This window comes from Molothrus ater, chromosome 13 (assembly GCF_012460135.2).
Source record: "Molothrus ater isolate BHLD 08-10-18 breed brown headed cowbird chromosome 13, BPBGC_Mater_1.1, whole genome shotgun sequence".
Classification (NCBI taxonomy): domain Eukaryota; kingdom Metazoa; phylum Chordata; class Aves; order Passeriformes; family Icteridae; genus Molothrus; species Molothrus ater.
This window is the reverse complement of record NC_050490.2, coordinates 9803832-10048398: the sequence shown is the minus strand read 5'-3', so window position 1 is coordinate 10048398 and position 244567 is coordinate 9803832. Positions and strand designations below refer to the sequence as shown.

Here is a 244567-nt window from a genome sequence, read left to right as displayed (position 1 = left end):
CACCTTTGGACAATAACATGAACTTCCCTGTATGTTGTCCCCTCTTTAACTGCTCACACCTCTGTGTCAGTAACAGTGACCTGTAACAGTGTCATTAACTGGGTTGCAGCTCCCACGTGTGAAAATATCTATAGCAGTTCAAAAAGGATAAAGCTGTGTCCTGTAATTCTGAAGTTTCTCTTTATGTACCTGAACTTCATGTTTGAGTTCTGCTATTGCAGTTGTCTTCTGGTGGGAGTGCTTCTGTTACAAGCCTCACTTTGGAGGTTCTATGACTTGCAGTCAGAATTACTCCAGCAATTACTCCTCTTACGTGGGTTCAGCCTCTGTCTTCTCAACCTGATCAGAGTTTTGGAAAGTACAAGAAATAGTGGGTGGCACACTGTGATCTGTGCTAGGGAAATGACAAAAAACTAGTTACCCTTATGCCTTTACAAACTGAATTTTTTTACTCCCTCTTCATTTCTTTGCCATTTAAGAAACACTAACGTTGAGCAAATTTCCTTGCCTCTGGTGAGTTTTTAAGTGCTTTGCATTTCTGCACATACCAAAAGGGCACCACAAGAAAATAATTGCTCCTGCTAAGTTCCTTCAGGCAGCACTGCCCTGCCTGTGCTCCCACAGCAGCATGGGCTCTCCAATACCAGGTTTATAGGGATGGGGCTGGAATTTTCTGAATCTGTGTGTCTACAATGTGTGGAAAAACCCCAGTCAGTCAAACTGCACTAAGCAAAAAGGACAGCTCCTTGGACTTGCTTTAGATTTTTGGGATCACTGTGAATAAACACAGGGCTTTATTACTTTTTTGTTTGTTTATTGTTGTGGGTTTGGTTTTTTTTAAGTGCTACTGGGCAAAACCAACCCACCCCAGAGGAGCTGCTGCCAGCTGCAGGCTCTTTACCTCAGGGGCTCTTTTGGGTTAGCAGATGCAGGGGAAGCTCAGCTGGAATGCACTTCCTGGGCCCAGCTGCAGCCCCAGTGTGCTCCAAGCTGGTAAAGGAGTTTTCCAGGGAGCCTGGGGAGCTCCCACACGAGGCAGAGGCGTGGGGGCTCTGTCTGGGCACCATGAGAACACCCAACTCTCTCCTGTGGTGTTCTCCAGGGACACAGCCTCAATGAGTAATGAGCAATTTAATCATCATGTAAGGCTGATAACAGACTTGTTCCTCTGCAAAGGGAAATGGGAGAGGGGGCATGGCATGAACTGCATGTCCCACGGAATCTGTGTGGAGCTGTGTTTGGCTTTGGCTTCCTCCTGAGACTGGAGGCTGCAGCAGCACTGCTCACACCCACAGCAGTTGAGTCTGTGTTTACAGGGAAAGTTAATGTGTGTCCACGCCAAATTTAAAACAGCTTTGTGCCTCTATATAAGGCTTTGTACTGCTGTAGTAGGTTACTCATTTCTTGCAGAGTTATAAAACAATAATAAATGTTGTCACTCAAAACCTTTGGGGGTTCTGTACAGTTTTCAAAAAAATTGTAGCAAAAGTCTTCCTTAAGTGTCATCTCTCAGGGAAAAGACCCTAAATATATGTTTAGAGCATTAAACTCCTTATATGAAACTCCTAATAATGCTTTTCCTGCAAGGGAAGGCTGCATTTTCAGATGCGTTCTGCCCAAGAGTGCTGTTTAAAGGTCTTGGGGACTTCCTGCCTGCAGGTGTGATGGTAAGTGTCCCTTCTGCCACTGACTGTCTCGAGGAATAGGTAAGTACCAGAGAGGTAAGGATGTTTGGAGAAAGAAAAAAAAAAAAAGGCAAGAAGTGATTGGAAATGCCCCCATGTCAATGTTTACTTTCTGATTTTTCCAAGTTAAAGGCAATGACCAAGTATAGAAATGGCAGATGCTGAACAAGGGTACTTCCTTCAGTGTTTCCTTGGGTCTCCTCTGCACACCAGGAGACACTGGGAGAAGTTCAACCCTGTTGTGGGATTTGTTGTTTTCTAATATGGGCTAGTGGATTGCCCTACAAAAATACAGATTTATAGATAATTGCAGGAAAGGATGGTTCCCTGCCTGCTACCACAAGGATACCAAGCCCTGTGACTGCTCCCAACTTCCTTTGGAGCTGACCATAGTTTGGTGATGCTGTTGCTGAAATTTGTTTCTTGTGGTGGGTTATTCTGTAACCTTTAGGCTACTTTGGGCTGAAATTTCTCTTTTTATTCTTCCTGCTGTGGGCTGTGCCCAGAGCTGGGCCCAGTCACTAGACTCTTAGTCTGCTCTTTGAGGACTTGGTGTACCCCAGGTGATGCTGGGGTTTGCTCATGGGCACTCTGCCTCCTTGCAAGCAGTGCTGAGGGAGCCCAGCAAGGGCTGCTGAATGTATCTTTGGGCTCAGTCTGCAGAGCCTTTCAGGAAGCAGTGGTTAGGGCAGGGTGGTGTTTTCTGATGGCTTGCAGCAGCTCTCACTAGCTCTTCTGTTTTGGGCATGTCCTTGTTGAACGTGCAGATGTTGGCAGCATCCACCTTGGAGATGGGACAGCTGTAGCACAGGTCCCCCATGCTGTGCTCTCCTCCCATGTTCAGCTCTCTCTGTTTATGTTTGTTGGCTGCTTTCCCTCAGAGCTCCAAGGGCTGGCTCTGTGCTGACTTCTTGAGCAACCTTTAGACTAAATTTTGGGCTTTTGCACAGGACTTTCCTTCTCATTTCTGTTCCCCTGAGCTCTGGCACTGTCCTGGGGGAAAAGACAACAAAGCCCAGCAGTGTTTGAAGGAGGAGGTGGTGGTCCTGCCAGGCAAAGAGGATATAAAACCAGAGGGCATCCAGCTCAGCCCTGTTGCACAGCAGGCTGGGTCCTTCCATCCATCCTGCTCAGCTGCAAGGATGTGAGCTTTGCCCAGGTGGAGCAGCCCTGCCTTCTGCTGCCCTGTCCCACTGCTGCAGTTTTGGAGAGAGCAATGTTGCTGTGGCTGGTGAAACTGGGCTGAGCTAAACAGAGCCTGCTGCCCATGAAGGGAAATTGCTACTTGACTTTTTCACCCTAGAACATGATCTCTGGGATTAGCTAGAAAAGGAGAAAAGCACTGATAGTCTTAAGGTCTGATTTTTGTATCCAGGGCCCTGCCTTTGTCCTCCTCAAACCCAGTAGCTCTGATCCCTGTGTTTTCAGCCCAAGCAAACCCTCTCAGACTCTCCTGGAAAGTAGGAGGGGCTGCAGTTCTCAAACAGACTTGCTTTTATCTCATTCCGAACAATGGATGGGAGATACAACAGTGAGAATGATTCAACATGGGGGAAAAGAAATTTCTCTCAATTGAAATAAAACAGTTTGTGTGTGTGACTTGCTCTAGTGGAAATAAACTGCTTCAGGCTTCCCAGAGGTGGCTGCCACCATGTTGTTACCTGCCACAGGGATTTTCCTGCCATTCTGTAACAATTTGCTGATTTCTGCCAGGATCAGCCAGGCATGTCAATGAGGAAGTAAGGCAGATCAGCTTGGTGCACCTCAGCATGAGTTAACTCTGCTGTTGCTATTTATAAAGGGAAAAAAGTCCCTTGGTTAGTCCATATTCTAACAGAAAGGCCAAGCTCTGATGCACAGGTTGCAAGCAGCATGTAAAGGCTTCCTCTGGGCTGCTGTGAGAGGCAGCTGCTGCTCTGGTGTGCTCTGCAGGTGTGTGACAGCGTTTCTGCCGTGTGTGCTGCCCCCACACTCCCCGTGTGAGACGGCTGGGCTGGGCTGGGCTGGCCCCTGCTCTCCTGCTTTCCTCTCAACTGGTCCCCAGCTCACCATGAGCGCTCCTGTCCCCATTGAGTGCTGAGGGCTCCTACCCTGAAAGAGGAGGTGGGGTGGTGCCATTAGGATGAGCTGTGATCCCACAGCCCCAGATCTGAAACGGGGCCACTGCCAAGGGTGCCCGAGGCTCCAGGCTGACACTGCTGCTCCAGCCAGAGCAGCTGCCTGTGGTGATGCTGGAGCTGTGGCTGCTGCTGCCTTGCCTCCTTCTCTGCAGCTCTTTGAGAGGGTGTCAGAAGTGGCTGGAGCTGGTTAGCTGCTCCTGAGTAGCGGTGCTGCCCCAGCCCTGTGGTTACACCTCCCGAAGCTCCTGTCCCCTCTGACAGTGCCTGACTGCAGGCTGCTCACAGCAGGTTCTCCTGCAGCATGTTTGAGGCTGAGAGGCTGCTTGGGGCTGTAACAGGGGGTGATGGAGGGCTGGGTGTGATGGGTAACAGAGATTGAGGGAGAGGTTTCAGCTGTGCACTGCTAGGGCACTCCCATGTGTGGCACAGCGCTTGGTCAGCAGCCATGTGAGGGGAAAAATGGCTTTTCCCTGTGTCCTGCTGGGGCAGCAGCAGGGGTGGGCAGGGAGCTGGGGGGGTGAGGTGCCCTGAACACAGTGAGCAACAGGGAACTCGAGCTGTGAGCAAGAAACACAGGCTCCTTTTAGACAAGGCTGTAGGCTCAGTTTCACCAGTGCTTAAAGGAGCTTTGTTCTCTGTGCTGGTTAGAGGCTGATTTCCCAGTATCTTAAACAGAAATCTTGTTTTAGCCTTGAGAAAAAAAGCTTTTTAATTTATAAAGACATGGCATTTTTCTTTTCCCTCCTCTCCCTCCCCACAATGGCTGGTATTGCTTGGACAATGCTGCTCTTTGCAGCATTGTCCAAGGGGGTTCTGCTCTCGAGCTTGTATTTCTTGATCACTGCTGAAAGCAGAGCTTGTCACAATTGCATTTTTCTCTGGAACCTGCAGTAAAACACCAGCTATTCTTCACCTCCCACACTGTGATCACACTTGCTGGTGCCTGTGAGCAGAGAAATGCTGATTAAAGTACCAGTCTCCCTGGAGAAGCCACCCTGAGCCCCCCATGGCACCCTGAGAGGGCAGCAAGGCTTTGGCCATGGGGCAGCAGATGCTGGTGCCATGCAGGGCTCAAGACACAGCTCATGGGTGATTAGTGAAGGACAGGCTGCTGCATTACTATTTCTTTTTCTTGAAAATGTCCCCTTTCACCTCACAGGTTTAAAGCCTGCCCCATTAACCCTTTTCACCTGCCAGCTCTGGTTAGCTGCAGTGGGACATGGAGGGGACTGCATCTCCTGCAGGCCCAGCAGGGACCCCACCTGCCCATTTTGTCACTCACACAGGTAAAGAAGGCTCAAATCACCTCCTGAGGAAGAATCAGCAGGCAGGCTCAGGAGATGAGCACCCAAGGCACAGAGGAGTGTCCTGGTCACCAAGTCATACCTTCCTGGTGCTGTCATCTATGCCAACGGGCTGCTGTAAGGCAAAAAAGACCCTTGCTGTGTGCTCAGAGACAAGGTAGGAAGGGTGGTAAGGCTGATCTTGCACAAAGAGGAAATTTGGCTTGTCTCTTTGCATGTGTTTCATGGCAGTAAAAAGAAGACAAATCTGGGAGGTTCCCCAGTATGGAAGCTTGGGGCATCAGCGTCTCCCTGAATGCTGCTCCTCACTGTCCCCTCCATGGGAAGCACAATTTGCACTCCCCTCCAGGCCCTCTTCATCACCAGTGTGGGCCCCATGGCCTCTCCATCCCAGTTTTCCTTCCAGCCACATTCATGTCATGCTCCAGCGTGGCATTGAAGGAAAAATGCTCCTGCTGGAGAGTTTCTGTGCTTTATGTACAATCAGTAGTTGCTAATCACTTCTGAAATTTTCTGTTCCTTTGTGCTCAAAGCCATCATTAAAGCTTCATGAGAAATTCGTCATTCTTTGTAACTTGTGGCTGGTCCAGGTTTTGCCTTTGGGTTTGATTTTGTGAGCAGTCTGAGCCATCCTCACCAAAATGGGTTGATTCAAAGCCGCCACTTCCTCTTTGAGCCACATTTCACTAAAAGAATTTGGACTGGTTTTTTCCCCTCTACTTCACTGTGGCAACTATTGCATCTTTAGGATTAACATCAGCTTTCACACACGAGGTAAAACCACGGAATGGCTGTGATGAGGTTTCTCTCTGTGGCAGAGAGAAGCTGTCATTCTCTCTGCCTGTCGCAGGCAGAGCAATGGGCAGCACGGCCTCTCCTCGGGCACCAGCAGCTGATGCACAGCCCTGAGCGCCAGCAGAGAACGAGGCCGCAGCGCTGCGAGCATGAGGAAGGTGAACTCAACATGGCAAATGTAGCGAGAAAACGCCTCAGCTGAGGGAGAGAGCGAGGCCCTCATGCCGGCTTTCCTCTCCCGGCCCGGGCCCCGTGGTGCCGAATTTCTCTGCCCCGGGTGTCGGAGCCCCGCACGGAGCCGAGCCGAGGTAACTCGTGCCCTGATATTTTCAAGAGTAAAACAAACCTGTCTCGCTCCTTGGCTGCCGGAGGTACCCGCGATGCCTGAGGGGATGCCCCGGGCCGGAGCCGAGCTGAGGCCAGGGAGCGCTGGGCAAGCCTGCCCTTCCCTTGACGCCGGCCGGGCAGCCAGGGAGGCATCGCAGCCCCGGCTCCGGCTGGGCCGCGGCCCTCGGCTCTGCTCGTGCAGCCGCGGAGGAGGGATGGCCGCAGAACGGGGATTTTGGGGGATTTTGGAGGATTTTGGGGGTTTTTGGGCACCACCTCGAGGGTCCCTCGCGCCCCCTCTCCCCCCGCCCCCCGCGTTCCCCGTGCGCTGAGGGCGCGTGAGCCGGCGGCGGGCGGTGATTGGCTGCGAGGCGCCCCCCGGGGGCCGCCGGGCCGCGGCCGCGCGCCGAGCGCCATTCACGGCGCTGCCCGCCCGCACGCGCCGAGCCCATTCACAAAAACTTCATTCATAAAACCGGCGGCGGCGGGGGCGGCCCGGGCGCTGCGGAGCTGCTGCCCCGCGGCGCTGCGGGAAACGGCCCCGGAGCCGCGGGAATATTCCGTTGTTTCGGGATTATTATGGTGCTGAAGGACTTTCCAGCAGGAATTAGCGAGACCGACGCTGCTCAGTGTTTTTGGAAAGAATCCTGGGTTTGCGCCTGACGGCGGGGCAGGAGCTGCAGCGCAGGGATGCTCTTCGCCTCTGGGGCAGCGGCGGTGGAAGTGCAGAGAGCCGGGCACCTTACGGGGTTCATGCCGGTCTGAAAATACGTTTGGGCTTGTAGCTGTCTTGATCTGCTTTGTGTGGAATATGCTTGAGCTTTCGCTGCAGCCAGGACTCTGCAATTATTGATGCTACAGCTGTGAATCTTCAGAGCTAGGTGGGATTTAGTGCCTGGCTTGAGGCAGCAATGAAGGCAGGTTTGGATAGTGGCTCTTCAGCTTAAGCTGCTGTACCACCGATGTGCTTTCCTGTATGCTGCTTTTATTTCTGCTTACAAAATGCCAGATGCCCATGCAGTTTTAAGCCTTGTTCTTTGAGCAAAATAAACCATTCAAGAGGGAGTCAGCAAAAATATCCAATAGGTTTCTGTTTTGAAAATTGTTTGACTTTCTTAATTTCCATATAATTTATCTACAAGAGCTAATTTATGCAAGAATATCCAGTTACAGACCTGCCAAGGCTATGAGAGAACGCAGCCAGCAGAGCCTCGGTGGACACGTCCTGTATGTAGGGTTATTCAGACATCCAGGAATGCTGCACAGGGCTAAGTACAGCCGATTCAGGAATGATTCCATAACCTCCCTAGATGAAGGCACACAAAATACGTCTTTAAATATCAAAGGTTCTTCCTCCTCTTCCCACTCTTCAACACCCAATTTACTGACAGAAGATGTGTCCCTGGGGCCGCAGGACACCTGCACCACGCTGTGCACGCTGATCCCCCGGATGGCCAACATCAAACTTGCCAACCCATCCAATCTGCCGGGCCTGAAAAGCTTCTGCCTGGGAACCAAAGAGGTGCCACGAATTAAACTCACGGAGTGCGTTACCATCCCCAGCAGCCCGACCTCGCCTGAGATCAGCTGCCTGTCGGCCTCCTACCCCCAGCCCGACCTGGACAAGCTGGTCCTGACCCCAAAGGCAGCAGGTGACTGTGCTGAGGAGGCTGCTGTGGGCAGGCAGGACAGGGGCCTGGCCCAGAGCAATGAGAGCACGTACAGCCAGGAGCCAGGAACCACCTACAGCGTGCGGGTGAGTACATCCCCCTGGGCTCCATCCTCTGACAAAGCAAACAGCTCAGCTGGCTGCTGGGTGACCTCCATTTTCCTGCCTCTAGAGTCCATGCCCCAAACCACTGCGTTCTCCCATGTATTTCCTATCTTCTGATATACATAGGGCTGTGGCATTGAGCTGGGAGAGCTAAAAGCATCCCAGCTGTTTGCCGAGGTAACACAACATCCAATTCCAAGGGACTGTCTGTAGACTCTCTGAGGACTGCGGCTGAACCGCAACTGAAACAGGTTACTCTGCATGTTGGAGGGAAAAGGAGGCCCATGAAAGGGCCTCCCATCCCTCACAGAGAGCAGCTCCAGGCATTAGGTGCATTCTGACCCACGCTGCTGACATTTGTCAGGGAGGCTGTGGGGCAAGCACTGCCCAGGTTGTATTTCCAGTATGGTTTTCTGCTGGTCTTCCTTTTGTGGGCAGTATCTCAGAGGGGGGTTCAGGGGTTCATTGGCAGGAGCCTCACAATGCAACAGGGAGATGTTTTTTCCCTTCATCTTCCTGGTTATAGTGCTCCCATGGCTGTGGGCCTGCAGGAACATCACTGACATGTCCTGGCCAAAATCTTGGTGTTTTTTTAACAAGCCCTTTCAATAGTAACAGCAGACTGGTAAATAAGTAACATGGGGGTTTGGGTGTTTCAGCGTCAGAGGATGTGTGCAAGGTGAGAGGATAAGCAAGGTACTAATTTCCCCAGAGACCATCAGACTTCTTCAGTAGCTGGTGATGGGCTCAGATGGGCTGGGAAATGGCCAGGGCTGCAGCATGGCAGGACTCTGGTGCAGAGGGATGGTCTCACCTGAAGGCAAAGCGGGGCCAAGAGACCAAGGGCTGGGCATTTGGAGCTGCTTCCATTCCTTACCCTCTAGCCCTGGCCCTTGCCCTCCTTCCTGTGTGTTCGAAGGCACTCAGTCTCTCCATGCAGCTTCTTGTGCCCTCTTGGGGTATGGGATTGCTGGGATCTCCACAGAGACCCTTCTAGGAGGCAGGTCAGGTCCATGTTATTGGGACTGCTGCTGCCAGAGATCTTTGGCCTTAACAGCTTAATCAGAGTAAGAGGAGAATTCACCAATTACATGGAGAGGATCTGCAGTTATTTTAGAAAGGCAATAATGTGGTGATTTAAAGAAATGTTGTAGGGCAGAAGCTGTCCCCTGCAGACTGGAGTGAGGCAGAATTTTTCTTGGTGTTGTTTTAACGAGGGGCCGTGCTGGGCTCATTGCATCCCCTGGGGAGGCAGCTGTGCCGGGTGTGACTGGTGGTGACAGAGCACCTGTGTCACAGCCACATGTCACCCAGGCCTGCTGAGGAAGCTGAGACCCATAATAGCACCTGGTCCCCCCAAATGCTCGTGCAAATAACAAACAGCCCAAATACTAATATTCCAAGAGAAACGTGGACAGCTCTGATTTTCACACTGTTGTGTTTCAAAATATACTTTGTATGCAGATTGCTGCAGGCTTTACAAGGGGGATATTCACCATGTCCTTGTTCACATTCTACCTGTTAAAAACCTTCCCACAATGCTGCCCATCTGGGGCTGAGGTTGTCTCTGAATGGTACCCATAGTGGCCATGGCACTTATCTTTCCTGCTGGTGTTTGTTATGGCTGTGATGAGCCTGACGAATATTCCAAGAGGCACTTGCCATCCTTTCTCTTGCTTGTTGGGGAGTGCCAGGGATGTGGCTGCTGCTGGGAAGGAGGGTAAGATCTGTCTCTCAGCACTGTCCTACATCAGTGGTTTCTCTGAGAATAGCAAGGATGATGTTTACTGGACCTAATATGGAGTAAGGCTCTGTACCTGAGCTTAAATCAAAGTGTGAGTCTTTGAAAGATGATTGGTTTTAAAAATTATTTAACTAAAATATGAAAAGGAAATACTATTGCCAGATATTTCATTACAATACCGTTATAATAATAAGGTAAAGGTTGTTTGCAGCATCCTTTGTCTCAAAGGGCTTTTAGCAATGTACAGGTTGATCCTCTGCTAGTGGTTTGATGGTGAATGCATATAGATATATGCCATTGTATATGTCTAAAATCAGCCACATGTCTCTAGATTAAAAGGAGCCTGACCATTTCTAGCACGGCAGTTCAGAATTACTTGAACTGCACCCTGAAAGCACGTGTGGGCACCAGTGCCCTGCACAGTCCTGCTGCTGGCCACGGAGGATGCGACAGGTCAGCCTGGAGCAGCTGCTCCTTGCCTGTGTGGGGAAGGGGTCCAGCACAGCCCTTTCCTGGTCCTAGGTTGCCACCAGCGCCTCTTCCATGATCAGGGCAGGGAAATATTGTGGTATTTCAGCTGCAGCCGCTTCCGTGGCGCGCAGCACCCCGACACTGCCCCCGGAGAGCTGCCCTGCATCGCCCGTCGTAAATAAATAACTCCAGGCGTCTGCAGAGCCGGGGCTCCCGCAGGAAGGAGCTGGGCTCCGGTGATTCATGGCTCCAGCCGCAGCTGTGAATCATGAGCCGGGGGTGCCGGACTCGAGCTTTGGGCTCGGGCTTTGGGCTTTGGGCTTTGGGCAGCCCTGCAGCGCCTCATCCCACGGGAACGCGGCCCGGCCCCGGCATCGCCCGCGGGGCACTCGCGCCGCTCTGGAATCGATCCTCTCAGGAACCCGCGGGTTTTCGGGCCATTTGCTTTAGCACAGCCGGAGAACGGGGACAGGGTGGGTTGGGAACAATTCTGTTAGAGACCTGGCTGAGTGCAGTGCTGCAGAAAGTGGTTTTTCAGACAACTAACTAAAATATTTCTATATATCTGTATTTATGATTTTTCCCTAGTTGTTTTTTTTTTTTTTTTAATTGAAAACCTGTGAATGAAAGAGTCAGACTTTCCCAGAAGAAAAATTCATTTATCAAAAGCTATTCTTCTTCACAAAAAGCCCTGGCTTGCTGCCCTCAGGCTGTGCTGCGTGGGCATGAGGCGTGGGACAGACCAAGGGCCTGTCTGTCTGTCTGTCTGCACTGCTGCTGCTGCTGCAAGGGGGGAAGATGAGAGCAGGGCAAGCACATGAGGAGAGTTAGACTAGCACTGAGAAACTACTGGGAGGGCGTGGGTTTGTGCTTAATAATCTTTAATGGGCTCCTTTAATCCGTGAAGGTATCTAGTCTGTTTTCCAGCTGGTTCTGCCTGGATTTTGTGCTGTCTCACAGGTGCCCTGGGGGTACCACCCACATCTGCAGTGGTGTTCACGGCTGCTGGGGGCTGCCTTGGCCTCTCTGCTTCCTGTGGTGGGGATGGCAGAGGTTCTGCTGGCTTTGCTTTTGGATCTGGATGGGGTTGGTGTTTGCTGGAGGAAACCAGTGAGGTTCAGGCTGAGGAATGAGCCAATTGAATGTCCTGCAGGGCACAAACCTGGGCCAAAGTTCTCCATTAGCTGCCTGACTAGTGGCTGCTTACAGAGTTACAGAGCACTTACCCCAGCCCAGTGAACCCTGCTGTGTGAGGCAGGATGAGCACTGAGCTGACTGGCACAGTGCAGTCTGTGTGCTGGCAGGAGCAGAGCCACTGCCAGAGGAGCTCTGGTGGTCTCTGCTTTCCAGTGGACACAGTGACTTTCTAACCCCAAGGCTACCACAGGCGGCATCTAAGGAAGGGCTGAGAAAACTTCCCTACCAAAACTAGGGTAAATCATGCTTTGCTCCTTCCCCACATCCTGGCTGGCTTCTGGTGTTGTCCATAGAGGGAAGACAACACTTTACCTTCCTGCTAGGGTGGAAGCAGAGGAATCTCACAACAGGTTCCTGAGCCTGGCACTCTGCATTGTCCTGCCATGTGCTGCTTATTCACATGGGCCCTGCCTGGTGCCTTCTCATCTCCTCCCACACAGTCCCTCATCCTGTTTGCAGGCACTTTCTGTCATCTCATGTAAATAGATGTGGAAAGATGTGTGCATCTTCAATAACTGCTGTTCTCTCCTGGTGGTGTGGGGAAATGCAAGCCAGCCCCAGATCACCCTTTGTACTGAAACACCAAGGGACAAAGCAGTCCCTGGTACCAGTGCTCTCACAGCCCTTTGCAGGCAGATGGGATAACTCTGCACACATTGTCATTAGTGGAGCCCTTCCCTTTCCAGCAGGGGCCAGTGAGTCTTTCCTTCCTAAGAGCTGCTGCTTGTCTTGGCAAGAGCTCTCCATCCTGCTGCTGACAGAACAGTGGGTTCAGCATCCTCTTTCATTAGCCAGATCAGATCTTTAGCACTTGGCTTGTTTCACTGTTGCTGTTCTATTTTTCTGTAGGTAGCAGAATTCTGCAGTTACATCTGTGCTTGTTGCCCCAGGCTGGTTAGTGCACCCTTGGGCCTGTGTCCAGCTTCCCCCAGCTTGCCCAGCAGCTCAGTGAACTGGGCTTTGCCTCTCTCTGTGGGCTTCAGAAGATGAACACCCCTCCCTGTACACCACCTTTGGACCTGGTTTTCACAAGAGCACCTGGTGAATAGCTTGCACTGGAGCAAGAGCTGTGGCCTGCTGTGGCTTCCTCTCCCAGGCACCTGTGGTTGCTGCCCTGCTCATGCTTTAGTTTAACCTTCCCTGCAGCAGGAAGGATGGAGTTGGCATCGGCCCTGCATCACCAGAGAAGCCCATTTTTGTTTTCCTGAGATGTGCTGTTTGGGGTGTACAGGACAGGAACTGGGGGCACCACTTGAACTGGAGTTTGGGTGCAGAAGTCTCTGAGACAAACATTGTCCTTCTCTGCTGCCTTCCTCTTCCTCTCATGCATTGGTTGTGCTGCTTCCCATATTTTGCTATGGAGGGGTTAATATTTTTGTTTATTGTTAATTTTTTTTTCCTCCTTGGAGAGCGTCTTTTGTTTTCTTGAATAGGCTTCTGGTATTCCATTGTCCTTTTGTGTGCTCCTTGGGCTTCTCCCAGGCTCTGTGACCCTGACTTGCTCTGCTCCAGCCCCGCATTGTCCCCCTGCCTGAGGCTCTGCTGGTTCTCTGTGCCCTCGCACTGCGATGTGAGTGTTCAGCCATTTCTAACTGTGCCAGTTCAGATAACCAACGACAGCTGAAATAAATGAGAGATGCAGTGAGGTGCCATGTTAATGCACTTCCCTACTCAGGCTTTTAAAGGGAAAAAAAAAAAGGTCTTTTGTGAATCATTGATAAGTTCAGCTTCACTCAGGGTCACTTATGCAAAAACCTAATATTGATTTTTCATCTTTGCTTAGAGTAGCTTCCCACACATCTGTTCAGGATGCAATGGGGACTCACTTGTCAGCATATGACTCACCTACTTCTCTAAATTATTTTTTTTTCAAGGATAGAGGAGCAGCCAACCAGCTTACAGGATGCTTGACCTTATACTGTAGGATCAGAGGTCGTTGCTGTGCTACAAGCTGAGGCTCTAGACATATTTTCCACATTTGCTTTGTTCCTGTTAAGCAGGAATATCTTTAACAAGGCAGATAGCTCTCAAAGTCATTAAATGTTCATTAGGGAAGTAGTTCTGCCAACCTTTCAGATTCTTATTGATGTCCTTCCAGGTCTCTGACCTAATTCTGGAGTTCTCCCAAGGGTTACATTGCTATTGGAAAGAAAGCAAAATAGGGATAATACAATTGTTGTGGAATCCCTGACTGCACATATAACATTCTCTTTTTCACACACTCATTTCTGAAAGTCTCCAAAGCTGAAACAGATACCTAAATCCAACCCTCTCTGAATGGCCCAGCAGAAAAATTGATTTACAGGCAAAGTGAGGCAGAGGAACTAAATATGGTACCTTTCTCTGACACAGAATGCCTCTTCCATCCGTTCAGACAAGGAACAGAGTATGCATGACCCTGCCTGGGTTTTCCAAGTTGTCTCTGTCCCAGAGGCTTTGACTCCCTGCAGGAGAGGTCTGCACAGGCATGCTGTCACTGCAGCCCTCAGGCACTGTGTGAGCACTGCAGGATGGTCCCAAGAGCAAAAATGAGAGACCCAGACCTCTGCCAGCCTGTTGAAATGAAGAGATCAGACTGCTTCAACAACAGAGAGATTGACATCCAGAAATGCTGAAGGATTAGTAAGATATGGTTGGGGATATACCATCACATCCTAGATATTTTTGAGAATTAGTATTATACAAATCCCAAATGAGAGTAGAAAAAGCCCCAGCTCTGTCCCATACAACAGAAGTGTGGCAGTCAGCCTTTAATTTAAAGCAGGTCAGTTGATAGTGTAGGCTCTTAAGAGCTGTTGCTATGAGCTGGAATTGCAACTTCACATCCTTCATCTTCTGCAGAGGTTATTTGTCATCAGACATGTAGCAGTGTGGAGCCAGTGGTTTTCCTTGTGGCCTGTAATGCCTCCTGCTCTCTGAAGGGACACTCAGCTCTTCTGCATGGGGGCTCTGAGTGCATTGGTCTCGAGGGGCTTCCAGAGCGTCTCTGCTCCCAAGGACTCTGTTCTCTCCAGTATTTCCTCATGTATTCCTCCCAGCTCAGTGTCACAGGCTAATAAGTGAGAGTAAGCAGAAATGGTAAAAAAGGAATAATCAGATTTTGTGTCCCCAGAGTGCTTTGCCTTTTGTTTTTTTTTTTTTGGTGCTATGGTGTTTAAGCCATTGGTATCTTTATTGCTCTTCTCTACACTTTTAGTAAAACAAGATCTATTTAGGAAGCAGCTTTAGGATGGCTGATTTGATTATCCATTTAGACTGTGGTTCTGCATAAACTTAGTGGACAATAATCACATTTGCTTCCTCCTGTGATCCTCCTCTTACTTGTGTACCAGATATTAACAGTCCTCCCTTTTCTCTGTTTTCCTTAGTACATGGGCTGTATTGAGGTGCTGCAGTCAATGAGATCCCTGGACTTTGGCACACGAACACAAGTTACCAGGTAGGTGGTGTAAAACTGAGATTCAGCCCAAGAATGAAAAGCCTGAGTGCTAATTTTTGTATAAAGCTGAGGGTGCGTGCCAAGCTCTGAGACAATTTTGAATAGGAGTTTGCATGTTTTGTTTTGTCTTTTCCTAAGTGATGATTTGAATTATTTGATCATTACAATAGGCTATTTGCATTGGAAAATGAATTGTTTCAGGCACAGACGTAATTTCTCTCCCAGTTCTTGCTCAGAGAGCCTCCCCCTGCAGTGGCAGCACAGAGCAGACATCCCCAGCCAGCTGGGGACCAGCAGCAGCTGGGCTCTGCACGTGGCTCAGCGCTGCCTGCACGGCTCTCCAAGGCAGGGGGAAATCCACTGGTGCTGCTGTGCCTGTGGTGCCATGGCCAGGGTGCAGAGCCAGGACCCTCGTGGGTCTCTCTGTCATCACACTGCTTCCCACCTGATGCAGAAAGTGCCATCAGTCCCTCAGTCCAGCAAGGTCATCTAAGGAATTTTTATCAGATGTATGACATCGTTTGACCCCATCTGCACCAAGACCAGCCTCAGCTGGAAGTGGAGTCACAAGGAAAACATGTTGAAATACAGCTGTTTCCATCTGTACTGCAAGCCTAAGTTTTTAGGCTGCAAATCAGAGAAAGATTAATGTTTCATTCTCAGATACAACTGGGGATGTGGTTAAAACATGAAATATTTTGTGGTCTTTTGAGAACTTTGCTACTTCTGTTGCAGATTACTGCCAGTTTCTGGGTGTAGATTGTTAGTACCCCCATGCCTGTGGGGTGGCTGAAATGTCCTGTCAGAAAGAGAAAAGCTCGTTTTTATTTTGACATTTATTCTTGTAAGTCTGGAACTGCAGGAGTGTTTGAGTTTTCAAAACAATCACCTTCTATCCAGCTCTGAGTGCTGTGTGGTGCTGTGATGTGCTCATGGTCCACCAGTCAGGACTAGTGCCAGGCAGCCCCAGCAGCCACCCAGCTTTTTGGAGAGATGGGTGGCTGCAGGTTATCTTCACCTGGCCTTAGACATGTTCCCTTGTCCTCTCATCTGCTTTTCTGGCATAGTTTGTGCTGAGGATGCCAGGAGTGTGGTTGAGGCTTCCTGTACCTGCCCAGCTCTTCCTTCCTGCTGGAGGGAGATTTTCAGATGCTGTTTTGCTTCCCCAAGTTTGTATCCAAAAATTCCTGGAGAAAGGAAAGCAACGTGAAGAGATTAGTGTTACATTTATACCTTCTGGCTCCCAAACTTACCAACTGAAAGAAACTGAAAAACATGAGTCCTTCAATGCCTATAGACTTCACTTCAAAGCTGTCCGGTTTGTTTTATATTCAGACCAGCAGTTGTTGAATGTACAACTGGTATAAGCACACACTCACCCAGTTCCTTCATGTCTGGATGAAGAGGTGCCTGAGATACCAATATACTTCCCTCAGGCAGGTCCTTTACAGACCAAGAAGAGCCATGTAATACATCCAGCCCAGGCCACTGTGTTCTTCACAGCTCAGCCAGAGGGCAAGGTTATCTCCTGTTTGCAAGAGGTGTGTGTGCTGCTGTGCTAACAGAACAGAGCTGTGTCTGGTGTGTCAGGAAAATAATGAATATGAATTACTGCGTGACAAGAGCTTGCCAACTTAAATTTGGACTAGATAGTAAGGTTTTGTTAAGCAGAACTGTGTCAAAACTTAACAATAGAAATATTTCCATCACCTAAAAAAAATGCCACTGCTGACATTAACGGGCTCTTTTGTGCATGAGAAATTCAAAACTTAAACTGTTTGCAAACCAAATGCTGAAGTGCTGAGCTCACACATGCAGACTTTAAAGTCCGATCGATGACAAGCTGACTGGAGCAAAGATAACATTGATTATTCCCCTATTGTTCTCTCAGGGGAGTAAGTTTATAGACACATGCACAATGCACCAACCAAGGAGCTGCTGGAAATTACCCCATTTTAACCATGCCTGTTACTTGAATTGGGGTAAAAAATATTTTTACTTGGATGGCATTTCACTAAACAAAGAGACATCTTCTGTTTTAAAGTGATGTAGAAAGGGTCTCTAGTTATGTCTGCACCCTGCCTTGATTTATGTGTATGTGCATGCTTAGTTACCTCATGGTATCTAAATTTGAAGATATTATTTGCCTTTCTCATGAATGTTGAAAAGATGAACAAACTCATGTTTGTCAAAGTGAAGCGAGGAGTCCAAAGGAGTGAACATGGAGAATTTACTGTCTGTTTTCTTGCTGGACTTGCATTTTCAGTTGCTTGGCAGGCACATGGTCAGGGAAGGCAGACAGTGGCCTCTCTGGTGCTGTGAATGGGCATGGGATGCAGAGGTGCTCTGTGACCAAATGCCCACAGCACAGCAGGAGAAGGGCTGGGCACTGAGGTGCTTTTACCCTGGGTGGCTGTGGGGTGAGGACGTTGGCACAGGAGATTCCACTGCAAGTTTTCCAGCTCTCTGCTGTTGCCTGCCCATGACCCCACTTGTTCTTAGGGACATTCCTCCCATTTTGCAGAAATCTGTGATCTCAAACTCCATGTAGAGGACAAAGTAACACCAAAAAATAACAATAAGCATAACAAGTTCTTCTGCTTGGGGGTCTTTGTATTTTTTTTTTTGTAATGGTTAGCCTGTGCTTGCTGCTCTGGATACAAGATGTGTTTGGGTTGTCACCCTTGTGCTGTGGCAGGTCCTGCCTTTGCTGGACCCTCATGTGTACTTCTCTTGTCCAGCCATTCAGCTCTTTTCCTCTGACACATTTCTGTTAAATCAAGCTGATTATTAGTCATCAAATTTGGGCATTTCTGGGAAAAGAGGTTCTGTATCTTGGATTGGGGCATTAACTTATAAACTCCAAAATGGTCAGGCATTGAGGGGTGAAGGGTGTCTCAAATGTGCAGCCAGGGAGGGCTGCTGGAAGAAGGCTGACTTTGTTTGGAAGATTAATTTCAACTTTGTTGAGCCACATAATCCCTTTCTGTTACATGGTGTAGGCAGGGCCCTAGATGCTTAAAAGCAAATCCTCAACAGCATGCTTGCTTGCTTACATCAGCCCATCGTTCATCTTTTATTCTGGTTTTGGGGGAACAATGAACAAAGTGGCTCAGTGTTACTGCCCACAGGCCTCTCCCTCACGGGCGCGCCCTGTGAGCCGCAGGAGCTGGGTCAGCCACGGGCTTCACTGCAGGGCTGCAGACCCAGAGAAAACCTGTGGACTGGGCCTGAAAAAAAACCCCCAAAAAGCTGGTTTAAAGGTTTATGGATGCCAAAAATGGGTCACTCATTTTGGTTTATCATGGGTGCATCCAGAGTTTCTTTTATTCCTAGTGTGTGGAGCAGTTTCCAGTTTGTGGAAATGACTGCATGTAGGAAGCGTTCAGTTGTAGCAGCAGGTGTTACCAAACTCCTGCTTTTCACACCTTTCAAATAATATTTGTAAAGTTTTGTTAGATCACTTAGAAAATCACCCAGAGGTATGCAGCAAGAAATGTCTGTACAACTATTTCCCTACCAAAGAGAGGTAGTAGAAAATATTAAATGGTTTGCTACTTTTTGGTTCCTTTTTACTGGACAGTCGATTCAGAGCATGGTGAAGTGGGCAGCCACCAGACTGGCTTGTACAAGAATTGGCTCTGTGGCTGGCAACTCTGCCTGCAACTCTTGATTTCACATGGGCTACCTGACATGTGCAATAACTCATTTGTCACCAAAAGAGACAACTTCCCTGTTCTTCCAATTTGTTCTGTATCTGGTTTTCTTTCTAGGTAAGGCTAGACTTGAAGGCTCCAAGTAGCCTTAATGTCTTGGCTCTGATTTTAATTTCCTTTAATATTGAATGAGAAGATGAGTTCTCATTTTCCAAGCTGATTATTGGAATCTGCAAGATCATCCTGCAGGATGCCTTCCTCTTTTTTTTTTTTTAATTTGGTCATGTTTGGCCTTCCCCCTGGTAACAGCAGGAGCTAACCAAGAAGGGTATCAGAAATTTACTTTAAAAACATATTTTCAGTTGTGTAGGGAGAAGTACTTTGCTTTTAAATGCTAAGAAGAGTCAGTGTTTAGAAGGGTTTCTGATCTTGTGTAGCCCACAATGAGGCCCCTTTTCTTTCCTGATGTTTTCACTCAGAAAATATTAATTATATATTGCTGTGGGTGAGGTCTCCATTCATGTGACAGCATCCAGGCTGAATTTCTCAGGGTGCTCCCTCAGTGTGTATCACTGATCTTCAGTGCTCCAGCACACAGCCCACTGGTGTGGCAGCCCTGGGGGGCAGAGCAGGGGCAGGAGTGAGTCTGGGGTTCACCTGTGCTGGGCTGGCTTTACCTCCTCTCTCATCTGCAGGGTCCTGGGGGGACCACACTCCTCCTCCCTGGGCATCTCTGCTTCATTGGACATACCTGCCTGGAGCCTCTTGTCATTGTGTGGTTTCCTGGTAATTTTCAGCCCTTCTGGACTAAATATTTCTCAGGAGGTGAAGGCCAGTGGTGTTTTCCTCCCACAGACACAGCGGGATCTGGAAACAGACAAGCTTTCCCAACCGGCTCGTTTCCTAATTAGCTCTTTGGATAATAATTCAATAATACAAACAATTAAACAAACTCCCTTCCCCTTTAGAACCAAACAAAATCCCATCCTTGGAGGTATATCTGAATTCAGCCCCAAGAGAAAGGCTGAGGCTTGGAGTGCCCAATATGGGAGCCTAAGCCTGAGAAGACGCAGCCCCTGTGGGACAGGGCCAGGGCAGCTGGAGACACTGGGGCTGCTACTCCAACCAGGCTGTCCAGGCAGGCTATGGAAACTTGCTGAGCACATCCCAGCCCAGCAAGGCACCATTCTCCTGCTGGCTTCGAAGCAGCAGCTGTCAGTGAGGAAAAGCCTGTAACTGCCAGCAGAAAGGTTCTGTCCCAGCTGCTGTGCTAACCTTGACCAGGGCCGTCAGTGCTGTGCTCTATGTCCAAACCAGTCACTTCCTGAGCAGAGGCCACAATGTGCCTTGTTCAAGTTGGAAAACAGGCATAGCACAGCACTCTGTTATCCTGTGTGGATTTATCTTTCATCTAGAAATGAGCACTGTGTGTGCTTTATGCCTTACCCTTCTGCTGCCTGAACTGAGAGGAACCTGCAGAGGAGAATGGGGTGGCTGGACAGAAGGTCCAGTTTGGGAGATTCCTACCAGAGATGGAAAGATATGGATTGATAGCTCTGAAAGGGAACTAGGGAAGCTGATTATACATCCCCACTGTTGTTTGGGTTATTGTGTTTTTTGGTTTTTTTCTGTTTTGATTCTGGTTTTTTTGTTGTTTTTTTTTTTTTTGCGGGGGGGGGGGAGGTGTTGTTTTGGGATTTTTTTCTGTGATTTTTTTTTTTTCTGGAAAAGAAATCCCAAACCCCAGAAAGTCAATCAGAGAACCCAGCTGGGCTCACTCAGCATGCACCTGCTGTGCTAAATAGGAAGGATTAAGTAGGGAGGAGCCCCTCCTGCCATGCAAGGGACCTATCAACCATTCTGAAAAAAAGGTTTTGATGGTATTAAGTTGCTTGTCTTCTGGTTAGTTATGTTTGAGGGTTTTTTAATTAAAAACATTTTCATAAGATGAAATGGATGGGTTTGATGAAGAAAAAGAATCCAATCCAGGCTGCTGAATCACTGTATTTTGTTAAATAGTTCTTTTGGTTGGTTTTTTTGGGTTTTTTTTTGGTTTTTTTTTTTTTAACAGTGGGAGGAAAGAAGAAAGAAAAACAACTGTGAAAGACCTTCCAGAAGATTTAAGAGTTTATAAGTGGGCAGATAACAATAAATTGCAGAGTTGCTGGCTCTGTTACAGATGGTGCATGTGAAATGATCCAACAGTCTGTGCTGTATTTTTTTATTTGCAGGGAAGCAATAAGCCGACTGTGTGAAGCTGTGGCGGGTACAAATGGAGCTATAAAAAAGAGGAAGGTAAATCCTATTTTAGCTCAGCAATTATTTTTCTGTATCTGCTTTTGATAAGCTGGATACATGAGTCTCTAACAGGCTTCAGTCCATGCTGGAATTAGTGCATTTTAATCCATCTGAACTCAGCCTGGATAACATGGAAGTGCTGGTAGCAGGGTGTTTAGCCTGTTTGGTTTGGGGCTGAGGCTATGCCCTACTTTATTTTTCCCAGGATTAATGCTTTGTCCAGAGTTCCTGCTTCTACCAGCCCTTGCAGTGTATGGTGCTTTACAAGTTTTAGGCTTTGGCTGCTAAACTATTGGAATTGGGTTTTTTTTTGGTTTGCAAGAGGGAGCTAATTCACTGGAATGTTATCTGCTTATTTTTATATAAAAAAATTAAACACATTAAACTAAAATGGCAGTGTTTAATGGATTTTATTAAGTAACTGGGATGCAGTGAGAGGCAACATCAGTGGTTGCTGTTGGGTTGTGTCCAGCAGAACTTACAGATTTCCTTCTGTAACTGTGGAGCTCAAGAGGAATACATGAGAGAATTTCTTGCTTTACCCAGAAACACTTCATCCTCCAGAAACAAAGAAGAGTTCAGAAAGAAAACTGCACATTCTGAATTCCTGAGCCAGCTATAACATTTAGCTCACTGGGATTTTTTTCCCCATTATTGACATAAAACCCATTCCTACCAGTATTGCATTCAGAGCTGATGTTTGTTAGAAGATCTATTTGCATTTGATCAAGCCATTATCCTTGCTCCATTGAAAGTCTCAATAAGATACCATAAAACCTCCTTGACTTTCATATGTTTCTGCCCCTCACAGACTGGGCTGACAGCCTCTTTCTTTTCTTTCTTTGTTCAAAGCCTCCAGTGAAGTTTCTGTCTTCTGTACTTGGCAAAAGTAACCTTCAGTTTTCTGGCATGAATATAAAGCTGACCATTTCAACAAGCAGCCTCACTTTGATTAATGCTGACACGCAGCAGGTAGGATCCATGTACTCAGGGTCCTTTTCTCCATGCTACACTTTTGTCCTCGTTTGTGGCTTCTGAGGGAAGGAAGTGCCCTGCAAAGGGCACCCTTTAGCACGCCTGGTGAAGCTGAATTACATGATGCCTCTGAATTTAGAAATGAAAGCACCTGACATACAGCACAGGTCCTTTTTGTTCATGATGGTGTGTTCCATGGGGAAGGGTCCTTGAGCTCTTGGCAAACTGTTTCTCTGGATGTGTTGGCCTGTAAAGTGCCAATAAACAAGTCCTGACTGTAGTTTCTGACAAGTCATAGGAGGAAAAAAAAATTGATGTAGGTATGAAGTCAGAGCTTGGCTTTGGTATCATTCCAAGCCATTTTACAGCTGGATAATACATGTGTACAATCAATTATACTGTGTAAAGTCTCTAGGCTCTATTGAGGTGTGTTCCTGAGAGCCTGGGTTTGCTTGGAACTGGGCTGTGCTCCCTTCCTTCTTGGCAGATATGATAAGGATCTTTGTCCTGCCCACCTAATTCCTCCCTCAGCTGTTGGTATTGCTCCCTGGGTGATCTCACCCCGGGCCAGCAGCAGGTTTTGCTCCAAGCTGGAGCAGGGGAACATCAGGGAGGTCATTTTGCCTCACTGGCACTGAGGAATGCTGCACTGAGCTGGTGCCATGCTGAGCATCAAGGAGCTCTTAGGGGTTGTCTCTAGTGCAGAGGTCTCCTGTCCATTGCTCATCCTGGGAGGGGATTAGGACACCAGGGTTCCTTTTCTTCCTTTTGGTACAATTAGAAGTTGGTGGTTGAATTAATTCTGAAGACTCTTTAAGGAAGATTACTCAGGGATCTAGACATTGGTAAACATGAAGGGGTAATCTCAAAAATATTCCTATTTTTATCTCTTTCCTTCCTAAATGATACATGCATAAATTAATAAATGGGATTGTTATGAATTTACTTGCTTGTTCTATAGAGACATATGTTCTGATATCTTCTAATGTGTGGCCCAAGAGCATTTTTAATTAGTCTGTTATGCTTTTCAGATTATTGCCAACCATCATATGCAGTCCATCTCATTTGCTTCTGGAGGTGACCCAGTAAGTATTGATTTATTAAATGTATTTCTGCAGGTAAAATGAACTCATGTAATAATTGTTACCTGCAAATACTTTGCTTCATCCTTTCCTTCCACAAGCACTAACAGAGTACACTGCACTTCTGGATCATGAGCAGTAATACAAGAAAACTGGGGGACTGACATTGAAAAGGAAGTGTGGAATAGTGACTCAGTCCCTATTTAATAGATACACAGTTAACTTTTCTGTCACCCATCAGTGAGTGTCAGTCAATTCAAAAGCCCTCTGACTTGGGGATCTAAAAATAAGAATGTGAACATAGGAATTGATCCAGTTCAGTGGTCCCTGTGATCCAATACCTGTCATAAAAGCTGTCAGCACTGGCACTTCTAAATTTTTAGATTAATTTTAACTCAAGCAAACAGCTCCAATGAGACAGATGTGGCATAACCACCTTCTTCCTGCAGATAGAGCTGTTCTTCCTAGTGTCACTGCCATGCAGTCATGGATGTTTTCAAGTCAGAGGGTTTTTATTCTATTCCAGACTCTTTACTGTAATGATTGTAAGCAGGAAATGCATCTATCTGGGTTGGATAAGTAATTCCTTAGGGCTTGTTTACCTTTTTTAGTGTTTTTTATATTATTATACTGCACTGCTCTTGCACAGTGACTTCAGATTTCAGAGGCTATGCAGGGCTGGGTTTGGTCAGTGCTTAATGGCAAAGCCAGCAAGAGATGTGTGTGCACAGATGTGCTGCAGGAAATGGGCTTGGTGGAGCAGCTGCTGACACTTCTTACTGGGAGGATAATGCAAAATAGAGGTCTTGCTCATCAGTGATAACTATAAATCTAGTGGCCCTTCACATAAGGGGCAATTTTGTTGTCTTGTTCAGGTACTTTTTTCAAAATTCTGTTTACATTTAAAATGGGAGATAGTTCCACAGGACCTGTCTTTCCACCTGCCCCACATTCAGGGTCTAATTGAAGTTCAGTGTTGTTCTGGGCTGTGAAAGAGTAGGACTATTCTGCCTGATAATTAAGCCTATTCTGGCTTTATTTTGAAGCAAAATCATCCAGGCATCTACATAAACATTAAAAAAGACATAAAAAATAGCAGGTGCTGCTCCAGTTACTTTAGTTTCTAGTCACTCCCTAGATTTGATTTATTTTAAAATATCTATCCTGAAATATTTATGAACTTTAAGAAAAACTTGAAAGGAAAAGGAAGGAAATTGAGTTCACTAGACACATAAGAAATATTTAGCTTGCTTTGCTTTAGTGATATTAACTTTAGAGATTTAAAAAAAAAATCTAGGACAAGTTCTGCTGGCCCTAAGACCTGCCTCTTGTGTCATTCATTGTGAATTATTAAATGATTGTTCTTGTGCATATTGCAAATGGGGCCTTGTTTCCTGCCAGCTGATTGCCTCTTCCCTCAAGAGAACCATGCCTTTAAGCTGTGAATTGCATTTTCCCTGTCCCACCTTAAAGATCCAAAATAACAAAATGCATCTTTAATAATTAAAAGAATGTTATTCATTACCTCACCAATTTGACTATAACACTGAATTATCAAGCCACTCTTTGCTTTTGTGGTATCATTAGAAATGTTAATTTTTCTATTCCAGTTCCCTTTTCAATTTGACTAGGAAAAGAGGATTATTTCAGTGCTGGCTAGAAAGAGAATCAGAAACAGAAAACTGATTATACTGAGGTTGTCTGATCTCAGCAGCAGCTTTGAGATCCAGGGTAATTTAACCTGATTGTAGCCAGACTAAAATTAGGCAGGAGCAACTGAGATCAGATACCCATTTTATTCTGCGTAATTTTAAAGTTTAACTTTTCTCTAAGATGCCTTCAAAACTCAATCTTATTGCTACAAATTGGGAACATTGGAAATTCGTCCTTTGCAGTATGCTAGCACTATTTTATCTTCCAGTGATTCTGGAAAGGACTGTCCCAGCCAAAAGCTGTGAGCACCAGTCACACAGCCCTGATGTGTTACATGGGAAAGGCTGTGAGCTCCACGGGAGCAGTGGAAGGGGCAGCACTGCCTGGTGATGAGGCACCAGTTGTGTTTCTACTCCTATTGCAGAGCTGGAATTGAATACACAGTTTATTGAAGACCCAAAGAATGACAAATGGTCTAGTCCATTTTTTAGAAGAAAAAGAATATGGGACAATTACTGTGTTGATAGCCACCCGTGTGTCATTGATATTTTCCTTGGCTCACTTTGCTAGTACCTCTGGTTGTTTTTCCCTGAAGGAAGCGTGCATTTTAAAGCTAAAAATGTACCTGTCTATATGCAATTGCTGTGCTGTGGTGGTAGGGTTGATCATAATTACAATGTTCAAGACATTTGTTGTCTTCTTTCCTGTAGGATACAACAGACTACGTGGCATATGTAGCAAAAGACCCTGTTAATCAGAGAGGTATTGAAACAAGTTTCCAACTGTTATATGTGTTTATATGATTGCTTTATTTGTACGTAACAAGGAATTGCTTGAGTTTTAAAATAAGGAAGCTACTGAACTCAGCTGAATATTCTGTACAATTTCTGGCTTTTCTGTGCGTGTAGAGGCAATAGTAGGCAGGCTGTGGCTTTAAATATCATGTTCTTTGTGCAATGAAGTGGGAACTGCAGGTCAGACTGGAGCTGCACTAGCTGCTGGCTCCATAAAGGGGTAGGAGCTTTGCTGTAAGCAATATAGCTTGAGTCTTTACTTTCTGGTATAAACTGCATTTACTTGATTAAAGTAAGGTGTCTCTTTTCAGCATGCCACATCCTGGAATGTCCTAATGGGATGGCACAGGAGGTGATCAACACCATAGGCCAGGCTTTTGAGCTCCGGTTCAGACAGTACCTGAAGAACCCATCTAGCCTGGTTACATCTAATGAAAGGTCAGCACATTCTCAGTCACTTAACTGGCAGTTTCCTTCTCTTTAGTACTTTTCAGGAAAACAATACACTACAAAGAGTAATCCATAAGTAACATGCTTTGAATATGCTTTCTGGACATAGGAGAATTCAAATGTATGCCTGCCTGTACGTGCAGTGTATAAGATATCAAAATTAGCTTATTCCAGTGAACTCCATTGATTTTTGTGACATTTGTACAGGTGCAGAACACAGAATTAAGCTGTATTGTTCCTTAGATAAAGCAGCCTTATTTTAAGTCATGCAAGTTGAACAAATGTTCAAATTACTCTGCCCGAGTAAGTTCAGCTCTATAAATAGTAGACACACACACAGAGACTGAGCTCAGTCCTGACCTGTGCCAAGTTTAAGCTTGCTGCAGCTGTGGAAAGTGTGTGGTGGGGAAAAAAGCCATTTTAATTCACCTTTCTGCTATTCTGCTCATGTTCTGGCAGCAGCCTCAGTTTTCACCTGGCATGACTTACATCAGCCTCGTGAACTGAGATAAACACAGCCACCACCTGGCATGTTAAAGCGTGAAGCCCTGTCCTCTACACATTGCCTGAAATACAGGGCCTAGATTAGTTTCTGGACCACAATTCCCCATTTCAATTACCCTTCTTCCATTGCACTGGGGACACAATTCTTGCTCTAATTTATGGCTCTCCTCACAGATTAGACATGCCTATTTTTCTCAGGCTTCTTTTTACTGTAACACCAAATTTGATTGTCTGCTACTTCCCATGAATAGGTAAAGCTGTGCCACTGCTTACCTGCACCCTGAGCACAGGAGTCCTGAGCAGGCAGTGTCACTGGAACAGGGCCTAATGCATCACAGCAGAGCTGGTTTTATTGCATAAATGCAACTCCAGTTTATATTTATTTCAATGTATATGATGGTTCTTGCCATTCCACTGCTAAAACTGGTCTGTTTTCCTGGGGAAAATAACCAGAGGAAAAGCCTTTTATTCCTAAGAAATCCTGCTAGGTTATGTCACAAGCAGCATAGGAGCAGGGAGGAATGGAAGAGGGTAATTAGATTTCCTCCTTCAGCATAACCCACAGGCAGCCTCCGAGAACGGTCCTCAGGCAGAGGAGTCGGATATTGCTGTGTGAATGAGTCACTCCCTTCCAAACTACTATGAATCACATAATCAAATACTTGCACTGCATATCACATAATCAACTACTTGAACTTTATCTCTTTCCTGCTCATGGCCTTTTATCCAATTATACTCTTGTTAATCAGAGAAGTAAGATTTGAGATGAGTTTTTTTATTTTGGGACCGGAGACAGTACAGGAAGCACCTAGTTGTTTTGCAGTGTATCAGCTGTACATTTAAACTATCATCATTCTGGTTTAGCTTAAAAAAAATATTGTGTGCTCTCCTTCATGTCATTCAGCGTTCCCTTCAAGCTGAGCCAGAATATTGATTGTGGTTATTAAAATCAGGGCAAATGCCTCTGAGGACAGCTACTTTTTTATTTATTTATTTAGGGGTTTTTTTGGTAGTAATATTTGATTTTCTAAAACAGTTGCAGGCCTGTCTGACTAAATGCCATGAGGTTTTCATTTTTCTCTTGAAGTCTGGCTGCCCCCCAGCAATCTCTAGATTTATAGACTTCAGTAAAGAAGCCATAAGAATTAGTTTTATGGTCAGCATTTTGGATACCTTAATGAACAATGCATTGGAATTCCTAAAGTTTCAGTAGATTCCTCTTACCTCTTCTTTGACTTGAAAATATATCTGGGCTGCCTGGTGCTAATGAAATGACTGTACCTCCCTTTACCCCAAACTGTCATGACTATTTTTATTTCAGGAAGAAGTAACTGGAAAAATAAACAGCTCTGAAAGTTCCGGCCCAAAGCCCTTTACAGCCTCCGTATGGCGAATCTGTGTATTGTGCGTTGTGCAGACACTGGGGATGTTTGCCTGCACTAGAAAGCAATTGATTACATCAGAAGCTTCATTTCCCCCCCCCCCATATTTTTTTCAGTGAGGCAGCAAATGCTAATGGATCAGCTGGGAATTCACAGGAGAGGGAGGATCATCATGAATATTACAACGAAATTCCAGGGAAGGAGCCTCCCACCGGCGGAGTGTTAGACATGCGAGTGAAGGTGCAGACAGACCCAAGGGCCAAGTGTCCTGTCCAGTGCAAAAAGCAGTATTGCTCAGTAAGTACAGCATCTGCTGGGATAAATACTCACTGCCTATTATGGGAATGAATAATAAAATGTTTCTGTGGTGTTAAAGCATGGCATTAACATCAGAACCAGGTCCTGATTATCCTGGGAAAAGGTTTTTTTAGGCTAGATTTAATGATGCTTAGTACATAATTGAATCCCAAAGCACTTTCTGAATATTAACTGGTTTGTCCTTAGAGTACTTTCAGGAGACCAAGTAATATTCCCTTGTTCACTCATTAGCTCTGAGAAGAAAATAGATACCAATTTAAATGGCTTGTTGGAGAGAACATCTGCAAAATCTGGGACCTCCTGGCTCCCTATTCTGTGATCTAATAAATATTTCATCCTGTCCATTATGCTCTACAACTTATACATACAACATTGACTGATTGCAATATATATACAATATTCATTACTCTTGGATTGTTTCAAGAAGCTCTGTTAAATCAGCAAAAGAGATTGTGGCTCTTGTCTGGCATAGTGGGAAATAAAAACCAATCAGGGAGTAAAACAAGCCAAGTTCAGATGGCTGCACAGATTTCAGAGTCTGCTGTGTGAGGCCTTGGGAGCACCATCCTTTCCCCACACAGGAAAGAAGGCACCACCACTTTGCTCAGAGGGAGCACACTCAGATATGCCTGCTGGAATCCAGGTGGTTCTGTCTAAAAGCTTGCTGCTCCCAGGTGTTATTTGTGTTTGGTAGCAACTGCTCCCAGGTTGCTGTGTGTTCCTGTCCTACTGCACCATCTATTTTTTGCTGACATGAACCATACTCTGCATATCAGGTCCCCACCTCCCCAGCAGTTCTCTAAATCAAAAAATGTTTTACTATATCCAGAGTTTGCACCTCATGCTCACCAGTACTGTTGCAAGGAGCTACCCTGCATGTTAATGCAAATGCCTTTTTCCCATGGGCTGTTACTTTTTGGTTTTCCTTTCTCTTTCAGTGCTGCTCAGACAGCTTAGTAACCATTTCACTTTCAAACCATGATACCTGTAGTTGATTTTATGATGAGGGACACTTACTAGAAAATCTGAGCTTTCTTACCTAGGAGTTACACTGTATATATACTAAACATTAGATACATAACTGGGCAGTTATGAGACTCACATTGGAGTCCAGACGTGACATCTAAAGAAAGAAGAGTATCAGTGTGAAATATTATTTGAGGAGATGGGAATTTTTTGGTGAAGAACATGTTTAATTACCTGTATATCTAGTAACTAATGCATGGATGTTTTGAAGTTACCTGGGTTTTTCTAGGGGACTACTTTATGTGACTGATTTTAAAATTTTTCTACAGACAGGCAGCCCAACCTTCATCAATATATATGAAAACTGTCCAGAAGAAAACAAAACTGTGGGTATGTACTCTCTTTTCCTTCTCATGCATATGCAGAATTAACCAGGGCAGGCTGCCTGGAAGAGCTGTCCCTTGGCTTTCAATACAATGGTGAAAAGTGTTCTACTTAGTGGGTCATTTTTAGTTCCCTAGATGGAGGGCAGACAAAAAAGCCTTACAGCTTTTCTAAAGGCCACTAATCTATCTTCAAGTCTGCTGGCAGACTTACTCATTTTACTTCTCATGATACTGTACAGTAGCTCTTTGTTTTTTTATTCTCTTTCATACTCTTTGTTGTTCCCTTTCTTCATACCATTTGAAAAAGGAAGATACTTCATTTCTTATCAGCCTCTGAATATATCCCCTTCTCCTACAAATGCTCAATGAGATCCAGATTATCAGCACAGGGTTTTTCCAACAGAGCCTGGCCCTTTGGTTCCAGCATCCCTGGCTTCTCAGTGTCACTGTGCCCTTCCCCTGCCTTAGGCAGCTTTATGGCCAGGATCAATTTGCCTTTAGCCAAGTCTGCTCTCAGGGACCCCAGGAGATCATCAGCCTCCATCCCTTCTGGGCTTCCTTTGCCACAGCTGATGCCCTGAGCACATTTGCTCAGCTCCTCTCTTTCACTGCACAATGGGGTCCTTTCTGAATTCCCACCTGCACGACTCTGAAGTGATCCATTACGCTGTCTGTAGGGGATACTTCAGTTTCTTGTGTTATTTCCAATTCAAGGAAAGGAGAATCAAATGGTTTCTACAAAGAGAGGGAGAACAAATAAAAGAATGAATGAATAGATCTATGAATAAAACGTTTGTTGAAGAGCAAAAATATGCCTGCTATTTGGCTAGCTGAAGTGCTATTATTTTCATACCCTGCAGGGGATATTCTGTTAGCCTGTTCCTAGGCTTGGATCCTAACCTGACAGATGTGGCTTGAGCTCTCCAGGCAGAGCCTCAAAGCACCAATCTCCTCCATCTCTCCCTTCTCCACCAGAATAGCAAGAGAGAGAATTGCTCAGCTTCCCACAAGCTCTTTTTGTGGTGCAGAGGGGAAGGAAAGGGTTTTGCAACAAATAACATGTATGGTATGTGTTTCTGTAGAGACATATGTATTAATTTCTTTCCAGTCTGTGGGGGGTTCACTGCTGACATTGATTGAAGCAGAACTGGACCAGTACAGAACATTTCTGAAAACTTCATTCTAATTACTTTTGGACCTGGTGCCTTCTAGACATCAGGAAAAATAAGTTCATTTGCATTTTTATTTTCCTTCTGAATTACTTTAGTGGGCTATAAAGAAGAACATCATTCCTCTTTCAGCTTTTACAGTTACTTAAAGCTGAGTTAAAAAAAAAAAAGGAAATCTGTGCATACTATATACTAATTGCAGGTAATTGCAATGAGAGATCACAGAAGACAATAAAAGAGGCAACCTCATTGAAACCTGCCTACAAAGCAGATCTATTTGATGATCCATGTTACATCAACACCCAGTCCCTGCATTCTGCAGCCTGTGCAGCCCGAGGTGCAGCAGCAGCACAGATCCCTGGGAGCCCTCTGCGTCAGGCCAGTAGGTTCCCACTGCGATGCCACACCTGTCTAAGCGTGGAAGGAGGGGGGTTTCTCATTTCTCTGCATGCAGAAAGATTTGGCTTTCCCATAAGAAATACAGAAAAGATGGGGAAAGAAATCTATCCTGGTTGTTCTTTTTCCTTGTTAGATTCAAGAGAAAAGGAATTAAAGAGCAGAAATAGTGATGGTAAACAAGCAGGATAACCTTTCACCCTCTGTAGTTCATTGATGACAATGAATGGAGTGCCACAGGTATTAAAAAGCAAGTCTTGAGGATCATAGGAGCTTGGGACTGCACATTGCCTCTAGGACAAGGCTTCTCCTGTATGCTCAAGGTCTTAACCACTCTAAGGTGGAAATAACCTCAGATGCCTTTGCTTCACAGGCAGTAGCATGCAGGGTTAAAGTGGGATTATTGTGACAGTCTTTACTTAGTTCTTCCATAAGTGACCATTGAATCCCATCCAATAATTTCTAAATCAAACTGTTTGATGTGTGGTATCAACTAAATATATGTCCAAACTTGATTCATGGTCTCGAAGTGGAGGATATCCATTAAATGATTACATAGTTGCTACTAATTGTCCTCATTATTGAATATACTTTATTAGCTTTGCCTTTTATGGTTTCCCACTGAGTGCTTTCTCTGTCAGAGTTGGCTCCACACAAGAAAGTGGAAAAAGGACTGGACAATAAAGGAAACACAATGAAGAAATCTGTGACCATTGAGACATTTCCAACTTGGGACTGCATCATGCTCTAAAAGGAACTGCCTATATCCTGAGGAGCCTTAGGTTGCACAATTCCATTGAAGAAGTGGTATCCTCATATTTTCCTTAGAAGAATCCTGCCTGTGAATCATTTGCAGTCTGACTGGCTATATCCCAAACCACCCAGTTTTTTTAGTACATTTGGTAATTGTTCGTTTTTTAACAGCAAATGTATCATGCTGTAATCCTTCCCTTCTGGCTACATTGGCTATGTTGTCTTACATTCCTGCACATAGCTGGAGCCACTCAACATGACTCTCCCAATGATCTGTGACAATCTCTTCAGAGCTTGTTAAGGAAAAAGGAAAAACAAGATCTTACGGGGAAAAAAATAAAGCTAAAAAGCCAATAAAAATCTTGTTTTTACAGGGAAAATTTGACTTTTTCATACAAAGAAATATAACCCCAAACCAGTACAGCATCAGAAAAATTCCTCTTTCTAATCACTGTTGCCTAGCGACCAAAGGCTTTCCCATCTAAGGTAGGGGAAGAGGTGGTGTGATAATTTTGCCTAATGCACTGGAGGGTCATGAGCATTCATGTGTGCATATTCTTATAGTCTGTAAGGTTGGTTTGCTTCAAGGCTGAATTGTTTGAATTTTTTAAAAGCTATTAAAGATATTGGCTTGCATCCTTTTAGCATGAGGCTTTAGGTGAAGTGTCCAATACATTCCCTTTCATTTAATTTTAGAGTTACCGGAACCTGTTCAGCAGAGTGCCACAAGCAACACAGCTGGTCTCTGTGCTCTGCCACAAATAAAGCAACAGCTAAAGAATGAAGATTGTTACCATGGCAAATTGAACAGGAAAGCAGCAGAGAGCCTCTTAGTCAACGACGGGGATTTTCTGGTACGAGAAAGCACAACGTCACCTGGTCAGTATGTCCTCAGTGGACTGCAGGGAGGGCAGGCAAAGCATCTACTCTTGGTGGATCCTGAGGGCAAGGTATGAATATTTCATATAATGAAATTTCGGTGCTGCTCAGATATTTCAATCAAAACGCATGGCTGCATTCCATCAAGTGGAAGTGATTTGACTCCATTCAGGTTAACTTTAATATAGTCAGTGGCTGCAGTGGGTTTGAAAGTTCAAAAACTTAAAAGCACTGAAGTACCATGGAAGTAGCAGTGAGGAATTTAAATACTGTTAGTCCAGGTGCTGATAATTAGTGTATACACTTAACACATCCTGCAAACTGTGAGTGCTAGAAAAAAATAACTCTATCCTTAATTATGAATTTCTGGATACAAAAAGGTTTGTTGTCACTTCAATTCTACTTTCTTCTGCTCAGAAGAGCAGTCTTGGGTGACATTTTTGAGGAGAGAGTTAATCAAAAAAGTAATCCTCAATGGGATTTAGGGAAAAATATCTCTCTTCTTTGGAGAAAAAAAAAGGTTATTTCTTTCCCCTGTGCATAATCAGCCCAGTTTGACATACAATCTTTACACTTTACCACTACTTTTCTTGTGGGCCAAAGGATAGATCTCAATTGCTGTCTACAGCCTAATGATCCTGCTCAAGTGAGTTCAGTGGCTTAAGTGCCTTTTGATTTTTATGTGTTAGCCTCATGTCCAACTGGTTAGAAGCACAAACTAACCTAAAATATATTCTTTTGCTTCTTCCACTAGGTGAGAACCAAAGATCATATATTTGATAGTGTGGGTCATCTTATTCAGTATCACATGGAAAATAATTTGCCAATCATCTCTTCTGGAAGTGAAGTGAGCTTGAAGCAGCCTGTAAGGAAAGAGGGTAATATGGGACATACACAGTATCACAAATAATCCCTTGGATCTCACAAATCCCAAGACAATTCATACCTGAACTTTCTATTATGGAGACAAGTCAAAAAAGTATAGACTGCACTTTCTGCTGCTGTTCCAGAAGAAGCCCTTTTGTGTGTGTATGTATGAATATATGTATATGTGTATATCTATGTAGATCTATAGAGATCAACAAGCATAGTTATATAGATACATATAATCTTAATCTTAACAAAATTACACCTTCAGAGTGTGAGATTCATTTGTGAGAAGCTATTTTAGACATGCACAAATGTCACTTTCAAGGTCATACTGAATCAGTAACTATTTAAAAGCACAATTAAAACTCTACATACAAAAGCTCACTTGAAAGAACTGCTGGAACATTAGTATGTGCCTTTTAGCATAGAATTATTGAAACCAATGTTATTTATACTGAATTAGTTTTGGGTGGTTAAACGAACATGTCTATGCTTTTAACTATTTGCCAAAAACAAGTACAATTTGAATATTACTAAAATGTCATCTTCTTTCGATAGACACTAACAATTTCATTTTGCTTGTAACAGCACTTTACTTGCTAGTAATGTTTGAAATGAATGGCATTCACAATACAGAAAGGTTGTCCAGTTTCTTAATAATTTTTTTGTCACTGTCTGACTGCTCAAAGATTTGAGATTACAAACATTTACAAAGCTGAAATTAATATATGTAATATAATTTTGGAATAGAACTTGTTAAGGGACAAGCATGCTAGATCTTAATATTTTTGTCTTGCATATGATTTTACTATTATTATCACTTAATACTGGAAACATCTTTTTAAAGGTAGGCTAAATATATTTTCATTGATTACATAGTTGTTTACAAACTAGAAAAGCTGAACAAAACTAATGATACATTTTGGGAGAAAACTATTTAAAGGATGTTTGAACTTTGCATGTGTCCTTAGTCAGTGTTCTTTCCAAAACAAGATAGTTTTCCCCTCTTCACATAGAGTCCATTTGTTCCTAAACATGGAAAAATCTTTTAAAAGAAATCTATTAATTGTTTTGCCACAATAAATACTCTAAACATGAACAACCCTATATTCAGAGTGAACAGTGATTTATTTGGCTTCCTGTTGAAGAAACAGTGATTTAATAAGTGACTGAAGAAAGGCAGGGGAGATTTGGGGAATGAACTGGTAGTCCAGGTGATGGCCTGAGGGAAATGGTGCATTTGAGACAAGCAATATTCTCTGGCATGAACAGACATAACTCTCTCTGTCTCCCAGCCCACCGGCTCAGTTCCTAAGGCAGACAATTGTTGTGGAGTTCAGCAGTTGCTGGAAATCTTGACCATAAAAAATACATTGTTTGTTTGCCAGTGTTCGTGGTAAATGGAACACTGTGGTATGAGCTCCTTCCTCTAGAAAACAAGAGGAGAGGTCTTATTAAATTATGGAAGACAAGCTTCCTGGGAAGGGAAAATGTAATGTAAAGAGCCACACTTAGAGTCTACTAGAAAACATCTTTATTTTTATCCTCAGCTAATAGCCATAAAAATACATTTCATTCTTTGATAATATGATTAAACTACTCAATTACATATACTGAAGCAGTGGGAAGGTATAAACATTAGTAGTTGGTTTCCTTGCTAATAGTCTGGCATTTTCAATACCCTGAGCCTTCAGAGCTAGCAGCCCAAACTTCTGCCCATTCTGTCCTGTGCAAGGTGCTCACCAGTGAAGGTCTCCAGCAAGAGTTCATGCTGGAGCTTTGTACCACAGCAAGAAACTGTAACTGGGATATCAACCCCCTGCATAATGTCCTTTCTATTCTCACATCTTGTCAAACTTCAGAATGTGCTTGGTATGACTATGGAGCAAGCAATGAAGCAAACCCAGCTACTTCTGTGGCATGTCAAGTGGAGAGAAAGACCTGCAGTTTTGATTTTTGTATCAAAGCTGAGTTTTATGACAGGTCATAGAAGGAAAATGTGCAGAACTCCACCTCTATTTTTAGTACAAATCAAAGTTACTCAGGACTTAAATAATAGCATTTGGAGCTGTGATAGTAGGAGATCAAAGTTTCTTGACTTTGCCAGTCAAGATGCTGACTCAGGGACTTTTTTCACTTCATCAGTTTTCACTAAACCAGTGAATAAGGACAGCCAGAGCCAGTGTGTTGATGTATATTACAGGATAATGCAGTGTGTTTCTCTCTTTGAATATCACCAATGTAAAACGTTTAAAAGACCTGGATCATTGTTCTGATGCTCCTGCATATTTTTTACATATCTGAAGCTGAACTGTGAAGTAAAAAGGAAGGAAAGGGAGATAATTGGGTGCTAGAGCAATAAAGAAGTATATCAATATCTTTTGATGTGGGAGGAAGAAGATAATCCAACTAATTACAGATAAAAATCAAAGATAACAAATCCATGCATTTTCCTAGAATAAACTACATTCATTCCCTGTTTTTGGTTTCTAGCATTTCCATGCCTTCATTTAAGCTTTTAATGCTGCTCTGTGGCCCAGCTGTCGCATGTCAGATTCGCTGTCAGCTCCTCTGTGGAAGTCTTAGAAATAATCACGCTAAAAAGAAAAATAGTTGTCTGACTTTTGGAAAGTTTCCAAAATATTGTTCTTGAGAAACTCAATATAAATTGTCAGACACATTTAAATGCTTTTTGTTTTGTTTGAGTCATTTAATGCCTGTAAAAATGATGAGAATTGGTTAATCTCTGTTTGAATGGTTACTAGAATCCTCTGGGAAAAATGGCTGATTTCGCCCATAATGTCACACGTTTACTAGACATAGCATGTTCGTTCCTTTTCAAACTTCTATAAATTTCACTGAAACACATGAAGTGTTTGCTCCCATCAATAAAAATCCTCTAACAAATGACCCAAACGTCTCTGCCCCGGGGTCCTTTCCCGGTGTCCGGGCTGAGGGCGAGGCACCAGGTGGGGCTGTTACGAACGGAACCAACCCTCCGTCAGAATTGCTTCCTGCGACTTTGCGCAATAAATCTGCTCCTTCTGAGGAGGTTTTTATTTTTTAAAGAGAATGCGCTCTGGAAGCAGAGCGGGTTCCGAGCAGCCAAGCGAAGGCTGCCTGGGGCAGGGGCTCGGGCAGGAGCGGTGACCCCGCATCCCCTCAGCGCCATCGTGACACGGCCGTGAAGCGCGGCTCGCGGGCTCGTGACGTCACCCCGCGGCCGCGCGTTGCCAGGCGACCGCCACGTCCCGCTGCGAAATGGCGCCGCTGCCCGCCCGCGGAGACCCCGCCCCTCCACAAAACTCACACTGCCATTGGTCGCCTGCTCGGCCAATCAGCTCGCCAGGCGCGTTCCCGCGACCATGCGCGCCTGCTTTCAAACAATCAGCGGGGCGGGCCTGCTCTCCCGCGCGGCTGGGCGGGCTCTGGCCTGTGGTTGGTGCCCGGGGCTGTCAATCAGCGCGGCTCGGGGCGGTTCTGGCCGTCGGTTGGTGCCCGGTGCTGCCAATCAGCGCGGCGGGCGCGGGCCGGGTGTAATGAGGAAGCGCGGCGGGCCCGCCCCGGTGGTGGCTGTGGAGGGCGGGTGGCCGCGGCGGCTCAGGTGGGTTCCGCTGTTCGGGCCGCGCTTTGCCCCCCGTCCGCGGCCGTGGCGGCCCCGCGGGAGGTGCGCTGGATAACGGCAGTGCCGCCCCGCGCCGCAGTTTGAGCGGACTGAGGTGGCGGCGGCCGAGCTTGCCCCGCGCCCCTGGAGCTGCCCCCGGCCTGTCCAGGTGCGGCTCTCCGGGGATGGCCGCGCACTCTCGGCCGGCTGCCTTCGCTCCCGGGGCTGGGGAGGGCCCTAAGGAAGGGGACAGGGCCGGTGGCGGTGTGGGGGCAGCTGGAGCCTCAGAGCCTCCCGTGAGAGGGGTCACGGGGGGCACACAGGGACAGGAGCTGCGTTGTGAGGCCTCCTGCAGCTCTGCTGGAGAGTTTCCATCAACAGCTGTGGGCAAAAACGTCCTTTAAACGTGATGAAGTGACTTTTAACTTGGAAATAATGCTCCTGTATTGTTACATTATACCAAGTGAAGACTTCAGTGTGTGCTACACCTGTGTGCCCAAACAAGTGTCCCTTGAACGGGGAGTAACTATCTTGTAACCAAACCTGGACCAGCACTTACACACAGCACACTGCTCAGTGCACACAGGCCCTTGGAGTCAAGACTCTCTTCTTAAGCAGTAAAATCTGCAACTCATGTGATGCTTTTCAGATTTCTGGCATACTTTTCCTATTTTTCCTTTTGGAGCTGTTATCCAAATGAATAAGGAACAGCATACTTTCAGTTTTTAATACAAACTGTAGTTACTCTCTAGAAGACTATGAAGCAAAATTCAAAAGTCGACATTACTATCATCATGTATCACATCATATGTATATGGTGCAGTACTAGAACTTGCAGAAAATAATGTCTTGTAAGTGAACTTAAGAAATTATATTATGTCAGCCTTGTTTTAAATGCTAAATTCTTGGAAGTGAGTCGGCTTGGATATATGAGAAGCAAATAATGTGCAATGACTGTTTCAAGAATTATATTTTCATGCTGAGCAATTCAGGTGATGAGGGTGGTGCTTTTTGATTCCTCATGTATTTTGCTCACGTGTGATGTTTTCCTCTCCTGTGGTAGGTTTTGCTGGATACACAAAATCAATATTAGAAAACAATGTCCCTTGACTTTGATAGTGGAGCTCTACAAACTCAACATGAAGATGAAGACTATGACCAAGAAGATTATGCAAGAGAACAAGAGGTGAAAAAGAATTAAGTACTTTAATCTGAAGGCTTGTGAATTTAGTTTCTTCCTATCTTTTCAGCACGTAAAATGAAAAAAAAAAGTTTTTGTAGTCTGTTAAGAGCAAAAGAGGGTGCAGACTGTGCCACTCTTGGAAAGCATAAGAGGTGAGGTTCAGGTGTGTTTTAGTTGTGATTTTCTCTGGTTGTGTCCAGTTGCTTGGTCCAGAGCAGAGCACTAATCATTGCAGTGATGACTTCTTGAATGTAGTGATACTGACTGGCAAGTTCTTATCTGGATTTCCATCCAGAGTTCTCAGAGCATGTTTTGAATGTTCGCTACCTCTCTAGCCTGGACTTCAGAGAGAAGAAATCCTGGCATCATCAGTTTGGAGCTGATTCTTTGAAATTAGTTTGTCCTGGGACATGTCTACTAGATGGCATTTGCTTTACCTCTTTCTGGTGCAGCTCTTTTCTTAACAAGACTTTGGCAGAAAAATGCTTTGGTTGGTACTCTAGTCTAGTAAGCATTCTGTGGTAAAAGTCTCTTTGTGAATTCCAGTGTTGTGAATTCCTCCTTGGAGGAAGAAAACCAGGATTTTGTGCAAGTGGCCTACTTTGCCAATGTTTTTGGGCTGAACTTGTTCTAATTTTCCTGAAGATCATATAATGAATATTGTTTGTTCTATTTCAGTTGCAACAATTGTTGACAGACCTTCCCCATGATATGCTGGAGGACAGTGGAGACCAACTCTCCAGTTACTCAGACTGTAGCATTCAGGAGACTGAGGAGCAGTAAGGCATTTGGCACCATCTTTTTATTATTTATGTTGTGCTTTCAAGAATAGAGCAAAGTCTGAGTTGATGAGGTGTGTAAAAGTAATCCAAATAAAAGGGGAGTTGTAGTGCAATTTGCAGTAAATTAGATGTGTCTTAATTTAAGAAAAGAAGGTTTGTTTTTTCCCTGAGTTAAGCTGCTTGTGTCTTTCTAGGTCACATGAGCCTGGGAAGCTTGATGGAAGGTGGAAGGATCATCCATTGATCACTGATCCTCCAAGTGTAAGTTTGTATGAGCAGGGATGTAATTACTGCTTGTTCATAATAACATGCTGAATATTGTTTAAATTAATTAGAGAAATACATGTAGGTGAAGTGTTTTGGTGTTCATTTGGAGTATTTCTAACTTGAGGGCTGGTAACCTCAGGAAAAAGAGGGTGGGGTGAAATCTGAGTTTTAAGAGAGCAATTCTAAACCTCATATCCATTCGTAGGGCTATGAACAAGGACAAAATCTGTACCCTGAACAATTCTTGTGTGACCAGCAAACTGATCATGGTGAAAAACATGGGAAGAATTGGAATGGCCTACATAATGATGAAGAGAAGAAACATTTATATGATGTTAAAGAAGATTACTGTGGCCAGGATGGCCAAGATGATCCAGATCATGTGTATCTTGGTAGAGATGGGTTTAACTCTCCAAGCTGCTACCAAGAGAACAATGTCTATCATCTTCCTGAAAACTTCAGGCCTTATACAAATGGCCATAAACCAGAATTTGACAATCAGCAAAATAAAATATTAAATTTTTCAGATGATCCAAAAGAACATCTTAAGGTATTTTAGAAGCTGACACATCTTTCTATCTCTTGGAAAATTTTCACAGGACTTTAGCTATTGGTAGTAATATTTCTACATGCCTTCAGTCTCTTACAATCAGTTCAAACAGTGATGGGAGGCTTCTGTAGCCTATTTAAAAAATGAGACATTAGTAACATATGAAACATAAGTTTTCATATGTTTATGTTTGATTTTTGTTCTTTGTCCTGTTGCCTTGGTAGAATTCCGTGAGGTAGAATGAATGTGATTCACTTAAGTGTGTGCTTACCCTATTTAAATTAACATTTCACTGCTTTTCTGAGCTGGAAGCTTTCATGAAGAATTCTGTCATGCTTAAATGGTGTGCTGGATTGGAGCCTGAAAATGAAGAGCTACTAGAACTCTTCTTAATGTCAACTTGTAAAATGAAAAATATTTTCACTGAGCAAGAGTTCAGTTGTAGTTTTAATGTATTTCCTCTTATGTATCTATTGTCACAACAGCAATTTGTTGCATCTGATGTTGTCAATGGCCAGTCACCAGAATCTTACAAAGTGACTTATAAACCATACCAAAATGGCATTCATCAAAATATTCCAGGAATCCAAGAAGGAAACAGAAGAAATGAAGTGTTTGAAGGTTTGCAACATGAATTCTTGGGCAATGATGAAAGTAAGTGTTTGCTGCTTAGACTTGAAATAAACTTGTGTAAAAAGTTCAATGGAAATCAGTGAACATGCTGATTTCAGTAGTTTTTCAGTAAGAGATACTCAACTAAAAGGATGTTGAAGTATAGAATCTTTTATATCCAGAAGTGATCTCTTTTTGCTCAGGGTATACGAGTTTTGGGCATTGAAAATGTAGTCTTGATTGATGCAACTGAATTACTTCTGGTGGCTTGATGTCAGACCTTGTTGACACTTTGCCTCCTTCCATAATATTGGAAATAACGACTCACTGTACCTTAGGAAGTGCACTCTGAGTGATGCCACATTGGGCTTTTCTGTTAGGTACACTTCAAATGACTGAACTGCTTTGTCAGACGTGTTGTAAACTTGTACTTGCCACAAGTCTGTGAGTTCACAGCATGTAAGCTTTTATCTGAGCCTGTTGTAAGGTTGGAATTGTGGTTTGCACAATCCTTCAGCCATTGCTGCCAGAGCAATTTGAGTGATGCAAATCAAATGTGGATTAAAAAAAAAAAAGATTTTGTGTACCAGCAATGAATTTAGCACTATAAAAAATATTTTGGAGTAGGAATTACAGCGATGACTTTCTTGGTATCTGTGCTGACTTGTCTGCATGCTGTTTGAAATTTGGCAGATTCTTCAGAAAACATGCAGATTCTTCAACTTCAAGTTCTAAATAAAGCAAGGGAAAGACAACTGGAAGAACTTAATGAAAAGCTAGAAAAGAGTGCACAACAGATTAGATACTTGAATCATCAGCTTTCAATGGTCAAAGGTAAAATGTTTTGTGCTGGTTCTTAGATTTTATTAAAATTGAGCAACTTTTAAATTCTGAGATTGATTGATTTAGAAAGTGTCTTTGAAGGTATTTATTGTACTTATAAACTTGATTTGAGACTATATGTGACTAAACCTCTTCCCCCAAACATTGTTCTAAGTAAAAGTCTCTGGATTGGTGCCTGACTGCATAACTGTCTTAACTTCTGCTATAAGTAGAAGTTAAATGCCAAAATACTATTGGTATTTTCAAGACCACTGTTGTTTTCCAGAGTCCCCATGAGTCAGGCATCACAAAAGTACAGAAAAGTGAGAAGTCTGCCAAAGTAGTCTTTTCAAAGTTGGGGGGAAGGGGGAAAAATGTTGACACCAAAATACCCAAACCCCAATAGGAGAAGTGGACATCTATGAAAAAGTACTTTTTTTTGTGGTGGTGTCTGGTTTAACAGGCCATTTCACAGACTGTACATAGAGAAAATTTCTTTCAAAAATTACAAAATCTGATTGTCTTAGTTTCCCATTTCGTATAGGAACAGACAAAAAATAGTACTTAACATAGAGAATTAAGACTATAGTTTTTGGAATGCAAAAGAAGCAAAGGAGAGAGAAAAGTTCAACTGTCAACCATTTGGCTGTGTCTTGGCTGTTCCTCCAGAGGAGTCTCCCTTTAAATGGTGTAAGGGAGGATGTGAGATTGTGTTTGTGGGGACCCTTGTGGCAGGAAGGAATGATGAATCTGACTCCATGTTCTCAGAAGGCTAACTTATTATTTTAAGGTACTATATTATATTAAGGGATACTATAGTAACTATACTAAAGAATACAGAAAGGCAACTTACACAATGCTAAAAAGATAATAATGAAAACTCCTGACTCTCTCCAGAGTCCTGACACAGCTTTGCCCTGACTGGCCAATGAGTGAAAACAACTCACACCAGAATCCAATGAAACAATCACCTGTAAACAATCTCCAAACACATTCCAGAGAAGCAAAACACAGGAGAAGCAAATGAGATAATAATTGTTTCCCTTTTCTCTGAGGCTTCTCAGCTTCCCAGGAGAAAAATCCTGGGCAAAGGGATTTTTCAGAGAATGTGAGTGCCACAGTGGGAGGGCCTCCTGCTGCCAGGATGGGGCTTGTACCTTCAGGACCCTACTGGAAACAGTTCATTGAGTGCTCCCTGCTGCCAGGAGGACACAGTGGGTGCTGGATGGCGACTGAGTGGTTTTGTTCAGTCTTCTGTTGTTGTTCACAGTACAGGGCAGAGTGAATGGTTCTGTAGAGCAGGTAGTGAATGGTCGTGTTGCATGCAGCTCTTGGGTGGCTGGCCATGGTTGTCACACAGTTATGTCTCTTTCTTCAGATGAAAAGGATGGTTTGGCTCTTAGTCTTCATGAGTCTCAGAAACTCTATCAGAATGGAAAGGAACGGGAAACGCATCTTGAAGGTCAAATCAAGGCCCTTGAAACTCAAATTCAGACTCTTACTACCAATGAGGAGCAGGTACTGTGAATATTTTTAGACTGTTTATTTGAAAGACCTCTACAGTTCAATTTGTGGTGCACTTGCATTAGACAGAAGTGCTAGTCTCTTGAAATGCTGGTCATGATCATTGCAAAAGCTAAATACAAACTGGATGGATAGGATTCATTGGTTGAAAATCCTGTGTATGAAAACAGCATCATCTGAGGACTTGTGGCAACTTCTGCACAAAAAAAAGGAACTGATGTACAGAATATTGGAGCAACAGTGAAATGTATGTAACTAGGAACTACTGTCATACTGTTCCTACAGATACTGAAGCAATCCAAAGTGGCAGAGGTGGCCATGGAAAGCATGCAGAAGCAGCTGTTAGAACTTCAGAGATCAGATGCCCTCCAGCGAGCCAGAGAACAACATGAGGCCATTATTTCTGCACTCAAACAGAAGTATGAACAGCAAGTATTGGCATTAGAGCAGAAGCTTGACACTACACAATCTGCACTCAGAGAGCAGGTGAGAAATTATTTTAGGATGCTGAGTATGGTACTGGAGACACTGTAGAGCTCCCCATGTTTCCCAAACTGCATTTCTTGACCTACAATTCTAAGAACTCCTTCTGGAAGCTGCTAAGAAAATGGAAAGTCTCAATATTATGAGGCCTATGTGGTATGTTTTCATAAACATCTGCAGGCAGTCATAAATTCAAATTGTGAGTTTGTACATAGCAGATGCAGAGGAGGCAGAAATTCATTGTCTTAGTTGCTCTCCTGAGCTTTCCTTCTGTGCACAATCTTTTTTTGAAGAAGTTCTGCAAATAACTGGGAAAGAAAAGGACTAATTAAAAAATAATGTTTTCTTGCAAGAAAAAAACAAGAAAAACTTTTTATTGAACAAGATTTGTCTGCCAAGTCTGCCAAGATTTGGTCTCAGAATGCTGAAGGATGACTAACCATTCAACAGTGACTTTATTTTAGAAGTAAGGATTTAAAAACAGAGAAGGGGTAAAAGGCTGTCTTTAAGATGGAGTTTGATATAGATTGTGTTACATGGTTGTAGAGCTCACTGAAATTATTCCACTTGATATGTCATAAGACTCCATTCCACTATTAGAAATATTCAAACAATGTATTCCAGGCAGGTCTTAATACATTTTCCTCTTATTTCGCATAAAGAAAATAAAATTACATTTCTCTAATTCTTGTCTCAACATATAGAAATAGATGGGATGTGTACTTGGAAAGGTGACTGGTACTTGCTTCTAAACAAAATGCACTGCTGAATTTTTGTCTGTTAGTACCATAACAAAGCTTATACAACTTTGTCTCTACTGTAAAATATATGGTAGCATTTTTGGGGTATTCAAAGAGGGAGATCTGTTTTTTGAGAGAAGATAGAAAAGTCAAAAGGTGTAGGTACAAAGCTCTGTGCCTCCCAGGGCTGTGTAGGTAACTAAGTAATGCCAAATAAATGTCTACTTTGTATATCCGTGAAAAAGAAACTACAGTTCCTCTTTTCCAGAGTATTGGCACTTGCTAGCTTGGCTTAAGCTCAGTTAAAATAAACTGATTGCTTGATATCATGTGAAGGCTTGATTTTTTTCTGCAATAGACTAAGTGTATGTGATTAATTACAGGAGATAATCTGATGTGCTGAAAAGTAACTGCTCTAGGAAATATGAAATGATTCTCATCCGTGTATGTTTATATATGAGTACAATTACTGCTTCCCAATGAAAACTGAACTTTGATGCCGTAGGAGGTCTCTTGTCAGCCAAGGATAGGTGTTTGATCTGTGATTGATTTAACTGTCCTCTACCCCTTTAGGTATCTGATTGATTATTTTTCTCCTTTATCCTGTATGTATTGAATTTTTCTGTATCTGAAACAGTTCTAGGTGCTTAAATGTTTGTAAAATGAGTAAAAATACTCTCTTCCTAGAAAGAGCTTTGCAAAAATCTAGGAGAGCATGTTAAGCAACTTGAAAAATTGTTGGAAGAAACCAAATGTGAAAAAACTGAAATAATAAATCGACTGACAAGAAGCCTAGAAGAAAGCCAAAAGCAGTGTGCAAATTTACTCCAAACAGGTCAGCCTTTTACTCATACTATTACCTTGCCTTGCAGAAATATCTTCATTTTTTTCCAAATGTGAAATTGCATGTTGATGTTTCTATGGAAGTAGAATCAAGATCAAGCTAATTGTGTTCTAGACTGTTTGCTATGCAGTGGATTAGTCAGATTGAAAGTTCATTCTAGACTAAGATGTGAAAACCAAATAGAAATAAAAGTAGACATCATCTCCAAACCCCAAACAACAGTGATTAAAGTTTTCATACGTATTTTGTGCTGCATGTGTGTAAACCTTGTTTCCTACTAAACAACAGGGTTTGGATGCAAGTTACTTAATTTTGTATTGAGGTGCTTGACTTGAATTCAAGTCCTGGTGAGAAGAATTATTTTGGGAGCTGGAGGCTGATTTTTGGAAACCTGTATCATAGAAATAGATTGTGGAATGTTTTGCAGTTTGTGTGTTTGACTTTTGCCTACCTTCACACATTGAAGTCTTTTCATAGCAATGTATTTAGTAACTGTTAGTGAGCCCAAGGAAATAGAAACAGTAATGTCTATTGCCAGAATCAACACTGCTATTTTTAATAGGGATCTTCAGATTGCGTGGACTTTCTTGCATGTTTCTGACTTGCTCTTTTTCTCCCTTTTCTCCTACAATAGGCTCAATGCAGGAGACGAATCAGTTACGGTTTCAATTGCAGCAAGCTCAGTCTGCACAGATGATAAGCAACAACATGAACAAGGCTTTGCAGGTTAATTTTATTGATATTTTATGCTTGAATAAAATGTTTTCATTTGATGGTGGGGGGGAGAGGCATTATTACTTAGAGGTTGGTGGTTGAAACATTTTAAATTTTTGGAGGAAACAAGTACATCATCTTTGACTACTTCCTCTCCCAGTGTTGCATGTTGGACTTCCTCCCTCCCCACCAATTAAAACACAGCTGGGCAATTGGATTGGCACAAATCTGATATCATGCTTCTGTCCAACCTGCTTTTGGAAAAAAATTGAATGTAAATTCTGTGTGCTTGTAGTCCTGTCATTCAAGGAGGAGAATACCATGTTCTGAAATTTATCCTTTGTCAGCTAAAGGGAGTGCTACAAAGTCCTCTGTAAAGCATCAGTGGAAGTCTGTGTTTCCAATTCACATGTTTGATTTAAATCTGTTGTCTTGGAAACTGTGATTCCTACTAAGTACTAGAGTAATAGCTGTTTCTCCAGGTATGTACTTTTCTGTTGTCATCCATTTTGCTGTACAAGGACAGCAGGAATGCAGAAGAGCAAAAGAAATAATACTTCATAGATGGACTGTAACAAGAACAATAGGGAATATTTCTTGTATATTTTAACAAGTTTTTAGTTTTAATGTATGCTTTGCTAGAGGTATCAGAAATGAAAAGTGAAAGTATAAATAAGTTAATGCTAGACAATTCAACTAAATGCAGCTAAATACAACTACATTGAGAAGGAAGAGCTCCATGTGTTTGTTTTCTTTGGTAGAGTTATCATGGGCCTGTTATGTTGTCTTGGAGTCTCTCTGGTCAGTGTAATTTTTTTTTTTTCCTGTCTCTTCCTTTCAGGAAGAATTAATGGAACTGAAAGAAGAAATAGCTTTGTATGAATCTGCTGCCAAGCTTGGAGTATTTTTGAATGATGCAGGTGGAGAGCGACCTACGAGCCTGGGTGATTCCTATGTAGAGCTGGGAATTAAAAATATCACAGGGAAGAAGCCAAAATTCTGCAGGTATTGAGTGATTCTTGTGGAAAGAAAAATTTTAAATCCTTAAGAAATCATGCAAGTTATGTGTAAAAAGAGGGTTCTACTGGATCAACAAATAGGTTTTTGATAGATAATTGAAATACTGCTTGTATTGCCAGGTAATCTGAGAAACAGAACTGTACTAATACCATAAAACCAATTAATAATCTTGGTTGCTATTTAATAAGTCTTCAGATTTTATAGGGACTATGTTGCTGTTCCTTTAGTTGTTGAATTATATTCATGGATACTTTTCTTGCTCAAAGACTCCACACAGTTGCTTGAAGCTAAGGCTGTCTTTTACATCAACCAGTGGAGTTGCTTTAAAACTCTTCTCATTGTGTGAGAATGATTCTTTTGAGGAAACAGCTGAATTAACAAGTTCTCTGTAAATTAATTGCAACTTGATGGAAAAGCTTTGATATTCATGTCCTCTTATGCTTTTTACTATTACATCTTAGACATCCTGGTATTTCTGGTAGCATTAGTTACTTTTCTCTTTGCTACCACTGCCTTTCAGCTAAATGATTTTTGTTTCTTAAATACTGAACTGGTTGTGTCTTTCCTGATAGTGCAATACAGAACAGAGACATGGATAAAGAACTCTCTAAAGATGAAATTATTGTAGAATTAAAAGCTGAGCTGGAACGTTTATTGAACAGTAATAAAATGAAGAGAAACCAGATTACTCAACTACAAAATAGTCTTAAGGATTGCCAGAAGACACTAGAGGAATACAAGCAGTTGAAAGCAGAAAAAGCATCAAGAGATTCAGAGGTTTGTTCTTTTACACTTCTTTAAAAGTCAAGTATTCCTGGTTTTGGTGAACAAAACCAAAGCTTCTCATAAGAAGAGATCAAAAATTTATGCACAGCTGAGTATTCATAGCAACTCTGGGTTTGTATCTTTGGTTGAAAAGAAAAGAACTGAAGCAGAACCTGGGCAGCCTATGCATTATTGAGTCCTAAAATGATGTATTATATGCTTGAGAGTGTCTGGTGTCTGCCCTGCTTATGTTAGAAGTAAATTTCATAGGAAAAATATGGTTTTCTTTAGCCAAAAGACCTTGTAATTTCTGCAAGAGAGCTGATAGTACCATTAGATTATACAATCAGAACATTTAACAGATTGCCTTCAGAGGGCCTTCATGGGTAATTTCATCGAAAAGAAATCTCCTTGATATTGCATCTCTCTTCACCCCATTATTGCCTTCCCTCTGTGGATTGATCAGAGGTGCAGTATCTGTACGTGGAGACCTGGATGTGGGATAGGAATACAGTGTATGTGGGAAGTGTGCTCTCTGTTGGATGGCTGTTGTCATTCAGCTTGCAAACACTACACTGAGTGTGTGCTTCTGCAAAGCTTTAAGAATTCATCTAGAATAGCAGTGATTCTGTGAACTTGCAGTGCAATAATTCTCTGTATTTTTAAGTACAATTTTTATTTGAAAACTGAACTTTTTAAGCACAATTTTTATTTGACAACTGAACTTTTTAAGCATTAACTGCTAAATCATTTATGTCTTGAAAGATATCATCTTAATTTTATTTATTTTTAGCCTGTCACAAATTTGAAGGATGCTTCTGATAATCTAAAGGAAGAAGTTCTCAGACTCAAAAAGGCTAATGAAGCTTTGCTACAGCAAGTTGAGGTAAGACAGAGATGCTGCTTACCACTACAGAAAAAAAAAATCACAAAAAACCCCCATCCCATGCTAAAAATCTCTGATTAGAAAAGGTTCTTACAACCCCATATTACTTGACCCTTGTTTGTCCAGGCCCATACTTCAACTATTGAAGAACTGAAGGAAAATGAAGAAAAACTGAAAAGCTTAAATCAAGACCTCTGTTGTCAGATGAGAAAGATGGTTCAGGAGTTTGATCATGATAAGCAAGAGGCCATTGACAGGTAAGTCTGTTAACTTAGTTTAGTTGAATTTGTGGATTTTCATCCTGCACACATAATCTTGTTCCAGCTATCAGGTACAAGAGGAGGTCAATGTTAGAAAGATATTTTCTTACAGAAAATTGAACCTAGGTAGTTAAAATCAGGTTATTTTTCCTTTCTTGGAATTGTAGATGTGAAAGAACTTATCAGCAACATCATGAGGACACCAAAGCACATTTTGAGAAGGAGCTGATGGAGAGGTTTGCTGTGGAAAAGCAGCTGCTTCTTCAAACTTCTGAAGAGACAATCTCGCAGTTAAAGTAAGACTTAGCATTATTTCCATTTTTACTGAAACTTTCATGTTTCCTGTCTGACTTTCACTGCTAGTTACACTTATTTTAAAGCTGGCTTGCTGTCTTCTGAGGCCAGTTGATAATAAGTAATCTGTCCTTTGAAGGGATAACATAGAGGAGCTGAACAAAGAGATTACTGCAGTGAAGGAATGTTACATTGGAGTTTGTCAGGAAAAGGAAACCTTGGAAACTACTTTAAGACAGAAATTTCAACAAGAGCAGCAGCTGAAGGAAGAGAAGGTACAAATGGAATTGCCTATAAACCATATAATTTCACTCATTAATATTACATCTTGAAAACAGAGTGTATTTAATTTTGTAAATGTTTGCAGAACCTACTTGGAAGAGATGCAGCTGAATCAGAAAGCTCATACATATAACTTAGTGATTTTTTTCATTAAGCTGGTGTTGTGTTCTGGGTTTAGAAATACTGTACAAGTAACTCTTTCCAATAGCTGTTTGTTTTCATATAGTGAACTTCCATAATTCTGACTTCTGAGGATGCTTAGTCAGCAGTATGAGCTTTTACATTCATAAGACATTTTCAAAAAACCCTGAATGATGATACAAAACTATATAAAACTGATACGAAAAACACAGTGGTTTTTTAAAGTAGTAATGAATTCAGACTGATTTGATTAAAAGCTTTGCTTTTATGAAGATACCAGTGTGCAATGACTGAAGCAGATCAGCTGCCTGGGTAAGCAAGTAGAGCAAAGAGGTGCAGTTCAAAGTATGAGGGCAGTAAAGATGCTTGATATGAAAACCTACTTTATGGCAATAGCCTATAATAATCTCTGATATAATATCTTAAAACACCTTTTTTGAGAGTTAAATCTCTTGTCTAGGTGTCATCTGTAAGATCAGTGCAGAGCCTCTAGAGAGTTAATCACGTGTCTCATGCATTCTCATAGTTTTGTACCAGAGCAGTTGTGCCTTGGAGAATACTTCATTTATTTTTTTTTTGGTCTAGCTCAAGAAACAGCTACTAGAAGAAAAAGAACTCTCCCTAAAACTTCTAAGGACTGAGCTTGAAGAGGAACACATCAGGTCCATGGCAGCAGCAAAGAAGCAGTGGCTGGAAGAGAAAAACCAGCAAGTTCAAGAGGAAGTTGCCTTAGCCAAAGTTCACTGGGAAAAGGAAGAAAAGGAGGTATGAAACTTAGATCAGGGAATTTCAATTTTTTTGTTGTTGTTTTGCTGTTTATTTTCAGGAACAGAACTTTAATTTATGTGCTACTATTCTGCCATTGGAAGTGGCTGTTAAGGATTTGTCATTTTAAAAGCTCTGAAGGAGTCATTAGATATTATACATGTTTCATATTTTTAAAGAAACCCAAGACCTTGCAAAGTAACAAACAGAACACCCTGGATGTCACAGCTGGTAATATGCTGGAGTTTTCCACCCTAATGCTTGAGTGAAGGTTATGCATTCTGGTATCATGTAGAAATGATCCTATCCCATAGGAGAAAGCTCTGATGACTCACCAAACTCCCTCTGTGCATGGTTTTTGTTCTTCTCCTGTTAGGGAGGATCATTGATGTGAACAGTGTTTCATTTGCTAAACGCCAGTGAAATCTGTTGATTTAAACACTGGAGAGATTTTCTTAAAAGAAATATCTTTTTCCTTAGAATAAAGAACAAGTCTTTGCCAAATTAGAAAGAGAATGGCAAAGTAGGCTGGAAGAAGTGAGAAGAACTGTAGTTGAATGTAATGACTGCAGCTGCCAAACTGACCAAGTTGTGGATGAAGCTTCAACTAAAGAGTTAGAAGGGACTGTTGAAGACCAGAGGCTGCAGATCCAGAAGGCTCTGAAAGAAAATACAGCCTCTGAAGAGGCCTTAAAAGCATTTCAATTAGAACTGGAAAATAAATACTGTAAAAATCTTGCCAGCCAGGTAACAAATAAGTGTTCTATCTACCTGGAGTCTCTAAAACTGCTGTGTCCACTTTAGTCACCTTAAAAAAAAAAAAAAAGAAAGTGGACTTCCTTCACTAACTTCCTCTTAAGTTTAGTATTGATACTTGCTCTATTAGAAATAGAGTTCTTAAAGTTCTGAAAAAACTGTAGCATGTGGTTTGTTTTTCACACTGTTAAACAAGTTTTGCAGAAGTTCTGAACAGAACTGAGCCAACACTTAGATTTTATACTATTTTGTTAAAAATAAATGTAGTATTTTTAATTTTGGCATGATTTTTGCATCAAGAAATGCATGAAGTGCTGCTGGTCTGATTCTTTTGATTTCTATAAACTTAGGCAATCCAAACTGAAATCTGTTCTTGCACTGTTACATGAAAGTAATAATAAAAATGTATTCAGTGTACCTACCTACCTACTGAAGCAGGTTTTTTATCTGTTTAAAGGTAGATGCAGCTTTAGCCCAAGCTTGTGCCAAGTGGCTGCAAGAGTACAAACTAAATCTAAAGACAGAACAAGAAAAATGGGAAAAGGAACACCAAAAGACTACAGCAGAGCAGGTAGCCCAAAATACTACTATATGTGTGTTGATAAACAGTTAAATCTTCCAAATCCCATATAGTACTGGAATGAATGTAGACATAGGCACAGGGAGTCACTAAGGAAAGATGTTTCCCTATAAAAGGAAAAGCCTATATAGGTTTAATTTTTATTAAATAAATTGAAAAAATCTCCAATGGATTTTTAATGACTCAGAGTTATGTTTTGTCTATCTATGAATGTGTGTATGTATTTCTAATGACTGTGTTGTTTATTTCCCAGTTAGCCATGGTTCTCTCAGCTGCTGAGGAGAAATGGAAGAAAGAATATGAAAGTACAGAGACATCTGGACTAAGAGTTAAAGAACTTGAAGAAAAGATAATTTCTCTGAGGAGGGAATTGGAGCTAAAGAAAGAGGAAATCCCTGCAGCTGTCAAAGCAGAACTAGCAAAAGCCCGTGTGCAGTGGAACAAAGAAAAGCAAGAAGAAATTCTGCAGATACAAGAGCAAAATGAGAGAGACTACCAATCATTCTTAGATGATCATAGAAACAGAATTAAAGAGGTCCTTGCAACAGCAAAGGAGGACCTTGCAAAGCAGAAGAATGACCTCTCCATTCAGAAAGAGGCAGAAATCAAGATGTTACTAGAGCAAAAGCAGCGGGAATGGGAGGCTCAGGAAGCCAAGAGGCTGCAGGATGAAATGAATGGGTATGAGGAGAAAACTCTGCTTGAGCTGGAGTATTTGTTGAGAGAAATTCATGAAGAACTGGTCAAGTGCACACAGAGTAAACATTCTTGGAAGGACAAGGGTTTTGAATCTCATGTTCAATTAACCAGTCAAGGCAAAGACAAACTGAAGGCTTGTTTACAAAAGGCCTATAGAACCACAGTCTGCACGATTCTGGAAAAGAAAGAGCGAGAATGGCAAGAGGTAATGCTTCTGTAAGTTATAACTGCCAATTGGAAAAGGGATTTGAGAAGTCACTAAGGCCTGTTTTCTTCCATGAAATATCCATGTAATTGTGAAAAATAGAAAATTCAACATTTGTGTTCATTGATAAATGTACTCTAGAACTGAAAGGAGACTAAATTTACCATCAACAAGTGAAATGGAAAAGGGTGTAGCTTTGATATCTTGAGTCTTTAAAGAAGAGAAGGTCAGCTTAGGAATGCCATTTATACAAAGACTTGTAAATTAAGGAGATTAGTCCACCTGCTTGAGGTTGGGAGTCTGTTAAAGGCTTTTGTAATCTCTTTGATGGGCTGTAATGACAGAACTCACCTCAGATTTTTGCATCGCTAATGCAAAATCCAGTTTGCAGTGGTGATTGGACAGTGATTGTGGATCATGTTACACTTTTTTTTTCCTCCTCTTTATACAAATAAAGATGAAAACCTTGCAGAACTAAAAATCCTTTTTGCAAGTTGCCTGCAGTAGGTCAGTTTGTCAGTCAGTTCTGTTTTGGGAATAAAAGTCTTGCCTATTTTATTGTGTCTCTAGGAAATCTTTTTCAGTGTGCCTGCTCGAATGAGGAAAGATGTCTTACCCTCTTCTAGAGGAGTTTGGGGCTAAGTGGCTAAGTCAAATTGTGTCCCAAAGCCCTTGTTTCTGTTGTTTTAGCAGATTCCTCTTCTTGCAGTGCTTATGCTTGTAATAAGTTTTTTGTTGTGGGGAGCATCCCACCGGAAATGCCATTGCTACCCAGCAGTTAATAGCTGGGGAATTATCTGAGAATAAGAAAGAGAAAATACCTTGTTTTTCAAGAGAAGATGAGATGTTACCATTTCTTTCATGTTAATATATTTCTGTTCAGCAAGTGGGTCTGAAAGGTTTTCATGTCACAAGTCATATCCACGATGATAAAGAGAATAATATTTTCCTTTGCCTTATGCACCTTTTGCAGTGGAAATGAAATGTCTCTTGGTAAACTGTTTAATATGCCCTTGAATCTCAAAACATTGGTTGGCTTGAACCACCTTATCTACTGAACTCTTTCTAATTTCCTAGTAATGTCTTTTCTCTTTAAAAAGCAAGTTGTCTTCAGCTGTTCAAAGACAGGGTATAGTTCTGCAATGTTAAGGGCTACTGACATTTCCAAATAATACTCAAGATATTCAGGCACTGCTGTTGCAATGATTTATGCTAAATACAACTTCTATATCAGAGAAAAGATGTTTTCTTTACAATTTGACTTCTAATCTGTGGTTCTACTGCAGGTTTAAAGTACCTGTGTTAAAATTCCTAAAGCTACTTGGTGACCAGGATTGGTTGTGGTGTGGAATGCTTTTTTTGCTGTGTTGTGTTTTCAGGAAGTGTTTTTCAATTTCAGAAATATGAAGAGCTAGTGAGTAATGCAAATAAAGAATCGTACCCTTACCCACAACATGGTGCAGGAAACACTGGGGATGTGGCAAGGCCCCCTGTGTGCAGTGTTGGACACCAGGCAGAAGCACAAAGGAGACTGAGAAGACAGACACCCTTGCAGGAAGCAGGAACAGATAAAGGTATTGGGTTTGATCTTAATCTGGCAGATTGCATATCATCAAATTGAGCTCGTTTGTAGCATTCTTTAATATTCAATGTCCTCTTGATGACCCCCATGCAGAGTTAGCTAATTAGTAAATATTTGGGTGACAGAGGAAGATACAGTTTTTCTGACTGTAAGGTGGCTTAATACTGCATAAGCTCAGTTAAAGTCACAAACTGCAACAAATGATACTGGTCTCCAGTTTACTGATTTAATGCTGGCTTTGAGGTTTCATTTTATCAAATGCTAGTAACTTTCTGCTTTTTAAAGCCATTCTTCAGGAGGAAAGAAATAGCTGTCTCATCTGCTAGAGCAATGTGTATTCTTTGGGGGTTGTTAGCAGCGCAGCCTTTGGAGTATATAACAGTTCACATGCAAGGCAGTGTTAGCCATGATATGCAGGGTATGGTCTAAATTATGTTTTGTAAATGGGTAATACTAGATTGGAGCTTCAAAGATTGAATTGTACTGCTTGCTCTTGGCAGTACACCAACAAGGAATTCTGCATTCATGTAAAAGATAGTATTGTGTCAAGAACTTGCTTGACCTGGCATGGTAGTCTTCTCTGGTTCTTTTGGTCAAGAATGTAGTTGAAAAAAGTGTGAATCCCTGGGTGGTGTTCCTCTCCTTTTTTTTTTTTTTTGTTTTTCCCCTTCTTCCTTATCCCCCCACTCCCTGAGCCTAGTATGTAGTTTGGCATTGTAGCTCTTCCCAAGGCTGTCACGTGTACTATGGCAAAACTGGAGCCAGTGTAGATGGGAAAAGCTCCATGGGAGGGACAGATGTCCCTGGGGCTTTCTGTTTAGCTTGAGATCTTACGCAAGTGAAAAACATAAAGCAACAAAACCCAAGGGAGTTTTTGGCTCTGTGCCTGTAGTGTGGCTTGAATTCCTTCAGCACCAGCATCAGAGTGATCTATTAGCACAGAACAATAGCAGCACTGCAGTGCTCCTGCCTCTAGAGCGCCCTGGCCTGGCTGTGGGGAGCAGCCAGTGCTGGCCTGGAAGGAGCCCAGTCTTTGTGTATCCCTTAACCAGGCTCAGACATGTGTGAGGCTTTCCAGCTGCGACATTTCCTTCAGCTGACTTCAAAAGACCCTGCTTGGCTGTTCTTATTTAAAAAAAAAACCTAAAAAAATTCTAAAAGCTTTAACCTGCAAGTCTTTTTACTGACGGAAGAAATCAGATCATCACTGATGGAAGTGCACTGAGGCTGTGAGGGCTGTATGAGTTTATAGATGCTGCTGCACCGTCTGGAATAGGGTACCAGTCTCTTGTGATTAGTTAAATTGGGCTAAAATAGTACACACTTTCCAGTGAGAAGAGGACTAAGTAGAACACTGAAAATAGGTTGGGCTTGATTCTTTTTTTTGGTCCCATGTTGATGTATAACTTTTAGCAATTACTGTTGCAAGTCAGAAATGTACAAAAAGGAACTTTGGGTCTCAGGAAGATTTGTGCTGCAAGCACTCCTGCCAGGAGCTTGATAAAAGAGGCTGTGTGCCAGGACTTGAAAAGAAAGCTGGAGATGGCCCCCAAGCATCTTCAGCTTGCTGTGAAGGAATATGAAGCTAGGTCAGAGCAAATCCAAGGTTAGGATTGATAGTCACCTAAAGACAACTTTGATTCTCTCATCTGTAGCATCTTTTAATTTTCAGTGGATACTGGCGTTTTGGTTATTGTCCTCAAACAAAAAAACCCCTCACCACAATAAACTGACAAAACCTACTAAGTTTTATCTTGTATCTTTATATCTCAAAGGCACAGTTGCTAACCCACAAATTAATAATTCTTTTTCAATGTTTGTCAAAACCACCCTTGTTATTTTTTTATCCTGTCCTTTGTCTCCAAGTATACTTGATATCTCAGTTTTGTGTTAGTAATGGTATATGAAGGCTTGAAGCTTATTTAATTACTGTATGAGATGATTTTTATATTCAGACTTCATTGAAGTGTGTCTGCTTGTTACTGCAACAGCTGTACTGCAACTAATGATGCTTGGTGACATTGAGGTCTTGTACCAGAGGCAGCAGTTATAACATAAGTATCTCTTGAACTTGGATTTAGAGAAATGCAGTGAGTTATGGTTCGGCTTTTTTTTTTTTTTTTAATAGAAAATGAGATGGTTCCAGGAGCTGTAATTGCACAAAACTCTGAGATGAAGACCAAACTGAGAGACCAGGGATCACCACCAAGGTATTTAAAAAAATAAAGAAGATGATTTCTTATTTTGGGAAGATATAAGTTGGTTTTTTTGTGCAGTATGATGTGTATGCATTTCAGGTCCCTGTCAAGGGAAGGCATCTCAAAACCTTGTGCATCCTCTGACTCTGTGAAAGGTCTGGAAGAAATGCGTGCTCACTACATCGAAGCTTTGAGCAAGATTAAGTGTAAGTACTAAAGCCTTAGTTAAAGATTTAGTGGAGGAAAATTAATTACTTTGTTGCTTCTTCCTTCAGCCAGCTTGGACAGGAATCTGACAACCAAATCACATGAGAAGTAAATTTTTCCATCTTACTAGAGTGACTGTGAGAAATGGAATTGTCACCCTAAATTCAACATGTAATTGTGATGGGCAAAGCCTTGTTTTGCCATCCTTGCTTTGTTGTACTGTAGAAGGTCTTTTAAAGTGGTAAAGTGCATTTTGAGAAATGATCTTGTTTCTCCAGAAAAAAAAAATCTACCTAGACTGCAGCTTCTTCCGGGAGAAAATCTGCTTTTCTCTTGTGCTGTATCCTGTCTTCTGGCTTCGTCAGCAACCTTCTCTCTGAGGAGAAAGGATTAAGTGTAGCACCTGGTCTTACCTGAGTGCAGCAGGTCCCCAAATTTCTGCATGGCCATTGAAAAGTGTCTAGACCCATATTTTTACCAGCCAAAATTCCTCCCAGATCCCCTGCTTAAGATGCAGAATCAGATCACAGAATTCCTTTCTGATGCTTCACATTGACCTTCTGTGGTTTGCCCTGACACTCATCCAGTAGGCAGCAATGGGCACAAGGATTTGGTGGAATGTTGGCAGGTAAATCCATGTCCTTGCTGACTTGTTCCAGGTCTGCTAGACAATCCCAGTTTGTGGTGTTGGCTTCTTCCCCACTCTGGGGGAAAACTGGTACTAATGAAGTGTGTTTGTAGGTGATATGCTTTGTTATATCCGTGAAAGTAAGGAACGAGCTGCTGAAATGATTAAAGTGGAGGTTTTAAGAGAGCGCCAAGAGACAGCACGGAAAATGCGCAAATACTACTTGACATGCCTTCAACAGCTGCTCACTGATGATGGCAAACATGAAGGGTGAGTTCAAGGATGTTTGGAAATGGCTGTGCAAGAGGTGTGTAGATCTCAGGCTGGTGTTTGTCCACCTTGGAGCAAACAGTGCCTGGCCTGAAGTCTTGCCAGGGTCTGAGTGTTGGTGCCAGGTCACTGCTGAGCTGCCTGGCACACTGTCCTGTCAGTATTCTCTGACTCTGCCTTGAAGTAAACTGTAGAGTTGAATTACCCTTAAACTTGGTTTTGGTTTTTTTTTTTCCCACATGTTCTGCAATTCTTGACAGAGCTGAGAAGAAAATAATGGATGCTGCCAGTAAACTTGCTACGATGGCCAAAGGGCTGGAAACGCCTCTTCGGCCCATTCCCCAGCGCAAATCTGCCCGCCCAGGTGAGCTGCATTCTGTGGTCCTGCTCTTCTTGAGCACACTGATTTGATGCATGTAGTAATGAAAATGCTTTTCTTCCAGTATTAACATTGTCTTTAATTATCTGTCTCTTTGCCTCCTCTCCTAGCTCTGCGTTTAAATTCTGATCCTGGAGGTGAGTGCTGCAAGAGAGATTGTGTGCTTCAGTCAAGGTCACACCATGTGGAAAGCAAATCATGTAGTGAAAGCAGTACTGAAAAAGGCACTGATAAAGTTGTCCAGAAGCGTGTTCCATGTGACTTGAGACAGCAGTTTGATGCAACACAGACCAAAACTCAACATGTGCTTTGTGAAACAGTGACTTCAGGTATTCAGAACAGGAATAATTCTCAAAATCTGGATGGTTCATGTAGAGGTGCTCTACCAGGATGCTACCCAAATGAAGATGGAAGAAGAGAAAAATATGGCCCTGTTGCAAATATAGACAAAGGACCATTGTGTGCTGTGAGTAATGGTGATGCTCCTCCCTTTGCTGGTCAGGGAGCGCTACAAAATATGCACATACGCAGGGCTACAAATGGCCACAGCAGCTCTGGGCCAACTCATCATGTGCTTAAGAGCAAGAATGGAAGAACAGGCTTGAAAGAGGATAAATGTATCCAATCATGTGGAAAATGGAAAACTAAGTCTAAGAGAAGTCAGGAATTTGATTTTAAAGACCCTCCAGAAAGAGATGAAGGAAGCAGTAGTGAATGGAGTTCTGGGAATGGAAGCATGTATCTGGATTGTGGTGAAATGCCTCTCTTGTATCCTCAACAAAAAGCCAATACTAATATTCAAGCACAGACTGTGGACTGTGAAGAGTTTCCTCACCTCAGGTCATTTTCTCCTGCGGATGAAAATGTTACTTCTCGGAGAGACATTTCTAGTGGCAGTGGCAAGACTCTCAGTACAAAAAGCAGCACAAAAGTTTACAGTAGAGGCCAGCAAATAACAAACCCAGAGCATACTTCATTCCTCAACTCTTGACAAATCGAATTCAGCTGTCCCACATCTCAATGCAACATCAGATTCAAATGTAGGAAAATGCTGCAACAAATGCTTGGAGAAAAATGGTGTGGGATCCCCAGTCTCAGCAAGATAGTGTTTTTTAATTAGCCCACTCTCTCTCTAACTTGAACCAATGCCAGCAGTCCTCGTTTGAAGGAAAGAATTAACTTGGTGTTTAAATAAAGTGTGATGATTGAGGAAAATCTTTCCTACCCTGTCCATTTCGTGATCAATTTTACATGAACAAATTTTATCAAGTTACTTGAAATATTGCTGCAGACTTTTCTTTACTCTTGTAATAACACTTTGATGAATGTTTATAGTGCACTAGATACCAATTTATTAAATAGAATCTATTTTTATATTCAATTTAGTGCGCAGTGTTTATCTAAAATCAAGCTACTGTAACTTGTGGTCATTTTTAAAATGGTTATCAAAATTCCTTCAGAGTGTAATGAGAGATGTTTGAAGTTAGTGTTTTAATTGACTTTTCCATTTTGAAGGACCTCCTGTAACCCTCTGTTTGTGTTCCCACAACAAAAGCAAATATGCTTGCATTTTTTCATTAAATTATCATAACAAATCACGTTTCAATTGTTTTTCCCTTTGATACAGCAAAAAATAGCTGATACTGGGTGTAAGAAAGGTATCTTAAGTTAGAATGACCATATTCCTGTAGGTGTTTCTTAATTTACTGTGTTATCAGGGTAAACTGAAGATGTGGTACTTTGCCCTCCTGATGCTTAGAAATCTCCTATTTTACAGGCTTGCTCACATTTTAAAGAGAATTGCAAAATATATCTTTTTTCCTAGGCTTTTTCCTTTCCTTGGGATGGCATTTAATTTCCAGTGATCCTGTGACGGGCAGAGGATTTTGCTGCTGGTTATGCAGGGGGTGATTAAATCACACTTGTTGCAATTCAGTTATGGGCCAGCAATTCACAGCCACAGTAATATGGGAGTTCTAAGCAAAAAGGTTTTTCTTGCTATTGTTCTGTGACATTTGAAGAAAAAGTCTGACTGTTCTCTCAAAGATGTTCTGTATCCCTTTCATATGAAACATTTAAATGCTTATTTGTGGAAGTTGCTTATTTGGTCTTTTGGAGTTGAACATCACAGTTCAGTTTGAGAATCTTTCGAGTTTTAAGAGGAAAATAGTACAGAATCTGAAGATAAATGTGCTTAACTTCCTTTACAAAAATGTGCCTGCATGTTTATATTCCAGGACAACTGGCGAGGCAGAATGCATTTTGGCTCTTGGTACACAGGCCTGGGTTGTGACTTGAGACTTTCACAGGCACTCTAACAAGAGACTTCTGAATTTCTTGGTGGCTTTCATGTTGCCCATAAATCCAACCCCACTTCCTCTTTAGTGAGGTGGGGTTTGTCATCATCAGTGGGAGCAAACTGAGGCCATGAGAGACTGCTGGTGCCTAAACAAACACAGGCCGTGGTTAAGTTCAAGGGCCAAATTCCGAGCTCTTAACTGAGGAAATAGCTGTGGCCTTGTCTGCAAAGGAAAGTTTTTACTAGTTGTCCTCTAAGCCCCAAGTGGAGGCTTTTTTCCTTTTTTTTTTTTTTTTTTGCAATGAGTGGCTGTTTCTGGTTAGCTTAAACATTTTCCCAAATTCCACAAGGTAAAGAAGAAGCATATTTAGTCCTGTGTAAGATGTTTGAGTGTTTAAGCCAACACATCAGACTGATTCAATCATTGGCCAAGTTTAGAATCCAACCCAGCTTACAGATTTGATCTGTAGAAGTAAGCATCCAGCTATCCAGGACATCCCTGGCCGTTCAGACAGCAGCTGAGGGCCCATCATCTCATTGCTGTGGACCAAATGGAACTTTTCCAAATATTCCAGCTGAGGTGGGTGCAAAAGCTCTGTAGTTAACTCCCCCAAATGCCACAGTTGGTGACAATGTGCAAACTGGTTTTAAAATTCTAAAATGTAACTTTTTGTAACACATTTCTGTTGCTTTGTTCGGTGTTGTATATGTAACTCTTACTGTGAATTTCCACAGCTTTTAAGAAATTCCCTGTGTTTAAAAGCTCAGTGGTGAGCTTTCAGTATAGAGTGAAGTAATTACTGATCCTACATATTAAATTTAGAAGCTGGGGCTGATGAGGAGGGACCTTCCAAAATACAGCAAACAGAAGAATACCACTGCATTCTGCTACTTTGGGGATGTTAAAGAAAGTTTGACTGACTGACTGCTCTTGTATTGCTGTTTCAGTTGTGTTGTACTGGACAACTTCAGGGACCAAAACTGAAATGTGTATAGGAATGTGAAGGTAAGTAAAGATTCAGTTAAATCCTTACTCACCTAATGTTTACTCTGTTTCTTGTTGCAGTGACAACTCCAAGGAGCTCCAGAGCTACCAAGGAGATTTGAAGTTTTGCTTAATGAAAATCAGCAGTAGAGGCCAAGAGATCTACCTTGAAATAGCAGCAATCATTCCCTGGTGAGTAAAGTTTAAGGTGCAAGATGATCCTTAGCCCAAGAATCAACAGCTCCTAGTCAAAAGTGTTCCTCAGCACTCCTCCTTCCAATGTCAGTAGAAAGAATGAAGCAATTAACAGAGAAGCATAGGGGGTGGCAACTCCTGAAATTGGACAGCTGACACCAGTCAGCAAGGGGGATGTCATGTTGCAATATGTCTGCTTGGACTTGGATAGTTGAGCCAAGATTGTAGTAGAGTCACTAAATGAGTCTCTTAAAATAAGCCTGTCACATATTCCTACCCACTAGGTTATATGGCTGAAGAACTTACCTGCTTTATTCAAGAACTGGTTACCTGCTGTTAGATGTTTTTGATTCAGATGATTCCAATTTCAGCACTGTGTTTATGCTGTAGGAGCCAGATCAAGTTTTATTCCAGTAATGTTGCAGTTTGGCACTATATAACTTAAACTTTCTTTAACAACATCTCCAAAGTAGCAGAATGCAGTGGTATTCTTCTGTTTGCTGTATTTTTGTTCCCTGTATTTTCTTTGGCTGATTTATCTTGCAAATGATAAATTGAAAAAAATTAAAGGCAACAGTCTTGGTCCTACCATTCTTGATAGTTTTTAGTCTGGTTCAGCCAGTTGTCCATTCTGCAGAATTACTGTAATCTTTGCAAAATACTCTATCAGATTGTGAAAGCCTTTCAAGACTGCTGTGATTAAATTCAAGTTCCCTAAGTATCACCTGTGGATATGCAACTAAGGAGATCTCTGGCTTGCTTGCATTCCCAGGCTTTACTTACCACCTTTGCAATTTCATATCTTGTTTGCCCATTACCTCTTACATTACTTTATAGGTGGAACTATCCTCTGAGGTTTGAAGATCTATTTACTGCTGTATCATGTCCCCTTTCCCATAAAATCTCAAGCTGGGTACACTTCTCAGAAGTATTGAGATACACAGTCACATATATATATATTTCAGTCATTCATCCTTAAAAATTGCTGTCAAAGCTATTCTTCTGCTGTTGGAACTCTGTTCTCATGTTTCCCTTTGTTCTGTGGGAGTTGCTAAGATTTCCCATTGAAATTTATTTTTCTCTTTTGTGCAGATTCACTGTGCAGTCCTGTCTCCCACAGTGTGGATGGCTCACAATGGAGACGATGGCAACCTGGCAGTGATACAGGAGCACATTACTTGCAGCTGTAGTGAGATTTCACCCAGCATTCTGATGCAGAGTACTTTGCACTTCCAAATTAATCATGCTCCTCTCTGTTCTTGTTGCTTGGGTAAATATTTCACTCTTGTGTAGACTTTGATGGTGATCTCTGTGAGAACCAAGGTTCTTCATTTCCCTCCTGTACATGCTTACCTACCAAGCGAGCTTTTGAGCCCAGTGCCTTTTTCACACTTGGTAAAATGAGTCTGTTTCCATCATGCAGCATTGCTTCTTTGTAAATGTGAATACAAGTAAAGAAATACATGTCTATTGCCAAATGTTCTGGCTGAATGCCATCCCTGGTGTTCTGGCTTCATCCAGATGACGAATGTTCCCTGTCAGCCTGCAGCCTAGTGAGAGGGGACAATGGTACAGAAATACTGTAATTATCTAATCAACTTTGCTTAGAATGTTAAGCAAATGCAATTCTTTAATACTCTGGCTTTACTATAGCTGTTAATTACCATGTGCAAATGCAATTTGTACAGCAAAACCGAGTAGAGGAAACATTCTCTTGTAAGTTACTTTACTCCCCTCTAGTGGTCTCACACCACACGTACGTTTATGTAACACTTCATCACCATACATTTAAGGACAGTGTTAGTATTCTGTAAAAACCAAAAGTCTTCTGGTAACTTCTCCTTCCTTCTGCTTCTCTTCTCTTCCATAGAAAAACCTCTTCATGGATTTGGGTTCTTGCCAATGAAGGTCTCTAAGTGAAATTTTCTTTATATGTTGACTTTAATTGAAGGCCAAACTGTGCCCCCCAGCTTTAAAATCCGTACGTGCAGAAAAAGCTCAAAGCTACGTAGTAAACATTTATTTTCTGTGCCCTCAAAGGTCCTCACAGGGGGTGTTGGTGTCAATGCCATTGTGACTAAAACTTCAGCCAGGGCTGTAGAAACACCAGCAGAACCCAGTCCTGACTGCAGTGCTGCTCTGTGTGTGTTCTGTGGCACGTGCCAGGCTTTGGTGCGTGTCTAACACTGTTGGGGCCTGTGGGAGCCGTGGGACATAAGGAGCCTGTCAGATGACTGGGTTCCTCCTTTAAACTTGCCAGTTGGCCAATTTGTGTACTCTGCAGCTTTCATGAGGTGGAAAGCAGGCAAGAACCTACAGGATCAGAATGGAAACTTTTTCTTTTCCTATATTTCCCTGGTTTGTTGCTCAAGTTACTGATGTTGTAATCCAGGTATGCAGCTCAAGCTACATTTAGCAATAGTTAATGGGTAAGTTCTTGTCTTTTTCTTTGGTTCTGGGAATCTGTATTTTAAACATAAATGACTTGCTAATGTCCTTGGAGAAGATAGGGTAACTAGTAAGAGACTTATCATCTGTTTCTGCTTAGGCAAAGGGTATAAAAAAAAATGTAGATAGAGGATTCACTTTTCAGAGGTTAGTTGCTCTTTTCAAACTTCCCACTAGAAACATTTCCATTTTCTTGTAGAATGCTTTGGACTAATATTTTGAAGAAAATAAAGGGGAATAAAAAGAATATAGGGTCAATAAAGAAAATGTTGACAATTTTCCATATGAAAAAATACAGTTCTTCTAAAATCCTTCACAGAATTGTTTGTCTTCATATTTAGCTATGGGAGAAAAATGGAAACATTCCAAGAATGAAAACATTTTAACACTCTTTGACTGGAACCTTTTGTTTTAAAATGAGTCTTGGTTTGTAAACTTTTGCAGCTCTAAAAAGTCAAAATTGAAACGAAACAGTTTAGGAGATCCAAATCCGGCCTTTTTTCCCCACGTGATTTTTCTTTTGTGGAAAACTTAAGTATCTCAGTTTCCTTCCAAACTGGAAGGAAACCAAATGTGAAAAGTAAAATCCTTCATAAAACGTAACTCCTGTCTTCCTGCAGTGCTCTTGCTAGAGATTATTTGCCTGTGTCAGCCATGCATGCTACAATAACCAATAGCTGGGGAAACCATTTCCTACACTTCTCAAGATTGTTCCCTTTAGGTCATTAGCAGATAGTTCTAATAAACATGAGCGGAGCCAGCAGAGGCTTTGACTCTATTTATCACTGCGGATGTCTGGGCAGTCCCTGTGGGAAGCTGTGACCAATTCATCAGCCAGGGAGTTTAACTTGTTCTTAACTCTTCTCATGAACAGCAGTGTCAACAGTCACACTAAATCAAAATCATCCCCATTTACACATGTAGGAAGCAGTGTGTTCAACATGCAATGTTGAAACAAAATCATATGTAGAGCAGTAAAAAGCACACAGGCAGGCAGCTGGTGCAGGAGTTGCTTTACTCAATGATCTGGCAGGCCCTGCCTTGGGGGTGTGTGGGCCTGAGCAGGGCAGGGTCTGCTGCTGTGTGACACCCTGTGTGACCCCTGGCAGTTGTGCAGCTGGGCCCAACCCAGCACTGCTGCTCCACGTGCAGGCACTGGGGCTGAGCTGACACACACTTCCCTGTCTCCTTTGTGGTATTGCTGTTATTCTTTGTGGGTTCCATTTGTTAGCTCTCTGCATCCAGTCTGTGTAGTAGTCCCATAACCTTGCAATTCCAGGCATATGCTCCAGCACCTTTGTCCAAGGAGAAGATGTAGTTATTTAAGAGCTTGACACAGCTTTACATGTGAGTCAAAGTAGGACTGCAGGGTTCTTGTGCTTAGGAGAACAGGGAAATTGGCCAGTATGGATTCAAACTCAGTGATTGTGGGTTTCTGAAACAGAAAATCTGTTGGAACACCATGCCCTGTAGAGTATCAGAGAGGAGTGACTGAATAGATTCCTTTGAATCACCTAGAGCCAAGTGCCCAGGATTTGGAATATCTCCAGTGATGGAGACTCCACAACCCCTATGGCACAGCCTGTTCCAGTGTTCGTCACCTCCACAAATCTCTGAGTATAACTGATGAAAACTTGCTAAAATCCCTAATAATGAGACACATTCTGCCACTCTTATAATTATTCTCTTCCCTTTTTTGTAGTTTGAGAAGAATGAGGCTGTTGACGAGGAAAACAGGTCTTAAAATGACAGTGTAAGAGGCCCTATGCAAAAGCTGTAAGGTCCTGTTATGGCAAATAGCCCAAGAGATGGGCTACTTGCTGCATGTGTTTCTGCCTTGCTGTCCAAATGTCTTTCCAATGCTGCTGCACCTTGCCTAGACCTGGTGTCAAAGGCAGTGGCCAGTTGTCTGGAGCTTGCTTTCTGTCCTGTTCATACTCTGTAATAGGCCAAGTCTTGGGCTTTCTGAGAGCTCCTGGAGTATGAACAGCCTTATAAATGAAATCACCACACTGTCTGCTGAATGCTTTCTTGCAGAAGTGCTGGAAACTGTGGAACATATTATGCTGTTCATCTGAAGAACAGCAGCTTCTACACCTGGCAGCTGCCAGATGTTCTTGACACACAGCTGGATGCTGGTAGCTCAGGAGCAGGGCTGAACAGTGCAGATTCCAATGGGTTTATAGCTGGGATTTGCAGATTAACACTGTTGTACTCTGCAGCATCTTCCTGGGCTACATCCCACCTGCATTCTTCATGAATGGAAGAAATTCCTGAACGTTTTCTTTCTGCTCTGGTCCTTCAATCACAGTAAACAGAATTCAGTTCCAAATGTTTTAGAAGAGCTGTCTTATCCAGCACGGGGTTTGGATAAGCACAGGACTAACATTTCCCATATTATGGATTCAGCCAATTGCATAATTGGTAATACTCAATTTAAAATGTTCGAACTTTATTTTTTGCTTGCAAATGGTATTATATAGTTTTTGACTGCAGGAAGAGGAAGGACAGCTTGTGAAACAGGGTAAGTAGCTACCAGGGTTGCATAAGTCAACAGTCCTTAAAATGGAGTTTGTGATAGGGGGAAAGGTGGAAACCAAACAAAAAGAAATAACACAAAAAATAATAGTCAGATTTCAAATGCTGAGCTGCCCAAGAAGACACAATTTCTTCAGGATTCTGTGGGGATTGACTGTTGTTGGCACATGCATATCAGTGATCTGCAGAACTGATACAATGGTACAGTTGTTTTTATAAGACATCTAGCTCTGAATTTGACACTCTTGAACATGTGTATTAGAGCATGATACATATGTGAATTCTGAAGACTTATTTTTTACAAGTTTGAGTAAACTCAAAAAACAGTTATTTCTTGGTTTAGAGAACACTTTTGGAATTTTGCTTTGTATTTTTACTCTGCAGGACTCTGAATATTTAGTCAGCAAGACTGCACAGGCTTTTTGCTGTTAGGTCACTGTTTGTGACAAAACCCCAAGTAGGTACAGGCCAATGAAGGCAGAGGATTGCAAACTTTGAACAGGAGGAAAGACTTTGTAGCCAACTGTATGGAAGGAATTGTTTCCAGCTCTCCATAAAGCTTTCCAATCTATGTAATAGGCTCTTTTCAGAAATTTCACTGCTCTAGCTTAGCTGAACTGATGGAATAGCATTCACCACACTGAAGTCAGGGCATGCTCTGAGCTCCACTGAAATAAGTGGAGAGGAAAAAAAATATCTTGGGCTTGGACTAGGCTTGTAGTGCCAAGGGAAGCTTCTCCAGATCATTGCAGGGAAACTGTTTTCCCAATAGTTTATCATAAAATGTGTCCAGACTGGAGCCTCTGAAAGATTTCCCTATCTTGAAAAGGCACCATTAATCTCCTTATTGACATCATCCACTTTTCAGCCATAAAATTACACTTCCTTCCTTTTACTGATGAACAGGAGTTGGAAAAGTCAGCCTTAATATATATCCATATATCCACAAATAGATAGATATAGATGTCCTTTTTCCCAAGCATCTCCTGTCAAGTATTTTTCCTTGGCTCTCCCTCGTGTGTTTCAAGTGACATTTCCTCTGCTGACTCTGCCTGTTTGACCTTCATTCTTATTTGTCTGAAGTTGTGTGGTATTTTTCTTGGTACTGAAAGGAGTTCATGAAGCTAGAAAAAGTGTTCAACATCTTTATTTCAAATTTGTAAAGTGTCAAAACCTGACTCTTTAAAAAAGAAATGTAGCAGCTCAATCTCTTCTGAACTCCACCCCATTCATCACAGTAAAAGCAGTTTTGGGTGGACCTGGTGTTGGCAATTTGTAAACCATTAGGGACATTCTAGAGGCAGTAATTCTGTGTTTTAAAAAAAGCTGAAAGGATTTTTTTATTGTTGGAATTTCTTCCCTCATTTAAACATAATCTGAATAATTTGTACTAGAAACTAGTAAAAGTTACTCTCATTTCAAGTGGTTTTAAATAGATTTTAACTCTATCCCTGTATCTTAATTTTCTGTAGGAGAGTAAAAAAGGTTTTCATGCTCCAAAAAGCATACAGAGCTTTCTTCCTGACCCTTCTCATTCCCACTTTAAGCAACAGTATGTGGAATCTATTGCAACTTCCTCCTCAAATAGCTTCTTTTACTTAATTTGGCTACTGGTAAAATGAATATATTTTTTAATTAACTGCAATTTTTATTTCCTGTTTCCTTATAAGTAAAGGCAACCTGATTTTATCCTGAAAAAATAGCCATAAAGCATAAAAAAGCCAAAAGCCATCTATATACTGCAAATCAATCAGTTTGCCATGAGTTGAGCCAATGCATAAATGAGAAGGGGCTAAAAATGAAACAGAATACTGTGGGAGTTAATAGGAAGTTTTCTATTGATGTCTGTGGGCTGAATTTATCCAAGTAACTACTGAAGTGTACAATGCAATACATTAAAGATGTATGTATTAATAAATGGATCATGTTCTATCCAGTGTGGTGTATAAAGACCTTGCATCTGATGGACATTTGGAGGCAATGAAGGCTGGCTGCTGAAACTTGTGAACCTGATAAAAACCCACCCAGTGATCCTCAGTAAGTAAATTTTAATCCTTTCAACAGGCAAAGTGGGAGGGAAATCCCCAAATGATTTTATACCCGGTAAGAAGTCTCAGACTCTTGATGAGGTTGTCTCAGTTTACTGGTATCTAGAAAACCTGAGGAAATGAAGTCAGCCTTTAGAAAGTTACTGAATAAAGGAAAGTGCAGATCAGAGCTGTTCTGAACTCTTTACTGCCAGAGACTCGTCCCTGTCCTCCGTGAGTCAGCGGCGCTCTCGCAGCAGAGGTGGCCAACTGCACATGGGCTGTGCTATGGGACTGCAGGGAAGGGATTCTTTACCTCTCTTGGTGCTTTAGAAGCTGCATCTGCAGTGCTGTATCCAACTCTGAGCACCCTGGCACAGAAAAACCACACCCAAAACCCTAAACCCAAAAGCCACTGACACCTGGAGCAAGCCTGGCAGGGGTCACCAACGTGCTGAGGGGCTGAAGCAATGCTCTCTGAGCAGAGGGTTCATCCAAACTTAAGAAGCACAGGTTAGAGAGGAGATATATACCCTGGTGTCTTCAGAGTATAGAGCAGATAGAGCCTGAGCAGTGGTAGGATGAAGAGCAAGCACAAATTCTAGGGAAGGGAAATTCCTAGTAAGTTTTAAGAAAAATTTCTCACAGCAAGGGTTGTGAAACAATGGAGTAGGTTACTCCAGAAAAGTGGGGTGTCCATCCTTGGAGATACTCAGAACTCATGTGGACAAAGCCTGAGCAGCCCAGTCTTAAGTTGGTCCTGCTCTGAGCAGAGAATTGGACTGAAGGACTTTCACAAGTCCCTTCCTATTTAAAGTCATCATTGACTCTATCAGAGCTTTATGCAATGCTCTCATAGTGTTATTTCTCAAAGGAAGGGCCTTGCAAATGGAATGTGGTGGGTTCATTGTCTAATCCCTGGTCTCCTATTACCTATTTTATTATTTTAACTGCATCATGGGGCAACTCCCTATCAACCGAGACATCACATAGCCAGAGGAACACTAGGATGGAAAACAGAGGCAGAGACACCCAATCCCTTGCTGACAGAGTTTGAAGGAATGTAGGGCCTGATTCAGCTGTCTTTGTTGGAGTCAGTAGGGAGTTCTGCATAAATCAGAGTTTAAAGAAGAGGCTCTTGGTTACTGATTTCCACCCACTTGGAATGTATTAATTTGGAATAATGTATTAATTTGGAATAAAAAGCTATATCCATTTTCCTCAGTGTTTTAGCCTGAAAATTCACCCAACAGTTGGCATTTTATGCTAAGCCATGAAAGCTGTTTCACTTTGCTTCTGAGTTTACAGGTGGGATTTAAGAGGTCATTGGGGACAAATGTAAGACTGAGGAAGCTTGGCTTGCAACTGTTACTGTGGCAAAATTCCCATTAAATTTGACAGGGTTATTAGCTGACAGAAAGTAGTAGTATATATATTTCCTTTTCTTGAACTAAGGGTGGATTATAATTCTTATTTTTAAATCAAAGAAGCAATTGCTGTTGTTAAGATTAGTTTTCTAGTAGTACACATAGAATTAAATACATCACTGTATGTATATTAGATTGGGATTAAAAATAAAATTCCACTCTATTTTTAGTTATATTTTTATTCAACACTAGTCTTACAAAAATAGGTTTTGCTTCCCCTACCTGGAAGATAGAACGAAAGTCTGGATTTCTTCTGGTTTAATTCTTTTCTTTAGGACCCCCTAAAGAATAACTCTGATAATGGATCTGCCTTCAGCAAATGGAGACATAGGATAAGTTTCACCCTTTCTGGGTAAGGGTTGATTTAAAATGATATCTAGCTTTAGACAAAACCAACTATGAATGGGGTAGAGAACATTCCTAAAAAATACTGAGAAGGGAATGTCTGCATTAGGGTCTGAGTTTCCTTGTACTTTCTTTGTCACTGATACTGGGGAATCCAGGTGCTTTGGAGGAGAAAGAGCATCTGTTTCATTCAGATCTTAGTAAAAGAAATGTATGGGTTTTGGTGGAGTGATATAAAATTTGCCTTCTTGTAAATTAAAGATGTTATTTTATTTAGGACAACATAAGATCTGTGTTAAACTGTTCCATTGAGGCATAAATAGGAGAGATGTGTTCTGAATGTAATAAAAAGTAATAGGTTTATGCTCACTTAGGATACAACTGAGATAATACATTATAATTTCTGCAGAAGCACATAGGCCCCTAATATCTTAGCCAAGAAAGAACTTCTTTTATTTCCTCTCATATTTCTTATATTACAGAAATATTACAATAACACTTTGCACAATATCACAAATGATGAAATTATTTCTCAATGTAGGTCAGATTTCCTTCTCCATCACTGTAAACTCTGCTGGTAGATGAAAATTTCAATTAAGCCATTTGTAAAAATGAAGTAAAAGTCTGGGGTGAAATATGTCCCCTAATCTATTAATAATGGATTCCACAGCTACTTATCACAGCTTGTCTGACCAAACAGCATTAAGGAAAATTGATGTGTTTTATTTTGAGTTACCTATTTTTTTATTATTTTTTTAGATTTAAACCAGTTAATTGGTTGTCTGGATGTAATTACTGTTTGTGCTTCTAATGTACTTAAAAAAATACACACACTAAAACTTTCCCACACTATTTGTTTTCATTGGCATAATAAAGGCCTCTTAATAAAGAAATATGTAAGATGGACATACTTATTTTTGCTCACTTGAGTTAGAGTAAATTTACAGATTAAAAAAATGAAATTATTGCAAAAGTTTATATAATTGAAATAAAAACTTTTTGAAAAGTTTTTTGAAAACTTTTTGAAATGATACTACTTATCATAGTACTTCTAGTTGTAAGATTTTTTTATTTGCAACAGTTCAAAACAGTTTGCCTGAAATATGACAACTCTGCTAACCATCCTTCAGGAGGAGAGGAAGAAGTGTTTGAGTTAAGATGAAGAGGACTGGCCAGCCAAAGGCCAGCAAGGAGGGAGACCAGTACTTTGCATCTCTGCTGCTGAGCATGAAGATCACCAGCACTGAAAATTTCAGTCCAGTGTTCTTTATGTAAACCAAACAGCAGGACAAGTAAGTATGTCTCTGAGGATCAGTTACATGTTAATAATTTGGGCACTGTGTAAAATGATTTATGTACATGATGGTGATGAGCACAGGGAGGTACACTAAGGCATGGTTAGCAAGTAGGATGTCTTACTGGAGGAATATACTGGACTTGATTTAAAGTGTGCATAAAGTTATGTAAATATTTAGGGTCACTGTTTCCTAGATGATAGCCAACTTTAAAGCATGGCTTTTGTCTTTTCTACCATTCCTACTTATAATCAATCTACCTGTAATTATCCTGCCCTGATTTTGGCCCTGCCACCGCAATCCATGCCATCTACATCCTTTAAAATACACTTATAAGATCCTCCAAATCACCTGGAAGAATGAGCATTGTGGAAAAAGAGTTGCTTATATGTTATGGAAAATTCTGCTGTGCATGTAGCAATATTATATGTCTTGCTCTTGGTGTCTTTTATTTTTGGATTTGATTTCATGGTTTGATCAAGGAACTCAAATACCACTGAGTTTCTGGATCTTGGTTAATCAGAGAGTTCATCTTTCTGTTTGTCACAGGAAATGGTGATAACTGGATCATCAGAATTGCTGCTTAGTTGCCTTGGTTTTTTTCCCCTTAAGTGAAACTTCAAGTGGCTGACAAGTGTTTTGGAGGCCATATAGAAATCTGTTTGTCTAGATGTTCTTCAGAGTCCAAATGTTTGCAGAAACTCAAGTGGCCGTGGGAAAGAGTGTGGATGACCCTTATTTGTAGGGTCTGCTCTGTTCAGCAGCAGAGACCAGAAGTTGTTTTAAGTCTTTGGCTTGTGACAATGTATTTTTGTAGTGGTTTGAGAACCCAGGTGGGCACCATTTTAAAGTTGTCAACAATGTAAATACTTCTAATGTATAAGCATATTCTTTAAAATGACACACCAGAGGTTGATGATGTGCTGCATGTTTCACTAGATTAATGAACTTCCAGTCCACATATCATGTAGCATTACTTCATATAGTGTAATCCACATTTCTGCAACCATGCAAGATACCAAAAAATACATCATAAAATGTGCTAGAAGATATGAGAGAGTCACCCCATTAGCCTGTGACACAGACTAGATGTTTTTCTAGTAGCTCATCCACAAAATTAAAGTGGTTGAAACAGAAAATGTTGAAACCAAAAGAATGTTGGAGTAAATAGCAACCAAGAATTCCTTTCATAACTCACTTTTGTTTACTGGTAAATTCTATTTTCACATTGTGAACATAATTTGTAAATATCTAGTGACATTTTTGCAGGTTCAGTTTAACTTCTATATTAACTAAGTAAATGCTTAGATTTTGCTGTATGCATAGATGATAGTTATGGAAGAGAACTGTATATCAATGTAATGCTTGTCCTGAATTTCTTAATACAAGGGATAATTACTACCACCTTTATCCTTATCTCTTTTTGGTTTTGAGCAAAATTTAATTTGACGCTGCAAAAGAAATACAAAATACTTTAGGCAGTGCTATTGTCTCTTCAACAAGCATAGCCATAAAAAAGTTTTAATCTTTGCATGCTTATGTGTTAGACAAACAAAAACTTTGAAAAATCAAATTCCTATTTATCCAACTAGATTGTAACAGAAAAATCAATGTTTCTCACAAGCCCTAACTTCTACTTCTGTGGTGCAAACTGCAAATCAGTAATACTTGGCTTGCAGAATTGAAGTTAATTAGTTCATTTTGTACAAGTTAGAAAATAGTGGTATAAAGTGTGCTACTCTCTTGAGCCTTGTTCAGACATACTGAGGTGGCATACTCTGTACTCCATTACTTCTTTTTTGCACCAGTATCTCATAGTATTTCACATCTACATTTTACCTTATTCTCTCTATCTGAAAGTCTTAACACTACACTGTTAAACAGTGACATTGAAATGGTCAGTATCAAACGACTGTTTTGTAATTTGAAGAATTGAACACTTTTCTTGACGATAAAAATCAGCCAGAATGATTAGAAAGCTGCTATTGTGGCTAGTACATAGTTTAAATACTTCTATGTATGTTTAGAAGGACAATGCATATTTATATATGTAATATATAAACTACTGGAAACTGATTCAAACTGTATATTTGGATCAGTTTCCAGTAGTTTATATATTACATATATAAATATGTATATTTGAAACTAGCATCTGTCATATCTCGTGTCACCATTACAATTCAGCTGTACACAGATTGGTACTAGGAAATCTCACACACTATTTCCTCTTTTCCTGATACTGTTTTAGTGGCAGAATACACCATGCATTTATCTTTGGGCAGGGTGGTTTGGCAGCTGCTGTGTCTGGTCTGCTGCTGGCTTATGAAATTGTGCAGCTGAGCATTTGCAACATCAATGCAATAATAGAGAACCACTAACCATCAGTACCTACCTGAGGCTAACAAAAAGGGAAAATACCTGAAAATTAGGAAATCCAACATTTCTGCCGAAGTATTTATATGTGAGCCAGCAGCAGACTGCATAACTTACTTTCAGTCTAATTTTTTTGTTTGTTTTGTTTTTTTTGTATTTCCTGTCTATGTTGAAATGGGATAATCCTGGTACAGAGAGTTATTTGATAGGAGTGTACAGAATCTGGGCTTGAACTCTGTTAACTGTGTTGTGTTCCCTGCTCAATTATTTCAGTATAAAGCCTAAATACCTTTCAGGTGTTGGTAGTGGTTTGCTCTTTTTCATTTAAGCCATAAATAAAAACTGCAGGGCTTTCTTTCCTTGAGAAGGATGAGACAGGCACAGAAGAGTTTGGTGCCTAGGTTGTCTGTGCCATGTTAGGTGCTAGAAAGTGCAGTATTCATTCTGCAGCAGCCTCTCAGGTAAAGCCACCATCGATGCTATTTTTCCTTATAAGGGAAACAGCTTATGAAAAATAACATAAATGTGTAGATGCAAAATGCTACACCTCTAGGAAGTAGATACCTCTACATATACATATCTATAGGCATTTAGATGGAGGCAGAGGCGTGCACTACCTTCGGTTCCCCAACTCCCGTCTGACACACTTGGCTCAGCACTGAGACTACCGCAGGCGCTGATGCCTCTGCCGCCGTGTGAGCCGGGGACCCGCGGGGTAACCCGAGCTGGTAGCGCTGCCCGGCCGCAGCTGCCTCCGGAGCGGAGGGAGCGGCAGCGCCGCGTCCTCCCGGGCAGCACCGCACGCTTCCCGCGGCTCCCGGGGATCCTCTCCGGGCCGAGCATCCCGACAGCCCCGGGCCGGCCGCAGGTGACCCACGGCGGGGCTGGCCAGGAGCCGGCCGGGCACCGCCGGGAGCCCCCGGCTTGGCGGCTCGGGGGTGGGGGGAACATTTTTATTCCCCTCTCTCTCGCGAGAAAGGGTTGGGCGGGCGATACTTGAAGAGGAGGGAGGGGGGGAGAGGAGGGGAAAAAGGAGGAGGAGGAGGGAGGGGGCAGCTGGAACCGCAGCTGGATTAGCGGCGGGTGCAGCGGCCGCAGCTGGAACAGCAGCGGGAACGGCAGCCGGCGGCGGCGGCTCCAGCGGGTGCGCGCCCCTCGCAGCGGCTTCTCCCGGGGCGGGCGGGCTGGGCGCGGGGCTCCTGCCCGCGGCGCTCCGGCCGCTGCGGCTCTAGCGGTGCCCGGCTCGGGAGCCAGGAGGGTTCGTGCCCAGGGGACGCTTCCAGCCCCGCAGCGGCTTCGGAAGCGGTGGCGGCGGCCGCGGTCTGTCCGCGGCGGGTGCGGGAGCCCCCGCGGATGCTGCTGAAGGGGAGGCAGAGCCCGCGCGGCCCCGGGCAGCCCCTCGCCGTCCCCCGCGGCCGCCGCCTCTCGCGGGCGCGATAGCGCCGGGCTGGCCGGGGGCCGACGGCGCCGGGGCGCGGGGGCAGGCGGCGGGGGGCGCGGGGTGGCCGCGGCCACTTTTCCTCGGTCTCTAACTCCCCTTCCTCCTCATTTCTCCCCTCGCAGCTCGCATTGGAGAGGCTGGTCGGAGACAGGGCGGCGGGGACCGGCAGTCTTCGGCGGCGGAGAGGAGGCAGCGGCCGCTCGCAGCCCGGGGGCTCGGGGGACGCGATGTGGCGGGGGCGGCTGCTGGGGATCGCCCTGGGAGTTGCCGTGCTGTGGGCGTCCCAGGCTGGTGCCGCCGCCGCCGGGCACACCGAGGGGGTGAGCGCCAAGGAGAGCCGGTCCAGCCGGGCCAAGAGGCGAGGGCACGGCGGCGGGCACGACGCGCTCAAAGGGTAGGTGCGGGGTGCGGGGTGCGGGGCCGGCCCCGGCCCCTCCCGGGGTGCCGCGGCGCGGGCCGGGCAGCCGGCGCACATCTGCCTCCGTGTCTGTGTGTGTGTATCCATAGCCAGAACCCCTTGGCGGTGGGGGCTCTGGGGGTGCGAGAGCTCCCCGAGCCCCCTTGGGGCTGCCCTTACGGAGGAGCGGTTTGGGCTGGGGGGCGCCGGACGCCGCCTGCAGCCCGGCAGGGCAGCGCCAGGGCTCGGGGCGCGGAGCCCCGCCACCCTCCCGGCCCTCTCCCCCGGACAGGGAGCGGGGTCCTCTGCGACCTGCAGCCCTACTTCATCTCTGGGTGGGCGACGCTTCGTGGGGATGAGCCGCAGCAGCGAGGAGGTTGCTGATTTATCTTCTAGAAGGCCTTAGATAAAGGCACGCTGCGGGCTTGTGCATTCCTCCCGCATCCCGCGCTTCTGCTTTGCATAAAAACAGAGTAACGGTGATGCCTGGAGCCCACAGCATGCCCTTTCCATCAGCTGTCCTCTCTCATCTCCACCTCGAGCCTTTTGTGATATCCATCTTGCTCTCATATGGACTGTCTAACTATCTAGTACTAGTGTGAGTGAGCCCAAGCATACAAGAGTTTAATTTCTTAAGAAACATTGTGGTACATGCCTAGAAGAGAGTTTTTTTTTAAGGCTAAATCTCCATCAGGCAAACTTTTCCCCATTCTAATGGAACACCTTTCCAATGCAGAAATAGTTGTGAAGTCAGCTGAAAGGTATTGCGTGCATGTGCAGTTGAAAATCTAGTTCACTGAAGGTGAAAAGTTTGTAACAAAGTAATAAAAAAGAAGTTTCCTTTCTCAGGTGATTCAGTGTGCCTTTTCAGCACATAGCCAATTTTTTTCTGTTGTCAGACAGAGGAGAAATGTAACAAAAATTGTATTATAATAGTTAGGCTTCTGTAAGACATACAAGCTATTGCTTATTTTGCCCCCATTTTCTCAAAAAGGAGCTATTACAACTTTATTGTTGGAGGCCTTGATGAATGTGCTTTAATTTCTTACTAACTTCCTTGTAGTTCTATAGTACTTTTTACCTACATTTGAATTTACAGTCTTGGCTTTTTTAATGCTTGCCTGATTGAAAAGGGTTTATGTTTTTAGATCTGCATGCTGCAAAAATGGATGCAAGCTGTCAGCATTATTTTTCATGGATCTGATTTTGTAGGATCAGACTCTCTTATTTCATTTCCTTATACCTTGTCACAAAAGAAATAGTTGGACAAAGCAGATCCAAAGTAGATGTGACAAAATCTAGGAGGTGAGAAGGATGTACAGTAAAGTTTGAGGGACTAATTGCAAGCAATAAAAGATGATAATAAAAAACATTTATTAGAAAGTGCCTGCATTCTTTAGGGTGTTTTAATAGCCTTTGTTGTTGTAGGATTCTGAGATAATATCAAACTGATAAACAGAATTTTTTGCTCACTGGCACAGAAATGCCATCTAGCACATTGTGCTGACTCGGTGGAAGTTAGAGACACGTTGGCTGAGGATAAAATTTCTTTGGTGTGTGTAACTGTCACTCTGAACTGTGCTGTTTAGACATAGTGCATCCAGGGATGATATTTCATGTGTTAATTATTTTTGGAATCTAAAATGGGTTAGGGTAAGTATTTAATCTTATGAATTGATTCTTATACTTAACAGAAGCCTGCCATCTTTTATGTCCTTTGCAATAATTCTTCCTTTTATCGTATGTTATCTATGAGTTGATATATCTGCTTAGTAATCTGCAAATCTAGGGATAGTGTCAACATAAATTTTAGTTTTTCTGTATCTTGGTCAGTTTTTTGGAATAATACCAACATGAATGAGTGCCCCTGGGAAGCAGATTCTTAACAAGGATGTAATAATTTGCCAGATGAACTGAGGAAAAGACAAAACAAATTATTAGTTTGGTTTCTTGTTTGACCTTCTTTTGTAACCCTGATTTGAGGCTGAATATAGAGTTTCCTAATTGCTTGGAGGACAGTAATTTTGATCATTGCTGGGTGAATGCTGCTGGTTATTTCCAGTTTAGAAGTTCTGAGCACTTTCTTAGGTGTGGTACTGTACTGTACAATGTGAATAAAAAGAATTGTCATTCTAACAGACAAGGTTGGAACAAATTTGGAAGGACAGATGGAAAACATATTTTGAATATATAGAAAGTGTATATACATTATTCATTGTAATTGGAGGACTAAAGTACTAAAAATATGATTTTACAAGAAGACATAGTATTTTTTTAACTTGTTCATCAGTACAAATACATTTGGGAATCTGTTAATTGTAATACAAGTCATAACAGATGCTGGGAAACTTTATTTCCATGTTATTACAGTTGACTAAGACTTTCTTTTCATTTTGAAATGAACTCCTGCTCTGATTGTAAGGCATATGGGGATACATTTTTAAAGAAAACCCTTTTACACTTCAGTCATTTTCTGTGTTTGATTATAATGACTATTGGAAGTCTTAAAGCATTTGAAAGTATTGAGGTTATTCTGTGTGTGAATACTGGTCTTGTATGTTAAAATGAAGAAGCTGAAGATCTGTTTCAGTTTCTCATGATTTTTCCTACTAAACATTTTTTACTGCAAGCTGTTGACTGTAGATGTTTGCTTTCATCTGTGTGACCTTTGCCTCATTGTTTATGGCAATGAGCTGTCCAAACGTATAATGTGATTCTAGAAACATATTTTAATTTTAATAATTATAAATTACTTGGAAGTGCCTCTTAGGTTCTCATTTTAAGACGTTACACTTGCTGTTCATATAGTTTAAATCAATCCTGCTTTGGAGGCATTAAAGGTGAAGTCCTTTTAATGCCATCTGTGTTTGGTCTAACTAAATGTATATTTATGTGCTGGTGCCTGATGCCTCTAAGTGATCAGAAAGCAATCAGAATAAAGGCAGTAATTATTAAAAAATATAACTAGACTCTCTGGTCATGGAAATGGTGCTGGAATCCATTGTGAATCAGCAAGTTAAAATAATAAGCTGCTAGTGAGACACTTCTCCTCCCGATCCCCAGAACTTATCACAGTTATTGTGATTTATATTTATTGTGTTGAGTTGTAAGGCATCAAGCCATTATCCTGCTACCCCTAAGCACCCAAGAATGCAGTGTCAAATTCTGTAAGAATTAAACTCTACAAAACTGGCCATGAACAGGAAGTTCTTTTAAAATAATACATACTTGAAGACAACCATTCCTATGTGTTTCAATCATTTGAATATAAAGCAAAAAATAATTTACTGGTGATTTGATTAGTATTTGTCTGAATACAAGAAGTATTGTATCCAAAGTCTTAGAATTAATTAGGATTTCTCATTTTCTGATGATGCTAGAAGACTTCCAACACTAATGAGTACCAGTCAGTTCTTAATAACATTTTAAGCAATGTTTGTCTTGTTTAGCAGTCTCTTATCAGTATAATGACCAAAGAAAGCAATGATTTGTTTAACAAATAACAGAAATTTTGAAAGAACTGAAATTTCTTCAAGATAGCTGAATTCTGACATGTTTCTAATTAGGAGACTAATTAAATGTACTTGTGCAAAAATTATTTAATTTCTTTATTTTTATTAAGTCAAAATGATAGTGAATATTGGAGAACAGAATAGTTGGCTCCAAAAGGATTCATAAAAGTCTTGCATTAAAGGTATTGAACAGGGGATTGAGCTTTTTGGACCAGTTTCTTTTGGGTATGTCAAATGAAGACCACAGGTTTACTGATACACTTCCCTGAGTAAACTTGGTTGGATTTGACCCTTTTTACACGTCAGTGCTCCCTGAAGTAGAATAATCTTATTAATCTATAACTTAATTCTAGTGTTCAGCTATATAATTATGGCTTCTGGTTTTTGTTTTAAACCAGTCTTTACCACTAAAAGCCTGCTGAAGAAAAGCAGACTTTCTGTACTGGTAAATATTTGTTTATACTGAAAAACCTCAAAGATTTTTCTTGTCACTTGTGGCCTGCACACCTCTGGGCAGCTGCTGGTGCCACACCTTGTCAGTGCCACTATGCAAGTGGGGGCAGCCTGAATACTTGGAAATAAAAAACTTAATTAAAAATACATGCAGGTTGTTGTAATACCCCGTGTGCTGGAGCACTCACTTCCAGGTGGCATGGCTGGCCTCCTTCCAGTCCTCTGTGCCTGTGGGGTAAAGCTTATATGGAGGATGAAGAACTTTTATTCCAGCATATCCTAGTGTGAAAACTGAACTCTTTGGCAATTACACATAGTGTTAATATTCTGCACCTCTCTTAATATATTTGCCAATGGTTATGGTACTGTTCTTTTGTAATTACATGATCCTTGGAAATCTAGTTCTGGAGTGAAATGAGGTCATAGATATTGGCACTGTGCCTCATATATGTGTTTCCTCTCTTTTGGTATGATGTGATTTGGTGTAGTTGTGACTTTGTGGAGCAGGAGAAAAACAGTAAAAAGTAAATCATCTTCAGGGCTTTGTGGTCCTTGTAGTCCAAATTGTGTCATTTGGACACCATCTCTTTGGAAGGCACAGCCTTAATTCAAATTCTGGTTTATCAGTTTTGAGGGGAGTCTTCTAGGCCTGTGTAGTTTGTTTGTAGGGCAGAATTAGGACTTTATTCATTTTGGGCATGCCAGTGCAACCTGTGGTTAAAACTCTTGGTGAATACTATTGTAGTCTCCCTTTCAGTGGGAGGCTCTGAGGCACATGATTCTATTTCTGACAGCTTAGCCAGTCTTCCTCTTTGTGATCTTTCTCATATTCTAGCAGGACACAAATGGTTTTGAAGAGCCATGTGCCTCTTCTAAAATACATTAGATAATTACTTTCTTGCCATTTGATGGTAGTGGGTCATTAATAGAGCAGAGGGAGAAGGCTACAATCAACAGTGTAGCAGCATTCTTGATGTACTTTATGAAACAAGATTGTTTTGGAAATGTTGTAAAATCAGCCTGGGAGACTAAGCTGAAGCAGGTTTCCTAGGACCTAGCACCACTGTGCCAAGTTGGCATGTTGAACATCAGGAAGGCAAGACTGGATGTAATTATTTTCCTTTCTTCCCCTCATTTATCTATTTATTCATTTTTGTCTGCTTAGCTCTTGGCTGTGTCAGGCTGGCCTGACACACTGCCCCAGATGCTGCAGGACCAGGCACAGCTGGCCTGTGGTGGGCTTTGTGTATTTCACATCAGCGTTGTCACTTTGTGTCCCGTTGCAGGAAGGTGCATCCTGAGGGGTCCTTTAGGCTGATTGTTGCTATGACATAATTGCTTGGCAGGTTAGAAACAGATTAGTCCCATAGCCCTTACTCAGACACAAGAGATGTCATGGATAGTTCTTTCTTTCTTTGTGTTCCAGATAATAATTTTCTTCTGTGGATTTGGTGTGCAGTTATCTCGTCTTATGTGTGGTGGTGACTTTCTGAAGACTTTCTCATCTCAGTTTGTTACTGTTTAATTGAACTTTTATTGACAGGGGTGTACTGTGTTTAGAAACTGGAGGCATGAAGAGTTGGGGGAAGAACAGCACCTGCAGGAAGTGTGTCTTGTTGGAGCAGGGTGCAGTAATCTGCAGTTTGCAGTGCAGATTTCCTGAGAGAATTGCTTCGAGGAGACAGAAGAAACTCTGGCTTGGCATAGCTGCACTTTCCTCAGTCAAGGGCCTTCTTAAGTATTATGAAAGTAGACTTCTCCCCTGTTGTGAGCCAGCACAGGATAAATTTTGTGTTCAGTGGTGGTTCCACAGGTTGTTCATCAGATTCTGTATCTCCTGGGTCAGTTTTCCTTGGGCACTGGATAAGTTCTGCTCTATGTGCAGCTTTACACTGGTGTCAGAACCTTTGGGGCTGTGCTGGGCTTGAGGATGCAGACTTGAAGTAAGCATAGGGCTGCTCTCAGTTGATATGGGAGCAAAGGGAGGATCTCTGGATCAGATCTTGGCAGGAGCAGTCCATCTGTCAGCTTCACTTACAGTCCTCCTTATCAAATAAGATTACAGCTTCTGTTTCCCTGTATGTTTATTTTCCTTTCCTGTGGTGTGTTGCTCAGCATTGCTGCTCACTTAGGACAGTCTTTGTCATTCCTCTGCCATCCTGCAAGCTTGAATGTTTAGTGTATGAACTTCAATACAGTTTTTGACAAGGGTCACTTTAAATATGTTCATGGACTGAGCAACCTGTGATTGTTAGAATAGTATAACCCAAAAGAAGGACCCCAAATATTTAGCTGTATGGATCCACTAGGAAGATTTCCTCTTGGTAGAAATGTGATAGACACTGGGTAATAGGAGGCCATCTCTACTTAAATAAGATTTTAGGACCTTGAGATCTTTGAATGTGCACATATGAAAATAGTAAGAAATTAATCATTAAGTTTTTTGTTTTGCAATGAGAGTGAATCCCATCTCATTCTTCTTCTTCATCTCCCTGCTGAACCCTAAAGATGAAGAGGATATAGAGGCATGTCTGTCACCTTGGTCTTGCTCCCCAGACTCAGTAAATATTTTTGTAGAATGGAACAATTGTGGCCTGGAGTGTTTCTGATTAACCATTGCACTGTGCTGGGAAATATGTTTGTAGCTTTTCAATCTTACATTTCTCCTTTGGTTGTTTTCTCATCCATTCTGACCATCCCACCTAGTTTTATTTGTTTAATCTTTTTAAAAGGATTTCAGATCTACTCATTCATGCAAGGCTGGTGTGCAGATAGAGGCATGTGGACAACAATTTGGTCTTTGTGACAGTTCAGTAAAGTTGGGCTCTTCTTTGGAAGGTACATTGGGATGTAAAATACAGCCTGTTAAATTAAAACCTCTGCCTTCTGGTTTTGCTTATAGATCTTGACTGAAGTATGAAGGAGGTCTAGCTTTTATCTGGAAAAATATTTTCAATGTTGACTTGCTGGAGAATCTGTTGTTTTCCTTTCTACTTCTCATTTTATGAAATGATTCATGACCATTATAGCCTCAGAAATACCAAATGAAAGCCACAGTTCTTTTGTCTACAGGCTTAATCATTTTCATCCTCTTTTTCAAGCTTCCCTCTCTCTCACATTTTGCTGGAGGACATCAGAATATCCAGTGATGTTCAGCTGAGGTTTCAAACTAAAATTCGTTTCCTTTCAGGAACGTTATTTTCCTGTTTCTTTTCTTTGTTTTTCCCTTTAATATTCCATCTTTTTCTCTTCCCTGTGTACAGAGTAAATCACCAGTGTCTGCTAGGGACAAGATGAACTAAAACAGGGTTTTCCTATTTCCTTATGGCAGATGTTCAGGTAATTAACCTTTTGAAAATGTGGAGTCACTGTCCCTGCAAGGAGTGCGACAAAGGGTAGAATATTGTGTAGCGAAGGGAGGAGAAATACTGATAACTTACCTAAAATAAATCTTCAGTAGCCTAAGGGAGAGCACTTGAGCAATACTATTAATTTGTGTATTAACACCTAAGTGCATTCTCTGTCAGTATTGATGCAAGTGTCAGGTATAGGAGACTCCCTCAAGGATTGGGTGTCCTCCCCGAGGGGGATGGTGGGTGGTACCAGCACAACCTGCAGCCTCCAGGGAAGCCTCAACAAGGGGCTGGCTGGCCTTGGGTTTGTCTGGCCAGTGTGTCCCACACCAGCCCTTGTGCTGCTGCTCAGCTTGGGCATGGGCTGGTGGAAATCCTGAGCTCCCTGGGTCCTTTCCCTTGGGAAACTGTTAGAGGTTTGCCCCCTCAGCAGCCATTAGTGGGTACATGGTGAGTGTGGAGAGTAGACCTGGAGGTTGGAAATGATCTCTCCCTGTTCCCCTCTTGGAAGTTACATAGGGACAGCTAAGCAGTGCCTTAGCCCACAGTTACATCCATTTCTCAGGGGTTGTTTTTAGTGCTACCAGATAGAAAAGACTTGTCCTCTGAACATATCTTTTTAGTTTGGTTTTTTTTTGGTGTGTGTTTTAAGAAAGTACCTGAGGGCTCCTTCCTGTTTATCCCCTCACTTGTCCACTGGCAGATGGTTTCTTGTGGTGTTGTACTTGTACTTCATGTGTCTTGCACAGCCATGTAGATGGGTTTTGAACTGGACCGGTTGACATTCTCAAGGGGAACAATGAAGGAATACATGCCAGAAATGCGTCTGTCCCTGGCTATGAATGAGAACAATGCCTGGCTGTCAGGTTAGATGAGCGTGTCCCTGCAAAAGACAGGGTTGGATTTTCAGAGCAATTGCGGAAGAATTCTCTTAATGTCAATGCTGTTGCTGGATTGCTGTATTTAGCTGTCACAGTGTGATGGAGCTTAGGGTTAGAAAAGTGTTCAGTGTTGCTGCAGGAAACTTGCATGTCATTTTGAACTTTTGGCCAGAGCCAAAGATACCCATAGAGCTGCTCAGCATGTTATTTTTTTAGTTGAACTGAGCCAGGATTCTGGGACAGCAGTATCCTCACTGTCAGAGTGAGAAACAGTTATCATATTAGGCTCTCTGCATGGCACAGTCTTGCTTATTGCAGTGTAAAAATGAGTACATCAGATGCAATCCTTTCTATGTAAAAATACGTATTTTGCTTAAAAGCGCATGCTTATTCTTTATAGTATAATAGAAACTAAATTTTGTGTTTGTTCCAGAGTATGGCATAGTTTCATAGGATTTCCTTTTATGTGATTGAAATAAATAGCTTCAACAATCAGATCTTCCCTTCCCAGTTCTGCTTTGCTTGCTGCTCCTTGGAGGAGGGGGTGGGTGCCAGCACAGCTAAAGGAGGTGCTTTAGATACCGACCTCTAATTTATGCATACTTGGCCTGTGTCATTTAAGTGAGGAGGGATCTTGGAAAGCCATGTGGTCCAACCCCCACTCAGAGCAGGGTGAACTTAAATCAGGTTGCTCATTGCTGTATCCACTAAAGTTTGGACTGTATCTGGTGATGGAAGTTCTTGATTCTGTGGTGGGAAAGCTGAGTAAAACTCCAGTGGAGTCAGCTGAGCTGCTCCAGTCTGTGCATTTAGTATTTATTCTGAGACACTGAGAAGTTTAGGTCAGTACATAAAGCTGGTTTACAGCAAAAAGTATAGATCTGATTTTGTGTCTCTTGAAACCTACTAGTAAAAGCTATTCATCATCACATTCTGGAGCCTTAACAAGCACATTTTTAAGACCAGCCTCCCATTTTTTCAGCTGCAGTTTGTCATTCTTTTTAACTGCCCAGTGCAAGCAAGGAAACATCACTCCAATTTTATGTGGACATGATCAGCAAATAGTTCTGGGTACAGTTGTAGCAGCTACCAGAGTTACCCACATAAGAAGGAAAATAGGCAAAGCTTTCTCTAAAAAGAACCCCTGGCTGATGATATTGCTTTAAATAGTATTTTTCTGCCAGAAAACTGGATCATATGCTAACCACTGCAGCCAAATAGTTAAAAGAAGTTGTTCATGAAACGTTCTCCTGCAAGGAAGAGTCCCTGTGTGTTTTCCTAGGGAGAGAAAAAACGAGTTGAGGGAGCTATGGGAAACCCTTCCCAGTATCCCTGCATCCCAGCTCTCTAACTGGTGGTCAGCTGTTTCTCTTGCTCTCTCAGCTGCTCTCTGCCTACTCTGTCTGGTTTTTGTGTAATTTATTTGAGACCCGTGCTTTGGGTTTGATTCAGTGTGGATTACGCCAGCGTTGGCCGGTGCATGGCAGTGCTGCTGACACAATTTCTGCCTGAAGCCTCGCTCACAGCAGTGCCAGAAACTCTTCCTCCCATGGGAGTTGCAGATGGGCAATGCTTTCTTCCGGAGAGGGCTGTAATTTCCTCGAGGGGTCACAGGCAGGGCAGAGTGGGGATGTAGAGAATTAGCCCTCCCCCCTGGCAGGCTGCAGCACGGGCTCTGACGAAGACAGTCCCAATGCCAGAGGTGTCCCTGCCATTCCTGGGCTGGGTGTTGCTGCTGCCGGCTTCACACAGGGCTTTTGAGAGTCTCCCTCACTTCTCTGGCTGTCGTGTACCCTTGCTGCCTGCTTATAGCTGATAAGAAGACTCTGCCAAGCTTAGCATGGTTTGTTTCTCATTATTTTACCTCTGTGTGCCCACTCCGCCAATCCAGCCTGGGTACCAGCTGCAGGTCAGGGGAGCCAGGCAGCCTCACATCCCTGCTGAGGCAGGGCTCTGGAAGCACGGGAGGGACAGCCCCAGTCTGTCCTTTCCGTGGGTGACATCAGTATTGCCCTGTGGAGAAAGGAGACCTTTATTTGAGAGGCTGTGGCAGCCAGAGGCGGTGGTGCATCTCCAGGAGCCGATGCTGCAGCTCTGCCCGGCTCATTCTGCGCATGCTGGGGAGGGACCCACACGGCTTTACTTGGTAATGGCTGTAGGGCCCCTGTGGCTGCTTCTGCAAAGAATATCTTCTAGTTTGGTGCATGCAGGTGCTGTCAATATCTATGCAAACCTATCACTCTCAGGTGTTAGTTATCGGGATTTCCAGATGAACCTTTTCCTCTCTGCTGTTCCACGATTTTTCTAGTTGATGACTCATGTCTAATGTCTCTTGATAATTCAGCTCGCTTTGCTACTGAATTTCTACTTGCGTATCATTAATCAAAGACATAATATCTTGTTTAATTTGGACATCTTTGATGAAACTCTGGGCATCAGCCATCCTGTCTCTCAGCACCATGCCATTACAGAAATCCTTTTATACTTTACAAGTCCATTAAGTGTCTCTAAAATAAAACATAAGACTTTTAAAATTTCAATAGTAATAGCTTTGTTCTGAGATTTGTTCTGAGATTATCTGTTCCCTTATCTGGGCTTTGGAGTGAAAGTGCTGTAGGTAGTTTCAGGGTATACAGATATGTTTTTGCTTATTTTATCATTACAAATCAGATTTTATAACTGCATCCTGTTTCTAGTGCTGTTCAAGAAAACAGTTTTATAAGAATATAAAACACTTTCTTAGTATTCGTAGCTTATAATATCAGCAGGAAAATATGCTCTATTCAACACACAGTGGGTAACTGTTCAAAGTAAGTGCCATGATAGAGCCTTTACAATTTGATCGATGGATTCCATGATTTTACATGAGGTAAACGATTTATTATTGCCTTGAATACTTTACTTATGGGGATTTATTGCTATAGTGTCTGATCACCTCATAAATATCAATTAATTTAACCTTCAAAATTAATTATTTTCAAAGTCATTTTACAAATATGCACGATTTAATAACACTCCCTCTGTCTCAAAGAAGCAACATTCAGACTTTAATATAGGTTTCTTTTATAAGCTAGACAGCAGCTTTCTGACGAAAAAGTGTTCCACTGGAAAATGCACTTGTCAGGCTCAAACTGTTCCATGGAAGTACAGTTTGATGACTTTTCTTTTTTTTTCTTTCAAAGCTAAGCTCACTGCACTGGAGTTGGAGGCTCCTGGTTGTATGGCTTAGCCTTCCCTGTGGACAGCTTCAAGGCTCTCAGGGTCTCTGACTTCATAGTTGCTGGCACATCTAGGTTTTCCAGAGTCCCATTTGGAAAAAAACAGGTTTCTCTGTGACACAGAAATCTGCTTTTGACTCTTAACATGGACCAGATGGTCCCCAAAGCCACATACTTGCTGAGACTGAAATTTGTCAGAGTACATAAACATCACTTTATGGCCAGCCTTCTATAGATCCTCACCAGCTGGAAGCGGAAATGGGTGGTTTATGCCATAGGTTGTAACAGGTAGCAACAAACCCATTCTATCTGTCTTAGTGAGTTCCATTATTTCTTCTGACTGGAGAAGGTGAAAAGCAATCTCACTTGTCTGCTTGCCAGTCTTACTTGGCAGATGATTGTGGAGCAACATTTGGCATTGATGAACAGGGAACTCTAGGAAAGTTACATGGTTATAGCCCTGCAGGGAAGTGGCTGACATTACTAAAACTGAATACATTGGAATTAAATGAATAAGACTTTGAGTCTGTAACACCAGTTGCAGGAAGGGAAAAGGACCCTGCAACAAGTCCAATTGTGTTGCTCACATTCACCTCTGTTACTACTTTGTAATTATCCAGAACCAGTGGAAAGTAATGGTAGTGCTTGCTTTGACTTAAGTAGTTTCTGGCCATGGTTGGAAAAAATAGGTGTCACTGAAATTGGTGTAGTCAGAATACTTGAAATTGCATTAGTACTGCATATCCCTAAATAAACAGAGTATATAACTTTTGTTAGTTGGAAAATATGCATAAAGAAATGTTTGTATATATTGAGATTGTTTGTCTTAAGTGGCCTCACCATATGAAGTAACTATTGTTTACTTAAACATTGCAATACTAGCAATGAAGAACTTTCTGAAAGACCAAGGACAAAATAATAATAGAGAACCCTTCTTAAAACAGTAAACATTTCAATCTGTCTCTAATCTGTATACAATATTTTAATATAGCATTTCCCAGGAAGTTTCTGGCTGGTTCTAGCTGCATTGATCTATTGAGTAATTGCTCACAATATTAACAGAGGTTGTAAAATTTCCCTCTGCTAAGATTATTAAGCATAAAACAAAAAAAGGCACATATTCCCATTTTTAAAATTATTCTTACTAGCTTTATTTGCATGGATACATGCATGAAATAAATAGGACAAGATAGAATAAAAAAAAATCTATTGTCCCTCTATGTATGAGGGACATAGAATAATTTCAACTTTTCTCTTTTTATCAATAAAATCATGGTAGGAATAGTGTCATGTCCTGTCAGCTTTCAGCTGTCATAAACTTTACTACTAAATTTATTTAACAAGGTAAATGTGGATGGGAGGAATGGGTTGGAAAGAAAAATTCCTGTAGATACATCATTTAAGGAGGGCAGTATGCCCCTCATACTAATTTCATAGCACCCTATCACTACATACACCCACATCTTTGATTATTTTTGGTAGTAAGTAATTAATATATTTTGACTCATTTATTTGGCCAATGTTCTTGTTGGCATGTTTCACTCACACATACATAGTTTTGTTCATGGGCAAAACAGGGAACAGTAATAGTGCTTTAGAGTAAAGAAAAGAAAGCAACAAGAAGATTAAAAATTCCCACTCAAAGAGCACTAGATTTAATTTGTGGTTATTAATGATGCTGGATGCTCATTTTTTACTTAATTGTGAGTTTTGGTCAAAAAACATGGATGGTTACTTCTTCAGATATGGAGTGTTGTGAGACAAAGTTTCCCCATTCTATTCCTGTTGTTCAGATGTTACTGATTTGATTTTGTGCTTGTAATGTAATCTTTTATTTGTAGAAGTGTATGTTACTTAAAAACCCCAAAAACTACAGGCCAAAAACATACAACACTTCTAAATTTAATTATTGAAATCTATATTGCAGTGATTTACGTTTTCCATTTTATGTCTCTACTTCAAAAACATATTTCTGAGTAAAAATAAGAATTCATCCTTATCCTTTTTATTTTTTCCCAGACCAAATGTGTGTGGATCACGTTACAATGCCTACTGCTGCCCTGGATGGAAAACGTTACCTGGTGGAAACCAGTGCATAGTCCGTAAGTCAATCTCCTTATGTGCTATGACTGATGTTTATCTTTGTCCTTCTATGTCTCAGGGTGGTTTTATTGTATACCAGAACTGAAATGTGTTTCTGTTTGTTTTCAATAGCAGCTATGCATGATTGCTTTACCATTTAAAATATATTAAGCTAATATACAAAGTTTCGTGGGCTACAACACAGTGATGTGATACCAATATTTAACAAAAGATTAATGTCGTCCACATGTTCTGTTTAAGTCTCTAGTAAAGGGTTCCTAGGGGTGTGTGAACTCTTGGGAATGAGTGGAATATGTTAATCTATTTAGGTTAATGGAAGGAGGCAACAGCATCAGGCCAGCAAATGCATTTTCTCCACTTCTTTGGACCATATCCCTGAAATATATATGTAGGGATATAAATGTATGCATACATCATAGTGCTATATGCATATTCATGTGTAGTAGAACAGTGTACCAGAAATAATTCCTAAAGGCACTTTGCCCAAGGCTGATAAGACTCTCTCCAGAGATCCTGCAGCAGTGTGCTGTCAGATGGGAATGACTGCTCTTGTCTCTGTGTGGTGCAGAAATAAAGGAAGCATTATGTTGCTGCCTCAGTGCCATCCTTCCTCCAGGAAGGTCTGGTAAAATGGAAAACAGTTTCACTTTTCCAAGGAAATCTCCCCATATCTAGTGTGGCCTGTGGCATGTTCCCAGACCTTTTCATGGCAGATGTTGAAGGTCTAGGTCTTAGCTGCCCCCCTATAAAGATGCAGATGAACAGGAGGAGCTGTTTTGGGATCTGTTGTATGCGGTTTAATGAGTTTGTGGGTATTTATGTTATGGTACTGAATTTTCTGTCAGGTGTTTTTTTATGTGTTTGAGGTTTTTGAGACATATTTTAAAGGCATTTATGTTTTCTTAATAGCAATCTGCAGACATTCCTGTGGGGATGGATTTTGCTCTAGACCAAACATGTGCACATGCCCAAATGGTCAGATAGCCCCCTCCTGTGGTTCAAAATCAAGTAAGTATTTCTTCTGTGTCTCTGATATTGCTCTTTTGAGTCTGTGAAGCTACTAAGGTATGTAAAATAGTTCAGTGGTCAGTATTTAAGACAAATAACCTCTGAGTCACCAGACATACTTTTACCACAGGAAGGGAAGTGTAGCTTTCTATGATGAAACTGAAGAATGACTCAGAGATGGGCTTTTGGAAACGCTTCTTTTTTTTGCCAAATCAAACCCAAATCAGTCTTATTGGAAGCTACTTTCATTTGCCACTTCGTAACACTAATTCCAGTCCTCCTTGTTTTCTGGAAAATACCTTATTTCTGTTCACTGGTAGGCATGAGCATGTATACAACAAAAGTTGTAATGATAGAGAGACAGCTCTTGACAATTGGCTGATCTTGACATGCTTTGGAATTTCCTTCAGATTTCAAGGATTATAAACCAGACACTATATATGCTGTATGCTAATACCTAGGCCTACAAGCTTTAGAGCATTTCCTTGCCAGGCTCAGTACATGTCTTCTGAATCTAATACTGCTGACTTCCTTCAGGTGACACTTCTGCAGGTACTAGAGGTACAGAGTTGCTCAAGGTTTTAAGTGGAACAGCTTTTCATCAGGAAAACAAAGGTTCTTTGAAAATGAAGCTTTTCAGAGAGATGAATTTTCCTAGAAATGTTTGTATTTCAAGTTTTCAAGGAAGGCTCCCCAGAGCCGGGGAAAACTAAGTAAAATTAAATTCATTCAATGAACAGAGAACTCAATGGCTAAACATGAGTTGAGTGTTTGATATTGAGTAGGATTCATATCTGAGATGCCAACTGTAAAGTACTCTGTATTCTCGTTTGAACGTGGTTCTTGTCTCTTAGAATGTAGAAGATTTAGATTTTTTTATGACATATGAAGTTTCTGGAAAGAATTTTGGGGGAGACTTGTTCCCACAAATGCCTGTAACTATCTGAACAACATATTAACAGAAGTCAGTGGGGGATGCACTCAGCTGAGGTCTCTAATATTATGCAAAATGGTTATCCTTTTAGTTCTGAATATCTTTTGAAACTCAGTGTGTGGTCTGCTTTGCTTCTGTATTTTTTTCTTTGCCATTTTTTTGCTTTCCTGGTTGATAAGAGTTTTCCCAGATAACTGACCATTTCAGTTTGTGGTTTTAGCATCCTTTTTATGCAATAACAGTGGAAAAACATTAACAACTGCAGAATGTAATGGAATGGCATGTACTAAAATGGTAAATATTGTTCTTTGTAGTTCACCCCATCTCATGCTCCTGTGATATATGTTAGGGAGAGGACAGCATGAGGAAGATGTGGAGCTATGGAGTTCCCAGAGAGTACTGGAGGGAGGGAAGGGTGCAAAATGCTGCACAAATGTGTGTGGTGGTGTGCTCCTGCCTGGGTTTGCAGCTACTGTTTTACCAGGTGCTTATGCCTTAGTCCTGTAAGGCAGCAAAGGAAGGTATGACCTTCTCCCCATACCCTTCATGGCACAGAAGGAGAGATACATCCCTGTATCTGTTACATGTTTTGGCACCTTTGGCAGGAACAAGTGGGCCTTACCTCATGTTTTTCTTTGGCCCCACTGAAGTCTTTTATGAGTCAAGACTCAAAAGAAAAATAGGGTAAAGTTTTTGGTTTTTCTTGTAGCTCTTCTTCTGAAATACTCTACCATTGTTCTCCACAGTTTTAGCTTTCATTGGAGTTGTTCAATTTCTGCAGTAATGTAAGATACATTTTGTGTATGTGGTTACATTACATCCCCTTTATTTATTAAAACATACCAATTCTAAAAGCAAAAGTGTCTGGTAAGTTGTAGAGAAAAGAGACTCCACTGCTTCTGTGCACTCATGTTTAATATTTTTATGATTTAGCACATCATTAGGACTTAGAGAACATACTTTATGTAACTCATTTGTGCTGTTGGCACTGTAGACAAAAGCCATGAATATGTATTTAGACAATCGACCACAATGACTTAGATCTGCAATTAGAAAACAAAGTAAACATAAAAAGTACTGTTTGACACCACATGGTTACTGTCAACTACCTTTGGTAACAGTTAATATTTTGTCAGAATATGCATTCATTAAACCTTATTTTAATGATATGTTTTTAAAATAAGAAAAAATCTAATTAAATAATTAAAAATCAAATGTAAATGATACATGTTTGTCACATGCAAAATAAAAATAGCAAATATGTCTGAAAAATCCATGATTTCTCAGAATTAAGTGTATAGCTTCTTGTACATGAGATGTGTCTGAGATATTCTTTGGATATTTTAAGCTGTGTGTGTCTTTAGTACTTAAACAGTCACTAGTGGGCATAGATTTTCTAGCAGGTACATCCATAGATAGAAACTGAATTGGCAGTGACTCATACTCTGGTTGTCTGTTGAAATAAAATATTTAATGTGGATTGGAAAGCATGTGGATTCGAGAGTAAAACAAAGCCTCCAAGTTTGATTCTCATGCAGGTCAGTTTCTGGGACTTTTCTGGTTAAGAGTCAGCTTTAGGAATCTGATTTGTGGTAGAAAAGATCAGCCGGTGGTTTTCTCAGCAGGGATTTTAGTGACATCAGTAAACTTACTGGCTGAGTAGTGGTTATTTCTGTGTAATTAGTGAATTTTTGGGTGTGCTTACAGCAGGCTTGGAGATAAGAGTGCCAAGTGAGGAGGCCTCCCTGCTGCTGGCTGTGATGTGTGTGTGCTCTGACGCTGCAGGTGCAGCTGTGTGTGAATGTGCAGTGCTCCATGCTGTGGGAGGTGTCCTGGGCTCCCTGCTCTACCGCGGCAGCGGCTTCACTGCCACCCCCTGAGATCCCTGGCTGAGGGTGCAGTGTCCGTGTCTGTCGCTGCTGCAGGGTGCTGTCACAGCTGGGGCTGCAGTGTCCGTGTCTGTCACTGCTGCAGGGTGCAGTGTCCGTGTCTGTCGCTGCTGCAGGGTGCTGTCACAGCTGGGGCTGCAGTGTCCGTGTCTGTCGCTGCTGCAGGGTGCTGTCACAGCTGGGGCTGCAGTGTCCGTGTCTGTCGCTGCTGCAGGGTGCTGTCACAGCTGGGGCTGCTGTGTCCGTGTCTGTCACTGCTGCAGGGTGCAGTGTCCGTGTCTGTCGCTGCTGCAGGGTGCTGTCACAGCTGGGGCTGCTGTGTCCGTGTCTGTCACTGCTGCAGGGTGCAGTGTCCGTGTCTGTCGCTGCTGCAGGGTGCAGTGTCCGTGTCTGTCACTGCTGCAGGGTGCAGTGTCCGTGTCTGTCACTGCTGCAGGGTGCAGTGTCCGTGTCTGTCGCTGCTGCAGGGTGCTGTCACAGCTGGGGCTGCAGTGTCCGTGTCTGTTGCTGCTGCCGCCCGGCCCCTCAGTGCTCCATTCATGCTCTATTATCCTGACGCGTGTTAGAGCTGCTGCTCTGCCCCTGTGCGAGCATAGGGCAAACGAGGAGGAGGGTGTCAGGCTGCCCCCAGGGTTATGGGTCAGGTCTGTCTCTGAGCTGAGCCCCTGGTTTTGCTTCTGTAATCAGAATGGTTTTGCCTGTCTGAAACAGGGAAGGCATTTGCTGATCCTGAAGGAAGGGAGCTGTGACAGAGGGTACTGCGGATTTTGTCTATGCCTTGTGCAGGGCCGTGGGGGCAGCAGGCTCGTGTCCCGCCTTGGCGCTAGCTGCCATCTCTCTCCTGAGTCAGTCGCTTGACAGAGAAAGCACGCTGAGCATCTGGGATGCGATGCGGCCGTCATTCCTTGTTTACAGCTCCTGGCAGGCAAAGCCCTGCGTCATGCACGGCCGGGGCTGGGAGCGTTTCCTCGGCAGTGGCGCAGAGGCAGAGCCGGCCTCTCCTGCCGTGCCCGCTGGCCGCGCTGCCGCCCTCAGCCTGAGGGGCCGGGCCAGCGGCGCCGCCGGTTCCCACCTGAGGAGTGCAGAGCCGCCCGCCTCACGTTTCTGCGTTTGGGATGGCAGACTAGACAGCCTGTGTGCTACCCCTGGTCTGCTTGGGGAGCTCCTGCACGTTTCATGAGCGGTTGTGCTTGTGGCAGTGCTCTGGGTGTGATGAAGTCTTTACTCAGTTTTGCTGGGTATTTATTTAAAAACTCAGGAATTGTTATGCTTAAGAGGGCAGCACTTTGATAAAAAACACAACTTCCGCCCACACGCAAAGCCTGTGTGGATATGTATGGTCTTGCTGGCCTTTTGCAGGTTTATAAAGTTGTGTTCCTGGAGTTATTCCTGTTTTGACTTCAGACATTTCCACCGCAGACTGTTTACAAATTGGATGTGAAAAAGAACAATAATTGATTAAAAGCAACCATTTATGGATGTTAACATTTCCTGTGCGTGCCAAGATAAGGCAAAGCTATATGCACTGATTTACCAGCCTTATGGTAATTCCTGTGCTTTTTCTTTGAGTCTGTGTCAGTGTGGTATCTTGGAACAGGTTATTTCATTTACCGGAATATCTCCACTGACATTAATGGAGTTGTTGATATAGCTGAGAAAAGAGAACCTGGACCCGCATTAATATGCTAGTTTTCAAAAATGCATTTTTAAAATCATCATCTGAGCTCCAGACAGCCTTTGAATGTGTGTCTGTAAACTTTTGGAAGGATAATATTACAGAATAGTTTGTATGATTTTGGAAGTACTCTTTCCAACATTCCCACAAAAGAGGGCAGAAAATAAGTAATTAGTTTACTGACTATGTCAGTGGTCCTCTTGCCTGGTAATAGGCAAGAAAGCTCACTGCTTTAAATGGCTCATTTTAGTAAGGATGACTGGGTGTCCCAGCAGTCTCCCATAATGATTTTAGTTTTTAAAGGAGGAAGAAGTATTTTACCTTGAAAAAGTTATTTTAAGAAGCAGTAAGACAAGTTATGGAAACTTTGTGTGTATATCCCAAAATGAGGAAATATACTTCATTTATACATGAACAGATAATATGAAAATCATCATTTAAGCTACTGTTAACCTTTTAATCTCAAATGTAGCTCAAACTACTTAAATGGCTTTGGTCTTCATGTGGGAATGGAAATTAGCTCTTGGCATAGCTTGCTCTAATTGAAATCAGTTTGTGGTTTTTAAGTTCCTTCCCTGCTTGACAGATGATATCATTTCCTATGCTTTTTGTAATCCCCTCTGTTTTTCTAAGATTGTATAAAACTAGTTGAACTACACATTTTAAAGTAACTGTACACCTTTCTCTGACCTACTTAGGACATTATCCAAAAATTTTCACCAGATATTCACTCTGTATTTGCAGACAATTTTACTTTTTATTGAGGAATGTTAGTACATTTTTGTTGCCTGAAGTACTGAAGTACATCCAAAGCAGAACAAAGATGTATAATAACTACTTGACGCATAAGAAATGTAATACACAGGTTTTGCTTTTATAATTGAAGAATTAAGGTTACTAGTGTTTTAAATGCTAGATTGCTTTCAATTCTTTCTCCAGTTTTATGTTTTACTTCTGTTTTGTGGAATCATATTGTTATAGAAGGCAGTACAGTTAAAATTATTATTTCTGCTTGAAAATAAAAAAAAAAAATCTGTTCACATACTTCTGAACTGTTAAAAGCCAAATGATGCCTAAGAGTTTTGCGTGAGATGAAAAATTCGATGTTTGCAGCTAACAGTTGCCAGGCTCTGTCGGACATGCAATTTCCATTTTCAGTCCTGAGCATTTCAGACAGCATGGTGCAGGTATCCAGTGCTCCATCAAAATCTACTGAAAGGCTGATCAGACTGTAATCCTATCTGGGGAGGAGCCTTTCATGTGGCTCCTGTTAGGAGGAAAACCATTTCCCAGCTGCTTACTGGAGGGCAGGCCCCAGTTCCCAGCTGTGTTGGACAGCAGGACCTGTAAGGACTTCACTTTGTTGGGAGATCTGCCCACTTCTCTCTGTCTTATGAGGAGCCTGACATACTTTCAGTTGCTCCCAACATCTAGTTAAGAAATATGTTTGCCCTTATTACTAAAAGAATTACTCAGAGACATGATGTTTTACTGGCATGAGGCTTAAGCTGCCTGTTAACCATTATAAGGGATGGGGTTGCAGCTGAGGAGAGAGTGCTGCTGCTCCCCTGCCTCTGCCCTTGGGAGGGAAGGTTGTTGGCTCTGGGGAAGGGCTGTCTGTGAGCTCTGCAGCTCCCAAGCACAGCAGCTCTACTGGTGAGGTGAGCCCACAGTTGGCATACAGAAAGAAATCACTCTGTTATTTCTCCTTTTTATGCCAGAAATCCTGCTTGGCCAGGTCAGCTTCTGGTGTTGCATGTGTTAGCAGAACAGGGCTGTCTGCAGGAGCTTCCTTACATGCTTCCCTTCAATACTTCCCTCCCCCACTTCCCAGATGATAAGGCTCCCTTTCTAATGATGCTGTCTGCCAGAAGTTTAGTACTTTTCCCTTATTGAAGGCTTTTTCTCATAATTGCAAACTAGGAAAGAAATGTTGAGGATTTATGCTCATATGAAATGCCTTTGACTTCATTTGAATGAGAGGGTTCATCAAATTCTTGCACCATATCCTATAATCCTTAGGAACTGTGAATCTATATTGTGTTCTGTAGTGCCATTTTCCATATCTGTCATAAAATGTCCATTCTTGACTTCTAAAACTTTCTGGTTCACAGAGTCAATCCCTAAAAAAAAAAGTAAAAGTAAATGTTTACCTTTAGCAAACAGTCAGGTGTTTCTGACACAGATTCAGTTTTCATTTTATAGCTAAAATTAGGGTTTTTAATGTAAAGTTTGGTTTGATTTAACTGAGGAAAATCTTTTTCTTTTCAAGTCCAACACTGTAACATCCGGTGCATGAACGGAGGTAGCTGCAGTGATGACCATTGCCTCTGTCAGAAGGGATACACAGGAACTCACTGTGGGCAGCGTAAGTACACTCCCAGGAATGTAGATACTCTTATGTGGTTCTGGGGGTGTGGATTGGACACTCTTTTGCACTAAACTTCAGCTGCTGTTGAGCTTGTTTTTGATCAGGTATAGTGAAATTTTACAGAAAAATACATGTCTTTGTAATGAATGCTGAGTGAATTCTTACTGATCAAGACTATTAAAAACACCATGTGACTTCATAATAATTGGATATAACTTGATCCTATAACTGCCATAATTCCCATTGACCTCCAGGATTTCTTCCCCACTAGAGCAGTGGGTCATACATCTAAATTTTACATGGGATTCAGTTTTCATTTTATAGATAAAATTAGTATTCTTGATAAAAAGTCTTGTTTTCATTACAGTGTTTGCATCAGACTTAGCTAATATGCTTTAGAAATTTTGATGTTGTCTTATTAGAGTTGATTGACAGATTTTTTTATTTCCTCAATCAGTCCTTAGTCAAAAGCAATCCTGGATGTGCTGCTTGAAATCTCTCCCAAACTGACTCTGGTGCTCTCTTGTTCTTGGCTGGAATGCTGTGAAGTAACTCAAATAAGGATGTAGACACTGCTTTTAACCAAGGCTGTCACGTTGCTATCTAGTGAAATATTGGTCTGACACAGAAAATGTGTTTAGCTCCTTTAATGAAAACCTTTTGTGCTCTGTCAAAATCAATGGCACACTTTACATGAACTTCAGTGGGACCAGGAATTTACCCTAATAATCTGGAGGAGGATCACATGGTGAAAGGATTAAGAATTGTATTTCTGCCTTCACTGTGAAATATCAAGTGGATAAAAGAGGATAAATGGAAATCTTCTTTCTACTGAAGTGAATGTGAAACGGAACAAAGAATAACATTACTCAATGAACATGAAATTGTATTTAAAATCTCCTTTTTCATGTGCATGTTGTATTTTCTAATTATATCTGAGAAGAATTTCTTTTGGAGTTTATTAATAAAAAATTGACTTCTGAAGCTAGTGACAACATGATACAGAGGAAGAGTATCTTGAATTAACATGGAATAGATATTGATTAAATTTTGCTATCCTAGTTAATAGCCTTATTTATTTAACACCAGCAAACATCCTTTTAATACTGGATTATTACAGAAGGAACAAACACATTTGAGGATTTAGAGATGAAATATTCCTCTCCATCTTCTATCTGCAATCTCTATCAGTGTTTGTTTGTTACAAGTTTGAAAGATATTGTTTTGAAGTTACGGGATTGTCCGGCTATCCCAAAGGGAAAGGCTCTGAGAGGTCAGAAAAGCTGTGGTTGTTCCTGTATGTGTGTTATGCTCCACTGAAGAGATGAGCTCACAGTACTAATGAGGCCAGGAAGTAGTAAAAGGTCAGGGAGTAGATTCTAGGAAAAGAATTTGGTCTGTTTACCATTTTTACCAGTTTACCTAAGTTGGCCAAGTACGTAGCTTCATGTCTTTCTGAAAACAGCTCAATAAAGATTACTCTTGCCTTCCCTTTGATGCAGCTGTCTGTGAAAATGGATGTCTCAATGGAGGGAGATGCGTAGCTCCGAACCGCTGTGCCTGCACCTATGGCTTTACTGGACCCCAGTGTGAGAGAGGTACGTGCCCTAAACCAGTGGCAGGAATTATGTTCCTGCACTTCCAGCAGCAGGGCTGTTGGGCCATTACCTATTGTATTCTGTGGCTGAATTAGTTGTGTTTGTTTTTGTTGGTCTCAAGACAGAAAATAAATTATAAGTAGCATTTTTAGAAATATGTGAACTTCATAAGGATAGAGGCCAGGATAAAACACAGACGTAGCTGTTTACTTTGTGATGAAAACCCTCCAGTGGAAGAAGTGGCAAAGGAAAGTGTTTGTGTGCTTTTGTTCAAATTTCGGTTTCTAAGTCATCAGAAAAGGTCTTTGGATTTAATATACGTAAGTAGCATCTTGCCTCTGTCTTTGTTATGCTTTCTTTTGCAGAGTTTCTTCAATTCTCTTTTCCATTTTGTACAGATTTATTGTTTTTAATTTAGCTTTTTAGTTGCATATCCATATTGATAATTTTCAAATGAAAACACAGTGATACCAACTACCTTATATGGTCTGTGGATTTTTTTCAGGGTTATTAAACCAACTTAACATTTCATTTGTGAGCAGTGGACAATGTTTAGGTATAATCCTGTTGAGTTTTATAAAAATGCAAATAAAATATTTTCACTTGTCAGAGCAATTGGTCTGTGTAGTTGGAAACTCATACATTCTATTCATAGAATAGGTTGTGTTACCTCTCTATGAACCTGGGGCAGAATAGACATTAATAATCTGATTTTGGGCTTCTATGTAGAGGATGTGCTTGGCACATGAAATTTCTGTCGATGAGTGTGTCAGATGATCTCTGCTGTCAGTGCTGCACCTGGAGGAGTAGCAGTTGGCTTTTTTTATGTGGCAGCCTAGGTGGGTGATACAAAACAACAACTCTGAGGGGACCAAAAGTTTTTTTTTCCTGTGCTTAAACTGATGAATCAGGTATTTCCAACACTTCCTACAGCAGATAAAATTGCTGTGTTGGCACTGGGTAAAGTCATGCCAGTTGTCCACTCAGATGTTATAAAAGTAGTAGAAACCAATGGTGAGATTTTTCCAAGGACTGAAAAGTAGCTCAGTTCTGAATCATGGGATCTCACTGCTGGAGAGGAGTAAGAGAATGGGCAATTAGGTTGAAAAGTTCCTAATTTTGGAGAGAACAAATGCTTGTAGGTGAGAATTCACAGAATATTACTGCAAAGACTTGGAATTGCAAGCAGTTACTCCTTGTTCTTCATGGGTGAAGTTTTTGAGCCTTCAGTCTGGTGAGGAGTGTCAAGTGAAATTTCAGAAGAAGATTGTTCAGTGCTATTTCTGTGTTGCCTGATCTGAGACCAGTTTGACTCCACATCATTAGGGCAAGTTTCTAGGCTGAATCCTGGTAACAGCTTCAGTCCTGTCTCTCAGGGCTCCTTCCTGGTGGTGGGTGGAGTGAGAAACTGGTGGCACAGAGCCATTTGAGCCAAGTCAAGCTGTCCTGAAATTACATGCATGCTATTGAGCACAATTGAGGTGGAAATTTGTAACTTACATGCCTTGTCCACAGGCAGTTTTTTACTTAAAACACGTGTTTGATTTTATAGTTATCAATAAAAGAGAAAATAGACATTAATGAGCTGTAGTATTCCTGGTTAATGCTTGCTTGCTGTGTTGAGGCCAAATGGTTGTCATATCTTCCCAGAAAACCTCTGAAATTTGGCTGCTTTCACAGATTTTCTGCAGTCTCTCTACCTAGCTGAGCTAATATGTTCCCCTCCTCTAAAAAGGGTGTGGTGGTTTTTGGTCTCAGAATCACATTATGCCATGAGAAAAACTTTTTCTGAAGATAACTTTTCAAGTATAAACTAATCTTGGTCTTAGAATAACTTGCCTTGTTCAGCACATGCACCTGTGTGGTCACTGGGGAGTTGTCTGGCTGCATATGATTTTACACAGCTGTCAGCTAAGTAAGAGGTCCATATTTTGAATCTAGCTTTGGAAAGTTCTGTGACTTTGACACTCCCTGGTGGGCTTCTGATGTACATGTGAATGGATGTTAGCCAGAAAATTGACAAGATTCATGCCTTGTAGAGTAAAATGGTGTGTTTATTAGAAAGAAAAGAAAGAGGAGAGGAAACAAAACAAAACCAAAGCATCTCTGTGCATGGAGTCAGGGGTGGGGGGGGGGGGGAAGGAAAATACTCAAGAGAAATGGTGTCTTAAGCTATGCCATTTCTGGCAGAAGCAGGAGAAGCAGATTGTTTTGCAAACACCATTTCTGGATATAAACGTAATGTGCAGTGATACAGTTTTGTGGCATACACATTCTCCATCTGTTTGGCTGTGATTTGACTTCTAGGTTATGCCATCCCACAAGCTAACAGTTATGGAAGTAATTTACTGCTCTGTATCACCCAGTGCTTTTCTCTACAAGCATCAACTAACAGTAACAGTCAAAGAGTGTTTGTGGCACATATGTCACACACCAAAGAATATTCCAGCCTGTGCTGCATATGTCATAACTTAGAACTGACTTGAATAAAACAATGTCGAGGCAACCAAACACGTGGGGTTATTCTAATAATCTGATAGGGAAAGCATTTAAAATGTTGCAGGTGCTTGGAACAAAATTAAATCCAGTTTCTTAGCTACAGAGACAAGTTGTGTAGTTCTGTTCTGTAACAGTGTCTTCTGTTTTAAGTAGTTTTTCCATACATTACCTCAGTAAATGTCGACCATGGGATTGTTAACGAAGACAAGACTTCTGTGTAGGTCAAGGGCTTTATCTGGTGAAAGACCCACTGCTTTCAAAGTGTAACAAACACCATCACATTTGTGGCATGAGTATTTCTATGTATTTATTCAGTCATTCTTTGAGAGGGTAGCAGCTGGCCTTGGACCATTTTGGCACACAAATTGCCTTTTTGTGTGTCTTGGAAATGTTAATCTTAGTGTAAAACACTATGAACAGGAGCATAAGGAGTTCTGAGATTCACTTTTATCAGTGGAGCTCCTCTCCATGTCCTGGGAGTGTATGCCATGCCACTGGTGAGACAGGCTTCACCAGAGCTGGATCAATAACTTTATCATGGTGCACATGCATCATTAACTCCTGAGCTGTTGTGTGTGGTGTTTGGCTCCTTTCCAGAGTAGCAGAAGCTGCTTGGACATACTGTCAAGTATATGCAGCTGTGTCATCAAACAACAGACCTGGCTTTTCTGTGCAATAGTGTTCAAAAAGGTGGACTTGACATAAACTCAACAGTAAAAGTGTAGTGGAGTTGGGAATGCTTCCTACAGCCATTTAAGACACATTTAAAATACATAGCCCAAGAAGGAAAATATTTCACAGATATGGCCTCAGTTAAAAATTGAACTTCAGGGACTGCTTTTAGGAAGGTGCTGAGTTCTTTGGCGTTGGTCCAGTGATGAGCTTTGAGATGCCTTTAAGTTCAAACCCAAGATGTCAATATGCTTAGAATTATGCAAGTGCTTAAGGGCCTTGCTGGATTTTGGCCCAAGCTTTCAGAGTTAGTTAAGATCTGAGAGATGCACTCAGCTTTTAGTTTATCAGTAATCGTATTATTTATGAAATCAGAGATAGCAGAAAATGAAGATGTGGACGAAGCAAAATTTCTCCCACTGGTTAAAAACTGGATGCCATCCTTATGCCATTTTACTGTTAGTGCTGAATAACTTGAGTGAGTTACAGACTCAGCAGTTTCTTTTAGAGTTGCTGAAGAGACTGAGAGCAGAGACTTTGCTTATGTTCCCCTGAGGATGATTCAGAACATTGACAGCTGTTGCTATTGTCTGTAAAAGAGCCTAGAGGATTTAGCTGGCTGTGGGAGATGCCCACGTTTGGGTTGTGTGAAAACATCCCTGTATCTTGCACTTTATGAGAGTCCAGAGAAAAATTGATGTTAGGAGCTCAGGAAGATCAAAAACCAGATTTGGTAGAGCTGTCTACAACTTTGTGCACAAAGGTTTTCTTGACTCTTTGAAACTGTTTCTCTTTAGACATTTGGGTGATAGTACTTTAAGAGGGTGAGTTCTATATAATAGAAGGTTGTACATTGTTGTTATCCTTGTATTGCAGAAATGCAATGAAATGTGCTTTTCTTTTTCTGTCTGGATTCATTTAGAGGAACACAGTGGAAGCTTAGAATGTGTTACAGACCTGTTTGTTTATTTGAATGCTTGTGACAACATCAGGGGCTCAATCCTGCTGCATTCTGGAGTTTTGCCACTCACTTCACATAGGAGCAGAATTGGGCCTGATGTAGTTCAAATATTAAAAACGTACCACGTGTGTTTTGTTTTTTTATGACTCAGAATATGAGCAAACGATTGCTTTTTCTTCAAACAGAGTCGTTTCTGTACTGCTCTCTTCATGGCAGGAATTTTTGCATAATTTTTAATTATATTTGGCCATTATTAAAAGTTCCCAGAATTAATGCCATATGTAAAAATATCTTTCCCGGAGCCTCCCTATGAAAGTGCAGCCGCTGAAAGTGGTCAAGAGTAATGTAGGGCCCTGTATATTTTTTTTCTTTCTAAATACTACAACGGGTAGAATGTTTTTACAAAGAGGACACTGCACCCCTTAGTGTGCCCCGTCTCTGGTATTTAGTCTAAATGGAAAGTAAATAACAAAGTGTAGATAGCAGTAAAAGTATGTTCCCAAAGCCTTATGTTGCATTTAAAGTAGTATTGCAGCATATGGTAGCTGGCAAACATTTGAATAAACTTGATTTCTGTTGTTTTCTTCCAAGAAACACATCTGTTGACATAGACATGTAGTTTCTGCAGCCCTGTAACATGAATGCATGCATGTACAGTGTTATAGCAGCAAACTGAAGGATGGCTAAACTTGATGGCCTGCAATAAGGACTCTTGCACACATTTTTCCCCCCTGAAAAGTTATGAAAAATGGCTTCAGACTGAAGATCAATCTATTTAGTCACAGAGTGATGTTTTACTGACTTTAAAATAATTTCAGTATATGTTGTTACCCTTGATGTCTTTCAGTTTTAGAATAAAAATTCCATTGAGTTATCTTTTCTAAAAAAGAGGTTGAGATAACTGGATGAGTTTTTTAATTTTTAAAATTGAAGCTGCAGCTTTATGGTCGAGAAGTCAGCCTCTACAGAATGATTGTGTGTGATTTAGGTGGTTTGTAATACTTAGCAATATAATCAATAGATCTCTGGATCAGAACTCAGGACTCAGATCAGTCTGTTATTTGATGCCAAAAAGCATTTTTAGGGATCTTATGTATAGGAAGGATTTTATGCATTGTTCTGGTCCTTGCATATTCACCCCATAACTGGTCTTGTGTTGCTTGCTCTATGCTTTGTGTGTCTTAAAATATCATATAGCCAGTTTTAAAATGTTTCTTCAGATATATGCTTATAAGCTTAATCAAGATCCATAAATGATTAAGTACATATGGCTTAGGTCTCTTGTGACATGTGAGGGCTCCAACTTTTGTACACGAAGCTGAACATTTACATTTTGTTCCAAATTGAGTTTTGGTTTCAGTCAAGCAAATCTAAAGTTTTCATTCAGCTATTTGGCAGACCTTTTTATATTTCCATGCTTTCTTGATTGGCTGCTAAGGACACTGACCTTTAGATGTGCAGTAAAGTATTGTTTGGACTTTGTTTTGATTTTAGTTGTAGCAGTGGAGATGCATACAAACTTAATCAAAAATGTGGAGCCTATATTTGGTATAAATTATCATCAAAACATTTGAATGAAATAGCTGCATTGTTCTAATCTGTAAGATTTGCTTCTTGTATGTAGGACATTGAAAGGACTCACAGGAGAGTCACTAGATCATTCTTCTGGTACTGCAAACAGCTTTGTTGTTGAACCTGACTCCTGCCTCCAGCTTTGCTGGCAGCTTCTGGCTCCTGTTTGCTGTGCAAAAAATTGGGTTCAGCTCTCGCTGCAGCCGGGCTGGACCTTGTGCTGGCTTTGCCTGCACGTGGTTCTTGCTGTCTGCCTTGTAGTGCCTTGAGAAATGAGGAGTGGAGGCCAGTGGAGGAGAGGCTTTGTAGAAGTTACCTACACGGAGAGATTATGGGATGTTGCATGCAGATCATACAGCTATAGCTTCTATATACACAGTGCAGACAGTGGAAAGCTGTAGCTTCCCTGACTGGCCTTCACTGCCAGAGCTGTGCTCTGCAGTGTTCCAGGGAGAATTGGAAAGAATCCCTCTCATGTGTTGTATCACAAGAGTAATTTTTTTTTTGTGTATATGTGTGTTGAAAGATTGAATCAGCTTTTATTGATATTGGTTGTCATTGCAGCATGGTGTTACATTTGAGAAATTCAGAATGTGTATCTTAGGGCTCATGTTCCCCTCTTAGAACCATTTTACCAGGCCCATTTTTCTAATTTCAGCCAAAACTTGTAAAAAATAAAATAGCTGGCCACAATTGATTTCTCATGGAACTTTCCAAAGAAAAAGTGCCTTTGAAATGGTGACTCCCAGAGTCGGACATAATATAGGGAATGAGTAAATGCAGCTGAGAACTTACCTAACAATGCCTAGTTAGCTGTTTATGGAGAAAATTACTCCTTCTCTGGGCTGCAACATACTTTGATAGAAGAAAGCACCGCTACCTGAAATCCTCTCCTTTGTTACAGTGAAAACAAATGTTCTCCTTCTAAATCACCCATTCATAGCTTTTTTTCTTCTTGGGCTGGTAAGCTGAGAATTTTTGTTAGAGTTGCCACAGAAGCAAGTATCAGTATGCATGATGCCTCAGTTGAGTTTGTGATTTACTTTTTTTTCTTTGTTTTTACAAGAGATCTAAAACTTTTTAGATGGCCAGCCCTAAAAAAGAAAAGAAACCTCTTTTAAAACATAGATCTAACCTAATGAAAGGATAAACTGATGAAGGCATTTCCAAGTAAAACAATTCTTTTATGTAGGTCAGCTGCAAAATGCTAATGAAAATGCATCTTAAACAAGGTGCTCAAAGTGGTCAGTGTAACTGTTTTGACACATGTAAGATTTTTTGCTACATATTTGTAACAGAGCTGTTGAAATCTCTGTAAAAACAAGACTTTGCTAAAGTAAACTGTTAGATTTAGAAAGAGATCTACCCTGTATCAGCATAAAAGCTGCAAAAAATTGTGGGAAACAACTACCTAAGAGCAGCTGTAAGGACAGGCACATTCTCACTTCCAGTTGCCCTTGAGAGGTTCATGAATAATGACTGAGTAGTTTTTATATATATTTTTTTATGATAGCTTGTACAGTTTGGCACTTTAGAGAAATGCTGTAGGAAAAGAAAAGAGGCCTAAATAAGGTCTGAAAAGAAAGGAGCCCTGAGAGAAATACCACTCTCCAAATTCTGCTCTGCTGTAAAACAGAGCTTGGCTTTGCACTCTTTATCCAGAAGAAACTTCTTTTGGAAAAAAAGGTGGAATTTTGCTACGTAAAGAAACCAAGATTCAGTATTTCCCTTTACTGTAGCTAAGCATGCAAAGGCTATGGATATGTAATTTTAAAAAGCATGAAAGCTATTAAAAGTGCATATGTATTTACACATATATACATGTGGGTTTATATTTTAAGAAATGTGAACCTTTTCAAGCACCTGAGTTTTGACTGTGGTCTTTTATATTTACTTTGTATCTGTTACAGGCGTTACCCAAACTAAGCTAGCACAGGTAAGTTAATGGAACTGAGTCTGCTGTGCTTTAGCCTTCATTTCTTTCCATGGTGGTGTAATTCAGATTATAGGTCTCCCATTCTGAAAGAGTGGTCTCTGCACTGTTTTACTTGTCCCTGAATGTTTAACTTAGTGTGTGCCTCAATTTTTAAAAAGCATTTCCTCGAGTAAGCCTGGCTTACCGAGTGATCTCAGTTATGTTTTATAATGATCCTGTCCTCAATGTTTATGTTTTTTGCAAAATTTACCCAGTGATTGCCAGGTGTTCAGTGCTGTCCCCATTTGCTCCTTACTCCTTGGAATGAATGCTCTTCTGTGACCCTCTAGAGCTTTTTCTTCTGACACAGAGGTGCTGACAGTCATAGGGAAGCAGGAGCTGAGGAGAAACCTGTATGCTCACAGTTGTTGCCTCCTTGGGGAGGTGGTGGCTGATGCCTTCATCCTGCACCACTGCACACAGCATGGGACCAAGGCAGAGGTGTCCTTGCTGGCATTGCAGCAGTGGTCATAAGTTCAGTGATATTTTACAAGATTTACCATTTTCCTTATTTCTGTATGCACAGGGACCTCATAGTACTCTTTGGTCTCAAGATTAAACCCTCAGCTTTTGCTCTAGGTCCTTTTATCTCGGTCCCATTACTTACAATTGCTCCATTGAATCTATTGATATCTGAATTTTCAGCAAAGTTTGGAAAAGCAGTTTATCTCTAGCAAAAACAGGCAGCACAACAAAATGCATATCTGCTGGCTAGTGGGGCAACTCCTGCCTATCAAACAATGCATTTACATTCTTTTAAAAATAGAACTGTAAGATTTAAAGGGAGAGAAGGTAATTTCTAACTGTATTTTAGCTTACAGAATTGCTTAGGGTGGAAGGGACCTCTTTAGATTACCTAGTCCAACTCCCCTGCTCAAACAGGATCAGTTGGAGCAGATTGCCCAGGACTGTGGAAAATGTGCTAAAATATGTTTTAGTCTGTGATTTGTACACCTCCAGCTGTACCATTCAGACCTATTAGCTATTTAATGAAGGTTCAGTGCTAACATTGTCTAAGTGCTCATAATTCTGGATCTTCTGTGGTTTTTTTTTCCTTATTTTTGTGTTCTGTTATCCAGAGAGTGTTTTTCCTGTGGCAGTGATTGATTGAGTGCTGTGAAATGAAAGCACATATTATGCTGATGACATCTAATGTACTTGCCTAATAAAATTTTAAAAATGGAACAGTTAGTTTAAAAATGAAGAATAAGCTGACAAAACTACAGTGGTTCATGGGGTGTGGAATAGGGAATGGTTTTAAATCCAAGTAATACTAATAACTACAGACACACTGTCAGGAGAGTTTTCCTGTTTGCACTTGACACTAATTGTAGTTACTTGCTTGTCACTTAATGCAAAAAGATGGGGAGACCTATTAGGTACTTGCTAATTTCACCTGATTTAGGAAGCAGCTGGGTACCTCAGTGATGGAGGGTTTTAGGACCTCAACAGCTCCTGTTTGCTTATGTTTCTGAGAACTACAGCAAGAAAAAAGTGATAAACATGCAGTGGAAAAAGCATGCTGTGCACTTTCTTTAAAGTGCAATTAAGGTGACTCTTAAAGTGAGACACACCTTGAACTGTTTCTTCAAGGGCCACTGGACTGGTCTCTTGTCTGCATTGTCCAGATGTCTTAGCTCAGTTGAGCAGTACAGTGACAGAACACTACTTGGACTTGAAATGTTTAAAAGAAGTAATAGTAAAACCAGCAAGCAGTGAAGTCTAATTGTCCTGCTGGGATATGATGAAAGCCTTTATGAGAATCTCCATGTCCTGGTGGGACAGTATGGGTGGTAACTTGGAGAGGTTTGTAAAATGCAAGTATGGCAGCTTTACAGTTGGATTAATACAGACTCCAGAAGAAGCCACAGGGTCAAAAATTACTTCCAAGCCACAGGCTTCAAAGGCCAAAAGATCTGCAGTGAGAAAAGAGTGAGTGATCCACCTCTGTGAAAGGAATCTGTGAAAGGAGAGTTGATGTTAAGTTACTTAGGTTCCAATAACCTTTCAGGTAAGATACAGCTTAATGATGCAGATATTACGTCTGAAATTGAATTACACCCTGTGGTGTGAACTAATTCCAGCTACTTGGTTCTTGAACTGAGGGGTTAAAGAGTAGTAAGAGGATGATTTGTGAACTTTTTGAGGGATTGAAGTAAGGAGACGATAATGTTTTAATACACTAAAATTTGGTCAAGTTATAGGGCTCATAAAGCAAAGGCAAGAGATACAGGTGAGAAGGGAAGATAGGCAAGAAGATGATGGCAGAGAGGATCTAGGCAGTTTTCACATATCTGGGGAAAAGAGCATTGGAGGCAGGTCGAGACGTTTTTAGACTGCTGCTTGGGCAGGGGAGACTGAGTGGAGATGTGCATTCCATTCATCTGAATGGCTCTTCTAGTGAAAACATTGCTAGACACAAGCACAGGCCAGGAATGGCAAATGATGAATGACTTAGCAAGTTATCTTGCTGGGTATTTAATCTGTGTGGTTATCTAAATAATTTGAACTGCTTCTCTTGGCCTGAGCCAGGCTGGACAAAATGAAGTGCCATGCATTAAACCTTGTGCTATTTCAGTTCTCAGGTCCCAGCAGGAACCCAACAAGATATGGTTTAATGAAAGGTGATACTATATTAAAATAACAGTACAAGTTATATCAAACTTGGTTCCAAATTCAATAGAAAATGTCGTGGTTTTAGAAGGCATTTTAAATCTAGCACTAACCCTTCAGTCACTTGCTGATGTCAGTACAAAAAAAGTGCTTTGTACAGCTGCTGAGTGCAAGGAAGATGAGAGGTTAAATTGGGTTAGCGGAAATGAAAGACGTGCTGTGGAAGAAGTTTTGGTATCAGATTGTTTATGGAATTTGTCAATAAATAACAGAAGTGTTTAAATTGGAAGCCAAATTTAAAGCATTCCTTTTTATAAATTGTTCCCTATTTATGTGCAATTGAAATTATTTACAGAGGTGTACAAGGAAACATTAATTTCTTTCCCTCTTATAAAGGAAAGATGATGGCAAATCCTTCTTAGTCTCTTACTGTTCAAGCCTTCTTGAGCTCAGGCCTGAGCCACCGGTGTGTATTAAAATAATTCTGCTATTCTTACTACAGTTGATTACAGTGCTCTGTTATAAAGGGTGGAGGCACTTGGTGGTTCTCCAAAGAAAGTGAGTAATAATTGACCTAATGTACAGAGCACATGAATAACATATTCTTTTGGTAAGAAATTTATGTTTTACAGGGTGTGCTAGAGTTCACATCCCTTTTTCACATCTTCCAAAAGATTTTAAAATACTCAGCTGCTCTATTAAATTTCTAATTCAACAAATACTCAAATACAAAGTATGCATTAGATAAAGCTCTTGAGTTGAATCCAAACATTGAAAAATCTTTTAATCTGCCTTGAAAACAGCTGTTTAGAATTTTGAGCAGAAATAACAACTTCCTGCAGTCTGCCTTGTTGATGTCCGTTTCAGTTCAAGCTGGGAGGAATTTCTCTTTGTTACTCTGCAGCAGCAGCAGGCCTTTGCATCCATGATTCGACTATCCCCCAGATATATTAGGACTGGTATCCTGGTCCTCTTTGAAATAAATGAATGAATAAATACTCTTCCTTTGAATTCAGCATAATGGAGGAGAGACTTACTGAGAAGATTTAAGGTAGTTTTGACACTTCAGTGGGAGTTGTCTGGAGTGCAGCTTACAGGAGCTCCTTTTAACATCTCTCACTACTGAGAGACTGCTTCGTGTTTGTCTGCTGAAGGAATTCTTGATATGAGAATTGAGTTTTTTAGTGTCTGAAGTTATTTAAACAAATTCAATGGGGTTTGTGCATATGCATATATAACTTTTATTCTTTGTTAATAAATACTTACGTAATCTTATAAGATGTTACACAGTGATTTGGCATCAAATACCACATACAAAATTTCTAGGCAACTGCCCATTGCACCCCAGGAAATACCAGAAGAGTTCAAGATGACTGGAATTTTAAGAAATATCTAAAGCAGTAATGATTTGCCACTTAGTGTAAACTATTGCCAGAACCCTGCAGGGAATGGCTTGTGTTTATTCTACAGCCTGTTTTGCTATGTCCAGAGGGTAGGTTATACCTGCATTTCACACACACACACACACACACACACACACACACTCACTTACTTGTGCCTATACATTAGTTTTATATTCAGACATTCAGGCAATACTTTAAACCTAAAGGTAAAAGTCTTGATATTGTTCAGAGAGGTGAAGCCTGGATGAAAAATTCACGGTCGCTCTTGAAAAATCAAAGGAAGCCCAAAGACCTAAGTGGCCTTTGAATCAGGAGTCAGAGAGACCTGATCAAATCTTGTCAGCCAGATTTCAATAATGCTATTGAGAAAGCAATTAGATCTATGCTGTGCTACCACACAATAATATCAATCAGTAATTTTGGATAAAAGTTAAAAGTGCTTAAATGCATAAGCCACAAATATTAATATGTTTAGTGAAGATTGTGGTTATAGTGGATAGAAAATACCATTATATGGAATGGTATTTATTTAACTGCAACTAGGGATTTCAAGATGATGAGTGAGAAATACTCTAGTAGAGTAAATAGCAAAGAAAATCAGTACAGCCTCTTTCAGTTTTATAATAAACTGTTCTTTTCCTTTTGGGCTTATGTGCCACATACAGAGTCTTTCATGTGATATTTTCATTTCTAAAGCACTTTTAGAATCAAGTATGTTAATGAACATTGATTAACACCTAGACAAGTTTGTATATGTGTCTTCCAATAGTCTCTGATGAAGCCTAAGTAGCTCTTTTAAAGCTAAAGGAGATGTTTGTGTTTTAGGAGGATTTAGGTTATGTTCAAATTTGAGCAGATGTAGAAGAGTTTTGGACTTTCTTTTTTTGCTGAGGTGATGTCCTTGCGTCTTTTTTATGTTTGTTGTTTTTATTCAAGTGGTCAGTATTCTGTGTGGTTTGAAGTGGGGGATGTTGATGCAGATGCAGTACCCAAGGTGCCAGTGATTCTCCACACCTTTTCCAAAGTGGAATGAGGTCACAGCAGAATTACTGCCCTGCAGAGGAGCAGCCTGATGCTCATGTGAAAAATAACCAAGATAATTTCTGTGAACAGGGATTTTAATCAGCTGTTTAAAAGTTGCTTATCCAATTTCAAGTCGCTAATTAAATGAAATGGGAGGAAGAAAGAGATCAGCATGCTGCCAGGCAAGAGTTCCAATCCAGTGGTTATCTCATTTCAAACATGTGGGCTAAATATCTTTATAACTTAAGCTTATAGTATATTCACACACTAATAAAATGTTCTTATGTAGGGTAGTTTAACCACCACAAGCTTATTTTATTTTATAAGACTAAACTATTTGATGCTCTAAAAACATTTTTCTCCTGTGAATATTATTTATCACAAGTGTAGTTGAAACCTGAAACTTAATTATTAAAACAGATATTCAGACACTTTCCTGACAAAGAATGATGTGGATAAAAGACATTATTCCTGGAGGAAGTCCTACTTGCCTTTTGGATGTAGTGCAAAATGTTTCTGATTATCAGGAGGAAGTTTTCTCTTCACTGAACTGTCTTAAATTATGAGCTTTCTACTGTTTTACAAGAATTTTTTTAAAGCCACCTAAAAGTTTTCCCACAGTGCTGGTTTACAAGAGCTGAAACTTTAGACACCCCACAGAACAGTCTGTTGTTCCACTAACGTTGCTGGAAGTGAATCACATATGTATTGATGACCACCTGGATTGTTAAATGTACCCATTCTAGTAAAAATTAAAGAAAATATTTCCTATATTTTTAGGTACAAATTTATATTGGCACTGCAATTGCTAAACCTTGCAGCTTAGGCAGGTACCAGAGGAACTTTAAACTGCATTATGCTGCACTCTGTGTGCTTCCCCCTCCTAGCTCCTCACTGTTCCCCAGCCATAGAAGGAAGCTCCCTCTTCCCTCCTGCTTCCCTACCCCTCCCTCCTCTTACAGCTGTGGGAACCCCAGGGTGCTGCCTGGCATGTGCTGCTCTCTTGCACTTGGTCCCAGGCAGAATTTGACTTTTACTACCTAGAATATCATCTGTCTCAGCTGTGAATCTCTTTTGGTTTGAGGGTAAGGGAGTTTAATGGATCACTGGCTTCCTGATGGCTTGATACTTCATTCAAAGCCCAGTGAAGTTAAAAGGAAAAACATCTTCAGGAGTTTTGGTGGTGTGGAGAAGGTCCTATATCCAGAAGGTAAGGTAAACGTTGAGACACTACCCACACCTGGATTACTTCACTTCTGTTCTTTCTCTGAGTCCTGATTCCTTGACAGGATCACCCATTAATTTAAGTACCTGCTTTTTATGATGCTGATTTACACCAGGTAAATGTTGGGGAGAAATGTTGGGGAGAAAAAAATGAACAGGATGCACTTAACAGTCTGTGAAATGAAACTTGTTCTTGTCAGAAATAATATATATATATACACATATACATACGTACACACACCTTACTGCTTTTTTTAAAGAATAAATTTTAGCTCTGAAGATAGGAACAGTTAGACCTTGTCATGGTTTATTCTAATCCACTCAATTGTTCAATTATTGTTCTTTTAGTGTAAAAATCTTTCAGAAGACAGCACAAGTTTTTACTATCTAGTAGAAATCCTTTAGTAACACCTTTCAATGTTTTTCTTATTCAGTATAGTTAATTTTATTTCTTTGAGATGGATGGATAGGAGCTGCCTAACTGAAGAGATAAGCAGTATGTTGTCACTGCAAGATTAGGCCATTCTTCATGTGGTTTGTAACACCTTTTTTATCTCATATTCTTACTTATCCCTGGCCTGGTGGTTTTTTTCTTGATTTAGGATTATGACATTTAACTATATAAATAATATTGGGGTACATAATTTTTACTTTGTCATCTTGAAAGTATCAAAACAGAAAGCAAATATGGATATCAGCCCTACAAATGGGAGGAAAATGCCTTTTGGGAAAAGGGATGGTTAATAGCTGCAATTTGTGTAGTCATTGTTTATTCATATTTGGCCACCCAACGATCCTAGTGGATAGTATTTCAGAGTGCATAGCCAGATGTGTCAGTGAGATGCTCACTCTATTGCTGGGATGTTCTCAGGCATCTTTTTGCTTCTTGCTCACTGCTGTTCTTGGAGCTGCTCCTGCCCATTCCCCTGTGTGGTGCTTGCTGGGCTCACCCAGCTCCTGGGTGCAGCTGGGATTGTGCCCACCCTGTTCCATACACAGATTCCTCTCCTGGATGGCTTTGGCTGCCTGGCTGCTCTTTGCTAGTTGACTCTCTGGCCTTCATTTTTACCCAGGTAGTTGGCCGGCCTGTCCTGGCAAACTTCCCTCTCCTGGTGATCTGGTGAAGCTCTGGGGCTGGCCAGCCTTTTCCTTCCCGCCCATTCCCTTTTCTCCCCTTCTCACACATGGTGTCTGCTGGCTCCCACTGTTTATCTCTCCTTGTCTCTGTGCCTCCCACTCATTCTTAGATTTGCTTTGATCCATCCCGTCTTTGCTGCCTTCCTGTTTTTCGTCCCTCTGCTCTTTTGCTGTTTTGCTTCTTTGTATCCTTGTTTCCTTCACACTTGTTCCCTGAAGGCTTTTTGCTCTGGCTTTCCCTACCTACAAGCAGTATGTATCTTTTCCAGAGCTTGCTCTCTCCCCTGTCTGTTCATCTGATCTAGCAGCCGCATTGTTTGAAACAGTTACTAACAGAACACTGAATTGTCTTACAGGTTGGAGAAACTGTAATGTTTATCACCTTTTATTTGCTTTGGATATTTTTATAAGTTCTTTATAAATCTAGTCTATGCTTCCATAGAAACACCCATAGTAAAACCCCAACTGAAGCACTTTATTGTGCTTCTGTGCCTTTTTTCCCATGATTGTGGACTATCAAGTGTCTGTGTATTCTCTATAATTCACTGTCATCTCCCTTAGGACTCTTAGAAATGTCACAGCTCACTGTTTTAATCCAGACATCACAATTATAACTCTGGTCCCACAAACACTTCATTATGTTATTGTGGAATAAGGACTTGAGGGTGATCACAATGATGGGAAAGGAAGTGCAGAGAAAATTCATGGCAGTTGAAAATTTGCTGCTGTAAAACTCTGTGAGAGAAGGCAAAAAATTGGCCTGGCCGTTTTTCTTCTGCTTCTTTCAGTCTTTGATCCAGAGTCCTTATTCAGGTACAGTGATGCTGATTGAAGTTTTAGCTGAGTTAGGACTAGAGAAACAGATACCTGTTGTTAGATGCTGTAGCACATCTGATGTAATATGTGGTCAAACCCCCTGTAAATATCAACATTTTTTGTCCCTATTTGATTCAAACCTATTTTTAAAATGTGTCTTTTTCTCTCCACATGTTTTTATTCTCCCTAGTTATGGGGTAACCTAATATCATAAATTACTCTAAATACTGATTAACAAGTCAGTCCCTAATGGTAACTACATAACCTTGTCAATGGGAAAATAGTCTTATGCCCCCCATATGTGTTTTCTCCCTTCATGACAGAAATATGAATTCCATGTGAGAGAACATTGCTCCCATGTAGCAGCCTATTCCTTTCAAGTGAATATTATCAGTCCTTCTCCTCTCCCTTTAAAAGTTTTTGGGTTGCTTTTACACATGTGTGTAGATATATTTCTGAAGAAAAAAAGTTCATAGCATCTATTGAGTTGGAAAATTAATTAGACGACCTAATTGATTGTGCATGAGTTCCTCTGTGGAATGTGTTCTGCTGCTGTTGCACTCACCCAGTACAGAAAATCTCAGGAGCAAATTCCTCGTCTTTTACTGGAAACTGACAATTAATTGAACATTAAAAACCCCCATAAAACACCACAACCATCCCTTCTCCAAAAAAGAAAAAACCCCAAACCCAACCACCATAAAACGTTAAAGAATCAAAACACAAAAAACTTTACATGAAAGATCTTTTCTCATTTTATTAGAGTAATTCCAAGAGGCCTGAACTCAGCTTGAGGCTCCCTTTATCATTCAGAAAACACACAAGTCTGCATCCCAAAGCCTGTGTAGTCTAAATAGGAAAAAGCCCCACCAGCATCCAGAAATATTGGCAGCCCCATGTTCCATGTGGGGAGCTAATTTGCAGGGAGATTAAGTCACTTGTGTAAGGATGTACTGGGAGTCTGCAGCAGAGTCTGAAACTGAACTCAGGTCATCCCAGTCCCAGCCAAGTGTCTCAACCACAAGACTCTCCCTCCTTTTCAGTATGTCAGTGTAGAAAGTAGGCCAAAAAGCAGTTTCCAACCTTTAATACACAGCATTTTGCAAGGCTGTGAAGTATTATGTATTAGACAGGCATCTGGATCAGCAGCAGTTTCTGCGGATACTTTTATCTGTAAACAGAAGCAAAGCCTGTAAGGGCTTTGTAAAATTTACATAAATTACTATTTTATCAATAAATAACATAGTTAAATTTATAAGGACTATACTTAAGTTCAATGCATTTTAAGGGTTTTTTTACGAATGGAAAATGTGTTTAAAGGGCTTCTGTTGTTTGTGGCTCTCTGATTTTCATGTGTTTTAGGTTCTGGTGCTGCTCATCCATCAGGATGCATTAGCAGTGATGTGTGGCTCGGCCAGGCTGTGCAGGGCACTGCACCGTGTGCTGTAAGCTCAGAGAGGGAGGCTGGGCTCGCATGACAGGCTAACGCTCCAGTGTTATGCAAAGGTTAAGTATTCCTGTGTTGGGAGTTAGTGAGGCTTGCAGTTTGCTGACCTAAATCTGAGTGATTCCTATTATGTTGAGTATTTGCTTATCTTTTGGAGCATCTCTGTGTAGCCAGAGTGTAACAAAACTTCAGCTTGAATCTGTACCCTGAATGGAGAAGGATAAAAGAAGTGCAAGTGTGAGTGAATATGTGTACATATGGAACCATCCCCCTTCTTCAAGTGGGATCTCCCATTTTGGGCTTGAAATCAGCATTAGTGTGTGGTAGTCTACTAAGAACAGGCCAGAGCTTGTTTGTTCCCCTCAGTACACTGATGATTGGTTATTCACAGACACCTGGCTTGTTTGCTGAACCCTTCTGGGCCACTTCAGGACCTCCATTATTTGAAACCATTAATCCCAGATGTTGTGTGCATTTACACAGATAAGTTTCAGTGATTGTCATGGGAAAAAAACCCATCAGCTTTGATGGGATTTATGCACCATGAAGGTGAGAGAAACACTGTTTTCCAAAATAAATGAGAAATTATTCAAAATGGTGATCAGTGGAATGGACCATTCAGTACACATGGCAGTTTCCAGGATTCTGATGCTATTCCTTGTAAGTACATAATTAGTAAAATACTACTGGAATGTCTCACTTTTGGCTGAACCACTGTGGCCCAGCTATTGACAAGAGGCCTCTGAAGCTGGCTGGGTCTCTCTTCCCCAATGCCCCCCCAAACACTGGCTGCTTTCTATGTGAGGGAGTGTTCATGCAGTCAGAGACAATGGGATTCCCCCACTGAATGATTGTTCTCTCATCAAAGTCAGTGAGTCTTTCCCTTGTAACTGGAACCTGGGCTGCATGCTGCATGTCATGGCTGGGCACCCACAAAACCAAGCATTCTATCTAACAGACAGGAAAGAAAAAAGTGCTAGGATCGTAGTCCTAGATCTTGAATGTTCCTGTTGAAGACACTCAGGCTGGTGACTGTTTACAAGTTTTAATGATTTGTCCCACATGTGGAGGCAAATGAAAACTTAGGACCTGACATTCCCTTCAACAAGTAGAAGAGATGCCAGTTTCCAGTGCTGAGGTAAAAATAGATTTGCAATATCTGTTAGACTAAAATAGTGTATACAGAGCAAGTGTGATGAGTGAGAAAAGGCCAAAGGCATCAGCACAGCTGCTATTAATATCTTAAAAAGTGTTAAACAATATGCTAAGAACGTGGAGTTGCTTACACTTTCAGTAAATGTGTGAAACCTTTCCAATATTTATCTGGAGTATTCATGGTAATTCAAAGCCTTTTAGTAAAACTTGCATTTCTTCATGACTAATTACTAACTTAAGTTAAAGAACCAAAAAGTGCTCTTCATTACATCATTAATGGGAGTCAGTAGAGACCTTTTGCTTTTCTCTCTGGCTGCTTGCAAGTAAGAAGAGAGCTCAGCCCTCAGTTTGAGAATTGTCTGTAGATTAATATCCCTCCCCATCACCATCCTTCCCATTTTAAGATATTATTATTCTGTACTCCCTCACTGCTTGGGAAAATCAGACTTTTGATGTGGTTTTACAAAGAGTTTAATTGACAATTGTTATAAATATTTTCTGTAATCTTAGATTAAGGCACTAAACAATTATATGAGTAATGAAGCACATGTATTAGCATCTCATGTACTTTGTATTGGTGGGTATAATATGTAGTTAATAAAATTACACTTGCTTAGTTGAAAACTGGGGAGTCAAGATTGGATCATTTGCCTTCTTGTATTACTATATACATGTATTCAATTACTATTACTTCTAGTAATAGAAATTGAATACATGTGATAATGCTAGAGTTATGGTATGTATTCTGTAACATTTCAACAGAGACATCTCAGGCTTATTCAGAGTTAAATAGTGCATGTTATTGCTGTGTTTATTTTTGGACCACAGTCTTAATGCAAATCCCATATATGTGGTTATGCAAAATGATCCAGATTCTGGTCATGATTACACTGGTGTACACACAGAGTGATGCCACAGTTTCATTGAGGAAGGAATCTGATCCTGTAACACAGAGGGTTGAATGGTATTTCAATTAGGTAGTTGATGTGTTTCACCATGGAGTTAGAGGTGAGGTATTAGTGTCTGAAGCAATTCTTGTATGTTATGACTTACATTTTTAATGCTTCCTGAGATTTTTGGTGGGTTATTGTGCAACCATGAAGTGAAATAATTGTTAAAATATTTCTGTAAAAATCAAATAGTCTGTGTTGTCACTGTTTTCCAAGTATTTTTCATGTCTTTTTAGCTGGCTGTATAAAATATAAAACTCTATGTTACAACCTTACACAAGAAGAATAGTATTAGTTTTTCCAAAGTCTTTAGACTAGTAAAAAAAAAATTATTCACATCATATCAAGTCTGTCATCATTAAGATCATATCACAAAAATGCATATATATGAGAATACAAAAACCTGAGTGAGTGTCTGGTTGAAGAAATTTGGCCAGGGAGCTGTCTGCCATGTGGAGAAGAGTCTTTACAGGGATACAATCTGTTTGTCCCTTCCTTTCATCCAGTGGAAGGTTTCCACCGTTATAATTTCTCAGCAGTGCTGGTCTTTTTGGATTATGGGAAAGAGGGAGCTTGCTTCAGACAAGTTTGATGATTCCTGTTATAAAGGAGTAAAAGATACTGAATGTTCTAATCACCTTGTTAAAGAGCTGCCAGAAGTTCAAGGTTCTGTTAGGACCAAAAAAGCTATTTGTGCATGTATCATTAACATTTCATTGCAACACTCAAACCAGCATTATTACACTTAATGCCTTCCTACACTGAAAGCAAGTCGACTTCATTCCTGCCGTATGTTTGCTCCTGCTGTGTTTCACTGAGCTTGAGCACTGCAAATCAGTTCCCTCTCTCCCTCCCATCTCCCCTTTTTATTTATAACCATCTTTCAGTTCTGGACTGAGTTCCGTTCTGGTGCTCTGTAATTACATTTTGTTTCATGGCACGGCAGAGGACTATTTACATTTTAGAAAAGGTTACTTCTAGTGTATTATACCACTTTATCTCCTTTGTAAATGTGAGCAGTCTCTCTTCAAATTGTACATTGCATTGTCTGAAAGCATTTTCCCTCTCTTTGGATGCCTCTCTATGTAATATTCTGTAAGTCATTAGGTTTTATTTTTTTTAAATAGTTTGCACTAAGTTTGGATAGTCTTAGTTACTTTAGTCAGTGTCTTTTGAAGCCAAAGAGAAAAAAAAAATACCCAGAGCTTATCTACTAGCTTTGTCTTTACCATGCCAGTTAATGGCTAATATTTAGTGGTATGTAAAGAGAGTTTCTATAACATGGCACTCCTAAGAACACTTTTGAAAAAATAGCGATAAACTTCAGTCAACTCGTTCTTTTTAAGTGCAAAGTTCTATAGTAGAATCCATTCTCCTTAATAATCATCTGGTCTTGACAATAAATATGTCACCAAAGCTAGTTACTTTTTACCAGAAAGGGAGATGAAAATAAAGTCAGAATTTCATTTAATTGTTGCTAGCCTGTGAAAGATATTGGACAAATTAAAATCTGCAAAGACATGGTCCTTTGCAGCTTATATAGCAAAGTAGGGTAGGCTAGAGTTTGTCAGGTAACTGACTTCAGAAATGAGAAGTTATTCTACATTTAGCTGCATTGCTTACTGTTTTCTTCATCACGGAAAAGAATAAAATGTGGTAACAATTTTCTGTATTTGGATTGCTGCTGCACATAATTGGGAACAACAGAGCTAAGGCTTTGATTTTGGTGAAATGCTTAGTCTGCATGTTGGATTAAAATGTGTGCAACAAATCACTCCAATTCTGTAATAATAATTTTTGAACAGTATTTTTTTATTTTATTACTGTAATGTTTTTACTTTTCAGCTACAGACTTTGAGAACTGGGTCAGCTGCAAGAACAAAATTGGCATAAAAATAGTTGTATATTTGTTCTGGAAAATAGATTGCCAACATACTTTATAAAATAGTCAGCCTGAATTTTTCTGTGCATCAAATGTAAGTGATAATGTTAGTCTCATATTATTAGTAAGCTATTAATTCAAAGTTCTTTAACCAGTATCCTAGGAAGACTAGATAATATTTGCTAGATAGACGTGTTAAACAGATCATCTGTGCAGAAATGGATTTGTGAAGCAGCTTACAGAATGGAAAATAAATTTAAGCTGAAGTGTGCCAGCAAGTCAATATATGAGAACAATTTGCAGCAAGCAAAGGTGAGGAAGACATGAAGAAATGGGGTCATCACATTAATGAATTAAAGGGTAATATTCCTGGAGTTGGGTTATATGAGGCAGTAACTAACTTTTTGGCTGCCTAATACAGAATAAAGAGTTATGGTACCAGTGTTAGATATGCTTCCTTGGATATTTTTTACTCTTGTGAAAATAATGAGAAGCAAGTTGGAGCTGTGATCTGTCCACAGCACAGCTGTAGTAGTTTGAGACATTTCTGCTGCCAGGTTTAGATCCCTGCCAGGAGCAGTGCTTGAATGGTTGCACTCTGAGTCCCTAGTTCCAGTGACATCTTAGCACTAGCCAGTGTTAAATCTCAGCTATTTGAGCTCAGTGCTGTGCTGTGCACTGGAGCAGCTGGGAAATGGTCTTGCTTATATGTGAAACCATCTCTGGCACTGGAAGGGAGCAGACAGAAGTGGCATGGTGATAATTTCTTCACATACCACGTCCAAACCTACCAAACCTCGTTGGTAAGAAGTGTCAGACATCATAGGAAATAAGTTTTTAAATATTTACAGAGTTTTGTTTTCTTTCCTTCTGAACACCCTCTGATATCTTTGCCATGTACTTTCCAATGATGACACATTGGGATTTGACTGGGGTGAGTAATGGTGTCTGGCTGGGGGGAAGAGAGGACAGGGAGTGCTTAACAGTGAGTAATTATTTAAGGAAATGGTCTGTGTGGAAAGAAAAGTGTGTTGTGATTGGATGCATTTATCAACTGGCCTTTCAGTGTCACCTGTGGACAGAGCATTATTGTGTCTGAGTTTTTAAATAGTTGGAATTCAGTTTATTGAACTAACCTTGGGAATGTGTTGGGGTCTGGTCTTGATTTGGTCTGTGAATTGAGATGTGAGGCTGTCCCCTATTAGAAAAGATGGAAGTACATGATAGTTATCCCATGGTCATCCCTGAGCATGGTCATTCACTTTTCTGATCAGAAGTTAAAAGTCGTAAGATCTTGTATGCAAAATATAATTTCATGATCAATATAATTTCAAGTCTACAAGCAACTGACAGGAAAATTTTGCAAGTGAAGATGGAGTTACAAGCTTGTTGCTCTTTCCTGTTTTCCTTGTACAGTGACACACAGAGGTTTGCATTAACTTTTGATGAGGTTCATGTATGTAGAGCCTTTTGTTTGTTCTCTCTGTCCTCTAAAATCAGGAGATTTTAGTATGTTTGAAAATACCTAGAATCACTTTGATTTTGAAATTAAGCTGAAGTGCTAAAACTTTGTGTTCTGTACCTCTGCTATGGTGATGCTCACTGCTACAGTCAGCTTGGTCATACTGTTTCCTTCTGTCAGTGGCAAGACTCTCTGCAATTCTTTGAATTTTACTGTAAAAGTTCTAATTTCAGACACAGCACATCCTGCCTTCAGAAATGAGGCCCATTATAGTTTTCTCCATCACCTTCAAGTGTTTTGCTACCTTCTCTGAAGAGAGTGAAGTGACTGAAGTACGGTGAAACTTGCAGTGATGGACGCTGTTTTTTCGCCATGGACAGTATAGTTGTTTGTGTATTCTTTGGCTGTGTGAGATCAGGTTCCAAAGGAGCATTCTCAGGTACAAGTGGCTGTGACTCCCTTTCCTGACATGTGGCTGAGCAGTGGAACAGGCTGCCAAGTGCAGTGGGTCACACCTGGGCAGAGATGAGATGGTATTTCTGCCCTGTGCAGACTCTCTTCCAATGTCCCTCTTTTATCCCCAGCTGGTGAAAAAACCCCAACAAGCCTTCAAACAGCAGAAACAAAAGTGCTGCTAGGCAGGAAAATCAGTTGTACTAATGATCAGCTTTAAGGTACTTCACTTGCCTTAGAGCCCTTTCTGACCTTTCTTTCATTATTTTATGATAATGGAATATTCCTTTCTTTCCCTCTCCCTTTCTCCCTGTACTCGAGAAAGGGAAGTTGCTGCTTTGTGTTGCCGTGGGGAGTTTCAGTTGTACAGCAGTCTTGGCTGTGTTTGGGGGTTCATGCTGAATTATCCCCTGTGAAGTGCTGACAGCTGGGAGGAGCTGGGTTTGCTGCTCAGGCAGTGCTGCAGCCCAGGGTACTGTGTGACTGGGGCATGCTGTGTGTGGAGGGCTGGAAAAGCACCACTCTTTTTAGCATTAGCCATTTTTCTGTGATGGCAAGAGGAGGTGGCATTTTCCTGTTTTCTGTAATGAGATCTTGATCATGATCAGATAAATGCTGGCTTGCTACTGTCTCATACTTTGACCTTTGCATTCATTCAATTTTCATTTATTTTTAAGAGAGATGAAGGAGTCTGTCAACCTCCCTTAATAAGTGGTTACCAGTTTGCAAAAGCAGGCTGTTAACTTGAAACATCAAGAACTCTTTTTAGGATATTTATAGTGAATCCTAGAGGATAGAGGGACCCCATTTTAACCAGCCTCCTTGCACTAGCATTAGGTTCCATTAGTTAGCAACAGTTTTGAACTTTATTTTTACATTAAAAACTATATTGTGCTTGAAACGAAGCAGAAGTTAGTGTGAACTAGGAGCTTAAGATGTGTGTCTGGTGCCAGAAGTCTTGCACTGTCCTGGTGCTTGTAGTCTCTTTGGTGCTGTCCAGAATTACTTGGAACAATTGTTACTTATTGCTGTGCTTGGTTTTGATCAAAGCCTGCCAGGACTACATATTTGAGCAACCTCTCTGCTGCTTTTAAGAATATGAAGTATCTTTTGAAAAGATAACTAAAATTATTTGATGGTTCTGACTGAAATAGGAATGAGCTCTAGATCAAAATGCATCTTGATTCTTTCCTGTGGAATTAATAAGCTGAATTGTTGTGTGGTATAAACCAGTGTCATTCTATTGCCCTCTTGCTCTTCTGACAGTGTATGAATGTAATGTGGTTTTACAGTTTCTACCATCTTCTGTGTTGTCTGAAGCTCCCTGTGGAATTATTCTTATCAAAATAGCTAAGTAGTATCTAAAGAAGCAGATAAAATTGTTAGATAATGGTGGCTACTGCCTTACTGAGGGCTGCTTGCACGTGCTGAGGTTTGCATTACAAGTGACTCAAAAGATTTGAATTACCAGTCACACATCTTAAATCATTTTACTAAAATAATTTCAAGCCTCAACATTCTTCAGTTAAGTTGAAGTTATCCTTGAGTAAAAAAAAAAAAGCAACCCATACAAATTGTGTAATCGCTTTTCTGGGTATATTTTCAGCTCTTTCCAGCTCCTGACTGGTCACTGGTACCTTGTGTTTGAGCTTTACTTATTGAAGTAGTTTGAATAATCATAAATGACATGAATGTATAAGGAAACTTTGATGTTACAAAATAAAGATTGGTGTTTTAAGCTCATAGCCTCTTTTCAATTTGCTACTGTGTTAGTAGAATCTCATTTTCTTCTTGTAGGCCTTCTTCTTGTAATAAGTAAAAAATCTGAAACGCATTATTTAAAACACTTTAATTTTAAAGTTTTTTCTCTTTGGCCTCTGTATGAAAAAATGAATTGATGTGTGGATTTCTCTGAGGCCTCAGGCTGGTGTGTACATTCAAATGATCTTTTTCATATGGGTTTTTTGACCTTTAGAATTTTTCATTAAGAGTAGAGAAAAAAAAATCTTAGTTGTGAAAATGTGGAAGACTGTATTTGAAAAAATAGAAGGGAAGCTGTATTTAGAAGAAAACTGAGTATTAGGAGTAAAATTTATCCGGGCAAAGTATTTGGTGAAAATTGAGTCTGTAATTCTCCACACTGAAGTGTTATGAACTTGATTAATAACAAACTGGACTAGCTTGGTTTTGAGTGCATATTCGACCCACATCTTGTTACTGAGACCTGGTGGAAAGACTTGCATGATTATGAAGTTAACTTCATTGGGTTCACCATATTTCTAAGCCATATTAGCCACTGCTAAGTCATTTATAGCTTGAAAGCAAACAATTGTAAATGCTGATCCATTCATATCCTACCATAAAACACAAGATGAGTTATTCACTACTGTCTGACGCGTGCTCCCACTGCGCCGGAGAACAAAATGACTCCTTTCTAACCCATCTATATATAAACAGCAGAGGGACAATCTACAATGGGGGATTTCATTCTGGGAGGTACCCGGAAGATTTCCTGCTGCCAACACAAAACTGTAGCATTTCTAAAGAAATTGTTGTCTCTTGTTTTAATATTTGGAGTTACAGCATTGGGAGTTTTGCATAGAGTAAAGCACATATTCTTATTTTGATCAAGGATGAAAAATCGATCTGGGAAATTATTTTTTTATTTGATAGGTATAATTGATCATGATTTATTTGTATTAATTTAGGGAAAAACTTAACAGAAGCTGTAGTGTGGAAAATTCATATGGGAAATGAAGGGACACGATAAGAAATACCAAGCGAAAGAAAGTTAAGATGATGATAAGGAATTAATTATTCAAGGGCAAGAGAGATATCAGAGATTCTGACTTGTTTCATGATGAGACTGATGGAATTGCTAGAGGAGGATGGGAGAAGTGTTTGGTAAATGTACCTGTACTGTTTGGAGGGGATAGGACAGGAATTTTATACTTGAAATGTGCTGACCTTTAAAGCTGAAATTAAGTAGCAGGAATTCGATTTAGGTCGTTTTAGACACTTAGTCTAGCTAACCAGGGAGCCTGAAAATAGTTAGTGGGTTCTCAAAGGTTAATTCACCATAGAATTGGAAATACAAGAGAAATTTCCAGAGGCTGAAAGAAAATTTTTGTTGATCCAGTATTTTAAAAGGAAGAGAGATTATCTGAGTGATTATAGGTGGGTTAAACAGACAAAAGATAGAATGGCAGTTATTGGAGTGATAGATAGTTAATGAAGAATAAATGGTATTTAGTGTCACTTAGTATGAGCTCATCAGAGAAAGGTCCTTTGATCTAACTCAATATCCTTTCTGATACCATCATGTTAATTGATGAAGATAACAGTAGCAGTATAGCATTATTGTTTGCTATATCTCTGTAAGCTATTTTATTAATTGTATCAGAATGGCTTGATGAGTTATCAGAATTACAGCATATGGACACACCAGCTCTGCTTGGCACAAAGATTTATTAAAGGATAGGCTTCAGGGTGCATAACTACTTCAGGGTGTGTAACTACTACAGTACAAAGAAATAACAGGTTCATAATTTGGTGTCTGTGCTTACAGGATGCTGGACTCTGTCCTGGCGCAGCATAACAAAAAAAGCATTTTAGAGGAGCTTGCTAAGAATTAACTGGAGTGTGCAGCCTGGATGTCCAGGAGACAGCAGGAGTGGCACTACCGCTGTTTGGTATTTGCCCTTGGAGGGTGGAACAAAATGAAGCCTACTGGTTTTTTGTTAACATCTTAGTTTGATTCTGTCTGTTGGCTGTGGCCTGTCCTACCATAAACAAATCAAAGCAGATGTGTTTCACATGCCCTCCATTCAGCTGTAGGCAAAGCTTGCCCACATATCTGGTGCAGCATATGCCTGAATAGCAGTGAAAACTGTCCTCAGAAACCTTCCTGTAGTCTGTATTTGCTTCCCTTGAGCCTCATTTGAGACCAGCCATCCAACTTGTGGAAATAAACATACCCTAACTATTTTATCAGTATTCTTTTTAATGCACTGAATATCTAAAAGAAACTGATGAAAAGACCCTTGGAAGAATATTATGAGTGATTAAATGAAGCAGCAAAGGGGACCTAGAGATATAACATAGCTGGTAAAATAGTCACAGTTTGTTTTCAGTGGACTTGAATTAAAGAGAGAGAAAAAAATCCTCTGTAGAACACTTCAAACATAAATTGTTGGGTTGGTGGGCAATTTGTGTGAAAAAGAACTGCCTAAATGTGCTTGTTTTGCTTTATTAAGAGTTTTGTTGTGTATTTCTGTTGTGAAGCTGATCAGGTTTCCTGTTTTTGGCACAGATTACAGGACCGGCCCTTGCTTCACTTTGGTGACCAACCAGATGTGCCAGGGCCAGCTCAGTGGAATTGTCTGCACAAAAACTCTGTGCTGTGCAACTGTTGGGAGAGCCTGGGGCCACCCCTGTGAGATGTGCCCTGCCCAGCCGCATCCCTGCCGCCGAGGCTTCATTCCAAACATTCGAACGGGGGCCTGTCAAGGTAAGTTACCAGCACAGCTTCCCCAAAAGCTGCTGAAATTGTTACTGGATTAATCTTAATTGAGTTACACTGCTGTGAATAACCTGTCCTAAGCCATTCTGAGCTATATGTGTGAAGAATGGAAAAACACTGTCAGATGCATTACTTCATGATTCAGTGAGTGCCTGATGTTCAAGTGAGTACATTAGTAACTCAGGCCATGTGAGAGCAGCCAGCATCTTAATGAATTTCTCACTGCCAGCAGTGCTTTCCCTTGATTCTGTAGTGGTGTTTTTCTGAGTGTACCACCTGATCATTCTGTGGAGGAATTTATTCTTTCAGAGAGCACTCAGAACATGCAAACGTCAATCTGTGGCAATAATGCCCCAGTTACCTGGTGTGAGATTTTTTAGCTAAAAGTTGTGTAACTTGGATTCCTCTTGGATGTCTTATCTCTTGAGCTCCACTGCTTTGACCTGGAAAAAAGTGCCTGTCGTGCCATTTGTAATGCCTTATTATATATTTTATACAATTTTGGAAATGCATTTGCATTTGTTTCAAATCATAAAATCCACCCAGATGTTGCTTACTTCTTTCAGAGCATGCCTTACTGTAGAAAGTCCTTACACTGCTTTTGGCTTTTATTCTAATACTTCCAGCTGTATAAATTCTTTTATTGTCTGGATGTCTGACAGGAAACAGGAGAAAGTTAACAGGGGCAACTATGTATTAAACTGATGTGGATTATACATTCCCAGCACCATATCTTTGGGCCCAGTTTATTTCAATCTGTCTAATGTTTTCTAATAAGTTACAATAGTTTTGAAAATAGAGAAGATAAAGATTATAAATTTATGAGTAATTTTATATAATCATGAAATTCCTATGAAGGGACTTCAAGGCATTCCATTGCATTAAAGATGTAGATACCCTCTGTCACATGCCAAGTCATGGCTGGTGCCTGCAGACAGACTTGATGAACTTCAAGATAGACAACATGGCTGTGTGCACTGCATGAAGTGCCCATATTTTGACCTCAGTGATTATGTTCCCTCTCTCACTGTAAAGATCAGGACTAAATTGTGCAGGAATCTGTGAACGGAGATTCTGGACACTTTTGAAAGCTTATGTACATAAATATGTGGCCCACACCCCTGAAGTTATGCCACACCTAGTTATATCCCTCTTGTTTGTGTCATGGGAAAGCTGCAGTGAACTCTCCAATGGGTTTGTGCAGTTTGGAATAAGGTTACTTCTGCTTACTGCACATTTCTTAGCAAGCAGCTACATTGATGCTGATCTGTATGTGGTGCCAACAGAGTTTTGGCCCAATATGTTTGACTTGCATTTTCCAGTTTTCCCTTCTTAAGTATTGCGTTTTAATTTCAACACATCTTTTTTGGAATCCCATACTAGCTTTATTTTTCGTGCACTTGTATGAAATCCTTTTGAAATCAGATAGCATCCATTCAGACTGACGGCGTTTCAGAGATTTCACATCCATATTCAATCTAAATAAACGAAAACAGGTTAAATAAAATCCAGGTTCTCTGAAGAGAAAAAGAAATCATTATTATTGTGTGGGGAGTAAAAAAAAAAAAGGTAAAGAAATAGTGAGGGCGGGCAAGGTTATTTTCAAAAGTAAATAGAATATCACTGCCCAAATTTTGACTTTGGCTGAAAGTTAAATTAATATCACAGCTGAGATTGTTAAAGATACAAAGAAGAAAAATAAAACCAAAAGGTGGGATTTTGAAACAGACATCATGACTCAGAGGCATGACTTCTGTTTCTTTAGTTTTTGAGGTTTTTTAATTCAGTGCAGTGCCATGAAGTCTGGCTGATTGCTGTTGCTAAAGCACAGCCCATTGCTGTAGCTCGAGTCCCAGCAGCTGTGAGGCTGCTGAGGCTGTGCTCATTCTGTGACCTCCCAGCACAGCAGCTCCCCCGGGGACAGCTCTGCTGCTGCTGCCCCTGCCCTGGATCCCTTCAGCCAGGGGTCTTTACAGAGCACCCTGCCATGTGGTGCAGAGACGCTCCTTGGCGTTCCTGAGACTTCCTCCTTGTGGCTCCCGGGAGCTTTGCCTCTCAGCCTTTTGTACAGACATAATACTTGGCTTTTCAGACTTCAAGACACATTACAGCAGTGTCTCTGGGATTTATAAAGAGAGATTTGAACGCATCATCTCCTTCAGCTTGTGTCCCTGCATTGAAACTTATGTCAGTGTGAAGCCCAGGAACTCAAGGAACCAGTTTTTAGCAGCAGCAGCTGGTTCTCCCGAGGAGATGGGGGAATCTGAGAGTGGAGTGCTCTGTGCTCCTGAAGGAATTCCTGAGCAGCAGAGACAGGGCAGCCCCTGGGGACAGTGAGCCAGACTTCCCCAGTGTCCTATTGCAATGCCACTCCTCCACCTCCATCAGCCTCGTTTCTGTAGCTGTTATTAAGCCATGGCAACACTTCTGCAGCTAAGTGACGACACACATGTTGTTGTGCTAAAATAATTGTGAGGCCACAAACTGGGGCCTCTTGAAAAATGTTTGTCTTGAGCTTACTACCTAGCCTGTGATATCATCTTTGTTGTTTCATTTTCCTCGTTGAAAAAATGAAAAACAAAGAAAGAAAAATAATAGGGAAAACCCCCTCAAATCTATGTATGTCTAAGCAGGTCATTAATAATTCCTCCTGAAACATTAATTATGGCTATGAAACTTTTTGAGTCAAATCCTAACCACAGTCTAATGTCATTGGTGCTGATCTCGCTGGAGTGTCAAGTTAATAATTTCCATCAGAAATGACTCTGCAGTTGCTGTGCCTCTCCCTGAGGCCCCTTCCATGCACACTGCAACTGCTCCTCTATGCTGGTGGCCTCAGCACTGTATGGAGTTGCCAAGGTTTTCAAGGGGGCGAGTGATTTTGGGTGACCAGTTTTAGACACTTCAAAGAAACTTTAGTTCTGGCAGGCTGTGTTTTCTGCACACCATTCCCCAGATGTTTTGGAAAAACAAAGCAATAGCAGCTAGATATTTAATGTCTGTAACAATAATAACCATGTGATTTCTTGCAGAAAATATTTACTGTACTTAATCATACTTTGCATAGAGTAATTACAAAATTAGTGTCTGTCTTCCCAAGCAAGTATCATAATATTATGATGGGTAAAGAACGGATTTAGGCATATTTCATTTCTGTGTAGACAAATTATTATGGCTGTTCTTGAGAAATGAAATAAAAGTGGGTGTTTTTTCCTTTTTTATATCACAGATGTGGATGAATGCCAAGCCATCCCTGGGATCTGTCAAGGGGGAAATTGCATTAATACTGTTGGATCTTTTGAGTGCAAATGCCCAGCTGGACACAAGTTTAATGAAGTAACACAAAAATGTGACGGTAAGAACTTCTAGGACTTTCTTCTGAAAGTAGAAGGGGGAGTGTCTTCTTTTGGAGGACCAACTTTGTTTAACAGTTTGTTACAAACTTATTGTCTCTTCTGCCTTGAGCCTGCAGGTAGCATTATTCACAACAAATACAAATAGGGGTGCTTTCTCCCAAACCAGAGAACGTTAAATATTGGCCCTGCAACTTTTATAGCCTTTTTATTCATGTAACATTTCAGACTTGATATGTTGCTTTAGAAATGCTTGAGGCACATGTTTCTTTGTGGATCTTTTGACCAAAAAGTGTATATGAGTGAAAGATTCAACACATTCCTACCTACTCAGGTGAATCTATTTAACATAAGAGAGAGTTGGACAGTGCTGTGTGAAGGCTGCTGGATTGTGCTTTAAATTCAGCCTTACAGTTGCATATCTTACAGAAGGACAAACATTTTATCTTCACTTACTAGTCATCCTAACTTGGGTGTACAGCAGGTGCTAGATATTAGTGTGGAAATTTGCATTGTGTGATTATGGAATCATGCTATTTTTTTACTGTGATTTGATAGGATTCTTTTCTTTCTAATATAATAATCAAGTATAGATGTCTCCTTTGCTTTAAGAGAATTTTGAGTAGATAAGGAACATAGTACTAAAATGTGTTAGTTGCACATTATCGATTTGTATTTACAGTGAAGTCCAGATAATGTTTAACTCTTGCAACTGATTCTACTTTCAGTCATTAGACTAAAATTAACTTGAGTAGACAAATTTCATAAGTGGCTAGTGATTTTGGAATGCCAACTTTCAGTACAATAAAAGTATTTGTGAGAGGAAGGTGTGCATTCACCATCCTTTCTTGCATCAAGTTCCCTTTAAAAAGCACTCAAAACTTTTTAGTCATTTTAGAAGAATTATGAATTACTCTTTCAAAAGAAAAATAGCTATTTTAGGCAAAACTTTATAATTTATTTGCAGGTTAGGGAGAGCAATTTCAGAAGAGCTTGTACACAGCATGGTTTACATATTGCCTGCCAATGATTTTGGCAGAATGTAACCTACATTTAGAATAGAGCAACATTGCAAGTGTTTCCTTCTGTGGATGAAGTACCAAGAATGTGGTGAATAGGAGAGACTGAACATATGCCTTGTTAAGTATTAGTACATGAAAAGCTGGGAGCTGTAGGCTGCATCTCATAAACATTTTGATGGTATTTTTCAATAGCTGAATCATTTTAAAAACAAACCCCAACCAACAACCAAATAACAAAAAACCCCAAACAACAACCACCTAAGAGCCTGCACTTGCTAACATTAAAGGAAGTTGACTCAAGAACCTGGTGTAGGTTGCTGTGTTCCCAAATCCTGCCACAAATTTCCTCCTCATTTTGTGAAATCCCTTTGCAGTGATCTCCAGGCTGCAAAGATCAGGTGAATTTTTCCTTCTTCAAATTCATACCTGTTGATTTTTGAATCTCTGCAGACAGAGAGTTACTTGCAGTACATCTTCATATTGTATGTACCAAGCAATTTTAGTTGAAACTGTGTAGGTATTAATACAATTCAAAGAATTAAAAGCACCACCTTTATACCAGTGGCATGAAATAAGATAGAAGCACAACATTTAAAAGCATGATCATGCAACAACAGCCCATCTGTCTTGTTCTTTCTAAATTATCTTTTGAATTCTATAAGTTAATATGACAAGTCTTTTTGTTCACAGTAATTAGCTTTAATTAATTCTGATACACAATGAATAACATCTGATTATTTGCTTGGTTTAGCTTCGTATTTAGCAAGTAGACTTCTAGCAGTTGTAACATGTCCTTGGTCACTGATTTAGTTCAACTGGGAGCTACCTGCTGAATTTCAGTACTGGTTTTTTAGGGGGTCTCCATTAAAGTAAGATCATAAAAGCAATTGTCGAGGACAGGTAGAGAATCAACAAGATGGAAAAGGGGAGGGGTTGGCCAAGGTTCTCTTTGTTAGCATAGCTGGTGGAAATCTGTATTTTAACTGCTACATTATTTCACACTTTGATATAACCATTTCTTTTCAATTTGCATTACTGCTGAGGTAAATTCTATTTTTTGTGGTGACTTGGGGAGTAGCTTTTCCTGGAGTGACATTTAAGTCTGCAAGTAAATCAAATATACTTACCTTTGTAAAACTCACATACTTAACAACAACAATGTTGCTTATATGGATGTCAACACTAAGATAAATAGTGAAATACTGTTTGAGTTAGGCTCAACCCTAAAATAAAGAGTGATGATTTGGCTTTTAAAAAGGTCAGACTCTATATAAACAGTGGCAACACTGACTTTAAGATAAACATTGGTGAATTTGAGTCAGAAAATGCTTGAATCTGATCCAGTTACGATTGCATTTTTCTCTGTTAATTAAGGGCTTTATTCAGACCAAAATTCAATTTCCACATTTTTTGTCACTGAGACCTGTGGGACTCCTGTGGTGTATAATCTTGGAGCAGAAGCCAGAAGTCTCTTAGCAGTGCTCCCAGGGCACTCGGCCTTGAGTCTTTGGCAACATCCTTGAAGTAGCAGTGAAAAAAAGGTCACACCCCTCTCACACACCCAAGTGAGGAATGTGACCCACATCAGGACAACCAGCAAGATGCTGGGGAAGAATGTGTGCACAGGGGACCCAGGGCCCTGCTCCACTTAGGATGGCTGAGTCTGCAAACTTGGGTCATCTGTGTGCCATCCCAGTCCCTCCACTTCTTTCCTGCAAAGGCAAGGGGCCATAAAAATATTACAGCATCCCATGCTTTACCTAGGAGACCAGGAGTTGTTAGTTTTTATATTACTGTCTTCACAGAAGAAGTAGAGGGCTGAGATCCTTTCTACTTGCTAAAATGCTCATTAATGGTCCTGTGGGACTTTGGGTGTTCCCCCATCTGTTGGGGCCAAATTCCAATTTATGCATTACATTAAACTCTTCCAGTCCTTTTTAATGACTACAGTATTATTCACTCCTTGCCTTGGTCTGTTGGGTGGTGTTGAAGTGTTTCTTCTCAGAAATTTTTGTGGTTGGTGAAATCATTATTACAGTCATGTGTCTGTGTTTTCGTAGATCTCTGGAGGAGAGGTTGGGTAGAGTCCTCTGATGCCATTATTTCTAGCTGGATGCTCCCTGTCAGGAGAGCAGCTGGGTGATTGTAGATGGCTGTGAAAAGCAGATGTCATTGATCAGTCTAGAGAATAACCTCCTTTTCTGCTCTCTTTGGCCAATTCCTCTTGTAGGTACCATGGAGAAAAGTGAGCTGTTTTTAAGCTCAGCAGAACTCCAGGTTCCTAGGAGATGAGGGCAGTGCTAATTAGATACAGCTGCATTGTTGGGACAGTCACTGGAAACCAAGGGGAAAGTAACTGCACATCCCAGGCAGGCTACTGCTGGTAATTAAGGAACACTTGGGGCTGACATCGTTATTCACATAACTGTAGCTTATATAAACTAGCTGTGGAAAAAACCCTTCAAGTTCCCTCTGTGCAGCTATGATGAGTTGTAAAAAATTGTTAGGTTTTTTCCCTGCAGATTTGAAAAATTTTTTACATTGTATCTATGATGATGATTTAGTATATGGATTGAGATTCGTTAGTGGGGACAATCATGATATGGAAGCTTCACTTTAAAATCACTGACAAAATGAAGGGAGAATTGCGGACACTGCCTGGCTTCTGCAGTAGATATTTTGGTTACACTCTAGAAACCTGTTGAAATTTCTGAACATTGATTTAGTGGAGAAAGAGAAGATGATTTTTGTTGCCTGCAGTCATCTGGGTCTGAGCAGTAATCCTGTCAGATTGCATTAGCTGAACAATACCTAGTTGTCAGTGCTTTAGTGTGGGGTATTTCCAAGAGAAACCCGAGTGCAGTAAGGACAGGCAGTTCAGTGGGTGGTTCATGTCCCTGTGAGTCTGTCCTGAAGCAGTGCCTCAGTGTGTACCAGGAGAGGCTGTGCCTCAGTGTGTACCAGGAGAGAATGGTTCAGCTCCTGATCACTGTGGTCATTACACAGCTCGCACTCTGGTCCCAGTGCAGTTTTCTTCATTCTAGTATGCAGAATTCAGACTAGATGAGTTACAGTTTTGTTAGAATTAGTAAATTTCTGCAGTTTTAAGATGTTCATCCATCCATATTAAGCAGTAAAACTTTTGCAGTTTACAGGTACCGTATTTTAAATTTGCAGATGCAATATTTTTTAGATTCTGTTTCATTTCTGTTTATAAGATGCCTAATGAAAGATGCTAATTCAAAACTACTGATTATGCCCTGAAAACTACTGATTATGCCCTGAATTTGATTATTACTATTAATTGTAAAATTATAAAACCTTTTCTTGTGCCAAAACTAATTTAGCTAACCTGCCTCTGCATCTCTTTTTGTCTTAAAGATATTGATGAATGTAGCACCATTCCTGGAATTTGTGATGGAGGAGAGTGTTCAAACACAGTTAGCAGTTACTTCTGCAAGTGTCCTCCAGGGTTTTATACAGCTCCTGATGGCTTAAAATGCATAGGTGAGTAGAATCCTGTGAACAATAGGACAGTAGGTGTTATAACAATTCATTAATATCAGGAATGGGCAACAATGTGTCAGAAACATATTTCAACTTGGGAACTTGAAATCCTTCTTTTATGTAGAAGTACATCACATGCCTGTATATGTATTCTGAAATGAGTTTTCCATTTGCAGGATAGTTGTTTTTTTGATCTTCTTTGAGACCTCTTATTTTTCTACTGCAGCTTTTCTGTTATGTCATATTTGTTGCCTTAGAACTTGTTTAAAGGTCTCCTTGGTATTGTTGCTCTCATGTTTGTCTTTAATTTAGTCTGTTTTATATTCAGCACTCATTTAGAAAAGCAAATTTGCATTCCAACTGTTATAACCCTATTGCAGGCCTTTGTCATTAAAGGAAGTAATGTGATAAACTGAGTATGGGATAGTTTTATGTGCTTTTATGACGTTGATGATTTGGCAGAGCTGTTCTTTCTGGCTTCCACTGTGGTAGAGCAGAGCCCATCTTCCAAAGGCTGGACTGGGAACCAGAGAGCTTTGTGAATGAAATGATTGCCACTGCAGTGCCAAAGCCCTGAAAGAACAGTGTTAGCAGTTAATGCTTCTGGGAAGCATTAACAGCCTGCTCTGAGGCAGGTTGAGTAGTTAATTAATCGGTTTTTTTCTCATTTTTGTGCAGTAATTAATTTTTTCAGTGCCAGTGCTGAATTTTGAGCAAAAATCAAATGAAAGGTTTATTTCCTCAGTTTTAGCATATTTATTTAATGGTTCTTACACAGTGCCAGCACTAGGAACCAATACAACATCCTGTTTAGTCCCTTTGGTAGGAAATAATTTTGGAAAGAATCCCAAAGTTCAGAGATCAATACCAAATAGTACTAACTTTTCCAAGAGATCTGCGAGTCGTTTGGGTTATGATTAATTTTGAATGGTGCCATTCGATTTCTGCAGGCTGTAAGAAACAAACTGCTTTCTTGCCATCATCAAGAATAGCTTTCCTGTAGATTTGATCCATACTGCACACTTAAAATGCCAGTGGGAGTTGCTTTTATTGCTTCAGATTAATAGCTTCTAAATTGCTATGGATCATTAAATCATTGATTGCTACCTGTACTTAATATTTGTGAGCAAGATTTATCTTTCCATAACAAAAATTTTCTAGAGATGCACAATTTGCATTTGCTTTTTACTTTTTGTAGTCACCACTCTGTCAAGGCAGCTCGACATTCAGACCCATGTAATATTCTTGCATTTCTCAGCATTTTTACCCCCTGCACTTGTAGGCTGAAGTAATTCAGCTAAAGAATTGGAATTTTAAATGGTGACAAGGTATGATAAATAATATGTCAGACTATGAGCCATCATTGAAATTTTGGGTTTGTGTTCAAGGCAAAATGTGCTAAATGGGAAGCATTATCAATTGTCTGCAGATATTTTGGATTCTTGTCTAATTTGCAGACACATTCTTGCCATATTCACAGGGACAGAGCCCGGATCTGTGTTAGTGCTGGGCAAAACATGTAATCTTGATTTAATTACAACATGCCTGTCTTAAGTGAAAAGTGTTAGCTGGACGTGTCTGTTCTGTTAGAGAGGAGGAAATGCTTCTGAGAAATGTATCCCTTAGGGGACTCCAGCTCAGCAGCACTGGGGCCAGATATCCAAAGGATGCACCAGGAGCTCCATTATTACAAATCTTAAGAATAGACAAAGCAAAGATATTATCTCTTAGAGCTGAAGAGCAGAAACAAGAGCAGGGCATCTCATCCCAAGTGCATGAAAAGTGCAGTGAAGAAGTTGCTAGCCCATACTTCCAACTGGCATAAATTTGTTTGGTCTGTGTTACTTTTTGATGGCCTCTTTTTACATTTTTTCTTTTTGAGAGACACATTTTTATTGATATTTATTCTCGTGGTGATTTTTTTTGCCTTTTCAGAAGACTATAATTTTTTGTAAAAACAATAAATAGTGATAACTGAAACAGATAAAGGTAATTTCCTGCTCTTCTTGTCCTGGTTTGTGTGTTTTTACCATTGGGAGCAGAAGAGGAAGGGGGAAAAATAAGAATAATGCCTTCTGATTAGGAATATGGAAAGATTTGGTATTTTTCTCATAAAATTGCTGAATTTTTTTTTCTGAAAATGTTGTGGCTTTTGGACACACTCTTATAATTGTAGGTAGATAAAGGTGTTTGCTGTGTGCTTATCTCTTCATGGCACATTGTATACTTGCACAGATCCCATGTAGATTCCTTTTCCACTTTCCATAACTACTCTTAAATGTTTCAAAACGTGGTACTGACCAAAATGGAGAAGGATCAATTACAAAAGATGATGATCAGGTCTGTTAGATTCTTTCCTTCTTCCCATCCACCCCACCATCACTCCAAACCACTGAATATCTCTCCAGGGGTAGTGGAGAACAGTTTCAACTCCAAGGAGTTCTGTTTGATTTTTAAGAGGGTAGATGAAGGAGTAAATATGTGTGCCAGTTTATCTGGGCACCAGGAGAAAATAGAGAACCAGTAGCAAAACAGAAACCTGATTTTTTTGTTCTCTGTTTCAGGTTTCCATCATAGGATAGTGTGAGTGATCTAAATAAAGCTTGGAAATAAAGGCCAACTGACTCTTTCAGCTGTATTGTCAGAGACTGCATTCTAGGGGGAGGCAATGCCTCAGGACCAAGAGGGTTCAGTGTGGGTACCCCGCGGCCCCAGGGGGTGAAAAATATGGAGGGGACAGATGTCCCAAAGTTGGGATGTGCCTTTTTGGAGTGGGACGAAGCATCCTTAAAAGTCGACCCTAGAAGCAGCTCTGGTCCGTGTTCAGTAGTGAGAGCACTGGGCATGAAAGGAAGAAGTCACCATTAGCACAAGAAGGAAGAAGAAGTCACCATTAGCACAAGAAGGAAAGGAAGAAGTCACCATTAGCACAAGAAGGACTCTTCTCCTCTTGATGCACTGAGGATTGAGTATTCTGAAAAGTGGTGCCAGACCGAGAGTTGATGATTTAGGGGATGTATTGTATTGGGAATTTAGTAGGGAGAAGAGGAGATGTATTTGTGATGTTTTCATTTTCCTTGTGTGTTTCTTTTTTTTCCTTTTCCTTGTAGCTTAGTTAATAATATTTTTTTTCCCTAAGTGAGAGCCTGCTTTGCTTATTCCTGGTCACATCTCACAGCAGAAACCAGGGAGAGGGTATTCTCATGGGGGCACCGGCATTGTGCCAGTGTCAAACCATGCCACTAGTGAATTCTGGAAAGCACTGGTACTAGACAGATGAATCCACTAGGCCCTGGGTAATTGAGGGACTGTTTCTTTAGGGAATGATGTCTGCTGTTGTAAGACTAGATCTGCAACTTTTTCCACTACATTTTGACAGCAACTATTTGTATATTTTAGAAACAAACTTGGTCTGGTTTATCATGCAGTGTCAAATCACATTACAGCTTATATTGAGTTTGACATGATGTGACATATTGTGAAACAATTCCTCAAAGCTTCAGATGGTATCACAAGATTATTTTTTATGATTTTTTTTTAATCCCATGCACATTTTCTTGTCCTTCTCTAAGCTGAGCTATCTCTAACAACATTGCACAGAGCTGAGTATATAAAATCTGGGTACAGGACATTCTTTGTACAGCACATGCTTACCCTTTCAGACAGGAAACAGATCTCCATAAACAGTGTGATTGCACCAGTTAAAACTGTGTTGCACTTTCTTGCCTGCAAGCCTATATCTTGTCAAATCACTACATACTTCAGCTGGGGAAGCCATGACTAATGAAAAACGGACTAATGCTTTGTGAATTGTAATGCTGTGAATTTATTGCTGTGTGTCAGTGCTTTCAAATCAAGACTTAATTGATCTGGTCCTATCTTTAATAAAGATGACACTGCAATTTTTCTTTAGGGCCATGGAAGCATTTGTTGTTACATACTGAATATATGTTTTTACTGTATTTTTGCATCCTTTAATGCATTGCAGCTCCATATTTCACTGCTGCTTTCTCACAGGTTACGCTTGAGTCCAAAGCAGCCCAAATATTGTCTAGATTTTTTGTTTTTCTGATTCCTGTAATGTTGCAAGGGCTATGCCATTGATAATACAAATACTCCAGATAAATGGATCCCTTCCCTTTCCTGAAAGCCTCGTTTCTCGTCGAACTGACGGTCGCCCATCCATTTCCCTCTCTCTGCAGACGTGCGCCCTGGATTCTGCTACTCCACGCTGAGCAACGGGCGCTGTGGCAGCCAGCTGCCGCAGCCCCTGTCCAAGATGCAGTGCTGCTGTGACAGCGGCCGCTGCTGGTCACCTGCCCCCGCCGCCGCTCCGGAGATGTGCCCCATCAGATCCACCGGTAGGAACCCGCCCGAGCTCCACTCAGCGTGCCTCAGCACTGAACTGGCAGTCATTTCGTTTTGGGTGGATTTTTAGCTGTAATGCTTTCATTAAAGAGCTACACGGAATGGTTGAAGCTGAAGGGCACCTTGGCAGATTGTTTAGTCCAACTCCCCTGCTCAAGCAAAGCCTCCTGTATAGAAGAGTGCTCAGGACCCCCAGGAGGGCAAGCAGACAGAAAGAATTATTTGTTGCTTGTTTTTTAGTCAAGTTATTCTGACCTTACCTGCTTCAGATTTGTTTTCAAAATCCTCTTCAAGATCAAATTACTTCCTCAAGACCCTTTTAATGCATCCCCAATTCCTCTGTATTTTCATTCTCGTTGGGAAACAGGGGTTTCCTTCCTCATGATAAGCTTTCTGAGGTGCCATATGTTTCCTGAAATTTGACGCAGAAGATGATTTCTCTCTGCTACCAAAATTCTTTATTGTCTGCTTGGGTATTGAGATCCTCAGATAATGTATCATTGAATTGAGAGAAGATGGTGAGGGAGGAGATTGTTAAACTAAGTATGAGGGACTGAGGGAAGCTGATTTTGAGATTGTTTAGGACTGGAGACCTAATAAAATCCTTTAGAAGAGGAGAATACAAGAAATTTAAGAATTTATAGGAGGAGGTTAAGGGAGGTGCAGAGTTTATGGAGGAATGAGATTGTAACACTATAGCAGTGTAACTGAAGAAATTGTCAGAGTTCATATATGGGAGTTTTTATTGTTCTTGCTTTTAATCCTTTGAATGAAACTGCATAATACTGGAGCAGAAATCTGCAATCAGAACTGTTGGAAGACTTTCTGTCACTGTCTTATTAATAACATTTAAGCATGTTAAAAGTTCAAAACTGGCTAGAACAATGCTAAAACATAGTGCACTCTATTGACAACCCTCTGAAATAGGAAGACAACAAGAAATCTTTCAATCTTAACACAGTTCTTGCTTTCTTCAAATACTTTCTAATTGTTCATATCTAACTGGTGAGTAAACTGGGTGGAAAAGTAAGGTAATTTGGCTAAAGCTGCAGACTGAGACGTCATGGAGAAGGAGCTAGAACCCAGGACTTCCTGACTCATAAATCCATGCAAGGTCTTCCAGATCATGGTTACATGCCACTTCTTTTTTGGTTTTGCTTCTGACCTGAGACATAAATTGAGACTATAAATTACTCTTTTTAAAAGTGCTTTGAAATTCTTTGAAAAGCTTTACATGCATTTAAGGTATTGCTGTCATTATGTAATTAAGGTCAGATATTCCTTACATAGTATATCCTGAGAAGGCAAGACAAGGAATTTAGAGCTGTCAGTGGCCCAAAGCATCTTTAACTCTGAAATGGAAATTTAGTGCAATATAAAGGGGAGCACTAGCTGCATAATGTAACTGAGTAGTTGCATTTTAAATGTGGACATCAGACCCAGTTGCTACTACAAAATGGTAACTACAAAATTGCTAGGAATTACACATGGAAATTGAAGTTGCAATAAAAAGGCTTGCACTGTAATTTTTTATAATATGGTGGTAATTGTTTATGTGGAATAGCAGGGTTTACCATTGACGCTATTTAAAGAATAAAAGGAACTGACAGAGTGAAATGCAGTGACGCATGAAGCAAACTGATTACCCAACAGCATCAAATAAATGCAAACATCATAATCAGGAAAAGCAGAACTTTAGGTTCTGATGTTTGTTTAACAAATCCTCTGTGATTCAGGAAGAGCTTATAATGTGTTTTACAGGTGGAAGCAGATACAATGAAAGTGTTGAAGGCTGAAATACCCAGTTTACTTCTCCCAACATTTACTTTATTTTTCTGTTCTTGTTTTTCATATTGTTTCAAGAATTCATTAATCTCTAGACTTTTTCCCCCTTATATGATTCCTCTTCCCTGTTGTTCCACAAACTTTAAAGTTTGAAGTTCAAAGATGTTGACTGCACAAATAATTACTTGTGTGCACACAAATTGTTAACATTAATTAGGTCAGCTGGAATGTGGTCTTTAATTGTGATACTCTGTGTGCATTTTTTGGATTGCAAATTCCAAACCCACACTTCCTGAAGACAAAAGAGTCATGGGCAAGAGGAAATGTGGGGCAGTAGGGCAGATGCCACTGATAGAGATAAAGAATAGGAGAATGCAACACGTACACCATAGACTGCTCTTACAGCAAAGTAGATCATTTGTCGTAGATCATTCCCATCACCTGGAAAAGGATGAATTTAGTAGATCTGACTTGGTTTCTCTTTGGCTACACTGCTTAGACTACACCTTATTTGGTTTCTGCTTTTATTGGCAAACTTAATTTTCCCAGGGAAATAGTGTTAGTGTATTCATTCTCTAATTGGTTTAGCCTCATTGCTTATATTTGTATTTCTTTGTTTTAGGAGGTTAACTTTTAAGAAACACGACTGAAACTGGGCTTTTTTCCCTGTTCAGTATTTTTTCTAACTCTGTGGCAAGCTTTCTGTTAAATTAACTTGGGATCAAATCCAGAAGTCCTTCACTAGGTAAACTTGACACTGAGTTCACCAAAGATTTTTGCTTGAAAGATGACAAAGTAAATTAGGATCAGGTCTCTGCCTCACTGTTCAATTTCATGTCCAGAATATCAGTTCTGTTACCTTTTTACTGGCAGTCTTCTGACAAGTAGTGTTGAGATTCTGTGGATTAATGACTCAATTCAGAGAGCAAAGCTTGTTGCTATGAAGAAAACATATAAGCTCACATTTTCCAGATTATTTAAGGTTTGTTATTGCTAATCTGAAACACTGCAAAAAGAGGGGGAGTGTTGGACTAAATGGAACAGGCTGCAAGAGTCTAAAACAGCATTGATGTTTTTGTGTTTCAGATGAGTACCGTAAATTGTGCACAGTAGCTGCTATTCTGCCAGCAAGACCCGACCTTCCTCCGGCCCGTCCTGATGTCATCCCCCCACCACTCATTCCTGACATTTACCCTCCTCCACATCCAGAGATCATCTATCCATCTCGGGCTCCACCAGTGCATCGTAAGAGAGACTGAAATAACCTCTCTGAAACAACCTCTCCTAGCACCATGTGCATTTAGCTTCTTTCAAAATATGCATTTCTCAGGAGCAGTGTGCTCCCTGCAGCTCTTGGTGTCCTTTACTTACTTTATGTGGACATGGAGGCTCTGGATGTCCTTTTAATCAGAGCCTGCCTACCATGTGCCTTGCGGCAAGATACCTATCTCATGAGTAGTGTTTTCCCTGATAAGATAGGTTTCAAAAATTACATTCTCACTGTCTGTACTGTGGCTCATGTATTGTAGTAGTTAGATTACTGTTATTTTAAGGCTGTTGTGAGCTTTGCTGCATGTCAGCACTGCAGAATATAAATAGCTCTTTGACTAGGTTGTGAAAGATATTTACATTAAAAAGCTTGTCTGAGAGAAAGCAACTTCTTTCAGGTTGTTTTCCTCACTTGCACTTGGCCAGGTAGGAAATGTACTGATCAAAATTCTGCTGTACTCTGCTGGACACTGAGACTGACCCAGTGCACAGAAAGAGCTATTTTAGTGATACACATGGATGGGTTAGTTTTCCCCAAAGTAAGAAGGAAGCCAGAGCAGACTACCAATATAGAGCAACATACCAATATAATAGAGTCCTTTTTTGTCTTTGCTCAGAGAATTTACTACATGCCCATGTGGTCCAGAGTAGGCATGTGCCACCTGAAATCATTTGGCATAACCACATACTCTTTTGCAAGTAAACAAGCTGATTTTGCCCATACTCTGTGCAGATGCAAGCAGTCTCTGCTTGCACTGGCACCAGCTGAAACTATTTAGTCTTGGTTCAGCACCAAGCTGAGCTAATAAGCCTAAGAGGCAAAGTATTGTAGCTTAGGCTGACACTGCACTGACGTAGTTGCACAGCTTCTGGTCAGCTGGTAGCAGGGACAGAGCCAGCTCATGCCTGCCTGCCAAAGACAGTATAGGCGTATTCCCAGGGTTATCCCTGCCCTCCTCACTGCTATCTGGGAAAGTGAAAATAATGAACCAGTCTGGCTCCTCTTTGCTACTCCAGGCTTTTAGTAGAGTACCTGCAGTGTCACACATCCACTTTACCTCTAGGTATGAGCAGACATAGTCCTCTTTGATAGGACAAAAGATGAAAACACAACCAAACTTGCCCTAATGAAAATTTCTGTGGTTGTTAGCTGTTTTCAAAGAAATCTATTAGAGTCAAAGTGCCATTTTCTCTCTCCCATTTCATTATGTAATTCACATTACAATGGAAGGTAAATGTTGATTTTTAATGGAAAATCCTGCATAAGTTGTAGATTATCAGAAGCTATTATGATGAACTATTAAAATATTTTTCCAACTGTTGTTATTTCAGCAATCTTGCCGGTGAACTTAACTGACTATTGCCAAACATTCCGACATCTCTGCCGAAATGGGCGTTGTATTCCCACTCCTGGGAGCTACCGCTGCGAGTGCAACAAAGGATTCCAACTGCATGGTAGAGAGGAATGCCTTGGTATGTGGTTTTCTGCTGTAAATCACAGAGGGGAATTTCATTTTAGAGGAAAAAACATTCTTCTCCACACAATGTAATAACTGAGTTCTTAAATAGAAGAGCCCCACCTCCAAAAAAAAACCCAGTAAAGACACTTTGAGAAACTGATTGATTTCAGTGGCAAACTTATTTTTACAACAATTTTGCCTTTAAAACAGTATTTAACAAATCTTGTAACAAAATTACACAGAGGCAAGGATTTCTTATTTTACTAACCCATTACTATAATGTGTTTATTAGTTATTGAAAATGGTCTCTTTAAAATGCTACCAGCTTTTTGAGTATGCAATGACCTATTGTTAAAAAAATCATAAATTTAGGCTTAGTAGGATTTACAAGTCCTTTTTAAGTTCATGAGTAGTATCTTGTTGGGCTCTTGAGACCTTTAGGCTTGGAACTCAGCAAGAGCTCAACAACAGAAGCATGGATTAACTGTATCTTATAGGCAAGATTTTGGTTCTGTCAAAATCTTCAGTGGAGCCAGTAACGTGGAGATGTGGGATTAAGTCCTCAATCTCTCACACATGCAATATTTTACTGAAAATTCATTTTTCCCAGATCCTGTTTATCTTAAAATGTGGGAAATTTTTTTGGGCTCTCAGTGATGTCCCCTTTTCTTAGGGATTGAAGGGCACTATTTCTCCAAGTACACAGTAATAAAATACCCCTGCAGGCAAAAATAACTGGCAGCCAGTGTGGTAATAAAATTGTATTGTCTGTGTCCCACAGATATTGATGAATGTGAAAGGAATCCATGTGTTGGTGGAGACTGTGTGAACACACAAGGATCCTACATCTGCCAGTGTCGTGTTGGGTACCAGAGCACGGCCACCAGAACGGAGTGCAGAGGTAATGGGCATACAGCCACATCTGCTACTGTCTGCTTATCAGGAGGGAAAATAGTTTGCAAGCAAAATTTAACAGATGGGTCAAATATGGGAGTTTTAAAAAAAATGAAGTTCAGGTATGGCAGTAAAAAAAACCTGCTGGAGCTGGCTGTTCACTGACTGGGTTATGAGAAGAGGCATATTGTATTGTGCTAAAAGGATCTTGGCACTATTTATGGCTTTGAAATAGAATAGACATATTTTCTTGGCTTTTTGGGATTTTTTTTTTTTTAATATTAAGACATTATATTCTTTTGCTGCTTGAAGATCACAAGGACAATTAAGCATCCCTTCACTGGAGAAACACTTTATGTATAAACGACTAAGGAAGTTGGGGAGAAAGATAAAACTTCCAATGAGTAAATATAAGGTTACACTGCCTGTGTGTTGTCTCTGCTTACTGCCAGAGAAACAACTAAACATAAATTACAGCAATGAAAACTTAGATATGGAAAAGTAGTGGGAAAGTCTAGATGGGGAAGCCTCAGAATCCTCATTATAGTTATTCTGAAGATCTGACTTGACTGTAGTCCTGATGGTCTTCATCCTGTCTTCCTATGGGAGTGACCACATAACTCCTCAGCAGTCAGCCAACCCTCTGTCAGGGTTTTGTGACTCCCAAATTGGGGTAGGCATTCAGCTGTAAAGGTAGATAGAGGCAGTCACGATGAGAGATTTCTGGCAGAAGAATAAATGATTGCTTTGATATTCCATAAGAAATGAAGCATCTAAATGAAACAGGATGTTTGAGTGCTCAGAGTCACAGCTTGTCTTCATATTTGCTTCCTGCACTGGGTGCAGGGTGCAGAGCATGCCCTCAGTCTGAAGCAGAAAGTTTCGAAAAAGCCAGAAGAAAGTTACCTGTACTAGTGTGCATTTTTTTCCTTCCTTTTGGGAATCAGAAAGGTGTTTGTGGTAGAGAAGCTTGCTCTCTGGTCCAGGAAGACATGCAGAGCCAGCAGCACTGCTGCCTGATGCTGGGGAGTGTTTGACCTAATTGCTGCCAAGCAGCCGTGTTGCGGAAGCATCTTCATAGTTCAGCTGACTGGTGGTGAGGGAGTGCTGAAGGGGAGTCTCAGCTGTGATGAATTTACTCATGAGTCATTTTTGTCACACACTTTTAATTTGACTGATTCATTACACAAACACATGGTTGTCAGAAGCCCAGTAGCTTAATGGCATTTAAGTGTGGTCACTTAGCAGTTCCTTTGCAGTGTATGGGAGCTGTGCCTGCTTGACAGCCAGAGCAGAAAATGCTGCGATGTGCAGAATCTTGTTTTTCTAAAGGAATTTTTAGGACCAGTATAGGGAAAAGAAAAAGGCTGGTGGGGTGCTTTTGGCAAAGTGTACATATAGCACTGGTGCCTGCCAAATCAGCATTTGCTGTAGAATTACTTTGCATGACTACTTTGGATGTAGAGATTTTATTTTTTGCATGCACAAATGTGTCTGTGCTGATGTGCTTTTGGAAATGTGTTCCTTATGAAGTCTCTCAAGCTCTTGAAAAATGAAGTCTCCATAATGACCAGATGTTTATCTGTTCCTTGCTCTGAGGTTCCAGGGGAGGATTTTTTCTGCATGATAACTCTGATTGGTGACTAAACATTGCAGTCTTTATTGCAAGCTACTGATTCATCCCTTCTTAGGATCCCTTATAATTCTAATATGAGCTTGGCTGAATTAATATCTTAATTGGAGACATAGGGGAATAAAGTCACATTGTGATTAATAATCTGAAAAAAATGCTTCTCAGTTGCAGAAGAGAGGATATGAAATGGACCTCAAAATAAGGTGAAATTTTATTATGATTAGCTATCAATGTGTGCTTTAACAGCTAAGTGCTTGCTATAATCTGCTCAACATTTCTGACGAGTGGAGCTCAGGTCTTATAGGGAGATAACAGCAATTTTGGATATTTCATTGAGAAGGATACTTTGTTTTGCAAGTTTCTCTGAGGAGAAAAAAAATGGTGATGTTATGTTGGACTAGTGGTGGGACTCTGATCAGCTGTGTGTAAGTAAAGAACAATGAGGTTCAGTATTAATTTTCAACACATATAAATGGCATCAGATGCATAAAAATACAAAAACAAATGAGCTCTAAAAATTAAAAGGCCTTGAGATTCTGCAGCATTTCTGCCTGTCCTAAGGAAGAAAGCTGGTGGAGTAGCTGAAGCCAGACATGGGTGCAAGCAAGGGCTGAAAAAGTGGGGTGAAAAGAGACTGAGCAGAGAGCAAACTCACTTTATGCATTGCTGCTTGATGATGCTGGTTTATCAGATGAGTTTATCAAGCCTGTACACTTTTGGTGGAGGGCTGCAAGCTGCTGCTGCAGTGAGTGGTCACCGAGCAGCTCGTGCCTCTGCTGCCATGGTTACTTGCTTGCAAAACACTGGTTTTCAGGGATTTCTTAGACTCTTCACAGAACTACCATACTGCTAAGAAGGCAAATAAAGGTTCACAGTTTTAGAGCCTAAGTGTCCAGAGAGCCAGGGGCATTTGGGAGGACACCCTGCGCTCCACTTCTTCCTGAAGTGCAGCAATGCATTTCCACAGAGAGGGCTTGGGAAGGGCACCCCCAGGGTATTTGGGAAGTGTGGGTGCAAAATAGACAGGTTTGCATGGGCTGGTTGTGAGCTCTGAGCTGAGTCCCCTGTGTGTAGGAATCTCTGGGAGACAGTCCAGGCCTTGATGGAGAATACTGAGCAATCTGAAAAATGTCTAGACAGTCTGTCTCAGCATCTCCTCTCCCCTCCTTTGGAGGAGAGGGAGAGCTGCCAGCCTCGTGTGATATCACTCTTCAGGTCCTCCAAAGCACTTGCCAAGCACCTCCTGCAGAGAGAGGGGAAAGAGGATCTGATGTTTCAAATACAAAGTAAGCAGGAGAAATTCTTCTGAGGTGGGAAAGTCTTGAACTTTCCTGTTATCTTACAAAGCAGCAGCAAAAGACAAGCTTTCCCACATATTTCCTTAAGTAGTTAGGTACTGTTAAATTAAATAAAAAAGTTCAGTAAAAATATTATAATTATGGGCAAAAATTAAAAAAAAACCTGCAAAAATTGTGATTCTTGTTTGAGAAAGCTGCAGGGTAGTGTTCACTGAAATTCTTTCACAGCAACTTGAAATTTCAAGCTGACAAACATTTTCCACCCCCATAACATTCAGTTATGGAAATCAAAATAAATAATTTTTCAGGTAGTACAATTTCCATGGAGGTTTAAAAACCACGGGGAAGGGCAAATGGGAAAAATTCCTCTTGGGTATAAAAAAGAGTCTCCCAAAATGTTATTTTTCTTTCTGGTTGACTTTCAGACATCGATGAATGCTTACAGAATGGTCGTATCTGTAATAATGGACGATGCATAAACACAGATGGCAGTTTTCACTGTGTCTGTAATGCTGGCTTTCAAGTGGCAGTTGATGGGAAAAACTGTGAAGGTAAGACTTTTCTGAAGTTATTTCATATCAGTAATTACAGTTGCAAGGGGTTATTCACATCAATGAAAAAGAAAAGGACCCCTGGTGGGGGGAAGGGAAGGAACAAGGAGTCATATATCCAAATACCTTTTGCTGTATCTGGGAGGGCAAGTAAAATGTCTTTTGCAGCCAGTTCTGGAGCCTTGGCTTGGCAATCCTCAACGGGATGTCTGTCCAGAAGGAGAAGTAGCACATACCACTATCACAAAATGCAGTTTCTTTGATGGGAGTGGTACATTTTAAAACATAGTGCAAGTCACATGCTGCCTGATTTTACTGTGTGCTTAACAGCACGCTTTATGGGATCTTACTGGGTGACTAGCAATGTGGTTTGTGTAGATGCAGACTGGTCTGACCTATAAAAATTGTTTTAACAAAAATTTGTAAACATAATTGATGTGTTCCTACCTCCCAGACCTTTAGTAAAGGGGAAGAAAAGAAGAATGTTCTTTATCATGCTTCCCAAGGTCTTTGGGAGGGTTCCCAATGATCTATTCATACGTTAAAAGAATTTCAAGCACTGTTCTTAGAAACATTTTTGGCAGAATATTATCTCAGTGATTCAGCTCAAAGACTTAATGCCAAAATTCCTGGTTGGGATAGATACACGATTTTTTTTTTAAATCATAAATTATTTTTGTCTGACTTAGCCTGTAAGTAAAAAGAAAACACACTATGTCTAGAAGTTTAATTTCTGTCCAAGACAGCTGCAATATTAAGGAAAATAGCACGATTCTGAATATATTGTAATGTCATTATGATCCAGTGATTTTATGTGCTAGTAGTGATTCTGTTAATCCTTGGTAGAGACAGACACTTTAAGACTCTATTTTTCCTGACTCTTTTTTAGATACAGTTTAGCACCATATGCTGCTTTTAAAATATCTTATTATGGAAGTACATTGACTAAATATATTTGTAAATTAGACTAACTATTCAGGAAAAAACTCTCTATTCTGATTTCTTCCTTTCCCACCAAATACCATGTGCTAATAGTAATAAAAACCAGGACACCGGCAGTCTGGTAAAACATTTTTAATTCCATTGCATGTGCTGCCAGAATGTCTGTTGCATCCACTTATGAAACAGTTTCATCTCTGGCATTGTAATGCATTGAGTTGTATGCACACACACTAATCAGTAAAGACCATGGCATTGTGCCATACCTTAATGTAACTGTGTGTAGTTCTTTAGATGAAACTGGTAAATACTACTGATTTTTCTTGGATGTAACATCCGAAACTGATTTCATCTGCGCCAGGACAAAGTAAAGACTGAGAGGATATAAAAGCTTACTCAAATCAAGAACAGAATTCTCTGTACTTGCCCTTTTTTTTTTTTTTTCCTTTCCCATTTTGTGAGTAACTGTGCAGGGTTCAGAATAACAGGGTCTGAGAACCTCCACCTTTTCCTATTTGAATCCTCCATGATATCCCATTAGGTGAGAGGATGAATAATGCTTTCATGAAGCTGTAATTAGTAAGTACCCTTCTATATGGCCTGTCATGCTGAATGCAGGAAGAGGGCAGGTTCTATTTTAAATGGAAGTTGAGGACGGCAGTGCCCATAGAATTAATGCTTGAGCACAGTGCTGGGAATTCTCCCATACCATAAATCTTAGACTTATCCAGTGGAGGTTATAAAAGTTTTCACTCCAAACCCAAATGTTCTCTCCTCTCCCTTCAGGTCTTTTTAGTAACATAAAATTGTATTTACATTCCAAACACGAGGCTGCTTCTAACCTAGCTTCTATTTAGATTAAGATGTCAAACCCTCTTTAATTACATCCCTTCTCACTTTTTGATGACTTCTACCAAGTGGAAGTTCTTAAGCTGTCCGGTTTCTCATCCGTTTTTTGTTCTCTTTGCTTTTTTGGATTCATTCCTTTTTATGTTAATGATTCATTATGAGAAATGGAATCATTGCTTTGACACATCCTCTAGAATAGTGCAGTCTGTCCCATCATATGTTTCTGATTATCATTATAGCTCTGACAACTAAGAAAAAAATTAAGGTGTATCTTTTGGATATAACCAGTAACAGTTCTTATGCTTAAACATTATGAGCATTATATCTGTTGTCTGCATTTTCAGATATGGATGAGTGCAGCATCAGGAACATTTGCCTCAATGGGATGTGCATCAATGAAGATGGCAGTTTTAAATGCATTTGTAAACCAGGGTTCCAGTTAGCATCTGATGGACGCTATTGCACAGGTAAGCACAAGAAATTATGGATTCCCAAAACTTGTGAGTCTTGTTTCTCTGGGTAGCTTCAAGAATAGCCTTTTTTGTGATTCTTGGGAACAAGAGGTATGGGGCAGAGTTCTCAGCAGGTATGCTTTTTTAATCAGCTGGAATTATTTGTAGTTGTGCAAGACAGTACTCAGTCTTCTCCACATTGTTGAACAACTGCCCCAACCAGCCAGTGGGAAATATTCTTTTCCAAGGATTGCATGATCTGACCTAGTTAAACTCTGGGGTTTTTTTGCCTATGGTGTCTTCTGCAGATTGGTTCCAGTGTATCTTACATTTTGTGTTTGGCCTTTGAAAGTATTCTGCCTTTGGCCACCCAAACATCCTGACTTGTTGCATTTTTTGGGCTTTTCTCCCATTCCTGTCTGGGTGCTCCAAGGCAATACAGCATCTCTGAGGAGTGCCCAGCACTTGATCCGACCAAGATGCAGACATGAGCACCACAGCAAGATTGTCTTTTCCATTTGCTGCATGGGTGCAAATGAACTATTGTGCATTACCACACAAGTGTCTCCTTAGCTTAACAGCTGCTGGCTGTGTTGGCTGCAGCCTTCACACACTTAAAGCAATGGCATTTATTTAAATTCTTACCTGATTTCCATGTGGGATGTGTGTACTTTGCCAAAGCTTGTTTTCCAGCTGGTCTATGTGTGGGATGTCAGTGAGACTTCAATGCCCATCAGGCCATGGCACATCAGCCAGTTGTGTTCCCAAAGATCACTGGCTGCTCTCTGTGTCATTAGCAGGGATTTGACTCATGGATGGAAGCTCAGCCAAGCCTAAATACTGCTCTTGATTTTTGCCTTGAGTATCTTTTGGTGTTTTTTAAAGTTTTTTTTAAAAATTACGTCAGTCTGTGCCCTGAAATGCCACCCAAAAGGATGGTAACTCTACCTGATTACTTAAAACACAATGATGTTCAGCCTCTGTTATGTGCCTCCTGACTAGGAGTATGGATACAGTCAAAATGGGTTTCTGGCCGTAGAGAAATGTTACTTCTCTGCATCAAAGGAGGAATATTTGATAATTATCCAAAATTATAGAGAACTCAACTGATTCCTACTGAAAGTTGGAACAAATCTTATAGTAAAAGAAGGATTTCTCCCACTGGTTTTTGCACTTACACTAAGCCTTGTTCTTTATGAATGAGCATGCAAACATTTATTACATGTTAAAGTTGTTATTGGTGAAAATCAAACCAGATTTTGAAACCTGGACACCCAAATTACACTTTTTACCTTCTTCATATTTGTGTCTTTTCTTCCATTTGCCCAAAGTATCATGAAACAATTCCCAGGTCTTCAGCATTTAATATGATTAGTGATTCTGAATATGTTGTTTATATCATAATGTTAATACATAGAGTTTTATAAAGGGATTTAGCTGTAAAATAATTATTAGATGTTATGTATATGCATTCTTTTGGTTGTTCACAGGTTGTTCATGTTACCATTGATTATTTAGTTACTTGTCTGCAATAAATGTCTAATTTTAAGGAACTTTCCCAACTATAGATATAGATAGAGGTTTGCTTGAAGGATATTTTAGGGAAACCCTCCCTGTCAAGGCCAAGCCCTGGTCCTGGCTGGTTGGGAAGTATTCCAACAGACCCAGGTGTTTCTGCACTAAAAATGTTATCAAGTCACTTTGACTTGCTGATATGGTCTTATAAAAGCTGGATCCCCTTTTCAAGGTAAACTTGGAAACCTTTCCTGGGAAAGGTCCTTCAGGTTCTCACTGTGAAATGGGGTTCCCCAGTGATTGCAGACCCTGGGTGATGGTAAAGTATTTAGGCAGTTGATGGTGTATTACCTTGCTTATTTTTGCTTGGTGTGTGCTTATTGTTTTATTATTGTTTTACTGTTCATAGTCAGAGAAGTGCGTGTTATTAAAAAATCAAAAAAGGGAATATGGCTCCTCAAGAATATTTAGATAATGCAATATTTACACTAAATTTTATGAATGCAGATTATCAATTTTGATCCCTGGCAGACCGATACTGCTCTGAAGATCTGTGTGTATGGAACCAATTTCCAAAATTTTATCCACAATTGGGTGTGCAATGGCAAGGCCCAGCTAGGGGATGAGGTACACATGTCTTCTATCACCAGCAGGTCCAAAGTGGTCACCTGCTCATCTGGAGAAACATTGATCACCTCTGAGACAAAGCCCAGTGAGAGGAAAAATGACCTAATCACCATCCAGCCCTTGTGGCCAAAGCAGGAGCAGGGTAGGTCTGCCAGGAACATGGCTGTGCCTGAAAGCTTGCAGAGGCAGCTTGCCAAGAGAGGCCTTGTGTCTCACTGCACTCACCATCATATTGTTATGTTCCTACTGACCTTCTTCAGTTATTCCCTGCTCCATGCTTCCAGAAAGACATTCAGTAAAGTCAAAGTCAGCATTTCCAGCCAATGGACTCCCTCCTGCCTCAACAGCACAGCCCCTGAGCCCAGGCCACCAGAACTTTGGAACAGTAGCCATTTATTTCCAAATGCAGAAAAAGCAACTCTCTTCCTGGGGACATTGGACACTGTCTTTTTGTTTTCCTATGCTATGGGTCTCTTTGTCAGTTGCTTTTGCTGTATTTTTATCGATTGAATAAAGAAGGGGAAGATGCGGGAGATAAGAAATCCTGTTCCCTTCTGGTGAGCAACAGAAAGCACTCTGGGAAAGGTTCAGCTAGGTTTGAGGTAAAGAGCAGGTCATATAACCAGAGATGGGGTTGCCTGGCTGGCCTGTGGTTGCCCTGTGCATGAGGCAGTGGTTGGTTGGGGAGACACATGGACACCAGGGAGCTCATTGGGTAAAAGGACCCATGAACAGCCACACTGCAGTGGCAGGCAGCCTGTGTGTGCCTGTTTGGGTGAGGTTTAGAGCATAACAAGGCTTGATTTGTTGCAATAAGTGATCTTCTCTGGAGCAAGCAAGAAGGAGATCCATGTGTCTTTGTTCCTCATTGCTACAAAACTCTAAAGTCATGCTTGGATGTGCAGGGAGTGTTTGCACAAATGGACATTTCTGCACCAAATTCGTTTCCTGCCTGAGCAGTTTTGATAAGGAATTGTATGTGTGTTTTTGCAGAACTAGGGGATCAACAAAGGAATGGAAGAGTGCAGCTCATTGCTTCTGTAACTGTCTCATTTGATGTTCTCCAAGCTGAGTTTTCAGCTGTTAGGAAGGTCTTCTAACCCAAAGATGGGGATAATGCAATTAACACTTAGTTCCATAAAGCTGGAATTTAAGTATAAGTACAGGGCATATGCTTGGCTGTCTGGTAAAAAATTCCACTTAGACTTTCTGAAATAACATGCCAAAAAATAATGTTACACCATAGTCTTGTATATCCCCTGAAATACAAGACATGCTAAATTTATTCACCATTAGCTTCTTTCAATGATGATTTGCTTGATTTTTCAGAAACGCATATCATGCATGCAGAAGTCTGAAGCATTATTTCTATTCCATGCATTGTTTAATCTTTAGATCAGCAGGAATTCCCCAAATTAAAAGTTATTGCAAGACAATTGAAAATGGTAGTTTAGTAGTCTGAGTAAATTTTTCCTGCTTAAAATTAGAGGACTTTGTGTACCCAGCTAGCACTACTAAGCAAGCTAAGCAGAAAAGGCAAAACTTATTGAACATGGAGAATTAATCCATTAGTTGGATTTCCAGAACCAGGTTGAATATATTTTAAGTCATCCAAATGGTGACTTTGACCACAGAAAACAGTGGAGCATTCTCAAGGTTACAAATTTGGACTTTATTCCTGTGAGTGAAGTTGATTTACTCTGTGGAATCTCAGGCCTGGTAAAAGCAGAGACTTTTTACCCATCTTTACAGGAACCAGGTTTTCAGCTGACTTGCACCATTTTAAGTGACCCACTTTACCTTTAAAAAATTCTGTAGAGGTATTTCCAACACATTCGTAAATCAGTACAAAAGAAAATAGATGACACATTTCTCCCTTTACTAGGTTACGAAATCTTTTTTAAAAAATGAACTACAGGAAATGGGAAAGAAGTAATTTTGCCTTTCTGTTTCTAGAAATAACCTTTAAAAATGAAAGCTTTTTTTCTTTTTTTTTTTGCTTGTAGGAGAATCTGTTATAGGAGTTCAGTGTTGTTCACCAAAATAGCTGTCTACACCATTAAATAGCACGGGCTCATTTTGAATCCCAACTCCGTTTTTACCTGCACTGAGTAGGGACTAAATTTAAAGTGGGAAAAACATCTAAGATTTGTCTTAACAGAACAAAAGATTGTAGGATGAAGTAAAAATTATTTGAGCCCATGTACTTAAATATAGCTTTTATTTGAAAATGCAGTTTGAAGAAGGAATCTTGGATCATACAAGCTGGTTTTTATGCCAAACAACACAAACTAAGTAAAACACAGAGGTGTTTTACTCTCAATTTGCCCTTTTAAGGTCAGAAAAAAGGAAATTGTCACACACACTGTTTCTTGTATATAGTATGGAGAATTCTTATGAAGTGATTATTTTATAAAGGTTGTACATACTTCCAAGCAATATTTATAACACTCCTTTTCTTTATCATTTCTAAAAGGATAGTATGCTTTCTGCATCTAGAGAATGATCTTACTATTATCAGGATACACAGCCTATATATAATTTAACATCTCTGTGTGATAGTTTGGTATTACAAATTTTAATTCCTGTATTTCATTGCTATGGGCCTTATTGTCCAATGTGTCATTGTTGAGCAAAGATGGTGGCTTGTGCAGGACTCAAATCGTGAATGAATTCCTTTCAAGGCTGGAGTGCACTCTGTTCATTGAAAGTTTTTAAAATGGGCTGTAATGAGCATCCGATAGGAAAACCCAATTGTGATGCAGATCACCAGAGAGACAGGGCCTGCAGGCAGGGGCTGATTCAGCCCCTGGGGAGATTCAGATGTGCAGCAGGAGAAAAGGAAATGCTTTGGTGGCCCTGTGAAGGCACCTTGTTGGAGGGTGAAAGATTCAATTTGCTATTTGGACTGATTTCTTACAGCATGAACTGTTAGTATGGGAAGGGAATGTCCTGTTATATACTACACAAGTCCTTTGTCTCAGCAGCCACAGTTTCCTCCTTCCTCCAATTATGATTTTGCCTGAATGACCCTTAAATCGGAACTTGTACCTCTTGGGAACAAGTCAGGAAAATGTAGTCCCTTTTATTCTCTAAGGAGAGCAAAATAATTTTGTTCTGTTTATTTCTCCTGAATTTGGCATTTTCCTATTCTCTTTCAAAGAACAAATTCATCATTATTCCTAACAAAATCTTTACTTGAACTACTTTCCATTTACCCTTGATATTTTTCTATAGGATATATTGAAAATAAGCTGCACAAATGCAGGTTTCAGCCAGGCATTGAACACTATGTAGTTTAACTTCTAATAAAGCTCATTCTCTTCTCCAACAGACATCAATGAGTGCGAGACAGATGGAATATGCATGAACGGGCGCTGTGTGAACACTGATGGCTCTTTCAGATGTGAATGCTTCCCTGGCCTTGCAGTAGGACTGGATGGACGTGTCTGTGTTGGTAAGACAAACTTAATGGAGTCACAGTGAACCAAAGTTAAGATATTAGTGCTAGTCTGATGAACAGATCAAGTTTGAATGTAGAATTTACCAATTTTTAATAGAATCATGGGTAGTAGTTCTAGTGGCTAATAATAACTCTGTAGTGTTTACTGTAATAGGCCATTTTGCTCTGTTTTAATTTCCTTTTTATTTAAAGAGAAAGAAAGTGTGGGTCAAATCACAAGGTCAGGTAGACTATACAGAGTAGAGGTGATTATTGCTCTATCAGTTCTGAGTAGGTGAGAATTTGCCCTGTTTCTCTCAATGTAAAATTCTTCATTTGTCACTAAGCTTAAAGATGTAATTATCTGTCACGTCTTTCTAACATGGGATGTACCCAATTTTCTGCCCATTTCTATACAAGCTCAGTGTTGATTATAAAATACTAATATGCATGAAAGCTATTTATGGGCAGTTCGTAAAGAAAAAGAAAAATCACCCCTGGACCTGAAAACATAAACATATCAGATCTTACGTACCAGAGTAGCATTAATGACTTTTCCTTGGGTTTTTTATGAGCAAAGAAAGAGCAAAGACTCTTTGTCAGAAAGAGCATTTTCCCCACAGCTTCTCACTAGTTCAAGGTTAAGAATTGATTGTTTGCCTAGTCGTTCACCAATGCGTGTTAAGTCATTAAATACAGTGACTATTTGTATGCCTTAATTCTTGGGAGCGTGAGGAAGAAAAATTTCTTTTCCCTAGTAGAGGGGTGCATACAGGTGGCTGGAAAGCAAAGGGAAATAGTGAAAGAGACTTTGTTTTGACAGCTATTTTATGGTGTTTATGACACCTGAGCTACATTTAATGCTTGCTATAATTTATGGCAGGATAGTTGCTATGGCAGGATTAAGAGAGATTTCTTCCCCCAGATACACATATGCGGAGCACGTGCTATGGCGGCTACAAGAGAGGACAATGTGTGAGACCATTGACGGGTGCAGTTACAAAGTCAGAATGCTGCTGTGCCAGCACTGACTATGCCTTTGGAGAGCCTTGCCAGCCCTGCCCAGCACAAAACTCAGGTATGCCGTGTTCACTTGTAAATCTTCTCATTTACAAATTCTGTTCATACACTATTTCTAGAAAGGTAGAAGAAAGTTTTATATTAACATTGCAACTTAAATCAGGAGATTACATTGTTATATAATACGTTACATATATTGAGCAATCTTTTATTTTTATATGTTTTAAGACTACAGGTGATAATTTTTTTAAGCAACAGTAAATTACAATATCTGGCTCCAGATTTGATATGCACATTAAAAACAAAGAGGACATTTTCACTGTATTTTGGTAGATGTAGATAACAAAGAATATAAATTTTAACCCAAGTTATTAATGGAAAAAATTTGGTAAATTCATAGCTTCAAATACATAAGGTATACTTGCCAGTCACATCTTTGCTGCATGACTCCTATATCCTTCAAGTTATCTGAAGTAGCTTATTCAGTACCTTGCTTTTGGGTAGTCAATGCACAGACAAATGTCCAGTTCAGTTTCTTGCAAATACTTGAGTCTGTCACTGAAATCCCCACCAAGTGAAGCTGTCTGGGACATAACTTCTCTCTGGCAAGAAAGCAATCCTAATGATTTCAATGGGCAGAAGTGTTTTAGGAAAATTCTTCCAATAAGACTCTGCTGACACAGTCCTTGCTGTGAAGCCAGTAAATTAAATAGACTTTGCTTTCGTGGAGGTGGCTGACTGCAGGGAGCTGGTTTGAAACTTCAATTTATTATGTGTTTCTTGTTATTCAGCAAATTTGTTGTTGCACATAAACAAACTATACCATTTGATAAGATATTCTTCATCTACTGTGAACTCATGAAGACAGTCCTGCTAAATGGAGTTAAATATGGGACAGATTTATAGGAAAAAATGTTCTGTTTCCTGGTCTCTTTGAACATGCACCTTGCACAAGGACTTGGGCATAAAGTTCTGGAGAATCTTGCTGTGAATGTGTTATGGTTCGTTTGTGTAGGAGGACCAGCATGAAGTTTATGTCTATTCTTAAATGCCACAGTTCATCATGTGAAGTTTTTACTCATCCATCTTCATAAGCAGATTCAGACCCTGAATCTGCTAAAATGCTTCACAGGTTCAGAATACTGTGAGGTTATTAATGTTTTCAGAAGAATTGGAAGGCATGTTACTGCTTTAGAATAATTAATCGCTGTACTGTCAATGGTGATGCTGAAAGCAATGAGCTAAGAAAGAATATTCCAATAAGTTTTTTAATAATTTTTCCAGCTGAATATCAGGCTCTGTGTAGCAGTGGAACTGGCATGACTGCAGGAGGAAATGGTAAGATCACCTAATGTTATTTAAATTTATATATTGCACTTTTGTCTGAAAGTGTTACCTTGATATCATTAATTTGTTAGCTGTGCTGGTGGGGATGGTGACAGAAGAGAATGGGAGACAGGCTTAGGGTGAAATGAATGGAGCATGGAGTTTCAGGATCATGCCACTTCACCAGTGGGACCTCTGCTTTACATCATGGAGCGTATGTAACTGTCATTATAAAATAATGACAAATTTATGAGAAGTGTCATTACCTATGTGACTTTATATGTAAGTCATATTTGGATATTTCAGGTGAAATCATCCTGAAGAATAAAGCCATATTGAACATCGAGCTTACTCATGTTTTCATCTGTCAAAATAGGCCAGGGTTTGTTTAAATGTAGACAAGAAGGAAATTATTACAATGAAAGCTTTGTAGTCATAGAACTGTGAAACTGCAAACTCTTAAATCAGGCAGTGCTCACTAGTAGATTTGCTGGCAGTAGATAGGGAAAAGCACTCAGAAAGGAGGGATATTAATGCTTTGGCAAGTGATGCCATCTGGAAATGCTATGAATCAGGAGATATGGGGAGTATTAATACATGGGCCTCTCTAAATCTAATCTCTGATCCCCAGTTTAATATCCCAGTTCTTCCCTTTAGTTGAAGGTTTCCTAAATTACTATGGGCTAACGATAAATCAATGATTAAGAGAAGCTTTTTTCCCTTGAGTGTGAATATCTAGGTGTGAATTTCCCAATCAGAACTACATAATTATAAATATGGAGTTGCCAACGTTAAATTATATTGAAATGGTCTTTTTCTAGTTTGGAGAGTTAAATCCTACAGGCCCTCAACAACTGCTGCTCTGATGTTTGTGGTTTTTTACCTTTATGTAGATATTAATGAGTGCTTATTGGATCCTGATCTCTGTCCAAATGGAAGGTGTGAGAACCTGCATGGAACATACAAATGTTATTGTGACCCTGGATATGAAGTAGACTCAACTGGGAAAAACTGCATTGGTATGAAATGTCTTATCCTCAAAGTATTTATAAAGAATCATCATATCCTTTCTCAAACTCTGTCAGCTAAACTATCCAAATCTGTGCTTCCATTCTTTTCATAGAAATAGAGGCTGCAGCCCTCTCTTGAACATGACTGATCTGACCAGTGTACAATGTTCTGATGAAGTCTGACTGGTGCCCTGTATAGTTGTGCCAGAAATTCTCCATTTCCCCATGGAATATCCTGCCTAAACTGATTCTAGTGTGCATTAGTCTTTTCTCAAATACATGTTATACTGTGGGATCAAAGTCAACTTCTAATTGAGACTTACTTACATCCAGATTTTGCTCACTAGCCTTCAGCTGATGAGTTCTGGTTTCTAGCATGTTATTGTTACTGGTCCCTAATTGCAAAGTTTTGAATGTTGGTGATTATATTTCATCTTATTTTTCTTGTTCATGTTGTCAAGATTAATTTAGCCTTGCCTGAATCTCTGTATTGGCAATAACTTCCAGCTTAGTGTTGTCCACAATTTTTGATTCAATTAGTTTTTTACTTCTGCCTTAAAATGAATATTTTTGTGGATCAGTCCCAAGTCTGATCTCTGAAAGCATTTCTGATATCCTTGCTTCATCATGATTATTCTCCTTTTTAATATATCCTACCGTAATCTCTCCTTTGTCCAGCTCTGGAACCACCTTAAAATTCTTAAATTCCTTTCTATTATCTCCAGCTTACGTAATAATTTTATTTGGGTTCTGTATTCTCTACTTAGACCTAAATAGCTTGAGTCATGGGTGTTATCCCAGTCTAAACTATCCATTATCTTTAAAAAAAAAAAAAAAGAGTTAATCTTTCTTAGATAAAAATCACACTGTAATTCATCCCATTTTCCCTTTTGCTTCTTTGGCTTTAATTATCCATGTCCTATTCCAGTGTTTGCTTGAAGCTGATGGCATCTCTTCTCTTCTCCCAATCCATCTGTGAGTTTTCCAGATGCTCCCCAGCCCACCCTGTTGTAGCCCACATCCATGCTCCATCACAGCTGTTTCCCATTCTCCCGTAATGTTCCACCTGGCCCTCTCTCAATTTTTCTGAACTCCTGTGAAGCTTCCCACATGGTCTGTTTTATTCTGCAAGTCTCCCTTCTTTTCCTAGCACTTTGGCTGTTCCCAGCTGCTGCACTGACCCTCTGAGTCTTCCCAACTTCTCTCAACACTTTCTAGCCTCTCTGACTTAGCCAATTGTTCCTGTCTGCTCTCTGGGTCTCTCCTGGTCTTCACCTGCTATTCATGGCCCATTGCCACCTTCTTGCAACTTCTCCCTGATGACCACAGTTCTTCCAAAGATTTCCTCAGGGTTCTTAAATTTAGCACTAGCAATTCTATTTAAATTTTTCATCTCTGAATCAAGTGTAGACTTACATTAGCCTTGTTAACTATAACATCTAAGTTCAGAGCCAGCTTGGAAAAAATGGTGATTTAAAGACCAAGATGATCAGTAAACCTTTTCAAACCAATCCTCTCCTTGTTTCTGTCATGACTGTGGGTGCTGCTGTGTAGTGACTCAGAAACTGCATAGACCTAATCCATAATAAAGGCAGGATGAAAGTGTGAATCCCTGCTTTATTTTGAACTGTAGTATGGCTGTCACATACTATGAATATGTGAGGAAAGAAAGTACAAGCCCTTGTGCAAACCTGTTGTCTACAAAAAGAATCCAGTATTCATATTCCACATCCCCCTGCCCTGTCTCCTCTGAAAAGTGGCTGTTGGGAGTGAAATTCTGTCCTGATTTCTATTCCAGAAATGTTTTATTTATTAAAAAGTTCTTTATTTTCATTGTAGATATCGATGAATGTGCACTAAACATGCTGCTTTGTGACAATGGACAGTGCAGAAATACCCCTGGAAGTTTCACGTGCACCTGTCCAAAAGGATTTGTGTACACTCCTGATCTAAAAACATGTGAAGGTAAGTGGTAATGCAGCATTTCATCCTAGTTTTATTCATATGGATTGTTCTCAGATTGTGCCAGAAATAGCTTGAACCTTCATGAAGGTATAATGTGTAAAACTAAAGAAAAAATAATCACAATAAATAAATTCAGTGGGAAAGTAGGAGAATGAGGAGGGAGGGACAAGGCCAAATTGAACTTGTTAGATAACCTCATGGAATAGCCTGTATTTACTCTCCCTATTTACTACTACCAGTGAGCACACACTGTGCCAAGGGTGAGAAGAAACCAAGCTTTACAAATCTCTTCTGTGAGGAGCAGAGCCAAAGGGCCCCTAGTTTGCACCCTTTTTGAGCCACAGACAGTTCTAATGCATTAGTGTGTCTTTGGGACACATGCATTGCTGGTCTGTTGTGAGGGGTTCATAACAGAAAAGGGGAATATTGGCAAGATTGGGTATGAGGAAAGGTTTGTCCTCTTTGTCCTAAACTGAAAAGAGCCATATGTATTTTTGTTAATGTTTTCTGGCACTAATAGCAGTGTGTTTCTTTTCTAGATATTGATGAATGTGAATCCAGCCCCTGTGTTAATGGAGTGTGCAAAAACACACCGGGTTCTTTTGTTTGTGAATGTTCTCCTGAAAGTACTTTGGATCCAACCAAGACCATCTGCATAGGTATTTATTCCTCTGAAGATTTTATGTTTGCTGGTTAAAAATAGCTGGTGACATGTGAACATTGTACACCAGGTTAAGAAAATACTTTTAAATTAAACTTGTGCAGATTAATTTAATGGGAAACATAACAGAAGCAATGTTTAAAAATGCTTTCTTTCACCATTACTCTGGGGGCATAAAATGCACTTGGGGGCTTGGTGTGCTTCCATGTCAAATTTGAAAGAGAGGTGAAATTTTTTTTAACCAGCACAGAAATCCTATGACCAGTACTTCAGGTCTGTGCTCACGCCCTTAATTTCTCCTGTAACAAGGTGAACATGTTCTAGTTAGGATCTGCTCTCTGGAAAAAATTTTGTATTTTGCACAGTCAAACCAGCTCAAGAGCATCCATGGACAATGCTGTGACTCAGATGCTCTGTGGGCTCATGATTTCCTTTCTTGCCTGTTTTGTTGGGACAGTAATTTATAGCTCTCTTCTAGCCAGTGAGGAAAACTGTAGGACTACAGCTGTCTGATCCTTAGCTAGCTCCTGCTACTCTCCTGTATGGGAAGATATCCAGACTGGGGGATCTAGTAAAATAATGGAAGATGTAGCAAGGGGTCTTCCGCATGGGCTCCTAATCAGTACAAGGACTCAGATCTTGAGTGGTATTGACATACTCCCTGTTTAGCACAGTAAGCATAAACAAGGATTTGCAAGAACTTTGTGCTGGGATGATTTCAGGCTATAATCCAGTATAGAGAAGGTTTAAATTAAGAGATTTTAAAATAAATTTAGCTCTGATGTGGTAAATTCTAATGAAAGGGTGATTCTTTTTCATGGTTAAAGCACATGTGTTGTAAATACAGTAATGCATAATGCTAGAGAATCTGCATGAAAATATATTGTTTTTTTCCAAACAGAAACTGTCAAGGGTACCTGTTGGCAGAACATAGTCAATGGAAGGTGTGAAATAAATATCAATGGAGCAACTCTGAAGTCCCAGTGCTGTTCCTCACTAGGTGCTGCTTGGGGAAGCCCATGTACACCATGTGAACGAGGTAATGCCATTAATTTTCCTCAGGAACCTAGGACTTTTCCTCTCTGAGCTTGGTTGAGATTATTATTGTAGAAGTTGGGCACAGGCTAGACAAATAACTTTACTTGTTCTGTTGTCAAGCAGTCATTCCTTATTCAGTCCCAAAAAAGAGAAGTCTTAATATTTGAGAGATAGCATGTAGCTATAGAAGGTTCTAACTGGATTTTACAGTACATATTTTACAAGTTTAAGTGCTGAAGGGAAGGGACCACACCTACAGTCTGTAACTGGCAGCATTACTTTAGCATGGTTTGTCATAATTAGTGATCTGGAGTTCCTAATGATGTAGCAATAAATGCACGTTCCCCAGAGATCCCAAGGAAATGTTTGCAACAAATGGATCTTTGGTGTGGTAATGAAGGGAGGAGAGGGAGTAGCCCTTCTTATTATACTCTGTAGATTAACTGATGACCTGGAGAATCATACAGTTGGTGAAAGAATGGGTTGAGGTCGCTGCATATTCATTTGCTAACTTTACTGAACTGTGGGATGAGCTGGGAACCCAGGGATGAGCTGATGAATGCAGAAATGTGTGTGGGTTGTTATTTCTATATCCTGAAAGCTGCTAGTTTGCTCAAATCTTTGGTTAATTTCATTCTGTGTATTTTAACAGAATTCATCCTCATTCATCCATGGTAAATAGGGTTGTAATGTGCTGTGATCAAGTGAAATGAATTAATTGGTTCAAATGAAACAGAAATCATAACCACTTTTAGGCTAGCTAGCTGAGACACATGGGAAGCAAAAGAGGATAAAGGCTGACACTCTATACAGTTTGTGTAGTTGCCCCATCTTATCTCTTTATTATTTCAGAAAATACTGGGATACTGTCTAAGCACTCAGACTTCTCATAGCAATAAACTAGATAATGTTTCACATGATCAGTTTTGCACAATAAATTAATGGTGAGTTTTGGACTGTAGTATTCTGAAACTTCACTTCTGTTTGTTTTACAGACCCAATATGTCAAAAGGGATATTCAAGAATAAGAGGAACATTGTGTGAAGGTATTTATTGTTGCCTTAACATAAATCAGAGCTTGAATAAAAAAATGCCAGTGTTTTGATTTAAGTGGTTAATTTATCATAGAGGAACACTATGCCAAGTTCTTACCTTGTGTTGTTCCATTGACTTCGTTAGAGTTATGTCAGGGATGAATTTGGTTTCAGTTTGTTTAACATTCCTGCATACTCACACTTTATCTCAAAGTACAGACTTGCAAAATACAATGTCAACCAGTATAAGGAGGTGGCTCTCTCTCTTCAAACACTGTTAACTGAGTAACCTGTTTTTAAAAATCATGTGTTTTATATATACTACAAAGCATGGCATAAGCAATACAGTGGTATGATAAGCCATTACTATGCTTTAGAAAAAGAACATTCAAGGACTGTAATTCAGTCCTTTTCTTTTTCTTTTTTCCCTAATCTTGGCTTTCTCCCATATGACATTATATGAAATCTTAAACATTCCAAAACATATTTTTCACTGTCCTATAAAAACAAACAAACAAAAAACATCAGGATACAGTTATACTTTGGTTAAAGAAAAAGTTAATATTTTAAATGTGTAGTTTTTTGCTTGGTATGGGATGACTCTATACTATTCTGTAAGAATTGAAGGTCCCACCCTATTTCATCTCTATTTGAATTGATTTGAACCCTTGGAAAAGTACTGCATATTTACATAATATGCAGAAGCTCAGAGAGTCTCAAACTGCTGTGGGTCATCCTGACTGACAACATCTGACATGACACTGCAGTTAAAATATTTTTTAAAAATTACTCCCATATGTAGCTTCCATAAAGAAACATTGTTTTTTCCCTTAAAAAAAAAAAAGAGAGGAACACCCTCACACATACTCTTTGCTTTCCAAATGATGACTGAATACCTTGGCACGTCTGTGCTGCAGACCCACTGTACATAACTTATCTGACCTCAGCAACACTTTGCAGAGTGTGTAAGTGAAAGAAAAAGAAAAAAAAAAGTGGGCCCACCTCTCTCTCTTCACAAGGAAAGTCTTAGAACATTTTCAACACTGCTGGGATGGAAAGTTTATCCTTCCAAGATACAGACATAACTGTTTTCAGCATTTCCTTTACCAGCACATCGGATTGCATCTATTGCATGCTTTAATCTTTCTCGTTTCTATGGGACCTGGATAGCCCCAGGTTTTTCAGAGTAGTTTTCCTTCCTTGTAACCTTAGTGAAGCCTTACTTCGTTTTCAACCCATGTAAGCATTTTTCAAGACAGGGAAAGGTCTCTAGGAAATTTACTGGCAAGTTAGAGACAGGAGTAAGTTCAGTTCCCAAAAGGTGATAGTCAGTTCTCCCATACACAGCCTATGTAAAATGAGTAATAGATCTTGTGCAGGGAAATAAGCAAACTAAATTGGCAGCATTGCTTTCATTTACGGGTGAGCCCTGGAGTTGTCAGCTGCACTATTGCTCACAGGCTGTCAACAGTGTTTCAGTGGTTTCTAATAATCCACTGGCTTTACCTCATACCTTCCAGTCAATTTACAATATCTGTTCAAGGGCAGAGGCCACTGATTTGCCCCCCAGCGTTTATCCTCCATCGTGCTCCACGAGGTTTGAGAGATGCAGTCTCTGCACCAGGAGTTTTGTCTGGAGGCCTAACCAGCCCAACCTTCCCACTTTTTGGTTACTCTATACTGAGTATTCTTCTACAGATTGCCAGTCATTCTTTTTCCATTTCTTGTTCTTATCCTCTCCTGTCCTAAAAGTTGTCACGCTTCATCTTGGAGCATGTTTAATGCTGGAAGCTTTTTCCCAAAGGCAGTTGTGAAGCATATGCTTTCACAAAGGACATGGGTGGGAGGACCTCACACTTAGATTACTAAACATTTATTTAAGCTCAAGCCAAGCTAATGCATATAATCAATTTTTCCTTACCAAAAAGTGCTAAATTTGCCTTTTAAATATAGAAATACAGTTTTTATTTAACAAAGTTAAACTCTGTGTGTAGTTGTAAGTAGGTTATTTTAATATATATAACGTTGCTAATTGCTGACAAGGCCATAGACCCAGATTGTAAATGTTCTTGGAGTTTCCAGACGTGCAGCTAGAGAAAATAATCTTTAAAAAATACTGAATCTAGTTGGAATAATGCATGTGATTTTGCACTTATTTTGATCTTTCTTTGTCCATTTGCTTCAAATATCTGGCCCACAGTGAGTATGAAAATGATATAGTTTTTAAACACCCCTCCCTTTTCTGTTACTTATGAATTTAATTTCAGTATATGTAAGAATAGCTAATAGCAACATGTATTATTTCTGATCATCAGCAGTTTTCTGTAATTAAGTGGATCTGGCTAAATTACTTTGGGAGTTGTAAATGTTTTTAATTTTTTCACGCCATGTAGACTGTTGTCATTTTTTATTTTATCCTAAAAACTTTGCAATGTTATAATTTTTAATATTTTTGCTAATTTGTTCATGTTTAGCATGCTAGTGATTACTCTTACTCACTTCCTTTTTTTCTTTAATAGATGTTAATGAATGTGAGGTGTTTCCTGGAGTCTGTACAAATGGGCAGTGTGTCAATACCTTGGGATCATTTGTTTGCCAGTGCCCTAATGGAATGACTTTAGATGCTTCTGGACGGACTTGTCTTGGTAGGTGTTAATTCCATGTACAGGTGAAGAGCAGATCTATGCAGTGACCATTGGTTGCACTGTGTGTTTTCTAACAAGAAAGGACAATTATTTTTGCCCATTTTTCAAATTGAATTCGTCAGGGACATGAACTTAGTTCACCTGGAATTAGGAACAGGTTCCAATGGTAGTAGCTAAAGCCCATCACCATCTGCTAGCTGATGAATAGCTGTGATTTAGTTCCAGATTGTTCATCTGACAAATCCCTACAGATCATGCATGTTCTTAGCACTCTTCATTTGCAGCCCCACCTTCCACAAAGGCTGGCATAGTGGAGGCTGCACCATTGTGGGCTGGGGCTTGGCCACACCATGCACCTTGATGCAGTGTGCAACAGAATATCCAAGTTTTGTATGCTGTCCACCCAAAGCACCGTTGTCCATTATGACAATAATGCCCAAGGTTCGCCTCTGAACAAGACATAGCTTGTAGTAACTAAAAGGCCTTATATAAGAATGGCGAGCTGGAATGTTTAAAATCCTTTTCTGATCCAAAATTTACTTCAAGTGTTGAACACCGTTTTTCAGAGTGGTGCTTTAAACTTACTTCAACTCTTAATTTCTGAGTTTAGCATTAATATTTTGCTGTTAGGAATTATGCAGTGAGCTTGGTATGTTCCTCCGAGTCCACAAAAACACAGAGTGAGCTGTTCCTGTGAAGGGCTTTTGAAAAAAAAATTCCTCTGCAGTGAAGTAAATTTTCTCTTTCTTTCTCAACATGTTGTTAAATTGCCCAACAGACATCCGCTTGGAGAGCTGCTACCAGCGGCACGAGGACGAGCAGTGCACGGCGCAGATCCCCGGGCGGCACCGCATGGACGCCTGCTGCTGCTCCGTGGGGGCAGCCTGGGGCTACGAGTGCGAGGAGTGTCCTCTCAGGGGAACGCCTGAGTTTGACGCTCTTTGCCCAAGGGGTCCTGGCTTCTCTACGAAGATAGAAATAAGTGGGAAGCCTTTCTCTAAAGGTATGTCATCCATTTGGGGTTGATGCTGGCAAATCCTGATGGCTTCTGTTTTTACTCTTCTATCAGACAACTCCTCTGGGTTTGAAAATTCTGGTAATAGGCACTCCACTCCCCTAAGGCACGTTTGAGATCCAGTTAGATTTCATGGCAACTGAAGTCCAAATAAAATACAAGACAGAGAGCGTTAAATACCATATAATACTGCAGGCTCAAAACACAGAATTTGTGTCACTAGAGAGGTTAAATGATGCCTGACTTTGCCTCCTGGCATCTCATAGTACAAGAACCAGAACAAACTGGGCAGTCAGCTTTGAATGTATTGAAGGAGCAATCCGTACTTGTGAAGGGTGCAATAACTTTAATTCTAATGTGAAACAACAAAGAAATGGTGAATAATTTTGGGAATTTCTTGTGAAACTACTTGGGAGAAGTAGAGGAAATAGCTTCCACAATGATGGCTCAAATCAGAAAATTTTATTTACAGTAAACCTAGTTGTGTTATGACTCTTGTTGGTAAACTTCCAGAATTAAATGAGAATCACACAGTGACACCCCAGCATCATGTGCTGAAAGCTGTCTTTCCAGGATTACCACTGAAGTTAAGCTGGACAATGTCAGAGGCTAGCCAAAAACTAAACATTATGAAGTCTGAAATGAGGGGAATATATATATATATATGAATGACAATTGCTGTTGTTTGTTTCAGCCTTGTTTTATAAACAGTTACTAAGCCATTAATTAGCCATAAAGAAAGTGACATGTGCTTTTACTTATGTTCATTATGTTTTCTGTGACTCGTGGAAGTCACATTTTTTTCTCAGAAATTAGAAGACAGAATGCTTCTTTTGAAAGCTGTCTTTGCCTTCATCCTTTGTCCACTGACATCTTCCTGAGCTGTAGATCAGATCCTGCAGGACAAAGGGGAGACTGATATTATTCTGTAGCAGAAAGTGTTCCTGGAAATTCCAGCACAGAATATCTGTCTACACTATTGGTTAAGGGGAAGTCAGTATCAGTTTATGTACTGTGGTCTAATTTTCCCACAAGGAAGGGTCACTGCCATGAAAAAGGATGAGCTCTGATGTCAGCATTGCTCTTGTGTGCACTGCTTTTGTATGCAATGGTAATATATGTCCACACTATCTCATTTTCAGACATCAATGAATGCAAAATGTTCCCCAGCCTTTGTACCCATGGAAAATGCAGAAATACCATTGGCAGTTTTAAGTGTAGATGTGACAGTGGATTTGCCCTTGATTCTGAAGAGAGGAACTGCACAGGTAAACTGCATGGATGTGTCTGTCATAGCTGTGAATTGAAAAGGGAAAACGGAACTCCTTTGGGAACCCTGTGAGTGTGTTTTGTCTTGCAGATATCGATGAATGCCGCATCTCTCCTGATCTTTGTGGCCAAGGCATCTGTGTCAATACTCCTGGAGACTTCGAGTGTGAATGTTTTGAAGGCTATGAAAGTGGATTTATGATGATGAAAAACTGCATGGGTATGTTTTTACAGACCTTAGATATACAATAGTATGCTATGCATGGTTTCTTTGGGTTTTTTTTTTAAGGTTTGATTGTGCTTGGGTTTAAGTCTGTCTCATTTTGTGAGCCTTATTAAAGCTAACTTTGAATGTGATATTGCTGCTTCTACAAGTTTCCAAAGCATATATAAGCAAGGGACAGGATTTTAGGACATTAAATTTATCCCCGACAATCGCCATCTTGCTGAGTGGGACACCATCCTGAACTTTGAAGTTAAGGTAAATTAAAATTTAGAAGAAGTCTTTTGAATTTATTTTCTTTTTCTAACCGCATTATGGTGCAAGGGATGACTGGCTCTAGGACAGGCTGCAGGGTGGATCAGGCTGTGATGGGTGAGGGGCTGTGGGGAGGGATGTGCTGGCCCTGCATGGATGTGCCTCCTTTGTCCCCACAGACATCGACGAGTGTCAGCGCAATCCCCTCCTCTGCCGAGGTGGCACCTGCATCAACACAGAGGGAAGTTTTCGGTGTGATTGCCCTCCAGGCCATCAGATATCACCAAATATCTCTGCATGTGTAGGTGAGACACGCAGGCAAAATCAAGGTTGTGCACAGCATTTTGTACCTCTCTTGTGCTGTGCATTTGCAGTGTTTACTTTAGTACCATTTTCAGGATGAAAACGAGTTCCTCTTTTTCTTTTGCACCAGATATTAATGAATGTGAGCTGAGCAGCAACCTGTGCCGCAATGGCCGTTGTGTCAACCTGATTGGAAAGTATCAGTGTGCCTGCAACCCTGGCTATCAGTCCACACAAGACAAGCTATACTGCATTGGTAAGGACAAAATCTGCACAGGAGCTCTAGCAAACAGGGAAGATAAAACACACAGAGTTGTTTCAGTTTAGTAGATATATTAAGTAATTTTTAACCATGAATGAAAAAATCTATTACAGTTTGTTGAAATAGTATGCAAAATCTCCAAAACATGCCCATCTGTTTTTGAGAGAATTGAATGAAGTTATGGCAGTGCTGCGCTTAGCTGAGTAACAGATTATTTTCTCTAGTAAATTCATCATGATGCATAAAATCACATACTAATTTTAGTGCCCCAAGACTTCAGACTTTGATGATTAAGAGGGAGTAACTTGTTAGATTAGTTATATATTTAATTAAAAGTCATCATTCCTGCTGGACCATGAAATAAAATTATGAGGTTCAGTTGCATACATTCCTTCTACTGTGCCATGGAAAAATCCACTGGCTTTAATTTTGCCAAGTAATTTTTTACCTTGAATCTTACAAAAACTATGTTGCCCTCATGATCCTGTGGTAACTCAGTGCTATTTCTATATGTGGAAGGAGAAGCACAGAAGTGTTTGTATATGCAGCCTTTCCATCCCTGCTTTGCCTGAATCCTTCCCAGTGCCTACCTTTGCAAACACTTGAATGTCAATGTGCAAACTCCAAATGTAGATTCTGGATTGATGATGTACTGGAAAGCTGACTCTAATTATGTCCTTGAAATGTGCTTTAAAGCAAAAAGTAATTGTGGGTTTTAACTGTTATTTTCTCCTTTTTAGATATTGATGAGTGCCAAATAATGAATGGTGGCTGTGAGGACTTCTGTACAAACTCAGAGGGCAGCTATGAATGCAGCTGTAAACAAGGCTTTGCCCTCATGCCGGACCACAGGACATGCACTGGTAAGGGAGATTTTGGGAACTTTTCTGCTTAAAGGGCTTATTTCAATAGCTCAAAAATGAACCTTCTTTTAAGGTTAAAGCTATTGTAACAAATACACTATTAAAAATATAAAATAAATGGAAAGTGAAGCTCTTTTTCTGAAGTAAATATTTCAAAAGTATCAGAATTGGGCAACTGCAGAAAGAAGTGAATTGGTTGCTGATAATTTCAGAAAGTGTACAAGTTGATTCTGATTTTAATAACAAAAATCTCTAATTTTTTCAGTAGGAGATAAATTTTCCCCCTTAAGGTATTGTAGTAGATCCAAATCTAAAACAGGTTGAAGACCATTAACAAAATTATCATGAACAGAAGCCAAGATGCTGTGCATGTGTATTGTATGGTTATGTTGGGGAGAGGATAGACAGAGATGCTAGAAAAGAAGCTGATTGCTCTGTTCTGTTGTTTTGTGGTATCTGCCGTTAAGCAAGCAAGCAAATTCCTATTTTTAATTCTTTGTTTAGTCAAGTGCAAGTATGCTGCATTAATTCAGAGCTAAATGACTTGCAGAGAAATTGAAGTCTGAATAGTAGGAATCTTTCTTAGGAAACAGGTCTGTTGCACTCTTAGAAGAGTTTGTGAGAAAATGTTCAGAGCTCTGTTACGGCCGGCTGTTCTCCTTTGGGAGTCTGGAAGTCATAATCCCAGGAAGTGAATTGTACTTGGTGATTTCCACATAGGTTACTGGAAAGATAATTTTCTCTTACTTCTTGCCTCACAGGCACTGGCCTGATGAGGCATGTGAATATTTGCCAGCTGTTTGCCAATTCCATCCAAGAGCTCCTTGAAGAGCATGTGAATTATAACAGGATTAATCCCTTGGAATAGAATTGCCTTTATAGTTGAACAAATGGAGAGTTTTCTATACTGGATTATTAGAGCACTCACATTTAGAATTTGTAAATATTTATGGACCTTGAACCAGGGTCTCAATTACCCTGAGGCCACTCACTACCATTCCAGAAGATAAAAGAGCCCTAAAGGACAGCAAAATGTGGCTTTCCCCCACATTGTGGCTTGCTCTGTCAGAAAGATGTAAAGTAGCCAGTCTTCAGAAAGTATCAGACCCTCATTCAAAGAAAGAATTCAACTAGAAAAAGTGTAGATTTGATTGACCCTGAAAACCTAAAATATTTAGATTAGAAGTAGTTTGCTTTAGCCCAAGTGTCTAGAAAAGGCAAGCTTTTACAAAAACTTGCCCAAACATTGGTGTTTGGGGCACTTTAATGCAAAAATAAAACCAGTTGATCAAAACTGTGCCTCAGCCAGAATCTAAACCCAGTGAGAGAATTAGAATGACATGAGAGGAAAGGGAGGAGGGAGGGGAGCAGAGTCTCTGAGCCACTTTTCTGTTTTCATCTTCTTCATTTGACTTGGACCAAATGACCCAAATGTCACTTGAACAGTCTTTGGGATCTCAAATTTGATGGCTAGAAACAGTTCTGTCTTTACTCCCCCTTATCCTTTGCCACACAAACACATCTCTAAACCCAAAACCAGAACAGATCATTTACAGCACCTTCCTGCATATTAAACTAAAAACCTTGGAATAGGAAACTATCATCTTTCTGTTCTCAAAGTTGAAATGCAAGCAGCTCCCTTTGCTGTGGGGAGGGGATGGATTGCTCTGTGGTTTGTCCACGTGTTAACCTGACCCTGAACACGTCCATTGGAGTTGGTAGTCAGATCTTACTTCAGTTGTGAATTTCTACATATCTATTTCTACATATAGAAATTGACTCTGAAAAACAGAATTTCCTTCACAGACCAGCTGTAATAACTATTAGCTATTCATTTTCATACTATCTTCTAATAAGGACTTGAGTGCAATAGCCACATATAAAAAGGTTTAAATAGCAGAAACACCAGAGAACTTTGGATGTCAAGTCAAATCTAAGAAAATATCCAGAGATGTGAGGGGTCACCTTCACTACCCTATTAGTATTGAAAACACTGCTTCCTTCTCTTGAAAAGGTGTTATTTACATATGTAAACATCTGGTGAGTATTCAAAATCCACATACTAAAGTTTTGCCTCTGCCCAAACTAAGAAGAAGAAAAGTAATTTGTAGCTTTGCTTTCATGGCACTAAATACCTGGTTTTGCACTGTTAGATTACAAGATAAAATAGGACTGTGACCTTCAATTGTGAAACACCTATTTTAAGTTTTCAGTTTTCTCTGTGTGTGAACATGTCTTTTATCTTTAACATCACACAAAGCTGGAAGCCATCACAGAATATATTTGCTGATAATTGACCTGGTAAGAATGCTCTGCAGTTCAGTAGTAGGTCATGTTTGAATTGGTGAGGTTATGCATAAATAATCAGCTCAATTAGGAGAAACAACAGGTTCTTTGTCAGCTGATTTTCCCCCAACTGTGAAATCGGTACAGTGGCAGGTTGGTAAATAAAGTTCTTTATTTCTGTCATTATTATTCCCATTTCTAGAGCTTAAATTTGCATGTTAATTCAAATTCCATTCCAAATGAATATCTTCAGGCTAATGTCCATGTCAACATTATTTGCTTGTTAAGATAAACAGGGACTGGTCAGCCTTCTTTCTTGCGGAAGTTGTGTATCCACACAAGCACTAGCTGCTAGAAATACAGCAGAATAATGAACATTATATTTTAAATTAATGTGAGTTCATTTTCTGCAGCTGCATAATTACTGCAATCCACAATAGACTGCTCTGATAATGAGTTACACCCTTTCTCTTGGAGAAGATTCCTGAATCTTGTCCTTTTTGTGCTGATTTTTTTCCCATGGTATCACTAGGCAGAGATTCTGATTTTTGCTCTTGCTGGTCTGTGTTGGTGCTGACACAGAAAGATTCTAGGGATTTTTGCAACAAACACTAGTATAACCCCAAGGGCTCTGAAAGATACCAGAACTTAGCATGATTGCCTTAATATAATAAAGGATCTGCTTCTGCAGCTTGGCTCCAATCAGTGATGGCAATTTTATCAGTTATCAATTGAGAAAACAACTTTTCATCCTGGAGAATGTAACTATATGGCTGGCCTGGCCAGTCAGCTGAAATACTAAATAAGACCATAAAAATCTCTTAGAAATAAATGTTTGTACTGTAATTATTCCCATCATGAGTTGAACTGTTTCCAGTTTGTCACCACCTTTGAGATCTGTAGAGGTACTTGCATGTATGATAGCTTTTTTAAGATCTGTAAAGTTTGATATTTTTGTTGCTGAATTTGACTTCAGAGCTTCCGTTGATTTCAACAATGATGGCTTGTATCCAAGAATGCCCAATTATATGTGGCCTTGTGGTGTGACAAAGGTTCTGTTGGAGCTCTTTTCTCTGAAGGAAAAGTTGGTTCCTGTTCCTCCCACTTGAGTCAGAAGGGAATGTTTTGCCACTGACTTTAGGTGAAGACAAGGAACTTACTCATCAGGACAATTTTGCAATGTACTGCTCAGTTATTTACAAGGATTCAATCTTCACCATGTTTATCAGAGCATTAAAATGCTTACTTGCCATGATGCTGGTTCATTACACTCGATAAAGGTAACATATTTTAATTTGATTTTCCCCTGTAGATATTGATGAGTGTGAAGACAATCCTAACATCTGTGATGGAGGCCAGTGTACAAACATCCCAGGAGAGTACAGGTGTCTTTGCTATGATGGATTCATGGCATCTGAAGACATGAAGACTTGCATAGGTAAGTGCAAGTACATATATTCCAATTTGCATTAAACACTGAAAAAATATTTATTAAGGCACTCTTTCCAAGTAGACAGACAATGATATTTGAAGAGTATTGCTCTTATTTCCTAGTTTTGGTCACCTGACCACAGAACCAGCCCTATTGCACAAGTGCAAATGTAATCTGTGCATCCCTGGAGATTGGGGTGCAAAGATGATCTGTAGCATGGCAGCTTTGGGTCCTCATCCAGTGAAGATTTTATGCAACTTAGATAAAAGAGTGCCTGCAGAAAGGAAGTAGGTGATCCTGTGGAAAATTTCTAGCAAGATAAATCGCCAGTGCTGATTTAAACTTGTCTCAGACAAAAGTTTGTGGAAGTGTTGTACCTTGGTACAACAGTTGTGAAACAGCGTATCTCCAAAACCATATTTTCACATTTTAATTTAAAATCTTGAGTGTATTTTGAGAGAAATGTCTGACAAAACTAGACAGTGCATGCATGCATATATATAAATATGTACAGACACATATATGTAGGAATTATCAATAATCACAGATTATTGTTCTGCACCTTAGTGTCTGTTTTTACAAAAAGCTGGCATTTTATGTATGTTAATGCAGACATGGTTATTAACAGTTACCCCAGATCTCAAAATGTATGCTTGTATTCTAGGTAAGGAATAACTACTATAAACAGCTTTTTCTTTGCATATCTAGACCTGTGTTTGTATCAGAATTAATATCTAAAGAGATTTTTCCAGTTACTTTCTAAGACTTGTATTTAATAAATCTTAATTCTTGGGGTTTTTTAGATGTTAATGAGTGTGATCTGCATCCAAACATCTGTCTGAGTGGAACCTGTGAGAATACAAAAGGCTCATTTATCTGTCACTGTGATATGGGATATTCAGGCAAGAAAGGCACAACTGGTTGCACAGGTAAGTTGTAAAGCTTAATTATTAATTTTTACTTAAACTCATGAGTCTGCTTTTCTGGTGTTTAGAACCTCCTCTCACTGTGCTTCTTTTCACTTATTTTACCTCTCATCTGAATTTGCTGAGCTTGTGTTCTGCTAAACTTCATTGGTACAGCATTCAGCCTGATGCTGCTTCTGCTGAAATGAGTGGAGCGAGGATTGGGATCAAAACTGAGCATGTTACTGCACAGTTGTTCATCTGAGAACAGAAAATGCCATTCTCTGTAACTTGACAAACTCCTGAGGACCTCAGTGCATTTGGATTAGTTAATTGTATACTATGCAAGCAAATAACACGGATCTGTTCAAAGTATTATTTGGCAAACACAGATGGTTTGAAATATATGCTAAAATATATTTTCAGTTTTTGCAAAGTGTCGACAATACAGTTACACAACTACATTCTATCAGCTGAATCAGAATTTGCTTTATTTCATGTATTGCCAGCAAACAGAAATGAGATTCAAATATACAGGCTCTGAGGGCATGATATTAATAATCCAAGTGCTGGTGTCTCAAGCCAAGGTGTTGAGAGTCTTAGACTTTGCCCAAATATGAATACAAACATATGTTTAATATAATTTTTAATGTAGACTTAGGGTAAACACATTTCTGGCAATGTCTTTGAGACACACTTTTATTCTTAGTCTGCACTTATTGTACAGATTTAATAATATATTTTTTTAAGTGCCCCAAATATATGAAGCTGTTTTTTTACAGCTCTCACAGAAAAGTCTGAGAGCTGGAGTTCTATTTTGCATATTGGGCTATGGATGAATAATTGTGCATTAGTAACAGCTGCCTTTGACTTACATATGAACTGATCTAAATCCAAGAAATCCCTAATTGTACTCTTTAGACCAACATTTCAGTATTCTTTGTTTCTGTGCTAAATGATATGAAGATTTTCAGAACTCTGGACCTGAACACCCTCACACTGATCAGTCACACATGGTGCAGCTGTCAGTCCCAGCCTAAGGAGCAGGCTGGGAAGATGAAGCAGTGAGTTGAAGGCAAAAGACAGAGAAAGGCGATGGAGGCAGGGGAGGAATCTGAGGTATGGCTTCTGGAGAAGTGCCTGGAAATAGCCACCATTCTGGCATCATGTGATTCAAGGTAGTGGCAAATGTCCCAAGCAATATTTTTTTGTTAAAGGAGACACCAGGAAATCCCTCTGCCCTGGTCCCAGCCAAGCCCTGACCTGTGGATGGACACGGTCATGAAGGCTCTTGCCACCTCCTTACACATTTTTAACCTTTCCTACTGCTTTTGTCTGCATGCCAGAATTTTAGAGAGTTTGGCACTCACAAGGAAAAACAGCAGAACACCTTAATTCCAACAGATACTATAGAAGGGGTCAGTAATTTGAAAGAGCCCCATGGTCTAAGATGAAAAGGTGAAGTATCAGTTATGCTGATACAGTTGAAATGGGATCATACTCAAATAATGAATTTTTTAAAATTATTTAAATAAGAAAGCAGGAAGCAGAGTAGGAAATTTCTAGATTGATTTAATAATGAAAAAACTGTGGATACAGATCTCATAGTGATTACATTGTGCAGGTTCTCACATTCTGTTTTTTAAAATGTCTGATTTGCTGCTGGAGAACTTTGAATTCCCCATTTCTTGTTTGCACAGTATTAGAGCAGAGTTGAAGTTCTCAGGCTCAGGTACTTCAGACCATGAGAGCCTTCTTCAGTATCTCCTTGGGAAGGACCTTGCCAACAGCATTTTGACTCCAGAATTCAGTTCTTGTCTTACAGACAGATCAAAAGCATCCACAGTTCTTAGGAATTCCCATGGAAAAAAAAGTTACAAAAACATGTACAGCACTTTGAATGGGAGATCCTCTGTTTCTGAGAACAACTAAATCAAGTCCTTGGGTTCCATTCCAGTTTTGTCTAAATATTTCAGCTCCCTTGTCATTACTGAGTGATTTCATTTTAACAAATAAACTTGTTTTTCCCCCCACAATCAGTATTAACAGTATTCAGAATCCACCCACCGACTTACATTCCCATCCCACACAGATGTTTGTTGCCCAGTTCTCCCTTCTCCTTGGTTCTCAGTAAGAATGTGAACAGAGTTTAGTAACAAAAATATGATTTTTAAAATGCTATGCAAAAATACAGGTTGTAGATGCAGGTTTCCAACATCAAGTGCTGTGAATGGTTTAATTTCCATTCACAAGGCAAACGGTGATAATCCAGGCTAAGAGCAGTTCCTTTTAGATTTTCCTAGGCCGGCAGTGGTATGCAGCCACTAGAGGAGATTGCTGTGTTTTCCCCTATCTCAGTTCCAGATCACCCAGCTTTATGACAAATATCTTGTCTCTGCTTTTTCTGTCTATAAAGTATACACGTGCTTGTGCAGAAATGAAGTCCTGCTTTGGAATTTGGGTTTTTGTGATTCATCACCACTCTGAATTACTGCTTGTAAATCTGCAGTATTTCACTGTTGATGTAGAGACTTAAACTTGCTCTGGTATTTTCAAATAGAGAAACAAATTCTTCTCTGACTCTCTCCCATCCATCCTTGCAGTTATGGCTGTGTGCACAGCCCCCCTGGTTATTCCTGGTGGAGGGGCGCTTGCACATGCTTGGGGTGCTCTTCACAGAGTCAAACTGAAGAGGTGAACTTGGCAGTAATTTCCCAACATAGCCAACAGATCAAAAATAAATATGTTACAAGTCAGCTGGATTTCTCCACAGCAGGCTCAGGGAGTTGGAAGGCTGAGACCAGGCTCTGATTGCAATGCTGTTGCTATGTGGAGGAAGGCTAGTGGAAGTTACTCAGCTACAGCCTTGGTGTGGGCTGTGAGCTTGGAGAGTTTGGTGTGGAGCATCTTCCAGTGATGATGGCAATAGTGGGTACAGGAAGAGTGAGTGCACCCTGCATACCTGCATGGCTGACAGGAACTTGCATCTAGAGAGGTCAGACATCTGAGACAGGGAAAGGAAGAGGTGAGCTTGTCATTTGCCCTCAGAAATAGAGCCGTAGTATTTTGTGACTTGTATAATGTACTCTCCTCTTGATTATTAGTGGCTTCTGGCCATTAATAACACATTGTGTTTCAGGCTTGATGGCACAAGAGAGTTCTGGTACCAGAGAAGCATGTGTTTGCCATCATGAATCTGGGAGCTGGCTGTGTCAGGCCAAATACCAGAGGATGATAATGAAATCCTGCCCACCAAAGGGGGGTAATGCAGGAGGACTGTACTGGCAGTAGGCATCTGTCCAGCAATAACACGCTGTGCCTCAGTGTGCTGATGATGTAAGGATGGATAGCAGGCAAGAGCTGAACTGTCCCCTATGAAACTCCAAGAGTACAGTATGCTGAATGAAATCTGAGAGCCATTCCAAAAGAGAAAACAATTTTACATATAGGAAGATCAGAATAGGGGAATATTTCCATATATTTTTCAACTAGTATGAGTGCTATTGAAATTCAGAAGTTGAAATTCACAGTCTTTCCCACTAAAAAGCCTTCTTTTTCCTACCTGATTACATGGGCAGCAACCCAGGAGGAGGAAATGCCTTGTGACTTCCACCAGACGCTGGCCCTTGGGGAGCTGGGCCCAGGCTCGACATGCCAGTGAAACGTCAGTGCAGTAAAATGCACAGATATGCAGAGACTGCCAAAAAAATGTAAAAGTCAGAAAATGCTTAAGGGATTTGCATAATTCCTGACAAAGAGTACTGATTTATAGGTGGAGTCTGAATTAAATTTGCAGTTTGCTAAGGATTCTTATAGACCACTGAAGCCCAATGAAACCTAATAGAAAACAGTACCCAGGGTACCTAGAGGATTTCATGCCCAGTGATGAGCATGTGAATTTTCTTCAGTTAATGTACACTTATTCTGTTCAAATACAAAGGAATGTTTCTAGAGTATAGGTGAGGAAACAGTGACTTATTCCCATGCTCCTCTCTGGCCAACTTCAGTGATCCACTTCCAGAGTGGGTAAGGGTGTGTTGTGCAGATATTGGCTAGCAGTTTCTTTCCTTTGGTTGCCACATTTTGCAAGCATAGTGCAAAGAGTGACAGGTATATATGATGTGTATTTTTGCTGCACACATGTTGAGAGCCCTAAAAATTTGTGCCACTGTGATTAATGGGAGAGACACTTCATTAATTGCCAAAGGCTCGAGAGAAAAAATATTTGTCCAAAGAAGAGAACTGAGGGAGCCAACAAAGCAGGGTGACTGACAGGTTTTTTTCCCCAGAGTGCTTAGGATTGTTATGATGTCAGACCTGCATATTATTTATTGTGCGTATTCTCATCTGTTGTAGGCAGACAACTCTTAGTAGAAATGGGAGTTGTGCAATTGCAAAGCTGAGAACATGTGTGCAGCAGCACTGGGGCACAGTGGGACCGGCTGAGGATGCAGTGTCAGTCTCCGGCTGGAATGTCTTTATTTTCCTTGGCTTGTCACGGACTCATGCTGGAGGCAGAAGGAGAAGGTTGATATAAATCAGTGACTCACTCCTTTACTCTGTAGTGAAAATCCCCATGAAGTCAGTGGGAATAGGCCATCATTGTGTGAAACCCTGACTTCAGTAGTGTCCTCGTGGGTGCTCTTTGGGTCATGATACCTTTACTCAGACTGAGCAATGCCTTTGTCTTCAGACAATTAAATGGAACTAGCTGGAGTATTTGAAGAGTATAGTACTGTTTGTACTGCCATGCAGACAGAACAGGCTGGACTCGGGCTTTTCTTAAAGATACTGAGTTAATTTTTCCCTTACAGAGATCAACTTCTCCTTTCTGTTTCATTCTGTGAAGCCATAATTCAATACTTATGGCAACATAAATCCATATTAAGCTCCAGTATAAGAAGGCATAAATTCCACTGATTTCAGTGCACTCTTTACACAGAACCATGTTTGGTCTGAGATCTCTTTTGCCTTGGAAATAATGGCAATGTAATAAATGTAGACTTACAACTTAGCTGTGCAATGAAAGGAAAGAATTGAGATTATAGCAAAACAACATCTGAGTAAAACACAGGGGAAAAGAAGTAAAATCTGTGATGAAGCCAGTGATTGTATTTTATATGCCTCAATCAGCTTTCATTTAAGTATCTGAAAAAACTTTCCACATCATGGAAATAAGCCATGCAATGTGCCTTTAAAGGTAGATGGTATTAGAGAATACAATTTGCATTCCTTATTTGATCTTTACCCAGGCAAAAAAGCATGGAAGTCTATTGAAAATTTTTACTGGAGAAAAGCTTTTTTTTATTCAAAGCAAGTGGAATGACATTTCAGTGGCTGATGCCTGAGAAAGTTGATCCCGTTATAAAGACCTGTATTTAGGTATAGATTTATACTTGCAGCTTTCATTCCAAGGAAGATTCTAAGCTTTTTAGAGTGTGTGTCAAGCAGCTGATGGGGAACAAGTGTCCACTGCAGGGGCCCCAGTGTTGTGGTGCTGCTGTTCTGCTGGGAGGTACTGGGGGGGTTCTCAGGTACAGTGTGTCAGTGGGTCAGTGCGTGGTGGGATGGAGCCCACAGTCACTTTATGGAGAGTGGAAAATTTGGCTCGACTTTTCTTAAATCTGAGCCTGAGCATGACTTCATTGTGGTGTAGCTGTTGCATGCAAGTTTCTGTTTGTGTTTGCTGGTGGTTTAAAAAAATTCTTGGCATAAACCTCTCTACTGGTGATGGGGTTTTTTTGTGTTTTGTTGTGCTCTGCAGGGTATAAGGAAGCTTGTGATTGTATGTTTCAAAGCACCAAATAATTAAATACAGTGGAGTCTTAATGTGAGCAGTGGTTTAACAGTTTGGAGTTTAAAATCATGTAAAGGTTAAAATATAGAGTGTTTGCCTCAGCTTTTTTATGTCAGTGTATACTGTAGCTGACCTCTCTAAATTCCTTCCAGTCTTTCCCTAAGCCAAAATGAGTTGCATTTTTTTCAGGCCACCCTTAAGATTTTTTGACAGACGCAAGTTTCCTGTTTAGTGTGATGTTATCTTCATGAGTTTCTGCACATGCTAAAGGCAAAACTGCTCTGAGATTTTTTGCTCCTGACCCTTTTTTTAAGTTTTAAGAAGTAAGTGTCCATTTCCATGTTTTCAGGCCTGGAGTTAACATTCATTAATGGTAGATTCCAGCTGCCAGATTTAGATTCATATCTAGATGTCAGCATTCAGATTATGGGAATGCTCATGTCTGGGGTTTTGAGTCAAAGCAATGCCTCACTTAGAAAAAGACTCAGAAAAGCAAGACTGGATTAAATTCCACTTCAACAGACTAAAAAAACTCCAAAACATTAAAAACCAACCCACCAAAAAAAACCCAATACAAAACAAAACCAACCCCAAACAAACAAAGCAAAACAAAAAGCCCAAAAACCAAATCACAAAAAAAACCCCAAAATCTCAACAACAAAAAACCCCATCAAGAACAAAACTCACCAAACAAACACCCTGTCCCTCCCAACCAGCAGTCATTTTGGGTGTTTTCTGGCCTTGAGTATTTAATTTTAGGATAATAGGCAGATGTTGTCTGCTTTTTGAAGTCATGTATTGCCTTTGTGAAAAGGCAAAACATGTGTACAGGGCATAGTGAAAGGACACAGCCTTTTGTGAAGTGTGAACAGAAAAACCTAAGAAAGTGTTGTAAAGGAAATAGTTAAGGTGATACCTGGTCACTTTCTGCCTTAGCTCCACAACTTCACCATCTTTAAAGAGCTAATTGTTTGCAGGCAAAATCATAGGGAAATTCAAGTCTGTGATTTTGGGGCTGGAAATCCCAAAGGTTGTTACATATTTGATGGCTGATGCCTTTCTTGAGAAGGGTCTGAGCTGGGTTTTTGTCTGTGGAATCATATAGAGTTGTGAGCTTGTTTTCCCTTTCCATCAGCTGTTTTACAGAGGGAGATGATTTGGCTTACAGCAACATCAAAGACACCTGGGAGGGCTGAAAAATGGGTATCAGTTTTAAGTGGTTTGATGTAGACCCTAGGTAGATTACATCCTTCATGGAGGTAAAGTGCAGTTCAATAGGGCAGTTACAGAAAATACTGTAAAATCCAAAGCTCAGATAGGCAAGAAAATTCCTGCCAGTTTTGTTTCAGTTACCAGTAGTAATTTCTGAAAACGTCACCTTTTAGTTTATACATTCTTCAACTACTTATATGGAGCATTAGTAATGCTTAGTGAGAAGAGAAGGAAGAATGGAGTTCAGTTTGGGTTTTGCAGTCTATACATTTTGACATTACGAGAGAATGCCCAAAAATGAAAATAAGGTGAAAATAGCAAGTACTGAAATAGAATGTGCTGGCATGACCATGTATGTTGAAGATTGGATGACTTGCTGCCTGGTGTCTCCAAGGATGCTGACTTCTTCCCACTGAGCTCCTAAAAACTGCCTGCCTGATGAGCTCCTCAGCTGTCTTGGTAAATACACTGGTACAGCTGTCCCCAACCTTGCACACAGCCTCTGGCCAAGCAGAACCTGCTTCCTTCCCTGCCTGGGGGCAATCCTAGGGGCAGCTAGCTGGTGGTGCCTGGCTGGAGTTCATCAGCATCTGTGCAGATACGTGGGGGCTGTGGGAGTGCTGCATTCCAGGAGTCCCTGGGCAGCAGAGTTTCCTTTGACACTTTTTAGCAAACTCTGCAATGTGGAGCCACCGGTGTAGTCCCTCTCTGCAGACTCTGCCCATCTCTGCAGGATGGGCACTCTGGGAAGGCTGTTTCCTGAGGTACTGTCTTCCTTCTCAAATATACTTTGGAAGGAGCTGCAGCAGCACTGCTTTATGTGCCTATCAGAAGAACAGGTAGTGGGGCAGCATGTTTAGATGTGCTACGTGCTCCTTTTTCCTTTCCTTTCCTTTCCTTTGTTGTGATTTCATCTTCAGCTTCCTTTTTAAATGCCATGTTGTAAAAAATGCAGGCTTGCTTTCATGTTCACATTGCCTTTCTTGAGAAATTCTAGTTATCTGGATATGAGAAAATGTGTTCCATGAGCTGCTCAAACATCTCTGTTTACAGACATCAATGAGTGTGAAATTGGAGCCCATAACTGCGACAGACACGCCATATGTACAAACACTGCAGGAAGCTTCAAATGTAGCTGCAGCCCTGGCTGGATTGGAGATGGTATCAAGTGCACAGGTGAGAGTCTTAGCATTTGTATTTATTTGTAAGGCCAGACCACAATGGGGTTCTAGCAATTCTGAAAAAAGTAATACTACACCTATAAAACAAGAAGGCAAATGGTTATTGAACGTGTTAGGTTGATTTGACATGATCTGTTGGAGGACAAGTCCTCCACCATGGTATCTGTGAAATCAGCCTTATCTCCTGTTTGGTTTATGAAATGATGAGAGCAGACTGAACCATGGAGAGAGATGCTTTGTGCTTGAGGGCAGCTGATGGGAGGCAGTGAGGGGTCTCCTGGTGCTCCCCTTAAAACAAGATACAGGCCTTAGTGCTGAGTTCCCTGGAGCTTCCTCAGTCACAGTTACCTTGTCAAACTTCTTTGATGGGCTGCAAATAAGCTGTTCCCCACTTTTCAGTCAGATGGCCAGACATATGTATGGGTTTTCTTATGGAAGATTATTTAAAGTAGAGCTTCTGTGTGCCTATTTAAACTTGGTATTCATGTATGGGTTTTTAACTAATTTTTTCCCCTTTTTTATTACTTTAAAGATCTGGATGAGTGCTCCAATGGAACCCACATGTGCAGCCCACATGCTGACTGCAAGAACACGATGGGCTCTTACCGCTGCCTGTGTAAAGAGGGTTACACTGGGGATGGTTTCACTTGTACAGGTGAGCTCAGGAGAGCAAAGGACGAGCTCCATGCAACTTAAGTTAGTCTGTGATCCAATACACAAAACCAGCTTTTAAACATTTGAAATTTTCATTCATGTCATCATTAATTGTCTTTTCCTTCACCTAGGCTGCCATAGGTTAAAAGAAATATTATATATCATACATAGTCTAACTCAGTCCCTTTTTTTCCCTTGATAAAATGCAATTTTTATTGAGCTTTTCTTGTTAGTTTAAATGAGTGTCAAAATTATTAAAACAATGCTTGATTACGTAATTTGGCTATTTAGTAAACTAGTCCATTGGCTACTCACCTTAATACTTAAATAATAAGGCATATGCATCAAAATTACTTCACAAAATTGCCTAAAAATGTTTTTCCTTTCCACAAGTGAGTGTGTGATGTCTGTCTGCTTTACTCCATCATCCTGAGAGCTGCTGTCAGGATGCAGTGCTGGCATGTAGAATGAAGGAAGTAGCTGCTTCTGAAACCTCATTTTATAAACTGTAAATGAGATTATAAAATTTTGCTAGAGAGATGTTTCCCACCCACACTTCAGTCTTCTGCTTTGAAGAGCAGATTAGCTCATGTGTGCTTAGTCATGAGGAGCCCTGCTCTTGCACTGAGGATTGCAGTGTGGCTGGGGATGTTGCTGCTTGGAGCAGAGCCATGTGACAGAGCTGGTGGGCCAGCTTTTCAGCTGGTGCAAATCAGCAGCACTCTATCAGCTGCAGCAGGTTTTTAGAGCATCTGAGAATCTGGATTATCAGGTTTAAGGCTGGGTTTGAATAATTCCAAATTCTAAGCAGACCTTGGAATTCTGTTTAATTCTCTCAATGTTATTTCATCTTGAATCTGATTCAGCTTCCTCAGTGGCCTTCCTAACCCAGTGCTCTTTGTTAATTTCCTGTATGATGATTTCCAGGAGTCTGTAAGCTACACCCTTCAGATGGAGTGCTTACAGAACTCTGCATTCAGTAGAACTTTTCTTCTATTTGGATACTTTATTGTTTGTGAATTCAAGAGGTGTGTGGGACTCAAGCTAGAGCACTCGAATGCTCTGTAAGGCCTCTGCCAAAGTGTGCAGGGTGCAGCATTCTCCCTGGTAGGTGATTTTTGATTTACTAGCCACAGACTTTTCAAAACTCATGCTGCCAGCCAGACTCTGTTGCAATAAGGAGGCGTTTTGGTGATGTGTAACATTTCAGCTCGAGAGTAAGGGCCATGATCTATCCAAAGGTGAGTGGGGTCCAGTAGGAAGGCTGTTTCTCTCATCAGCTGTTAACCTGCAGTTTAGTTTTGATGAAGTTCTTTTTGTCAGTGTTTTGATGTTTGGCATGGAGAACTGCCTATTACCCTATGTTTGCTCACTGCATAGTAAACCTCTTTTTTTTTACCAATTACTGCCTCTAGGCTTTGCTGTAAGAGAAACAATAGCTATAATAAATTGCATGTGCTCATTCTGAGTCTAAATTTGACCCTGTGACTGCCTCCAACTGTTATTAACTGGAGCTACTATAAGAGTCTCCCAAAGATTTTCCTTTTGATTAGAAGCTGTATTTGCAGCAGGTCAGGAATATACAGAGCTGTTACATGTACACATTGCTAGATTGCAGTTTCTTCTGCATGTGTTCAGATAAAATAATTAAAATGCTTGGAGCACTGACTGCTTCAGCTCAAATGTTGGTGAGAAAAGCATCTTTACTGCTAACTTGCAATATCCCTTCCTTTTACAGACCTCGATGAATGCTCAGAAAACCTGAATCTCTGTGAAAATGGGCAGTGCCTCAATGCCCCTGGAGGGTATCGCTGTGAATGTGATATGGGATTTTTGCCAAGTGTAGATGGGAAAGCATGTGAAGGTAATTCTTTGTAAGCTTTGAACAATGCTCAACAGATTCTGCCTTAATACTGTTTTATGTTCCAATTTTTTACAGTTGTTTGCTGTTGTGGTTGTATTGAGAACTGCATGAATTTTTTTAGTAGTATTTGCTTTTTTGCACTTCATACATTTATTATGGACCTGTAGATGTTCATCTACCTGCTGTATATAAAGAGAACAGCTTTTCAAAGCCTATCTTATGATATATTATTTTGGGGTCCGATTGGTGATCCAAATGGCATTGATAGCTGCCATTTCTTCTTGATCATTGATGCCCAGATCTTCATTTTATTCAAAACAATTCAACAGAAAAAGTTGTTAGTTCTCATTGGTATGTCTGAAGCTGAAAAGCAGTGATTTGGTAACAATGCAATGCATATGCTTTGAGGGCTTCTGTGAGGTGCAGAATCAGAGTGTGAAGCCTTGCAGAAAGTCTGTATGACTACACCAAAAAAAAAATCCTCTATGACTATTTGTTCAATTTCAAAATGAGCTGTTAACAGTTTACAGCTCATTCATAAGAGCTTTGCATATGCAAAGATTCAAAACAATCAAATAATAAACATGTTACCAATGTGATTAAGGTCAAATATTCGATTTGAAATCCTCATTTGTTATAAAGCTAATGAGTTAAGTCAGTCAAGGAGATGCAGCCCTATCATCTGAAATAGTAATAACTCATGACAACTGGTATTTAATGGAGTTCATAAGTACATCACTTTAAAAAGGATTTTTCCCCTTGAAAAGTTTTCTGTGTATTTTTTAGAAATCTACTGAGTCAAATAATTTGAGAGTGAATTTTTCTTTAAACGAAACCAATATTAGGTTTCATAATGTTTCACGAAACAATTTACTTTCAAACCTTTTAGCTAAGTTTAAATAGCTTTTTTAGAGGCTAGCTCCTGTTGCTAAAACAGACTTGCCTTCATGTTCTAGTTGTGTACACTAAGTGCAGTATTTTAAGGTCCTTTGTAAACACACACTTTTTTATTGTATCAAATTAGTTGTTCTTTGTGTAGTGCATGTGGCATTCAAGTAAATACTGGTTCAGACTCAGTGATTTGGAGAAAAGACACAAAAGTGTCTGCTTCCCAAACTTTGAAGTTCACATTTAGGCACAGGCTTTTCTCTTGCTGGTGTCCAGCTTTCTGCAGATGACTGCTGATTTATAATAAACTTCATTTTATTAGGGCATGTCTTCTGCTATGTTTAATATTGCTACTTGTCAGATTAGCCCACTAATAAGCTTGGATAGTTTCTGGCATAGCTTCCAGAGATATTGGAAGGAGCCTTTTTCTCTAAAAAATCATTATGGATTAGATTCCTTAGGCTCCAACATAAATCTTCCATGTTCCTTTTTCTTGTCTTACACAATGTGCAGAAGCTGTTGTCTTCCAGATCCATGCTGCTGAAAATGCTTGGAGTTCTTATGTCTCAGAAAGATCAGGAAACCTCATATTTTTCTCTTCCTGTTCCTTAATCAGATATTGATGAGTGCTCACTTCCTAACATCTGTGTCTATGGTACTTGTCATAACCTGCCTGGACTCTTCCGATGCGAGTGTGAAGTGGGCTACGAGTTGGACAGAAGTGGTGGTAACTGCACAGGTAAAACTCTGAACAGCATGCCTCTTCATCTGCTGCCAGTGCCATGGTCAGCTCCTTAGGAAACTCTTTTAAGAAGCTGTACAAATCAAACTGGATATAGGAAAATACAGACTTCTCTACTGTATAACACAGGATTCACCATATCTTTTTTATGCTTCTCTTTACTGTTCTTTGTCCACCTCTGATACCCCCTTAAGGAGGGGAAAAACAGATCAGAGAATCCCTCTGGCAGAGTTGTATTGTGCTTTGTGCAGGTACTGGATGGTAAGCTATGGCCTTGTCTTGTATTTTTCCCTTAAGTTCTTTTTTAGTACTTCATGTGGATCTTGTTCATAGATTGATTTTTTTCAGGAAAAATGCTTTTTTTCTTTTCCCCATGAAATGATGAATTCATCTCAGACTACTGTTCTTCTAAGATGCCTGTTTATTTTTTAGAGCTTTCTGGAGACCAGGATCTCATAACTAATGGATTTGTGATGGTCAGCATATGGTACTTGATGTATCAACAGGTTTTAGTATCCTTGAATATTTGCTTAGGAGATGCTGTGTTTTTCTTGCAGATGTTAATGAATGTGCAGACCCCACAACCTGCATTAGTGGCACATGTATCAACACTGCTGGGAGCTACACCTGTGAGTGCCCTCCTGATTTCGAGCTGAATCCCACCCGCGTTGGATGCGTTGGTAAGGGACCACTCCCTGTGCTGTTCACAAGGGAAGTTCCACAGAGGGGCTCCAAGCTGACTGCTTAGGAATAAAGTCCTGGGTCATGGGAAAGGGCTTGATCAGGCTCTTCAATTCCCATCTCACTGCCCCTGGCTTAGAAGCTGGAATAGGGCAGCAGGAGCATGTCCAGAGTTGATGCACCATGCCAGCAGTGCCCCGCTGCCAGAAACAACCCCTTGGGGCTTGTTAGAGCTGTCCACAATTTACAGCAAGCAGGAGACAATTTTAAAATTCAACAAACTTAAGTCCACGTCCAGCTGGCCCCAAGATGGCAGGCAAATGAAGCTGTGGCATGAAGCCACCCATGCTCTTGGAGCACTGAGTGCACTTGGCTGGGTGCAGCTTCATAACCAATGGAAATGCTCTTGTATTAGGCTCCAACTGCTTAGTAATCCTAATATTTCCTTGGTTTTGTTTGCTTAAGAGGGTGTAGGATGCTTCTCAAATTTTAATGTGTTTGAAATTCCTAACATTTAGTAGATGCTTTCCTGCTTGTAAACCTTGAGTAGAGGAGAGAGTAGTGGATAGCTGGAACTGGAAAGATTTACAAATGTGAGGGAAAATGTGAGTGAAAATGAGAAAAAGCCTGGCTGACATGCCCTTGGACTCAATAAGTAAATTTCTTACTTTGGGAAAAGTCCAAAAAAGCCAAGAAGTGGGGCACCAGCAGCCTACCTAACTGGAAATGCTGGGGTCCCCTGGGCAACACAACTTACTTGCTTTTGTGTCCTGCAAGAAGTGGCAGCCATCTGTAGGTGTCCCTCACCATGGGAGGATGTCCTGTGTTTTGCTCTCTCCTAAATGTGTTTGTCATTGTGTGCATTGTGAATAGATACACGATCTGGCAACTGTTACCTGGACATCAAAACTCGGGGGGATAACGGTGGCACCTTCTGCAGCAATGAGATTGGAGTGGGTGTTTCCAAGGCCTCCTGCTGCTGCTCCCTGGGCAAAGCCTGGGGAGTTCCCTGTGAGCACTGCCCACTGGTGAACACAAGTAAGTCTGCATTGCCTGCCTTGAGCACAGCCATGTGTTTGGTGGGTTTTTCCCTAATTTAGTCAGGTAGCTCAGATACTGGTGTGTATTTATTGTGGGCATGCAAGGGACTGGCTTCCACTGGTCTTCACCAAAAACTTTAGCATTCTTTCCAAAAGATTATTTAGTCAGAATATTATTATCTCTTCTGAGAAAGTTCGCTATTACACTGAAAACTACTAAACTATTTATGAAATGAAATAACAGATAATGTTACAGAGTAAAATCTAGTGTCTCTGGCTGGTTAGTTTGTAAATTTACATTTAAATTATCTGTAATAATCTGATAATGTTTTCAATAACAATTGTGCTGAAAATGTTTCTACTATCATATGCTCATAAATCTGTTTTGTTTTCAGCTGAATATAAGGTTCTTTGCCCTGGAGGGGAAGGATTCAGACCAAACCCTATTACAGTTATATTAGAAGGTAATGTTTGCAATTTCCTATATTTACATGTCTGAAATTATAAAACTCTATAGTGAGGATCTTTTTTTTTTCCATTACAAACATTAATAAAATGTTTATATGTTTGTTTGGGCAGATATTGATGAATGTCAAGAACTGCCTGGACTTTGCCAAGGAGGAAAATGTATTAATACATTTGGGAGCTTCCAGTGTCAGTGTCCATCAGGGTACTACTTGAATGAAGAGACTCGAGTGTGTGATGGTATGGAGCTTTCACTTAACTAGCCTTCTGCTTTGTTCTTTGAAAATAATGACAGATCAATATGCAGAGAATGAATCTTTCCTTGAAAAGGAGCACAACCAGACTAAGCACTGTAAAGCTATAGGGTGGCAAAATTGAACAAGTTGAAATATTGCATTAAGAGTGTAAAAATTCCTTCTTGACCATGTTGAAACAGATGCAAGATTTTTTTTTATTATCATATTTTGATCAAAACCTGAAAACCCAACAGTTTTTTTCTACAAGTAAGATGTAATTTGGTAACTGAGTATAAAAATAGCTGTTTGGTAAGGGGCAATGAATAAGCAGTCAGATAAAAGAACAAATTTTCCCTATGAAGCCGGTGGACTGTATTTACTGAATACATGGTGTCCATGTATTTTTCTCTGCTTTTTTCACTCCTACTGATCCAGTCATCAACTGAAAATATTGGTTGTACTGCAAAATATTTTCCTTTTCACAGCAGAGTCAGAAGTATGTGTCACATTATGTGCCACACTCAAGGTGTACTGGATATAAAATCTTAAGCAACCCATCAAGTTCTAAAATTTCCTGTTGTCCATTCTCTTTGGTCTTCAGATTGTTAATAATGTTAATGTAGTGCCTATGAGGTACAAACCACTGCAGAAATACAAAACATTCAGGCCCTAAATTAAGGCTGAACCAAAGTGCTTCATCCACATTATGCTTATGTAGCCTGCCAGATGCTGAGTGGTCTGTCAAAGATACTCTAAAGTTTTAAGGCTGGGGAAATATTTTTGAACTTTTGGGAACTGAGGTGTTTTGGAGATGGTGTTCTGTTTGGTTTTGGTTAGACTTTTTAAACAAAACTTAGTCTCTTGATGAAAGAAATGTGACATCTTGTGTTGAGAACGTGGCTCACTTTCCCCACTCAGGCAGTGCTCAGTCAGAACTCTACAGGGAGCCACTTTGGTTCTTTTCTAGATCTTAGAGTCCAGAATGGAGGAGATTCCCAAGTACTATTTTTGTGCAAAAGATGCAAAAGTCAAATTGCTGTTTCTGAGCTTTCCAGACATATCAGAGTTCCCATCTTTGCATCACAGCTGGGCTTTCCATGGCCACCTGTGCTGCCACTTCCTTTTCTGTGGGGCTTCACTCTACCATAACCTTCCTCAGAGCCCTTCAGCTTTTCTCCACCAGTACCTTCCTACTTCAGGCATTACTGAGACATTTTTATTCTCAAAAACACATCAGGAAAGCTTCTGTGGCCACTCACTCACTGACTGCCTGTTTGTTCTCTTCTAGATGTGAATGAGTGTGAGACACCTGGTATCTGTGGGCCTGGCACCTGTTACAATACTGTTGGGAACTACACCTGCATCTGCCCTCCTGATTACATGCAAGTCAATGGAGGAAACAACTGCATGGGTGTGTGCTGGGGTTTCTCTAAAGCTTTATCTTAGTGCTTTGGGCCAGGGAGATCACCTCCCCTAAGAGTTGCCCACTGCATTGGCCTGAGATTTTTTAATTTTCACAGATATGAGAAGAAGTCTGTGTTATAGAAATTACTATGCTGACAATCAAACCTGTGATGGTGAGCTGCTCTTCAATATGACCAAGAAAATGTGCTGCTGTTCCTACAACATTGGGCGTGCCTGGAATAAGCCTTGTGAACAGTGTCCTATCCCCAGCACAGGTACATCTTTGTATTGCAAAGCTATCTGAAGGCCTTGGTAACATCATAATTACTCTTAGTGAGTGTAACACCATTAGAGATGCTATGTCTTTTTTGCTCTTATGTGTGTAAAATGAGGGGATTAGTTGCCTCTTTGTCCTGGAGATGACCGGCCCTAGTCATGATGAAGGCATATGTGGGGTGGTTTGTGTCCATGCTGCTGGGTTGTGCCTGCCTTGTGCCAGTTTCACTGTCTCAGAGACTTCATGCTCTATATTGATGAATCCACCTCTTTGCAAGTGCTTGTTGATCCAGTGTTGAGGCACTGGCTGAGACTTTATTGGTGTTGCTCCAACCAATACAGGGTCTGCTCTGCTCTGCCTCCATTGCTGTTTGCCATCAAAGGCCTTTGTGCAGGCCAGGGGCTGGCAGAGATACCTTGGTGTGCTCTGAGAGTGATCTGTGTTGAGCAGCCAAATGTAAGATGTAGGAGTGTCTCTGCTAATTGCACAGGCATACAGGATCTTCCACACTGGGTGAGACTGCAGGACATCCCACTCTGGTTTGAGATGGTTTGCTCTGAGAGCAACTTCCTAGACACTTGATTCTTCCAACTTTTAGTTCAGGTTTTAACGAGTCAGATCTGAAATTGTGTGCAAACACTGTAATGCACAGGGATAAGCATAAACAGAGCAAAATCAGCATGTGATCCCAACTGAATGAGAACCCAAGGGAGCTGACACGGTGAGTTTGGGAAAAGGCTGCCTACCTCTGCATGCTCTGCAGGTTCTGAAAGAGCAGAAGAACTTTCTTGGCCAGAGCATATGATGACTTTTTGACTGTTGATTAATTCCAAATGCTTTAATCACTGCTTTGCTTTCCTATTGCAGATGAATTCTCCACACTCTGTGGAAGTCAAAGGCCTGGCTTCTTCATTGACATTTATACAGGATTACCAGTTGGTGAGCTGTAATTTATGTTTTGAACTAAATTCCATGCTACCTCTGCCCAGGGAAGAGGGAGGGGAGGTTTGTTTTCCCAGTTTTGTTTGGTTTTTTTGTGTGAGGAATAACAATTAAACAGTGTAATGGAGTTCAACCCTCTGTTTAAGACAAACTTAAGTGCAAACTGGCTACTCCTCGCTGGCAGCAGTGACAGTTGCTGCTTGTAATCAAGGCAACACAGAGCTCCAAAGAAACTGTAATCAGGGCTACATGAGCAGGGCGCAGATACTGGGAATGAGAGGTCTGGGAGTAAGGCCAACCAGCATTTGGTCTGAGAGGAACTGGGATCTTTCCTTCAAACTAAAGCAAGATTTAGTCTGACATTTCACATCAGTCCCCCTGGGTATTGGTTTGACACAAAAATCCTTTTTTCTGCTCAGCTGGAATATTTCTCACATATGTTATTGTGTGTTACATTTGAATCGTGAGTAACAAATTGCAAAACAAAGAGAGAGAAGGAATTTTAGGACAAGGAATTGAGTAAATCCCTAATGGGACTCCCTTTTGTTTTCATTTACACTAAAATGCAAATGAAAAGCAGATAATGTACCCTGTAACAAACAGCAGTGGCACATAGGCAGTAATCAGATGCTTTAGCACGGAGCTGTTCTGTGGTGCAGTGTTTAACTAGTTCAATGAAAATATTTCTAGTAAAGTGAGGAATGTAATTTTTAAAGAGGTTACAGAAATGCACAATATTTATTTTTTAGGAGGTCATTGCTTGGAAGCAAAGTTTCCCCTTGTAGCTATTAGCATTAGTGCAGATTGTTGCAGAGTCTGCCAGCTAATTGGGCCCCTGATCAGCACCAGCAGGGAGCCCTTGGATGTTGCTAGCATGCACAGGTAGAAGCTGCAGGTGCAGTGTTTGACATGTGTGCAGGGCTGGTGCAGGCTCCCACAGCACGGGGCTGTGTGCTGCAGGAGCCAGTGGAAACAGAAGGGCTGTCCCAGAGCCCCCCAGCACTGCCAGTGCCTGCAGGCCTGTGCTGAGGCTGGTGCACACACAGCTTCCCACAGCTGTGCAAATCACAGCTTTCCCTCTGCTTTGGGATCCAGGCTGTAGCCCTCAGCCTGCTGCTTTGCACAGGGCTTACTCATGTCCCATACACCTGCAGGCACAGGATCAAGGGAGAGCCCTCTGCAGGGGCACTGCTCTGTCTACCCTCTAATATTTCCTTACAATCCAATGATGTTACTGTCTGTTTGTATTAAAGTTTTATATAGTTACTCCAGGTGTTTGTTTCAGAAACAGAAATTGTTCTGCTTTTATTCATCCTGTATACGAGAGGACTCAAAATTACAGAATCAAATGTAGAAAATTAGGGGTTGTATCCAGCAGAAAAACAAAACAAACAGAAAACCCTACCAAAACCCAAAACAAACAAAACCACATTATCTGATGGAAACTCCTGTGAGCTGACAATTTCCCACCATATTCTATGACTGTGTACCTCAGTGCATATGTCAATGTTTACTGAAGGCAGAGGCTTTGGAGGAGTCTCTGAACTCTCTCATGTCAGAATATTAAGATGTGTAAGGACCCAATAGGCAAGGTATATAATTGTAATAGCAGCTGGGTTTTTTTCCTGCCAAAATCAGTTACTTAACTGGGGTGTATATAAAGCATTGGCAAACCCGGGCTGCCTGGCTTAATCAATCTAATGAATAGCATGTTGGCAGCACTTCAGATGTTACCTGTCATTGGCACTTTCAAACTGTTACATAAGACCCTGAAAGTCTTTTCAGATTAACTAGGGTAAAACAGTGCAAAACTAATTCTGATGGGTGTTTTCATTCAATCATGCTCTCCTGTGTTAAACCAAAACCAGTTCCATGGTCTTTCTTTGGCTCTTCCCAACAACTCCACTGTGGCACTTGGGAAGGTTCATCAGGGCTGTGGGTGGGAGACACGAGGAAGGATGTGTCTTCCTCTGTATTCCTCTGTAGCAGAATATACCTTCAGTACAGAGAAGAGTCAGAACCTGAGAAAACAGGAAATACCTAAATTTCCACAGTTTGGAGTGACTTGCTCAACTGTTCAGTCGGGAACATTCTGATGCTTGGATTGTATTTGATAATTATCTTAAAGGTAAATGCATAAGGACATACACTGTAGCAGAACATTCCATGAAGTTCTCAGTACAAGTATTAAAAAAAAATATATTCTTGCAGATATTGATGAATGCAGAGAGATTCCTGGAGTGTGTGAAAATGGGATCTGTATAAACATGGTTGGCAGCTTCCGGTGCGAGTGTCCTGTGGGCTTCTTCTACAATGACAAGCTCCTGATCTGTGAAGGTAGAGTGCTCCTCTCATTCAGAGGAATGGTGTTTCACCAGTGGCAACTTAGACACTGCCTAATCAGAGCCTGGAAGGCATCCTTAATGAGGGGAAAATACTGCTATCAGTGTAATAAGTCTGTGTTAATTCAGACATTTTGAATTCTTTTGCATAGAAAATACCATATTTTCTGTCAGACATCTAATGCCTTGATGGCACATGAGTCAGCAGTACTGGGAAGTAATGTCTTTTTTTTCTCATTTGACAGTAAAGCCAAGAAAAAAATAGTAGTATTGAGTCAGATCATGAGCACAATTTTTTTAATTCCAAAATACTTTTTTTCTAATGGAACAAATATTTTTGTAAAAAATAGAAACAGATGGTTGTTTATTTCTAGTTTAAACATTCCCTAACATTGTATTAGTCAGTTTAATGAAGAAACTGAAGATAGCATATGAGTTGCTGTCATTCTCTGCTGTGTGTTATGACTGCTGGCAACAATGGGTGCTGCAGGCAAGGCATTGAGAGCTTTGAGTAAAGGCTTCTTGTGTGTGCTGCTTCTAAGTGAAAACCAATTACATTTCTAGGGAGACAAAGTCCTCCTTTTGCAGCACCTGAAGTAAAGAAAATTGATCAAAATTTTTTTGCCTAAAGCTTTGTGATGGTGTTTTACATTGAAAGCTACTAACTAATACCTGCATGCTAAAAAAATATGCTTTTGACATCCTTCCACTGCCAACTTAGTATAAAACTCAACTTCCTCTTTGCCTGGACAGATATTGATGAGTGCCAGAATGGACCAGTTTGCCAGCAGAATGCAGAGTGTGTGAACACAGCTGGGAGCTACCGCTGCGACTGCAAACCGGGCTACAGGTTCACATCCACGGGGCGCTGCACTGGTGAGTCTGGCAGGGCTGCAGGCACCAGGGGCTTCTAGAGGGCTTGGAAAACATCTCTCCAGAAAGATGGTATTTCAACTTCAAGAGCTCTTTTAAAATCTTTTAGGGCATCCCATAAACATTGAGGTAATTCCAGGCCTCTCCTGTGAATGTATTAGTGGAGTTAAAAACCTAAGTAGGTGTTTGTCTTTCATTTTCTTTAGCCCTTGTCACATCTAGGAAGGAAAGACCATTTGTTGCGCTACCTTTCTGTATTTTCTGATTTTCATTATGATTTTCTATATGTGTTTTAGCAATTTATTTTCCACTTGTATTTTTATAAATAATTCCCTGCTTGCTGCTGGAGCCTCTGTTGGTAAGGTAGACTTATCTGCTTGCCTGTATGCAATAACTAACTTGAAAAGCTTATTGTTGAATTTCCTAACTTTGATACAGATTTAAACAGGGCCCATAACTTTATTTTTAAATACTCATTGAGTGGGACTGAACTTTTCTAATCTATTTGCTTTTTCTTACAATATCTTAGTCCAGAGAGGCATTCAAGTTATCTTACTTGAAGAATTGCTGAGATTTTAAAGACTGCAGTGGGACAAGCTGCTGTAAATATTATATACTATATACATTTCTGAACAAAATAAGAATTACAACGGAAGCTAGTTATATTATCCTTGGGTTTTTGCTTCTCAGTACTTGAGTTTTAGGAAGTGCACTTTTCCCTGCAGTGCAGTTTTTCATTGTTTCATGTGACCCTTGTGGGAAAAGGGTGTAGTGGAAATCAGAACACTACTATGAGAACTAAAACTTTGCTTTGTTAAGCTATGCAGTGGCACATGTAAATATTCAATATGTTCCTAATGTAATTGTTGTTGTTAAGGGTTCATTACAGGAGTACAGGAAGAGCAAGGGGAGGTTCTGATATGGGTTACAATTCCAAAGATGAATTGGCACAAATAGTAATACTTCCCTGTATTTTGCTCTTATTTTATATGTGGTGAAAATAAAGTTACACAATTAGAGTAGAAATACAAGTGGTTGACAAAGTACGTGATCCAGCAAAGGAAGGAAATTCCCAACCACTCTGCTGGGAGCAGAGAGGGGTGAGCACCTTGGATCAGCCATGCTACTGCATGGAAAACAATCCCAGCCCTGTAGTTTATGTGCTATTGAGTCAAACCCAGTATATCACAGCCACTAGCACTAGGAGTCTTGCATGTATCTTACCTTCAAGATAGCATTCTTCTGGTGCTCTCTATTGTGGTAAACTAAAGAGTTTTTCTTATAAATTAGTTTTTCACATGACTATTCATTTGCCCACAAAGCACCAGAGTCATAGATTTTCCTTTGTCTCTGCTCTCCTGAGCTGAAGATCAGGAATTCTTAAGACAGCATTGGCTTTCCTTCTGCCTCCTTTAAGCTGTAATTAGCAGTGCCCTCATCAATAGCATTGGGGGAGCTTGGTCCTCAGTGCACACCCATCCAGTTACTCACAGCCCCATGGGATGTGCAGAGGTCCTGGACATGGGGCTGTCAGGGTCATCCATGATTGTCCCTCTGCCGAGAACAGTCAGCAAGAGGCAGGGAAATGAATTTCAATACATTAAGTTCTTTGCAGTTAGGAACAACTTGACTCTTACTTTTGCAATGACCTGGGGATGGTTTGCTGAGAAACTGTGTCTGCTTGGCTTAGATTGCATAGAAAGGAAAATTACTGAGCACTAGAGCCTAATCAATTTTAATACAAGCTCATGGCATCACCTCAGTTCTCATATTTTGGAGCTGTAGCATAGGAAGGAAGGAAGTATATTGAATCAAACCAGCTCTTGGTGGTGATGAGGTCAATAGAAACACCTCATTTGATGCTTCTGATTTGTCATGGAGAAAACTATGCCAGAGAGCAAACATTTTATTTGTTAACATTTTATTTCATTTACTATTGATAGAATCCTGGGATCTGCCTGAAAGCATTTCTAGTGAGAGTAGCAGGAAGCAGTTGGATGTTGAACAAGGATAAGAGATGCCCTGCTTTTGTAAGGCAGCAATCACACGCTGGCAGGAGAGCTCTCCTCCTTCTCTGCAAAATTATACAAAATATCCCATGACTCCATAGTGCAGTAACTCTGCACTATGAGCTCAGTTTGAGCTCTGTCCAGTTTATAGGATCAGCACATTTCATGGCTGCTGCAACACGTGGATGTGAACCTGTTTTCTCTCTGCATGCTGAGTTGATAAATCCAGTGCCTTTTATCTCTCTCTGAGCCTAGTGAGAAAAGTGTGGTCTCATTACCCTTTCTGTTCTGCTGATTTCCATGAGTTGACCACTCAATTTGTGCTACAATCAAATGTGGCTAAATGCAAGTAGCTGCTTTCATGAGAAGAATGCAAACTGTATTTCATATGCCTCTCTCATATCTCCTGCAGTCAATATAGAGCCCTCAGTCTCAGACCCTTTCCAATCTTGTGTCATTAATTCTGCTTTTCAAAGCCATGGTGATATGCTTTACCTCCAGAAAGAATTTGAGGTTGCTAAATATGATTTCTGTGCTAAATTTTTTTTCAGGTCCACAAATACTGAAGAGGTAATTTGCATGCAAATAATCCCCTTTTCTGGGATTTACTTGGTAATGTTTTTATCATTAATAAATTAAAAACACTATTTTAAGTTAGGCCATGCACTGGATACTGTCTCAGTTGCTGCTAATGCATTTTTCCAGTCTTTTAGTTTAGAAGCCTTAACTTCCACTGCTCCTCTTTGTTTTCAGATCGGAATGAATGTCAAGAAATTCCCAATATCTGCAGCCATGGGCAGTGTATTGACACTGTTGGAAGCTTCTACTGCATTTGTCACAATGGATTCAAAACCAATGATGACAGGACAATGTGTATAGGCAAGTATATCAAATTAAACTGTGCTTAGGCTCCCATTAAAATAGTTACTAAGCCTGTCCTCTCTGTAATAAGGAGTTGCATTACAATATCTGAGATTGTGAGCCATTTACCACCAGACAAAGGTGCAAAACTGGCCATTAGAGATGATAAAAAGCTGATACTGAATGAAAACCATCTCATTAAAATAGAGTGAACCTTTAAAATTACATATCCTGTCTGCTAATGTTTTCATTTTTGAAGAAAATATTCATCTTAGAATTTTCTGGAGCATCTTATCTCATTTATTCCTTTAGGCAAGAAATGTAATAGATTAATATTGCAATGCAGCAGTTATATTACAGCCTACTTGTTAATAGAGTGAATGAAGGGTAGATTTCTTGCCAGAAAAAAACCTTTTTCAGAAACAGTCATCTTCATTAACAAGGAGATTTTGTATTTAACCCATTTACAGCTGTCAGTTGTGTGTTGTATGAACAAATTGAGATTTCAGAATGCTTACAATTAAAGATAGCTTACACTTAGTTTGGGAAGGGTGATATAGGAGCCAAAGTAAAGTAAATGATTGTTGGACCCTTCATTATTTTTGTATATATTAATACCAAGTGTGTACATGTATGTAAAATCTTCTTTTTGAGAGCTGTGACAATCCTTTTCCCTTCTCTTCAGTGTGGTGGCAGTGGGTTATTTTTGTCCCGTTCCTTTGTAGATATTAATGAGTGCGAGAGAGACGCCTGCGGCAACGGAACCTGCAGGAACACCATTGGCTCCTTCAACTGCCGCTGCAACCTGGGCTTCATCCTCTCACACAACAATGACTGCATAGGTGAGGAGTGCTGAGCACAGGCACGTGTTCTTGGGGCTTTCTCCTTCTAATAGAAGTGCTATAAGTACCATTAAGTAGCCCTATTGTATCAGTCTCAAAAGATCTCTTGGATTATGCGCTGCTCACTTTTCTAGAGCCACTTGAATGTTGGCCCAAGATACAGGAACACTTGGGTTTCACTCCTGCTCTGACAGTTTTATAATAGACTAATTTCCTCTCACTTGCTTTTGAAATGAGTTGTGTTACCAGTTACTTTGTTGATATGGTGGAAACAGAAATCTCACCCAGTTTCCATTGTTGCTGATGTTTCTGACATCTTTCAATGTTATTTGTCCTAGACGTGGATGAGTGTGCAAGTGGAAATGGAATGCTCTGCAGAAATGGTCAGTGTGTGAACACCATTGGGTCCTTCCAGTGTCTCTGCAATGATGGCTATGAGGTGGCTCTGGATGGAAGGACTTGTGTTGGTGAGTGCTTTCTTTTAGGGTTGAAAAAAAGTGTGGCGAACCTTGAGCAGATACACTTGGTGAAACAGTGGGGTCGGAGAGAACTGTCACACTGCCTTCTTTGTACCTAGCAGAAGGGAACAATGACAAGAGGACAAGAAGATGACTCCTCCCAGTCCTGAAAAGTTCTCCTTTCAGTTTGATGGAATCAAAATTAAAGTGGCCTCATTGAGAGATTTATTGAGATAACAGCAATTACCTCAAATAAATTGTCTTTCTTTTCTTCTAGATATCAATGAGTGTGCACTGGAGCCTGGAAAATGCTCACCAGGCACATGCCAGAACTTGGATGGCTCATTCAGATGTATCTGTCCTCCTGGATACATCCTGCAGAATGACAAATGTGAAGGTGTGTACAGAACAATCTTTCTTCTGTCTATTTCTTAGCTGCTCACAATTGTTACCTATTCCCTTTGCATTTAAATGGGAGTAATGTTTAGTCTTTTCTGGCAGTATATAGTTCTGAACTATAGCCACTAGTAAGTCTCTCACTTCCTAGAAAAGGTCTCTCCAACATTTGTTTGAACCAGAACTACTCGTTGTGAACCCTAGAAAAATATAATCCCAGGCTATTTCCTTAGTGGTACATTGCTGAAGTTTGCCCACTGCCTGAGGATTTGAAAACTAACTGTGAATTTTGCACTTGGGTTACTGCTTCCTCTTTCTTCTTTTTTGGGCTTTTTTGTTTGTCAAATATGATAGATATCAGTGATGATGTAAGATAGCCCTTTATGTAGTACAGCTGCCAGTGTAAATATTATTGTTTCTCATCTCTTTAATTACTTCTCTTACAGACATTGATGAGTGTGTGGAACAGCCAGAAATTTGTGCCCTGGGCACATGCAGCAACACTCCAGGCAGTTTCAAATGTCTGTGTCCAGAAGGCTTTGTATTGTCTTCCACAGGAAGGCGATGCCAAGGTAAGTTCATTCCTATTTTCTGGCATTTCAGAATTTGTTTGCTGTTTCATAAAAGCCTTTTTAGCGAGCTGTTTCTAATACAGCAAGAAAGCTCTGGACTCAAACAGTGTTTTTCATAGGGAAAACATGATAATTCTGTAGCTGGGGCCAGGTTCTGTCTTGCCCTAACATCTGTTTTTCATTAAACAGAACACTGCAATAAAAGGGATGAAGTTAATGTTAAATGCACCAGGTTAAGCAAAGAAATTATGTTGTCCTGAAATCCTTTCTTGCACCCCTGGAAGAAATGTTGGGGCTACCAGGACTCTTTCTAGACACCAACAAGACACAGAGATGGAGCATGAATACAGGCAGGAGGCTCAAGGCAGCATTTCTGGTTTTAAGACTCTCCTTGGCACTCACCATATTCACCATAACACTTGTTATATGTGATCCTCTCTGCAAACGTGGCTGGAAAAAAAGATTATTGGAAAAAATTTGCAAACAATGTTGTGTGGACAATAAGTACCCATCTGCTTAGGGAAATCTGAAGTGTCATTTGGCTTCCAGATTACTGCATACACAGTTCAGAGCCTAAACACAGGCACTAAGAGATGAGATGCTAAAAGCTGAATATCTAGTAATTAAAAGCCACAGGTTAGTTTATTTTGTGTATAAAGAATAAGCATAAGAAATTATGGAGTGAGTTACTTTAAAGGCTTTGGAAATTATTAAATAGATGCAGCATTAAATGTCTTATACACTGTGCACAGTGGGAACCACTGATGAGTAAGACCTTTATAAGGACCTCTGTAGTTTTGTTTGGCACAGACCAGTGATGCTTGTTGACACCATAGCAAGTTCTTCCCTTCACAGTGGGCTAAATGAAATTGTGGTTTTGGTAAAAATGAATCCAACCTGCAGTAAACATTCATCCAAGTCTTCAAACCACCATGCAGTTTGGCACAGTTACTTCACTCAACATCAAGAAAGCATGTTTTAGCTGTGTTTATGTAGCTTGTATAAATGAAGTTTCTTTTAGTCTCAGGGTTTTATTTTCTTCAGGTAAGAAGAAAAATATCACAAAAACCCACCAAGAAACAAAATCCTCAAAAAGATTGCCGCCCAATCTTCTGCTTTTTAACATAGGCCACTGTTCCACACAAAGTCAGAGGAAAGTGCACACTTGTCTATGAATTTCAAAAGGGCTTCTTTCTATGCCCTAAAGAGGACTGTTCTTTTTTTCAAATATCTCAGGCCAAGCAAACTTTTGTTTAAAACTTCCCATTACCTAGGACTTTGTTAAAACCTGGACATTGCCCAGCATTGATGCTGCAGCCAGAAAACTGGATGAGCAGCTGCTTCCAGAGCTGCCCTGCTGCTGTCCCCCTGCCGGCACAGAGAGCTGCCAGCTCCCTTCCTGCTGGATGCCTGTGGTCTGTGATCTCCGTTCTGTCCAGCATCCTGGTTACCCAGCCTCAGGGAATAAAATGTGGTGCCACAGGGAGAGTTTGCTTTGTTTGTGTGTACCTCCGGAAGAATGAGGAAGGAAAGGGCTGTTGAAAATTGCCTCTCATTTTAGCACTACACAATATTGTCTTTGCAAGTTGATGAAAATCTCTTGACTTGAGTGATTCTTACTAGTCATAGAATATAAATTCATGATGCAATATTCCGTTTTTGCAAAGAGGAGTGAGAATAAGAGGACCGTACAGCCCTTCCACTTCTGCTGGACCAAAGAGAAAAACCCTTGCTTTTCCATACTGAAGTAGGAAACTGTTCCATAGCTTTTCTTTACTGAGGTAGGGAGCTTCCCTCCTTATTCAAATCTTCCACAGTCAGAGACAATGATGGTCCCTATTAACAGAGCTAGATGGAAGTTGGGTGTTTTGGTGGTGTGTATCTTGTAATTTTGCAGTTAATACCTTCAAGTGAAAATTGTGCCAAGGTTACTCTAACTGCTCATAACAAATTTTTTTCTCTGTGCAGATCTGAGAGTGAGCTACTGCTTTACCAAGTTTGAAGATGGGAAGTGTTCTGTGCCAAAGTCCCGAAACCACTCCAAACAAGAGTGTTGCTGTGCCCTGAAGGGGCAGGGATGGGGAGATCCCTGTGAGCTCTGCCCAGAGGAAGCAGATGGTGGGTTATTGACTAGCTTACCAAATGGCCTCTCTGAGCAGAAAGGAGATGGGGATTCTTATTAGAAGGAATTTAGAAAAATAGCTTTCTAAAAGTGTTTAACCCCAGTAATTGTCATAGGTCACTGTAAAGTAGATGCCATTGCAGTCTAAAAAACCACGTCCCTTGGATAGTCAGATATCAAACATATTTCTTCTTTGCTTATAGATTTGTTGTTAGAGTGTTTAGGTGCTGGGTATTTTGCTATGGAGATACCACATACAAGAAGTGGAAAGCAGCAAGTAGGTCCTTGATAGGCTCTGAGTAGCAATTCCTGCAAGACAAAAATGGAATTCTTCTAATTGTAAATAGGTATAGGAAGAGGTGCCATAAACATGAAATCTAATTAAAATAAAACCCCAAACACTTAAACTGGATCTTCATCTGAATTTTGTTATTAAGAAAATGTAAATTTGCAATCTTATCTATGTGAATGACTTGCAAAAATAGCAGGGCATAACAAAATACAGGCCTTGAGGAAGGAAAGCCTGCCTGGACCATTGCTAAAGAAACACTTTCCTTTGTTAGTATCCTTTTTAAGCCTGAGTAACTCAACATCAAGCAACTCAACAGGGCTCTGTAGCATGGTGGTGCAATTTGCTGAGCAGACTTTAATTCGTGCTGACAAATGCGGTTAACAGCGTCACTGGTTTCAGCAATACATGATTGCAGCTCATTTCATTCATTAGTCATGTAGATTTTTTGCAGAAAATCCTCACAAAAGCTGAGGTTAGAAAAGAGAATTAGAAGTGCCAGTTGCAATATTCCTCCTAGGCCTATTGCCTGTGCATGTTTCATTCCATTGACACAGACCATGTGAACCAAAGTCAGTTGAAAAGCACAGCTTATGTTGCAGCATTTCCTTGAAATGTCAGCATATGTATTTTTCACAGTCCAAACTCTCCCAAAGGGTATCAAATCCCTTTTTGTCATCTTTTGAAAAAGAAATAGCTTTAAGGTAGCCAAGTCTGGATTAAATTATGCCTTCTTCAGAAAATATAGCAAATTTTACTTCTGCAACAGAAAAAATGCAGTCACTACTACTGATACTTCTAAAATAGAAATGTTGCATTAGTTTGTTTCTTAAGGAAGTTAAATACTGCTAATTATTCGCAGGATTATGTACTTATGCATACAGGAGATCAGATGAAATGTAAAGCAAACATACAGGTTTTGCATGAATATAAGATGATAAGTTTATATATTGACATACTTTTTTTCTGGACCTGAACATGAGGAGGATGAACTGATAGCAGGGGTTCCAGGTAGTTTGTGCAGAATGCTGATTGCTAAGATAGAATTTAACATATGGTTTGATTTTTATGGGGTTTTTTTTCAGAGGCATTCAGACAGATTTGTCCATTTGGAATTGGCATCCTTGTTGGACCTGGTGATGCAAGGCTGGGTAAGTGCCTGAACTGCACAATGCCACTTTTACATCAGCGTCCCTTTTCCACCCATAAGCCATTCTCCATTTCAATTGAGAATAACACCTCTGCAACTATTTCCCAAAGCCATGAATTCTGGAAACTTCTGTACCTTTTATCTTCCCCAATTTTTCATACTGATTTCAAATTCCAGCTTGAATATTTCAAATATCAGAAATTAAACTTGTTTTAGAGCTAGGAAACTTATGTAGGATCTAGAGGATAGATCTAATGTCACGTAGCATACTTGTCTTTTCTTATACAATATGTGTAGCCTGTTTACAGTAAATGGTTTTAATCCTCCAGAAGTGCAAACCACAGTTTCCCAGATCCCTTCAGTACATTCTGTTCTCTCCCAAGACAAACAGCATTTCAGCCTTATTGGCAAAAGTTTGCATTTAAGGAGCACTGGATGACTACTGCTTTTCATATCTGCTGCTTTCCCTGTAGCCCCAGTCAGAGAGGTTTATATCTGATATTTAGAATCAGTTTCTTTTCTGCATTCTGAAAGCTGGCCTGCAAAACAAATTCTGTGCCCTAATCCTAATATGTCAGAATTTAAATATTAGTATTTTTTGTGATCTCAGAAATATTTCTTGCCAGAACACTTGTTCTTTGAGAGAAGTCTAAAAGCACATGAAGCCAGTTGCACTTACTGTGTTGTTTGTATTTCTGGTTAAGATGTGGATGAGTGCCTTGATCCTGATAACTGTAAATTTGGGCAGTGTATCAACACAGATGGCTCTTTCCGCTGTGAATGTCCATATGGTTACATCCTACAAGGAGCAGAATGTGTGGGTAAGTGCAGCTCTTCCAGCTTCCATTTTAAAGATTCTCCTGAGTTGATAAGTTTGGCATTAAGGAGCAGTGGGGTAGTTTTATTCTAACATTTAGGGGTCTTCATTCCTGCTAGTGCTTAAAACCTGCCAGGGCAGGGCCAGAGCAATCTGCTCCAAGTTGCCCCTGCTCTGGCTGAGTGTTTAATCCAGATAGCCTCTAGCAATCCCAAGTTATTTTAGAACCAAGTCTTTGGTTCTAATTCAGTACTTTAAGTGAGTTCTTGCATTTTCTTTTTCTGGCGGTACATCAACAACATGGATTTTTTATCTTTTGGTTGTGTATAACCATGTATTCTTGCCTTGGTCTAACTACTTGCAGATACTGATGAATGTGCTGTTGGAAACCCATGTGGAAATGGAACTTGCAGGAATGTGATAGGAGGCTTTGAATGCACCTGTGTAGAAGGATTTGAGCCTGGGCCAATGATGACCTGTGAAGGTGAGACTCCTGTGTGCTAAGGACTGTTGTAGTAATTGTGTTCCCTGATTTTGAAAACAGCTGAGGCGAGTAAAGCAGCTTTTAAAATAAAATATGGACACGTGGAACAATACCTCTTTATCTGAAATGGGAAAATGGGCTCCTCCTTCCTGTATTCACCTTGAACTGCAGTATGTTTCTCTGACTGGAGCTGGGGTGGACAGACTTTCAGGTGGTATCTACTAAGGGACTGCCCAGAGAGGAGTATATTGGGGTGCAGTCTGTTCAGAACAGTTCCCAGAAGTGCTGCTTATTGTATGTATGGATTTTGCCTACCTCCTGGAGTGAAGAGACTCACTGTGCATGATGAAGATAGGAAATGGGCTGCTTGAGTGAGTTAGGGAAGAAACAGAGAACAAACAGGAAAATACTAATACAGTACTCAACAATTACCATGGTACCCCTAGGTTGCATATTTTTCCTGCTTTGGTGTCTCATTTCAAAAATTAAAATTTGAAAATGCATGAAGAGAAGTAAGGAAGATCAGAGGTAAAAAAAAAAAAAAAGAATTTTTCAGTGTGGAAAATGTGGTTGAAGAGATGGATGATTTTACAAAGCCACGAGTGGTAAAGGTACCAAAAATAGAGGGACCATGTTAGACAAACAAAAGCAAATATTTTTATATGCATGGTACTTATTTAAGTTGTGGAACCCTTTGTTGCAGAATATTAGCAAGGCCACAAGTATAAATTGACCCAGAAAGAGATTTTACAAATTTGTGGGGGAATCCATCAGTGGAAATTAAGCTTGATAGTTTGGTTTTGGCTTTTGGCTGTGTAAGTCCTTAAACTGAGAGGCTGTATCAGGGGAAAGATCTCTGCATACATGGGATGAGGTTTCTAATATTCATCTCCTTCTGTTACAACCAGGGAGAGGAGAATGTCCTAGGACGTTCTGACACTGTCCTCTGGCTTGACACAGCTGTTCCTAAATTATCTGCCACAATCTATTTCTTTGCAAGCCCATGCAAAAGAATGCCTCTATTTTTGCATCAGATTGCAAATGCAAACTGTGTTTTTGAATACAGTTAGAGCTTCATTTGCTTCTCTGTAAAATTTGGGTAAAAGCTCACATTGCAGAGGAGGAGTTAGCTGAGTGCATAAACATCACTATATAATTGCTCAAGTAGTCCAGGCATTTTGTATGTAAATGTACTTCAAAATAATGTTTCAAGTAAGGATATTGTTTTATGGAATTCAGTTTATGAAGAATCTGAATTAGTGCATGTAGAATTTAAATAACCAATAAAAAAAAAAATCCCTGAACATAGGTGTGGAAAAGATACAGCTTTAGCTGAGCAAGTATTTTGGCAGCATAGATCTGGAAGTTATTTCCATTGGCTGCCTGCTGTTGAACTTATTGAAACTTCAGGTAGCTGTGCAAACATCCTGGTGTGTCTGGTGCCTGCTTCTCTACAGAAATCCACGAGGAGTAGAACCAAGGGTCCCCAGCTATTAAAATCTAGTCCTCAGTAAACTGGGATCTGTGGTATTGCCTGTACCTAAAGCCTGTGCACTCAAGTTTGCTGTGTTTTACACAAGTGTTTCCCTCCCCCCATGGTCTTTGTCCCCCCAAACCCAGATGTGAATGAGTGCATCCAGAACCCTCTGCTCTGCGCCTTCCGCTGCGTGAACACTTTTGGATCCTACGAGTGCAAGTGCCCTGGGGGGTACGTTCTGCGGGAGGACCGGAGAATGTGCAGAGGTAAAGCTCCTACCAGACTCTCACAGTTGTGAGAGAATGATTTCAGTTCCTGCAGGGGCAGGGCTCTGACTCACTGCACTATTGGGCCAGAGTTTTAATCCCAGGAAGTAACTGAGTCAGAAAGAATTTGGGATGAAATTCTATGGTTTGCATTATGCACTTGATTGTACTAGGCCTGTCCTGCCAGTAAATTTACACATCTGTCTAAAGTGAGGTCATATCAGATGATATGGTTTTGTCTTGCCCTAAAAATGGGCATTTGGGAGAAATCAATTTGCTCAAGGCTAGTATATTTTATGGTTGGTTGAGAACAATAAATGTATGTGTAGGGTTTGATTATGATAGAGATTCCAAAGTCAGAATTTACTATTGTGAATTTCCAGGATCATGTCTCTATATAATTAAGTCTAAACCTTGTGTTTTAGATCAGAATGAGTGTGAAGAAGGAATTCATGACTGTGACTCAAAACAGATGGAATGCAAAAACCTAATTGGCACCTATATGTGTATCTGTGGGCCTGGTTATCAGCGCAGACCAGACGGGGAAGGCTGTATAGGTAAGTGACACTGAAGTGTTGAAGCTCTTGAAATACACAGCTCCTCAGCACATCTAAAAATTTTGGATTTAATGAAGTGTTAAGAAACTCAGGGGCAGAATTGCACAACTACTTCTGTAATGGATCTATTGGTGCTGTACACACTTGGTTTTGCTGTTCAGGTGTACGCATCTGTGGGTAGTAAGTAGAAAATCTGGGTGTGGGTGTCAGTTTGTACTGCTGCTGCTGACTACTCTGAGGGAAGAAGGTGAGGATTTGGGTTGGTTGCTGTAGGCTTGTTTATCTCTGCTAGCAGGAATGAGAGTAGATCTGAATTTTTTTTAAGCCTTGGAAGGCATTCAGAACTGCAGCTGTAACTATGAAAAATGTTGAAAACCAGTAAGGAATGCAGATATAATATATATATTATACTGCAGATATAATATATATAAAAATTGTGAGTTAGATGGCCATCTTTCCTCTGAAAATTGAATTAAAAGAACCTTTAAAATATAAGAAAAAGGAAAAAAAATTGAAGTTTAACCAGGCATAATGCACAGCATGAAAGCTCCATACCAGTCTCTTATCTACATCAATCTAATAATGGACTTTTGTCATAAATTTTCAAAAATGCAGATGAGAATGAGTGTCAGACCAAACCTGGGCTCTGTGAGAACGGCCGTTGTGTGAACACAGTGGGGAGTTACAGGTGTGAGTGCAACGAGGGATTCACGGTCAGCGACAGCCAGGACGAGTGCCTTGGTAAGTCCCAACCACCTGGATGAGCTGTCACTTGAATGGCTGCAATGAGGGCTGAAATTAAACTTACAAATGTATGGTGAGAAAACACACTCTTGAATTTACATGCCTTTGGGAAGGGGCCCTGGTATGCAGGTTCCTTCTTCCCATGCTCACCATATCCTTGCCTCAGTCAGTCCAGCTGGGGTGACTTGCTGTGAAAGCTGAGTGTTCCATGGTTTCAGTCAGCCAGGAGCTGCTCTGACATTTCTTTGATTTTCAGCCAGTCCTTTTTCTCTAGGTTCAAACAGAAACATACATTTTATTAAGCATATTGTAACTTCTTGCCTTCCACCTTTTGCTGAATTTCTTGTCTTTGTTTCCCTTAGATGTCATTCTCTCGTTCTTACTGCTGGTAGTCTTTCACTCTCAGTTCTGCAGTCTCAGGGTGAAGTATGCCCTTTCTCTTACATTTCTGACTAAATTCCCAACATCTCTTGACCCTCTGGGATTTACCATTAGGATTCTCTGTGATGCACAATTTGTTTTCCAGACAACAGGGAGGGCTACTGCTTCACTGAAGTCTTACAAAGTATGTGCCAAATCGGCTCGAGCAACAGGAACGCTGTCACCAAGTCAGAGTGCTGCTGTGATGGTGGCCGAGGCTGGGGGCAGAACTGTGAGGTCTGTCCCTTCCCAGGCACCGTGGCCTTCAAGAAGCTTTGCCCTCATGGCCGGGGATACACATCCAGTGGAGCAGGTACTTTTCATTAAATGATCTCTTAGATGATGCTAAATTAGGTGATAAATTATAAACTCTCTTTTTGCATATCAAACACTGTAATGTCCTAAATGTTTTGAGTATGAGCTGAAATTTTCTGAGATTTTTCGTGTTGACTGAGTATAGTCCCTTGGGAGGATGGTGCACAGCCAAAGGCCCTGGATGATGAGGCATCCACCCCATCTTGGCAGATACTTGCTTTATGTCCTGGTTGACTGACATGCACTCAAATGGGAATTTGCATCTCACATTTGAGTGTGTTGCAGGCACATGTTGAGAGCTGTTTGTTTACATGAGGGCAAAGGGATGTTTGATTTGTGAAGGCTGATACATGATCAGCTTCAGTTGTTCCCTTCCACTTACAGCTTGTTCACTGCGTAAGAAAGTTAAATTAATGCTCCATTCCGTGTTTTTCCACTTACTATTTCTCCTTAAATCTGTGCAATATTTCACTATTTTATGTAGTTATTTTATGTATGGTGTGGGTTTCTCTGTGTCAGGTCACAAGAACCTATTGAAGCTGCACAAAATCAGTTTTGTTCCATTGAGAGCTAACCCTTGTTTAATTGCAGATATTGATGAGTGCAAGGTTATTCACGACGTCTGCCGCAATGGGGAGTGCATCAATGAGAGGGGAACTTACCATTGTCTTTGCAATCTGGGCTATACTACAGATGTCACTGGCACTCTTTGCATTGGTAGGTTTTACATTGTGGTGTTTGTATATAAAGTTTATTACTAAGAGAGGACTTGAAGAAGAAATAGAAAGCTTCTGAAAAATGAGAAAATAAAATGTCACTTGTTAATGCTTTGGATTTCCTTCTGATCTATCCTGAACATTTTGTAAAACATTATGACAAATCTTGATTGCCAGCACTGAGGTATCTGGTTTTGCTTCTTGTAGATCTGAATGAATGCAATGAGTCTCCAAAACCTTGCAATTTCATCTGCAAAAACACAGAGGGGAGCTACCAGTGTTCATGTCCAAAGGGATACATCCTGCAAGAAGATGGGAGAAGCTGCAAAGGTAAAAATCAAGAAAAGAATTTACTGCAGAAACTGTGTTTCTCAGGCAAAAATAATTGCAAGGACATTTAAATGATGCAAATCTGTCTCCTTGATTCATGTGAGTATTTCCACTAGAGAGAGTGGGAGCGGCTTGCACAGGATGGAGCTGGTATTTCAGTTAACTCCTTTTTAATTTGGATGAACAACAGATGGATGGGAATTTTTGCAGGTTGATGGCAGCTGATCTTCAAAAGATTTTGTAATGAATAATATATAGGATTGTTCTCATTTTGGTAAGCTTGTTGGTTTAAGCCATATCATTCAATGATAAGTGAATCTTATTGGATGCAAAGGTGGTTTGCAGTACATTGCCCAGCATCAACAGAACTTTTACCATTGCTTTTGCAGCATGCTGGATAAGGCACAGCAGTGCAGGAGAGATTTTGGAGTGTTCTTTAGAATTCCATACATTTATGTGTCTTGGTAACTAAGATTTGATTAAAACCACACAAATTAGAGCAGCAATTCCAAATTTGGCATGCAGAATGACAGTGTACTTTGTTGTTAGCATTTCAATATTTCTTTTGGAGTAATAGTGTGCTTCAGTGCAAGGCCATTTTCCAGTCTGCCACATATCATGAAGATGGTAACTTCCATTTATTGGCTGAACAGACATTTATTACATCACAGAAACTTTCAGACACATGGGAGTGGTGTCTGCAGTTCAGTGTTAGCATGGACACTGTGTAGCTCCAAAGTCCCATTCCTTAAATGTGGGGCTTCATGTAAGAGGAATTGGAAGCCAGTGTGATTTATTTGTAATCACTTATTTCTGAGTCCAGGGAATATAATTGAAAGATGTTTTCTTCTTTTTTTTAGATCTTGATGAATGTGCAACAAAGCAGCACAACTGCCAGTTCCTTTGTGTCAACACTATTGGGGGATTCACTTGCAAATGTCCTCCTGGATTCACTCAGCACCATACAGCCTGCATTGGTAGGTGGTATAGGAAGGTAGACATAGATTTGGGATTTATTATTGACCCTTACTCCAGAAGCAAAGTAGCAAGGAGGTAAAATCATCTTCCTGAGGAATCAAATGGAAACATAAGCCAGATTCTGATCCTATTCCTACCAGAGATGCAAAGAGGCCCCTTCCTCCTACCTTCCTTTGCTTTCATAATCTGTCTTTGAATTTTGCACTTGCAAGAACCAGACAGTACAAACACCACTTTTTAATTCTTGCCTTACCCTTTCTTAGGCATTGAGCAAAATTAGTTCTATTTTTCTTTTTGTAGCTCATTGAGATCATGTCAAGGCTTCTTGAAACAGCTATGAAAAATACATTTCTGCAGTTGTCCTCTGATCATATACCCATTGGGTACATGGAAATGTTAAAGTAAACTGCTTCCTCCTGCAAAAAACACTTTCTTCTCTGCAAGCTGGATACTGTTTCTGTGTCAGTTTGATGACCCAATGGTATTGGTGTGAATTTGCAGGTGTTTGGAGACCAAACCATCAAACTTCACATTTTGGTGAAGAAAATAAAGTTTCCCTTCCAATTACTTTTGTGTTTCCAAATTCAAAAGAAGGCAGTGTAAACTGTCCTGTAATGCAAAGTGAAAACCTGGGAGGGCAGTGGGACACCTGTGTTACTGATGTGCCTTTACCTCCTGCCACAACCCCTCGATCATTAGCATGGCCAAAACATCAGCTTTGAAATGACAGCTACAAACTAACACTGAGCTTTGCTTTCCCCCAGACAACAACGAGTGTGCTACTGAGATCAATCTTTGTGGGGCAAAGGGCATTTGCCAGAATACCCCAGGAAGTTTTGTTTGTGAGTGTCAACGTGGCTTCTCACTTGATCAAACTGGGCAGAGCTGTGAAGGTGGGTACAACACAGTGCATTTAACTTGGCCTTCTCTTGCTTCCTTAATCTTGTTTCAGCCATAATGTCACCCAAGGAGTAAGCACCAAAATCTGCAGGAGCAAGCATGTGTAGGTTGAAGTGAGGGGGGAGTACAGAAATTTAGCAACAAGGCAGTATTTCTCTTCATGGGCCAGAAAAAAAATGGATATACTGTGGGATCTAAAGAGCTGGACAGATATTTTCTGAGGAGACGTAGCCTGGAATGTTTTAGTTTAAGTGTCATAAGTTCAGTGAACTTCTTTTGAATCTTGCATGGGTTTCTGAGGGATTCAAGGACAGGAAGTCTTGCATCTCCAAGGTGACCTGCTAAAGAGAGAGTTCAAGGGCTGTAGACTTATTCCTCTGGGTCCTTGGAGCCTTCTCCTGGGACAGAGTTTGGGTTGTTTGAAAAGAGGTATCCTGGGATTTTTGGGTTGGATGCCCGGATAAAAGCAAGGGTCTGTCTGCTGTGGAGCTGGGACCCTTAAGCATTAGGGATCCCATATACAAATGGCTTTCTCCTGTCTGCTCCACAGCAGAATGCAAAAACTGAAAATTTTTGCTGAATGTGAGTGCTTTCCATGGTTTTCAGCCCTATATTACTTGCTGTGGAGCCACAAATCCAAACTTGAAAGGCCCATAGTGGTCAAGTTTTTGGAAGATCATGAAATATATTATATATATCTATGATAAATGAATATATATGATTATTTGTAACATATTTTCCAAATACAGCATAATTTGAGCTTCTCTCCCAAAACTCAGAGTGTGTTTCACCCTTTTAGATGTTGATGAATGTGATGGTAACCATCGGTGTCAGCATGGCTGCCAAAATATAATTGGAGGATACAGATGCAGCTGCCCACAAGGATATCTCCAGCATTACCAGTGGAACCAATGTGTTGGTAAGTCACTTCTGTTAATTCATACATTAAAATGCATGTTACTTTAGTTGGCAGCAAGAAGTGAAGGGCAATGGTGCAGTTTGCCATACTTTCTTTTGTGATTATAATTTGCTAAGTTCAGCAGAGTTTCATTACAAGTGTGGTCTCCTGTGAAGGCAGAGTGGATACGAAGCACAGAGTAACTCATGGCCTGGTTCAAGAAGTGTTTAAGCACAAAGCTCTCCTTGAGGGTGCTAGAGGCTGTATTGACTTTGAGGAAACATGTTGCTCATGTATTTTGTGATCTAAACAAAGGAAGTCTTACTCAGCTCTGCAATGGTTTCTGCTTAGACAAAGGTCCTGTCTAAGAGTGGATGGTGGATTGAGCCTGGAACTCTCAGAACTACAACTTTGGATTGTTAAATCATAAAATTCAGCTTCTGGCTCCAAGAATCTCAAGTTGCATTAAAATCCTACTTGATCTGTGCTTTTGTCTTTCTTACAACAGTTACAGGAAGGCTGCTGTGTTTAAGTCCCTCTGTACAGCACTAACAATTTGTTATATTTGAGCAAACCTGCACCTGCAGCTGTCTGTCTAGAGGTGCTTCCTTGAAGCTTTGGGATACAGTTTAGAGTGAGAGCTTACAGGACAATTCTGGTTATCATTAACAAATGCTAGTGCTCATAAGTTTATGTTCATAAGTAAATACACTGGTGAATTAAATGCCTCTTTCTTCCCTGGCTAAACTTTGTCGCTATACCAAGTCTCTGAACCCTCATATACGGGGCTGCCTGTGCAGCAGTGATGGGAAAAGCCTGTTTCAGCAGTGTAGTATGCAGCATATTCAAACAAAAGAAACAGCAATCATTTTTTCTCTAGTGACAGCTATGTGCAGTTTCCATCACATTTAATGGGCTTCATGGAAGCTAGTCTTGTGTGGATACCCAGAGATGTGTTTGATGATCTCTTTGAGAACAAAGAGCTTTATAAGTTTTTGTTTGGCTTTCTTTGTGCTCAAAAAGATAGAAATGCTTTACCTTTTTATCACTGTGGTTCTCCAGGGAGGTCTCTGCTTTTAATTGTGCTTATCAAACCTCCTGACATTATATGCAGACCTTGCTGTGGCATTTGCTTTGCTCTAGCACTCTATCCCCTGTAACATAGAAGAAACACAAACAGTGGGGGTTTTGAATGTTAATTCAATTAGCAGAGTTTAGGGTTAAATTAGAATTTAATCTGTAGGAGGATAAAAATCCCCCAAGAAACCAGCACTGTCATGTCTGGCTACTGGAGGACACTGCAGAATCTGAAGAAGTGCAGTGCTGAGTTTTGTGAAACATCTTGGCTGTTTCCAGGTGTTCCTGGGTGAAAACATTTAACTAAGTGTATTTCCAAACCAGGTGTACACTGCTATTCCAGCTTTTGAGGCCATTGACTACTGTTTAGATTTATACAGGGAATACCAGTTTCAAAATGCACAAGCACTGGGTATTTGCCCCACTGAAAGAAAGGTGCCAGCCTTGGCACCAAAAATATTGGTCCACCAGAAAATTCACCAGGGAAAATTCTTGAGGGCCACACCTGGGGCAAGCCTCAGCCAGTACTTTACCTTCTTGGATATGGGGCAGTCCAGGCAGAAATCCAAGGCTTCAGGAAAGATGTTTGGGTCCCTGTGTCCTCGTGGCATTTCTCCTTCCTGCTGAATCTGAGCATGACAGAGCTGTGTGTTACAGAGCACAGGAGAGCAAGGCTGGTGCCTGACAGCACAGCTTGTGCAGTCTGAGGGTCCCAAAACTTTTTCTTTTTCTTCATATTTTTTTTCTTCAGACACTCACCCAAATATGGGAATTAATCTCACTAATGTCCCCTTTCTTGCCACTGTGGAGCATGGTGAAGTGAACATATCTGCTCTTGGTGCAGTAGCTTCCTGTGGCCCAAACAAGCATTTATGATGTTGGTATAGTTGCTCTGAGGTGTGAGAAACACTGAAGCATCTCTCTGAGTTAATGGCAAACCCTTACAGGCTTTGGGAACACAGGATTCAGCCCCAGGTTTTAACACATTGTGGTCTCTGCATGTTCACATTGTACTGTCTGTAACTGGATATCCTTAAGATACTTATCTGGATCTCCTGGGTGTACCACAGGGGAAGAATCCATGTGCTGGGTTTTTCCGTGACAATTCCTTCATATTCCTTGGCAATCTCAACTCTGCAAACAGTTTGTGTCTTTTTTAGCCTATTTAATGAATCGTTCAGGGATTTTTTATGTTGCTGCAACACATTTAGATAATCACTGAAGAATGCTTTGGTTCCTCCCATGTCTTGTGCTGTCTGTGACTGCATCCCCTGCCCAGGCACTTCCACAGTACACCACATTGTGAATCAGGCTGCAAGAAGCAAAGACATTGCTTTTAAACAAAGAACAAAGAGCCACATTGTTTGGAAAAAGACAATAATGCTCTGACTTATTACTTATTCTCCTGTAACCTGGATGTTTGAAGTCAGAGATGCTGCTCTGTACTTCCCAAATGGAGTTTCTTATGTGTGCACACCCACAGTGTACATATGCATTTATCACAGAAAATGGAGAATAATAATATTCAGAACTTTTTGGAGCAATTTGCCACATCAGACATCAAAAATCAGGCCAGCTTCATTTCAAAAAGTAGCCATTTTCAGTAAATAAGTGACCTGAAGTGACCTGAAACTCCTACAGTGCCACCCTTAGAAAGTTTGGAAAAGGACTGGTTCAGAATATAGGAGTCTTTTGTATCTATAGCTGCTTTTATTTTTACTTTACTACTTCCTGTATCTTACCTATGTCTAATATTTAAATGTAAGTGTGTAGGGAGGTATTTTCAATCCCTGGAAAAAGTGTCAGAGCTTGATTCCTTACTCTTCCTTTAATGTTGAATAGCACTATGAACAAGGGATTACTTGACCAGATTTTTGGCTGTACAAAGTTTTATCCTTCTCAGTTATTTCTGTAAAAAAAAGCTGTCTTTGTTTCGCTGCTCTCCAGAGCATGACCTGACATGGCATGAAATATCTTCTGTAGAGCAGCCCCAGTGTTGCTGTTGTGTGCTTGTAGTCATCTCCCAGGGAGCACTGCCCAGCCAAGAGGACGGACAAACCCCGTTTCTGTGTCCACCTGAGGTGGCAGCACATTCAGCCAAGCACCACCTGTACAAGGGGTAGGCTGGACTGTACCTGGGTACAAGTTAACATGGTATATTCTGCTTCTTTTCCAGATGAAAACGAATGTCTCAGTGCACACATTTGTGGAGGAGCATCCTGCCACAATACTTTGGGAAGCTATAAATGTATGTGCCCTACTGGATTTCAGTATGAGCAGTTTAGTGGAGGTTGCCAAGATATCAATGAATGCGGTTCTGCACAAGCCCCATGCAGTTATGGCTGTTCAAACACTGAAGGTGGCTACGTCTGTGGCTGTCCACCTGGTTACTTCAGAATAGGACAAGGGTAAGGGATTCTCATTTTAAACTCACAGATACCAAGGGGACGTGGTCCACTCCTTTCTTAGCAGTGTGGAGCAGCAGAACCAGGGGGATTGTCAGCAAGTAACGAGGGATAGGATTGGGAAGGTGCTCAAAAGCTGGATGCACCTACTGATTTTGGAGATTGGAGAGGGGAGGGGAGGGTGGGGAAAGGTAACCATGGAAAGGGAGGGGTTTAATGCTTGAAATTTGGTCAGGGCTACAAGGTTCAATCCTCTATTGTAAACTACTGCTTTCACCTCTCCTGCACACCCCAGCAGTCTGCTGCCAAGTCCTCTGAGCTTGGCACTTGGGAGTTCATACTCCTTGTTGTGATTCACTTGTCTTCTTAAAGAAGAACAAAACAAACATTAATAATAACACCCCCTACCAGCTGCAAAAAGAAATTACATTATATAAGAGGTTTCACCTGCTGGTTGGAATAACAGCTCTGCATGCTCTTAGGTGCTTGTATGTTCCATATTCTTCTGTGTTTCAAATTAATATTTTTTAAGAAATGTCTACTTTATCAATAAAACAAATTTTCCCTCCCTGGGCGTGTTAGGGCTGTACATCGTATAGGACCAAGCAACCCAATGGAAAGCAGAAAGATTGTGGTTTAAAGTTTGTAAGTGACTAAAAGCTTTGGGATGCATTATGAAAGACCTCACTCTCCAGACTTTTCAGCAGTTGTTGAAAATTGGTCTCTTTAAATGTGTTCCAGGCTGGATAACAGAAATTGCTAACAACAACTCAGAGCTTAAGCCTGTGTTTTTAAGACTGTTAAATATTGGCAGGTCTCTCTTGGGCAAAAACACATGAAGGCAGATTCTTGAATAAAGAGTGGCCTCATTGTGATTCAGTGAGAATTTTGTCTGTTGACTTTAGCAGAAATTTTTCCTAGGAAATGAATGCAACATGATTGCTTAATTATTTGTACTTACAGTCCCCCAAATGCAGCTTTTGATAAGATCTGTGTCTCGCTGGAGTTAATTTTGAATTTCTTCCTTCCTCAGACACTGTGTTTCTGGAGTGGGGCTAGGCAGAGGTCAAGGACAAGAGCTTTCACTCAGTGGAGAAGTAGATGACAACTCCCTCTCTCCAGAAGCTTGTTATGAATGTAAAATCAATGGCTACCCCAAGAGAGGAAGGAAGCGCAGGAGCACTAATGAAACTGCAAGTGAAGCAGAGGTAATTGACCCTTTCTGGGGGGAAAGAGTTTGTGGCTCTCTTGTGAGAGCTGGACTCAGAAGGATGTGTGCCAAGAGACAATCCCTCAGGGAAAATCTACACCCTAAAGTAGACCAAAGCTGGATTTGGATATCAGGTAGTGTTTTTGTCTCAGAAGTGATATAGAGCTTCCCTTGCTTTCCAAATGAAAATGTTTCAGCTTGTGCTGCTGTCTGAAATATTACCACCCAGTCAGAGGTGAAGGGTGAGGCTGCTTTTCCAGCACTCAGCTGCACCTGCAGGCTGCCCTGGCTCCACACTTAACCCACATGATTCTTGCAAAGCAGAAAATCCCCATTGAAGTGCTGTGGCTCCCTCACAGACCCTGCTCTCCTTCACAACTGTTCTCTCAGCCTGTGGCTCCCCTGGCAGAGAGGAGGAACGTGCCTTGTTTGCTCTCTTTGCAGGAGGCTGGTCACAGGCTCCCAGCATGCAGGGGCTTCACCTGTCAGGCAGCAGGGCACGTGCACAGAAACTTCCAGTGCATGCTCGGGCTCCTCTAACCCACACAGCAGTGCTGACAAGCTCTGTACTTCATCCTGAGGAGTCCTAGGCCCATAAGAGTGGATTTGACAGAGGATGTTACAGAACCTCCTTTTAAAAATTGTCTAATTAGTAATTAATAACCTGGGCAAGAAATACACACAGGCACGTGTGAAATGCTCTCTGACAAAGCCAACTGACTGACATCCTTTGTTCTTGTGCAGGATCAGCAAGAGCTGAGCCACCGATCAGTCTCGCCAGCTGGGACATTGAGAAAGCAGCGATCTTCTCCATCAACATCTCGGATCTCAGTAACAAAGATCGCATCCTGGAGCTGCTCCCTGCCCTCACAACACTGACAAACCACAACCGATACTTAATTGACTCGGAAATGAAGATGGTTTCTTTAGAATCAATAAGAAGGACGGGATAAGTTACCTTCATTTCACAAAGAAGAAGCCAGTGCCTGGAAATTATTCATTACAAATCAGTAGTATTCCACTCTATAAAAAGAAGGAACTTAACCAGCTTGAAGCGAAACATGACAAAGACTACCTCAGTGGTGAGCTGGGAGATAACCTGAAAATGAAAATTCAGATATTGCTTCATTAATTCATCAACCAAAGACCAAATAATTAAACCAAAGATAGATAGGTAGGACTGAATATTCCTCCCAATCAGATTCTCCATATCTTAGGTACAATCTTACATGAGTACATTTGTATGAACAAGCACTATTGTATTATTACATAAACAAGGTACAGGATGAATACATGAGCTCAAAACTACCACTTTCTCAGGCTTTTATGTGTAACTGAGCTACCTTGATATGTTGAATCTTGAAAACTGGGACTTTTATCATTGGAAGTTGGCCACTGATGCTGAGACACATCATCATTTCAGCAGAGGTACAAGAATGTGCTTTCAACTGATGGACAGCTCTATTTTTGTAATTCTTAAACTTTGCTTCTCCAACTACAACTTACTAGGTCAGCCATTTATGATATCCATTTGGTGCTAGTAAATTTTCAACCTAGATTTATAAATGCACTGTAATATTTACACAACTTAGAAGCCAAAATTGCCATTATTCAGTCTAAATACTTCAATCAACCAAAGTTAGCTCAGTAGTTTATCTCAGTTATGCCTATAATACATTACATGTAAATTAAGTGTGTGTATACTGTAATCATGCTATTTTTATCAATGAAGCATTTGTAAACTAGATTAATAATACCCTTAATGTGAGGGTTTGTAATGGTGCTTATAAGACCAACTACTTGTTAACTGTATACACAAACCTGATGATAAAGTTTCTGTGACTTGCCAAAATGCACTGAGGTCAGTAGGGACCATTAAACATTCTCAAAAGTCAGATGACAATCAGTGCCATCCTACACCATGACATATTGTAACATGTCAAGAGTACCCATAGCCATTCATATCAACAAGGGTTCAATGTCATAAATGTCACAATAAAACAGTTTTTTTTTTTAGTTTATTCTGTGGCCTTGTGTTTTTGCTAAAAGTGTGATAAGCTGCATTCTTTATACTTCAGGCGTTGTCAGTAGGGTTGTCTTTGTATCTGTCTGTGTGTCCAGGTGATTTCTCCTTGAGGGAGCTGCTGCTGTTCATTCTTCAGGCAGAGAAAGAACAGAAGAAGTACAGAAACCTTCACCAATCTAAACAGCAGTGGACCTCTCTCAAGTTACTGTGTGGTTGCAGAAAGGAAGTGAGAACATTTCCAATGACTTGACCTGAGTAGTCCGGTCAAAAAGTAATCTGATAGCCAAAACATGCAGAAGTGGATGTTAAATCATTATACAGAAAACACAGTTAAGGTTGAAAAAACCCACTATTGTTTGCTAAAACTGCCTTAAGATATTCCTTTCTTTTACCCCCACTTCAACAGTTACTGTCATGTAACCCAAGATTGATAACAGAGGAATAATCCAATACCAGAAACCACCACAAGCTTTAGATGGGTTTTAATATCAAGTGAATTATTCAGTGATGTGGGTGTACTTGTATATGCAAATGCCATGGTGTATCTTTTAGCAGCAGTGGCAGAACATTGTACTGAGGTGTGATGCTATAAAATCTGGAAGAAAGAAGCACTGAAACTGCTGCTGGGACAGCACTGTAGTTGATAGAGGGAACATATATTGAGCTATAAAAGCTTTGGAAGGGAAGTGTACTCCTATAATTCACCCCAAATTGTATTATTGCTCTCTGTGATTTCTTCTGCATAACAAATATAACTATATAAAAAGTAAGAAGTAAGCTTGTGCACAGGATTACTTTGATATTTTTAATAGACCATGTCTGGATTTTATTTATTAGTGTGCCAAAATGTTGAACACTGTATTTTTTCCATATGTTGCATAACTCTGGCGAGATATAATCAGAACTTTACAGTTGTAAATGGCACTTCTATATCAGCAGCTTGGGAATGATTTTTAGTGCCAGTGTGCATGACTGTATAGTTTATAGGTAAGTGTACCATTTAAGTATTTTTTCTCAGCCCCTAAACACTGAGGGGAACTGAGAAGGACGATTTCAGAAAGACCTGTCAGGAGTCTATCCAGTAGACTTTGTTTACATTTAAGCTCCATGTAACACCTTATGATGCCAAAGGTTCTTTGACTGTGTTCCAGCAGCCCCAGTGTTGCCCACACCGTTCTGCAAATTGCCTTTGCTATGCTTCAGAAACAAGAAATCTTGTCAGTAGCTCTTTTAGTCATTTAAAAATGGAAAACCCAGATGTGCTGTACCAATCTGCACATAAAAATTCACTTTTTTTGTACATTATTCATCTGTCTCTTTGCAGCAATGTCCTTTAACTGATATATAATTTTTGTGTCTTGCTTTTAGTTTGCTGTATGTGTATGATCATTTCCGTTAGTTTGAATATTTGCAGCTCCCTTGGTGTCTCAGTGAAGCACAAAGGTTGCACAATAACATTGCATGCAACCTGCAATTAAAAAGTGGTTTGTAACTTGCAGTGTGATTTTGAAATTATCTGCTGTATTTCATTTGATAGTGGATGACTCTAAGCACTAGACAGACTGAAGTAGAAGTTTTTCTAAATGTGTATCCTTTTGCAATTAAAGGATATTTTTCAAATTCAAGGAAATAACAAAATGCTTAATTGCTTGAAATAAGTGTGGCTGCCCTCCACTGCGATTGTGCATATGACTCTGCATAGATGATTGCATGGATAATAAACCTAATTTTTGGTTAACAGGATTTAACAAAGATGGCTTGTTACTGTACACAGCAAATCATTCTCTTATTGTGTGTTGTAACAGTATCTTGTAAACTTGACAGCCCACGTGTATTTTGGCAGAACACCACTGTTTCCACAGTCTCTCTTTTAAGCTGACTTTCAAAGAACCCCAAGTATTTGCTTTCTTATGGCAGGTCTTGAAGGGTCATACTCAGGTTTTCTCTAAGATAAATATTCTATGCTGTGATTCAAGTTCAGCTTTGTGCTTTGGAAGAGCTAATCAGGTCAAGACTCCTCAGCACAGACAGGCCTGAGCTGTTTGGAGAGCAAGAGGCCACAGTTCATGTCCAGCAGCTGCCTGTGCCTTCCTGGGCCCAAGCTGGGCACTGCCAGTCCCTGCCAGCAGCACCACAACAGGTAAGAGCATCACAAGGCATCAAACCTGCTGCTCTAGGCCAAGCTGGAGGTGGTGGTGGTGGCATTGCAAAAGCTTTCTCACCACTTTTAAAAATTGATGTTGGCTGTGAGGGAATGGCCACTTGAGCCATTAAAGCCTCACAGTATTCTTGTGGACCTGATGGTCTCTGCCCAAATTAGCGAGGTTAACAGCCTATGTTGTGCTGCTACTTTCTGAGTAGGCACCAGATGAAGAGGAGAGAGCTTCTCACTTCACTGTGATGAGAAAATCTTGTCTTTTCAGTTACAGAAGGGAAGCCTGAGTTCAACGTTGGATGAGGCTGGAGCTGCAGGAGCTGTGCACCCCTCTCAGTGCTCCCCAGCTGCACTGTGCCAGGTAGGACAGGAGCTAATGGGACACACCAGCTTCAAAAAACTGGGACATCTGAACCCAGGATCTTGTCTACTTCAGTCTCTCCCCAGAGCAAATCTTGCAGCTTTTCTGCTTGCAGGAGTGGCCGGGAGCTAAGGCCAAGATATGATGTACACCAGATTAATCCAGTAAATCCAGGTTGGCAGTGTCCTACCAGAGTAGTTGCCCAGAGTAAGCCCTCGTGTTATCACAATCTTGGCAGACTAGCACTTGGCTAAAACCCTTGTGTTCAGAAAATCCCAGAGCTTCTAGTTGTTGCCTGTGGCCTGAGCATGTTGGATGCCTATGGAGACCTGTGCAGCTCCTGTAATTACACAGAGCTGCCTGGAGAGCTCTGTGTGCAAACCCCATTGGCACCTCAGGTCTGGAATGTCACATTAACCTGTGAGATCGTGCCAGTTCGGGATGCTGTGAAAACTTAGGACAGGGCAAGCAGTCAGTGTGTGATCTGGGGCAAAATATGCCATCATTTACACCAATGAAAATGTGAATGATTGTAGAGGTTGCAGTAGGACAAGAGGGAAAGAAATAGGGAGAGGGTAGAATGCTGCAGTAATTCAATGGCCCAAAGTGCTCCAATGCATGTTCTGTTTCACTCACATGTGCTGGTCCTGCACAAGCCCTGGTGCTTTGTGCTTCTGAGTTGTCCCTTGCAGGTCCCCAGGCAGGTGCTGCAGGGAGCAGCAGCTGTCCCCACAGAGCAGGACATGCCCAGGCTGCTCTCAGAGCAGGCAGAGGCACTGCTGGTGCCAGGCTGGTGGAGGTGGTCCCCATTCACCAAGCCTAGTGCTGCTCTTGGAGACTTTGAAATCCGATCCCTCAGGAGCAGGCTGTGTGCTCTGGTTTGCCTGAAGATGAGACCCTCTTTCTGTGCAGCAAAAATGTTGAAGATGTTGATGACTTCAGCTCTGACAAATTCCAACTATCTGCTTCTGCTGTCCTTAGAACTTGCCAAATATTTCACACCCTCATAACAAATGCTTTTGAGGAATATCACGCCCAAGCCAATTTCTCAGTTATGAGCTTCCCTTTGAGTTCAGGAGAGGAACCTTGGGGCCAGAGAGGTCAACAAAGTGTTTATTTTTGTATTTTGGGCTCTCCTTTCTATTTCTACTGTGCCATGTGACAGGAAGTGTCTGTGGAGGCCCAGGCTGCCTGACCAGTGGGAGTGTGCTGGCAAAGCTGGGCAGCTGCCCTGTGCTGGTGCCAGCCTGTCCAGTGTGTGACACGGCTGCTTGTTGGTGTGCAGCCGAGTCCTCAGCCTGCTTAGACACGTGCCCATATGTGCACACAGGAATGTAGGTGGTTTTGTCTGAAGAGTCTAGATAGATACTGTATCACAGGCCAAAGTGATTCTGTGATAAATCTTTGTTAAGTACAAGGAAGGGCTTTTCCCCTTTCTTGGGCTGGACCTTTCCCTTGCACGTGGCAGCAGTGCTGGCCCAGCCTCTCCCTGGCTTGGCTCTCACATCTGCAGGTTTGTTTGTTTATGAGCTTCTCTATGGCTCCCAGGGCTGTAGGATGTTCCTCGCTACACCCTTGTGAGGTTGGGATGTGTTTGTCATCCTTGTTTTACAGGACAAGAACTGAGAACCAGATGTTTTGGTTTGGGAGAGCTCACAGGCAATGGCCATTCTGCCAGGAGTAACTCCAAAATACTGAGGTGTCCCTGGAGAGGAGGACAAGAAGCCACAGGGGCTCATCAGCCATGACAGCCCCAGCTGGCATAAAGCCATGGGAACTGCCCCTCTTCACTAAAGTGTATCTCAGATGGAGCCTGCTGGAGCTCTGGCCATTCCCCACACTCTTCAGAAAGCCAGGAGCATGACCCTGTGCCCTAGCACAGAGCCCCTGGAGAGTCTCTTCCCATAGGTGCCCCACCCAGAATTGTGCCACTGCAGGTGCAGCTGCACCAGTTTAAAAAAAAACTAAGCAAAGCCAGTGTCAATTCTTGATAATTTACTGCAAAAAAAAGATTCTGGGTAGGGCCAGAAGGCTGCATGGAGACAATCAAAATTGACACTGCTGGTAAGCAGGACCTGGGCTCTGCCAGCCTGCCTGGCTTATCTCTCCGGCTGCTGGATGAACCAGCCAGAAAACAGGGCTACTGCTTAGTTTTCTTTGGAGATTGATTCTTTATCCCTGTAATTTCTGTGTGAAGTGCTTCAGGGTGATTTTTTTTGGTCTTTGACAACCCAGGAGAAATTATTTTTTTAAATCAGCTCATCTGGGGCTGAGTTTGACTATAGCTCCAGTCCAGCGCGTGATTGAGCTGGTGAGCTTGGACAGGTAGGAAAGCTGTCTGGACTTCTGTGTGTGTGCTTGCAGCTCTTTATAAATGTGTTGTTATTATAATCATAATAAATACTAGAGACTTGAGAAATGTCTATAACCCAACCCAAATCAGGTGAAACTCCCCTGGTTTTGGGTTTCATTACAAAGTTGAGACTTGGGCCAGGGTTGTGGAGGTTCATGAACCTCTCTGAAGCTGGGCTCAGTTTCAAGCAATAATAGGCCAAGTTTCAGGCAAATCTAGGCCAAGTTTTGAGTAAATTTGGAATGAACTTTAGGTGAATAAAAAATGATTTATGGTTTTAGGTTGAAACCATATCAACGATGGACTTTTTGCTTGGTTTCAACCTGTAACCAGGAAATCTTGGCACTTTGGCTGAGTTTCACTTTGGTTTTGATTTTAGACCATAAAAACAAGACAACCAGAGCAAAGAGGTAAGTCTCAAGACAAATCATGCAGAAACTTGTTTACAGTATGGAAGCCCAAAGCCCTGCACTGCACTGAGCACCAGCACCAAGATCTGTTCCCCACTGCAGGTGGAGTCTCAGGCCATGAGAGCTGCTGTATGCCATGGAAAAGTTTCAGTGAGGGATGGCTAGAGGTCCTGAAGACACCTGGTCTTTATCTTTAAACCATGTACCATCTGTGTGTTTCATGGCTTAAGACTGAAAGCAGCACCCAGAAATGGAAGGGAGAAAAAAAGGCTGAGAAAATCCACTAAACATGTGCTCAGGGCAAGGGTAAGGAACCAGGAAGCAGAACTGTAATTTGAAAGTTCACTCTTCAATAAAACCAGCTCTGTGTGAATTTGTCTGTTATACATTTGCCCTATAATATGATTATGTCATTTAGGAGACTGAATTTACTACAGATCATATTGTTGCCCATACACAGGCAAACTCCACACTACTATATTCCAAAATATCCTGGGAACAAAAGTGTTTTCTGCAGCACAGATAAAACCATGGGAGGAAATTGTGGGTCCCAATGTGGCTGCCAGGCATGGGTTGAAGGCCAAGTCCACTGGAGTTGCACAACCCTTTGGTCAAAAAGACCAACTATTTGTGTTGGGCTCATTTGTGCTAACAAACAGCACAGTCTTGAGTTCCCCACAGACCAGCCTGGAATTTATTTAAAAAATAGAGAATTGGTGAAGGATTTATGCAGGAGCACCTCCCCATCAACCCTCTAAGCATTAAATATCTCATGTCCTGCACGATGTCTAACAAAGAGCAATCCTACAAGAGCAGCAGCTGAACATTGTCTTTGAGCACCAGCTGGGAAGGCGGGGCAAAAAAATAAGAAAATAATGCTGTCTTTGGTATCAGCTGAACCCCCACCCTGCAAAATCTGCAATTAACCAAACATCATTTGCTGCCAGTCTTAGCAGTGCCACCAGCCTGTCCCCACCAGACACACTCTTCAAATCTACAGCAATAATCCAGCCCTGAATGACAAATCCACTTATTCTGCCACATCTGAGCTGCTGTGATCTGTGCTAAAGCTGCCTCTTTATAGCATGTGCTGGTTCAGCACAGTCACATGCCACTGGTACCTGTCTCTCCTTGAGCAGCAGGAGCCAAGTGCCCCAAGGCTGTCCCAGAGCTGCCTGGAGACAGCTCCCACACAGAGACATCAGCCATGGGCCTGCAACCACTCAGGTCATTAATGCAGAAAAGGCATTTTCATGGCAGAAGTGAAAAGGTGAGTGAAGGACCTCCAAGTGCCAGAAAGAAAGTACAATTAATGCACGGAATTATGTTCTGTGTGGGGATGCATCCTGACACTAGCTGTTGTCCCTTTTTATTTACTTAGAAATGAGAACAAAAGTCAAATCCAGGGGTTATTAGGTGTTCCATAACTCTAGATTTGTCCAGATCTGCCCTTCTTGGGTAGATACCTTTATCAGAAAAGTAGGTTTAGTGCAGGATAACTCTGCTTATGCTTCACTGCTCCAGAAATATGTCAGCAAAGTGATCTCTCGTGACCCAGGGTCCTGCTCAGAATAGTTGAATCATATTTATAAAGTCAAACAAGAAAGATGATGTTGATCAAAGTAATATAAACTAAGGCATGGAAAATGAATTTTGAATGAAATGCACAGATAAATCATTTATCCTCACCAATACCCTCTCCATGTTTCTTATCCCAGTAATTGAGACCATGTGTTGTGCTGCAAACAATAACTATGGGAAATTACTCACAATTCTTCCTTCATAAACATGGGAAATGAAAGTGATGGGAAGGATGATCATCTTAATTTTTTTTTTATGTTAACATCTCTAAATTATTAGGGTGGGAAGAAAATGTCAATAGAACATAAAAGTGCTTTGTATAGTGTTCACATTTGCTCATACTTTCAAATCCACTGTGGCTTATTAGTTCATGGGAAAAATGACAAAAAGGAATAAAACCCAGAAAATGAATCCAGTATCAACATCTTGCTTCTATAGTAACAGAAATTGTAACTTCTGGGTAAAAAGTGACAATATTAGGAAATGTTTGTTGGGCAATTATGGTAATTAACCCCCTCCTTTCCCCAGTACATCCAGCCTCCCTTCAGTCTGACACATCCCTACACACTGAGTACCCATTGCTCTGTGCTGGTTCTTGTATTAAAAGCCTGGAGATAGTGAGGGCCTTAACCTCTGTTTCAAGAGTTTATTGCTCAGCTGTAAAAATTCTCCCAGGGCTGAAACTTGACAGAAAAATGTCTCTGCCTGGGAGGAGTTTCTGTTCGGAGTTTGGTTTGAATTAGTTCAGCCCTTTTCCACTTGTAGTAGGACAATGGAGCAGGATTCCCTCTCTCTTTTTCTTTTTTACAACAGTGACCATCGTGCCAGGGCAGTACAAATGGCAGGCAGCACTCAGACCACAGTCCTCTCTGCAGCTTTAGCACAGGGCCTCTGCTGGCTACTGCAGCAGGGGCCTGGCCCTATAACAAGCCAGGCTCCATCCCTTTGCCTGTGCAGCTGCTGGCTTGGATGGTGGCTTCAGCCAGCTTTGGCTGAGGCTGCTGAGGCCAGCTTGGCCATGGTGCAAACTGGCAAAGTCCACCCTTGCTGCTATTGCTTGAGGGCCCAGCCCACTGCGAGGCAGAACCACCTGGGCTACACCTCCATGGGACTTTTGGCTTTTCCCAAGGCTGGGCAGCACATGTGGTTGTACTCCTGTGGTGGAGGCACAAGTCAGTCCCACTAAGCTGCAAACTCACAGTGCAATACTGGCTTGGTAGGTTTCCCAGATGAAGGGCTTGGCACAGGGAATCTGCTCTCTGCAGACCTTGGCCTGAGCCAGGGGATTCATTTCTAGAAGCAAGAGTGCAAGATCTATTACACTTCTGCATGGGCTGCCTGCAGGGCTGGTGAATCTATTAAAACAGTCAACACTTTATGAATGAAGTCCAGCCCCACCAAAGTCAATGGCAAAACTCACATTGATTTCTCTGGAACAAGATTTTACCCTGAATCCTCAAAGTGCCCCTGGGATCTCACCCATGTTCAACACAGCCATCCTCAGCTCCAGCAGAGGAAAGGAAAACAAAGAGCAGAAAGCCCTGGTGCTTCCTTAGCTGAGCCTGTGTCCTGCTCAGATGGCTGAGCTCTGATAGATATGAGAATATCACTTTGGCAGTACTGACAGGCCTGGGTGTGAGATAGGTGCTGTGCAGATACTTTGGCTCAGAAGCAGAATTTCATAGGTCACTGGAATTTTGCTCTGAGCTCCCAGAGGGTCAGAGCATAAGTAACACACAAAAATTTTTATGTATGGAGCTGGAGAGATGTCCCACCCACCCAGTAATGCCTTGACCTGGTGCCAGTAATCCAGCCTCCAGAGTCACTTCTTTGTGTGCATTTAATTGACTAAACAGCCACTTGCTATCATCCAGAACTGCTTATAAAATTGAATATTATTAAACATAAGGGCAGACAAGTTTGCTGATGCTTATTTCAATAATTATGCTGTTCTTGCCACTCCACAGATCTGACCTGTCACTTGAGAACTCAAATGACCCATAACTTAATATATTTTATCCAACTATGAATTCAGGCAGTTTCCTTAGCTGGACTAGGCACTGTGTCATATTTTGCCCACCCCTTTTACAACCATTTAACTGCTTCTTGCTCTTACACTTTCCTATCACCCCTGCACACAACCTCTAGTGACAATATTTTACCATCTTCCTGAGTAAATTAACAAGATCAACTAAAGAAGTTAATTGCTGTTATGCAAGAACTATTCCACTGGTTTCTGGTTTTGCCAACTCTTCCATACCTTATTTTTTGCTAAGCTGACTGAAAGGTTTTCCCATTTTTTTATTTAAACAAAATTCTTTTCTTTGACAGCTACTTTAGAGTTGCCCTCCCACTGATCACAGGTGAGCTCATCTCTAAACTGTGCTGTGCAATTTCTGATATATGGAGTTCTTTCAACACTAATATTGGGGTGGCAGTTCAAATCTGAAATAAGAGCATCTGGCACCCTAAAGACAAGACTTTATGTCTAGGAAGAGCCACGATTCAGTCAGGTCTAGTCCCCACAAGGACATTCAGTAGCAGCCCCTTCCTATTTGCTGCAGTCTAGTACAGGTGAAGCTCATCCTGCTTGTTTTCATTTGGGTGGCAACTAATCCAGCCTCTCCTTCTCCGCCTTCTTTCCTGAAAGGTGTTTATGAGCTCAGCAGCTGGTTGACATTTAGCTCTTGCTTGAGTCTGGCTGAGACTGACCAGTGGCTTTGGGCTTTGCACTTTTTCTAGAAAATGTGTAAGTACATATAGAGAGAAAGCAACAGTGAGTATTAAGGTTAGCTCATGGCTTATACTCACTGTGGAAAAAATTCCCCTGAAGAGGACTTGACATAATTTCAATCTTAATACTATACAAGAGGATCCTTTCCATTCCTCTTTTTCATTATGGAAGCCAATTAGAAAAATTGTTTCTTACTTATTTTCCCCCTCTAAAGTGCTGTAAACGTCCCTTAAAAAAAAACATTTTTCAACCATTTTGTGGTATGATACCATAAAGGTTTTTACTTAGAGCCAAATACATATCAAGTTGGATTCTGAAAATCAGTCCATTATTTTTATTTCCCCTTTTGCTCCTTTGACTGCACAGAGTTTCCTTCTGATTTTTACAGTCATTTCAGTGATTGCTGGCAGTACACGGCATAAGAATCAGTGCTCTAAATAATGAAACAGTGCCCAAAACTATGCCAATCAGCTTATCATGTGAATTCCTTCCCACTTTTCCCCAGGACCTGGTCCCTTCAGGTCAGAAGAAGCAAGTGGCATGAAGACAAATTTCTTTTCAGGAATTATAAGAATGTAAACTGATGTATTAATTCTGTACTGCATGTTCAGGTATAAGCACAAAACAACGGGCACTTGCTTATTGTCTTTTGTAGAGCTGGCAGAAGGAGACTGTGTGTCTACAATCTATTCTAGGACTTGGTTTCACTTTTTTGTCTCAACTTATCTTCAAGACATTAAGACAGAACAGTTAACATCGGTGGATAACATGGTTAACCCAGTGAACATGGGTGGGAAAAGGTGAGCTGTGCTTATGGGAGTTTGAGGAGCTCAACTAAATGGTTTATAAACATGCATATGAAATGTGTCTTGGTGGTAGCTCAGAAGAGGTAATGGCACACTGTAATACAGTGAAGGATTAAAAAGAAAGAAACATATTTGATGAAGTCCACAGTAAGTGCATGAAACCTTTGTAGTCCTGTTATCTCTGCCTGGTTTGGGAAGCTTAATGTGTTTTTATTGCTCACCTCAAGCAATAAAAACCTCTCTGTCCCAGAGAGTGGCAGTCCAATGGTGATAAATAATTGCCTCTTCCAAAATTAATTTTTTTAATTTATGCCACTAAGATGAGTTTTGGTTGCAGACTCAATAAATTCATTCTAGATGAAATCATAAGCATTTTCATATGAAAAAGATAAAATGATGTAGTGAATGCAACAGCTAGCTGGAGAAAAAAAAGTTCTAGGACTGCATTCCTCACTGATTACTATGTAAATCAAATAATATGAACGATTGCTGGTATTGGGATATCCAGAGAAGGATGATCTATTGTAAAATAACTTTCTAGCTTAGATATTGTGGTTTAACATTTAGAAAACTTTTCAGAAAACAGATTACTACAGAGTAGATTAGCAGCTCACAGGCAGACTTTGAATGAACTCTCCCTACTATTCCTTGTCAATGCATTCAGCCTGTCTTATCCTGCAGTCATTTGCAGATCATCACCAGATACTCATGCTGGTGTATGTACCACTGCCCAGAGGAGTTTTGGATGGGCCACTGAACAGTCTGGTCTAGTGGAAGGTGTCTTTGCCCATGGTAGGGGGTTTGAACTAGGTAATATTTAGGTTCTAACCCAAAGCATTCTGAGATTCTGTGACACTGGCAATTAAAGGCAGGAGACTGGCTGATGCAAACAGCTGCAGCCAATAATTACAAACTCTTCTCATTGCCTTGCTTCCTGAGTGTTTGTAGCATTGCTGGGTTGGTGAAGAGAACGTGATCAGTGTGTTCAGGATTTTAAACTACTGAAGTAGTAAGTTCTGTTTTCCTCTAATCTAACCTGTTGTTATAGATGGAGCACAGTCTCTCTTTGTGGGTTATGGGCTGGTTTAGTTGCTAAAAGACTACAAGAAATAACCAAAGAGTCATGTGAAGCTTAAGTTTAAGGAGCAACTCAGAAGATCCTTCTAGCTTAGAAAAAGACTAATTCGGTTTGTTAAGAAAGGATTTTTCAGGAAAGTTTTATTTTATCAGTGAGGTATGTGGGGGGAAAGGAATTGCTCTTGACTGCTGGTGCTGTTTAGTTTGTATGCTGAGAACACTAAGGGAGAGGGAGTGATATCCATGGTGAGACTGATACTCCTCAGTCACAGTAAGGCAAGTAAAGCTCTGCAGTGCCAAAGCCCAGGTGCTCTCGCCACAGCTGGAGAACTTGAAAGGCCCTGCCTAGGGTACATCACTGCAAATTAAAGGCTGTATGTAGATTCCCTTTTCTTTTTGTACCGTTCATGGCTGGCAGATGGAGAATTTTCCTCCTTTGTGTGTTGATAAAGTGTTTGTGATACTAAAGGACAAATCACCCTGCCCTGAAATTTAAGCACTCGTGCTCCAACCTCCTGATCCTTGATGACTATTGCATTAGTCAATCTGTGGCTAGCCCAGTAACTCGATAGCAGTGAATTATGTAGTTATGTGGGAACTCTGGGTTTTGGAAGAGGCAGATGTTCCCAAGCTCAGGCCCAGCTAGGGTGTGTCATCTGTGTGAGACATTTAGCGGAAAGGGAGAGCTGCGAAGCCACAGTCTCTGGTGCTTTCTGGAGCACAACATATAGCAGCAATATTGCATTAGGGTAAGAATGGGAACAAACAAAACTATTTCAGCACCAAGAACTTTTCTCTGTAGTGGGTGACTGATTGGTAATAGAATGCTGCTGCATTCAGACTTCAAATTTACTCTGGAGAGTAAAATGGATTGTGATAGATCCAAGAAATAAACAGCTAAATTCATAAGAAACATCAAAAAGATACCAACATGGCCTTTAAAAAGAGCAATTTAAATGTTACTAAGTGCCAGACTCTGTTCTGCCTTCCATATGTGTGCAGCATGATTCACTGAATATCAGGGATACTGGCCTGTGGTGGACCTTACAATCAGCTTTCAATTCTGGAAGAGGTTTTTCCACAGGGCCATTCTGCAGCACATGGAAAGGTCTGAATTTTAAGATATTCTCCTAAGTCACACAGCAGGGGTACGTCTGTCTGTGTAGGTCCCCCTGAACTCCAAGAGATATAATAGTGTTGAGGTGTTCTATTTTATACAACAGCACAAATGTTGGCTTTCATTTTGTGCTTATTGATGTAAGTAAACACATGTGCTTTGTAAGAAGTGCTTGAATTATTGTATAGTTGTGTCCAAGGCTACCATATCAAACATGTCTCTCAGAGCCAAGATTCTTGTCCAAGAACCCACCCAAAACTTTACTGTTGAGGTATGAAGCAATAATGGAACCCACTGATTCATCTTTTGATGAAACCAGGAGTGCCCAGTATTGCCCAACAGAAGGTTACATAGGGCTCTAATGAAGTGTTTCTCTTGCATAAAAGAGAACAGATGTGGCCAATCTCCTGAGAAACTGAGCTGTGACCTGCTGTGAGTTCCCACTGGGCAAAGTTTCCTTCAGATCTGAGAAGTTGCTCCAGCTGAGTCAGAATATTCCTCTGGTTCCACCAGTCCTCCAAAGGCCAGATTTCTAGATTCAGATCTGGGTTGCTGTAGGCTACATGCTACCATATTTCATCTAGTTAAGGTATTGGCAAAATATCTTGCAGCTTTGCAAACTGTTGGAAATCTGATTGCTGGCTGAGGACCTCGGCCCCAGGGACCAACAGAAACTGCTCACAAACTGGTTCTGCCTTTGGGGCTTCTGATGTATCTGCTGTGGAGAAGCAAGTGACCAAATTTTGGGTGACAAGAGAGATTGTCAATCTTCCTGCTGTACTCTGTGTTTGCCCCTTAAGTAATTCCAGTGACAACAGGGTAAAGTAGAAAGTCTGGTCTTCAGACTGATGGATAAACCTGATAAAGGCTTTTGTGAGCTTGTACCAACTTTACAAGTGGATGTGCTATAGAGAAGAGGCTCCTGGTTGGCACAGACTAGGTGAAGAGTAGAGTAGAAATACTGACACATTTGTTGCTGAATGAGGATATCTAGATTAGTTTCTACATCTCCTAATGAACCAAAGTCTTGGGACCAGGTCAAACATGTGAGCTTATAAATCCAAACACTATCTTGAGTAAACAGTACAATAACTGGGTATGCACCAGGGTTTTTCTGCACTGAAGTAAGCAGCATGCTGACAACCATTACAATTAGAAAGCATTGATGCAAGTGTTTCAGGGGATCCTGGTGTTAAAAGCCAGAATAAACCCAACTAGCATGATGGGGTATGTTCCCACTGCCATTCTTTTTGCCTCTCACACCACACTAGAATAATATGCTCAGTGGTATTAGTTGTGTTTCTGAGTTCCAAACCAGATCCTTATTAAGGCTTCCAGGAAAGCAAGAGCAATGTGGATGTCCACAGGGTCTTCAGTATCAAAGCCACAGAAGAAAATTATAGATGGAAAAGATCTGTCAGGTCATCTACTCAACCTACCAGCCAATGCTGGGCTGTTCTCAGTCCTATGCTTTTTCCTTTCTTTGTCTACATCAAGCCAGAGGGGTTTCCACAGCATCTCTAGGGAGAGTATGACATAGCTGACTAGTTATTGCCTTTAGGAATAACTTTGAGCCTCTGGAATAATAGAAGCATTCTATGTTTCATTTTGATGGAGAAAAGGAACTCTGAGAGAAGGTCCCTCAGTCGTATGACTATACTGTATCTCAGATGTAATTCTATATTAATGACTTCTTGTATGCAGATCATATGAGGCCAATGCTGTGTCCCACCCCACAGTTGTCTCTTTTAGTAATTATTCCTTAGACAGATTTTTGTCATCTCTCAGTAGTAAATAGTGCAGAGGCCCTGATTAATTGCATTTCACTTAGCAAACATTCAAAATTTGCCCTTACTAGTGTTTGAAGTGTCTGTCTGACTCTCACTCCTTTTAATTGTGCCAAAGTTCTTTGGCAATTTGTGAGCTCATGTCCCAGAAACACATAAAAACCCATAATTCCAACATATTTTCCTTAGGTAAATTAAAACCACTCAACACATGTTTACTAAAACCAACTGCATTTATAGATAGAGGAATTTTGTCAGCTATTGATTTAATACTTCCAAATGTTTTCAATCAAATCCCTTGGGCACCTACTGTTGATCAAGTATAACCTTCTGGCATCTTGATCTCATGCAAAGCAATGCTTTTGGCCAAATATATGAATGTTCTTTTTGACCTTGAGTATTGGGCATTAGTAAACATGAATCCAAATATTTTTTTCAGAGGGAATAGAATACTTCCATAGCTATTAAAACATTAAATCCTCTGATTTTTCTTGAAGACATCTGTGCATAGAAACTGTTTGAGTATGGAGGTAGTTTTAAAGCAATGCCAATATCCTCAGCATTCTGATGAGGGCTGTATCAGATTCACAGTTCTCAGCTGCTGAAAATTATATTTACCATGCAGGATAACTTTAAAGATATTAGTTATAGAGCTATGGAAGGCCATGATTAATACCATTTGATGATTGTTTGAATTGTGCCTCACACAATGAGCAAGGGTTCAGAGGAAGCCTTTGTCTGACGGCTACTTTGGCTGTGGGAAAGGGTAAGTCTTTGTTAGCAGTTGGATGTCATTTTCTTTTGTTTAGTATTTGCACAGTGCTCTATGTAATGTAGGAATATAATAAAGCTTTGCCAGCAACAGCACCAGACTTTGGGAATATGCACAGACCAGCGAGACCATAGAATGCACTTTTATCAGCAGAAGAGGCAACTTTTAATGGACCTATGATGGAATTTAGGAAAAGAGTTTTCTCTCTACTATTGGCATGTACTTTATAGTGCTAAGCCAGGAGCTTTGCTCTTAGGTGTAATCTTTGGTTCTAATGCCTCCTTATAAGCACTTTTCTTTTGTACAAGTTAAATACAGCTCAAATTATTTTTCTATTGTTCATGAGAAATGAGTAAGTTTCACATGAATTTTTCAACCTCCTATTTAATCACTCCTACCATTGCCTGCTAGCTGATAGCACACCTGGAGATGAAAGTTTGGTGGTCCAGATGGTAGAGATCGATGAGCAATGGCATGAGGAGAAAAGGATTTATGCAGGGAGATTCTAAGACATCATAAAATATGACTTTAGCCTTAGCTTTCTCCACATCTGCTCTATTTGTGCAGTCACAGTATTTGTAATAAACTCCACTCATATAATGTCTAACCTGGGTTAGTATCAACAACACTGCCTTGATTAACAAACCTGTCACAGTTCTGATTTTGATGCAGTGTTTTTGCTGATCTGTGGCTCTAGAGGCACTTGGTGTTCTCCAGTGGAGACTGGAGGAGTAACTCATTTTCTGGGCAGATGTTGTTAGCATGGAACAATGCACGATGTTGTGCACCAGCTCCACAGTGGGATAAAGCTGAGTCTTCCAGACACCCATGGCTGTGACTGTGCATGAGTTTCTTTAGCCTGAGTGCCAGCTTAAACTGATCCCATCCCTCTTCTCATCCAGCTGTTATATTATTTTGGCAGCTACTCAAGATTTCCTGGAATAATTGCAAATGAGTAATAATTTCTCATTTAGCTTGAATGCAGCTCTGGAATCAGTGATGATTTGCATGCTGTAATAAATATCCAGCCATGCTTTGGACATTAGTTCTGTACATTTGAATAGCAAACTTCAGGAGGAGGGGGACAGAGGTAGAGTCCCATTTGTTATTATTGTTATTAGTTTAGGTTCTTATAGTTTTAAAATCAACTGTATTAGCAGAAAATAATGATGTAAAAATAAATAGGCAGGTTCTGTTGGCAAGCAGGTGGCCAGGAGCAGGCAGAAAAAATTAAAAATCCTGTTGTAGGATCCAAACTACCTGGAAGTGCCTGAGTGTTTTTCTGCTCAGTCCAGGCTGTCCCATAAATGCTAAGCATCTCAAAGGTCATCCAAATAAAAAGTAAATGCAAACAGAGGCTTCTTTCTCCCACACAGCAGACCTCCAGCCTGCTCAAGATACAATAGTGAAAGCTTGCCTGTTTTGACTATTAGTCAGTCTTATTCAACTGCCATTTGGGAAAGTTATGATCAGCAGTCTGGGGGCTCTTTGCAGGTGACCTAGGGTGGGACACAACATCTGTCAGGCTTCCAGAAATATGAGGCCCTCTTTAAAGCCACTCTTAAAGCCTTTCTTGGCTAGAAACTGATAACAAAGTGTACAATAAGAAATTATTTTTGACAAAAAACCCAGTACCTTGCTGCCTCCCTGGTGCAGCAGTTTGGCTTTACATCTGGTGGCAGTCTTCCAGGCAGTGAGTTCTATCCAGTTTTTCCTGGAGAACTTTTAGTAGCTTAATTGATATGATTAATACTAAAACCCAACTAACCAGACAAAAAATCCCATCCCAAACAAAATAATCCTCACCAAGATGAGTGGAGCTCTCAGTCACCTCCTCTTCATGTCCAGGGAGAGCAATGAGTTCTCTGTTGCTGAATCCATGATTTCCTGTTGTTGTCACAGCTCCTTTTTCAGTTTTCTCACGTTACTAATGACTTAAATGCAAATTGAGAAGAAAGGTAAGAACAGGACTGAAATATACTTTCTCCCCTAACAAAACACCTCCTTCTCTTTGACTGCTCCAGACTATACATGTTGCTAAGATACAGCATCATATATAGGATGAAGAAAAATATTCTTGCAGAATTTAAATGGCTTGAATTACCTGTAATGCTGATCAGCTTGGATTGCTGCCAGCAGTAACTCCTATGTGCGATAGTTAGACTGGTGTTTTTGTGTTTGCTGCTGTGAAAACCTGACAAGTGGGATTCCTTGATGCTCTCCTGCACCCTAAGGAAGGGACCCTGGAATTTGGCAGTGAACAGAGTAGTGTAAGCTAAGCAGGTGGGAAGGTTGTCATGAGGATTGAGGTGTATTAGCAGACAGCACTGGATAACTACTGTGCTTGCCAGTCATGGCACAATCAGTTCAGCTGCAAAGGAAAGATGTTTCCTTCCAACGAGGACACATAGTTATTTTGTCTTGGACACCTGGAGACAACCTTTCACAGTAGGAATCCATAAAGAAAAATACTCATGTTAAAAGAATCTGGCCAAGGATGCTACATTCGTGTCTGTTTGTTTTTCCTTTTACAAAATGAAAGCAAATTAATTCCTTTGCTACAATCAATAGTAGACAAAAGATAACTTTCTTCAGTTCAAGGCTATGAGCAGTACTGATTGATACAAAACTCTTGCTATGAATTATACTGTACAAATATTCTCTAAAATGCAGAATGTTAATATAAATTTTTTGTGACAATGAAAAAAACCCCATCAAATTCTAAGGGGAAACAACTAGGTATACACAGCTCACATGTGTTTGTTTAAACATACTTTACATGTTAAAATACAGTAGTTACTTTCTGGATGAGAGCTCTCAAATTATAAAATTAATCTGTCAGGTTTTCAGACTTGGCAGGGTAAAAGGCTTTCTTGCTGTGTTCTGAGTAGGGGAAAAGCATCACTTCAGTGGTAAAGAGCTAAATAACCACACAGTTAATGGAGGGAAAGTTTAGGAAAATTATTACGTAAATTCACTTCAGACCTGATCCTGCAACTTGTAACCATGTAATGACATTCTTTGCTCAGCAGCAGACCCGAATTTACACTTTGCAGAATCACATCCTTACTGAGGTAGGGACTGCCAAATAGTTGTTAGTGAGGGAAGTGCCATGTGTGCCAATTCCAGAAACCAGTAAGCAGTACAGTCTGCCCTATATTTTCAGGCTTTCAGTAACTTACATAACTAGGTGCAAAATACTTATTTTTATTTCTGGTTCTTTTCTTTGGAAGTGCAGTCATGTGCAATCAGGTGGAATAAGTGTGCTGATAATTTTCCTTCAGAAATTGTAATGGTTAGCCATGTGGACACTTTTCTTTTTAGGCAAAAACCATGAGGTACTGAAGCAAGCATTCACTTTTCTTGCACTTGAGGTCACAAATTTATGCAAGTCAAAAATGTCGTGCCTGCCAAAAACATCATGCTACACTCCACCAAATAAAAGGACACTGTTATTCTTACAAGGAAAGGTTTGACAGGACAGGAAATAGGCAGGGTCATAGAAGTTTACTTAATACCAAAACTTACTTAACCATCTTTAAGCCAAAATACAATGATAGTTATTTAACCAAAAAAAAAAGAAAAAAAAAAGAAAAATTAGGAGGTTAGGAGGAAGACAAATACAAGAGCTCCAAACTGTGTTATTACAGGAGCAGCAAGCAATACAGAAACTAGGGAACCTTAATTTAAATAATTCAGGTTACTATATATCACCCACCCTTAGTGAGTTAACATGTATTAAGTAAGTTTTAATTTATATCCTGAACTTGCAGCCAGAGGCATTTGATTTGGAAAATCCAATGCAGAGCTGACCAGGCTATATATTACTTTCATTACAATGCAATCCTTAAGTAGTCTGCATTCCACTTAAAGGAATGGAGGAAGAGAGAGTAAGAGTACAGTGAATACGAAAGATAGGAAAAATGTTGCTGTTCATTACAATTTTCCATTTTTGTTGAAACACAGCAGGAGAGGAAAGCCACAGGCTTCTCTAGTGCTCTTGCATGCCAGGAGGGATTATGCAAACACTGCAACCACCCAAATCTTATTTAAATTATTGTCATTGTTCCCCCTTTAATGGTCATACTTTTGCCTGCTTTCACTCAAATATTGCTGCATCTTTCTTTCCACCAACACAGTCCCAGTGGGAGTCATCAACTCTTAATTATAGATGAACAAATCTTTGAAAAATACCTCTGAAAAAGAAGTGGAAAAGAAAGCAAACTTTAAGTGCCATCTAGTGGCTGATGTAGAAAACATTAAATGGATTTAAAAAAACTCCTACCATGCCATAGAGCAATATAACAGCTGAGCTGAGGAAGCTGTGCCTAAATTCTCAACTATTAAACACCAGGTTAACACTCTGGGGGAAAGAAAGAACTAAAGATCAATGGTAGCAGTGGTATTACTGCCATAATTTTTGTTTTAAGATTTTTGTCCAAAAGTGGAGTTCAAATGGTAGGAATTGTATAGGAATCCCATGTTCCTTCAAAACCCTCATCAGCTTATGATCCTCTGTCTTTCTAAGGACATAGAGGTTATTGTAAATATTGCAGCTGAAATAAAAAAATAAAACCCTCTCAGGTCTCATAATAGAACTGAAACCATGGAGGTGAATCTGGGGCTACGCATCTCAACGTTCTTCCAAATTTACCTGGGGTGAAAGGCCGGATTTTCTCTATCCCTGTAACAAGTCAAATCCATTTCTAAAAAAAAGGATAGTTAGTCAGTTATGTCCTTCTCCTTTCCTTGCAGGAAAATGTTCTTTTCTGCTGTGGGTAAGAATTCCCAACAAACTACTTTTAATTTATTAAGGCTTCACGTTTCATTTGCACAGAGGATGTTCCACAAGATAGTTCTTCAAACTTTAGGTAACTCCTCTCACAGATGTGAGTAGTTGAATTAAAGACCAGCTTGCTTGGATCTGGTCAGTAATAGTGGAGAACAGCCCAATGTAATTTTTACCTAAAGTGGTTTTCATTTTGTTGCTTTGGAAATAGCTTTACATCTCTCAGTTTCACACCTGCAGTGAGCCCTGGGGATTACACTGGGACATGAGGATCTGGAGATGTGAATCGGTCTGCACAGCAGTGAGCCCTGTGCACTGCTGGGTAACTTCTGAAGTTCCTTGCCTGAGCTGAAGCATGTGCACTCAATGACACACTTAGGCAGTTTGTCACTGAATTACAAAACTAATTTACAACTAGGTAATGGAGGTAGGATAGGTCTCAGATAAAGGAAGAGATTGTTTCCCAGTCCCCTCCCTCTTGCCAGATACCAAGATAATACACTTTTGTAATGTAGATATTATAGGAAAAAGGGAACAAGAAAATAATTGGGAGGGCATTATTTTTCATATTAATGAAAACGTGGGAATATAAATAAGAGATGTAGATAGCATTTGCTACTCTATGGTTCAAACCAAGCTGTTTTAAAAAGCCTCTACTCAGTCCCAGTACAAAGTTTCTACAAGTTTCAAATGCAGGCCTTGATCTGCAGTAGCATTGTCAACTTTAGAACTTTCAGTACATTGGTAACTCTTGTTGCCTGGGTAGAAGTATTTGTCTTTCATAGATTTGCTACTTCTATTGAAGAAAAGCAAACCCCAACACCCTAACAGGAATTACCAGAATTCCTTACCCACGTGCAATGGCTTGGTGCACATGGAAGAGCTCAGTGTAGAGGTAAGCTTGAAAACATCTCTCATTTCACATAAACATTCCCAAGGTCCTTACTGGGAAGGGAGTAATCTAAAACTAATGACACACTTCTCTAGAGAAGTACTGAGAAACAATGGAAAGGAACTCCACCATACCAATTTTCAAAACAAGTGAACCTTTCCTGGTAATGACAGATAATGGTTTTAATGTTGACAAGTTACTGCAGGCATGCATATATAAATTTGTTTTTTCCTCTTATGTCTGAGATATCTCCTGAGATTGTGCTTTTTTTAGCAAATACTTTTCTCAGAACCTGTAGTATTAGCATTATTTTCAAAAATAGAAATCAGATCAGTTTCCATCAGGTACAACAAATAATGAGTATCACATGAACTCCAACTTCTTCCTTGTAGGTTGCTGTTCCAAGTGAGGACTCTTGTAGCATCTTTTTTAAAAAGGGACTTGCATCATTGGAACCCCTGCTGGGTGTTTGCTTTGGGAGGTGGAAACTAAAAATTGCAGCAAAACTTTCTCTTGACTTACAGTCCAGAAGAGGAAACAGCTTTTCACAAAAGGATCATAGATTTTAAGACCTTTAAATAGCCTTTAAGTTCCTTTTTTGGCAGGGTATAGAACTGAATAAAATTAGTGTCAAGCTCAGCTTTCCCAGTTCATTTAGGCTGCATTGGTATGATGAGCTCTTGCTTACAGTGGCCTTTTGCAGGGTGTGCCTGCTCCTGATGGTCTGTCTGGGTGTACAGATCCAAGCACAGGGGTAAGGACCAACAGCAAAACCACTGATCAGCATATCATAGCACCTAGAGGGAAAGGCTTCTACCCTAGACAAAGATGAATCTACTTCTTGTTTCAGCACTGCCAAGCAGTGTAATGCCTATCCCATGGCTGAAGGGATCTGAATGCTGTCACACTGTTCTTTATTTTCCAGCTCCTTGCAGGGGCAGGCAGGATAAAATGTATTAAATGGCCTACCATGTATTTTTGCCCTACTTCACTAAAAATAGTCCTAAACAAGAACATGAAACTAATACCAACAGGATTATCCTGAGCTGAAACTACCCAGCAGAAGAGCAGTGTGAACATCAGCCTACAAAGGTGCCCTTTCCACTGCTAAAACTTAAAGCACAGAATTTCCTACCTGTGATCTTCCAGATAAGAAAATCTTAAAGTACAGACAGCTGCAGGAAAAAAGTGTTTGAGAGCTTCAGAGCCTTTTCTAATTCTTTTACGTAAAGTGGGAACATAGTCACTTTTCTTTCCTTTTTTGTTTTTTCTCTTCTCTGCATGTTCTTTCACCTAAAAGTCAGAGAGTCATTTAAGAAATTCCACACACTTATTGAATCAAGTTTAAGACAGATTCAAAAAACATTCTCTGCTAACTGGACAAAAGTGACCTTAAAAAACCAAACTGTGCACTGCTTCAATAATTCAGAATTTTTCTTCCATACAGAAACATATTGATAAATTTGTAACAAATATTCCAGAAGTGTAATTCATAGCTCTTATTCACTACATAGAAGTTATTTCCAGGTGAGTTCTGTTATTTAACTCAAACTGTGTTACTTTGAATATAAGAGAGCTGAAAAATTGGCCACTTGAAGATCAGCTAAGGATCAAAGTCTGAACTTTAGCTTTGAACAGAAACACAAGTATTTGGACAGGTTGTAGAGGATGCAATATTGAATATCTTTGTCTTATTCTGATTTTGGTGTCACAGTGGAAAGTCCTATTGGTACTGTCACTGATGCTGTATGAAACAGAGTCTCAGTATGAAATCCTGAGCCATGTGGAAGATAGCTTTCAGAATTCTAACAAAAACTGGCAAGGGAACAATTGGCTGTTGTAGTTTAAGTGAGTAAAATAAAATATATCATTAAGTTATTTTTTTTCATTTATTACAGCACAATTGCCACATAAACAATATGTTCTTATTGCTGAGGACCAAATTTCTTGAAAGAGAAAATAATACATTAACCACTAAGTCAAGCCAGTCATGCATATTTCCTCATTATGCAGACAATTCACTGGAGGATAGATACAGAGAAATCTCAATAAAACTTGAAATATTCTTATGTACTCCTACTTCTAATTCAGATGAAAATTTAGAAATAGTATAACAAAAAACAAAAATAGAAAGCGTATTCAAGTCATTTTCAGTTCTTTCCAGTAGAGCCAAAGCCACCTTCACCACGTTCTGTATCATCCAGAGTCTGAAAGACATCAATTATGATAAGCTGGTTTAGTGCCTTAACTTTTTTTTTTGTTTCTATACAAGAGATATTGTCTATCATTTACTTGTAACAAGAACTATAATTAAGAAACAAAAAAATGTATGCAAGAGACTTTAGAATATCTTTTGTACAAGTTTAAACAAATGCTTGTAAGACAACCATTTCTAGTATATACTGAACTGTTCCTCAAAAACTCTGAAAATTTACCAAAAAAAAAAAGGAAAAAAAAATCTGTGCAAGTATGGACAAGGAATCAAGACTTTCATTCAGGTAGTACTGCTGCTATGCAGTTTTACCACTGAAAGTAATTTTAGCCAAGTATTTATCTATATAATAAATTTTCTCTTAAAAACAAGTATCTTAAACTAATAATCATTGAAAAAGCAGAAGTATTTTCTTTTGTCAACTTACTTCAACTTCTTCTAGCTCAGGATAATAAATGCGTTCACAGATGAGCTGGGCAATTCTATCCCCTTTTTTAACTGCAAAGAAGTTAAAATATTATTAGTTCCTTCAAAAAAGTGAACAATGAATATAGACTTTAGACAATCTCCTTTCAAGAGTATCAGAATATACTAGAAGTGAAAACACTTCTTTAAAACTTATCTAAACAGATGTTAACAGACCCAGAAAAATATAGGTTAAGATAAACTTTTGTTTGGTCCTTCTATGGTGAATGTCAGCACTGTACCAGCCCAAGGCCTTTCCATTCATTCCTGCTGCCATACTCTGGCATCTTAAGTTCATTGTGTACAAGTACTGCAGAGATGGAGAGACAGAGACATGGATAATGTAGCTCTTTTTATGAACTAGACCCAGGAATTTGGGGAGAAAAAGGCAAACTGATAAAAGGAAAACTGAGTTTCTCACTAAAAAACAATCTGGTTCACAGAACTTCCCTAAGCAGCTTGTGATGTGGAGATGCAGGAGAGGCCACAAAAGCATGTCTCTTGCAACTGGGCACTGAAACTTCAAACTGACTTTTTGCAGAAAGATGGTATAATAAAGGGAAAATCCTCTCTGTTACTCATGTTTCCCAGAAATCTGGAGAGATTTTTCTCAAATACTGCTTAGGTAATTTTGCTTTTCAGAGAAAGGTAGTAACTTGATACAAAGTTGCATTTCAGTACAGCTTGTGAATCTAAAGCTTAGCTAAGTTGGGATGTTTTAGTTTGCTTTTGTGGCGGTGTGCTGGTTTTGGGGGCAGTTTTTTTGCATGCTGCTTAATTAAATATGAGTACAATCTTTACATGTTCCCATGACAGGACATTATTAAGTATCTATGCTTTTGTTAACTGAGAGAAGAAAAATGTTCCCCGCTAGTTCTACCTCTGCATAAGCTTCTAAAGAAAAAATTAGTTTCTCATTCCCAGTCAGATGGCTGAAAATAAGCTCTGCCAGGCTTAACACTTACCTTCAAAGGTCTCCTTGCCAAAGTTGAACAGTACCACACCAACATTTCCCCTGTAATCCTCATCAATAACACCAGCTGTCAGGAGAAATTTTGAGAGGTACCCAATAAGTAAATGTCAGTGTATGAGATAACTAGATTAGATTAAGGTTTAGATGAATAAATGATTACAGTAATGACATCCTTTATACTTCTGATGCAAAACTAACAATATATATGCAAATACTGAGATCTAAAAATGCTAATCAGTCTTGCAAAAGGAACTGAGAAACACCATCACATGTCAAGAAGTGCTTTACCACTGTACTACTAATTTTAGTAGTAATACCCTATCTGAAATCAAGACAGCTGGACTAAATTCAGGCCCCATTTGTTCTGCTAACTTCAGCTCTTTCAGTGTCAAGCAGAAATCTGTTCTTAACTCTAACATTTCATTTGAGAGCTATGGATTTGCACAGATCCAAACCCTGTACCTCTGGCAAGGTAACAGAAGCAGAGCTGTAAGGAAGTGGCTATCATACAGCTACATTCTAGTATCAAGTACCAAGACTATAAAACTGGCTTACTCTTGTATTTTGTATGGCTGTATTAACTACATAGTTCAGAAGACTAGCTAGCGGTGCACATTAAAATAATGATATTCTGCTTCTTTTAGAGTTTTTCTCTCAGATAGAGGAAATGCATTTCCAGTAGAAAATATGAGTTTGGGCCTCCCTGTGGTCCTAAGTATGTATTTTGCAG

The 244567-nt window shown here is 40.7% G+C and overlaps 4 protein-coding genes and 2 long non-coding RNA genes across 8 annotated transcripts in view; 4 read left to right on the top strand and 2 right to left on the bottom strand.

Annotated features, from left to right (window-relative positions):
• Positions 1-4572: 4572 nt before the first annotated feature.
• On the bottom strand, positions 4573-6351 carry LOC118690542 (uncharacterized). The gene is made up of 3 exons (XR_004980869.1): positions 6251-6351; positions 5112-5224; positions 4573-4748 (listed from the first exon to the last, which is right to left on the bottom strand). It is a non-coding gene; the product is annotated as an uncharacterized LOC118690542 (long non-coding RNA).
• A 350-nt stretch (positions 6352-6701) lies between these two features.
• SHC4 (SHC adaptor protein 4) lies at positions 6702-34494 on the top strand. Of its 2 annotated transcripts, XM_036389917.1 has the most exons (12): positions 6702-7987; positions 14786-14856; positions 20744-20807; positions 21663-21782; positions 22817-22870; positions 25231-25282; positions 25626-25752; positions 27767-27947; positions 29264-29324; positions 30692-30871; positions 32335-32588; positions 33272-34494. In XM_036389917.1, exons 1-12 carry the CDS (start codon positions 7418-7420, stop codon positions 33425-33427), a joined length of 1890 nt encoding a protein of 629 aa, XP_036245810.1. In that variant the 5' UTR covers positions 6702-7417; the 3' UTR covers positions 33428-34494. The 2 variants fall into 2 exon arrangements, with proteins under 2 accessions (XP_036245810.1, XP_054372208.1); XM_054516233.1 differs by lacking the exon at positions 30692-30871.
• A 2473-nt stretch (positions 34495-36967) lies between these two features.
• On the top strand, positions 36968-59024 carry CEP152 (centrosomal protein 152). Its single transcript, XM_036389993.1, has 27 exons — positions 36968-36991; positions 38055-38177; positions 38853-38953; positions 39151-39217; positions 39429-39773; positions 40259-40427; positions 41079-41219; positions 42586-42725; positions 43017-43217; positions 44642-44789; positions 45433-45524; positions 46354-46517; positions 47105-47309; positions 48091-48183; positions 48310-48440; positions 48611-48739; positions 48877-49012; positions 49746-49925; positions 50406-50672; positions 51139-51252; positions 51515-52165; positions 53565-53739; positions 55876-55957; positions 56045-56151; positions 56894-57050; positions 57311-57414; positions 57540-59024. The coding sequence occupies exons 2-27, from the start codon at positions 38091-38093 to the stop codon at positions 58418-58420; spliced, it is 5067 nt and encodes a 1688-aa protein (XP_036245886.1). The 5' UTR covers positions 36968-36991; positions 38055-38090; the 3' UTR covers positions 58421-59024.
• Positions 59025-60844: 1820 nt separating this feature from the next.
• On the top strand, positions 60845-62386 carry LOC118690540 (uncharacterized). The gene is made up of 2 exons (XR_004980867.1): positions 60845-60905; positions 62001-62386. It is a non-coding gene; the product is annotated as an uncharacterized LOC118690540 (long non-coding RNA).
• A 12042-nt stretch (positions 62387-74428) lies between these two features.
• Positions 74429-219348, top strand: FBN1 (fibrillin 1). The gene is given in 68 exon segments (XM_036389524.2): positions 74429-74505; positions 74925-75196; positions 88636-88718; positions 89629-89727; positions 96498-96593; positions 98099-98194; positions 125751-125948; positions 129190-129315; positions 133717-133842; positions 138045-138203; positions 141082-141240; positions 142597-142737; positions 143506-143625; positions 146975-147100; positions 149233-149355; positions 154817-154939; positions 155850-156002; positions 157229-157282; positions 158164-158289; positions 160120-160245; positions 160785-160904; positions 161808-161945; positions 162940-162990; positions 165498-165623; positions 166402-166626; positions 167781-167906; positions 167999-168127; positions 168565-168690; positions 168819-168944; positions 169691-169813; positions 173412-173537; positions 174335-174460; positions 182499-182621; positions 183159-183281; positions 185019-185144; positions 186649-186771; positions 187332-187454; positions 188329-188493; positions 188891-188959; positions 189075-189200; positions 190485-190607; positions 190717-190875; positions 191745-191816; positions 194031-194156; positions 194915-195037; positions 197797-197922; positions 198630-198746; positions 199085-199213; positions 199482-199601; positions 200047-200172; positions 202141-202290; positions 203669-203734; positions 204438-204554; positions 204915-205034; positions 206655-206777; positions 207203-207334; positions 207950-208075; positions 208605-208811; positions 209405-209530; positions 209737-209859; positions 210720-210836; positions 211602-211730; positions 212537-212656; positions 215889-216120; positions 217151-217325; positions 218072-218081; positions 218084-218230; positions 218233-219348. Coding segments are annotated over 67 exon segments (8589 nt in total). The 5' UTR covers positions 74429-74505; positions 74925-75029; the 3' UTR covers positions 218460-219348.
• Positions 219349-242062: 22714 nt separating this feature from the next.
• DUT (deoxyuridine triphosphatase) overlaps positions 242063-244567 on the bottom strand; it is a 6753-nt gene continuing 4248 nt past the window's right edge. For both annotated transcript variants that reach the window (XM_036389925.2, XM_036389924.2), the window contains exons 5-7: positions 243830-243904; positions 242827-242897; positions 242063-242394 (exon numbers count right to left, since the gene is read on the bottom strand). In XM_036389925.2, coding sequence (XP_036245818.1) covers positions 242338-242394; positions 242827-242897; positions 243830-243904 — 203 coding nt within the window. In that variant the 3' untranslated portion in view covers positions 242063-242337. The remainder of the gene's footprint in view (positions 242395-242826; positions 242898-243829; positions 243905-244567) is intronic.

Excerpts from the sequence above, each read along its gene's own strand:
- CEP152 (XM_036389993.1), top strand. The coding sequence starts at position 38,091 with ATGTCCCTTGACTTTGATAGTGGAGCTCTACAAACTCAACATGAAGAT. Across the intron at positions 39,774-40,258 it reads ATCCAAAAGAACATCTTAAG|CAATTTGTTGCATCTGATGT; the intron begins GTATTTTAGAAG and ends TTGTCACAACAG. Across the intron at positions 40,428-41,078 it reads ATTCTTGGGCAATGATGAAA|ATTCTTCAGAAAACATGCAG; the intron begins GTAAGTGTTTGC and ends GAAATTTGGCAG.
- SHC4 (XM_036389917.1), top strand. The coding sequence starts at position 7,418 with ATGAGAGAACGCAGCCAGCAGAGCCTCGGTGGACACGTCCTGTATGTA. Across the intron at positions 21,783-22,816 it reads TTAATGCTGACACGCAGCAG|ATTATTGCCAACCATCATAT; the intron begins GTAGGATCCATG and ends TATGCTTTTCAG. Across the intron at positions 32,589-33,271 it reads TGGTGGATCCTGAGGGCAAG|GTGAGAACCAAAGATCATAT; the intron begins GTATGAATATTT and ends TTCTTCCACTAG.